The sequence below is a fragment of the Diadema setosum genome, chromosome 1 (assembly GCF_964275005.1).
Source record: "Diadema setosum chromosome 1, eeDiaSeto1, whole genome shotgun sequence".
Classification (NCBI taxonomy): domain Eukaryota; kingdom Metazoa; phylum Echinodermata; class Echinoidea; order Diadematoida; family Diadematidae; genus Diadema; species Diadema setosum.
In genome coordinates this window covers 46,266,782-46,474,117 of record NC_092685.1, presented here as the reverse complement: position 1 = coordinate 46,474,117, position 207,336 = coordinate 46,266,782, and the positions used below count along the sequence as shown (strand labels likewise).

General features: G+C 37.4%; 3 protein-coding genes across 3 annotated transcripts; 2 read left to right on the top strand and 1 right to left on the bottom strand.

Moving 5' to 3' along the window:
- Positions 1-6,832: 6,832 nt before the first annotated feature.
- Positions 6,833-143,047, top strand: LOC140231432 (polypeptide N-acetylgalactosaminyltransferase 2-like). Its single transcript, XM_072311559.1, is given in 16 exon segments — positions 6,833-7,400; positions 25,579-25,739; positions 44,816-44,917; positions 52,608-52,675; positions 55,691-55,756; positions 59,880-60,001; positions 105,321-105,408; positions 115,093-115,177; positions 125,150-125,196; positions 125,199-125,252; positions 127,190-127,316; positions 134,013-134,105; positions 138,802-138,885; positions 139,916-140,048; positions 142,162-142,281; positions 142,877-143,047. Coding segments are annotated over 16 exon segments (1,626 nt in total). The 5' UTR covers positions 6,833-7,295.
- Positions 143,048-157,176: 14,129 nt separating this feature from the next.
- Positions 157,177-166,195, bottom strand: LOC140236490 (enhancer of rudimentary homolog). Its single transcript, XM_072316413.1, has 4 exons — positions 166,069-166,195; positions 163,863-163,950; positions 162,885-163,005; positions 157,177-161,887 (listed from the first exon to the last, which is right to left on the bottom strand). Exons 1-4 carry the CDS (start codon positions 166,069-166,071, stop codon positions 161,794-161,796), a joined length of 306 nt encoding a protein of 101 aa, XP_072172514.1. The 5' UTR covers positions 166,072-166,195; the 3' UTR covers positions 157,177-161,793.
- A 5,758-nt stretch (positions 166,196-171,953) lies between these two features.
- On the top strand, positions 171,954-197,336 carry LOC140231422 (putative FERM domain-containing protein FRMD8P1). Its single transcript, XM_072311547.1, has 12 exons — positions 171,954-172,024; positions 172,061-172,149; positions 174,368-174,535; positions 187,750-187,851; positions 188,160-188,218; positions 188,832-188,998; positions 189,581-189,784; positions 190,887-191,016; positions 191,701-191,856; positions 192,556-192,665; positions 195,961-196,073; positions 197,134-197,336. Exons 1-12 carry the CDS (start codon positions 171,954-171,956, stop codon positions 197,202-197,204), a joined length of 1,440 nt encoding a protein of 479 aa, XP_072167648.1. The 3' UTR covers positions 197,205-197,336.
- The last annotated feature ends 10,000 nt before the right edge of the window (positions 197,337-207,336 follow it).

The following is a 207,336-nucleotide window of genomic DNA, read 5'->3' as shown; positions in this document are numbered from 1 at the left end:
CAATTACAAAAGCTACAAAACGCCGCTGCACATATCGTTTCTTTGTCAAGTAAAGGCAGTAATATCACCCCTGTCCTAAAGAGTCTTCATTGGTTGCCTGTACAGGAGCGTATTAGGTTTAAGATAATTCTTCTGGTTTATCACGTTATTGAGGGAACAGCTCCTGATTACAATGTTTGTTTCATCAATACCAACCTACACGAACTCTTCGATCCTCAACTTCTGGTGTCATACATATGCTGTTTTCTAGGAAATCTTGGGGGAGAACGAGCTTTCGCTCATATTATGCTGGACCAACACTTTGGAATTCACTTCCTCGTGAGCTGAAAGACTCGAGCTCCATAACATCTTTTAGGAGTAATCTAAAATCCTATTTGTTTAGCAGTGCATTTTTGAAGACAGACTTTCATGTCTTCTTTTTCATCTTCTTCTATTATGGTGGATGTACAATGTATTTTCAGTCTTTTTGCTTTGATGTAAAGCGCCTTGAGCACAAATTTAATCAGAGTGGAGAATGGCGCTATAGAAATTGTATGTATGTATTATTATTATTACATATTGGGTTTTGCAAGAACTTTTTTTCCATCATACATTCATGAAAAACATCACCTGAATGCCTCTTTTACAGTAACTATGCTGAGTGGAGTAGTTAGAAAAAAGCAAAATGAAAACAACCAACATTTGAATTGCAACCTCAAACAATTACAAATTGACTTTCAAAAATGGACCTCGGTTTTCTTCAAATTTGGTCGTAGGGAAGGTAGAGATTTTTCTTTTTTTAGTTTCACATGGTATTACAAAATACTTACCTGATAGCAAACTCTCCATGATGAAAGGTGAATTACATGTATCTGAAGTTCTCATCTTGATTCAACTTTTAAATAAAATGATGAAAAAAACAAATATTGAGGGGGATTACATAAAATGTAGATATATTTTGAAAGATTATGGACCTGATGTTCAGAATTGAAAGAAGATACAATGTACATGTATATGAGTCATCCTTGATACAGTGTGAATCTGCTTCGGAAGGCAAATGATGGTACATGCACGGTGTGTAAAGTCTGCCTGCAGACTTTGACATGACTGTGTGTGATGTTAAAGGGATAGTAGGGGCCTATAGTTTTGGTTGAGGTGGGACTTCAGGTTTTTGTCTCTTTTTGTGAGATAATGAGAAATCTCATATGAAATATGAAAGAGTAAGTAATTCTAAGAGGGACTTGATTCGATTTTTGATTTGATTTTATTGTTCCACATCTCAAACACGAATAACATGATACAATCGATTGAACATAAGACTGGACATAGCACGTAACTACAAAAAATACAAAGTTTATTTGATGAAAATTGATTTTGATATGGCTGAGATATTCAAAACAAAGTAAAAGAAAAAAAAAGCAATCCTAATAAAAGGTGTGACCCACCTTATATTTGGGTCGCTTTGTTTTATTTTATTTCGGTTTGGATATCTCGGCCATTTAAAAACCAATTTTCATCCAATAAACTTTGAATTCCTCATTACCTCTAGATCCGCTTCTGTATATATGTTCCAAACGTACATGTTTTCAAACTTCGATCGTGCCGTACATCAAGGGCCTTTTTGTTTTCAAAAATACATTGTAGTTAATAGAGGAGACATTGCCCTACAATATCCATATCGTCAAGAGGGTGAACATTAAAAGATAACCCAATGGGAATTGTCCAAAGGTACACCTACGCTCAAGCCCCCTCAAGACAAAATACAGATATTAGCAACGCAAACACCGTTGTTCTAGCATGGATGGTTTTAAAAGTAGTTCTGGCAATATAGCAAATACACTTTTTAACAATGAAAAGTCATGGAAATGATAGAAGAGGTTTAACTTTACAAGATCTATGCAGTGAAGAGGGCACACAATGGCAACCCTGTGGGATGTGCCAAAAAATATTCCACCCTCACGGCAATATATAAAACATATAAAATCATATAATGCGAATATATTATGTTCCAAACGTATATGTCTTCAAAATGCCATCGTGCCGTATAGCAAAGGCACTTTTGTTTCAAAGAAATACAACTTATTGATAGAGGAGACATTGCTCTACAATAAATATATTGTCAAAAGGGTGAACATTCAAAATTAATCCCTTGGGAAGTGTCCAAATTCACACCTAAGCTCACACCCTCTTGTTACAAAAGACAGATATTAGCAACGCAAATACCGTTGTTCTAGCGTGAATGGTCGTAAAAGTAGTCCCGGCTATACAGCAGATACAATTTTCATCGATGACAAGTAATGGAAATGATAGAAGAGACTTAACTTTACAAGATCTATACAGTGAAGAGGGTGCGCATTAAACGGCAACCCTTTGACTTTGTATGGGATGTGCCAAAAATACTCCACCCTCACGGCAATAGAAAACATATAATATCATATAACGCGAATATATATATATATATATATATATATATATATATATATATATATATATGTTCCAAACGTATATGTTTTCGAAATTCCATCGTGCCGTATAGCAAAGGCACTTTTGTATCCAAAAATGCAACCAATTACTAGAGGAAGCATTGCTCTACAATAACTACATTGTCAAAAAGATGAACATTCAAAGGTAATCTTTGGGGAGGTGTTTGAATTTACACCTACGCTCACGACCTTTATTAAAAAATACGGATATCAGCAACGCAAATACAGTTGTTCTAGCGTGAATGGTTTTAAAAGTAGGTCCGGCAATGCAGCAAATACACTCTTATATACATCAATGAAAAGTCATGGAAATGATAGAAGAAGATTTACCTTACAATATCTACATAATAAAGAGGGTGCTTATTGAAGGGCGATCCTGTGCCGTGTGCCCCCAAATGCCCTTTATCCTCTTGGCAGTATATAGAAAACATATTATATCATATAACGCGAATATATATGTTCCAAACGTACATGCTGTCGTGCCTTATAGCAAGGGCACGATTGTTTCCAAGAAATGCAATGTAATCAATACAAGGCATCCAACGTGTTCATTGACCTACAAAATATAAGTTCATACATTAAAATCTTTAAAACTGGATAACGGGAAGCGACAATCACTCTAGCAAAATTGCAGTCCTTAAGACGCCATTTTGATGACGTCATTTGAGCATGTTCCCGATAGATTTTCTTGGTAAATTTCATGTGGGATATTGTGAGGACGTATACTTTTTTAAAAAGTTAAAATTTCCTTGTTATACGATAATTGCCAGTTGAGCCACTTTTTGGCCATCGTCTGCAGGCCTAAAAAGGTTAAAAGCTCAATCCTCATCTCAGCCAATACTATATCATCCCTTTAAACATCAGGTCTAATGGTTACATCAGTGATACAAGGTAAGACGAATGAAATAAGGAGACATCACTTGGTAAGGTTAACATTTGGAATGTCAATGAAAAACGCGAGTCCAAGCAGACGACATTCACAAGATTCATGAAGATTCGCTCGTCGCCGTCGCACTGCTGGTGAACTGAGCCGTAACTGGTGAGACGGTTCTGCTGGTAAAAGAGCAACAGCTCCCTCTATTGAGAATTACTGCAATGAGCTGTCTGCTTCTGCAGTGTCTATTTCTATGTTTGTCTTTCGTCGCATTCCGCTATTCAAGATTTATTTGTGAAAGTTTCATGTTAAAAGTGGAAGGGACAGAGAGGAGTAGGGATGAGAAAGACAGGGGGGGGGGGGGGTGGGGGATAAGGAGATAGATTGCGGTGTCGATGTAAAATAAACTTCATACCTTTTTTATATCTTATTTGGGGTTTGATTTCTTTGCTTTGCAAGATCAATCCGTGTTATCTTTTTCATGCATCTATCGTCCCCTTTTTGTGTATATTTAACTAGCTAGCTCTGTTTCGGCACTATGGGAGGGATGCCGAAATCCTTCATTCAGATTAATGTCTTTCTCGTAGTTTCTTTACCCCTATATCCAAAACGTAGTAAGAAAGGGCGAGGGTTAGAATTTTGTTATCTTTAATGATGAGAAAGTTCAGCATATTCACAATCTACTTCACTGAATCACAAGATTTGATTATCAGAATAAACGGACATTCATTTACGAATGAAGACAGCATTCCAGGAAACAATGGGATAACAATACTTCCCCATGAAATTGAATGGTGTTGTCTTCTTTGGGCACACCAGTGAAAATTTGTTGAAATTATCTGTGGGATCTGAAATGCAAAATCATTTCCTTCAGAGGATACCGTTGCTCAGTCAAATTGGCTGTCTATTCAGAAAGTATTTTTGGAAACTTCAGAAACTAAGAATATGATACTTAAAAAGGGGGAATTGGATCTCTCGCTTATGATGATATGACCACTTTGGATGTGGACTTTCGCTGCCCGGTATAAATGCAAACAGGGCCCCTCTGAATAAGGAGATGAAGCATTTCCATCCTGTACTTCAGGGATTTTTTTTTTCCATGTGAAAAGCTCCTGTAGTTTGAAAACTTGACTTTCAACGGTTGCTGTGGCAAAGTGCATTCTGACAGCAACCATGACAAGTGTTTTGCCCAAGCAAGGTACCATGGCCCCTTGATGATGGCGTAAATGCTGTGGATCTGCTTGAAGCCCTGAACACCGTATCCGGATTATCAAAATAAACGGACATTCATTTACGAATGAAGACAGCATTCCAGGAAGCAATGGGATAACAATGCTTCCTTCGGATATCAGATGATATAAAATAAAAACTGCTGGCATCTGTCATAACGGGATAAGAAAAGCACTCAAGTTAGACCGCTCTACGAGAAAGCAGATCTAAAGAAAGATGTTGATCGGTCATTCGCTTTTTGCATTCAGAAAAGTATATAATACCCTATACTCTCTTTCACTCTCTTTAAAGGTATTTATTCATCGCGGCTGAAACGAGATATCGAAGCTGCATGCAATCAATTATGAATCTTTTCACAGAGACAGGATCAGACCGAGGTCAGTCACATTCGCGCATTGGCAAAGATGTACAAGTATACTTACGGTAGTATAAACAACTCGGAAACCAGAACCGCGACCTGCTTAACACAGTCATTATTCATGTTGAATATCAATTATAGTCCCGTAGAGATGTATATCTCTATGAATAGACCTAATTACATTCGTGTGATGTTTCACACATTGTTCGGTACAGAGTACATGCAGATGCATCGATTGATCAGTCTCATTCAGGGAAAATGGGTTCATGTGTCGTTTTTTTTTTCTTCTTCTTTTTGCATTTCGTATGTAAGCAAATCGACAGAACAATTATTTATGGAAGAAAGCGAGTACATGAGTGCTAAAAAAAAAGCCTAGACGGGGGACAGTGACTGCAGAAAACAAACATCGATGATTACATTGTAATAATGCATGATGTAATATTCCCGAGTGTTGTGAGAGAGAGAGAGAGAGAGAGAGAGGGGGGGGGTGGGGGTAACTAGATATATAATGAGAGGGAGAGAGAGAGAAAGAGAAGCAGAGAGAGGGAGATGGTGAATAAGCAGTGAGATATTACATCAAAACATACACGACACAGGCCTATAATTATTATGACCTCTATGAAAGCTGATTGTTCGCGATGTGTAATTTCTATAGATGGCGGTTATATAATACGTCGCGACAAACTTTAAGCAGAAATAAATCAAATCAAATCAAACTTGTGTCGGAATGATTTGTTTGTTTTAATAGATGATTGTGACGTAAAAATATGAAGTAAATATTAAGAAATGGATAAAGATTAAAATATGGTGAAATAAAGGCTCACTCATAAGGTAAAGACATTGGAACTATAATACCGAATAAAAATGTTTGCAAACTAAGTATTGGGAATAAAGTTTATTATTCATTCTTGATTTTGTAAAGCATTATGTTTCATGATTAGGCCTATATATCATTTCGTCAATTCGATCATTAGATCTTATTTTGAACTGATAACCCACCTCAGTCCATGTTTTACAGATTTCGCATCATAAATATAGAATTCAAATCAAGAATGAAATCTATAGGACACAAGGACACAAGTTCCTCCACTTGAGCTATGGTTAAGGTGCTGACATACAGCTGTTTTAATCGGTTGCTATCTTTTTTTTTTTTTTTTTTTTTTGATGAACTTAAAACGAGGGGCCCCTCCCTCACTGATTACGTAAGACAAATGACCAATTTAGCCACTATGGAAAATGCCCCTTCACACCGAGCATAAGGAAATTCGGATGTTATGTCTTATATACAGTCTTAGGATACAATATTTATAGACAAAAATAAGCAAGCCACTTTCTTCTTTAAACAGCTGGATAATTATCTTCCCGTGCTCCTTACTTCGTAGGGATACTCTTTTCTTCCTCTTTTTCCCTTCCCCTTTGTTCTCCTCTTCTGCTTTTTCCTCTTTTCTTTCTTCTCCTTCCTCCTTTTCTTCTCCGCAATTTTTCTTTGAATTATCTATTTTTATTTTTTATTTTTTGCAGTCGTGGCATGTTGTTCTCTCGACATGTTTAAAAAGTTGAGAATTTTCCACGGAATTTGGTCCATTTTTACATAGTATGGTCCATGGTAGTATGATAAACATACCAAACCTAAGGAGAGCCCAGATATATACCTCGTAACCGTATAGTAATCGGCACTTCATTGGCCAGAGTGACCCACAAGACGGTCCGCTGCCAATCAGGAAGTACTAGTAGGCCTACCATTGTACGCTCTATGACGAAGATGCACTCCTATCGGGATTCGCACAGATCGCGAGCACGCATCGCCAGGGTACGAAGAACAAGCTCTAGTATATCCTCATTCAGTGAGCCTTGTCCAAACTCTACTCAGTGACAGTAAGTGCAGGGATTATCGCTCGTGCGTAGAAATCGGAAATACGCTCTTTGACTGACCGCTTCGTTGGATATTTTACAGTTTAGGGAGTGGATTTATCAACATATCTTGGAGCACTATAAGACGAATTTAAACGTGTTCTGCCAAACAATTTCTTTTCAAACTTGTGTCAAGTGGGTCTTCGATAAACCTCTCTAGCAGACTACGGTGTATTGAACTCTGCGCCGTTGAGTAAAGGCGGTGGACACACTCGGGATCACTCCTGCCAACCGCGCCCGGAGCGCCGGCGTCTGTTACAACCGATGTTCGCTAATCTGTAAGGAGTAAAATCCGTGATAATCTGGCATCGGAGCCATTGATGTGGGGCGGACAAAGAAAATGAGCATAATGTGCCGACGTGAAGACTTTCAATATCTCCTTTGCTGCTATTTATCCAATGAGTAGTAATTCTATAGCACTAGTGCAAGCCACTAGAGAACATTTTGTGGAAGTTCAGTCATGCTGCCGCGAATAAAGCGCGTGTGGTTCCTTACTTTGATCTTCGCTCTTTCCGTCAGCGTGCTGTACTTCATCAACTCAATAGCCAGTGATGGGGATGCAACGGTAAGCAAACTGCAAAGTGTACAGTGTCATATTAATCATGCTAATTTCACCTCCACGCTAATCACATTAAGTGTTTTAACCTTCCAAACGGACTCATTTGCTGTCTCTTGCCCTTGGTGTTGGTTTGCTGTAGAGGGTCTAGATCTATGCATTGAAATTGTGGTGGTATCCTCGAGAGGTACTGCCTTTGCCGTCCATCTTCACAGTGATTCATATTTTTGAAAATTTGTGAATGATCACCACTGGTGTTGGTATTCATCTCATGGTGTTGTATTTCCCATATTTTCCTCACATTTTACTCAGTGTGACATTCATAATTTATTTCCATATTATGATATTTTAAGCCCACTTTATTTATCTTCTGTTATCAATAGCTTTATGTGTGTTTTTACACAAGAAAATCAGCTATAGATCTAGAGGTATTTGATACATGATATCTCTCGAGTCTTTAGTCTTGCTCTTTTGGCAGATCTTTATTGCCAGAAGTGTAGAAATGCAAATGAAACAAAAAATGATGAAGTTTTGATAGCTCAAGTTGAGTTTATTTGTTATTAAATCAGGATGGTTTTACAAAATAGAGAAACTAGATTGTTATTTCGATTCCATCCAGGATGCAAGCCAAGTGCTTGACGAAAACCAATGTAAACAAACAAGAATGGAACCTATTTTTCCTACTCTCACAGCCCACACTGTCCATGTCATCAGACACCACTTTATCAAGAAGAGAAACTATTTAGAGTGTCATACTGTTTGTAGTGTATGCCCTCTTAATGACATCTGAATATAAAGTCAGCAAAAGTTTAAATTAAAAAGACGAGGACTTGCCTTTCGTGTGATGAAATTGTATGTCGTGCGCCCCTGTCTGTGAATTGCTTCTCTGGCTGCAGTAACATCAACCCCTCCCCCCCCCCCCCCCTCTCTGGGGGATGGGGGTAGGGGAGTGGGGTAGGAAACTAAACAGACTTTGTGAGAGAGTGTTAATGATGACTAGACTGTGTCTACATTGATCAGAATTGGCTGCAGTGCACAGTGATGGATGCATACTTGGTTGTTAATGTTGTGTGCGAGGGTGCTTACAAGCTCTGGAATGAAATATATTCATCACCTTGTTCTCTCTTCCCACCTCCCTGGTTCGCCACTGCTTTGCTGCAATAAACTGTACACACTCTCTACAGACACAGAGTTGAAAAGGATCAGGATGCTGTGCAGAGTTAACAGCTAAAGGGAATATCAAAGGCCTATTCCGAGGGTGGAAACTTCCAATTATAGCCAGTCAGTTTGGGAATATATATCTCGGGTCTTGGAATGTTCCCCCTACCCTGCATGCTGTAGGAGTAGGCTACCTACTTGTTTTGTTGCACAGTTGGGTCTAGATGCTGCAGACTAAGCCTTTTCTCTCTTCTACGAAGTCTTCCGACTTTGTAAAGTTTACTAGTCTCCTTAACCAGACATGGCAATGAAGTGTGCGAACAGTGCTCAACAGCCACATTAAACTTGGATCATATCAAATCAAGGTGGTGATAGCAAAGACCAATGAAAGAAAATGTGATATTTATTCATGTGTTTTCCTGAGTAGTGTTGGATTGTTGGCAGTAAGTTAGGGAATATGTATTGGGAACCCTGGGTAACCAGTAACACTTACTAAGTTACAGGTAACAGTGTGTTTGGGTTGCCGCTGCAGTTAGGGAATATGAAGCTAGAGCACCATGGTGATTTTGTCAGGAGCTTACTTTAAGATACCTGCAAGGAAGAAGAAATAAATAAAGTTTCAGACAGACACTTTTGTACGACATCCCCCACATGTTTTAATTTTTTTTTTTTTTTTTAAGCCCGTTAAATTCATCCAACACATTCACCACATAAACAACAATATCAGTTGTCATTATACTGGCGTTGCTAAGATGTAGTGGGTATACTGTTACCCTTTTCTCTCTCTCTCTCTCTCTCTCTCTCTCTCTCTCTTTCTCTCTTATTTTCAGGGTGCAGTTGTCATTCTTGTTGAAAAACAGAAAAACATCTATAGTTTGCGTAAAATGGCAGTAAATTTAAAGCTGTCAGGTAATAGAAGAACATCAGCAGTTCATTCCATGATTGGCACATTGCCATGGGATATTTGCAGATCATTTATAGGGTAGTCTAGACTAAATCTTTGGTGCAATCATCATTCAATGTTCCAAGCAGCATTGTGTGATACCAGATGTCACCCAAAATGTTATGAAAAGAGCTGAAGAGTTGTAGTTGATACACCTGTAGGAGGGTGTACAGGTTTCTCTATCTCTCTTTGTCTGGGTGAGAGGTACATTCATGGATGGTTGTTACCTGTAGGATCATGATGTGATAAGATCTTGCTGTGCATTCAAGTGAAAGATTCTGCTACCAGATTGATGTTTCGAAACCACTTCAATGCTTTTTGCTGCACATGTCTATTGCTCTTCTTAAAGAGATTGTGCTTTGTTGCAATTTTCCCACAATCCCCATGAAATTGAATGGTGTTGTCTTGTTGTCTTCTTAGGGCACACCAGTGAAAATTTGTTGAAATTATCTGTGGGATCTGAAATGCAAAATCATTTCCTTCAGAGGATACCGTTGCTCAGTCAAATTGGCTGTCTATTCAGAAAGTATTGTTGGAAACTTCAGAAACTATTAGAATATGATACTTATTTAAGGGGAATTGGATCTCTCGCTTATGATGATATGACCACTTTGGATGTGGACTTTAGCTGCCTGGTACCAATGCAAACAGGGCCCCTCTGAATAAGGAGATGAAGCATTTCCATCCTGTACTTCAGGGAAGCATGGTTTTTTTTTTTTTTTTTTTTCCATGTGAAAAGCTCCTGTAGTTTGAAAACTTGACTTTGTTGCTGTGGCAAAGTGCATTCTGACAGCAACCATGGCAAGTGTTTTGCCCAAGCAAGGTACCATGGCCCCTGATGGCGTATGCTGTGGATCTGCTTGAAGCCCTGAACACCGTATCCGGTGGAAGGCAAACGTGTTATTTCTGCATCACTCCCAAATGCAGAGCAGACGGTATCCAAGGTAACGGAGGGATGCCAGCTTACCCGGGGGTTCGTGAGAGGAGTAAAGCAAGCGAGGGTATTCAGGCAGAATTTCGTCCACCAGAGTGATCAGTGAACTGCTCAGATGATGCGAGACACGCTGCCTTGATGCGGCACGGCTCAGCCGAGAGGCTGGTGAAGGGATATGCGGCTGGAATGCTTCAGTCTCGGCTTACCCTTCATCAAATTACCCGAGGACAATTTGGGGAGGATTTTGCTGAATTGTCATGAAGCACTCTGTGGTATCCCTACAGGATATGTCATTACTTGTTAACATATTAGGCCATGCACATCACCTAAGCCGGGTGGTGAATTCATTGTGATTAGAGGACATGTGCAGGGTCATGTAGTTCATAAACTTTTACTGTCATTTCAGTGCTGTTGAATTCATGTTTTGACACATTAATATCATCGATTGAGCTAAACAGTCAAATTTCTATTTTTGTAGGATTGTAATATTTTGCAAACACATAACAGGGACATCATGCAGTGATGTTTGGAGGAATCAAGCTTTACAATTGTAATCTGTAGAATGATGCCCTGTCAATAGGAAGCTACCATGTCTCATTTCTTCTCACTGTGACATCATTCATTGATCTCTGACAACATTCTGTTTGGTCTTAGTTTTTTGGTCTCAGTTGCTCATTTCCTTTAATATACAATGTATTTTTCTTATCGCGTCATTCAGATGTCATTTCCAAATCTCACTAAGATGTGAAAACCTTTGTATACTATGAGAAAATAATATACAAGCCTGTACACGTCCGTATTTAAATAAAATATATATACAATTGTATGTCCTTTCCATGCAAGAAAGGGAAAAAAGGAGAGAAAAGGAGATTTAATTGGCCATGTAAACATAAACCCACCATGATTACCAATGATATGTTTATGACAGTGACTGTAACATGCCAGCTGTTCTAGAAGTCTTATCAGTTTATTGATCGATATCACTTCAATCAATGACTGTCGTGACGACTGAACTGCACAGGTGTAAAACCTTCTCAGTATTCTCATTGTACGCAGTGTCAGGTACACATTAGTAGTTAGAAGATTTGTGTCTGCTTGTTCACAACCTGATCCTTATCATTGCAAATAATGAATGACATTCTAAAGTCCGAATAGAAAGTAAACAAAGACAGTGTAGAGCAGCAGAAACAAAAACATGTGTCAAAGTGAAGCTGAGAGCTTGTAAGATTAAAAACAAAAAGAAGAGGAATAGTCGAACATTCTTTTAAACTGCCAGCTGTATCAATCTTGAGAAGGGAACAAGCAGCCTGACAATACCTGTGGTGGAAGTTAGAAGACTTTGAAGTATTCCGCTTGTCCCTGAGTATTTCCTCTTCCTCTCTCGCGGTCTTTGTTCAAAGTGCCGTCAAACTATGGCATGCTTCACCGAAACACTAGACTGTGGCTTCAGGTGTATGACATGCTATTTGTGAAACAAAAGATGCAGCGAGTCCTAAAATTGGAAGTTTTTTTTTTTTTTCTCATTTGCGTTCAGGCAGCCTTGCTGTTATTTTCACACTATCACACCCATTTGTTTAGCTTGCAAAACAAGTTGAATTTTGTGGCTTTATTGCTAATCCCGTGCTGTTGTTAAGGACAAATTTTAGCCCTCAAAAATGCCAAGCGGTATTGTTCAAATAGAATTATGATGGTCATAGCTGTGTGTATTACTGAAGAGCAAACCATGGAAATGAGAATTGGTCTTCTACTGTAAGAGGCAGACAAAAGGTGATTTTGTGAGGAAAATGAGCATGGGACAGGCCAGAACAAAAGTGCAGTATAGAAGTGTGTTTTCTTTCTCATTTTACTCATGTATGGAACAGAATTAAATCATCTGAGACCAGGGCCAGTGCAGAAAAACAAAAACAAAAGCAAAACACTCCTTTTGATCTTTTAGAGGTTGATGCCCTCATTTATCATGTGTGAAAAATGAGGGAATAGAGAGAACTTAATGTCTACTTTAATAAATTATGACTTTGTAATCATAGTGCATTGATTTTCAAAAGCAATTAAAGACGTTCTTTTCCTCAGAAACCCAAAACATTGTTAGAAACATAAAAGAAATGGAAACAATTCTTTTTTTTTAATACTGTAGTTGTTACCAGAAACTTTTTTTTGTGTGTGGTGAAAATGCGATGCAGGCCAGATTTACGAATCAAATGAATGGGTCCATGGAAGGATTCCATGGAAAAGGAGATCTGAGATGTAGATAGAACTGAAATGGACTATCCACTGTACATTTTGAGTAGGCGTGACGAATGTTTTGAAGCACATTTACAACAATTTTTTTTTTTTTTTGGTGCGAGTGTGAAATCAGGCTTGAACAGCTCTTTCAAGGTACTCATCGATATCTAGGTCATATGACTTAAATGACAGTCAAAAGGTCATTATGTTCAAATTGTTTGCTCAGATGTCGCAGATTAATTTATGTTTGTTTTCTTCACCCTGTGTATGTTTGTAATATGTGAATAAAACAGACCTTTATGGGTTCCATTGCATCAATCTGTTGAGTAGCCTTTGAATGTGAAGACAGGGAACAGATTGGAATGGTGTTTTGAACACCTCTGACTGAGGATGAATTGAATTGAATAGTAAAGCATTCATAATATTAGTTACGTTCGCACAAAGTTCCTGAATTTAAAGATAAGCACAAAGTTTTAATCTTTGATGATTAGCTTGTAGTTTAGCCCCATGTCGACGCACTCAAAACTGTAAGAAAGTTAGCAGAATTAAAGGGATCGCATAGTTTTGGTTGAGACCTAATTTCAGGTTTCTAACATTGTTTGCTGAGATAATGAGAAATCTCTTATAAAGTATGAAGGAGCATGTAATTCTATGAGGAATCCAACATTTATTTGATGAAAATTGGTTTTGAAATGACTGAGATATCCAAAACAGAGCGATTCTAATGAAGTGTGAGACCCACACTTTATTACGATCGCTTTGTTTTACTTTGTTTTTGGATGTTTCAGTCATTCCAGACCCGATTTTCATCAAATAAACTTTGAATTCTTCTTAAAATGGCATGCTCTGTACTATATCATAAGTGTTTTCTTGGTATCTCGCAAAAAGTTAAAATCCCAATTCTCATCTCCACCAATACTGTACAATCCCTTTTTAGATAAGTAGACAATGAGAACCACCAGAAGACATCTTGGGTGTACAATTTCTTTGCAAGCGGTGGGGAGGGGGCGGGGGGGGGGGGGGTCCCCACTTGCAGTTTAGCATTGTGTGAAAACAATGATCCATGTACTTGAATGTTTATGTGACTAGTCCATGAACCCTACATGTAGATTCTCCCTGCTGCTTCTTGGTCAACCTCCAGAGTGTGTTGTACATACACTTTTGTATCGTTGCACACTATCGGGTTTGTTGTTAGTACTCCGTGAATATATTATGTCTTCCAGTTCTGTGGTTTAATCACTGAGCGGAACTCTCACTCAAAAATTAAATCTTTGAAATGACATGTAGGTGTCTTGTGGACGCGCGTCACCGTTTTTAAAGTACAAGCTAATCATTGAAGCTTAAAGCTTAGAAGATTACAAACAGTGTGTGAATGTAACTATTGTCAAGAACAGAAAAAGTGAGGGGGATCCACAAGAGAGTGAGTGTATGAGAGAGGGAGAGAGTAAGAAAGAGACAAGGGGAGAGAGAGTGCTGATTTTCTAAATTGTGTGTATATGAATTAAAGAGTCTTTTGCCTGTGGGATGAGCTTTTTTTAATGGAATCTCTTCAGATGTAAAGCCCCTATTTATCGGAGACCCAATAAACCCCTTAAGTAGGGTGCTCGTAGATACCAATTAGATGCTCGCCCATTGGGGGAGGCCTCTTGACAATGAGAGAAGTGGGCCCATGTTCATATTAAATCTATACGGAGTGACAGCTCCATCTATTCAGCGCGTCCACTCTCTTGATTTATACGTACCAAATCCGCGATAACACAAATGACCCAAACACTAGGGTGCAAATCAAAGATTAGGTGATTACTGTGGACAAACAGGTATGGTAACTGGCATTATCTGTTAGTATAGAAGAAAGTTAACTTACCTTTATTGTGGGTAGAAGTTTTTGTTTGTTTGTTTGTTTGTTTGTTTGTTTTCATCATGACCTCCTTCTCAATCCTGCCGCACACCATCACAAATCTTGCCTCAGGATTCAATTCTTCTGCACAAGGTTTGCAGACTTGAAGAAAGGACATAGGCCTACTCTGTGAATTGTTGCAAATCTGAATTCTTGCCCGTAATTGATTTTTCTCATGTGAATGTTGCATTCTTACATGTTTGAATGATTGGAGGAGTATACGCTTTCTGAATGAAGTACGATTGGATGCCACAATCAATTCTTGTTTGCAGTGAAAACCCCCTCAAGGATTCGCAAATGAAAGATAATTTACCGCGATGTTTGTCGACTAATGCAAGAGCGTGTGCTTGTCCAGCCACTTTGAATAGTGTGAAGCCCATTGTCCATTAGTGAATGTAGTCTGAATACTATCGAATCATCCATAATGCATTTACATTCCCCAGTGGTTTTCCAATGCATGCAATCTATATCTGATTTTCAAAGAATTTTCAACATTTTGAATCTATACATGGTTGCGGTAGAATAATAGTTACAAGGCAGATGCTTTCAAGGCAGCAAAACCACCATCTAGTTTCTTCAGGCACAGATTTTATTTTCTTGATATGTATGCAGTGTCTATACATTGGTAAATGCATTTCATTAAAGGGAAGATAAACCCCAAGAGCAATGTGGATTGAGTGAAAGCAGCAACATTAGTAGAACACATCAGTGAAAGTTTGAAGAAAATCGGACAATCGATGCAAAAGTTATGAATTTTTAAAGTTTTGGTGATGGAACCGCTGGATGAGGAGACTACTAGAGGTTGTGACGTATGAGTGGACAACAATACCAAGAAAACATAAAGAAAATTCTACAAAAATCCATTTTTCATGAAAATTACAAATTCCATCAACTTGATATTGACATATGTTAAGGGTAGCAATTATTCCCCCTGCTTTCTGAAAGAGGTTGGTCCATTTCTCTTTCATAATTCTAGAAAAGTGAATTTTTGTTGAATTTCCTTTATATTTTCTTTGTATTGTTGTCCACTCATACGTCATATCCTCTAGTAGTCTCCTCATCCAGCGGTACCAACACCAAAACTTTAAAAATTCATAACTTTTGCATCGATTGTTCGATTTTCCTCAAACTTTCACTGATGTGTTCTACTAATGTTGCTGCTTTCACTCAATCCACATTGCTCTTTGGGTTTACCTTCCCTTTAACACCACAATGTCAATCCAAAATATTGCGGTGTTTCCATTTATAATACATTATAAGGGTCTTAGAGTTATAGAAAGTGCCATGTTACCTGAGTTATATGATGTCCTCAATAAAAGTTTGGGGATTTGAATAAAAAAGTAGGCCCTACACAAATACCAAAATTTACTAGTCTGAAGGACCCCTCAAGAAAAAAAAAACACCTTTGTTAATGGAAATATGTGTGTCACAGTCACTATTTTGATCTCCTGCACACTAACAAAATATATAATTAGTTATTGTACAGATTGCATGGTTTCCACAAGTTGGTTAACTTATGTTTACCTATTGCTGCTCTATTGAATACCATATCAACCATTATGATGTCATATATAGAAAACAACAACTAGACGGTATTGCTCAACTACACAAGTTTGATATAAATTATGAGCTCATCAAGTATTGTCATTAGTTGATTTGGTACTACGCAGTTTTCAAAGATGTTCTACATCCTAACTCATATTTCATGCTCAAATACACTATTTCTAGGGCCTCTGAATATCTATGAAGGTTTGATGTCTACAGCAAATTTCCAGTACTGTCTAGAAAAGCAATTAGTATCAAATTGTGGCTGTAAGAAAGTCATGGCATAGAATGTCCGGCAGTGAGAATGTTATATTTGTCACAAATTTCCTTTGCATTAATGCAGTTAATGTGTTTTTCAGTTGTCAGGGAATGAGAGATTCAGTTTCATATTCTGAGATTGTGAGGTTACAACTTAGTGTTGTATTAATGCCATGTGAATATAAAGTTATTAAGGTTGAGCTTTAAGAAAAGTAACAGTTATTCTTGCTAGATTCTTCCTCAGAAATTTTGCAAGGTTGCGTTCTCACTTTTGTAACTGTCAACTGACAGAGAATGCGTGTGAGTTTGATACCTGACTATTCTGACTGCTCAGTGTGGGAGATCTGTGTGTGTTTTCGTGTAACAAGATTTGCCCATCCATTATACATGTCCAGCATTCTTGCACCGATTGCCATATTTCATGTCAGATTAAAGTGGATTACAAAATTCAAAGTGGCTGACGAATTCAAGGTCGGCGTATACACGGTCAATAGTGGAGATTTCAACCTCCGCATATCTCCCCTCAGGCATGGCACATGTTTTATTCTCACATTGCTATTATCGTTGCAAGCCTCTGGAATGCTCCTCAGCTCATAGAACGCTTTTCTCTTCGGCAGTGAACTTTTGGGCGAACTGCCAAATATTAGATACTAAATGTAGTGCTACAGGTAGTGGCTGCCCTTTGCATAACTGAACAGAAATTTTTGTGTGTATGAAACTTTTGCATGTTTCACAAGAAGTTAAGATTCATGCAGATAAATTGCATTGGAAAGTTTTTGTCTGCAATATGCATTGATTGCCAGTCGCTAAGTTACATGCTGCTGCTACGGGGCTGTTGTCTCAAATTCAGGAGAGTTTCATGCTGTGAATGTTTCTGGGTTTATAGTAAGTTCTGTCATTCTCTTATCTCAAAAGCTTGAAGAATATTAGCATGTCTCTGTGGTATATATGCAAATAATTGAAGTTGACACTGAATCAAGCATATTATCACTTTAAAAATATTACTTTAATGAAAATATAGGACAAGTTATATTGAATGCTTCTTGAATGGTTTGGTGCATTGCGCAGATTATTGTCTGGTTTCATCTGATTTCCCCCAACCCCTCACATCATAGTATGAGATTGCAATCAAACTAAAGTAACAGCCTCAAGTATTTTTAAAAGTGGTAACCAATTCTTTCAGAGGTTCTAAAATCTCTGTTGACTTTATTTAGGGCTTACAAGGTTCCTGTAGTCAATGGGTTAAAGACCAGATGAGACCCGTTTTGGGCAGTCTCAGTTTTGCATCCAAAGGACACACACCTTTGCCTGCACTACTGCCTGTTTCCTCCAATTTTTCTCCCAACTTCCAAACTTGATGGCACAGATACTTTACTCCGTGCTTCTCTTGGCGATGCTTTTTCCTGCATGGCACTTGTGCAGCCCATAGGAGGAAGGCACTTTCTCTAGCCACAAAGAGAAGAAAAAATTGGAAGCTCTGACGTTTTCATAATACATTGTCAGGCTCACTTCTGCAGTAATCGCCAGAGCTTCATCCAGAGCTATTAGAGCAAGGCTCTGCCCCCATGTTGCATCTGGCAAGGCAAGCTGTATTAGCGATGGCTTCCGAGTGATTAAGGATTCACCGCTTTCCCTTTCTGATCCAATTAACTTCAAACTTCCTGGCACTCGGCTAAGAGTCTCTGAACAAGGCGAGTTTTTTTATGTCATTTGTTGCGGAGCCCTCGGACTGTTCATGGAAGTACTTCCAGGCGTCTCTGTTCCAGACATCCATTGCATAGATTCCTGTCTTTTGAGTGCCATTGTTATGACTCAACAAGTTATTCCTGCTCCCATAGCTGTCTCTGCTATTACCCACGATACATTGCCAGAGCTTTTCAAGTGCCATGATATTAAAATTAAAGCATTAATGGCACAGTGGTTGTAAAAAAAAGTGGTTGTTTTCATGAAGGATGTGTACGGAGATAGCAGATATAGGAAAAGACAAAAAATGAAGAGATTAATGAAAGGATTTAAGATGAATTACTGGCCAGATTGATCATAATATTGATTATTATGTGGATAACTAAATAATTGTTTAAGTGAATGAGGGGATCAAGTGTAAATGGATAGTTAGATATAAATTTAATTTCATACTAATTTTGAGAGTCAGGGTGATAAAGAAAAATGATTAAAAGAAGTTCTGGGTGATAAGACAAATACATCTGTAGATATGAATAAGTAGATGCAATGCTCTCTTGGGAACTTGCATTGTTATGGACAGCATGAATGGATGATCTAATCAAAAAGAGAAAAGAAATCCAGTGTGATCTCAGGCTGTGCTGATGATTTGCTGTGCTTCTCATCTTGCATCTTGATAATTAAAGCATAATTCCAATCAAAAGGTAAAACAAGTATTAACCATAGCTGATGCACCTGTCACAGTGATTTATGAACCCTCTCTGGACCACCAGCATAAGAATCTTATTGACATTGTATGTAAGCACGTCGCCCGCCAGACTGGAAGGGGTAATGGGTCAAATCAAATGCCTCAATCAGCATTGATAAAATCTCTGCTAATGGGCACAGTGAATGTGGTTCAGAGGTTAAATATCCCCCTTTATGAGGCGAGGTGCATAACCCCCCCCCCCCCACCCACCATTAGTGCAAAATGTCCTTGATATTGTATGCAAACAGGTTTGCAGTTTCATAATGATAACAACAGATGATTCACTCACACTAGAATTGTCCCAGGGTGTTGAATATCTCAGTAATTTGTTGGTACCATTCTCAGTGACGAAATATGTGTGGTAATAGATACTGCAGTAATTCACTGGGTACCTTTCTTTTTCACAAAAATATTGTGGTATTACAGGTAAGCTCTGTGCATGCACGTACCTCCAATGAGAAAAGACACAAAGTGTGTCAGGTCACTCAAGAAATATGATGGCTGGTATTTCATGACATAATTCACACTCAAATCTTGCATGCATACTTTGTTCAAAGTTTGAATTACCATCCGAAATGCCATGATATTTTGCAATGTCCTTCAAGGTGTACAGTATTTCGCAGTGTGTTTTTATTCACATGACAAAGAACCAATGTATCTCACTGTCAATGTGACGTTTCCTATTATTAAAGGTTATTTTATGGCAGAACGTAAAAACGGAAAGGACGGAAGATGGTGATCCTTCATGGATCTCCCCCAGGTGACTATAATCGCCCGGTAGATGGTACTCAATCCTTTGAACACATCTGCCCTGAAAATACCAGTGGCATTGCAAAAGGCATTTTTTTTTTTTTTAGTGGTAGTCATAGTGTTATTGAGGTTTATTTTTCCTGTTCACTGTATGGTCTATTCTTACAGGGAAATATAATACTATTAAAAAAAAAATCATGATTTTTTTTTCCACCTTTTTGTAAATGCTGGATTTTAAAATCGCAGTGTCGAGGCAATCTGGAAATAAAGTGTCTCATGGCTACAACTATGATTATATCATGACATGAACCATAGACTAGATGGCTGGCTGCACGTTCCCTTTGTGGCTGAGGGAGAAATCCAAACAGCCATCAGAAGTCACCGAACCAAAAATAATTGTTTTTCGGCCGTAAATGTTTTCATAATGAAAACTTCACCCGTAGGAAGGAAACAAAGATTTCTCTAGTGATGTTTTAGGTGGCTCTTGGCACAGTTGCCTAGCAACTTTCCACTGAAATATTGTACAAAATTTTTTTTTTGGTCTCTGTACATATATGTTAATGGCTCTACAGATTGTACGAAAAGAAGGAAAAGCAGAATGAAGAGAGTTTTGCTAATGTGAAATAAAAAAAAAAAAAGATTGATGTTTGTAATAATCACAAGGCTATTGTCATTCTCTCTCCCTTTGAAAATCCCCAACAGTGGTATTGAATACTCATTGAACGTAACAGTGTTCAATGAGCATTGAACACAGCACACTGAGCATCATATGAGTTTTAACTTTACTACAAATAGCATAAACAATTTGGGCCCTCTGAATCTCTCCAAAGTTAGAATTGCAATACAAGTTTTTGTCTAAATAGCTTGAAAAGAAAAAAAAAAAAAAGGGAGAGAGGATAAATCTGCCTCTATGAGAATGAGAAGCCAATGAAGAATTTGTTTCGAGGCAGTCTCAAAGCTAAAGCTCTATTATACCTGGGCAATGAAAAGAGTTTGTAAAGTGTAGCAACAATGTCTTTAAATAGCTGGCGATGACAAAGATTAATGGAGCATTTCGTCTCGTCTCACTGGTGTGGATTGGAGTGAAATACCAAGTTTACTTTTGCCCAAATCTTGCCTAAGCTGGTTTGCCTGGCTATTCATATGCACAACTGTAAAGTCAATACAGGCTTTCGCCTATGAAGTTAGACACAGGGCAGTTACTGGGGTAATCACTTGACCCTTTTTTCATTGCAAATTCCAGTGCAAAAATTTCGAATTTAAGACTGATCATTCAGATGACTGAGCCAGTGTGTAATATCTGATAGGGAAAAACAGTCAACTTTGGTATTGTTATAATTAACTTTCTATCATTATTATAGCTTATTAAATCAAAGAGTCCATCCATATTTATATGCAGACATTCACCTATTGTGAAGATTTCAATTGAAATCAGTAATCAGACTGTGCTAGATCCAATAACTGCTTGTGGCTCTCAGTTACTGAAATACTAGATGGGACCACAAGAAATCTAATTTCCGAGTCGCATCACTCAGCGATATTCAGTTCAAAGAATTCCTATTCTCATTCCTTTCATGACGTAAGGCAGACAGGATTTCATGGCAGTGGAGAGATGATTTATATAGCAAGCAAATGAAAGGAAATAGGAAAGATAATATCTTAAGTTAATATATTATATTAGTATAATCTCATCGTTAAACACACAGTTACTTAAAGTCAGAATTTGATACTGAATTACAACGTTTTGATTGAATTACATTTTGACAGCAATTAACAGTGAAAATCCCCCTTAATTTGGAATATATCACAATTAATCGCCACTGAATACTTCTTCCCTTTATTGACGTATTGACCAAAATATTTAATCTGTGTATCACATGTATTAAAAAAAAGGTATTCTTGGTATGCCGAATGATTAATAATTATGGTGTAATTGTTCATGAAATGTAAATGTTTGTACTACTTTGAAATGATGTAATAGTTGTTGTTGTTTTTTTTTTTCCAGTACAGTAGCATGTACCGGTAATTGTGGTGTGAGTATTCATAGCTCCATAGCTTATGCATATAAAACCATGGATAGAATCAAGATGTACCATCATCAAAACTGTAATGTCCAAAGTCCCACTTGCAAATTCATGGCAGGTCATAATGGTTCTGCATTACCATATTGAAAGACTTAATTATCTCAGAAATTCCTGATGGGTTTGAATGCCAATAACTGTTGTATATGATTGCATGCCTATATATATATGTGTGTATGTATGTGTGTGTGTGTTGGATCCAGAGGGGGGCACATCAGGCGCACAACCCCTCTTTATTTTTTGTTAAAACAAATGAAATAAAAAGAAAAAATAGTTTTTAATTTTGTAAAGGCGCCTCTCCTTTACAGAATTCCTGGATCTGCCCCTGGTGTGTGTGTGTGTGTGTCCGGATATCTTCTAGCTTGAGTTGAGTAACATTGATGTGTCATGTTACTTTGAGATGATGATTTTTGACAATTTGCTTGAAATGTAAACAAATGTTTGATACAGCGAGACTATGCTGCGGAATTCAATATATTTGTTCATTAACAGAAAGTGAAATCAGTCTGCCCTTGTTCAGCGAAAATCCTTCTCTGCCAGTTTTATTTTGCATGGTACGAAAGTTGGTTATCATAATTATATGCAATCAAACATACTCAATCCAGTTCCACTCTATCAAATTTGGATGGAATTAAGCTGATGCAACTGTCACATGAAGTGCCCATATTGCTTTGTATATCATACTGGATGAGACAGATAAATTGATACAAATTAATGTAATTTCAGTTGATGAATTATAATGATTGATCAGATGAAATGCTTTAAATGATCTTAGTAGTCAATAAAGCTTTGTTCATGAAAAGAAAAAAAAAAGAAAAGAAAACGGACATGTGTCACTTGAAAAGATTGTGATTGTGAATAATGTGTTTATTGCTTTAATATTTGGCTTTCACCATTATTAAAACAGACAGCCATAGACTGCCCTTTTATCCTTCAGATAATCTCTCGTCGTGGTACGCCCACTCTCTCCACCAGGAAGCAATTTGGCTGCGCATCTCCTTTTTTTTTTTTCCTGAAGTTTTGCTTGAGGCTTTCGGCATTGCAGTTGGATTATATTCGTGCTTTTAATATGATAAGAGTGTGCACGCTCTGGCTGATGACTCTTTTTCTCATCCCCTAGGGAAATCTGTCATGAACAGAAGGGTTTAATTGGATTGTTTAATGTCTGTGGCATTTAGAATACTGAGTTTAGCTCTCTCTTTTCATTTTTTTTTTTTTTATGGGGGGGGGTGGTTAAAGAAAAAGCATTATAGGAATTTGACGATATGCATGATCTCATTGACTGAATTAAGTTCAGCTTACCCCATGCAAATTTTAAGTGTATTTATTAAAAAGATCCTTTTTTCTTACATGAAAGCCTACTGAATGATTTTATTCAATGATAAACACAACATTGAAAATACAGCCTGTTCCTATTTTCATGGTGGTATTCATTCAGTAGACTGAAGATTGAAGACAATTAAAAAAAAAGTCACATTTGTTGTTTTGTATGAGTTCTAAATATGAATTGAAATTGAATGCAGAAGGAATCACTTCTGTTGAAAAAAGGAAAAAGCTTAGTTGCTGATGAATTAGTTTGGTTTTCCCCTTTAAGATATTTCTGTACTCCTGTGTTCTTGGCATCATTAGACTTGTGGTACTCTGAGTATTACTGTAGTTCTACGATAAACTTAAATGATGAAAACCTAACCAGTGCCATTCAGGTGCTGCCATAGCAACTGCAGTTATATTCAGTTGCTATTGTTGTCAAGTGTTGCATGGTATGGAAACTGAGACATTGTACAAGAGCAAATGCTTGCATTATGAATATACTGTTCAGAAAAAAAATCTCAATGAATTTAAAGGATGCCAAAAAACTTTTTAAATCACAATTTTATTGACAGAGACTATACATACCAGTTTGGCTTCTGAGACAAGTACTTTTCTTTAAGACACATAATATTGTCAATAAAAAATGTATTGCAATTTATGTGTGTGTGTGTGTGGTTTTTTTTTTTTTTAGAGTAAAAAAAAAGTACTCCAGTGGAATTGCCTTATCCTTGTGGGTATAGTTTAGCATATTGCATGAATCTGTTCAAAATCTGTAATGATTTATGTTGTTTATGTGATCAAGAAAAAATTAGATGTGTTCAACTGATGTAGAAGAGTATTCAGCCAGTTTCTATTGAATTCAAAATTCATTGCCCAAGCCTTACAAAGCGTTGAATGTAGATTGAGAAACCTTTACTTCTCCATGGCATTATCAGAATTTTCACACAAAAAAGTGGATATAGTAGATGCATGATTATTCTGTAACTTCTTCATAAGATATTTAACATTTTAAAGGGAAATGTGGCTCCATTTTCAAAGTAATGTAATAGACCAGTTGTTGATATGGTGCTTAATTTTACCCTTTTTTTACATTCTGTAAATGAAACGAACAATCCTACATGAACAACTAAAGGGTCAAGTGAGAGAAAATATTTATGTACAATTTGGTAAAAAACTAACAATGAATAGTAAGTATTATAAGAAAAAAAGCACAATGGCAACTAACCCCAGATGCTTGGTTTCTTGGACTTCGGTGTGGGGAAAATGTAAGTACAGTATTCATCGCATAATCGGGCATCTGATAATCGGGAACCTCGCTTAAATGACATACGCTTCCCAGAAACATTTCCAATGCACGTTATTTTCACTGGATAATCGGGCGGGGACCTCTGATAAACGGGACAATTTTTCTTCAAGCGATCTTTGATTTTGTTGATATTTTACACAAAATATCTACCAAAATACCACAACAATATTTCAAAGATTCCTTATCAGTTGTCGTTTACATCAAACTTACAAAGCAAGCTTCGGACTGGTGTGTTTTGACCTCCGTCCATCCAGTACACGTACATTTCAGCTCGCTGCCCGCCTTCGCTTTTCTGTACATGTGTATATATGGCGAGCCAGATCGCTACAACACATGTACAGTGCAGTGATCGCGGCAAGTAAACAATCAAGCCGTGATGATTGAATGATTGAAGGACTTTTCATTGACGTTCCCACATCAGTTCTGGGTAATCATTTCCCATGGTTGTGGATATGTATTTATACAGAACGCATGAATGTTTAAGAAAGTGCTAGCTTTTAATCCACATATTTTGTGTTCGAAGAGAGGCGACAGAAGAAGAACCCAGTTGCGATTACTCTACGTCATCATTGCGAGAATGCAGGGACAGCTAGAGGGTCGCGCCGAGGGGTAGCGTGGTTGTGTTTCATGTGCATGTACAGTACGTCAGTATGCATGTGTGTGTGTGTGTGTGTGTGTGTGCACTACATAATGTGCATGTCGTATGCCGTTAGTGTATGGTGAGTGCTCATCGCGAAATCGGGCACCCCGCTTAAAGGGGCCGTGTTTGCTACTCCCAACCTGTCCCGATTATGCGGTGAATACTGTACTCATTTTGACAGGTCTGTCATCAGCTCACTCATGTCCCTGATGATTTCAGTATTTAGAACCTGCCTCCTTTTGACAAAGGATGCAAAGAAGAAATAGAAATCCTAGGTAAAGGAAACTTTAAAGGCCGTATATCCCTTTTACAAACATCGCAAATTTTGCATGTTTTAAAAATAATGCCTCTCTATATCGTGTATGAAATCTTACGGTAAAAGTTCTTAGACCTTTTTCTTTTTATAAAAAAGACATGAAAAAATAATTCAATGTCACTTGAGTATGTGTTCACCTTTTGTAGAAGGAGAAACATATATATATATATATGTGTGTGTGTGTGTGTATGTGTGTGTGTGTGTATATATATATATATATATATATATATATATATATATATATATATTCTGTCCCAATAAATTCACTGGAATTCTATAGTATTGTATCCCATCCATCATTAAGAAGTTTCAAGTTTTATCATTCTCATTCTCAAAAGCGAGTCATAGTGAATTCATTCTCACTTAATCCCTCACCCCTCTCTCCACCCCTACCCAGTTCCGTTACTATCCAGTCGTGGTGCCGTTCGACGTGGGTGAGTACATCGCAGCCAAGAGCGTGGAGTCCGGCGGGGATCCTTTCGCCCGGCATGCCTTTAACCAGGTGAAGAGTGATCGGATTCCAGTCGACAGGCCGCTGCCCGACACCAGGCATTTCAAGTACGTAGAGTGCTCGCACGCCCTGAGACGCATGTAGCTGCTTCTTTGAGTAGTGTTTGCCAAGAGTTCTGGCAGAGTGTGTGAACATTCATAGCTGACCTTTTGCTCCTGAATGCAGACAAAACATTTTTATACAACAATGATTACTCTGCTGTATTCTGTATGTTTGTAGGAGTTCAGCTTCAAAGGGTTCCATTATGATCATGCTACCTCACTGTTTAGAAAAGTCCCAATGTAGAATGGGTAGCAAAGTCGAATGTCAAGATAATTGCGTGACCTTGGAATTGCAAGATGTAGGATCTTTCTAACAAATGTTAATATGTGTGATATAGTAAGATAAGCCATATGTTGAGGAAATAAAGGAATGTTGTCAGACACAATGCCTTAAAAAAAAAAAAAAAAAAAAAAAAAAACTACTGTCATAGCTCTTGCTATGTATGAAATCCTATTGTGCCTTTATTGTTTGATAACCAGAACTTGAGACTCAAAGGCATAATTTTAATAGCATTACCCTCTCACATAGGTCTCATCACCATTATAAAAGTAGAAGGACATCTGCTGCTGTTTTGGGGTCCTAGGTTGTGACATTCATTTGTAATGTATTGGGTAACAAAGTTGTCATTGAATTCGATTTCTCTGATATCAAATGTCACATCCTGTCCTACCACAATATTTTGTGCTTCTCTTTCACCATGGGCTGCAGAATGATCCCAATAATATTCATCTCCCATTGCAGACAGAATAAATAGCTCATCTATTTGGTGAATCCTGTCTCTTAGAGAAATAATTGGCATGTTGCCCTTGAAGGGTATTTGTTTCACACTGTGTTCCTCAACATTGGAAGGGTTGTAGCCTTCTGTCCAGCTTGTGAGCTCTCTTTCTTGTCATCCTCATATAAGATGAGTTTAGCTGATATATTTCCCGACCAATCCTGAGTAAAGACTGCACTTCTTCTGTATGTGCTGGTTTACCAAGGGCAAATATAGGCAAATAACTGAAGGGATGATCCATTTCCAGATTGGTGCAATTGCTTTTAATTATGAAAGACAGGTGAGGGAAAAATATTCAGTAGCATGGAAGCAAGGCTAATCAAATAAATGTGTTTAGTCTAGCCATAATTGCCATGCTGTCTTTTTTTTTTTTTTTTTTTTTTTTTTTTATTGAAGGTTGCTTCAAACCATATAACTTTGGCAGGTTTTTTGTGCAAGGCCTATACATTGTTGGCCAAACAGATTTTAAAAATTCTGGGCATTTTGGTCATGGTTTGTGCTCGAAGAAAAAAAAAAAGACCTGTCAGCATTTGTTTTCTTTCCTTTTTTTCCCCACGTACTATTGTGTATAATAGATATCACATTTTGCAAGGATAGCATTTTACAAATTCAGATCTGTAAGGCAATTTCACAAGTGGTAGAATTTCCAATCAAGAATCACTGTGATGGAATGAAAACTAAGTTAATAACTCAATATGTTAATAAGTTAAAAACCAAACCTACAACCCCCCCCCCCCCCCCCGGAAAAAAAAAAATCCTTGAAATACAATTGCCATGACTTTAAAGGAAACCCAAACCCAAAGAGCAATGCAGATTGAGTGAAAGCATTGATATTTGTAGAACACATCAGTGAAAGTTTGAGGAAAATCAGACAATCAATGCAAAAGTTATGAATTTTTAAAGTTTTGGTGTTGGAACCACTTGATGAGGAGACTACTAGAGGTTATGATGTGTGTGTGGACAACAATTTAAAGACAATATAAAGGGAATTCCACAAAAATTAATTTTTCGTGAAAATTACACATTCCATCAACTTGATACTGACATATGTTACAGGTAGCAATTATTCCCCCTGCTTTCTGAAAGCCATTAGTCAAATGCTCTTTATTAATGCTAGAAAAGTGAATTTTTGTGGAATTTTCTTTATATTTTCTTTTGTTCAACAGACCTTTATCAAATTGTGTAAAGTAAAATCAGTTGCTAAAACATTGCAGGAATTCATAAGAAGGTCGGTTTTCATCAACTAGGCCTACAGAAATGTTGTCGGTTGATAAGTTTAATATACACTGTCTAATATTGTCCATAAGCGAACGACCACCCCCGCCCCTTTGATTGTTGTCTAACAAAGATAGCATTGCATATGCACACGTACATACTGTATGTATGTGTTGCAAGCTAGCTACAGCAAAGCAGTGTTCATAGAGATATTATACGTGTAATGCTGTATGTAGGCGACCTTGCAATGACAACCCCACAAAATTGAGTCACACACTTTCTATTGTAATTAGCATTTTTTTTGTTTTTTGTTTTGCTTCAGCAGAGCATTTGAAGATCAAACTTATGAAATAAAGATCTCACGATTCGCACGTGTCGGGAATTATTCGAATGTGTAAACTACAAGCTGCGATAAATGCGATCGTAAAAACTCCTTGCCAATGAACTTGCCACAGCTTTAGATGATATCCTGCAGTCCCACTTACTGATTTCAATGTCATATCACAGAATGTGTTTTTCAGGGACTGAAGTCAGCATGACCGTGAGTTTATCTTTAAACAAGCAAATTCTGTGCACATCGAGGTATCAAAGCCATTTTAAAGATTGAGAGGACCTTGGGAGAGCTACACTGAATTGACGGCCAGCGCATGGGCACACAGACATCTTATCCGTTCATGGATTTGAAACTTGTGCGCATGTGATGTGTGCGCATGCGCTGGCTGTAGTATTCAGTGTAGCTCTCCCAAGGTCCTCTCGACTGAATCACATTCAGTCATCAATTCGAACAGAAAGGGACTATTGGCAGAACCAAACGTTGCCCGAAGCCTGTTTTCAATACTTCAACTTAACTGGTAAGTCTTCAAATTGAAGAAATTTTTGGATTTTAAGTTGATATTTACCCACGATACTAGTCTGTCATGATCCTGAATGCTACAATGTGAAGCCCCATTTAGCTATGCGTATGGGGCTGCTGGTCGCAGTTATCATGCAATATCGTACAATACGTGTACTACTGAGTACCTCGCAGTACCGCGGCGAGTCAAACTAAGGGCTCTGGTACGAAACCATTATTGCATGATTACTAAGACATGAGAGCACTTTGGGGCGAGTAAGTCTCACAGTGTTAGTTATATGAAAGGTATTTTAACCTGAAACACAAACTAAGACAAGGAAATTCAGGGAAACTTTTGAGGTACCAAAACTTTATATTATCTTTAATCCTAAAGTACCAGTAGTGTTCTGTAAAACTTCATTACTTAAGCATGCTACATATTTAAGCATACTTTTCGATATCTACTGTCGTAGCTTGTGGCAGTGTATGGACGATACGCTTGCTATTTGCTGGGGTTTATTTCGACTAATTTCAGACCATCCTTGTCCACAATGATTTAAATCTGAATAATTAATGAGAATCAAACGCAAGTCTCTTCTAGCAAGGAAACGCAGGGATCAAAAGCAATTTGCGGGCGATACTTGTGTTTGATGTGAAGTTGCGTTAAATCGAGTTTCTAGCAACTGGGGCCCAGGGCTGATACCAGCCATCAAGGACCCACGCACCCATGCTCAAGGAAAAGAGCATATATGCCCGAATGATAAAGCCCTTGTCCCCTTTAGTAATAGGATTGAATTCTCACCTCCCTTACCCTTTTATCCAGTATGATTGATTTATACAGTGGATGAGCTGTTACAGATTTACCCGAAGACAGGGTATGAAGTGGATGGAACAAATGCTATGGTTTATCAGTCTAGCGGTGTTTTGCTGGGAAAATTGCATTTGGTTTGTTATGAAACCTGGCAACCGTTTCAATGAGAGTGATTGAGTTCTTATTAAAGGTGACATAAAATGCCTTGGGTTCACCTAGGCCGTGATTTTAGAATCAAAAGTTTCTGCCCGGTTCCTGTTTGCACAGCAAGCTTTGCTTCAGTGTCTGTTGAGGTGCAACAGCTGGCAAGAGAATACAAATCAAATGCAAATATTTAATTTGCGGGAGATTGCCCAAGTATGCACCCTCGCTCCAGTGGTTTGGAGTGCACTGCTTTTTATGGTGGCTATTAATTGTTGATAAGTTACTGAATGACAGGTCTTAGGTGTGGAGTGTTGAAAAATGATGTGTTAGAGTTTCAATTCAATTCAATTCAATTCGATTCAATTCAATTCAATTCAATTTCGGTTTTATTAAAACAACACCAAATAAAAGTCCGAAGACTAACCATATTTGGTTCACATCAAACTTTACAGCTTTACAACTTTACAGGGAAACAAATAGAAAAGAAATAAAACAAACTGACACTTTACACAACAACTGATTCATATTGACAACCCCCCCCCCCCCCGAAAAAAAATGCCACACTATAATCACATTATCATAAAAATTGATCACACCAACTTTAACAACAAAGATAAGGCATCAACAGAAGAGAACTTGCTCACACCCTCACATACAATGTACATGATATTCATTACATATAATTCACACAGTAAAAATCTTTTAATATTTTCAAATTGATAAATAAATTTTGGATTAAAAAACTAGCAACTGGAAATGAATGCAGTCATACACAGATATTCAAATTAATTTCATCCAACTGCAAATAAAGTTATGAGAAAATAAAACCCAGTATGATGCGAACATCGTAATGTGCAGTGACACCCCCCCCCCCCACAAAAAAAAAAAAAAAAATCAAGGCTGTTAGTATTCGAAAAGAGAATGAGAGAAAAAACAAAAACAAAGAGAAGAAACACCATGGGAGTTGAATAGGAGATGTTAGAATGAATATGTATTCGCGAACAGGTCTGGAAGCGGATATGAAATAAAAGAGGACAACCAGAAAATAAAGAGAGAGAGAGAGAGAAGAAACTAACATAGGGATCATGACAAGGAGGGAAACAAAGCGGAGCAGAGAGAAAAATAAGTACTCGTGAACAGGTGTGAATAAGTATTCGCAAACAGGTGTGGAAGCGAATAAAGTAATGAAAGGGTAGCAGCGACATAGATCGAGAGGGGACGAATGGAGAAATCAAGAGAAATCAAAGAGAAGGGGTAAAACAAAATGGAACAGAGAAAAAAAAACTCAAAAAGAGCTCGGAAAAATCTTTCAAATTGATTACAGATAAAAAAAATACCATCAACAGCAGCAACGAGCTACACATACGAAGTACACATACGAAGTGCCACATGTGCAATTAGAAAAAAAAAAAAGAGCAGCATAACATAGGAGGTTGTAATTGTAATTAAGCTCAATACTGACAAAAGAACGAAGATAAAAAAGGGGAAACTGAAAGAAAAAGTGTCAAAATGAAAGGAGGATGGACAAAGAGAGAAAGAAACAGAGGAGAAACTGATAGGATGGAACAGACCATAGGAAAAGAAAAAATATAATGCATATTTCACATTTACAAAACTATTCTAATCGGATTAAATTAAGCAGACAAACTAAAGAGGGCACTGTAGATCGGTGGTAACACTGTGTTCTACAATGTGGTAAAACCAAATAATGATCGTTTCTTGGACTACAACCAGTTTCAACATTCACATTTACAAAACAAATCTATCTAAACAAATCTAATGGATTGAATTAAGGAGATGAACTAGAGAGGGCACTGTAGATCGCTGGTAGCGCTGTGTTCTACAATGTGGCAAAGCCAAATGATGATCGTTTCTTATCGTTTCAGATTGACACATATGTGCTCATTTGTAATCACATTTCTGTAATGCATTTTGAAGTGTTTTTTACGGAGAGTTGCAGTGTTCAGATAGTGAAATTTGTGAACTTTGCCAACCAATACTTGTAAACAACATTTACTAAAATACATACTGTAAAAGTGGATATTTTCGCGTGACTAATTTTTGGCGCTCAGCCGGGTAAGAAGAGTTTTGTGTGTTTTTAATTCCGCGGAATCAAGACATCAACTACTGGAACGTATGGCAAGCAAAAATATTTGCGTGCTTTTATTTTCATGCTAGTTTCTGGTTGCGCAAATGCGCAAAAATTTCAATGCTGCAAAAATATCCACTTTTACAGTACAACAGCTGTGTCACTAACTCTACTCCCTGCCAATCAAACATGGAACTCTCTCGAAGTTCACATACTGCCAGTACACAATCACAGAACTACATGAATACCCAGGACTCAACATTAGTAGTGGCGTGGTGGTCTGGGGCCACAAAAAATTGATGTCGGGCTACCAAATTAAAAAAAAAAAAAAGGCTATCGTTTGATTGCCTGATCTGACAGCTAAGAGTTCAAAATGAATCTTTATATTTTCTTAAGATTTGGGCCACTACATTTCTCATTTGGGCCACTAAAATTTCGAATTCAAACAGCCTAGTGGCCCAACTGGGCCACCAGAGAAAAAGTTAATGTAAATCCCTGATTACTGTAAAACGAGGAATGTTGGCGTTCATTTTAATTTCACGAATTTCATGAGTGCCAACATTCGCGAAATTAAAATGCACATGAAAGTTCTTGCCGACACAATATGCATTGGACGCCAGTGGCAATCTGCGAATATTTCATGCTGTGAGAAAGGTCGTCAGCTCCAATTTGCGAAATTTTCATGCTGCGAATATATCATGTTTTACAGTTCTATGTATACATGTAGATACATGCACACACGCCACTCATGCAGCCATAGTGCACACAGGTCAAGCTATTCATTTTAATCATGTCTCAGAAGTTTTCACATCAGGAACACACTCATAGAAAAAGCAAAACTTGATTAGAATCATATCTATGGCACAACAGGCTGTCATCATGATTTGAGAGACATCTTCAGGAAAGATGTGATAAATGTTTACTTTCAGGCATGGAAAAATCACTCCATTATGTAACATTGTGGTGTTACGCTAAACATGTTTACAAACAAGTCATTTTACAGGTGTGAAACCTGGCTCAGTTTTTATGCCTCCTCCCGAAAGGTGCCGAGACATTACTTTATTCATTTATTTATTTATTTATTTATTTTTGCTTTGAGAGAGCAATATGAACTTGCTGTACAAGTGCACTATTAATACTGATGTTATGACTATCTTATCAGGATCTTGACCAGTGTAGTCCTTTAACCACTGCATTCATGCTCTTGACTAGTGTATTCAGGCACTTAGCCAGTGCATTGATGCTCTTGACCAGTGCTTTCAGGCTTTTGACTAGTGCATTCAGGCTCTCAACGAGTGTATTCAAGCTCTTGACCACTGCATTCAGACTCTTCATCAGTACATTCAGGCTCTTTACCAGTGCATTCAGGCTCATGACTAGTGTATTCAGACTGTTGACTAGTGCATTCAGGCTGGTGACCATTGAATACAGTCCCTGACCGGTACATTCAGGCTTTTGTATAAGGCATTAATAGGCTCTTGACCACTGCGGTCAGGCCCTTAACCAGTGTGTACAGTCCTTTGACCCATGTATTTAGGCTCTGGACCTGTTACACACAGCCCCATATTTATTGCTTAAATAGGATCTAGGTATATCATCGGTCGTATGCCAAAAGGGCCTTAAACCACTTCCATTGTTATGCCAAAAAGCCTTTAATGCTATAGACTTTTTACACAATTAGTGCCCTTTTGGCATAACAGGGGAAGTTCTTTAAGGCCCTTTTGGCATACGACCGACGATACATTCTAACCCTCGAAAGAATTAATAACAAAACCTTGCAGGCTGAGACATATTCTATAAGCAAGATATTTTCATGGAGTTGATAACCTTTTTTCATGACATGTAATTTTTTCAAAATGCCACTTTCATTCAATGCCTTATAGTGTAGACAAGAACTTTTGCATGCATTGTAATTTCACAAATCTTAGCTCTCGCAAAATTTGGGAAATTAAAATACACACGTACAGTTCTGGTTTAACAGAAGTCTAAGACTTTCTTCCAATACAGCAGCAGGAAAAGGTAGTGTTTCTTGATGCGAGTTTGTTCATTTTATTTTGTTGCTGTTGTAATGCTGAAGGTATGGGTTGCCTGCAGATGTAAGAGGGTCTTCATTTTCAGGTTATGATTGCCTTGTGAATGTATTCATACATGATATGTCCATTGTAGAAGCTGCCAAGTATAAAAAGGCCTCTTTTTCTGTTGGAGCCGCCCCATGATGTATTCATCAAAGCCGAGGGAAATCAAACAGCTACCTTAATCAAAACCATTTTTCAGTCTGCTGAGTGTGGCACTGATGAAGTGAGTGTCAAGTGCAACAGTGCGAGGCTGCCGAAGCATATTTCACAGCTGGAGGGGCAACGTCTATGACCTTATCTGCATGGTATGGAGCGGCAAAGGAAACCCAACAGATGAAATAAAATCTCTCACGAATAGGTGAGACTCTTTTGTTCGAGTTTGTGCACCCGCACATCAATAGCGGAATCGTAAAATCAACCAGGTCATGATATCTGCCTGGCTGTATTTCTGCGGAGCAGTGTGAAGGCGAAATGGCCACATTGTAGTTGCCAGTCGACTTTGTAATGGATCGGTTTGTTGTGTGGACAAGGTTTCATACAGTATGTGGGTTGAAGCAGCTTCAAGTAGAATAAAGATTGGCCAAACAAAAACATGCCTTTGTGGTCATGCTCCTAGGGTATATATAATAATATATGACATAAAAAAAGAAAGTAAAAGAGAATAATTTTTGGTAGAAATAGGAAGGAAGGATGGATTTGAAATGCTCTGTAAAAACATACATACCGTACATACATACATGCATACATACATAATGTATTCTAAACATTCTGTGCCTTATTTTTGCTTTCTCTTTGGGGAACTTAAAATTAATTGGGTAAACTCTGCATGGTAAGAGCTGTGTCTACTTACAGGGAAGTTTCACATGATATTTGGCTTGGGTGAAAGCAGTTGAAATGAAGTAACAGATAGTCTTTGCTGGAAATTGTGACTGTTGCAAATGTTTTGACAGCTTGGATATAGCATCATTAAATCGTCATACACTGGGACCCATCACTGAGCCATTATAACCAATAGTGATGATCACAAACATTCAAATTTGCTCTCAACATCACGTTTAGTTCAGTTGCTATAGGCTTTACATACCTGCCTTTGATTTTGAAATGCTGTGAATGCAGTTTCATTCTGATTCACAGCACAATAAAGAAGCTATATGCAAAGTCTAGAATAATAAAATTACATAAAAAGAGACATTAATTTTAGTCTTCGATGTAGATTGTTAAATAAGTGACTAGCAACCAGCGTGATTATGGATATGTTCTACAAAGTTATATATTTTTATCTTTCAGTGCAGTAATATGATTATCAATCTCTTGGTACAAAAGAATAATTTAGGGTAGAAATAGGAAGCAATGATATTAAATGTTCTGTAAAATCATACATAGGCCTACATACACATACATACATATGTACATACGTACATACATACATACATAATATATTTCAAACATTCTGTTGCTTTCTCTTTGGGATACTTTTAATTTATTAATTGGGTAAACTCTGCATGGTAAGAGCTGTGTCTACTTATAGGGAAGTTTCACATGATATTTGGCTTGGCTGAAAGCAGTCCAAATGAAGTAACAGGAAATTGTGACTGTTGCAAATGTTTTGACAGCTTGGATATAGCATCATTAAATCGTCATACATTGGGACCCATCACTGAGCCGTTAGAAGCAACATCTTTGTATCTCACTTGATTATGATGACATTTTTAGAATAATTGTTCTCTGGTTTTAAATGAATATGTTTAAACTTTTTTTTTTCTAAATATGTGAAAGATAAATTGATTTCTCCCATACATGATGTGTGGGAATATACCATCCTTTTGCATCCTTGAACATTTATTGGGGAAATCATTACACAAATAATATTTTCCCACAGAATAAACAAAAATCAGTTGGTCTATGCAACAGAGAATTCTCTTGATTTTTTTTGTAACACTAAAACATTGCTACATCAATATTTCCCCAATATTCATTCTGGAAGTAAGTGACTGGAAAAACAGTAGTGAAAGTTACAAAATAATGAGACAAACAAGATTACATTTGTATACAGTCATAGGGGAAGCGTAAAGAAAATACCTGAATGCTTTTACTGTGTTGATATGTGGATTTAACAGAGATGTTTAAGTGTTGTTAAAGCAAACTTCTGGATTCACATAGCATCATTAGTGGAATTTGTGAAAACACACAGACCTGCAAAAGCAACAATCATTGGTAAATCTTTGGCCTATCATGTGTCACTCAAATTGCAGTCAGCCGCTTTTCTTCATGTGGCAATTTAAGTTCCTTACAAATTGGAGGTCTTGCTTGCAAGAGGATGCAACTCTATCTAAATAACTAAAAAGACATTTGCTCACATATAACCAATAGTGATGATCACAAATATTCAAATTTGCTCTCAACATCACACTTTTAGTTCAGTTGCTATAGGCTTTACATACCTGCCCTTGATTCTGAGATGCCGTGAATGCAGCTTCATTCTGATTCACAGCACAATAAAGTTCATGTTATATGCAAAGTCTAGAAGAATAAAATTACATAAAACGAGACATTTAGTCTACAGTGTAGATTGTTAAATAAGTGACTAGCAACCAGCGTGATTATGGATATGTCCAACAAAGTTACATACTTTTATCTTTCAGTGCAGTAATATGATTATCAATCTCTTGGTACAAATCTTACAGCATCCACATTATTGTCATTGTATTTTTACATTTAATACAGTTACGACAGAAAACCAGGCTGTGTAATTTGTATGCGTGTGTGTATCCACTTCCAGAGTTTACAGATTGTTTGCCTCCTGTAGTGCAGAAAACAATTTGAGAAAACCATTAATTTTTGTTGTGTTTGAACAGGACCATTGGTACAGGAGATAACAAAATACTGTGTGTGAGTAAAGTGGGCTGTGGTGCAGCAGATACAACCCTAGACTCGTAAAAAGCAGATTCTGAGTTAAAATCATGGGCAGTACTTACATACATCGTTTGGATATGATGCTTCACTTCTAACGTCCCTCTTGACCAAGGTGCAAAAGTGAATACCTGGTTATTTATGCCAATTTAATGGTAATAGCAGGTCCCTCCGAAAGAGCAGTGCTAATGTGACATAAAGAGGCTACCCTACAGGAATGATGGTCAGGTATTTTTATCATTGAAAAACCTTTTCATTCTTCTGCTCCACATAATCTATAAGTATTATTAAAAATTCTATTCAAAGATAATTGTTAGAATGAATGTGAGATATTTAAAGAGAATTTGTTCTTATACATTTTTGCTGCTTTCTGAGTACTTACATTTTTTGAAGGATGTATCAGTTTATATATATATCTCTGTTGTTATGGTCCCTCTTTACTTTTGTATAAAGGTAATTATCTATGATGATTGTGATGTGTGGGGGATTTTTGTCTGTCTACATTTTGGAAGCTTTCCTATAGAACTACACATGGACTTTAATTGTTGTTGTGGCTGTCTTAGTGCTATAAAGGCCCGCGGCGGCTTTCACAGTTCACTTAGCAAGTGATAATTTGACAAGCTGACCCCATTTTTATTTCCCCAGGTAAGCTAGCAGGCATAGATCAATGGTGTGTTGGGAGCTACCGTTGTCGTTTTCAACTCACACCTTCCCTGCAAAAAAAGAGGCTAATACTAACTTTGGCTGCCGGGATGTACGTGTGAAGCTATATAAGAGTGGCGTTCCAGGGGGAAAAGTGCAAAATAACTATCAAAAGAGTAAAAGCGCTGTTTTTCTTTGTAGATTTCTTTTCCTTGTTTTGACTGCCATACAGGTTGGACTCTAGATGTGAAATCTGTTTTTGAGTATTTATCTCCCCTCCACTTTGATATTTAATAACAGATATACCAAGCAATTTGTATAAATGCTAATTGTTTTCTCTCTTTTCTCATTGAATGGTGATTATTATGAAATGAAAGGGATCATTACCATACTATTTTGTATGATTTTATCATATTTTAATATTTGGTTTGCTTTCATCATATTTTCATATTTTGTTTGTTTTCATTGTTGCTAAAGTTGGAGATACACGTACAGAAATGAAACAAAATTCATGTGTGTAAGTTGTGGACTAAGTTGTTAGATGAGGAATTCTGAAATCATATATGGTATATCCTGTGAATAACAGAGAAACAGGTCCTAGAGTATGCATAATATTCTATTTATTTGTGTGTTTGCATTTCAATTGTGCAATGGTCAAAGGTTAGCACCAGACATATTCATCATTCATGTATGGCTTTCATAGTGTTTGCCCAAGCCTTACACATGAGCCCTTGCTCTACTAATTGTGGAAGTGAGAAGTGCAGAATGTCTATGGGATTAGAGAGCTGTAAGGATGGGATAAGTCACTGAACTGGTCAAACAGGATGTGCTATATTTGGCTCATTAGGTGATCCGAGTATCCTCTCGGATCACCTTCTGTATCTGTACGGATTCTTTGTTCTTCTTCTTTCTTTATTTCTGGACAAAAGTTGTGTATCTACGTACTCAGAAAGTACTCAGAGTATCAACTTCAAACTCATACCATATATGTATCATGTCCCAAAGACGACAAATTTTATAAAATCATAGTGATCAGTCGACCGTGACGTCACTATGACGTCATTATATGAAAACACATTTTCACTCCTATCTCATTAATGGAATGGAATTTTTCAATGAAATTTACGTCACATATAGTTCAAGTCAAGCGCATTCTTCTCATATAATCAAAATTCATATTTTCTCTTAAAACGTGCGCGTATGCGCGCGTTGAAATATTTGTATGCTCAAATCGAGCTCAAATTTTTTTTGCACACGTTTCAGACCAATCGGAGCATTTTTTGAAAAATTGAAAAAATTGGACGGACGCGTACGCGCGCGCACATATACGCACGCACAGCTCTTATGCAATAGAAATTTCCCATTTTTTTACACTTATCGGATGCCTGAAATGTCAAGGAATATTTCTACCAAGTTTCAAGTCAATCCGATTCAATATGACGTCACACGGGCCTGTCAAAGTTGAAATTCCGCGCGCGCGTCAATGGCGATATACAGTGCAACAATGCCAAAAAACCGCCAATTTTGAATCCGATTTTACTCGTCAAGATGGACGGTGACCCCCCATTTTTTTTACATATTCTGAAAGCTGATGAGTTGTACATGTCATTTCATGGGTTGGCGATGCTGGAAAAATGATGAAAAGATATCAAATTTCTTAATAAACTAAAAAAAGTAAATTTTCAAAATGACGTCATCGAATTTTAAGTTCACTCAAGCATATCTCACTTATTCTTTTGTTGATTTTCATCCAAATTTCAATATGTTGTAGCTTATTAAATGGTCTTTCAGTCATTTAATAACAACATTTTGATTGGATGACTACATCACCTCTTAAAAAGGGATTAAAAGTAACATTGTCAAATTTGACCAGTTTACGTGTTATCTCTATGGGAGTGCAGTTTTTCTGGAAATGAAAACTGACATGACTATCTTTATCGAGCACTAGCTCACTTATGCTTCGGTGAATTTCTCCCAGATTTTAGTATGTTGTAGCTGAGACCGTGGGCTATCGTAAGTGTGCCCTTTGTTTTTTCATACGGAGTCGGCATCACGTCCAAAAACTTGGTTGAAATTAAAGCTTATCTTCAATGTATTGAAATATGTCTTTGTTTCTGCAACTTTCTTTGCAATAACTCAAGAAAAACATACCCTATCACCACCATATTTTGCACATATTTAGTTCATGTCACGTACATTATTTCACAAATAACAACTACTTGATCAGACACCATCTTGGCTATGTAAATTAGGGTCAAAGGTCATAAATGTTTTATCCTGTATCTTACTGAATACATGTCCTATGTTTACCATATTTTGCACACGTAAAGACCATGTTACAAGGATCATTTCACAAAATAACAACTTTTTGCTCAGATGCCATCTTGTCTGTGCAAAGTGGGGTCAAAGGTCATATGTACTTCTTCCTGTATCTTCGTTATGACGTGTTATCTCTATGGGAGGGAATTTTTCTAGATGTGAAAATTGACCTGATTGTCTTTATCGACGACTAGCTCACTTACCCTTCGGTGAATTTCTTCCAGATTTTAGTATGTTGTAGCCAATTTAATACTCTTTAAGTTTTGTTCATCAAAGATTTAATCGGATGATGTCTTCACCTCGTGAAAATGGATAATGTAACCTTGTCAAATTTAACCAGTTTACGTGTTATCTCTATGGGAGGGAATTTTTCTGGAAACCAAAATTGACATGACGGTCTTTATCGAGCACTAGCTCACTTACTCTTCGGTGAATTTCTCCCAGATTTTAATATGTTGTAGCTGAGACTTTGTGCTATCAGCAATGTGCCTTTTGTTTTTTCATACGATGTCTGGATCATGCTAAAAAACTTGGTTGAAATTAAAGCTTATCTTCGATGTATTGAGATCTTTCTTTCTTTCTGCAGCTTTCTTTGCAATAACTCAAGAAAAACAGCCTCTATCACCCACATATTTTGCACATGTTTAGTTCATGTCACGTACATAATTTCATAGAATAACAACTACTTGATCGGACACCATCTTGGGTATGTAAATTAGGGTCAAAGGTCATAAATGTTTCATCATGTATCTTGGTGAATACTTGTCCTATCTTTCCCATATTTTGCACACGCAAAGACCATGTTACAAGAATCATTTCACAAAATAACTACTTTTTGCTCAGATGCCATCTTTGGTGTGCAAAATGGGGTCAAAGGTCAAATATACTTCATTCTGTATCTTCGTTAGTGCATACGGAATTCGGTACCAAAGATGGCAGGTCTGACTCCCTTTTCTAAATGAGACTCCATGCATCACATGGCCAATGTCCCCTCAACACAGATGAAACCTGTATGATCATGCCTATTGGGATCAGGACTCAAATCATTGATTTCCCAATAGATCGGATCACCTAATTTGTCAGTGTTGACAAATTCCGAGTCTAGTTCCCATTATGTCGCAGTCACCACCAAAGTGCTCAAATTCTTTCTTTCTTTCTTTTTTTGTCCCAAATGACACATAACTCTGTAATTTGATTTGCATGCCTCCTTTATATGACTGTAGATATTGACAGTAGTGCATCACAGTATTCTTGTGTTAACATGGCAACAAGTTTGTTGCAACTTTGTGCTTGACATTATTCATGCAAGTTGTCAATGCTGCAAAATCAATCCATTTCTTACTCTGATTTTGGGCTGCTGTTTGAATGATTTAGATGATTGGAGTGCAAGATTCATCTAAAAAAAAGTAATGTTTTTATGTATGTGAAGTAACATTCTTCTCACAATCAGCTTGTTCAACTCACACTGGATAATATTTTGTATTAAACTGCTTTCTGCAGAGAATATTTAAACATGTGAAAATAAGATTGCTTTCATAAAAGTGCATCACGTCAACAGCTACGCCCTTTGGAAAAATTATGATTTTACCATCAAGATTCTCTTGAGGCTCTATGGGTTAATCAAAATACATCAAACTATCAAGTCATCACCAGAGTGTATCTTTATCTGACAAAGAAAATTTAGTGGTGATTAAAGATTGTGATTTCTGTTCTTAGACAAATTGTCCCAGGAATTGATAGATTATTTACATTCTAGTGTAAAGGAAATTTCATTGAATCATGATAACCCAGGTTAGTCTTTTATTGTATTACTTTTTAGCTTGTTTATATCTGATGAAAAGAACAGAAGAAGAAAAAAACAAACAAACAAACAAACGACTACATACTCTGGACTTGATTACTTCAATAGGCTGTTTTAGGAATGAGTGTGCAAGGCGATACTTTTTATTTCCGGACGCAATCACCCCAGCTTGGATCCAAAGTGCTCCTTTCTCAAGAATTGATGATTCCTCATCACTCCTGGATGTTGATGGAACCAAGCTCATAGGTACTAGCATTTCAGAAAGGAGCACAGGATGCTCATCCAGAGCTCTGGGAGAGACCATCAATCTTGTTTTCCCTAGCTGCTCGCCAAATGCCCAGACATGAAAGTGAGCCCTCGTGGATGGCCGGGTGATCCCCCTGGCCCATCTACTTGAGTACTTTTGCACCCGACAAAGTTCCCCTAGTCCATTCACATGAGAAAATTAAACATGGCAGAGTGATGTGTGGTTTGCAAAAAAATCTATAGAGTGTGACATGTATGCTGGGAGGTGAACATTGGTGCCAAATGATGCTTTCTGAATTGTTAGCAAGACTCACTGCAGAGAGAAACAACATTAATGTTTTGGTAAAGTGTACATTTTACTGGCACCATGCTACATCATAGAAAAAGACATTATCACTGAGGGGAGATAAAGCTGTTATTTTCACAAGGGTTTGATATTTGGAAATTTCACGAATCACTGTTAGGCCATGAATTCAACAACACCTGAAAATATTGCAAACAGACAAGCATTAGTGCATTTGCAATAAGCCTCAGTATCAAATCGTGAAAACAGCATCACATATAAATGTCTGTTACCTCCTCACTTATGAAAATATCTGTATGTGAAAATAACAGCTTTTACACTAAATGGAATCAGCTTGTAAATCTAAGGACTTGTGCAGATGAAATCTAAGACATTCCAGATGAGTCCTTTCCAAAAGTCCACCATAGCGTAGGTTGTGAGAAAAAGATGAAGTCTCCTTCCACCCCAAAGAATGTAGATTATCAGCTTTCCATAGATGGATGTCATTGTTTGATTGGTGTGGAATTCTAATAGAGCATGTATTTTTTCCTTATGAGTCTTTAGATAATGTGAAAGTGAAATGTTCTCAATGATTATGTGCTGAATATATTTATATCACTTAGATCAGATAGAACAGCTTTATCTTGTTACATAGTATTTACTGTTTATGCCAATTATTTAGCAAATCCAATTTTTAATGAATTAGGACTTTCGGACAATGTCATTGTTGTGGTTAAATTTGTCATTTTGGAGTACATTAATGAATGGAGAAATGTATGTGTGCATGTCACATTCATGTCAAGATCAGATTTTAAAATTTTGAGTGTTGTTCGATTTGTGAATAGCATGCGATTCCCAAGATTCGCAAAAATATAAACCTTGCAAAATGTATGTCATATACAGTATCTGAAATTGATATTTGTTGTGGTTGGCTGTCGGTAGTGATTAAGTCTACCATATTTATTCCCAACTAGAGTAAAAATCCTGGCGTGTTATCCATCAGCATCTTCCTTTGCACTTTCCCAATCATTGTGTGACTGTGAATTACTTGTATGCCATTGTGCAGTGCATTAAGTGAGTTAAGTATGATGTATGTGAGTGAGCTTTTGGTCAGAGCCTTTGGTCGTTAGAGTTTGGTTTAGTTTAGTTCAGCTGAGTTCATATCCTTTCTGGGGGGAAATCACTGATATATGTGATCCTTTAAAAATGGCTCCCAAGAGTCCCATATCTTGATGATGTGTCATTTAAGCCCAGGCTGAAAGAGTAATGATCAGAATTTTCTCTCTCAACATCCTGGGCTGCTCAAAGCAAGAGGGCCAGAAGCTTTTATTCTTTTTTCTGATGAAGATTTGATGCTCGTTAACTGCTTGTGGAGTGAATAACTTTCAGCCATTGAGTGTCATGATATAATGCTTGTCATTATTACGCACTTGGAAGCGTGCGCAGGGTAAGAAACCGTTTGAACTCTGCGCTTGTGCATTCACCGCTGGAAATTTGATTTATGTGTCGATGCCCTGGGCAATTTGGTTTTTAAAAGATGGATGCACAAACATTGACAGAATTATTGTATAGCGCACTCATAAACATGTGTGAAATGAGTTCTAATATGGCTTCTAATGTCATTTTCTTGAGTAAACATATCTCGGGGAAAGGATAATCAAAGGTAGTGCTCTTCTGGAATCAATCCCAATCTTCATAGAATTTTTGTCTGTAGCTGTCAATCGAATAATGACAACATTTAAAAGTCGACAGTCTTTAGGTTTGCCTGAAAACCTGATCTGAATATTACCGTCTTTCTGTTTCCTTTTGCATGAGTATGTAGTATATCTAGCAATATAATGGAAGTAAATTCACAGTTAAACTCTGCCTCCTCGATCTACCCCCATCAAGTTTACATTTTCTAGACTCTCCAGAATCGAACCAAACTCAGTTAGAAAATGCCTCCAGACTGCTTAACATGATTTGATTTGGGAATCATGCTGCAGAGATGATTGGAAGTTTCATCTCAGACCTACTCAGTTACCATCATTATAAAAAAGTGTATCCAAGCATATTTTTAAAAAAATTTGGAGCAGTTTTAAAGAGATCCATAGGGCAGTGGTGCCTTTGAACATGTTATGCAAGTTTTTTTTTTCCCACTTACTACGCTGTTGATAGACTGTCTTACCTCATTCGTTACTAATTGTTCTGGACATTGCGAATTTTGGCAAATTTTGGCAAATTTTTGCAAATGATGATGGGCAGGCATCATCTCAAAAACATTTACTGAAGCTCAATTTAGATTGGAGGTCTTTAATGGATTCAGCAGCCAAAAAAATAATGCCAGTTATAATTTAGATATCTTTTTCAGGAACATCAATTCATATAAGCTGTTATTTTCGGGAGGGTTTAATTTTCGCGAATTTCGCAAATCACAGTTGGAACGTGAATTTAACAACATGCGAAAATGTCTCCATGCACTGTTGATAAAGCCTTAACGTAAGCGTCGGCGTCGATTTGCAAAAACACTATTGCGCGAAAATGTCTATGACCTCGTTATTCGCGAAAATATCTGCATATACAGTAATTTTGATGAATACAGAGAATGTTGAGGGGATTGACCGAAACTGTCTCCCAGTCTGGCTTTGAAATTCTATTTTTAGCAGATGGTAATTCCTACATCTTGGGAGTATCTCCTCTACTTCCTAGCATTTCAGACCCTGGTTCATTACACTCTGAAGATCCTTTCCTCCTTTCACATTTAATGCATACCACATGAGCCGTCTGTTCTGAGAGTCGGTACAACTACTACCCTCTGTGTCAAAACCCATGCAATCTGCCTCTCTATTTTATCATTGATTGAGTTAGATTCACAAGATTGATATAGGAATGCATGTTTGCTCACTTTAGGTGAAAAAAATGACACTTTTTTTCACTCCTTCCGTGTTTTTCTCATGAAGGTGTCACAAAAGACCGTACGATGTGTCGAGGCTGCCGCCCACGTCTGTCATCATCACGTTCCACAACGAAGCGCGATCCACGTTGATGCGGACCGTCATCAGGTGGGTCCATGAATACGAGCAGAAAGAGATGAATCAGTCCAGAATGTGGTAGCCTTGACATCCAGCTTCTTTTCTGCATCTTTTGATTGCCTTGATGTCTGTTCAGTCAGTATTTCTATTTGTCTTGAGTGAAGACTAGTCTGATGAAGTATGTCACTTTGATGTCACTATGATAGGTCACTGTAGAGAAGTGCATGTTGTAGAATTTAAAGGCATAATTTACCATTTGCAGATGAAACAAAAACCCAGCATTAGTGCTTTAAAATAGTTCTAAAATGTGAGTTAGGGATAAAAACAACCACTGTAATAAATTGAATCCATATAATAAATGTTAAGTGTTGTTATATACACAAAATATGAACAATATTTATAATAAAAATGTTTCCAGACTAAACCATCTACAGTTATGGTTTATTGAGAAAAATACTGATATCTCCTTATATTTTAGGCTTTATTATACACATTTTATATAGTAGGATGTTTTGTTATACAACAGACCTACACATTGAACATTTTTAGATCACTGCTCCCAAAGGTAAATAAGACCTTTAAGCCTGGCTAAGTTTACAATAGCAATGATTACTTCTTGTGGTCTTCTGATGATTATACTCCCAGTGATATGCATTTTGACACTGTATGATGAAAAGAAAAAGTTGTGTAATGCACATTATTTTTCTCATGAGCAACATTTTGCTTCATGCACATCAAATGTCTTCTGAAAAGTTCTTCTGCTCATATTCTGTGAAGAAGACAAAAGTGAAGTGCATTTATGTGTTCAAAAACAGAGAAGCATCTGCACCTTGTCTTTATTGAAGTAATATAAGCCTCCAGATACAATGAACATAACAATACACTTTACTTTCATCAAAATTGCATTCCTTATTTTGTAAGATATCAATTTCCAATATGTCACTGAAACTGTGCTGCAAATGTATGGGATGGTTATTGAAGGATATCAGGTGTACCAGGTATTAATAGATGTGAGGTATACTGACAAAGGAAAAAAAATACTCAATTGTCCCACGAACGACGGGGTGCAGAAGTTGAATGTTTGTATGTATTCCACACCTTTTTCACACTCCCTCCTCCTTCCCTTTTCTTCGCATACATCGTCCCTGCCATTGTGAATGACAATGCATCCAGGGAGGTGGGAAGAGACACATCCATGTGTATAATCCTGTGTGCTTATACATGTATACCAGTGATGTAGAGCTCTGTAATTATGCATAGGTTTGAACTTTTGCTTGATTTCCCCAGCATCTTTTCCCGAAAGATGCATTCACATCTTGAAATCACTATGGTAATTTGTCACAATATTAATTATTACCTCCAAGGAAAGAGGTTATGTTTTCATCGGTGTTGGTTTGTTTGTTGTTGCTTGTTTATCTGTGTGCAATATAACTCGAAAAAAAGGCAAATGGATTTGAATGAAACTTGCAGGGAAAGATGATGATGACACAAGGAACAGATGATTAAATTTTTTGTAGTGATTTTGGAATTTTGTGGATTTGTTAGAATTTTTAATCTTTTATTAGCAGATAGGATCAATGAACTTGCATGGAAGTTCAAGCTGCGCACATATTTGTGGTTTGCATATATGTTTTATTAATACAAAATATTGTCATATAATGCGGTATCTACTCTCATCATGGTAGTATATACAGCGGTATTTCAGTTGGTATGATGAATACCATTCTTATTCACATAATACTATTGTATTTCTGGCCCAAACATACACTTCTTCGAAGTAAGCAATGCGCATTTGCATCTCTCCTACAGGAAGGAAACAGGAAGTGTGTCAGGTCATGTGACAAAGACACTGCTGTACCAAGGGCGGAATTTTTTGACAGGATTCACACTCAAATGTCGCATGCGTAATTTGCACGAAGTTTGAGTTACCACCCAAAATACCACCGTATTTCTCAAGGTATTTGCATTTCACATTGGGAAATGTGGCGCACAATACTGCAGTATTTCACCATAAGTGTGAATGGCCCCAATGTGCCAATCCACCCCCCCCCCCATTGCCATTTAGCTCTTCCACTTGAATATGTTTCCCAAATCTAATAACACCTTCTCCACAAGAACTTTGTTATTACAAGCCAGAGAGGATGCTTATCAGGAATTCTGCTTCAATTATCCAAAGCGCGAGCAAATCGATGTACTGTAAGCCAGCCGTGCAACGCACCCATATACACAATAGTGGTTCCTGTAAACTTGCACGTGCCCATATACTCACTCAAGATTTTTTTTAAAAAGCATCGATTATATGATTCATTTTAGATGGAATTATGAAATCATATTGAAAGACTATTTACAACCTGCCATTTTTTTCCTTTTTTTTTCTTTGCGTGTGTGGATGCAGCAAAAGTTGAAGCTTTTATTTTCCGTTTCCCCCCACATGTGTGTGTTGATGGATAAAACACTGTCATATGTTTGCTTTACTTTTACAGCACAGGAAGGTCCAAAGTAGGTGATGAAATGTGCAACAGTTGTGATACTGAATGCGATGCCATCTAATTTTAGCTTATTTATTTTCATTGGGGATAGACTTGGCTCCATAGGAGAGTTTTCTTCGGCAGTATCAGACTCTGAAAATTGTGTCACGCGTGTCTGGAGGGCAATTTCCTCCAAAGTATGTGCTCAATCAAAATAACTCTGGCAGTCTTCTACATTTTTGTTCTCCAATGTCAACATGATTACCAGGCAACTTTGTACTTTTCTTCATGTTTGAAATGATCAAATTTGCTATGATATGAACTTGGCCACTCCCATATAATTTCATTTGTATCTCTTATTTCTTTTTGGCATGCTGTATTTGTTATTACCCTTGGAGAAAAATACATACAGGTATATAATCAAAACATATGAAAACTGAATAACATAAACCAAATGCTCATCACCAAACTTGCCTTGTAGCAGTGATATATCTCTGCCAAATTTCATTTCAATATATACCCATAAGTACATTGTACTTGTTTCATGTAATTAACAGATATGAATTTCTAATGTGGGCATTTTAAGCATATTATACCATCTCATAAATTTCTTCATGTTTATGTAATAATGTGATGTGGAGGTAAGGTGTTTTTTTTTTTGTGTACAAACAGGAGGTGAAAAACACCTGATTATATTTTGAATAGCCTCCCATTGCTTTTCATCAAGTGGTCCAAAATCTTCTCCTGTTTGAAAAAGAAAATAAATCCAGTTTCTCCCATGCTGAAGTGACATACGTGCAGCCTGCCTAAAATCTGTTTTGTCTGTTGTTAGGCTTCAGTAAAGTCACGTCTCAGACCTGGGCCAAAGCAGGCGAGTGATTCAGGATCGGTGTATATTTGCACAAGGTCTTCCTCCTTGTGTCTACTGAGCCAATAATTGACTCAAGGCTTTAACCCTCTGAGGTTTTCTGGACAATGGAGAAGCCCTGAGTTTCCGTCTAAAATCCACATCGCCATTGTTTTACGATTAGGCCGATTCCATTCCTTTGACCTTTTTTTTTTTGGCGGGATGTGGGTTTTCCTAAGCTGAAATAAATCTCAGCCAAAGTGAAAAGCTGTCCAAAGTCAGTTTAGGGTTGGTCCTGGAAGCTTAGTCAATTCAGTGCAATATGTAGAAAACTTACTGCACAGTGCAAATATTTTGGAACACATCGGCTTGTTTTGGGGTTTTGAGGGTTCCTTTTTTTTGGGGGGGGGGGGTGGTCGGTTATCTCCAAGGAAAAGAGAAACTTGGGTGGAAGATCAATGGCAAAAATTTTGCAGTGAAATATCCTTTTATTGTGCTTCCACGTTATGGCTATTTGTTAATCATACAATTTTTTACACACAGCCACATCTGTGATGAAAGGGGATAGAATTTGGTCATAAAATTATGTGGTTATCTTTTCCCTCTTTTTTTGTCATTTTGGAATGATTTTTCATCATTGTTATTTTGGCAAATACCAGTGGATACCATTTTAGGTCTGTTCCAGAACACATGATGATGCTGCAGATAAAAGATGTTTCTCCAAAGCTCTATTGACAGCAACTTTGGCTTTAAGTCACGCAGCCAAGATAGCTTCAGGCATTTTTTTCCCTCAAATATATCTGAAGTTGAGTTCAGATTATTAGACAGTCCTTCCTCCTCAATTTAGAACCGATCACTGCCTCTCACACACAGATGTTATTCTATGTTTTTTCCCTTCAAACACGTCATTCTCTCCCACCTAGAGCTCTCTTTGAGTCTGTATTTGCCGAAGGGCACACAGACAGTATTTTAGTAGTTAAAGCCAGCAAAATAAATCCACACAAAGCTCCTGTACAGCCTCATATCTCTCTATTTGTAACTGAATACATTTATAGACAGCAGTGGGATTTTACACAAATTGTTTTTCTTCCTCTCTTGACAAATTGGATCTGGGAGATTTCTGTCTTATTTACAATCATTTTGATATCATAATACTTTCCCTCTTTTCAGTTCACCATTACACTGCTGCTTGATCTTTTTCAGTAATGCATGTATTAAATCACACCAGAGATAAATCTCTCTTAGATCAGAATATAGATTGAGGACCATTTAAAGGGAAGGTAAACCCAAAGAGCAATGTGGATTGAGTGAAAGCAGCAACATTAGTAGAACACATCAGTGAAAGTTTGAGAAAAATCGGACAATCGATGCAAAAGTTATGAATTTTTAAAGTTTTGGTGTTGGAACCGCTGGATGAGGAGACTACTAGAGGATATGACGTATGAGTGGACAACAATACAAAGAAAATATAAAGGATATTCAACAAAAATTCACTTTTCTAGAATTATGAAAGAGCAGTGGACCAACCGCTTTCAGAAAGCAGGGGGAATAATTGCTACCCTTAACAAAAGTCAATATCAAGTTGATGGAATTTGTAATTTTCATGAAAAATGGATTTTTGTAGTATTTTCTTTATATTTTCTTGATATTGTAGTCCACTCATACGTCATAACCTCTAGTAGTCTCCTCATCCAGCGGTTCCAACACCAAAACTTTAAAAATTCATAACTTTTGCATCGATTGTCCGATTTTCTTCAAACTTTCACTGATGTGTTCTACTAATGTTGCTGCTTTCACTCAATCCACATTGTTCTTGGGGTTTATCTTCCCTTTAATGGTAAAAACCTGATTTGTTATTTGATGTCAGCATGTCTAGGACATGCTAACCACTCATGTATTGTGTGATTCAGTCTGTGGATACCTCCTCTGTATCTCCCATGGTTTATAGTATCATATCAAAATTGAGCTCAATGAGATCTAATGTATGTGTGTATGAGATCACAACGCACTTGAAACTTACCAGTTATTACAATCAAATCAAATCATACTGAGTAAACAAGCAAATGAATATCACACACTTACTTTAAAGTAAAAATGTAGTTTTCATATGCCTGTAGCACTATCAATTTTTTTTGCCGTAAAATTGTATGAAAAAAGTGTGAAAACACAGAAAAAACATGATTTCAGTTGGGTAACAACAAAAATGTGAAATATTAGCCAAAAAGGGTTTGCTTGAAGTTATTCTATGCATTTTTTTTTCATTGCTTCACTGTATCTTGTGTGTATCTTTAATGTATTCATGGTCCTTTGTTAACAATATCTGTAATTCAGCCCCTGGCTGCGATAGATATTGATCAATGAAACACCTTTTCAATCAATCGATCAATTAATTAATCAATCAATCAATCAATCAATCCATCGATCAATCAATCAATCAATCAATCAATCAATCAATCAATCAATCGATCGATCAATCAATCAATCAATCAATCAATCAATCAATCAATCAATCAATCAATCAATCAATCAATCATCATGTAATATTCTACCCACCTAAAACTGAATGGGGAGGGGGCTTCAAGAATCAAAGTTGTGTTATACAATCGCCATTATTTTACACCTTTAATCTCAAAATACTCCAAAACAACTCAATATCCTGATAGATCATGTCCCCCAGACAAGTTTCTTAGTTGACCCTTTCAGTATATTGTAGGCAAATTCCAAATGGTGGAAGATGAATTTTGAGCCCTTTTGAGAATTATGTTTTGGCTTTAACAGTGATAGAGTATTTTTGTAATTTTGTGTAAGCAAACAACATCAAAATCCGACAGTTCAGAGCATCTCCCGTCAATCTCAAAGTCAGCTGGGAGCAATGGTAAATAATTCATTCCCACACATGTTGACCAGCACATGAAATATTAACCAAGCTGGGTACAAAACACACAGGCCCCAAAAGACCTAGATATGGATGAGGGCCTTGGTAAGACATGCAGCTAAATCGTGTCATTTGCTCAACCTCTACAGTTTAACACCTCATCCAAACTCAGGGGGCAAAGTTGAGGATATCAAATTTATATATGCCACCTGATTTCAGTAAAATATTCATGAGAGTAGTTTAAACAGTGACAGTGAAATCAAGGATTGAAGAATAAAAGAGAGAGAAAAAAATCTGATTTGGTTGCTTTTCTGCTCAGTTCATGTGTATCTCATTCAATGTGATCGCATAATTCGTTGTGTCAGCCATTCAGTCGAGAAATCCTGTGACACCTTGGGAATTAATGCAACTGAATGTTGCAGTGGGATTTCAAGCACTCTTTTATGAGACATCATTGTTGGATAGAGTGCTGTAGAATGGAGACTGATGATTTTTGTTGCCCTATTGTCGGTCGAGACATCATGCACAATGTATGTTTGACTACATTGTGGGAATATGCTGTCTCACTTAGATATGTCTGTTGTATATACCCCCCCCCCCTTTCTTATTTTTCATTTTCAAGCATGGTGTTATTTGGATGTAGTGAAAATGTTTACAAGACCACACTCAGGTGTAAAGTGCCTGTGGAAAATAAGCTGTGAATATCATGTGACATGGCTTGTCAGGTGTTGTTACATGCTTGTCATGATTGAAAACTTTGTACGATATCTTACCACGCCATGAAATACCAGTGAATGTATATTGTCACCCAGATTGGTTTTCAGACAATTTTCTTCCCCACAATGCAATCCATAATTTGGCCTGTTTTTGCCTGTAATGCTGCCCACCATTGCATTCAATTCAAACCACCAATTTTCCAGAGTTGATTTCCACCGCTGTACTCTCTTTTAAACCCTATGGCCCGAATTCACGAAGGTGGTACAAATGAAACCATGGTTTAAACCATGGACAAAAACCATGGAGCGCCAAGTGTCGCATGGAATATTTCATCACGAAATCAGTCATTTCGTCGATGAAATTATGATTTTGTAACAAATGACAACATTTTGTAACTAAATGAACATTACGTCCACGAAATGATAATTTCGTTAACGAAACGGTCATGTTGTCAACGAAATGACCAATTTCGTAATGAAATATTCCGTGCGACACTTGGCGCTCCATGGTTTTTGTCCATGGTTTAAACCGTGGTTTTGTTTGTACCACCTTCGTGAATTTGGGCCATTGAGGACGGGCTGATTTTGCTATAACATGCATTTCCCATAGACACCTACCCGAGTATACTTGGGACTACCGCTAGTCTTCAACGGGGTAATGCACAGTGTAGCAACTGGCCCAAAAAGAGCAATCAAATTATGCTGGCCTGATAATGTATATTTCACTCCGCCTGACCCGCTGGACCGTTTCATTTTTTTTTAAAGTGACTACACGTGAATGTCCACTCTCATTTTTTTAATCCTTTACGTGCAGTGTCCTGAGCAGAAGTCCCCCTCATCTCATCAAAGAGGTCATACTCGTCGATGACTGCAGTGATGATCGTAAGTAAAAGATTACACACACAATATCATTATTCACATATCGTGTGCTCTACATTGCAATTTCAGTGTTTGGGACAATTTTCTGCTCAGATGCACGGAGGTTGACTGTCTTCCTCGTAAAGTTCAAAATTTAGGGGTCAAGGGAAATATATCGAAGTATTATTGCTCATCCTGCTCATCAGGGACTGTGTGTAATGATCCATATTAATGGTAAAGGACAGATAAGATCCCATACAGATGAGAATTTTGCAGGCAAGATGAGGTAGCCTTGAACTGAATGCTACATGTGTTAAAAAGGGAGGGAAAATTTAAGGATGCAAAAGTTGGGGCTCGCTTTCAGAAAAACTGTTCACTAGGTGTACTGTGGCAAAGTGGATAATAACTCTTTTTTTTTTCTTTTTTTTTTTTTCAAAGCAAGGTTGTTTTTTATTTCTCCGTTGTTTCTTTTTTTTTTCACATCAGCTAACGACAGATGTGGCATTGTCACTCAACGTGGTCGGATGATACTAGAATGAAAACTTCCGTTAGCAAGAACTAGTACGTGAACAAGAACAAGAATAATAATCATAACAAGAAATAAACAAGAACAAGAGTAAAAAGAATGAGAATAAAAATCATACCAACAAATGAAACAAGAACAAAAGGTATGAACAAGAAGAAGCATAAAGACAACAAGAAATGGAATGACGCAATGAACGAGAAACTAGATTAGAACAAGATAAAGAATATGAAATGAAACAAGACTACCAACTACATGTTCTCGTAAATGAAAGCAATAAACCTAAAGAACGAGAACAACGATATCAACAACAGTACGAATATTATATATTTTTATCTTATTTTTTTTTTTATGTTTTTATTGAACAATAATATCATATGTACAAAAATAGGTATAAACACACTTGACGCAACAGAAGCACTGAAAAATAAGACATAAGAAAGAAATAAAAGAGAGAAAAAAAAAGAAGAAAAAGAAAAATAACAAAGTAACACAGTCACAGTTAAATTAAAATATGCTGGCCCGCGGGTATCCACTATGATGTATCGTGAACTACCAATATTCGGGCCTCCCCCCAGGATGACCGGCAACCCGACCACTAACCGACTGCTCTTGACTTTAGATGGGGCTTCCTCATTCAAAGCCCACCACGTGTCTACCTCCTTGGACAAGATTTTTTACCCACCATGTCCCCCTTGACCCAGGTGTATAAATGGATACCTGGTAATTATGTGCTAGGGTGATAATAATGGTGGCGCCGTGTGGTGGAGCACTGGTAACACTGAAGAAGCTACCCTGGATGAGAAGATTATATTTAGTTCATAGTCAGTAAATGACTGGTAATCTGCTAGATCACATTGGATCAATTTTCAGTTCTTCAGAATGACAGATACAATCTAAAATGGGCTGTGTGAAATTCCATATTCCCTCCCACCTCTTAATCTCGTACAAGAGTAAGACATCTCTTCATATCTGCGACACACAAGCTCCTGGCAGAGTTTATATGCGGTCATCACTCGTGGAGAGAAATTAGAACTGTGTGGGATCTGTCTAGGGGAGTGAACTCTGTTACATTACAGATATGACCACGAAATGATAAAATGTCTTTGTTTTGTATTGTGTGTGTGCACTCAGCATGCTGACAGTAACTTTAATGCAATATATATATTCCATCTGCACATGCACCATTTTCCACTTAAGAAATAAGAGGTGGTCTTCTTGAAATGATAGAAGAAGAGTTTAAGGTGAGTGTACCATTTGGAGAACTTTGTCTGTAGATCAGTGAAGTAAGCGAACAAATTAGCAAAGGTTTTAGTGAAATTGCATCAGTACTAAGAACATGATGATTGTTTGAATGTTGGGAAATCATCTGATGTGGCATGGCGCACCCTCAAATTACTTTCCCCTACTTTTTAATGCTCATGCTAAATTAATATTTACATAATACAATGTAGAAGATGCTTGTGTGATGGGCTGTATTTGTTCCACATTAATTCTTATACTTATCCAACTGCCAGCAGAACCCATATTTTTGTAAACAATATCAAGATTTCAGTGATTCATGGGAAAAATAGATTAGAGGTTGTCACTGCTTCCGTAGTGACTTATGTCCTTGTTTGATTCCTTCCATAAGAAAGGCACATCAATCAATGTATCGGGTTTGACATACGATGGGATCATCTCCCACAGACGTTTGAGAGTCTTATTGATCACTGGGATTCCGAGATCTCAGCAGGGCAGATCGTTCGCATATTTCAGTGACTGAAGAGATTCTGAATTTTTCAGCATTTTGATCTAGGAACATTACCCCTGAATATGATTTTATGTTTTGTTGTTGTTGTTGTGTGTAATATATAGATATGAAGTTATCAAATGATTGATAATATCTGTTAATCAGAAAAATAGAGCAAAGCATTTGAGTGCAGTCTGGCAGAAAACTTTTGCCAGAGTAATTTTCTTGGGTTGGGAATCAGGCAATATTTTCATTGATGTTAATAACACTTATTTTGTTTGCATGTTCTTTTTTTTTTTGTTTTTTGCTCATCAGCTTTCTGATTTGCTGATGATCTAGAGTTTTCTCTCAAATTTAGACAAAGTTTGGAAAGTCTACTCATGAGATGTAGTCATAAAGAGTGGAGCAGTATGATGACTGGCAAGATTTGACCAGTTTATTCATTTAATGGAATAGTTATTAGTAATCAATCAGTCAAAATTTGATCAACTTTGGCAAACCAATGAGTGAGGAAAAAGAATTATACATTTCATTCAATTAGTCATTATTACATGATAAGCTTACTAGTGAGCACATGTTTCCCCTAAAACATTTTTTGAACAGTCAAAAACAATTTTGTTATAGTCAAGTCGAATCAGGTTGTCTATTGGTAATGAGTGCAATAATTTGTTCTACAAATCCAATTTTCATTGCAACAGTGTGTAATATTTGCAAATTACTGATTAATAGATAATGTACTTTACAGTGGAGTTTTATTTGTATATTTTCTGTTTTCATTCTTCAGCCTCTGATGGAGAGATTTTAACGAGTATACCCAAAGTGAAACTGCTACGCAATGAAGTCAGGGAAGGTAAGCATATAGAAAGACTCCAGCAACAAGCTGGCATTAAAGACCTGACAGGGTGGGAATTCGTGGAGCTGTAAGCCCGGTTTGGATATACAGTTCGACTTCGATTATCCGGCCTCCTTTTATCCGGAAATCTCTATTATCCGGACACATTCACGCAGTGAAGGACTTTTTTTTTCATCCAAAAATTAAGAAAAAACAGTGACTTTAACATCTTTTCATGGATCTATTTCACTAATTTCAGAAGATGTGCATGATAGGTTTCTCAATATCTAATGAGGTAAAACATGTATGATTTTTACCTAAAGATGTACTTTATTTTTGTGAAGAAGGGACTACAATTTTGCGCAGGCTAGCATAGATTACACCACCATTGCGGGGTACGCTACCTGCCTAGCTGCCAGTGCACTGGGATGGCAGCTTGGACGGCAGCTATATACATTAACATTGCATCTCCCATATCCGGCCAATTCGCTTATCCGGAGGAGCGCTGGTCCAGACATGGCCGGATAATCGAGGTCGAACTGTATTTGAAAATCCTCATAAAGAATTGTATGTACAGCTTTATCAGTAATGAGTATGTCTTGTACACACAAAGCTGACAAGTGTCAACTGGAGTAGACCACTACTGATTATTGTAATGATGAACATTATTTGCTGACCTGTGCTATTGGTGGTTTTTGAATGCACCTTTGGTGATCAGCAAATGAATTGGGCCAGCCATGAATCCCCACGCTGCTGGGCCTTTTAGACAATTGCTTTAGATGTCTTTTGCTTGTATTGAATGCTTTTAGTGGTAACTCTTGAGTCTCAGTTGGTATAGGAACTTAAATCTTACACACAGCATCCTTTTAAGTAATTGGCATATTATGTCATTGAAATTCATTAATTACAGCAGCCACAATTCATGAGGGAAATGTTTAAATGAGATTAGTGTGTTCATGCACATGAAATGTCTATATCATGGGAAATGGAAATAGGCTGTAGCTTTTTCATCTTTATCTAAAATCAAGTAAGAATAGATTCATATTCTGATGCATGTTTATAACCAGTATTATATCATTTGAAAAGGACACTCATTTTACAGTAACAATAGAGCACCTAAGTGTGATGTCATGGCCATTCATCACCATGGAAACTGGTTCTAAACAACCTTCCCTGACCTGAAATATGAACATTATTGTTGCTAACCATGCTCGCACCTGGTTCCAACCCAAACTATAACAAAAGACTGACAACATCACATTTTTGAAACAACAGCAAAATAATTAGGTGTTCCTTGTACACAAAGTGAATATTTCTCTGTATAGGTATGCCATGCACACATACTAACACCCCCCCCCCTAAAAGGAAAAGATGGGATTCGTCATACTAGTTGCATGAAAAGTACGTGGTATCAATCAACATCCTCTGACTTTGAAAACACAAAAAATGTGATGTCTTAAGCATAGTTGAGATAAACTATTAATTCATTAAACTGAAATTGCTCCAGGGGAGTTTCATACTCGAAACAAATGAGAAAACCTTTTTTTTTTTTTAAACTTTACTTTTGTTACTGCCTCCATGGCCATTTTGAGATGCCATAAGGAGGATTTATTTTCATCATTCCCCTAACATCAAATCATAATTGATGTGATATTTGTCTGAATTTTGCTTTTATGCAGAATATCATTGCCCTGTCGCATTGGAGTACATTTGTCTTTTTTCCCTTTAAAAGCTTTTATTTCCCAGATAGTTTATCTTTTCCTTACTCATGCATGGCACACAAACACACACACACACACACACACACACACACACACACACACACACACACCCACACACACATACAGACCAAGGCTGAAATCAAAGGAGAAAGGCTGCACATTTCTCAATGGAAGGCCAGCCAAGCAATGGTTGCAAGGTTCGAGAAGGGAAAAAAGCAACAAAAAAGTAGACACAAAGAACCAGTTGCTTACCAACAAACACTGGTGACAAGGGGGAGGGGTCGAGAAAGGGAGAGAGAAGAGAATTGAAATACCTCAATGAAATAGGTATGACTTATTTGGCACTGAACCAGTGAGCTCACCCATCATTTACAGAACATTAGAGCATTGAATGCTTACTATAGAAATATGCTAATTTCATCTAAAGTAGAAAGCTGACATGAATACACACACACACACACACACACACACACTGTGTGTGTAAATATGTGCACATATTCTACTTTATTCATGAATAGCCTCCATTTCATTTTTAGCTGAAATAAGTATGTCTCTGTATTCAGTATCCCATGTTCTGCCAAGGACAAGTACTGCTTCTATGCCACAATAATATATCTGCCATATATGAATATAGTTGGATAATACCAAATATGCCAGAGACAGTAATCTGGCATGAAACCAGTACCTGTCCTCGGCATACATAGGCCTACATATCTCACTGCCAGAACACATATCAGTCTGATTCAAGACTTGGCACAGGAGTTTTAATGCTGTTATTTATTTGTAGTTTGTATTGTCTGTCTGTGTATATCTATTTTTTTTTTTCTTTTTGCCTTCTAGAGTATGCTGAAGGGTTCCTTTGCCAACCTTGCAACAACAACAAAAAAAAAAAAGAGAGAGAGAAAAAAGATAGAAAATACATGTTCTGTCATGCAGCAACAGAGTGAATAACCTTAAAATCAAATGAAAAGCTGAAAAAAGCATATGTCTACTACGTGACTTGGAGCCATTCAATTTCCCTCAAAGCATCATTGTGTTTGCTTGTATAGTTTGTCAAACATTTCTTTTCCTAATATTTGAATGTGCAAACCACATTTCAAGCTTGACTGATGTCCGTGTTGTGTTAAGGCTGAAACGTGAGAGGTGCGACAGCATGTTTTTATTTGTATGCACTATTCACAAAGGCCCAAGTTATGCTTCGGAAATTTCATTGTATAATCTGCTGTAAGACATTACTTCTCATAAGCCTTGCAGTGTATGCATGTAGCGGCGGATCCAAGGGGGAGTGCACCAGGCGCGTGCCCCTCTTTATTTTTTTGTTGAAACAATAGAAATAATAAAGAAAATGGGGAGGGGTGCATGCGCCCCCCTTTAATTTTGTAAAGGCGCCCCTTTTTACCAAATTTCTGGATCTGTCCCTTTGCATGGAATCTTTTCTGAAGACATTTGAGTATCTACAACCCCACTAAGCAATCTAGAACTCATACCTGTTCATTAATTGTTGTATTTGAGGTGAAAAATTTTCAGTTCATATTTGCCATGTTGTCTTGAAACTGTCCAATTGCACTTTTTATTTTTTTTTTTTTAACAGTTGGCTAAAAATCAAATTCCTGCACTAATACAAATATAGGGCTTCCTCTATTCTGATGTGACTCAGGCCATTGTCTCTCTGCTTTTATGACCCAGTAAATGATTAATGCAATCTATGTTCATGGTGCTTTTATAAAAGTAGTATTCATGTCATACATTAAAAAAAAATCTTACTTATGCTCATGTTGAACTATTGTATAGCTATGTCATAACCCTCAAAGTGTTTCTTTATTTCATTTTGAACGAATAAGAATTTATTTGTGCCTAGACTTACGAACAAGGACTTGAATAATGCATGAATGTGCTTTATATGAATATTCATGAGCTTAGTGGAGGGGAGGATACTTCTGATGATTTTCAAAGTTTCATAACAGATGCTTGTCATCAACATTTACACTAAGATCTACAATGATATGCAAGTGTGGTGTGTCTGAATTTGTGAAAATAGGTTACGAGCAAACCAAGGTTTCATGTCTGAAGTATCAGATTGTAGTTTGACATGTTTTCTATCATCCCAGTATCAAACTTGATAAAGGAAGTCTCCATCTGAGATTTTTATTAGTTAATTAATTAATTGATTAATCAATTAATTGATAAATTAATTTCTTTATTTATGTTTTTATTTATTTATTTATTTATTATTTATTCATTTTGTTTTATCATATTCTTTTTTTTTTGGGGGGGGGGGTCGTGACGGACTTTAACCATGATTTGATGACATAAAGATTAGTGAGAATTCATGTTATATGGATAATCTTTCATAAATATACCTTTTTAGAGATTTTTGTGGTGTTTGATGATGGACATCTATTTTTTTTTTCCCATGGCAGGTTTGATCCGATCACGAGTGAGAGGTGCTGATGCAGCCCAAGCCAACATCCTGACTTTTCTTGACAGTCACTGCGAGGCAAACGTGGGATGGCTGCCCCCGCTCCTGGAACGAGTCGCACAGGTCAGTAGCACTCAGACACTCATTTCCGCGGTCAGGGAGGGAAAAGGCAGTGTGGCTCAGCTCAGTCACTAGTAAACAGAAAATATTGACCAACTGATCACCAAACAGATATATTGACCATCTTTTATATCTGCATCTTGATGTATACATATGCAGTGATTGATAGTACATCTTGTCATTTTATGCTTTCAAATAGTTGACTTCAGGTTTCTTAAATAGGGTTTTTTAATGTGAGGTTAATCTTAGACCCTGTTTACACTGCTGGGCTCGGCCGCGCTTTTAATTCAAACCTTTCAATATTTTGTCGTAGTGGCACTCTGCTTGTAAACAAACGCAGTTTGGTATAGCGTGGTTTCAGACCCTTTGCCAACTGGATTCCGTGGCGACGAAGTCGCCGTTCGGGCAAAGGCCTTTGCCGAAGGAAAAATCCTTTGCAGGACAAAACCACCTTAAACTATACTAGTTTTCCACGTTGAGGGGGTTAATATCGTGAATAGCGAAATAGTACGGGCAGAGGGTCTGGAAGCCAGACTAAAATTGGCCGCGCATTTGGCCCAGTTTGCGTTTACACCAAGAAGAGGCCGGGCTCGGCCGCGGCTCGGCCGTGGCCGAGACCACCTCCAGAGCGAGGCCAAATGCGAGGCCAATTTGGCCTCGCATTTGGCCTTTTGCGCGTTTACACTGAAGCGGGGCTGGGCTCGGCCGCGGCTCGGCTACGGCCGAGCCTCGCACTGTAAACGGGGTCCTACAGTGTTTGATCTTTTGTTTATATGTATGATTTTTTTTTTTAATCATTATTCTAGTCTGTGCATGTATATGTATGTTTTCTTTGTGTGTGTGTGTGTGTGTGTATGTGTGTTGAATTGTCCATTCACATTTGTGAATGGAATGTGACCATTTAGTATCCCTTGTCCCACAGACTAACATCTGTAGATGAAGTCAGACAGGTAACGATTCAGAACATGGGATGGCAAATTCTTCAAAAATCTATTTGACAATTCATGATATAGAGAAAATTGAAGTCTCCTACTATGATGTATAGCTCTGCTGTAGCTGACTGAGTGCTGTGAATGTAAGGGATCGGTGTAATGATAATGCCAAAGCCATGCATAAAAGGAGTAATAAGTATAGGGAAGCATTCCTTTTTTCCAAATGGAAACATCTGCAGGCTTTCCCAGGAGTCTGAAAGATGTAATTGTTTTTTTTTTTTTCTGACCATTGGTCAATACAGAATGAAAAGGCTGGGTAAGCAAGAGTCCCAGGCACAAATTGCCCTTTTTTTCAATTGATTATTGGTATGTTTGATTGAATTTTAAAAAGCCTGTAGAAATTGGCTAGAGGGGAATGAGTTAGGGTCATTTCAACCTTTTTAGATTGGTAGAAAAACTTGTTTCAAAACATGCTTCCTGCCACGTAAGTTGTTGTTGTTGTTTTTTTTTTTAATAAGGTTTGTAAGTGAAACACATTTTTCAAAACTACGTTTGACAAATCATGGTCCGGAGGTGTATTTACGATCCAGTTTTGCTTGATTCTAGGTTTGTGAAACGTGCAATATGAATGATTTTACCTAAAGGTCATGAATTAGGAGGCATAGAACATAACTTGACCTTTATTCACTTCTGTTGTGGCACATGCATTTAGATACATAGTTATGCATGCGGGCATATTGGCAGTTAGTGTTGCTTGTTTGATGGACATAGCCATGGAGTTTTTGATGCAGCTAATGCATGGAATATCATGTGCCACTAGAATTTGATGAGGAGACTCATTTAAGGGCGGAGCACATTGTAGCTGTAAACCTGTTTCAGAATTTTATTACAAACAAGGTCTCTTGCAAGTGTGAAACCCTTCACTGACTGATGAGAAATTTGATTATATTGTGACTTCCCGTAGGAACATGGGTTATGAAAACATAGCGTTAATAATTTGAATTTCATAGTCTATTCACCATGCACCATTTAGGCTACATATGGACTTGCTATATACTCACTACACCCAACCAACATTGCCATTTTTTTGTTGTTTCATTTTGTGTGGCTTGAATTGAACTGGGGTAACTACAATGATCGTTTCTCATTTTGGAAATGTGCAAGCAGCCAATGTACCATTCATTTGAAAAGATGCACTAATAAGGTCAAAAGGTTTGTGTGAAATCAAATTAAATGCATTTGAGATCAAATATCAGTTAAAAAGAATTTGATATTGAAAATTTGTACGGTAATGTGTCTTCTCGACTAGACATCATCCTAGTAAACAACAATTTGTATCATATTACAGTGTCACCATCGGAAGATATTTTGAATATTCCAGCTTAAAAACAAACACAAAAGCATCTCAATTGATTACTGTTTATCAGTCTGACCAATTGAATATTAAAGTAACACTCCTCATTTGCAAGATATTATGTGATTGGGGTGCTAGATTTGCAACAAATATTAAAAAATTTAAACATGTACAATTATAACAAACTTTTTGCCATTTTGATTGATATATAGACATCGCATCACAATTCTCTAAGTGTAATGCTTCATGAAAGTCAAAGTTACCAAGACTAAAATGTTGATATTGTAAATTCTGAGATACAGTAGCTGCATTCAGGCATAGGAGTTACTGTGTATGAGGTTAGTTTAAATTTTCTGCGAGTCAAATTTTTCACAAATCAGGATTTCCGGACAATTTTGTGAGTGGTTCAGTTTGCGATTAATGTGGAGTACAATGTGTCACATGCGGGTACAGCAGGTCACATGCACACCACATTCATGTTAGGAACAGGGTTAATATTTTTGTATGTCTTTGTATTCACAAATAGCATGTGACTTGTGAAATTCTTGAAAGTAAAAACCTAGGGAAATATTTGGCATATATAGGCCTGCAGTATCAGTTTTGAGGGAGAAAGATTTGCGGTGACACCATGTGTATGTAGTACCAGTTTTGCATCGCAATGTGACAATTGGTTTTATTTACCTCTGTTCACACATGGCTATGGAAGAATGTGACTGGGAGGGGAAAGTTAGCTGTTTGAATATGGCTATGATGTTGATCAGAAATAGTTGCTTTTTTACAACAATTGCATCTATCACGCCATGTCATGCCACCATAGATTTGCAGAAATTTGGAAGATGATGTGAAAATTGTGGAATTTGTGATTATTTGTCCTATCTGTGCAGCAGGAGATGAAATCATTCAAATGTCTTAGGCTTTGATGGTCTCTGGATTGAATGTCATTAGAATAATTATTTCCTGCAATGACCCTCTCCTTGCTATACAGACTTTTACCACAAACTACAAGGTTCAAGTTTAGTGACATCATCCCACAATGATCTTGCAGAAATGTGTGTCTAGACAATAAAGTGGGTGATTGTAATCCATCTATCATTTGGAGGTCATAACCGTAATTTACTGAGGATTTCACCAGAGATTGTGTATCACAATGTAAAATTACAGTTCAGCTTAATATCATATGTATGTAAAGATGTGACATCACTCAAATCATTCCAATGGCCTAATATTCTATTTATTTGATCATGATCTTACAGTGAAGACATTTTTTTTTTTAATCATCATATTCATAAGTTCATTCATTTTGTGCACTCTTTTTTTTTTTTCACGTAACGGCATTTGCATGAAAAGAAGAATTAATTATACTGCAAAAGAGTAATGTGTCATCTGTGAAGCCGTTCCTTTGTCAAATGAAACCATATAGATTATGCAAGTTTAGAAAGCACAGGAATCATGAAATATATATAAAATTATCAAAAATAATGTAACCGTCAAAAGTGATTGATAATTATGATGATGATGAAAACAGTGAAATATTGCGCAGCTACTATAATAATATACTCTACTGCTCATTACAGAATAACATACATAATTCAAATCATGAAATCAATCATAAGTATCAGCAAAACATTATAATCAGGAGATAGAAGAAAAAGTTTCAGTTATGTGAGGAGATTAAGAAAGAAAATTAGGGAGCGTACACATCCTCTGAACAGACAACCTCTCTACTTGAATCCACTGTCTATGGCCTACTTTGTGTTGGCACTTCGCATATTATACTTGTCCGTTGATGAGCCATGCCTTTTTGAGATTTGATGGCATTTGGGAAGTTTGTAATTGACCTTCGTTTCCCCTTTCTAAGCATCAGCGCTGAGAACCACTCTCCTACTGCCGAATGTGTCTATGGCGTAACCTAGCAACAAGCTTTTGGCTGACGGCCATGATTATTATAAATGATCCATTGTCCTCAAAGCGATTAAACTACAGTTCGGGAGTACTTTTACGTTGAAAAATTATGTTTCACGTTAGGCTGTGTCAGCAAGAATCAGCTTGATATGAATGCTTAAATTTTCTTACTGTTTGCATCTTTTTGAGGGGATTAAAATAGAAATCAGAATAAGATATACTTGATAGTTGGCACCTGAATGTAAAAACTACAATATCAAGTTTGGTATGGCACAATTCACTTCCTATGTATGCCGTGCATCTTGGTTGCATTATTCGAAAAATTTTCTGCATTCCTGTGTGTTCCAAAGGTAAGGTAATATTTTAAATACAGCATCACTATCACTGAAACTCTACGTATGTTTCTTAAGTTAACTTGCAAGAGGATTTGTAACATGATTCACGGCCACTGCGAATTTGCAAGGACTCGGCGAATATTCTGTGTATTATTACGTTAGGAAATGGACGATTGCCCTGTGTTAATATTCTCTTTACCACTCTTTTCTCTTTCCTGCATGTCTCATATTTTCTAGCCAAGCCACTTGATGCTAGTGTAGTTATGACTGTGGTTGCTATGCAACGCATCTTTGCACAGTTGTCTTTGATCTAGACTACCTTCCGACCATCCTGAAAAAAGGGGGACAGGGGCCCAAATCGAATTTAAATGCGTCTGGGCAGAAGTTGCCAGAGGCTGAATCTAGGTCAAGAAATGAAACGTAACACCCTTATTCATCAGATTTTTGTGTTTTGATGGCATAAAGTGCTTGTCATCTCGTACAGATCGTACAGATTTTTTTTTCTCTCTCTCTGTGGGAGTGCGTCAAACCAAATTATCTCAAAAGCACTTTTTTTTTAACATATCACGGAAATCATAACAAAAAGGGTGGTCTGGGATAAACTGTGTGGTGGTGCATAATGGTTAGTAGAGGGTAGGTTTATGGGGATCTCGTGTAGGCCCTACTGTGTTGAATATCTCTGTGGGAAATTACTATTCATCCAAGGCAGCACCTTATAATGTAAAGGAATGACTCATTATATAAATATTCTTCTATTTTCATGTCTTTGTCATAAATTCAACGACACTTTTTTGTGTGTGGATGTTATTTGTTTTTAAAAGCAGTTAGGTATCAAATCTAGATGCTTTGGGGGTAAACATTCAAATAGCCATGAAAACGGGTTTAGGCAGCGTAGCATCTTGATACATTTTCCTGGGTGGAAAGGTCTATGAGGAGGATTTTGAAGGGCAAGGTTTGTACTAGGAATTGTAATCGGACCCAGCACAAACGGCCTTGTGTTGGCAGATCTGGCTTTGTGCTGAAAGCCATGTGCTTTGACTGTAGGAGTAAAGGCATGTGCGGAACATTTGCCTCCATGCGGAGTTTGATCAAGCTTTGATTCGACTGACCTGGTTCCATTCCCCTTTGTTTGCTGTTTGCCGATGTGCCTGGGAATACCACTGTTACGGAATGATTTCCAGAGCCTCCGAGTTTGCCTAGCTTCTGGAATGCCATTGTGTATGTTTTTTCTCCAGAGTTTGCCCAGACCTAAACGAGCAAATTTGCTGTATCCAAGCAGTGTCTATTTCCAATACGTGTGTGACTGGAATTTCCTGCAAAGATTGTCACTGCCATGAAAAAGCTTATTGTAGCAGAGACTTATGAAGGTTCCGTACTCTCTGGAATTTGCAGGATCAAGTGGAAAGCTATATTGATATTTGCCAAACGCTGACTTAACTGTACTGTAACATCACCTCACATTTGCAAACCTTGTTAATTTGTATCCTGTTCAAAAAATGAAATGATTTTTGAATTGAATTGGATTGGATTTAATTGAATTGAGTTGTAGTTGAGAGACTTTCAGAGTTGTTGGAGGTATGTGCTGTGACCATTCCTCTGTGGAGATGGCTTGTTTTACATAGGCCTATACTGACAGTTTCTGCATCATCAGACAGGGTTACAAATCCTCCGGCCCTCCCCCACACTAAAGGTGCCCTGCCTAGCGGATCCTCTCTGTTTTCCAGGAAGTCTGTTGAGTTCCACGTTTATAACTTGCTCCCTGTTGCCATGGCTATTTCTGTCGTGGAAATGGCCAGGACAGTACTAAAAGAATTTTTCACATTTTTTTTTTTTTCTGGATTGTCAGTGAAGACCAGTGGAAGTGACTCAGTTTTTCCAGAATTGATCCATTTACTGCCTCCCCGCCCCCACCCCCAACCCCACCCCCACCACATCATGATTCCATAGGTATCCATCCTGCTATAAGACTTCCTGTGGCGGAAGTAGGGGGAGGGGAGGTCGATAGAAATAGTGTGAGGCATGTACAAAGAGAGGGTGTCAGGTTTTGTTCCTCTGGAATCTGGTTAACCTCTGTGTACAGTGTAGTTATTCGCTGGGCCTCTCTGACATGGCCAAGTGCATTAGTAGGCTCGTTTACGATTGTTGGCATCATCAGGTAAATCACTAGGAGTAATGGTACCAAGCTACTCTTTATTCAATATCTATCTAAACTGCAATAACATTATTGTTTCCTCAGACATTAATGTGATATATTGGATTCATGGCTTTGTAGACATTATAATATTTGTCTAAATCTGCAGCTGAGATACTTATTCGTGCTTTGATTTCTTCTCGGTTGGATTTTTCGAATTCATTGTTGTGTAATCTTTCAAAAAAAGATGTCACAAAACTTCAACGGTTGCAAAATTCTGCTGCCCGATTGTTAGCTTTTACTAATAAGTTTGATTCCATGTCACCAGTTCTCCGTTCCTTACATTGGTTACCTGTAGAAAAAAGGATTATTTTCAAGATTCTGTTATTAGTACATCATTCAATTCATTCTTTTTCCCCAATATACATAAGTAATTCTGTTCAAAAATACAATCCGACACGAAGGCTACGTTCATCATCAGATGCATTCTTACTCCAAACACCCAGAGTAAAACATGGGTATGGTGATCGTGCTTTTTCCGTTATGGGACCAAAATTGTGGAATCAGTTACCTCTTCAGTTAAGGGAACTGTCATCTACAGAGTCATTCAAATCCAAACTTAAAACTTATCTGTTCCTTTCATACTGAGGACTGTAATTGCTGTATGTCATTAATATTGGATCAATATTGTATTTTTAATTGATATATGTTGTATTCTTTATTTGGTATATATTTGCTTTTGTTTACCATTTTCTTCTTTGTTGAAATGTTTGAATATGTATATGCATGTAAATATATGATATTTTTTCATTTTTGAAGCGCCATGAGCACTGAAAAGTGGACCTGTGCGCTATACAAGTAGCTGCTATTATTATCATTATTATTATTATTATCATTATTTTCAAAGCTTACTTGGGCCTTCACATTGATTTGTAAGCAAATTACTTATGCTAAAGCTATGAAGCTATGGCAAGGATCTTTGTTGTTTTGTTTGATAAATTATTATCTTGAAACAAGTACAAAATGTCTGAAAGACAAATAGGAGGAAAGTCACTACACTGCCATTTCAATTCTAGGAGGCAATTTATCATCAAGGTATGATGCAAGCTTTTATTCAAGCAATTTCTATCAGACTGGAAGAATAGCTTTAGGACAGCTTGTTTTTTAAAGCCACGAACAGTAACCCTTTTTGATCGCTTGTTTGGTAGGCTGCAGGTACTCAATACAAGTAGATTCATGCGATCTTTGCTCACCCTTTAACTATACTGAGCCCACATATCCGGCCATTGATCTCTTCCATAAATTTTTCTCGCAGCATACTTTTATTACTGTGTTGTGATGCCGAGGTGAAATTGACAAAACAGAATAGTAGGGGGAAAAGAATGTGTGAAAAATTGCTGTGAAAAGTGTAGATCTACCTCCATTTGATCACTACACACTACACATGCAGACTTTCTTTTTTGCTCTGTAATGTCAAACTGAGTAGTTCTTTGATTGTACTGCCCCCAGGAGCTGTGGATAGAGGGAAAGATTATCAGAATTTGTGTGGTAGTCATATTTAATGCCAGAAGACCCGTGGGTTTCTTACACATGGTGTTCAATAAATTTGAGACTTTGACCCTCAACACCAATAACTTCAAACAAACCTAAGCACGCCAGAGAAAAAGAGAGAAGGAAATAAAGAAGCAAAACTGAGATGCTGTGAAATGTTTTCAAGTGAATAACTTATTTATCACTGTGCCCCCAAAACTCAAGAATACATGTACGGTTTGTCTCCTTGTGACTCTAGTCTAGACCTCAGACCCATACTTGCATGTGTATTGCTGCCAGCTTGACAGAAAAAGAAATGCACAAAATACCCCCGTTCAGATGCAAGCCAGTTTATACCTAAACTCGATAAAGAAACTACTTGCAGAGAATCATCGTATAGCCGACAGACCATTCAGACGCTAATCTCTGTCATTCTGAAGAACATCGTATAGATGGCAGTTTCCCACTGCGCATGTTGTTATGGTCATGACGTTGCCGCTAAAGAGAGGAATAGTCACCTTTCGCATGAGCTCACATTGAGCCCCACCCAGTTATATCGTTTTATAATGGTCGCCATACGTTTAGACGCATAATGGACATGCTGGAGTGCTGATTCATGATCGAATTCTAGTTCAAAATGATGCTCTGACCATCGTTCCGTTGTATGCCGTTTCGTTCGTCAGCGTTCAGACGTATAAATTCATCGTATAGCTATACCATTTTGGTATAGCTATACCATTTTAGTATACATTTTTTGAGTCTGAACACCCTGATAGACCACAGGGAAGGAATGAGTCTTTGGCATCATTTCTCATTCCAAGAAGCAAAGTCTGCTTAGAAAATAAGTAAAAAATATAAGCAGCTGACATTACCTAGGATATAAACAGTGGTTAAATGTAGGGTTCCTGCATTACTCAACAGGACAAAATATTTGCATGTGTAGGTAGTCCGGCTTGCCAGGGAAAATGTCTTAATGGTTTTTGTTTCAGGCTTTTGGATGTGGCTGTGGCTGTGGTATGGCGGTGTGGTAATGCAACAAACTTCTAGAAAGCAAGACTAAGTTCACTCTGAATGTGAGGCCAATTGTCCATATTATGCTGATACCCCCGGGAGTGATTATATATTAAAGTGATTTTAATCAGAATTGTGGCTGCAATTCTCACCATGGGGAAATATGATTATATTTGTTAATTTTCCCCAAGAGAGTTTGTTCCCCAATAAGCATCTGAATAGGCACAAGGTATGCCTGCATGGCTTTGCCATGAAAGCTCAGCTTTTAAGTAAATCACTCTTTTTCATCGCTATATTTACTTCTTGTCATCGCTGCGAAGTATGCACCGTTATTCTCATATATTAATTCATACATATATACATATATACATATATATAATATATTGTATTATACTTTATGACTTGTACTTTTTACAGAATGTTAAATGATATAATTTGTCAGATGTACACTTTGTATTATGTATTTATAACCTTATGCTGGATGGAAATACAGTACAATTGAATAATAGGTAATAATAATGAAGTACCTATAAATCCAAATAAGTGTGATTGAAATCTTTTTGTGGACAAGAATTAGCTTGCATTTACCAGATGAAAGAGATAAATTTGATTATCATGGAAATAAAATACCAGGTACATGTACCATATTATATCTACGGTGTACTTCCTTTCAGAAATGACACACCATTTATAATCTAGGGATAAGTATTGAAAGATATTTGATGTTATTGATTTTATTTATCTGTTTGTGTGTGGGGGGGGGGGGGGGTGGTGAAGGGTATTGTTTAGATGTGCTGAAGGAAATATTCTTATCAGTTTTCATGTGAAATTTGATGACTTCTGAATGCTGCCTTGGCTAGCTGTCAAGAAAAAAATTGACATCCTGCATTGGAAGTTGTGGAATGGAGTAATTATAAGCAGATATATAGAACATCACATAGCTTTGATTCAACATATTTAGCTTATCTCCTATGACAGTTTATGAGGGGAAATGTTAGCTAATGTCCTTTCCCTGCAGCAGATGAATTCTGGTCAAGTTCCAAGCGCTTGAAGAGAAATGAAACAAATTGTTGCGTATCAGCTGTGATAACATAGGTGTCTCAAGTTTTGAGAGAATCCAGACACATCAAACATATGTCCTTTGGGGTCAGTGTCTGATACTGATGACTAATAATAGATGGGTTTATACCACCGTGTTCAGATTTTGTGTGTAATGTTGCAGCAGGTGTAGTTCCTGCTGAACAGCAGGTATGCCAAAGACTCGCCTGATATATTAGCAACTTAGTACCTTCAAACTGAACGTCATAAGATGCTAGATAGGAAAATGGATGGTCATTCTTGGAGGGAATAATATCTATAGATTTGAATATGTTAATAATTGACTGCTGTATGGATGACCAGCGGTCAGCCAGTAAAGACTGAAAAGGAACTGTTGCTGCTTAGTGACTGTAGGAAAACAAATCGTGCTGCGGTGTGTTGCATCGTGGGAGTTCCAGGTCTGCAACCAAGCTTCCTTCCTCTGGTGGTCTCAGGTTGCAACATATGGACCGTAAAAGTAGGCCATGATGACCAAGTGTAAGCTCTTCCCCTCGCAATGCCTTCCTCAGCTTCCGATGGGAAAGCCCTCTGTCATCTTCCAGAGAGAATATGGCCACCACACCGAAAGTGCAACACAGAATATAGTTTGTGACTGACACTGAAATCATCAAGGCTGTCATTTAAGTCCCTGAGGACGAGTCCATGAGAGTATACTCGGGCAGGGGTCTGTGGGAAATGCGTGTTGTAGCAAAATCAGCCCATCCTCAACGTGTTTAATAGCGGCATGTCACGCACAGCTGATCAAAATTGAAAAGCAGCAGGATGCAAAAACCGTTACCATGGTAATTTTTGTGTGTGAGCACACACACACACACATATACAGATATTACTCTTGTGATGCAAACATTGGTCTTGCTTGGTTTTTCTTGGAACTCTCGCATTGATTTAGCCCTGCACAGCATGTTTGGATGGTATCTAATATGACAAGCCATCATTTTTTTTAAATCCCATAATGCAACTCCCCACACATAGATTTGCACACTTGGATGCCTGGGGACATGCTCCAGTCATTGTTCAGCATGTGCAATCTGGAGATTCAAAATGTTTCATTTGTAGCAAAGTGACCTTTTCTCTTTTTTTATTTTGTGCCATGTTGGAACGGTGGCAAATAAAATTGATTTTTACATCATGATGCAAAACCTGATAATTCCTGTGTGTGAATTGCGGCTATCAATGTGAATATTGAGCAATGAAAACATCTGTCAAGGCTGAGGCAAATCTTTCCTGATATATCATGGTCCATCATGTGTTACCAAGGAGGTATACTCTCATACCTCCTTGGTGTTACTAACTTCTCTCCTCCACTCACACACACACACACACACACACACACACACACACACACACACTTACTTGACTTGGAAAATAACTCTAATACCCCTTTCAGGTAATCGTGGATGCGGATAATAGGAGCACAAGTCGTAAAATTTCGATTACATGAACGGGAGAGGAGTAGAAAAGTGCGCATTATTTTTATGCTGCTATTATGCGCATAATTGCAGCATGAGGAGTAGATCGAGAATACATGAACGCGTTTTACGACTTATCCGCACTAACATTCCACAGTTCGGTCAAAGGTCACTCGATTTCCCGCACAACCGCTGATTGCTGAGCTTGAGCGCGCGAGAGGTGTGCATACACGTGAGGATATTCACCGGAACCATACGTCATTATAGAGGCGTGCGCAATAACCATGACAAATAACTCGCACAAATAACTCGCACCATTATATGAACGGGTGCTCGTAAAAGTAGTGCGCACTTCATGGGATATATGAACGCGATTTTGACTACTTCATCCGCATTATTTGGATGCGGATAATTGAACCGCGATTACCTGAAAGGGGTATTAAACCCACGATACACTCAAAATTTTCCAGGTGCCTGCCAGTTGCGGATCCAGGAGAGGGCACACCAGGGCATGCCCCCCTCTATTTTTTGTTAAAATAGAAAAGAAAAAGAAATGAAATGAAAGGGGCATGTGCGCCTCCTTCATTTTTTTATTTTGTGCCCCCCCCCCCTTTTCGGAATTCCTGGATCCGCCCCTGCCTGCCCCTAGATCCCGCCTTTGCTGTCACTTCTTTCTGCTGCAGTTATCAAGAAACAGATTAGCCTCTGGTCGATTTGCGGATAACATGGACTGAACATTGTGAATAATATGTTCCTGATCTGTTGGATTTTTTTTTTTTTTTTTTTTTTTTTTGCAGTGGTTTTGGTTTGAATTGAGACATAATGACGACACTTCTGGGTGTGTTAAAAGGGTTGTATTGTATTGGGCTATGAAGACTATAGCTATAGATGTGTTAAAGGGGTTGGAGCTCATTTTAAAAGGGAAGAATATTTCATTGAGAAACAGCTCATCAGAGCCTAAAACAAGGACATAACTAATCTTCATGTCATCATACAATCTGTCATTAGAGGACATTTGCAGGATAAATTTAGCTGACTACCAATGTGATAGACAGCTGAAGAGCCAATAGACAAAAAATGAAAAGCAAATATTGAACACTCAAGGTGTGCCTTCTTATCTCATTGCCAAAGCTGGAGTCATTTTTATCTGTAGTACACATTTTTCCCCCTCATACTCGCATTAGATTTTACTTGCTTTCTCCTACTAAAATATGACAGTAGCTGGGAGAAATTACAAAGGAAAGCGTCATGACCTTCAAACTCAGATTTAGAGAAGTTTATGGAAAGAACTATCTCATGTTTTGCAGCCTTCAATATTTTAAGATCCAAAATGTGCTGGCCTAGTGACTTTATCCACCTCACTGAAGAACAATGTGAATTGCGGTTTCCCCCGACACGGATACCCATGACAGATTTTGTCACCTAGGCTGTGAAATTGTGGGGGCACCAGCGCATTTCTGTGCTACTTTTAGAGGTTTTCCAACACGATTGATGAAATTATAGATGCTGTTTGCTTCCATCCATCACAGTGTGGAAGAAGTGGAATGCTTAGTGGCCATCAAAGTCAACCGTGCATGAGCTCATCCTGGGTTTTTGAATAAATCTAGAGTCTTTTGTGGCAGAACACCTGCATTTGTGCACTAGATCACGTCACCAACCTGTTTGACCAAACAAAGATGAATTGACATAAACTCTCCAAACGACATTAACAAAATGACGTGGAGGCATATGCTCTGAAATAATGTTTGAATGCTTCAAGCATAATTTAGGATGAGAAATTTCTTTATTCAAAAGTATGCTGCTGCGCACACATCTTTAGAAACCCAATTTTGATATATGATGTTATTGTGTGACCATGGAGCTGTAGCTCCATGGTGTGATAGAGAGGTGTTTAATTTGTGTTTCAAGTGGCTATTTTTTTGCTCTCCTGTGAGAGTAAGCTCATCTAATAGTATTCCCAGATGCCACTGACGCGATATGATTAAACTGAAACTGCATGACAAGCTTTTTACGAGAGGACAGATGGCACCCTGCTGAAGTCCAGACAGGTGCCAGGGGCGATCGAGGTCACTGCCAAAATCACAGCTCGGTTGCGATTTCCTTCCAAAGAGAATCATCGTAAAGAAAAAAGAAAAACAGCTTGACCTCCGCCTTCTTCCTTTCCAGATTTAATCAGGATGAAAGTAAAATATAAGGTTAAGGACTTACTCAGGAAACTGACTTACTCAGCTTCTTACGCCCCATTGGTCATGTCCTCCAGAAAGTCGGGTCTGGAAAGATAGACTATCCATCCTGTCATCTTCTGATGAGCTGAGAAGCAGATGTATATAATGCATTGAGGAAATTGTGGGAGATACAGAAGTTCAATAGGTTTTGGTTTCATATTGCCTATTCCTCTTCACCGGTTGGATTTCGCTCATCCGTGTTTGCATTCAGTCCGAGGAGTGTTTTTTTGATCTCCTTTTCACAGAACTTGCTCGTCATTTAATCTGTTGAAACAAATTGGCATGATGATAATCCAGCATTGTGGCAAATTCAAGGTCGGGCTGTTGTTGTAATTTGCCCATGTAAAAAAACAAGGATGTTTCTAATTTTTGCATCAATATTTTACAGTATGGCACATGTCAGCTGCAATTCAGTGTAAGTCTTATTTCATTTCGTGTTGAAAGACAGTGCTTTATTTAACCAGCATTTTTTTTTTTTTTACCGACACATGCAAAGAGGCAAACTCTCTTCAAAAAGTTTTCTTCCATGATTCCGAGACGGAGCCCAAAGATATGGGTCAGCTGGTTAAAGAAATGCAGGTATCAGTGGAGTCATCAGATTACATTAACTGTCTCATGACCACCAGGCAACCTGTTTGTATGCAGTGACTTTAAGGACACTTTAAATGTGTTGGTCTTGAGAGGGTTAATGGGAGAAGGAAACCTCCCATTCTCCTGGAATTCTTTCATTGATATCACTTGTCGCCATGGTAAAGTGAAAGTCCCCTCTCTAGAGGGGTTATTGATCTGACATTTATACAGGTTGTTGCATGTCCGCAAGACATTCGGCAGTGCAAACACTCTCGCCCACTTTGTCATGAAAGAGGCGGGCACTGATCGATACGCTGCCTATCGTCCAGCATACGGTCCATCATATTCGTTTTCACCCGTTCCAAATCGAGACTCATGAATAAACCATGGTTCTGGAAGATGACTAGTGTACATATGGGGCTTTTTCCTCCAAGTAAAGAGTTGCAAACATATACGTTTTCACTTCCCTTTTTTCGTTGTTTTGGAACAATTACAGCAGATGAGAAGGTGATTTCTGTGATGTAAATTGCTGTAAAAGTGGAAATTTTCACACATTTTGTGAAACATGTAACAAGTGCGAAAGTGAAAACACAATTGTTTTTGCTTGTTATATGCAACAATATATAATATTTTGATTCAGCAAAATTAATGATGTGCAAAATCAGTCTTTTCTGGCTGAGTGCGAAGAATTACTTGCACAAAAGTTTCCGCCTTTACTGTACATAAAGGAATTGAGACATCATACCATATCAACTCAACTCTGGTTATATGTAACACTATTTAATGTTTTGATTCCGCAGAATTAATGATATGCAAAATTAATCTTACGTGGCCAAGCGGGAAGAATTACTTGCACGAAACTTTCACTTGTTCTGTACTTGAAGTAATTGAGACATCATACCACATCAACTAAAGGTGCCTTTTGGAGTAACTGGTTATATGTAATACTATTTAGTGTTTTGATTCAACAGAATTAATGAGATGCAAAATTAATCTTATCTGGCTAAGCAGGAAGAATTATGTGCATAAAAAAAAATGTTTTTTACTGTACTTGAAGTAACTGAGACAACAAACCACATCAACTCAAGATGCTTTATGAAGTAACTGGTGGAATACTAACTAGAAAGTAGGATCATTAGCATGAAATACTGCTTATCATTATCAGCAAAAGACAGAACTAGTAGGAAAGGATGAAATTAAAAAGTAGAGAATGATATTTTCACACTACAGCTGACCACTTGAAGCAGTATGATATCTTTTTACTCCACAACAGAGCAATACCGATATGTATCTTGGCCATGGTCTAATTTGGCCAAAGTAGATTCCCATTTCTTTGAAAATTGCATCGAAAGGATCAACCTGAGAATGGATTGGATCATAAATCTGGGGTATAATGGATGCGCGCTCTTCTGACTAAAAAGTTTGCATCATAGCTAGACGCTGATTAACTATTGATGTGCCGCACCAGGCTAATTCCACTCCAGTGGGCTCCTGTGCATAAATGATGCAATATTCACCAGATTGACAGAAATCGGTAACATTTTTCAGAGCTGTTTATTTCACTGCACACATCATCTCCATCTTTCTGTGGAGAGAGTAGCACCTGGAGAGCACATTTCCTGTCTTGTTACAAAACTTTGCATTTTCTTGACTTTCCTGCTCACAAAATATAACAAAATTTGTTGAGATACACATCTTTTTTTAACAATCTTTATGAGTTCAAATGGACAGATTACTGATACGAAGAGAAAGACAACAAACCTTTCATATCTAATTTTAGTTATATTTCCTCGGAAATGATAGCTTGATTCGGGTATATTCAGAGCACTGTCTCATACTAGTAATCCATTGTGAGCTTAATTCGAATGTGATTCACATTTACAGATACTAAATTTTTATGCTTTGATTAATGGCAATGACTGTCTGTATGATATGCATGTTTAGAAAAGTTCAGATGCGCACACAACTGAATAAAATTCCTAGTCAACTCTCAGTCGTTGCTGAGATGGTAAAGTGTCTCTCATAGTGTAGTGAAGCTGTTATTCTGTCTGTTGCTATGACGATGCCCTGAACTGCATCCTTGGAATTCAGTATATTTGCTGTAGTAGACGATGTCAGAGGAGAGGATCCCATCGCGACGGTAGGGGATGACGTTTCCATTTTCAAAACACTGGCCAAATACAGATCGCAGGCACTGTTCAATGTTTGGACGAGGAATGGTCGGTTGCCGCTGGATACACAAGCCGTGAAACGGAAGCGTCCTGCAAACAAATCTAGAAATGTCCCTCTTCCAGATGTGTGCTTTCATGTGCAGCTGATTTAGAAAGGAAAAGTGAACACCCACTCTTTCATTTCTCTTTCATACTTGAGAGGGTATATAGATGTAGGGCCTACTTATATGCCTATATTTGTGAGATCACATGTGTCAAGGTCACTTCCATTGATATGAAAATAATTTGTGTCATTGAATCCTCTATAACATCAGAGCTTTTGGTCATTGATACTCACAATTATAAAACAGAACACTGCATTCAACAGTGTGTATCCAGTATAGGATTGTTTCATGTCCATGTAATGATCACTATCCGAAATTTTGCTGGAAAGATACTGAAAAAAATTTTTGGTCGAATTTTGTTCAAAACATGGACCTACATGGTCTGTGTTCAAATTACTAATGCGATAAACAAATCAGAGTTTCATCTATCAGATAGTGTCAATTTGATATTCCAGATGTCTGTGATTTTTACTAGTCAGGGACATATCAATGCTCAGTTCAAATGACATTTTGGGTCTAGGTTTCTTTGAAGGAGAAGAAAACACTCCATAATGGATGGACTTGGAATCAGAGGTGACTAAACTCATCTTGCTCTCATGTGAACTTCGATCATGCCATCCCTCACACAGTTTAAAGAAAGTCATCACCGCCGTTCCAGTCGGCCTGTCACGATTTCCTGCAGATGTTGAGAGTCGCTGATTATTTTCACTTAAAGTGCATTTGCGGCACTGTGACCCTAGAATGCGTAGTTTCCATATAGATTATTCAAATCATCCAGCTACTTAAGGAAATATAGGGTGTGAATCATCAAATCCAATATGACTGAAACTATTGACTGTTTACCGAGTGGGCCATTAATGGAGCCTGTGATCAAAAAACAAAAACAAAAACGTAGACGTGGGCCAATAATGACTCCGTCACCCATTTTATTGAGCTGACCCAAATTCAACCCTCCGGTAATGGAAGATGGCAACTGTTTTATTGCCCAAATGGGGACGCTCCCCCTTTTTCGGGTGCATCGTAGGACGCATCCGATTCACTGCAGGGATTCTTGAGAGATGGGGCAGTGCCGGCATTTTTTTTTTTTCAGGGCACGGAGTTCCTTGACTTTCGGCAGATTGGACTCATCTCCGGTTGGCCTTCTGTCTGTGAATTACTCCGCTTCGCATGATTTGTTTTGGGAGGCAATCACAGCATGATGTTTGGTCATGACAAAACTTGAATATGTGTTTGGGTATGTTCACAGTCATGGGAACTAATATTATCGGCATATTTTGTGTGGTCCAACAGGACTGCAGCTTTGCAGAAGGCTATTACGATATTTAGATCTCATAAGATATACCACTTACTTTTCAATGATGTATTGCTAACTGCAAGAAACTCTTATTGAAATGTTTCTCGGTCATGATTTCATATTTGTGACTCTCTGTCAAAATAGCATGCTTGAAGGTTACTCTATTTCCTAAAATTTTTAAAGTTTAAACAAAGGACAAAATTTCATAAGTTGATTGATTTCTTTTTTCATATGATTCTGTGCTTCAGTAGTGCAAAACTTCTTAATCAAAGTGTAAGAGATAGCACCCATTTATTTTGCACATAAAAGAATTTGGTTCTGCATTGATCTGTTTATTTCATTTACTGTAAACCATGAAGAAAAAATAATCATTTCATAAATGATAATATGTTGGATTTTTGATATTTCTAGATGTATTTTGTAGATTTGTAATGTATGAAATATGGAACACAACTCAGAAGGATGTATGGAAACTCATATTCAAGTCTGGAATATTTGTACACTGCCGTAGGAAGAGGACCTGTTTGGCCTCCACTCTAGAAACCCACTCGTAATGTGGGATGAATTAAGTTAAATCTGGCTCGAATTTCCGTTGTTTTGTAGGGCAGCTGGTAAATTGATAGAATGTGATTAAATTGGTCAAGGTAATAAGAGCCACATGGGGGGGGGGGGGGATCCTGTTCTGAATGTGTCGAACCTACACACTAGCCTCTGTGAGAATTTTATTAGTTTCAGCCATTCGGTGAGAATTGTTTGTGTGTTTTTTTCTTTTATCATAACACTTTGGGCATTTGCATCAAGCATAAACACTTTCAGTTTGGAAAATTTGTGTTTCTTTACAGTGAAACAAGGGGGAACATTGAAATATCTGAGCTGCGCTGCTCTGAGTTGGAAATTAAAATGAGCAGTTTATTCTTTTTGTATCTAATTATTGCTATTTGTAAAGTTTTTTGTTCAAGTCAGTCATTTACAAGGCAATTGTTGTATAGGTGTCAGGATAGGGTATTTTTTCTCTCAATCACAACTGTTTGCAATTTGATTGATCATGAAGACATTGCTTGACTATTCAAATGTTTTTTGGATCACTTAAAGTTCGTGTGTCCCTTTTGCAACCCTGAAAATTGGATTCCTTTCATAATCTAGTATATTGTAGAGGTAGGTAATTCAGACCTTTCCTCACAGTGATAAACTGGAAACTTTGTAATGATGGAGTTGACACAATTCTATAGATTTCCAGAGAAATTGATACCTAAAAAGAATTCCAGCCACTATTTTCAATACAAAAGGGGAGTGTATTCTTGAGTGACATGGAGTTAGTTTTATATTTTTTTAAACACTCTTGAGGTGTGTTATTGTAAGATTTCAAAGACAATATTCATAGAGACATTATTCTTTATCCATGCAAAATTTTATGACATTTGGAAATGGGATACCCAACTTTTAAAATGTGTCTCTTGACAGCAAGCTGAAATTTCTAAGAATCTGCAATGGGCTGACATACAAAAAGCTGTTTCAGCTGTCAACATGATGTCAGAGATGATATGTGAAATTGAAATTTCATCTGTGGTGATCCACACATTCATGCTAAAATTATGGCAATTGAAATCTGACTCATGGTGCTTGACATTCACTACACCTGGGCATCGTAGGAAGCAATCAGTCACCCATCTTATCGTGTGGTATCTTCTGATTACAGCTGTATGATACCCGTTCCATCATTTCTCAAGCGGGAGGGGGCTTCCAGTTCACTGAGAGATTATTTCCGGAAAGACTGAGCCCTCAAAAATTTGTTTTAATTAATTCATGATGCAAAGCCCGAATCTAGACATTTCTACATTGAGTAGGTGTAATATTGATGACACTCTCCCTGCGTGCTAGAAAAAAACAACCACAAGGCCAGAAATATGCGTTTGTTAGACTTGAATATATGTTAGGACTTATCAAATTGCCAAAGAAAAAAAAACACACAGTAATATGATTGGCATTGTTTTGCTTTTGAGTAATTTTTGAAAATTCTGAACTTTCCTTGTATGGAATGCTGTCACATACAGAAAAATCTCTTGTTTTATATCATAGTAAAATACATTTATAAAGTTTGTTTGTTCATTTTCCGTTTTCCATCTGAGAAACTGTGTACATGCTAGTGGCGATTCTACAATCGTAATTACATAATTTGCTCTTAGATGCAAGAAATATCTCAATTACAAGTGCAATTCTTCTAATAGAGATTATAATCATGATTGCAATATTGAGGGGTTTGTGTAACGTGTGAAAGGGGGTCTGTTTGCTGGTTCTGGAGGATCACAGTTTTTAGACTGAGTCTAGTTTAAAATTCTGATGGCTCCCAGAAACCAGCATATGATACACAGGTATGTGAATCCAACTGTATTCATTCACACATTGAGATGTAGGTTTGGCTGAACTCAAATTGAAAACTTTCAATTGATACATGAATGTTTGTTTGCCTTTGCTGAATGGTTTTTAAATCATATACCACACCATTTTGTAATAGATTCTCTCGATATGATGTTTATTCATGCCAGGCAGCCATACCTGGCTTTAATCATTTGCCTTGCTTTTTTGTTGTTTGTTATTTGTTTGTTTTGGGGGTTTTCTTTTTGCTAGTAGGGGAAAAGGATTTGACCGTTTCTGTGCCAATATGTGTGCAATTCTGCACGCACACATATGTATGGACAGGTAATTAATATGGCAAGCAGAGGGTTGAAGAAGGTGTGTGACTGCTGTACAACAAGAAACATTTGAGAATTGGAGCTGACAACCTTTTTCACGGCATGAAACTTTCATGAATTGCCACTGGCATTCAGTGCATTGTGCAGACAAAACCTTTCGCACACATTTTACTTTCGCGAAATCCTGACTCCTTGTGAAATTCGTGAAAAGTTTCATACACGCGAAAATGTCTGGTTTAATAGTACTTTACTGCTCAAGCAAAGTGTTTTCCCTCATTCTCTGTAGGTGATTTATCGGCTGCTTGGATGTAGATTCCATGTGACATTTGAATTCGAGATGCATTTGTCATTCTTAATGAATTTCCTCAAATGGCCTCCAGTAATTCGGGCATTCATCGCATCATGTAAGCTATTCCTTCCAAGGTGTTTGTGTGTTTGTTGTCAGCTTGTATGTGTTGAGCGTTGTATGTTAATGTGTCTGTGTGTGCACCATGATTACAGTGCTTCGTTAGATTTTGCTGACTGTTGAGTTGTTGAGCTTCCTTCTCAGTGCCCCAGAGTCCGGAGATTGTGATTAATGATGCTTTCGGTCTACGCTGATGAGTTAATCCTCCTTCGTTTGGGTATGATTCTAAACTAACTTATCTTATAGGTTTTACACAGTCTGTAGTCATATTAAATGACCATATGGGAACATGGAAAGGATTTTGATCTTTGAAAGACTTTGAAGACGTTAATACTCAACTGGAGTTTTCACAAAAATTGTTTAATTGTTGGCAAGCTCTGATATACAAGGAGATGAGATGTTTCGATGAATAATGAAACTTAATTCTGGAATTAGGACAGAATAACTGGCAATGCAGAATAGCTGGCACAATCCGAGTTGAACAAACTCTACAATGCTTGTTATCTAATCTTTCATGCCTGAAGATTGCTGGACATTTCCATAATTGGGGAAAATTGTATACATTAATTTCTCTTTTTTTCTCAGGATTTTTTTTTTTCTTCAGATGCATAGATGTAATTAGATTAGTGAGCAAGATTCCATCTCAGTGTGATGCTAGAAAGTAGTGTCTTGTCAGAGAGCTATTTGAATTCTTGTATACCCCTGAAGCCCCTTTGTCTGAGATGCACTGTGAAAGAATTATGCAAACTTTCTTTCTCTCGTTGGCTGGTCTTCATAGAAACTGTGCACGACGGGTTATGCAGGGGAAGGCAAATTTGATCTTTTGATGCGTGAGAAATGGACCTGTGGGAGAACACCCACCTCCGGATGTCCTTTAAGGTGCAAAAAACAGGGTTAAAATAAGGACAAAAACGAAAGAAAAGTAGAGAGGCTGTGTAATGCAACATGCTAAGATCACCAGTCACAGTAGGAAGTAACCAAATCGTACTCTGTAGATTCAGGCAGTATACATATTATTCTCTTTCTCAGCATTTTTTGCTGTTACACTGCCTGTGTGTCATCTTCCTTCCGATTCTTCAACGAGTCCATAGCTTGTGAGACAGTCCTACGTGAGTGGGATCCCCTATTGAGTACACATATTCTGATCTTGTGTATTGAAAGGAGGTTTTGGATCTGCATCATAGCTCATGATTTTAAAAGTATGCGGCCCATGCCCAGTACGGTTCAATTATTGTCACTCATAAATTGACTTATTTGAATGTGCTCAAGATGTCTTGTGTTATTTTCTCATGAAGTGTGATGGCTTTCCCTGCAACTGGACAAATCAATTCAGGATATAATGCAGTAAAATATATGTCAAAAAAATTATGACCAAGGCAAGTACATGAGCAAGCCAAAATTTAAAAAAAGGGATTGAAATGATCATTTTTAATGGAAAATGTGACACATCCAAAAGTTGAAAGGCAGTTCTGTTCTGTCGAAAAATCAAGGTACCCTCAAAGCCTCACTTTTTTCACTGCATGGCAGCAAAATGAGATTTTTGCAAACTTTCTTTTGAGTAATTTGAGACTATTCACACTGCCTTAATTCAGAAAAAAATGCACATTTGATCTTTCACTCATCCAAATATGAAAATATTTGTGTGACAAAATAAAAGACTCCTTTGTGCTGACCTCCATTCACCTACTTTTGCTTTTAGCTTGACTTCTCGGCAAGAAAACCTAAGCCAAAACCATTATGAAAATAATGATAAAGAGTGAAAGTCCAAACAAGATGGCTGAGGCAGTGTAAACAGCACGAACAATGTTGCCACATTTTCAACATTTGCAGGGCAGAAAAGCAATCCATCTGTCTTAGATGTGAACTCATTTCTGGGAGGCATACTGTGGTAATATTATACATTGTCCCTTGCATTACTTTTGTGGTTGAGCAGGGAAGAAGTTGTGTGTCTCTAGAGTATTCTTGAGTTTTGTTTTGTTTTGTTTTGTTATGTTAGATTTTTTTTTGGCTACAAGCACTCCATAACTGGGTCAAAAAGACATGTTTACTTTTTATTTTTTGCTTCATCTCGCCCCATCAAGAGTACTTCCAATCTGTCAAATATTTAAATATACCGTCAAACGATAAAAATAATTCTGTGTGAAAGGTACTCATGGTTCCTTGGAGACCTTCATGCAAGTAGAAGAACAAGTCAGTAGATTACAAATCATATTTTGCAGACAATGGAAACTTTTTATCTAATCTTTTGAATGGTTCTTCAGTTGAAAACACAGACATAGCTTTTTCCTAGCGGTGATTCACCAAAAAATCATTCATTCTTCAAAATCCTTATTTCAAATTGGAATTGTTGCTTGAGTGTCAGTTCCATTTAATCAAAGTGATATTGGGTTAGAAAGGAAGTATTGCACGGATCAACATTTCAGTATTTGTGATACTTGTGTCAAAGAACCTTGCAATAGACATTCAAGTGTTGCATATATCAAATGATGACATGATATCAAATGATGACATCATTAATGGGATTATTAGTGCACTTGCCATTTTCTCTTCATTGATTGTGATCATACAACAAAATGAAAAAGGCACATCTTTTTGTCTTTTCATTGGTGTAAACCACTTGCTCTGTTAGAAGTCTGATTTACAATAAATAGTAGTAATGCTATAATACTAGTAGTATATACCATGAAACTGTATACTGAAGGCAGGGTGTGAGTACTCAAATTCAAAATTAAAATTGAATTTAATTTCTGATAGCACATTTTGTTGCGGATATAAGTTCAAGGAAAACAAAAAATGTACAATGTATTATGACAATATATTTACATATACAAAATGATTGTGTTATTGGAAAAGAGAGGCTCACATAAAAGACAAGCTTTTAGAAATGTGGACCACTCAGTAAATCCAACTTACACTACAGTATAGAGAAAATGTAATGGAACGGAAACACACACACAGAGGCACAGAAATGCTCACGGTAAACAAATGCTAGAATCACACACGGCCGGATTTCGTACCGGGTCCGTAAGGAATTAAAACCTTATTGACCCGGTTCGAGCCGTAGAGACCCGCATTGACTCACACAGAAATGCTCATGGTAAACAAATGCTAGAGTCACACACGGCCGGATTTCGTACCGGGTCCGTAAGGAATTAAAACCGTATCGACCCGGTTCGAGCCGTAGAGACCTTCATTGACTCGCATTGACACGCATCGTAACCCGTGTCAATTCCTGATGGATTCTGGGGGCTACAATACGGCGGTGAAAATTTTTTTGTCATGTTCAAAATTTTCTTATGGATTTCAATTCCGTATTGATATCCAAATAGACCCGGTTCGAACCGCATTGACTCGCATCGACCCGCTGCGACCCGCTGCAACCCGCAGTGTAAAACCGTATGGACCCTTGCCGTATACCGCATTGCCTTCATGCAATGGATGGTGACAAGGTTTACATCAGGGTCGGTACGGGTCGAAGCGGGTTGACACGGGTCGATAGGGGTCGAAAAGGATTCAGTTAAGGATTTTAAAGCAGATTTTTAAACGGTTCGATACGGATCAATACGGGTTTCTACGGTTCGAACCGGGACGATACGGTTTTGATTCCTTATCGACCTGGTTTGAAATCCAACCGTGTGTGACTGTAGCATAAATTGCCCTCCATTCCGGGACTAATCCGGCTCATTTTCACCCGGATCAAATCCGTTTTGTGACCCGGTCGTGGTGTGACTCTAGCAAAAGACATAGACAGGACAGACAACAAGAGACAATGGAAAGGGGCAGATAAGAGGGAGAAAGGAGGAAGGGAAGGAAAAGAAGGAGAGAGTACGAACTTTGAAGGAGTATGAACCCTTTTCTCATTTCCACTTGACACATTTTCAAATGAATTTGGAGTGCGATTCCTAGTCAGTTCTCTTCAGTTGTAAGTCTGTATACTGCAGATGTTTGTCAACATTTACAACTGAAATTTACTAATTTCTCAAAAACATCTATTTCACAATCAATATTGAAATTTAACCCCTGAAAGCACAAATTGCTTTTGTAACAGTCACATCTATCAGTTGTCTCTGTAATGGATCTCGAATTCACAGTGCATTTCTCACATTCAAATACATGCAATATTGTAGCTGTACAGTTGCAGGAGTTTAATTGCTGGGGTGGTGCTTGAATGTGGAAGAGAAATGGTGCCATGCCTTCGAGTGTACACGTCTTTTTTTTTTTTTCCTTTGCTCTGACATCACATGTCCCTGTTCCAGAACAGCCTCACGAATTAGGAGCTAAAAGCCCGGGGCACAGAATTGTTGATGAACATGAATTCAATCCACCGACTGTCAAGAAAATGCTCCTTTAACCCAGTTGTCGTTTGGCTAGCTTGGAGACAAAAAAAGCACCTAGCTAGAATATCATTTATAAACTGGAACTGACTCAAACAGCCATGTTGACACAAAAGATTTAGGCCTAAGGGCAGTCCACTTGATATGACAGTGATAAGTTTGTTTAACCATCTCTTGATTTCTTCTTTTATAGTCTCTTTGCATTTTTCTACCTGTTTTTGATCAAAGTGTGTCAGCAAGTGATAAAAGCATCATGTCATCTTATCAGACCATCTTTAATCGAAAGTGCATTTGAGCAAATCACAAATGTACCATGTGTATACCAGCTCTTTACTTCTTTGGATTGTCCCTGTCAATTTTTTCTGCTACTTTTTTGATCAAAGTATGTCACAACGTGATAAAAGCATTGCATCATGTTTGATCAAATTGCAGTTACAAGATAGATGATTTTCATTATGGCATCTACTTTAGTTTGCTGTATAGGACTTCCTTCATGTTTTAGACTCAAGGCATAGAAATCAGTAATCTGGTTCATCCAGTATGCAGTTTTTCAGTCTATGTATGTCTGTTGTACCAGATAATCTTATAATGTACAGCTGAATTCAAATCAGTTGTCATGGGGATGCTAAAATATACACAGAATTTGAAAGTTGTCTGCAGCTGAAATAAATGTTCATTGAAAGTTCAAGTGCATAACAGTTTTTCCTATTGATATTGTTTAAGTCCTTTATGCCCATGTTTCTTGCATTGTAACCTTGTATTGAACAACATGTCTACCATGAACAGTCTTCTAGAACTGTATTCTTTACTATCTAAAGGCTCATTCTATATAATATGGATGTATGAAAAAGAACAACTATCTGTAGACACTGCATTATTATTCAAGCGTACCCTCTGGACATGAAACACTTGACAACATCTATGTATAAAAGTCTGATGCATTTCATTGATTTTTATTTTAGGAGTGTCGTGTGATGATTGTTGACAGTGGTTTGCCGCAGGGAAGACTGTCTGTGTTGGAGCTATTAGCTCTTATCTAGACAGTGCTTGCGTCAAACCTCATTATGTAATTCAATTTGTGTTTTGAGGATGTGCATTTTAAAGGGAGAAATCAAATCAAGGGCTCATTGAGAACCAAATACAACAAAGTGCTCAACATGCCACACAAAACAAAGCATGTAGAAGGAATATCATATGGCTGCTGATTAGAATTTTGAATGAGCTAAATTTCAAAATGAAATGTATTATTTTCTGTTTGGGGATTAGCAGCCCAAAAATGCTTTAAGTATCTGGAAAGATTTCAACATGGGTATAAACTTTCCACCTAACAATTATCACTTTAGGACCACTCTTAAAATGACAGGATGATCAAGTCGTAGAATCAGTCATGAAAGAAAAATGTCATTATCACAATTCAAGAATATTCAGAAAATATATGAGATAATAATTGAATTAGTACCCTGTATTGCAGTGGCACAAAAAAGTGTGGTGCTTGTCTGGATCACAAAAGAAAGAAAAAAGGAAAAGTTGGGATATTCTCCCATTATGGTTAGCAGAGACCCCATAAACTCTCAGAAATACTCACGTAATATTTCATGAAAATTCAAGAAAGTACTTTGATCTCTTGTTTTTCGACCTGTCGGGCAATATCTCTCAGAAGTAGGTCTGTGTTAGGAGAATGAAGGAGAGCTATATATGGGGGATTTTTTTTTTCTTGGTGGTCTGGAAGAGTCCAGAGCATTTTGCCAAAATGGGTTCATGCAAATGTAAGTGCACTCCAGACACTTAAACTCCTTCTCACAAAATGCGAAGGTCTACCAAGATTTTAAAGGTTCTGTCTAAATCGATACCAGGTCACGTCATGACGGTTTAACACAGAGGGAGAATGATGCCCCCGTTCCTTTTTCTCTACCCCCGGACTTTTGAGATGTATAAAATGTGCTTTTTTGTTCTCTTTATCCCTGTCTGTTTGTCTGTTTCTCGTTTACTATGGGAGGATACAGAACCCAGAGATTGTAGTTAGCCCTACCATAGACATCATCAACTTGGACACTTTCAACTACACAGGAGCAATGGATGATCTTCGTGGAGGTATAGCGACCTGGAAGGCTTTAAAAAAAAATCCTTTGCCTACTAAATTATCATCGAGTGTTTGATTAACTATCGTGTTTCATGTACTCTGCAGAAATGGGCCGCTAATACCAGATTATTCCTGCTGTGTGCATTCTTCTGTTGACATTCAAGTGAAATCATTGCATGTTTATCTAGATTTCTTTGTTTGTAGTGATAGATAGAGATTAGTAGATAGTGTAGATTTTTGTCATGTTTTGCTCTGTGGAGACAGTTTTTCTGTGGGTTTTTTTCTGGAGTTAATAGACGATGGTTCATAATTATTACAAGAGTTTCCTGTTACACAAGCTAGTTCAACTTCAAAGCAAAGTGTGCTATTAATGCTAGGTGCCCATGAATGCATTTTATTACTAATATTTCAGTCATGAATGGCATGGTTTGATGTAGATTGTTTTGATTCATTCATTCATCCATTCCTAGTTTGTCATTTTCTTATCACATCTGCAGTACGCTGCTGTACAAACAAGATAAACTTATTCAGTTGATGAGTTCAAAATAACACATGGTTTAACACATGATGCTGCCAAATGCGTGTTTGTCCTGCTGTTAATCAATAATGTGATAATGATCAGCAGATGCTCACTAATGTAAACCCAGGGTCACACTTCTCTGTGCATCTCATGAAAGCTGTTATCTATGCAGATTTACCCAACTCATATAGTTTGATTTAACAGCTTATGTTACTCTTGCGGGGTATGATGGAAAGCGAAAAAAAACAACAACAACCAACAACTAACTGCTGTAAATTTGTCTTTAAAAAAACCAAACAACAACAAGCTGTCACATGTTTTGACCAGTGTGGGGCAAGTGACATGTTGGAGGTTATCCAATTACTTACCCCACATCTGTCCCCCCCTCCCTCCCCCCACCCCCTTTCTTCTTACTGATGTATCACAAATTTACAGTTCATATACTGGTACACAGCCTAGCATTTATGTGCTATGCAATGTGTAGTCATAAAAACATGCTGCTTTCTGAAGCAAAACAAAAAACAAAAAACAAGTCAGCACAGTATAATGAAATAATGCATTGTTGCTTGTGGGTCTTTGTTCTGTTTAAGTATGCGTGTGCTTTCCCTTCAAAGGGGATTTTTGTGATTGTGGAAGCTCTTCTGATTAGAAAAACAATGTGATGAGATCATAGAGATAACTTCAAATATGTGCAGATTTTGACTATTGTGGGAAGAGAATAGTGTGCACTTTTTTTTTGGGGGGGGGGGGGGAGGGGCAATGTGGGATATTAATAGATTGGTTATCCAATATAATATCATGTGGACAATTCAAGGTAGTAATCTTGGTCATGCTACCAAAGAATAATCCTATTTGCTATTTTTGTTTGTATTGCACACAAAATATGTCCTAAAATCAGATTTTCATCCAGCTTCTGAGTAAAGAGATTGACATTCTCTCACCTTTATTTTTCCTATTTTTCCCACGGTGAATTTTGGAGAAAAAAAAAAGGTTTTTTTTAATGTATTTTTTTTTTTACTCTTTCTCTCTCTCTCTCTTCATTGACATTTCAAGCAGGGATTTTGAATCTATAACAGTAAAAGGCGAAGTTGTTGTTGTTGTCGGGGCCTTATGTATTTCCTGTTTTATTCCGGCATTGCTGGTTTGTCTATCTCCTCCCGAGCCGTCGGCTCCGGGCCCCCGAGACCGGTGCCGTCGGCAGCGGGAGGGTCTCCTACGTGCCTTGGACCGGGTTTCGTCCGCGCTCCGCCTCCGTGTCGACGTCGAGGACGAAAGAGAAATTAATTAGATAGATGCATAATGCATTTTTGTGCGTGATGTCAGAGCCGAGCGTTTTAATATTCACCGATCCTGCGCTGGACTCCTGCCTTTCTCGATCGTCCATCTTTTAGCTTGCAGAGACAGTGGGGATACTAAAGTCAAAAAGATGATGGCGTGCAGCGAAATCTCTGTCATATTCCGGCGGACACGCACGCACGCACACAATGTACTCTCGGGTACGGTATGCCAGTGTGTGGCCTGCGCCTGTGTATGTATTGACGATGGTTACACGAAACACTATCTGCGTGCGCGTGATATGGACACTCATTATGGTACAATACACGGCGCGGTCATTGTTAGTACAAGGGCATTTACGTACAGCGACGTTCGCCATTGGCGTGCCCAAAATGAAAGCAACGAATGCTGTTATTTTATTGTATTTTGCACAACTGCAGGATACTATGCAGCTCAGGTACGTCATTTAGTTTACTCTCAAGTCGGGTATCATTGTACTCAGACTGTTCAGAACGGCTAAATATCCACTTAAATTTTGTCCTTGCCGATCGTACCCTTCCATATCAGAGTACACGCACCGCTGTTCATTCGTTTACTGCATGGCTGCTGTAAACATGAATATTCATAAGACGAGCGGACGCGGGGGAAACCCTCGCTTTGCTGACCGCCAATTTTTGAAGTTACAAGTGGACATCAAATGTGTGGTTCTATGGTGCATCAAACCAAGTTTTGGTGATAAAAAATAAAAATGAGGGAGAAAATGACGACAAAAATATTCTTCTTTCTCCCGTAACGTGGGAAAAGAAATATTAAAGAAAAATACGAAGCCCTGAGACCAATGGATTCGCACGGGTGTCTAATGACTATGATCTCCCCTCGAGATCCCCAAATAATGAAGATGCTTATAATGACAATATAATAATTGTAATAAAGATAATAATAATGACAATAATAATAATAATGATAATAATAATGATAATAATAAAAATAATAATAATGGCAATAATGATAATAATAGTAATAATAATAATAATGTACAGTCTGAAGCAGATAAACGGGTGGTTTTGTGATCTATCAAACCAAGGTTTGGTGATAAAAACAAAAAGAAGAGAGCGAATGAAGACAAAATATTCTATTTCTCTCAGCACAATGGCAACAAAAACACCAGGGGTCTAATTATGAAGTAGTCCTGCTCAGCACAAGATTACGTATGTCAGTGCAGTGAAGCAGTTTTGCTATGGACAGTTTGCGCAGGACTGTCTTCAGAAAAGGTTTTTATCAAGAGTAGAAAAATGGGGGAAACAGATTTTTAAAATTCTTAACAAATTAACATTTCCGCCTCCCTTGGTTGATCATCCCCATATTATAATTCTACTCTCTCCTCTCCCCTAAATAATAATAATGTTAATAATGATAATAATAATGACAATGGCAATAACAATAATACACTGAAATAATGGTAACAATACAATAGGCCAATGCAAATGAATGGGGAGGGTGCTATGATCCAAAACTAAGAGTGGGCAATAGAGACACAAACAGATACTGGATTAGTTTAATGTTTAAAATGAAATATCAATGATAATGAAGCTATTTGAAACATCTATCAGTCGTAGAGTAACCTTGACATGACGGGAAAAAATGTAAGATATTCACTATCCTTGAGCAATAAGCTTTTTTCCTTAATTCCCTTGATCATCCCTATGTCAATTATTTATATAAAATAATGATAAAACCGAATGACTATGATCTCCCCTCCCACAAAATGACAATATAATCATCATCATCATCATCATAATACTGATAATGATGATTACAATGATTGTCAAAAAAATGAACAGTATCAATGAGATAAACCGGTGGTTCTAGATCCATCAAACCAAGTGTTGATTATGAAAACAGACATGAGGGAGCAAATGAAGATGAAAATATTCTCTCTTTTCCCTCATAACGTGGTTGAAGAAATATTCAAGAAAAAATACGAAGCCCTGAGACCCGTGGATTCCCATTGGTGCCTAATACTTATAAAACCTAAAGACTATGATCCCCCTCGCCAAATAACAATAATAATTATAATAATAATATAACAATAGGGGACTAATAAGAATAATAATATGATGATAATAATGATGAGGTATAGCAGGGCTCCACACTAACTTTTATTTTTGGTGGCCCAAAGGCAAACATCCGACCTTTTTTGGTGGCCCGATCAGGCTACCACATTCTTAATTTCTGAAATTTTGGTGGCCCGACGTGCGTTTTTGGTGGCCCCGGGCCACCGGGCCACTAAATGAAGCAGATAAACGGATGGTTCTATGATCTATCAAACCAAATTTTGGTGATTAGGTGGTGGTCATGGGTAGAAGAGAGCACAAGTAGCGAAAGAATGAGAAAACTTTTCTTTTTATTTCATCAATAAAATGTGCAAAATCGTAGTCACATTCAATCTGTATATGAGAAAAAATAAAACCACTCAGACCTGTGGATTTCCACGGGTGCTGCTAGTATGGAAAATAATTGCAGATGATTTTGCAGATGAATGATCACTTTGTCTTAACCGCCTCCAGTGAGCTTGTATTAAATGTATTTTAACCCACTGAAGATGAGTCCTGAGTATACTCGGGCAAGTGTCTTTGGGAAATGTGTTGTAGCAAAATCAGCCCGTCCTCAATGGGTTAAGGTATTTAGAATCATATTTATGTTTATCTTGATTGTCGGTGGACTTTATTACATTATACCTAACCAAGTGCTATGACTTTGGGTCATGAAATTTTAACTGTTTAGAATTTGCCTGATTATTCAAGTGATGATCTTTCTGCCCTGAATAAAACTCATCATTTTACATCAATTTTACACACATCCATGTACAACTTCCTGCTTTCAATCAGGAATTAATAGATAATGCAGAACTCATTATTTACATTGCCTTGAATGTCCCCTGTGCATAGCTTTTTAATGGCACTATTATTTGCGAATCATATTAGTGGACGATCGACTGCTCGTCCCTTGATAGCAGTATCTTTGTTAATGTTAGGGGAAATTTTTGCCTCTGAAACCTAAATTGCTTTTTCTACTGTAGACGAATGCCAGAGAGGCAAACAAAAGATTCATTTATTTGTTCTAATGATAAAAGCCTGATGAAAAGAACTGAAAGACAAATCTATCTTTTGAATAAGTGACACGTGCTGATTGAAATATAATGTGAAATAATAAAGCGATCCTCAAAAGGATCCCTTTTTAAAAAAGCCTTTTTCTCTTCTTTTTTTTTTTTGTTTTTGGTGAGTATTCATTCATGAAAATGGATGTAATAGCAGGTGAGTCCACCCAGAAGTCAGATTTCTTAGTGTAGTATACAGAGTTGATGCTTCTGTGTTTTCATATTAAGTGTGTTTCTAGATGTTGACGTTTGTTTCCTGAAAGCTTTAGTGATTCTTTTCTCATTAAAGGTAGGGGATACCTTTTACAGACCTCCCAAAATGCAGTAAAACATTAAATATGAACCTCAGGGGACTTGTTTAGGCCACTGCTGAGAAATTTGGAAGTCAACAGTTATCTACAATTTGAATAATGCACAAAACTCAACTACTCAGTAGTTCTGTGTGTCAGCCACACTTAAGCCTTTTTGTTGCGGTCTTCTGTATTTTTTTTTTTGTCTATAAACACAAATCTGAAAGTATAAGAGGTGAGGTAATAACATATAGAGTGTGTGACAAGAATGTATTTGGAAATGTTTGTAAGTTTTGATGAACTTTCTTCACAAAATATACATGATGGACACACATGCAGTGCATGGGTCTGCAAAGGTAGCCTAGTAATGTACTGGAATTTACGGTGAGCCCCGAAAAAAATTCAATTCAAAATCTAACGGTCGATAAAAATGTACTAAATGTTACCTTCCACTTTCAATACTTTATGGGAGTTTCTAAAATGATACTCTCTTCAACATACCACTGTATTCATACAACTCTTCATTGAAGGCATGCAAATGGGATTCCCTACCTTTAAGAAAGCACAGTTAATAAATAATCCATTTTTTAACCAGGATATACCAGTAACATTTTTTTTTTAAGGGGGGTTTATTCATGTATCAACTGGATATATGATCATCATTGAAATTAGGATAGGCAGTATTTCATTTCATGATATCATTTATGCCACTGCAGAAATTGAAGTATTCCATTGAGTGCAGCTCACATGGCAACTTCAACTATTATAGTCTGCTGTGAGTGAATGCTTCTCTACTGGAATTACCTTGAAAGATTTAATGTAGCTGGAATTTCTATCGTTTAGAATAAACTCAATTTCTTCCCATCAGGGGAAAAAAAGTACTTTACATTTCATGGAATGGGACTGTTTTGAAGAGAATGCTCTTTGGAATGGAATTGATGAGTATAAAGGCACAGATCTGCTAAATATAAACAAAATCAAACTGATATGAAAAAGATTATAATTTGAAAGTTAGAAGCTATCCGACAGTCCCTTCTTTTTTTAAGATAAGAATGAATGTCTTAGTCATGTGACCATCAGCGTTGCTCTGGCAGAAATCCACACATGTTTTTAAACACAAAAATACCTCTGTCTCTTCAGGTATTCCTGTCGCATTGTAAATTTCTGTCTGTACAAGAAGCATAATGACATGAAATCTCTTATAAATCTTTTCAGAGACAAGAAGAAAGTATGTCTTCTTGAAAACATTATATTGACTAAGGGCAGTGATTAAGGGCAGTCACAGTCATGTAACCAAGACATGTGGCTCTGCCATGTTAGATGGCAAATCAAAATTTCAATGGTCATAGCATTTTTATGTACGTGACTTACTCAAACATTAACAAATGTGATCGTTTCTCAATCAAGTGCCTCATGTGGCAAGAATTCTTTTGAAGCTTGACTACACCTTTAAGAGACTGTCTGTCATAACAAAATGATTGACTGATTCTTGTGTTGACTTCTCTGGGATTATATTCCTCTAAAGGCAAATATCTTTTTCAAGACCTGCCCATATTGTTGATACCAGTCAGTATAAAAAATCCAAGGATTTAGAATTCATATATCACCGCAAAATAAATGTTATCATTACCTTGCTGGTTGAATGAGTGAACACCTTTCAATAATACAGTCACAGATGGGTGGCTCAAACACTGTGGTTTTAGTCTTGAAATATCCCCGGGATGATTAATGTGCAATAGCTCAAGGGAAGCTATTATAAGCAGTGCATCAACAGCAATCTCGTGACAGATCACATGGTTGTATGTTAAAGTGACAGATCATATCAGTTGTTGTTTTTTTCTTTAAGGGCACTTTGTGCGCATTGAAAAGCACTTATGTCAAAAAAAAACTGATCATTATCGTGACTCATGGGGAGTTTTTCTTGATTGCAAATATTTTAATTTTAAATTGTTACGCCTTGACAAATTTGAGAGGGAAGTTTTTTTTTTTTTTTAGGGGGGGTGGTTTGTTTTTTGGTTTGTTTTTTTTACCATTGAACTGAGTAGATAAACATATGCCAAAATTATCGTAGCTTATTTTGCTTCCGATTTCAGTTTGTATGAGGCACATTATCATTGAAAAGCACCTATGTCAAAAAAAGCTGATTATTATCATTACTTGTGTGGAATTTTTCTTCATTTCAAGCATTTTAATTCTAAGTAGTCATGCTGTGACCAGTTTGAGAGAGAAGTTTGGTTTATTTTTTTTAACCATTAAGCTGAGTAAATAAACATGTGCCATAGCTATGATAGCTTATTTTACTTCCCACTCCAGTTTGTATGAGACAAATTATTATGATCTGAATAGCATATGTGAATGCTTATGTCAGAGCAGTGTTAGATTTTGTGACAGAAGGCTCAAAAGTTATTGTCAAATATTGAAATATTTTGACTGAGTATAATACCATCCATCCAGTTGCTCTTAATGTGCCTGGAGGTATTCAAATTCTTGTGTACATGTGATGATGTGGAAAAAAGTACCAAAGGCTGAATGTGCGGGGCAATTTTTATATCCACATTGACGGATTGATTCTGTAGTGTAGCCACAATGGTTTTTTAGAAATGAGGGCATCTGCCTCAGATCTCCAATACTGTGAAAAAAAAAAAAAAAACTCAACGCAGTATTCAGAGGGATAATACGATTCAGGCAAATCCGATCATAACAGAATGATGAGGCTTACCAACTTTGTGAATTCGTAATGATAAAATGTCATTACCAATGGCTGTCCAAATATCAGTATTTCTGTTTGTCTGTATGTGTATTACAGATTTAGGACCTGCAATCCTTCTTTAATTATTGGGTTTTTGTTTTGTTTTCATTCAAGGATTTGTGTGAAGGGTACAACACTATCACAGACTCATAAGAGACAGTGTAGCCCTATAGTATAAGAATATAAAGCATCTTTAACAGCAAAAATCTATCAGTGAGAAGCATTATCTTTAAAGAAAATTGAAGGTACAGTCAAACCTGTCTTGGAGACCACCTGTCTATAATGGCCACCTGCCATGTACGACCACTAAAAACAGTTCAGGAAAAGCATGTTAAGGAACCTGTCCATAGCACCACCTGCCTATAACAGCCACTTTTTTCATATTCATTGGGTGGCTGCTATAAACAGGTGTGTCTGTATATATTTAACACATAGACCTATAAAATTGTTGTAGGTTTGGCAAAAATAAAACTTGACCCTACATGGTCCATATCCCTTAAATCACAGTCTGCTAGGATAGATGCACACATTCTTGTGTTGACTGTGCCTCTACTTACTTCCATATACACAATGTACCTCCATAGTACTTTGTCATTCACTGCTCTCCAAACACTTCAGGCTTTATATTATGAACAAGTACAGCCCAATCGCAAAAGCCTATTGTAAGACAGTGTCTTGCCAGACTCAGAGTAAATACCAGGCGTCCTTATATTCGACAAAGACCCTAGACCACAGCCTCAGTGGTATAAGGATCAAAACACACAGAAACCCGGCTCGATGTGTGTGGGCGCACTCTTATGAATGTACGTATCTCAACCAAATGGGACAGGGATACAATTCCTTTACAAGCACAGCTATTTCATGCCTATTGATCCAAAAACCACCAAACAAGCATTACCTAATAGCTCAGACCTCATCTCGCTTTGTAAGTGGGAGAAAATGACATGGCGGTGATATCATAGTTAGCTATTCATGCCCACCGCAGCTGACACCTAACTTTTATTCCTGGTGGTCCGATTTCTTTACACTCGTCCAATCAATTGAAGTAACTGACATGCTCAGTTGGCAGGACATGCAACTTCTTGGATCAGTCTTCCACTGAATGTTTCATTCATGTATTCATGGTCTTCTCATCTTGATTACTGCAATTCCCTTTTCGCTGGCCCCCTTCCTCAATTATTTCACCACTGTATACAAAGAAAACAAAATACAGCTGCCAGACTTGTGATCCTCAAAAAGACGATCTGACCACATTACTCCAATTCTCCGATCCCTGCATTGGCTCCCCTTGCAACATGTCAACTTTTACCCGTTGAGGACAAGTCCTGAATATACTCGGGCAAGCATCTATGGGAAATATGTATTGTAGCAAAATCAAACCATCCTCAATGGGTTGAAGTCCTTGTGGTTTGTAAGATATTGAATAACACTGCCCCATCTTATCTCAAAAACCTGAGATCTCTTTGCTTCTTTACTTCAACCCGATCTCTTTTTTCTTCCTGTTCTCTGCAATTATCATGTGGTTGTCACACTTGTACCCATTATGGTGACAGACCATTTTCTGTCATTGTTCCATTTCCTTGGAACAAACTCCCCTCTCAGACTGAAAATAAGTGTAGAGAGCCTTTAAATCAATGCTCATAACTTACTTATTCAATCAATCATGATTCATTTCGTCATTTTATACTTATCACTATGTTTGTGGTTATATTCTGTATCTGAGTTCCATTTTTCAGTTCTGTATTACAACCAATGGGCCTAGAAATATCCATGTTCAGTACTGAATACATAAATATATCATTTGTTATCTTCCTCTTATCTGAATCTGGCAGTTATACTGTGAGTAAACAAGGTTCATTGAATGGAGGGTAAAAGCTTAACATGAAGTGATTCTACAATTTTACTTTTTCAAACCCATTATTACTGCTCATGGGGTATGACTTTTTTTGCTGTCTGTACTTTTCCATGATAGCTGAGATCACAGTTGCATTACATGCTAGCAGGTTTCTAGTCGTGACAAATTAAGCTAGGATGGGGTTAGTGACATACCCCCCTTTTTCTCACATCACCCAGAAAGTGATCCATAGAATTTATTTATTCATTTTTGTTTTATTTATTTATTTATTCAGTCATTCATTCATTCATTCATTCATTCATTCATTCATGCAATCATTCATTCTTTCTGTCATTCGTTCATTCGTTCATTCAGTAATGTTTACCCAGTGTAGCCCCTTCAGTGGTTTATATACTGTTATTCTTGGGGGTCCTGCACGAAAATAAAGTAACAATTAAATTCAAAATACACAAAGTAACACATCAAGAACATCCTGTTGTATATAAGCAATGTGTAAACCAAGGCAATGCTGTGTGGAAATAGTGCAATATACATCTTTGATGATACATTATTTTTTGGAACAAAAGCATCTGCACATGGATATAGGCTAGCACACATCAAAGAATTGCGAGAAAGGAGGGATACATCGCTCAGCAGTCCTTACACATCGTTAACATGAGTTTGTCGAAATGCAGGATCCAGATTGCTGTAACTGGAGAGATCTAGCATTTGTCTTGTCCTCAGTCAGTTTGAGCAGCACAAGCAACATCCCAGAGAGTAGAGCATACCACGATATTTGATGTGAAGTGGAAGCGAAGTGAACGTTAAAGACCCAGCAGTGAATATATTTTGATGATTGCCGTAACGAATCGTGTACAGCTTTATATTCGAAACTGATCACTCTGTAAGTATACACATAGCCAAAAAATCTCAGTAGCTGTCGACCATTACCGATGGGTGTAAGCCTCGATGCACATATTAGCTGACCGGTGCTATTTGTAGTTTTCGAATGTTCCCCAGTGGACATCAAATGAATTGAGGCAACCCTGAATCCCCTGTACTACTAGGTCTTTAAACCATTAATTCTGTCTTGGCAGCCTCAGTTTGCCATGCCAACCAACATCATCTGGTATTTACCATCCACACAAGACTGCACTGTTGAGGAACAGGTCTTGGCAATTGTGTGGCACACTTGCTGTTGATGATTTTTAGTACTATGGCAGTGTCATGTCCATTCATTTAGCCTCACTTGGGCTCCCGATGGATCAGACAACAACTAAGCACTTCAGGATTAAAAAAAAAAAAGTATTTCCCCTCAAAGAAGAACCATCTTCAAATTGTGAGGTTGAATTTTACATAGAGTGTTCCCCCCCCCCCCCAACATAATGAGATCTCATGAAATGCTATCAAGGAATGATAAAGATTATAATAAAAAAGATACATGACTAAACCGCAGAAATGCTGTTCAGTTTCTTGAACTTGCCATAATGCTGTTTTCCCTATAGACCACTTTACTAATTCAGCATCCAATTATCATCACAAACTTTTGTGTGCCTCAAGCGGCTCATTCACAGAAGTAATCAACTCATTCATCATCACAGCCACTTCAGCTGAGACTATAAACTTGACATCATGATTGTAGGACAGTCTTTCCCAGGCATTGATGTGGCATCGGAATGTGAAGAAGATGAAGAAACACTGTAGTGAAAGTTTGAGCAAAAGTATGCATTCCCTTGACTTGCTACTAAGATATGAATACTCTGAAAGTGTTTTGTATGCCTTCTGAAAGGGCTAGTGTAGAGTGCTCTTGATGTCCTAGAAATATGAAGGAATAAAAATTAAGAGTGTACTATTCTTCAACCAATTTATGAATGGTGATAGGAGTATAGGTGGCATTTCTCCATGTGATACCAGACAGTGTTGCCATGATACTACCCAATATTTTCTGGTAACCCAAACAGTACATTTTAATGTGACATAACTATCAAAACATAACTATATTTGCCTTTATAATGATACACAGTGTGCGCGTTGCACTGACTAATAATGTCATATGTGTTAAAGGGAAAAGAAGCCTAAATATCATATGAAAATACATGAAATATATATGTGAAATATGTATAAAATGACCTCAAAGAAGGAGATATCCTGTCAAAAGGGGAAGAGTTATAGCCTGCATAAAACTGTTATTCTTTCCTTAAAGGCTTAGGAGCACTTGGTTAGACTTAGACAGTTGTTAACTATGATTACTGGCCAGCATTTCAAACAGGAATCTGAGTCAAGCACCTAAATTCTTTCTCTTCCCTCTCTCTTTGAGATCTCCCTGTCCTCCTGTGCTAGTTGTCCAAAAGGCTTTCAAAGAGAAGTTTGTTCATATCAATTGTCACGGCTCAGCGTCAGTTTGAAAGCCATTGACTCACAAATTAGCAGCTACTTCATGACTATACATATCGTCTGCACTTGTTCTTCATGTCATGAATCTCGTCAGCTCAGCATTCCTATCTTGCAGCATGCCTGTCTTACACATGTTCTCCATCCTGCCTATAACAATAGGAGGAAGCAGTATGGTGCCTTTTAAGCCCACTCGACAGCAGAAATTCATCTGAATTTCATTAGTTTTGGGTCGTTTGTTAACCTTCCTTCCTCGTGGATTAGAGTCTTTGGTTGTTCAGTGCACATTACAGATCTTCTGGATTTTAGACAATACCCTTGCCATATTTACCTAGGTTATACCGATTCCAACTCATCCTTCTCCCCCCCCCCCCCCCAAAAAAAAAAAAAAAGAAAAAAAAAGAAAAAAAGAGGTGAATAACAGTAAATTGTCTGTAACTTGGGGAATTTGTCTTGATTTAATCACGAAAATGTGCTGGGCGAGCACATGTTTGACACCACTAAAGTTGTATTCTAATGCGCATTGGACATGTCAAATGTGGAAAACATGTTTGCAAATCCCTCATTCATTCTGGGTTGTTGTTTTTTGAAGGTAATAAAAGCAGTTGATAGAATATGCAGTACCTGTAATAAAGATTTTATTCCTGGTTGTTGTTGTTGTTTCTGTTTCAGTAGTTCAGGGCACTCTCAGTGAGGTTGTAAAAAGAAAGACAACAACCTGATATACAGAAATGATCTTACCAATTTCATTACAGACAACATATTTGTTCTTTCAAATTTTCTTGATATCACCATCAATCATCCATGCTAAATATTCTTGTAATTGTAATATTCTGCAAATGATGATAGCATGTTGTAGACACAGAAATGCAAATGTTTAGGATCTCCTTCATAGAATCAGCAAGGTTGTCGGAAACACCATCATCAATATCTGACAAACTTACTCAGCTAGCTTGTCATCAGTGCTGCAATTTAAAGTGATGAGCTGGAGCGGTGGACAGAATGTCTCGTTGATTTTCTCTTCCCTTGAGGGACAATTATTAACTCTTTTAGTCACTCAACTGAAAAAAAAACCATGGAAAATCTGAAGAAAAATTTGAATAACCGGAAAAGACTCATTCATTACCCACAAAATGAAGATAGAAGAGGTTTGTTGTCGAAATCTGAAAAGGATGTGGGAGTAAAGGATGTATCGAGAATTAGATCAAGTGAGGAAAACTTTGAAGTTATATGTAGTGGTTGTTGAGCCTTAAAGGTAGGGAATCCCATTTGCATGCCTCAAATGAAGAGTTGTATAAATACAGTGGTATGTTGAAGAGAGTATCATTTTAGAAACTCCCATAAAGTATTGAAAGTGGAAGGTAACATTTAGTACATTTTTATTGACCGTTAAATTTTGAATTGATTTTTTTCGGGGCTCACCGTAAATTCCAGTACATTACTAGGCTACCTTTGCAGACCCATGCACTGCATGTGTGTCCATCATTGTGAAGAAAGTTCATCAAAACTTACAAACATTTCTATATACATTCTTGCCACACACTCTATATGTTATTACATCAGCTCTTAAACTTTTAGATTTGTGTTTATAGATAAAAAATACAGAAGACTGCAACAAAAAGGCTTAAGTGTGGCTGACACACAGAACTACTGAGTAGTTGAGTTTTGTGCATTATTCAAATTGTAGATAACTGTTGACTTCCAAATTTCTCAGCAGTGGCCTAAACAAGTCCCCTGAGGTTCATATTTAATGTTTTGCTGCATTTTGGGAGGTCTGTAAAAGGTATCTTCTACCTTTAAGACCAAGAATGCTAATCACTTTAGTGATTAGACCAAGAATGCTAATGCTTTAGTTAGCTTTGTCTCCATAAGGTACATATGTATAGGCCTCTACTTTCTCTTGACACGTGACAATTATTAAAAAAGAATGATTGCTCCCTTTTTTCTGAATAAAGTTCCAAGAAAAATGGATAAAATCATTGCTCCCTTTATTTCTGAACAAAGTTCTATTTAAAGTGGATAAAATCATTGCCATTTAGAACTTTTACTTTCAGAAGTGTGAGAAAAATGATAGGTTAATTAGCAATAGTACATACATAGAGAGAATATTAATGGTGTAAAAGCACAGGCAGTTTCTGTGAAGCTGACCAATTTCTGAGACAGAGCCTATGTGGGATGCTTCCATAATGTCTTTCTCACATGACTTGCAAACCTGTGAGATTCTTGCTGGTTAGAATCTTGCCATTTCCGTAGAAGTAAAGGCCCAAATTCACGAGGGAAAATTGAATCAAATCCAGCATTTGAATTCAGTCCACTGACTAAAACAAGGGCAAAATAGGCATACCTTTCACAGGTTTCATTATGCATTCATTATAGATGTCTGTTGGTATTGTGCTGTTACGCACATTTTTAACAACAAAATTTGCATAACCCTGTTCCACTAATTTTCTTGTTCTATTCGACAATCTTTCTAGGGTAGACTTTCCCTTTAATATGATGTGGCAATAACAGAAAAAGAAATGGTCCATCTTTAGAGGGAAGGTTTCATTTGTCATTTGCTTTCCATACGTTGCCGCATCAGCACACTACCACTTGCTTGCTTGAGACAGTGGGACTGTGCCCTTCACCTCAGGTTTAATTTTAGAGTGTCCCTAGCCTCTGCAATGAAATCTACCTTAGAGTGCTTCTGCTGATATGGGAGAGTTGATTTGCATTTTGATTTGATATCACAATTCATCAGGGAAGAAGGGCTCAGAGATGAGGGAGGGAGGGGGGGATGGACAGGTGGAGATTTTTGCCATCTTTAACCTAGACTAGGAGCTTGACGTTTAATTAATCTGTCATCATGAGCAGTGAGCTGGCCGTGATGTATGATGTCATCAGTCAGGGTCAGTGAACTATAGCTGCTGGTGTCTGTCTGTCTGTCTGTCTGTCTGTCTATCTGTCTGAGCTTACCTATCTCTCTGGAACCATGGAAACCTTTAACCCGTTGAGGATGAGTCCCGCATATATAAACAACGGGCCATGGTAATTAATGAATACGTTCAGTCAAGTCTTCAGACTCTGATTAACGTCAATGCGATGCAGTATTTGGTAGATGAATACTTGTAGTGCATTTTTACACAAATTTTGAACTTCGTGAAAGTAGATCAGTCATTGAGATGACTTTCAGTGAGGAGGAAGTCTTAAGTTGTGTTTCCATCTGAATTGCCTTTCATGACATTTGTTTTCGAAATGTATTCAGATATTTGCTCAATACATAATTTCAGTGATTACAGATGTGTGCCCCTTGTCAAAGAAGTTAGTAAACCAATCCTTGTAGTATGATGCTGTCTTGTTGAACTGCAACAATTCATTCATTTTATTTATTTTTTAAAGTTTGATACTGTTTAAGCCATATATTTCACAGGGTTTTTAATTTCGTGCATTTTGCAAGTTGGATGCTACTTGCAAATTTAACAGCACGTGAAAATATCAATTCTGATCCGAACATGAATCCGATGTGCACACACACATTTCTCTGTTCATTACTTTATACTCCATATAGTGAATTCAATTACTATAAAAAAAATTGCGGCTAAGTCTCAAAGAAATGAATTGGTGAAAAATTAGACTCACTAAATATATGGCTTATACAGCACTGTGCGGATTGTGTGCGAATCAAGCAGCATTGTGAATTGTGGTACTCTTACTATAATGTTATAGGAAATCACCAGGATGGATGCAATGTTAGTACGGGTGGTATTAATTTGTCTGATAAAACAGTCATGCAGGTGGTCCAAGGGTATTAGCTGTTTGAGAGTTTGTAAATTTAAACAGCTGATTCCCTTCTTACTGAAATGTGGAAAAAATTTGAGCCTCTGCCTTTTCCCTCCTAACTTTCATAATCTGCAATTACTAAAATTATGAAATTGTGAAATCATGTTTACACAATATTTCCGAACATACGTGTGTATTTGAAGGGGAGTCAGAGAGATGTGTATTGAATGATTGTAATCACAAACTTGGTGTCAAATGTTGATTGTTTTTCTTTTTTTCAGATGAGAAAGCAGAAAGTGCAAATATCTAGAGTATGAACAGTTTTATTTATGACACGTGTAATCAATGCAGTAACTTTTGTGGAATAGATGAGCCAAGAATGTCTAACAGTGAAAGCAAAATGAGCAAAAGCCATGCTGTTACTGTATGCACTATTTATATGCCACTAACATGGCTTGTGGAACAAGTGAAAAATTTGCCTTTACATTTTTGTTACTACTTTGACTGTACAAAGCTTGCCTTTTCATATTTAGAAAAAAAGAAAAATTGACTAAGATTTTACCTTCATTGATGCAAATCATTGCTTTAGGAATAAAACAAAATGATGAATAAAATATTTATATAGATATTTCTTTGTGAAATCTAAAATATTTTGTGGTTGCTGATATGTGTTTGCAGTTCAATAATTTCTTTAACTTGCTCATGTAAAAAAAAAAAGTAGTATTCGTGAAATGTGACCTTTTTCAAGAACTAACCGTGATTCCATGTTTTTTCCTCTTTGTGTTTCAATCCCCCTCTTTCTCTTCTCTCTCTCTCTCTCTTTCATATACCATCTCTACCTTATGCTATGTCCCCTGAACTTACGCTATGCCTCCTAAACTTCGCACTATGTCTTGTGGTGATGTCTTGCTATGTTTCGCGCTAACAACGTACATGCCTTGATGCACTGTGATTATCGATGTCTGTCATCGTCTTCCACTCCACGATGTTTTTTTTTTACGTGTGTGTTTGGCGATGCCTTTATTTACCGCGTCTGCTTTCTCAATAATGCACCCATTATGCCTTAATATACATCATGTCTTGTGCTCTTGTGCTGTTGATCACACGTCATCCACTGTTGACAATTTTCATTTCTCGCTGCATGCGACGTTTTTCAACTGCTTTTCGCATTACTGTTTGCGGCACCCTCTCACATTGAATGCATGTATCATTTGTTATTTTGCTGGGTGCGCTGTTTGTGCAACACATTTGCGGATTATTTGTGTTGATTAAACCTGCAAATGTATCCTCCTTACCTGTACACATATATTTCCTTCTAAAATATGTGACTGCACTTAATTTATCATTTCTTCGCCATAATGAACTGAGGTGTTCTTCCTCTTCTTTATTCCTCTATTTGGGTTTTCTTTTTGTTCCTTTCTTGCTTTGACTGCACTTCATAATGCCTTGGTGGTTTGTTTCCTGGTTTGTGCATGTGTATCAATACTCACGTTTCTTGCTGTTCCTATCTCGAATGTCTTTCCCTCTACTTCAACTCTCTCTTATTCATTTAAACTTTGTAACTAAAAAAAAAATAAAAATCGCGAAACCCTAATTGATATCTATTACATGGTCACTCGCTGCACGCATCGATTTACGCGACACATCCAACAAAACTTTCATTGTCATCCTGCACTCATTCCTCTGTGTCTCCTTTCCTCCGCTCCCCCGGCACGCTTACTTACGTGTCGCCCCACTTTTCTTCCACTCGCATCCCTGTTTCTATCCAAAGGATTCCACACGGGTAGTCAGTCCCATCATAGATGTCATCAACACTCAAACATTCCACTACGTTGGTGCTTCTCCGGACTTGAGGGGAGGTAATATTCAGCCTATTATTGCAAAAAACAATAAGCACTTTTCCTCCCTATTTCACCTCTTTTATATGGACTGATATTGCAAGGTGGTGTTAAATGTACCTGCAGTATGTCAAAAAGGCAATTTTATTCTCTGTGTACTCATGATTGCTATTGCTTGAAAAACTGTGCCTGACATCTGTCTATATTTGTTTCTTCTGTGCACTTTAGAATCCTTATTCGTGGCCTTTGTTTGGAAATAAAGAAAAAGTATATTGGTGGCTTGCTTTCAGCAGTAGATCCATCAAATATTGGAATCCTCTGCTTGTCATGATAGTGTCATACGCGATGTATTTCAAGCCATCTTCCTGTCAGAAATTTTTTATTAAATGCTCGTCAGTGTCCCTGAAGAGTTGTTATTGAAACAAAATCTTACTTCGTTTTTTTTTTTTTTTTTCCCTTGTGAACACTCCTTCAAAAAATCTTTAACATCTGCATAAGACAATTTCTAGTACAGTCTGCAATCAACTTGAATGTTTTCCCCTTTATAGAAAAGGACTTTTTGGTGGGGTAATTCTTTGTTTCTTTTATTTGTTACATTTCAACAGCGGGTATGAATCATTGTCTTTCCGTCATAAAGACTCTTTAATAAAGGGGCAAATATATACTTTTCTCCCCAATTTCTTCATCTATCAAGTCCCAGAAAACACATTTTCGTTGGCCAATGTTGTACATTTGTGCTATAGTTTTTTATTATTCATCATTTGTAATCATAGATAATGGTATAATAAAAGATGATATCATACAGACTTTTGGCAAGTGAGCAAAGTGTCTGATTGTAGCCCTACAAAGAAAGCCATCTTCCCATTATATGCCAGAAAAGAAGGAGAAAGAGAAAGACAATCCAGATCCCTCCACGTAGAAGGATTTCTAATCTCTTTATTTCCTGATAGCTGTAGTTACCCAGGGAGGTGGGAATACGCCACCTCCCTGAGTTACCATAGCAACAATAATGCAGATGTACATGCTTGACTGGTAGTGCAGCTAACATTGTGGAAAGTGCTATCATTTTAAGTCATGAGTGTTAAAAGGTGTTGTAAAATGTAGAGCTCTTGAATCTCCCAAACCGCATTAGTACAGTTGAATATCTATCCACAGGACTTACAATGTTATACAAATGATGCACAGGATAGAGTGTGTTAGTGAAGGTGCGGCACGCTCGAGAGTATTGACAATGGTGCGACATGCACGAGGCGCATTTAACGCCACAAAATAATCCTGTGCATCATTTGTTTTATAAAATGGGTCGAAAACTAACAGCATTATTCACGTACCTTTGTGGGTCAATACCAGTCAGCTACATGTAGCACTCGCTCAAAAGTCAAGATGTCCGAAGATGTTCGTCCCAAACATTTACGCACGTCGCACTCGGAAATCCCGCACATAAGTACTGTAAGGACGTATAAGAGTATACGTACGCCACGTGTTATGCACAAGAAAGGCCGCCGGCTGTTGTGGCAGCCCGCGGCCCGAACTAGAAGTTGTTTACAGGATTGACAGCGCGTATAGTAGCGCGTGACGCACTTGTAACAACTGATTGAGTGCGCACTGCTAGTGTAAACATTGTGACGTACGTCAGGCCAGGGAGGTGGAAGAGAGACTCTTCCACCTCCCTGGTCAGGCCGTGCATTTACTAAGAAATTAATGCACGCACACGTGACTCATTTCAGCGCTTCCAATTGGTTACATTCTTGAACCCATTTTATAAATGTCCTTAATCAATCCTGTACTCATGATAAAAATCTATGACATCAGCATAGATTCTCCACTGCATATAATAACAATGTCAGAGTAGTGTGGTAATTCAAGATCATGTGTCAGTGATCAATATGATTTGATTAGAGTTGATTTTGTCGGATTTCTGCATTTCACAAAATTAATGTAATATTACCAAAAGATCTTCAAAAAATTATTATACATGGAAAATATTATGTATGCAGATCATCAAATAAACATGAATTATGATAATAGATATAAATCATCTAATCATTAATGATTTAATAAGATTATTAAAAGGAATACAGCGAATTTGATATCAATCATCAGTGGTATTACTGTTAAGAAGGAAATAATGAAATGCATTATGAAATGCATTGTGCCACTAGCAGCTCTGTAGGTAATTCATTCTGCTGCTGTTTTTTTATTACATAGAGCAGTTATTAAAGAATTACCACTGTTTTATAAGTATACAGCTTTCACTGTATGTGAATGAATTCACATGTTTTACTAATATGATGCCCTGCTAGGAGTAATTCAAGATCAGAGATATGAGTTCAGTCTGTATAGCACATGGTAAAATATCGCTAGATTGTAGCATGTCTCGTAAAGTTAGCAGCCCACTTTAACAGCATAATCTCAGATTTCTTTGATGATGTTTACACAATGTTTATGAGGCAGTATCTCCTTGACCTGACCTGTCATTGAAGGGAAATAATTCTACCAGAGATATTCATTTAAAAGAAGAAACAGCTACTGAGACAACAAGTCTGTACTCTAGGCTGAATTTGAAAAAAAAAAATTGTATTATAACTGCATTATTTGAATGTCAGTTTGCTTATAACAGCCATCAAAGCTTATGTATGGGACTGTAGGAAAGCTTTGATAGTCATACAAATATATGACTTCATGTACCATGTGTTTCTTAATGCATCTGATTTACATTTTCTTCGGAGGCACATTATTCTCTGTAGTTTTGCTCAAGTTGTCAAAAAGGTGCATAACATAATTTCATGTCATTCAAGTAAGTAGGGGTGTTTGTTTCTTTGTTTTTTGTTTGTTTGTTGTTGTTGTTGTGTTTTTTTTTTTGGGGGGGGGGGGTTGGTTTTTACCGCAAAGACTTTGAATTCATCTATCCGTCTTTTGTGATCAAAATTGACCTGGAATGCAACAGAAAGGATTTTATAATCATATGATAATGACATTTAATTGGACATGGGCATAGGGTACCACTTAAGATTTTAGATGATTTGTAGACAGTCATAAGGTCATATTAAGTGTGCTTATTTGTTTGAGTTTGCTCAAAATATCATAGACCTGTTTCAGTAGGGTTGCTTAGCTATTCATAGATTATATCTATTTATTGATTTTCACACTTTTAAGAGTGATCAGTGTTCATCTTCTGCCACTTCAGAAGCACTCTCTTCTGCACTTAAGTCTTCTCTTCAGAGTAATGCACTGCCTGATGTAAAAAATATCATCCTGCACCCTTTAAAAGGGGATGGCTAGTACCTGATCAGTGGGAATCAGTGGGAATGCTGGGGGGTGATTGTTCCAACCCTTGTGGATTCATTTGAGAGTACATTATATATCTATTGTGTGAAAATTATTTGCTTCAGAACGGTCTCATATTCCCCGTCACTGTACAGGCATGCTAACCTGGAAACATTGAACTGCACATTACTTGAATATGAGACCATTCTGAAGCAAATAATTGTCACACAACAATAGATATATAACATACTCTTAAATGAATCCACAAGGATTGGAACAATCATCCCCCAGCATTCCCACTGATTCCCACTGATCAGGTACTAGCCATCCCCTTTAATTTTCCTTTCTATGCCAATGAGTCTCATGTGCAGAACTTTCACACACATACCTATGACCAGGAAATTTATGTGGCAAGCAGAGGGTTAAAGTAGGTAATGAAATAAGACTGATCTGGAGTGCAGCAGCAGGTGTTTGTGAAGTCAGTATTCTTGAGAGCTTGTTGTAAACAGCGAGTGTGGACTACAATGACAGTGTAGAACTTGATTTCAAAATATGAATACGGTTTGCATACAGTGGTTATCAACTGAATGGAAGGAACTTTGTATAGGATGATGTGCGTTATTCTGAATGCTCAGAAATTGAAATGAGGTTAGTTATTTTGGAGATTTGTTATTCTGAAACACAAATTCATTATACATAGAGGTTTGCCAAATAAAAAGTGAAAAGGGTGTATTAATCCAAAATTTGTGGCATTATTCCAAAGGCTTGTAATTCTGAAAATGAAATAACATTCTTTATTCTGAAGGTTTGTTAATCTGAAGATTAAATAAGGTTTGTTGTTCAAAAAGTTTGTTAATCTGAGCATAAACAGAGGTTCTTTATTCCCAAGGTTTATTGATCCAAAAAGGAAATATGGTTCACTAATCCAGAAATGCAAAGAAAGTGCATACCAACGAGGCTTTGGAATTATGAACCTTATTTCATTTTCAAATTATCAATTCTTTTTAATTTTGGATTAATAAGCCTTCGAAATACTGTAAAAGTGGAAATTTTCACAGTGTTGAAATTTTCGCGCATTTCGTGCAACCCGAAACTAGCGCGAAAATAAAAGCACGCAAATATTTTTGCTTCCCATATGTTCCAGTAGTTGATGCCTTGATTCCGCGGAAGTAAAAACATGCGAAACTCTTCTTACCCTGCCTAGCGTGAAAAGGTAGTCACGCAAAAATATCCACTTTTACAGTAAAAAATCTTCTATCATTTTCGTATTAACAAATGTTTGGAATAACAAACTGTAACCATGTGTTTGTGGGCAGAGTTATAAATCAGTTACTCTCGGGGTAGAGTTACAGCCTAACTTAATGATGCTCAGAAACCCCCCAGTCAGTCGTTCGTCAAGTATGAAGAGAGTATCTCGCTCTCAAAAGTTAAATTTTGGCAAAGGATCTCTTGAGGGTTGCAAACAAGTTAACCATAAACATCAAGTCAGTGTGCCTCTAAGGATGTCTTTTTTTCATGTTCCTCCCCCCCCTAAAAAAACATTCCAAAATGGAAAGTCAAATATGGCCAAACTATACCAAGAAAAAGTTTGCTTTTGGTACTCTATACATTTATGCATTTCCTGCATACGTTGCTATACAGTTCATGTAGTTATGTTTTTGGATGAAGCATTTTCTCAAATATTCATATCTTTCCACCCCGAAAACTAAGCCTAAAGAGAAATAAAAGACTTATTATTTTGTCTAAACCTCCAAAGGAAAAAGATAGCATTCTAAAATACACTGCGGGAATTCATAGGAAGGTGAGAATTTTTTTCTTTTGACATCATTATCTGAAGCTGGGATTCCTACAAAACACAGCCCCAACATGAGTCCCTGCACACTTATAGACAAGAAGCATTCAGTGTCGCATTGGAGCATCCTGGTTTAATTTCGAAGTCAATGCGATGTTTCCTGGGAAGTCTTCCGCTATTCATTCTCCCAGCCGGCATTAATTCTAATCATTGTGTGCGATGGCTCGCATGTCATTGACAATATCCCCGACCGTCTCTTCCACTGAGACAGTCAGGATATGTGGAGTGAAGTTGTCAAGGAGGGGTCCACCAACGCAATATCCAGGAAAGAAGTAGGAACAGGGATGTTTTTTTGAGGTGTTATTCCCAGGCCAAGTTGTCCGTGAAGCAATGTAATGCTCACTAGACTGTACCAGACAGATATCTGAATGTTCTAAAAGCAGTCAACAGTATTAATGCAGCATCATGAAGCAGGATGGGGGCGTGAGACAGGGAAGAAAGAAAGAAAACAGTTACAAGCAGATCACTTCTTTATATCCTCCTTTTTAAGTGGGGGGGGGGACTTTGTTGAGTGTTTGCCTTCCAGATCATTGGATCACAAAGTCCAGACCAAATCACAATCAGGTAAAGATCGCTTAAAAGATGAGACCGGCAAATGCAAACACAGAAAGGCAACTGAAAGGGGAGGGGGGAGCATCCTGAAACACAAAGCAAGTAACCTTTTTCAGTGGGTGTGGATGAGAGCTGGAGGATTCTCATGATGAGATTTCGGGGATGAGACCTTGAATTAACATTGCTTTGTTGGGGGGGGGGGGGGGAGAGAAGTCTGTGTCATCATGTAGTGCTCCAAGGTCGGTTGGACTTCCAGTGCTTGTCTCCTTCACCAGCAAATGAATCGTAATCATCGGCATCACGCAGTCCTCAAGTGCCATCGATGGCTGATGAGTGGCCTTGTTTTCTCGACCTCAAAAAGGCTTGCTCTGCCGGGCTTCGGCAGAAACTGCAGTTCGCAAATTGTCACATGATCAGAATCCATTAGCGGGACAGACTGGACAACCAATTTGTAGCGAGGGCATGGAAGAATACAGTCGAACCGAAGGAGACAAACACTGGTATACTTTTCCCCCTCGCACACACACTACCTATACCTCGGCATTCCAGTCATCCGATTACTTGTCATATCATGGGCTTTGCTTACAGAGATGTGCAGTGATCTCCCTGGCTTTTCTCTGTCAAGATGAATGCCATTTCTGAGTATGATTGGATCAAGCCACCAGAGCTTGAGTATTGATATGAAGTGGATCATGCCTTTGATGTCTGGCAAAGCTTGTGAAGGTGGGGGGGGGGGGGGGGGGTGGGGAGCAGAGAGGAAAGAAATGGAGCAAGAGAGGGAGTGGTTTGAGATGAGGACAAAATCCTACTGAAAGACCAGAAACATTTGCAGCATGAAACTTGAGTGGATCGGAGCTGATGGTCTTTTTTGCAGCATGAACTTTCACAAATCACCGCTGGCATTCAACACATTGTTCAGACAAATAACTTTCGTGTGCATTTAGCTTTTGCAATTCCTGGTTCCTCTCAAATTTTGTGAAAGTTATTGATACTGGCAAAATGTCTGGTTTTGCAGTATTCAATACCTTACACCCCCACCTATACCCCCCACATGCACACACACTCACCCTTCTCTGTTACCTTTAGTAGAATGACTGAAAGTGAATTATACGTAGAGAGATTTTTAATAAGCTGGAAAAAATTATCAAAGCACTGGTATCTAGTCAACGGAAGAACATCTGTTGCCTCTTGAATGTTTGTTTGAAGTATTTCTAAACTTGAATCCCCAATATTGCTGTGATGTGAAAGAACTGATGATCTGTCTCACAATGGAAATGGATCCTGGCTGGCATTTCATGGTTTGATTATGGGATAGAATCCAGTGGGAAATCAGCAGAAGATGTAAACCAAGAAGGAGGGAATCATGGGGCTTATGGAGACAGATGTGAATTTTATCATTTTGTTAATGGCAGGACTTATGTGATGAAAATTTTATTTTTCTTTTTTCTTATTTTCATTTTGTTATCTATACACATGTTTAACTTCAGGGAAAAAACAATTATATATATTTTCATTCCTGCCCCCACCCCTCTTTAAACTGGTCGTCTTCTTGTAGATTTGTAAATATGGTCACTTAGCATTAGGGCAACTGACTGTCTTTTCTTTTCAAACCGCCAGGCTTTGCATGTATTGATATGGCACAGTGAAAATGTTTGTCTAAGATGTTGAGCCTGCAGTAGTTTCACGTGAAATATTTGCTTTATTTTGTGTGTTGCTTGCTCCTTTCATTTTATTGCTTTGTGATCATCATGTATATGTGTTGTTGCTGTGAGTCAGGTAAGCCTATTTGTCCTTTCTTCCCTTGCCATTCTGTAGCCCATCATTTAGAAAATAAATACATTTTTAATGGCAACACACCATCACCATCCTAACAATTGCTTGGCTATAAATGTCACGTGGAGCATGATACATTGCCTGTGAGTGGAACCAGCTTGGGTAGAGAGTGAAAAGTGTGAAGTGTAGTGGAGGTCAGAGGTCAACCCAAGGTCAGGTTTGTTTTCCCACCGTGTCTTTGAGCGATGGCACATGGCATAGATTGTGGAGCCCTGTCACTTGCAAGTCTGATACCATCAATCAGCCCTATCCACTTGTGTTTGACACTGTGATCCAGAAAATATGTGTGCATCTTTTAAACGGTCTCCTCATGTGCTAACAAAAAGCAGAAAAAGAAAAACATGTTCAAGTGGAAGTCTCCTTGCCTGCTTCTTTAGAGGTAGGCAGTTTGCTGATAAGCATTATTTCCCCACTTGGAGGTTGTGTACTAAAACAGGTAAACTTGTTCAAATTGACAGCAAGTAGAATAGAAGACCAAATATTCTATTTTGTGTCTCCTCACTAACATGAAGCAAAACAAACAAACAAACAAAAAACATGTTCAAGTGGAAGTCTCCTTGCCTTCTTCAGAGGTAGGCAGTTTGCTGATAAGCGTTTTTCCCATTGGAGGTTGTGTACTAAAACAAGATGGTAAACTTGTTCACACTTCTATTTTGTGTGTGATCATGCCAAGCAAGTAGAAGCATGATGTGTGTGTGTTTGGGGGGGGGGGGGGAAGAAGTTTGGAACCACCCTCCCAGACATAGAAAATCATTCAATATGATATTCAAGGGAAAGTTTTGTCTTCTCAGATAAAGAGGGGAAAAACTCTGCTTTCTATGTCTCGTGCAAGTTTTCTTTTATCATGACATGCTGAAGTATAATTGCAAATGTTGCTTGGAGCAAGGTTCATTGAGAGCTTGTGCAAGATTTTCCAATGAAAATTGTTATAAGATTACAAGAAAATATTGTTGTTGGGGAAAAAGATGCACAAGATCAAGATACTAGTTATTGGATGTCTCCGTGATAACATTGTGTGGCAAGTAAGAAGAGAGATTAAAGTAGTATCCTCTTCTTATCATCCCATACCTCCTCCCCCTCAAAAAAAAAAAATAGAATGCTGAAAACTTGTTGAATGTTGCAGATGAGACAGTGCCCAAGGCTTAAGTCTGTTAAATCCTGATTATATGAGGGGGTAGCCTTGTCTGAGTAATAAAGAGCCAAGCTACTGGCTCCATGTTGTGAAGTCATCCTCTGACAATAGCCTACCATTCTGTCCTGCGCAAGAGACTCTTTTGAAGATGCCATTTTTTTTTTTTAAAGGAAGAGAGATCAGCTCGAATATTAAGAAGATTGGTCATACAAAAGTTTCTCCAAATTGTTATTGCATTTTCTCATGGAGTAGGGAGACGTTCACATTTTAGTAAATTCCACATCATTGATTTGAATGAAGCTGATCTGCAATGCAGTGAAACAGAATTGATTGCGGACTGTTTTTCTTTTTATGTATAGAACGTTTTCTTTGTATAAATGGATGAATAGAATAGCATGCTACATTTGGCAGTGCTGCTCACATACTGCTGAATGACTGATTCTAATTTAGTAAATTGCTTTTAAAGGGACTGTACAGTACTGGTTGAGGTGAGGATTCAAGTTTAACATTCCTAAGTGAGATAATGAGAAACCTCTTATGAAATATGAAAGAGCATGTAATTTTAAGAAGGATTCAAGGCTGAGATATCCAAAAAAGTGATAATAATAAAAGGCGATAGGCCACGCCTTTTGTTAGGATCTCTTTGTTTCACTTTGTTTTGGGATATCTCAGCCATTTCAAAACCGATTTTCATCAAATTAACTTTTGATACCCTTTAGAATTGCATGCTCTTTGACATCTCATAGAGTGGTTTCTGAATATCTTGCAAAACGTTAAAAGCTAAATCCTCACCTCAACCAGAACTGTACAGTCTCTTTAAAGTCATTTTAAATTCAGTTATTACTTTCCACAGTAACACTTACCTTCTTTCACGTATTGTTGGAATAGAAACAAGAGATTGTGATGCGTATTTTGGAGTGATTGCCCAAATTCAGCATCGACTTGTGAGAGACTGAATCAGATGTACAGCATAGTTGAGTGATTTCTCCCTGCGCCTTAGAAAATATGAGCATTGAAATTGGATTTTTAACCAAATGTCATCATTTTTCTCTTATGCCTTCAAAACCAGGATTTGACTGGAGTCTGCACTTTAAATGGGAACATATGACTGCTGAGCAGAAAGCGAAGAGAAAGGATCCAACAGTGCCTATCCAGTAAGTCTCTAGGGTACCGTCGTGTGTGTTGACTTCATTCCTTATTCAGGATGCACTGTCTCCAACAGACCCGACCAGACAGAATCTAACATTCCCCGACTTTTCCCCCCTAATAGGACCCTATTCACACTCATCAAATAATACTCGACTCACTCGCAACTTTTTCAATTGCAAGTAAAAAAAATGATCAAGGCACATTGTACCTGAGTTATCTTTATGCTGTATGAAAAAGGTAAGGTAAGGTAGTATCAGTTTGACTTTCTGTTTTAGTGTTAGAAGTGTTAAATGAAAATGTAAATCTTCGTACTTTGTGATTAGAAGTGTGTTGAGACAACGGCTACTGGGGAATTTCTCATGGTGCGAAGTGCTATTTTGCGTGGTGAAATCTGCACGGTCATGTTAAATGCACTCGTACCACAATTGAGCGTAATTGGCCTGAGTGAGTCCTGCGTTAAAAGGTGAAATACAACCCTAGGCTATGTTGACTTGAACACGTACAGTAAATTCTGACGCACAGAACAGCAGACGTATCAGAATTAGACTTAACAAAATAAATTTAAGGAATTCAAAGTTTTGCATGTATTTTATTAGACATACCCATAAGTGTCAGTCACATTAAGGTGTGCAAATTATTTTCACTATCTTCATCAAAATCAAATTCAACGTGGAATGGAAATTTCACTTAAAAGTGTTCAGTATCATGTGCAAAGTCACAGTACCACTACTGTGCAGACACAATGCAGGGGTTGTCAATGCACTGCCGAAACTTCACATACAGTTGAGTTGTTAGACTTTATTCTAGCTGGGCAATTTTCATAGCTGTTTGAAAACGATTAAGTGGTATACTGGGGGGTTCTTGAGCATCAAATTTCAATACTGTAAAAGTGGAAATTTTCGCGGTGTTGAACTTTCTGAGCATTTGGCGCAACCACAAGATCGTGTGAAAATAAAAGCACGCAAATATTTTCGCCTTCTCTATGTTCCAGTAGTTGATGTCTTGATTCCGCGGAAATAAAAACATGCGAAACTCTTCTTAACCGGCCGAGCGCAAAAAATTAGTCGTGCGAAAATATCCACTTATACAGTCTACCATAATCAACTCCCTTGCTGACAGTACATTAAAGGGAAGGTACAGTATTGGTGGAGATGAGAATTGGGCTTTCAACTTTTTGCGAGATACCAAGAAAACGCTTATGAAATAGTACAGAGCATACTATTTTAAGAGGAATTCAAAGTTTATTTGATGAAAATCGGGTTTGGAATGACTGAAACATCCAAAAACAAAGTGAAACAAAGCGATCGTAATAAAGTGTGGGTCCCACACTTATTAGAATCACTCTGTTTTGGATATCTCAGCCATTTCGAAACCAATTTTCATCAAATAAGCATTGAATTCCTCATGGAATTACATGTTCCTTCATACCTCATAAGAGGTTTCTCATTATCTCACCAAAATATGTTAGAAACCTGAAATTAGGTCTCAACCAAAACTATATGATCCCTTTAACTCAGACAAAAGAGAAGACTGTCCTTATTTGTAGGGGATATATCTATTGATTTCTTGATGGGAATACCAGAAATATGAGCAAACTTTAAATTGATGTTGTGATAATAAAAATAATGATGTTATTGATGTGAAAGTGATTGCCCTTCCCTGTTTGTCCCTAAAATATCACATAATGAATCATTGGATATTATAGGGCCATCATCATTAGAGGACTTGATTAATGTGAGGACTTAATTAAGGCTATCTGTCGGTGCTTTGTAGTGTCTGTCAGGTAATTTTGAATTTAGTCACAGTAGCAAAGTCCCTTGTTCTTAGGTATTTCCCGTTTTGTAAAATTGAATATCTGCACCCTATCAGCTTGGCTGCAGGATGAATCTGCTGCATTGATTTTCTTACACCGTTGTAGTAGGATTATGAGATCAGAAGGTATGGTTTATTCTTTTATACTGTATAAAACAACCTGCATCTCCCCCCCCCCCCAAAAAAAAACAAACCAACAAACAAACAAACAAACAGAAACAAAACAATAGAATAGGCCTTTGAGGAATGATGACCCCCAGCAAAAGGGATGATCTCAAAAGGAAGGAATCCTAAGATCCAGGCACGTCAATGGTGCAGGTGGCTCTAGGAAATTGGGAAATAATATGCCACATCCTGCTGATGCTCACCTGTTTAGGGGAAGAAATTTTAACCCCTTGAGACAGGGACAAATTCTCATTGTCTCTCCCCCCCCCCTCGCTCTATCTTTCTTCTCTCTCTACCTCCCCTTTATATTTCCCCTTTTTATATCTCCCCTTTTCTCTTTTTCTCTTTCTCACTCGCTCTCTCTCTACCTATATATATATATATATATATATATATATATATATATATATATATATAGATATATAGGCCTATCTATCTCTTTCTCCCCCTTTTCTCTCATTATCTACCTATAGATATATGTATCTATCTCTTTCTCCTTTTTGCTCTCTCTGTCTATATATATATATTATTATGTATATCTTTATCTATTTATCTATCCGTCTACCTACAATTTTATATTAAGGTATCTATTTCTGCTATCTTGTCTCTCCTTCTTTTCTCTCTTATCAATACCTATAAATCTATATATATATATATATATATATTCATCTTTCTCTATCTCTGTCTCTCTCTTCTGTGAAAAAAAAAATGAAAGGGGTGGCGAGAGAATTTCCCCACCATCCGGATGAAACTCAGAAGGGGAAATGAAAGTTCTTTTTTTCCTCTAGCATGCGCATTATTAGGTGTGACAAGTGTGTAATGAGACTTAGATGGAACAGTAATTGATTACATGCAGCTGGAATTTGCGGGGATGTGGTTTGAAGGGAGTGAAGTACCGGGCAGTGATCCATAGTCCATTCTACTGCCGATTAGGGATTGTGCAAAAGGTTGAGTGCAATTTTCGGTGGCCATTTTGGCAGCCATCTTGAATATCTCAAAACCCTCAAGGATGCAATGGTTGTATCAACCAGATTTGGGATTCAGCACCCTCAAATTGAGAAAACATCATTTATTTACATTTTTTCACCATTTATGAAAAAAAAAAAAAAAAAAAACTTGTGTATTTAAATTTCAATCTTTTGGCAACCATTTTCAATTGGATATCTTAAGACTCTCAGGAACGAGGAGTTGTATTAGCCAAATTCAGATTTAGCATCCCTGAAGTAGGGTAAAACCATCAAATCTTTACAGTTTTTCACAATTAATGAGGAAATATATCAATGGGAATTTCAAATTCGGGTGGCCATCTTGAATATCTCAAGTCTTGAGAGTAATTTTAGATGATTTTATGGGAGTTTGCCTCTGAGGACATGAATACCTTCAGCATTTATCCTTTTACAGGTTAAAGGGGATGGCTAGTAACTGATCAGTGGGAATCAGTGGGAATGCTGGAGGATGATTGTTCCAGTCCTTGTGGGATCCATTTAAGAGTACATTGTATATCTATTGTTGTGTGAAAATTATTTGCTTCAGAATGGTCTCATATTCAAGTAATATGCAGTTTAATGTTTCCAGATTAGCATGCCTGTACAGTGATGGGACCTTAAACTGTACATTACTTGAATATGAGACCATTCTGAAGGAAATGATTTTCACACAACAATAGATATATAATAATATTATACTCTTAAATGAATCCCACAAGGATTGGAACAATCATCCCCCAGCATTCCCACTGATTCCCACTGATCACTTACTAGCCATCCCCTTTAAAGGATGTGTTTGTAGTTTGAGCAAATATGCATGGAAAAGTTGTGATGCTTATACTCTATTTGAATGATTTCGGATGTCATGCAGTTGTTAAACATCTCTGACTTTGGGAAAACGACTTTCATGGTAGTGCACTATAACTATGAAGATATCATGATCTGTGTCTGATTTGGCAAATATGATTTAAGAGATCAAATAGGTTTGTAGAAATCTTAAAGAACTGCCCACTTGCATTGTTAAACAGGAAGTTAACCCATTGAGGACAGGCTGATTTTGCTACAACATGCGTTTCCCATAGACACCTGCCCAAGTATACTCAGGGACTCATCCTAAAGAAGTAAATAGGACCGACATGTTTGTTTTGGGGATAGGGGATGGGGTTTTGGAAAGTTTCAACTCTTTGTTGACTTCATTTTTGCCATAGGAGAAAATGTTTTGCATCAATACAACACTTGTAGGTTTCAAAGTTTACAACAATTTGGTTTTGTAGCATTGAAATGTAATGATACTCAGCATTTTTTATTTCATTTATTATTATCATCATTATTGTTTTATTTATTTTTATATTTTTGCTAAGGAGACAGGTTCTGAATGTCACATATCTTATGTCACCTACAAACAATGTACAAGGACATGAAGAACTTTTTGTTAGTGTTTGTTTTTTTCTATTTAGAATGTGGATGGCTTCTGTGGTATTGGTAATTGATCCTGGCAGACATGCTTTGAGAAAAATAGGACCTAGAAACAAGGCTGCATGGTCAGCAACAATTGCCTTTGCCAGTGCAGTGGTATGCAGACTTGTAATGGATTGTACCTTGAGTTGCACTGAATAAACAAGTATACCAGTCAGATTTTTGCAGTGCCCCAAATTATTTTGTCTCTCATAAACCTGTTTCTAGGCCAGGCCTGTTCTAGGCCAACCTTTGAAAGATTTTTCCTGTGAAAACAAGCATAGAGCAAAATGTTTCCCGTCATAAGCCAACCCAGCCCTTTCCCCCAAACAAACTTTGTTGGGATTTGGAGGACTACGGAGACTTTAGCCCAGGCTTCGCCAGTAAACCATGGATAATGGCACATTAAGTCAGAATTTTATTTCATACCCAGCCACAGAAAAAGAGCGGCATACTCACCAACTGGAACAAATGGCTGAAGAGATGAAATCACGAGGAGGACATTTGTGAAGGATCTCCTGGTTCACCAAGAGCTACGCTTGGAAGTTGGGCAATATAAAGTCCTAGATATCTTTAACATAAGAGAGATTGGTAGCTCTCAAAAGAAATGTGAGCAATAAAATAGAAATATTTCAGTTTGGGTAGAGAGAGAGTTTGTTCAAGTGTGTGACGGGAGTACATTTTGTATATAGGCCCTACATTTTGCTGCAATGTGTGATCGAGGCTGATTACCAATACTGGAATAAAATCGATTACCAAGACCCAGAAATCATCCATGCCGTCTGCATGATGTATGTCAAAATGCCCCTTGAGTTTCTTATTATTAAAATATTAATTGTCTTGATAGGAGTTCTGTGGGTTTGGAGAAGTGCAATTATGTTACTGGAGTATTCTGCTTCTTCAGGATTTCAAAATCCAAATCTTTACCAACTTGATTTTGTTTGAAAACATGGCATGCCTCTATAAAGCAGAATTAATACTATAGCTGCTGATTTAGCAATAGGTTGTGACAGCATAACATTCCAGAAAGGAGTTGGATTTTTTTTTTTTAACTTTAGATGTCCAATATGACTGTGAATCGAGTGTTGTCATGCAGCAGTGACAATGTACTTGCTTTCCCTAAAGACCCATTTTCAACAGAAAGCTTTTACCCTTGACTTTTTGTCCCCGCCGAACGAGTTCGAGCAGGGGACTATGAAACGGGCTCCGTACGTGTGTGTGTCCGTGTGTCCGTCCGTCCGTCCGTCCGTCCGTCCGTCCGTCCGTCCGTGTGTCCGTCCGTCCGTCCGTGTGTCCGTGTGTGCGTCCGTGTGTGATCAAAATCTTCAATTTGCTACTTCTCTGTCATTTATGAGCCAATTTTGATTCTGTTTGCTTTATATGATAGCACTACATGGGAGCTTTGAAACTTCTACACAGAATTTCAGTCGTGACCTTTGACCTTGACCTTTGACCTATATTGTACATTTTGCTACAAAATGCTACTCCTTCGCCATTTCTAACCCGATTTCGATTCCGTTTGCTTTATGTGATGGCACTAGGTGAGGGCTTCAAAACTTCTACACAGAATTTTGACCTTTGACTTCTTTGACCTTTGACCTTGATTTTTTGACCTATAATGTACATTTTGCTACAAAATGCTACTCCTTCGCCATTTCTAACCCGATTTCGATTCCGTTTGCTTTATGTGATGGCACTAGGTGAGGGCTTCAAAACTTCTACACAGAATTTTGACTTTTGACTTCTTTGACCTTTGACCTTGATTTTTGACCTATATTGTACATTTTGCAACGAAATGCTACTCCTTCGCCATTTTTAACCCGATTTCAATTCCGTTTGCTTTATATGATGGCACTAGTTGAGGGCTTCAAAACTGTTACACAGAATTTTGACCTTTGACTTCTTTGACCTTTGACCTTGATTTTTGACCTATATTGTGCATTTTGCTACAGAATGCTACTCCTTCGCCATTTCTAACCCGATTTCGATTCCGTTTGCTTTATGTGATAGCACTAGGTGAGGGCTTCAAAACGTCTACACAGAATTTTGACCTTTGTCTTCTTTGACCTTTGACCTTGATTTTTGACCTATATTGTACATTGGCTACAAAATGCTACTCCTTCGCCATTTCTAACCCAATTTCGATTCCATTTGCTTTATGTGATGGCACTAGGTGAGGGCTTCAAAACTTCTACACAGAATTTTGACCTTTGACTTCTTTGACCTTTGACCTTGATTTTTTACCTATATTGCACATTTTGTTACAAAATGCTACTTCCGGCGGGGACATATGTTACGCACCGCGTAATTTCTACTTTTCCTTGTTTTCAATGTTTCCATGGCAACCTTCCCTCAGGTAGTAGGCATGTCTTTGTTGAAGACCAAGCTTTACTGTGTTACTTTGCTTTTAACTGTCCTTTTGGGAGTTTATATTTATGTTAGGTGTATTGTGGGAAAGAATTGTGGAAAAGAATCGTGAGAGGAGGTATTTTCTCACTTTCAAACCTCTTCCCATTTCCGGAGAAAGACGGTGTGGCAGTTTGGCAGAATCTGACAAGACTTTATGATGGTGATGTACTGTAGTGGAAGTCCTGTAGCAGTTTATTCACACAGTGTTCAATCTGTGATTGCAATTTTGGTACTGGAAAGTGAAAAAAAAAAATCATGGGATGTTTGATGCAGATGGCAATCAAAGAGATTCCAGGGTGAGGTATATACATCAATCTAACATTTGTGCTATATGCAGAGTTTGGTCCAATCCCAAAGATTGGTCTGTCATATGCAATATATCAAGAACAGATAATGAAAAAACACAACAACATGCAAACACCCTTGCACACACAAACACACACAAACACCCATGCAAAAACAATAACAACATATACAAAACAAAATGAAAATAAAACAACGAAATAGCAGAGGTTCAAGATTGCAAGACAGGACTGTGCAATGAAAATAATGAAGAAATGAATAATGAAAAAAGGCCACTATCAGTTATGCACTGAAACAGATGTTTCCAGATAGCAAAGTACCTGTACTTAGACTTGGTATTATACTGGGAACAATGATTTCTGTGGGAAAATACAGTTCTAAGATGAAACCTTGTACTCCAATTTAGATGTCTATCACCAACTTTGGAAACATGTGTTGAGGACTAATGGGTTCAAAGTCTGAGGAGCTGGGGTAGGGTGCACAGCACTTTGAAACGGGGTTTAGAATCTTACCCTTGGAAGAATACCTGAAGGAGCATCCACAAAAGGGGGAAGGGGGGTGGAGGGGGATACCCCTTCATGAACTGGAAGTCATGGATATCACTTAAGAATATCAGTATCACATTAAAACTTGCTATGCTTTAAAGGGATGGTATAGTTTTGGCTCAAATGGAGTATTCAGATGAAATTAAAGCTTTTGTGAGATAATGTGAAATCGTTTTAAAATATGAAATAGGAAAGAGCATGCAATTCTACGAGGAATTCAAAGTTTAGTTATTGAAAATTGGTTTTGAAATGGCTGAGATACCCCAAAATAAAAGAGGTCTTTATAATAAAAGATGGGACGTACCTGTCATTAGGATCACTTTGCTTTACTTCCTTTTTGGATATCTCGGCCATTTTAAAACCGATTTCCATCAAATAAACTTTGAATTCCTCTTAGAATTGTATGCTCTATCACATTTAATAAATAGTTTCTAATTAGGCCTATCTCACAAGAACATAAAATCTTAATACCCCATCTCAACCAAAATTTAAATGGGAGCTAGATATGTCCGTAATGAATGGATTCCATAAGTTGGATAGTCCCCTTTTGATTTCCACTTATGTTGAGTGATTGTGATCTTTTAGGAAGTTGATCTGTATGGCTGTCATTAAAATGCCTACAGGCAGGTAAAAATCCATGTTCAACTGTTTGCAATTGATCACCTTTGGCATAAGAAAAGCGGGTGTGTGAATGCAACTCAGCCTGACTGTCTGGTAATGATGATGCTGTGTGCTCTTTTTTTTTTTCTCGATTCCCCAGACCTTAACAGAAAATTGCAGTCTTTAACCTTTGTTGTCTGGAATCAGTCTGGCTTCATGAACACAAAATTTTGCCTGTTCCCAACGGCATTAGACAATCATCACTCAAGACTCTTATTTTGCTGTCATGTCCAAGCTCAGCCCTTGGGGAAATACATGTCTAGAAATTTAGAGAGAACACATCACTGTTGTCATTTGCTTTGTTGGGTTTGGGGCTGATGTTCACCATCTTAGGTGTGAATAGAAAAACCGTCTGTCACCTAGTCGAGAGGCTTTCTTTGTCGTCATGCTCTTTTTCACCCTTCATTGCTATGTGTTACACAAAATGCATCGAAGAGGCAACACTGTGATGCAGCAAATTGAACACAATCTAATTTTCTCACGTTACGAGCAACAAATGAAGCATTGAACTTCTTGGTATCACCGGATTTGATGCGTCGGTATCGGTGACTCCCGAACATGCTCTCACAGACGAGAATTAGAGCTCATGGAGACGAAGAAATTGCTCTCAAGTTGTAGCGCAAGTAGCTGCATAAACATAGGGAAAAGAATGTGATGACTTTTCTAACATCACGCCCACTTTGAAATGCTAGTAAGGCGCAGAAGATTAATTTGACCCAGATTCTGCAAGAGGTTTTGCCATGTTCTAACTCTCATGTGTCAGAAGGGGAACTTGTACAGGAGACATCGTGGAGCCCTTTCTACTCTTGAAAAGTATAATCTTGAAATGCAGCCTATAAAGAAAAATTAAAGAAAACTAATGAAAAAGTTGCATTGTCACTCCTTCTCTCTCCCTAGCACCAAAAGGAAAAATCAAACAAACGAAAGCCAACACTAACAAATTGTTAATGTGTTTACATGTTATTATATATTCAAGTGACTTCTACCACTATAATTGGGGGAGGGGAGGGCAGGAACATTGCCTCTCGTATTCCATGTATTGCATGTTCTTTCTTACTCTGCACCCTCTGAAATGTGAGCCTGTCGTCTAGACCCCTAATGCCTGTTTAGAGCAAAAAGTGAAAAAGAAGGTAAACAATTTATCTTGGTGTTGTGTGTAGCCAGGAGGGTATTTTCATGTCCCACACAATGGCATCCATTATGCATATTTATAAGACTGCTTTATAGGGATTTTATGTACATGTGTAACTGTATTGATACAGTATTATTGTATCTGTACTATACAGATGATTTTTTTTTCTTGATTGAATGGAAATGATGAAGTTTCATTGTAAATGGCCATGAAAGAAAAAGAAAAGTATGCTACTGCATGATATATCACTTAAGCAACATCCATCCATAGACTTGAAATAGATGAGATTTCATTTCTTTTTATTAAAGGATGATATTGAAAAGCGTAATTATCAAGTGCCTTCGCTGAGCCTGGTGTATGTGATGATATATGAAAATGGTTGCCATGATGGTTGCATACAAGCAGAGATGCTTCACCCCAAACGCAAGCCTCACTGTTCCGGTCATAAAGCTGCATTCTGAAATAATATACGATCATCGCGGAATCTCTGTTTATTTTCGCTCGTCCCAGGACTCCCATGATCGCAGGCGGGCTGTTTGTCATCAATCACGACTGGTTTACCAGCTGGGCAAGTACGACACCTTGATGGACATCTGGGGTGGAGAGAACTTTGGTAAGATGACGGAGAGACATCCAGATGGTGGTGGGTGGTGGTGGGGGGGGGGGGGGATGCACTGGTCTCCAATTTTCCAGGCTGTATGATTTGTCAACACATCATCGGCTGACTCAAAGAGAGGCAATGTCATTTGGAGCTGCTTGTTTGGAAAAAAGAAAAGAAAGAATATTACAAGTTCTGGCCATTTGGAAAGAAGAAAACCAAAAATATGAATGATTGATAAATTGTGATTGTGAAATGTAAAAAAAAAATTGTTGTTTGATGACCCTATTGAAAGTTCTTTTTTTTTTGGGGGGGGGGGTGTTCTCATACTACCATGCATTATAAATAATGTTTTTTCCATCATAACTTGTTTCAAATTTACTTTGAATTACTTTCCTTAATTTTTACATATATGTGATGCTATCATATCACTACTTTTTTTTCTCAATCACTTTCTCCAAATAGATGAAAAAAAAGATGATTGTAAATCAAAGGTAAAAAAATGCTGATGAGTAAAGCAAATTGAGATATGTACCGGATGGTTAAAGTACATCAGTACTCTGTACATCAACAACTGCATGCATTGAGCCGTGAAAGTGGCAGTTTTCTCATTTTGTTGTTGAGAGCAAAGGAAAATTGCTTGCACATAGTTAAAGAGTATTTTAATCACAAATGCATAGTGTTTTCGTGTGTATGAAGCCAACGTTGGTTTAAATGGTTGTGATATGTCATCACTGTCTCCTACTGATTGCTTCAAGCTCCTGGCTATTTTTATCATGGGAATACAATAGCAGAAGATTTTAAGAATCATTTTATTGGCAAAATTCACCGGCACTTCAAGAATGAAGAGTAAGACTCATGTGATTAAACTGGCAGCATTTTCAATTAAAAAAATGTACAGCATTCACAGATACATATAGGACCTCCACACCATCTGTGTCTTATAAGCACAGCCTGTGACATGCTGTATTAACCCAAATCCTGTCATGTACTCCCACTACTCTTTATGTGGAAATGAAATCCCCGTGGGTGGGGGGGGGGGGGGAAGAGAGGGGACCAACGCATTCACACGTGTGTGAGCAATTTGCCAATGTTCTGCCGACAATTTGGCATCAATAATAATCTTTCTGCTACTAATGCAGAAATGATTTGTCAAATTTTCCCATGAATTGTAATGACAGTTTCACATTTGCATGACATTGCTTTGCAGAAGACTGTCTGCTAGCTAGAAGATGGGGTGCATGCACGGTCATTTTCGCTCTCAATAATGGGAACTGACAAAATTTTCCCCTAACCCTGTGAAGGCTGACCAAAGTGGTCAATGACATATTCACTCAAAGTCCCCCTAGTCTGCTGCAGGCTTTAAATGGCTGAAGCCAAGCTGTGTGTTGGGAAATCGTAGCGTGACCCCAGGCCCGCCGACCATCCGAGGGATAGGCGCTTTGCATCTTCCTTAATCACGCCACATCCTCTCCGGAGAGAATTCACGTTCCGGCTTCCTCTTCCTCATCTCCCCCCCCCCCCCCCCCCCTTGAGTCTTCTTCATTCATATAAGTTTTCCCTAGCATTTGTGAATCTCTGTTTTATGGGATTTCCCCCCCCTGGTAAGTTTCATTGTTAAAGTGTGAGAAGTGATTACTTATGCACTTTCTCTCTCTCTCTCTCTCTCTCTCTCTCTCTCTCCCCCCTGTCTAAATGTCATTCTTCATTTCCCTCCTGTTTTCTTCTCTCTCCATAAATGTCATTCTCATTTTCTCTCTCTATTTTCTCTCAAATTTTGTCTTTACATGTCATTCTTTATCTCTCCCTCTCTCCCTCTCTCCCTCTCTTTCTCTCTCCTCTCTATCTGTCTCCCTCTTCATCTTTCTTTATTTCTCACACTTTCTGTCTATCAATCTCTCACCTGTCCATTTTTTTTTCTCACTATTTCTGTCTCTCTTCTCTTCCCGCAGAAATCTCCTTCCGTGTCTGGCAGTGTGGGGGCAGTCTCGAGATCATTCCCTGTAGTCGAGTGGGGCACGTCTTCCGCAAGAAACATCCCTACACCTTCCCCGATGGGAACGCAAACACATACATCAGGTACGGGTTGGTTCGGGGTCAACGGCGTTTGCCGCGACCCTCTCCGCAGCGGATATAAATTTTTATTTTTAGTGCCCCTCCCATCAAAGGAACTCCTTCTGAGTGCCTGTAGTGCTGCGGGAGTTTGCCAGCTTATTTCAGGAAATGACGACCATCTTACGCTCTGATGTAATTTAAGAGTGGCCAAAAGTTGAATCACAACTGAACTGAGCGACAGGTGATATTGAAAGATTGATAGTGAATGAATCAACCTGTGGATAGAATGATAGATGGATGGATAGATGGTAAATGAATCAACCTGTGGATACAATGATGAATGGATAGATCATGAATGAATGAATGAATCAACCTGTGGATAGAAGATAGATGGATGGATAGATGGTAAATGAATCAACCTGTGGATACAATGATGAATGGATAGATCATGAATGAATGAATGAATCAACCTGTGGATAGAATGATAGATGGATGGATAGATGGTAAATGAATCAACCTGTGGATACAATGATGAATGGATAGATCATGAATGAATGAATGAATCAACCTGTGGATAGAATGATAGATGGATGGATAGATGGTAAATGAATCAACCTGTGGATACAATGATGAATGGATAGATCATGAATGAATGAATGAATCAACCTGTGGATAGAATGATAGATGGATGGATAGATGGTAAGTTAATCAACCTGTGGATACAGTGATGAATGGATAGATCATGAATGAATGAATGAATCAACCTGTGGATAGAATGATAGATGGATGGATAGATGGTAAGTTAATCAACCTGTGGATACAGTGATGAATGGATAGATCATGAATGAATGAATGAATCAACCTGTGGATAGAGTGATAGATGGATGGATAGATGGTAAATGAATCAACCTGTGGATACAATGATGAATGGATAGATCATGAATGAATGAATGAATCAACCTGTGGATAGAAGATAGATGGATGGATAGATGGTAAGTTAATCAACCTGTGGATACAGTGATGAATGGATAGATCATGAATGAATGAATGAATCAACCTGTGGATAGAATGATAGATGGATGGATAGATGGTAAGTTAATCAACCTGTGGATACAGTGATGAATGGATAGATCATGAATGAATGAATGAATCAACCTGTGGATAGAATGATAGATGGATGGATAGATGGTAAGTTAATCAACCTGTGGATACAGTGATGAATGGATAGATCATGAATGAATGAATGAATCAACCTGTGGATAGAATGATAGATGGATGGATAGATGGTAAGTTAATCAACCTGTGGATACAGTGATAGATGGATAGATCATGAATGAATGAATGAATCAACCTGTGGATAGAATGATAGATGGATGGATAGATGGTAAGTTAATCAACCTGTGGATACAGTGATAGATGGATAGATCATGAATGAATGAATGAATCAACCTGTGGATAGAATGATAGATGGATAGATAGTGAATGAATCAATCTGTGGATGGATAGATAGTGAATGAATCAACCTGTGGGTAGAATGATAGATGGATGGATAGATCCAACCTGTGGATAGCATGATAGAGAGATAGCTAGATAGTTAATGAATCAACCTGTGGGTAGAATGGATGGATGGATGGATAGATAGTGAATGAATCAACCTGTGGATAGAATGGATGGATGGATGGATCGATCCAACCTGTGGATAGCATGATAGAGAGATAGATTGATAGTGATTGAATCAACCTGTGGATATAGTGAGATGGATGATAGTGAGAATCAACCTGTGGATAGAATGGATGGATAGATATTGAATAAATCAACCTGTTGTCAGAATGATGGATGGTTGGATGATGAGAAAGCCATATCGAAATGTCAAGTGATTTGCTATAAGGAGTAATCATGATACAGTACAGGGGGAGGGGGAGCATTACTAACTAAGTATTTTGGGCAACAAGATGAATTTGGATCTGTGCAGTCAAGTCAATGCACTCTTTCCATTCCAATAAGTCATTTAAGAATATGTTCTCTCTGATATTCCTTTTTTTCTCAGCATGTGAATCCAAATTTCATGAAAACATGCCAATCTAAAAGAGAGAGAGAGAGAGAGAGAGAGAGAGAGCGATTACATGAAATTATTTGTTAGGTGAATTATAGCCAATCTTGAATGGGGGTGAGGTTGGATTTATATTAAACCTGCATAATCTTGGGTTTATCTCAGGTTTTTCAGATTTTGTGAAACACAACATTTATACCCATCAATCTTCTGATTCTCATCCCTGCTTGTGGGGGAGTGAGAAAAATAGTTCACTGTCTCTTTGCAGCTGATGCATTTCTTTTTCTTTTTTTCTTTTTTTTTTTGGGGGGGGGGGAGAGTGTGAGGGGGCGGGAGTAACTTGATATGCTTGTTTATCAACACAAACTATATGTTGACAGTTATAAAGTATTTCCTCTTGGCTTGCTTGCATTCTTATTTTCTTTTCTTTTTTTGCAGGAAAAAGAAAAGAAATGATTCACATTACTCTTCTGTTTTGGTGCAGCTTTGTAGGGAAGAATGAATAAATGAATGATAATTTATTTCTTATAAGTAATTTGAATTACTGTAAAATTTGATACTACCGCATGAGTGATTTTTCATGCTCGGCTGAGTCAGATGAATTTTGTGTGTTTTTAATTCCACAGAATCAAGACATTGAGTACCGGTACTGAAACATATTGCAAGCAAAAATGGTTGCATGCTTTTATTTTTGTGCCAGTTTCTTGTTGCAAGAAATGTGCAAAAATTTCAGCTTTTATGGTATGTGTGAAATGATATAGGGAATATAAAAAAAAAGAAATCGATCATATCATCTTTGACTGATCCCAAGATGTCGTGCCATCCCTTCTCCAAGGACAGAGATATTTATAGAAGCTGTAAGTTGGAGAGGTGAGGAAGGATTGTAAGAAACACTGAGATAGGGAAGAAATGTGAGATGGAAGAGAAAAGATAGAATGGAGCAGAGATATGGCAGATCCATCAGTGTGACAGGGGTAGTATCATCCAAACTTTTTAGCCCAGGACTGTGCGCAGAACGAACTGTGTCATGTGACGTGGTGAATCCATCTCTCGTCCCTGCGGGAGGCCCTGATCTCTGATATCATGTGACGCGGGGAAGAAATCGGGTCATCCGACAGCGCTTGTCCGTCATTCCTTCTCCGCGTACATTTCTGCATGTCTCTCCTGCTCCGACCAAACTAGGCGTGTGATTTTGGAATGTGTTATGAAGAGTCAGGGCACAGGAAAATTATGGAAGGGTGTGGGGGGGGGGGGGGCAGGGTATAGAGAGCAGGGGATTTGTGTGTTCTGTGATTGACAAGTCTCTGTCGGGGATAAATAGGCACTCGAGTGACCTCCAAATCTCAGAATTGTGTGAAAAAAATTTTGTGTATGCAGCAATCAAATAATACAGATGTTCCATCAAACAGCCATCATAAGAGTCAAAGTTATGAATACGAAAGGTAGTCTACAACAGCAGCATTTTTGGAAGGTGATTTACCTGTTATCTTGGTCTCTGGATGTTTTCTTATCGGTGTGACAGTCATATCATTTCATTGCTTAGATATTATCAAGTGCACTTCTGAACCAACGCAGGAATTTTTATAGCATGATGTATAGTCTACTTCTCGAGGTCTATTGCCGTAATCACTTGTTTGAATAGAGATTGTAACATTGCAGAAAGCCTACAGCTTGGGACCAAACATTTTGATACATGAACCAACAAAATTCAGACTAATTTCTTGTGAGTATGTAGTTTGGCCGAAAGCCAATCACTATAGCTAATATTCTGTGTCCCACAAAAAGGAGCCTGCGCATCAAAAACAGAAATTTGGAAAATTGTGAAGTTCAGCCTTCTCTCTCAAAGAAATATGGCAATGTAGGTAATAGGAAGCCAGTCGATGATTTAATGACTATCATATCAAAGAGGGCCTTTGTTGTTGTTTTTTTTTTCTTACCTGTTTGCCAATAATGTGTGTCATATTTATGGGTTTGGCACTGCACCAAGGGTAATAGATTTGCTAGCCTAATGACATTCGCATCATCACAGCCTTTGAAGGTAATATGTCTGTTTTTAAACAGGCTTTCGTGGCTTATTGTTGTTTTGATCTTTTCCTTTCTCTCAGACGGGAAAGTTTCCTCCGAAAGAAGGAATGATTTCGGCAGCAGACACCTTCTTAATTAGATTTCGTTGGCAGTAGTGCTGGATCCACATTATAAAGGCTTCAAAGTTAACACTTTGTGACATGATGTTTAGCTGCATATCATAAGCTCAGCGTGGGAAGTAATTGCCCTCTCCTAATTGCAGTACAATGTTAATTGTCGAACTAAACAGCAGCTGAGGTGTCTACCTCACTAATTTTGGGGGCAAAATCAATCCAATCAGACAAGTTCTTAACTCACAGGCTTTCCTGTAATAAAGGCATGTAGCTTTGTTGTCCCCGCCGAACGAGTTCGAGCAGGGGACTATGAAACGGGCTCCGTACGTGTGTGTGTCCGTGTGTCCGTCTGTCCGTGTGTCCGTCCGTGTGTCCGTCCGTGTGTCCGTCCGTCCGTCCGTGTGTGCGTCCGTGTGTGATCAAAATGTTCAAAATGCTACTCCTTCGCCATTTCTAACCCAATTTTGATTCTGTTTGCTTTATATGATAGCACTACATGGGAGCTTTGAAACTTCTATACAGAATTTCAGTTGTGACCTTTGACCTTGACCTTTGACCTATATTGTACATTTTGCTTCAAAATGCTACTCCTTCGCCATTTCTAACCCGATTTTGATTCCGTTTGCTTTATATGATGGCACTAGGTGAGGGCTTCGAAACTTCTACACAGAATTTTGACCTTTGACTTCTTTGACCTTTGACCTTGATTTTTGACCTATATTGTACATTGCCTACAAAATGCTACTCCTTCGCTATTTCTAACCCGATTTTGATTCCGTTTGCTTTATGTGATGGCACTAGGTGAGGGCTTCAAAACTTCTACACAGAATTTTGACCTTTGACTTCTTTGACCTTTGACCTTGATTTTTGACCTATATTGTACATTTTGCTACAAAATGCTACTCCTTCGCCATTTGTAACCCGATTTCAATTCCGTTTGCTTTAAGTGATGGCACTAGGTGAGGGCTTCAAAACTTCTACACAGAATTTTGACCTTTGACTTCTTTGACCTTTGACCTTGATTTTTGACCTGTATTGTACATTTTGCTACCAAATGCTACTCCTTCGCCATTTCTAACCCGATTTCGATTCCGTTTGCTTTATGTGATGGCACTAGGTGAGGGCTTCAAAACTTCTACACAGAATTTTGACCTTTGACTTCTTTGACCTTTGACCTTGATTTTTTTACCTATATTGTACATTGGCTACAAAATGCTTCTCCTTCGCCATTTCTAACCCGATTTCGATTCCGTTTGCTTTAAGTGATGGCACTAGGTGAGGGCTTCAAAACTTCTACACATCTTTTTACCTATATTGTACATTTTGCTACTAAATGCTACTTCCGGCGGGGACATATATTACGCACCGCGTAATTTCTACTTTTCCTTGTTTCCATGGAGACTGATTTTCCTTCGTTATGCAAAAGGTCAACTAGGACTAGTCTGTTGTTCCACTTCAAGAAAAATACCTTCATATTGCCGATGGAAAAAAAGATGTATGATTATTCTCGTCACATTTGATGCCACCTTTTTTAGGTTACTTAAATTGACTGCAATTATCTAAAGACAGTAAAACCTCTTCAGCTTTAATGTTACTTTATCTAGAAAGCTGTGTGTAAATAGAATCATAATATGCTTTTAGGTATGCAAAACAGGAACAAATCATTATTTACAAATAAAAAAAAAGGACAAAGAACAATACAAGGATGTATTGAAGATTTAGACACAGACACAAAGTAGACATCAAATGAATCAATAGGAATCAATTATTTTGGTAGTGTCAGTTCTTTCAGACATGTTGTTTTGGATGTTTTTGGGGTTTTTTTTGGGGGGGGGGGGGGGAGAGGGGGTTGTACCATAATTTCTATAGGGGATTATAAAAAGAGTGATAGCAGTCTTATTTGCCCTTGGTAGTCTCATCACTCACATTGATGCTGTCCTGGAGACACCCACGTCACAAGGGATATGGTAGGTAAAGCATCTTTTTCAAGGGGTGAATGCACACCAGGCAATCATCTAACAAATAATAAGACTTGTTTACAATAAAAGTAGACCAGACCACTCTCCACGATGCTGAAGTGCTCTGATTCCATTGATTGAGGACCCTACTGATGGATGATGCGCATTTCAATTTGTCATTAGGAATTCATGCTGGTATACATGATGTCGCAATCCTTTTTTCTTTTTTTTTTCTTTTTTCTTTTTTGGTTATTGATCGAGAACCGTACTAATGGATGATGTACATTTCAGTTTGACATTAGGAATTCATGTTAGGTAGTATACATGATGTCACAATACATTTGTGTGTGTGTGTTTTTTGTTTGTTTGCTTGTTTGTGTGTTGTTTTTTTGAGGGGGGGGGGTATTTCAATAATGACCCAATGCTTCAGGAAAACTTTCCCTTCATATGATCTGTTATCTGTATTTGACTTATTTCACCTAGTAACAATATAAGTTGCTTCCATTGTTTCTATGTTATATCATTGGTCTTATTTCAGAGTGTACAGTGATTGTCATGTTGTCTTTGATTGTAGGAACACAAGGCGGACAGCGGAAGTCTGGATGGATGAGTTCAAAGTTTTATTTTACAATGCTAGACCGTCAGCCAGAGGGAAGCCCTATGGAGAGTGAGTATAGTGAAGAAAATCTTGCATACTTCCTAGAAAATACGAAACGCAATCGGGCCAGGTAGGTTACTCACTGTTGCACCATGGTATCCCATCTGCATTTGGGGCTCTAAAGACCATTTTTCAGGGCTGCTTACTATCATGGCATTCATCCAGTTCTAAGGGTGGGATTTCATGGAGCACGCGAACGATTTGCGAAGGACGCGAATGACAAAATCCAACATTCGGAAAAGTTTTTATCCGAATGTTTTCCGACAATGAAGCCGAAAACTATTCTTGCGCAATTTGTGCGAAATTTCCACGACGTATGTGCGAATGTCGTGTGTATCATTGCTAAAGTACAGCATGTTACGTACACGAAGAACACGCGACGGAAATGCGAACAACGAAAAATTTTCAATAATCATGGGAGAAAATGTACCCAAGGAGAGGTGGAAGCTGTCTTGAGTTGAATTTTTTTCTTTCCTCTATTTCTCCTTTCTTTTTCTCTCATTTCTCTATCGTGTGCTTGCCTACATTTTTTTTCCTAGGACATATCTCCACTAGTAAAGCCTTTGATCTTTTTTTTTTTGCAGTTCCTCCAACACATAATCTCTATAGTTCAAATGAGCTTTTACATACTTTAGATTAATTCTAAGTGTATTCTACGATTTTTTTTTTTGTATATCAAACATTTATTACTCTTTGCTAGTCTTTAATTTCTTTTGTTACTATAGTTGTTAATAATTGTTTGATGTTTAGATGTATGTTACGATTTTTATTTGTAGAAAACGTATAGGTCATGCATCCCCCAAACGTGCGCTAAACGTTCGCGAGAATATCTCAAAAGGTACGCGAACAGTTTGCGATTACGTCGTAAAATGATCGGAAAAACTTCGCAGTTTTCGCGTAACATACGTGAGACATTCTCCAAAGTTTCGGAGTCTGTTTGGGGTTTCACGAACATTTTGCGAACATCGCGCGTGTCTTGCGAAGGTCTTGCGCATATGACGAGGCTTTAAAGACACTTTCGAGAACAATTCCCGAGCAAATCATGACCAAGTGTGCGGAAAAGGTTCGCAAAAAATTTCAAACTTTTTTGAAATTCTCGCCGAAGTAAAAACGACATTCGCGAACAATTGACGACGCTTCCGAACCCTCACGTTCGTTTGGCGATCTTTTGCAGACTAAAATACGAATGCTGGATTTTGCTACTCGCGTCCTTCGCAAATCGTTCGCGTGCTCCGTGAAATCCCACCCTAACTGTCTCAATCTGATAGGTGGATTTGATGCTGTATCTGCAAAATGGAAAGCTATAATCATGACTATTTGGAACCAGATTATACCATTTAGAATATAGAATTATCAAAGCTTCCTCCCATGGAAGGGGGAACCCTTTTCACCCCCACCCCAGTCGCTTCGATCCCTCAGGCTTGGGTTGCTTGGTTCCCTTGCAGTGTCTCATTCAAAGCACTCACTCATGTTTGGCAGCTCGGCATTTTTAGCACAAGATCAGTACATTGTAAATAGGTGATAGCAGTGGAAGTTGTTTTCATATCAGCAATATATCATAACAATTTTTTTGGGGGCGATTGACTCACATCAAATGGTTGATATTGAGTGATTGCCTGTGGTTTTTGAGAATGTTTTTAGAGTGGTTTTTAATTTCACAATAGTGAATACCGTGCCATGATGAATGTCTTAGTTACAATTGACTCGTTTTGGATATTAAAACTCTGCTGTTACCAGAAACTCCACAAATTGTACATTAAAATCCGATTGCAGAGTTCACCTTGACATTATTTGTCAAATAATACAATCTGTATTTGACTGGCAGTTTTATTCAATATCACTCCGGAGAGTAATGTTTATCATTGTCTAACCTACTTGGGAACAAATCCTTAATGGGTTGATGTTCTGCTTTACCCTGCTGCATATTAGGCTAGACTTTGAATCAAATTGTCCATGCAACTTATCTTCTCCATGTAAATCTAAATCAATGTGGGAAAAGAATATCTTAAAGATCACAAAGTACAATATAACAAGCAATCAGTGTACAGACCTCAAATCATCTGGTAAAGCCACACCACTTGGAATGTATCCTGAAAAAGAAAAAGAAAAAAGCAGCTGGTGCAGGTGTAAGATGTCAGTCGCAAGTTATTTTTCCTTTTCCACCAGAAGTCAGATTTGGCGGACGCCCATATAGCGATTAAAGAACGAGAGTCATGTTCTGTCTCGTCAGCTGCCGATGGATGGAGTATTAGATAGAATAGAACATTCCTGGTACCAATCACAGAGTGTCAATCATCAGGGCACGGCTGAAAATCTGTGTAATTGAGAAGCTCTGATACCAGCCTTAAAAGGGCAGACGACCTCGCCTCGCTCCCTCTGAGTCTGCGTCCAAATTCAATCTAAACCACCGTAGCTCTCAGAATCAGGGTAGGAAATTCGCAGCAGTGATTTAGCAAGTTGAGAAGTGAGAAATGCTGCAAATGTAAAGGAGTGTTTATGTACTGGAGATCTAAATTGAGTTTGACATTTCAGGACTACAAATTAAGTCAATCCAATTTGATTTGATTTGATTAGGAGGGAATGTGGAGACTTGGCTGAGATGTCTGTAATACAAAGAAAAAAGTGTAAAACTTCCCACCACATTTTGTTGTAGTTGTCGATATGATAACATGATATTCCTGCGAGTGAAATATTAAAGCATGTTTTTGGAATTTATGAAAGCATAGCCATATAAGGAACTGACAAAACTATTTTCTAATCAGTAGTTTCTTATCAAGAAATGTTTTATAGTGGCCGGGATACAAAGTTGTCTTGTGTGCTGCTTCAAAAACTCATTTTGCATCACATAGAATGCACTTTTAATATCCAGTTGTTGCAACCTAAACCAAGTTTGCAAAAGAATATAACATATTCCAGTTGTGCATTGTCTTATGTGCTTTCATTACTCTGACACTATTTTGTCAGCATTTCAGAGCTTCTGTGTGAAAGACATCAGTTACCCATTGATTAGGAGATGTATATATTGAAATAGGCAGATTTCAAAGTGCTATCAAAATCAGTATTTCTTTCTTAACCCATTGAGGACGGTTTGATTTTGCTACAACACGCATTTCCCATAAACGCTTGCCCGAGTATACTCGGGACTTGTCCTCAATGGGTTAAATTCCTGTTTGCTTCTCTTAAATTGTAAAGGTATTTGTTTTACAAATTTGAGTTTTGCAGCGTTAGGCAAGTCTCTTGAAAAAACTTCCAGCAGGCTTGTGTGTTGCCCTGGATAAACTCAAAGGACAAGTTCTCCTTCACAGACATGTGGATTGAGTGAATGCAGCAATATTAATAGAAAGCATCAGTTAGAGTTTGAGGAAAATTGGACAATCTGTTCAAAAGTTACGAATTTTTGAAGTTTCTGTGCCGCCATCGCAGGATGAGAAGACTACTGCAGCTGGTGATGTCACTTGTGTAGAACAATATAAAGAAAATATAAAGAAAATTCAGCATATTTTCATTTCTCTTGCATAATAAAAGAACACTTGACTTGCCTCTTTCAGAAGGTGGGGGAAATAATATTACCCGTAAAAAACGTCAGTGACAAGTCAAGGAAATGTGCACTTTTTTTCGAAATATAAAATTTTGTGAAATTCTCTTTATATTTTCCCTATATCATTCTATGCATGTGACATCATACACTGTAATAGTCTTCTCATCCAGCAGTGACTTGCACACAGATACTTTAGAAATTCATAACTTATGAACAGATTGTCAGATTTTCCCCAAACTTTCACTGATGTGTATCTAACAAACTGGAAGAACCTAGAGTGGAAGACAAAAATCCTAAATGTTTGAGAAAAACCAAACTCTTAGTTTGGAGTTTTATGCATGCATTGTAAAGTTTTAAAAGTCTAAATGAATCAGGGAACTTTGTAAAAAGTAAGGCAAGGAACAAGACAAATTCATGCAGTGTTTGTAGATAATAGTCATCACTAGAGGGCGATATTCATGTTAGGACAAAGTTGTAGATAACTCTGCAGTGCATTTGTACAAGAATTTCATCATGTTATGATTTCTTCTTCTTTCTAATCCACCAAGTCCATTTTCCAGCTGCCTAATGTGTAAATAAGGATTTTGCACGCTATGTCATGCTATATCTAGATTCCAGTGAAAGATATGATTTCAATCACAACAAAGTGGATTAAACATAAAATTTCCTGTCCCAGACATATGGAGAGTTCTTTGCAATTTTGAACTTCAGTTTTGAACGCACTTTCGGTTGCTCTCACATAGAATATGAATTGCTATGATATGTGTGCAAATATGAACAGACAAAATGTTTGTTTGTTGGTTTTTTTTAATGAATAGAACACTTGTTCCAGCAGAAGAAAGTAATTTCCTCTTTATGCTTGCCTTTGTTATGTTTATTTGAGAAATGACCCTGTTTCACTTTAGACAAGCATAATAATGGTAATGGTAATGGTTTATTAAGAATTAGCCATGGAGATGGCTGAAATGCAGAATCTTGTACATTTCATTTTGTAATAACATACATAATCATACAGCATTTGTACAAGCATTAAAAGCATGTAAGAGAAAGCTTTGCAGTTAGTGCTTCATTTTCAAATATAGCATCAAAGTTTTCTTACATGTATTTTTCTTCTCCCATTACCTATATATTTACTCTTTTCTCTTTTTATTTCTCTCTTTCTCACAGTGTGACGAGCCGAAAAGAATTGAGGGAACAGCTGCAATGCAAAACTTTCAAGTGGTATCTGTCAACAGTTTATCCAGAATTGAAGTGAGTTTTAGTAATTGCTAGAGGTCTTAGATAAACAATAAGAGAGAATATGACCAAAACCCTGGAATTTGCAGATAATAATTATCTGGTGAGAAGAGTGCCATCTGTTGTGTGCTGCCCTATGCTTTGATTCAAGAACTTGAGAGCTATAGTGTCTACAAGCATGTTTGCTAGGTTGCGCTCATATTTTTGTGATGGAAAAAAAAAAAGAAGGAATGTTTCTCATGGTTACACCAGACTTCTATATTAGTCTGCCAGTGTAGTCACACATCTCATGGAATGGTATTGCACGGGAAGATGTTTTGCTCTTTCTCGTATGAAGAAAGGGGTTGGCATACTTGCCAACTAATAAGATTCTATCAGATTCAGTAAGATTTTTTACGTTAAAAATAGCAAAATAGATTTTCTGTCAGAGAAATAAGATTTTAAAAAAATATTTAGATATACCTTTCATGTGTATTTTCTGAAGATTTGACTGAAAGTAAGATTTTTAACTTCAGTTTGCATATAAAATAAGATTTTTGCAATCCACGAGTAAGATATTTCATCTTGAAATGTTAGCAGGTATGGGTTGGTAGAAATAAGATGAAGTATCAGATGGTAAATGTAGCTAATGCCATTGACATAACTAATAAAATTAAATTGAGAAAAGATGATGAGAGAAATTATGATATAAAGTGAATTAATTTGTAGTCATTTCAGGCGTTCATGTCTCTCTGTGTCTAGAAATGATGCAAAAGTGATCATATTTAGGACAACTTATTCTTCTTCTTTTTTTTAAATGATGCTTTGACATTTCAGGAAGTAACAGGTAAAGCAAATGAATGTCATACATCAAGTGGAATTTTGCTCCGATGGCTTTAGGCTATATGAAATAAAGATTCCAAGCACAATGAATATTTCATGACTTTCACTTACCCTGCAGTGTGCTGTGTATGCATTACTGACATCCTAAAACGAGTTTAGGGTTACCTATATGCTCCCAGTGAATTCTAATTCTGCACAAAAATATATCAAATTGCCTTTGTAGAATTCCTGGTCCCAGTGAGCTGATATACGGCCAGATTCAGCAGGGAAGCCTCTGCCTGGAGTCCTCCCCGCATCCCACGAGTTCAGCCTGGCCTCCCATCGTGGTGCCGTGCTCTCAGGAGGAAAGGCATCAGGTGACAAACATCATCTATTCTAGTGTTTGTTGTCAAATTTTCATGTCACCTAAGCCATGAAAACATGTCAAGTCAACTCTGGTGTTTTTTTAAATTCGTCATATAGCTTGCTTGTCATCCATCCTTGGTATGAATATGTCTGCAAGTTAGTCTTTCTGATAATGAACAGGTGGACTCCAAATTTGTGTGTCCCTTTTGCAACCCTGAAAACTAGTTTCCTTGTAAAAGCTTGTGTATGGTAGAGGTAGGTAATTAAGACCTTTCCTAAGGATAATAAAACTGAAAACTCTTTTATTATGGAGAGGGAATAAATACTATAGATTTCCAGTGATGTTATCCAGACCTACAAAAATTCCAGGTGGTATTTTCTGTACAAAGGGAAAGCATATTCTCCAATAACATGGAGTTGGTTTTTCATTTAGAAAAAAACAAACAATCAAACTGAGGTGTATCATCGAATGATTTCATACATGATAATGAATGAAAGACATTATTCTTCAACCGTGCAAAATTATTGTGATGTTTGCAAAAGAGATATACTTTCTTCAAATCCAAACTTTGAATGAATCCCGACTTAGAGAAAGGCTGTCAGAATATCTTAATGAGGAATTCTGACATCAGGAAGGTGAGTTCTTCTTCAGTGTCAAAATAATCGGTTTCGTTCAAAACTATTCTTCTTTTGATTCAAGAAGTTGATTCAAGCTGGTTCAAGAGTAGCTGAGATTTTGTCCATGAGGGTGCGAAAACTTAGGGTAAAACACTGCCAATTTCTCAAATTTTTCTGTTCATGGTTCCGGACTGACAGAAAATATTGGTGCACTCTACACAGGTATCAGTGAGTCACAAATGCAAGCTGGTCTTGATGAAACTCCATAGCAGCCCTGTTTATTCTATGAATTTGGGGGAAAATGCAATATGGACCCCATGGGAATGAGAGGAATTTACACTTTCTTTATGTTTTAAAAAAAAAGTTAATTTGAGCCAAAAATGTCGAGAGCTATCCATAATAGACTAGGATTTCAGTGTTTATATGCTTTATGGGTCCATGGATCAGCAGTTTTAGATATTGATTTGAATAACTTCCCTAAATAGAACACACAGGTGCACATGTAGCAGAGCCCTGGAGCCTTGGGTTTTCATAGCTTCTGTATAACTGGTCAGGCAATATGCTTTAATTGATGATGATAGATTTATTAGAAAGGAAACTCAGTCATTTGATGGGCTTGATGTCCACCTCCCTGATGTCATGTTCCGTGCTCAGCCAATCTTCTGTGAAGGATTTTTCAAAGGATTCTGTAATGACAGCTTGAATTAGATTTCATCCCGTCCGATGAAGTGCCAGTTTTAGAGATGTTTCTCTTTAAGTGAAGACTGTGTCTTCCTTTGAATTCACTTCTAGTATCATCTTGGATGAATTGTGTCAAGGTCAAAAATGTTTAATGAAATGCATGCAAGTTGAGAAAACTACAAAGAAATGGTGCAGAGGCTGGAAAACTATGAATAAATCCACCTTGGGTAGTTGGGTAGAGCTTTCTTTGATATTATCTGAAACTGATGTATAGATGTGTCTTAAAAAGAGAGGAAATTTTGAAAGTATGTCTTCATGAAGTGATTGAATTGGATGTTGTTTTTTTTATAATGGATATTTGACCTGTGACCATATTGTAAGACATAGTAGACCGTATGGTTGCCTCAATTTACTTCAGCATCCATTGTTTGAGTCTTTCTTTTTTTTTTTACCTGTTGCTTCCGAGATTGGATGATTGTTCATTGCTATAGTGCATTATCATCCCGTTTCACATGAACAAAAGGGCAAACCTCCATAATTCAAAATGTAACTTCCAACATTCTGATATAGATAAAGGTCCTGCATACTAGATTCTAGCATCATTACTTATATATCTTTCACATTCTGATTGCCTGTGAAAAGAATTTGTACTTGATATAATAAACTCTGTTCTATCCTGACTGCAATTGGTTTCCATAAACTCTTGTCTGTCTCCACATTTAAAAATGCAAGCACAAAAACATCCTGTAGATTTGGGAAATCAAATCTCTTTAAAATCTCTATCTTTGATAATATTATAATTTACTTTTTTCTTTCCCCTGGCAGTCCTGGATCATCACCAAAGATGACACAGTAGAGCAAGAGTCCTTGTGTCTGACTGTGACTTCAACCCATCCCACCTCCAGGGTCTACATCGCAAACTGTGTTCCTAATGACATCAAGCAGGTCAGTCCAAGGGATTCCAAGAGAGGACTTTATGAAAACGTGTTACCTCTCCCTTGTGATTCTGGCTTTACCCACCCTCTGTTAGTGCTATATTAGATCTCACACACAATGTGGTAAATCTGATTCCTCTAAAATGTCAAGTATCTAATGCTTTGTTGGTTTCATCTTTAAACTTGAGAATGAATGAATGAATGGATGGATGGCTGGATAAATGAATGAGTGAATGAGTGAATGAATGAATGAACGAACGAACGAAGGAACGAAGGAACGAACGAAGGAACGAGTGCATGAATGAATGAATGAATGAACGGATGAATGGAAGAGGGAATGAATGAATGTATGAATGAATGTATGAATGAATGAATGAATGAATGAATGGAGTGAGGGAATGGATGAGTGTTCAATGAAGAAAGGAGGGAAGGAAGAAAGGAAAAAAATAAGTGCATGAATGAATGAATTGCAGAAAAAGAGATTACATGGTCACTACAAGCAACCCAATGAACTGAATTGATGCATTGAATGTATACATAAATTAATTCTCATTAACTGTCAGCTGTATGATTGCTATTTTTTTATTTGGTGTTTCTACCAACAGAAATGGACACGGAATGGGAATGCCTTACAGCACACGCTGAGCAAGTTATGCTTGGACAATCAAACACCAGAGAAGGGACTCATTGTCGATGTATGTGAGCCCATCTCAAGAACTCAGTCGTGGATGATCAAACAATCATCCTCTCTCTCACGGGAGCACGGCCTCAGGTGACCCTGGGTGCACCGGGGTGTCGTGAGGCGGGGAGCTGCCCATAGCTGTAAGTGTAGTTCATGCATACCTCGGGGACAGACCGCTGCGTTTGATGGTGATTCTCTGGGCATTCTTCAGGGATGTGGCCTATCGCAAAGTGACCAATGGGTGGTTGTAGGTCATAAGTGACAGATAGATATTTTGATCGTTGGAGCTATTCTGATGGTTTTTTGGAGCAACTCTCATGATCTGGCATTGGGAGATGAAATTCATTTGTGGCAGCAGGATGCTAATGTTTTGGATCCCAATAGTCACATGTCACTCAAGATCATATCAACGGTGCAGGCTTGACGTCAATGAAAGTTGGATGCAGCCCTCAGCGTGTTGATGATGGTGGTCGATCACATCGACAATGTAGGGATTTGACAGTGCAGATGAATGCATATTTTTGTGTGATCAGAGAAAGTGTACTTTCCCCATTGTTGCCCTTTTCACTGTAATTTTTCAGTCAGCTCAGCAAGAAGTGATGGATAGATAATTTGCCTTTGCCAGGTTAAAAGTATAAGCTATTAATATGATACTATTTTGGATGTAATTTGCAATATTTCCTTGCCAAAGAGAGTGCTGCTCTCAAGACAGTGGTGCATGCACTTTTTCCCACTCTCATTACACTGAAACATCATACTCTATCTGTATCATTTTTTCTTAAACCACTTTTCATTATCATCATGAAAGCTCTATATAAATTATTTCCTTCTTGTTTACCCCTGTCCATTACTACTTTCACATTATCTTCTGTTGTTTAGCTCTCTGGTAATCTCTGTTTTCCACTGTTCAGAACAACATCATTATGAACATGATGGTATGCTTATCTCTTTCTCTCACTGTCTTTACAAATATATCTTTCTCTCAATGTCTTTAATGATACGTCTATCTCTTTCTCTATATTTCTCTAACTGTCTTGAATAGTATGTTTTTTCTGTCTCATACTCTTTTCAATGATATATCTTTCTCTTTCGCTGTTTAAATGTGATATACATTGCTTTGTCTCTCCATTTCTTTACTGGTACATCTTTTTCTTTCTACCACTCTTTTTATGATATATATATATATCATTCTCTTTATCTCACTGTCTTTAATGATCTCTCTCTCTCTCTCTTTTGCTGTCATCAATGATACATCTATCTCTGTCTCTGTTGTAAATCACATCTGTTCTCATTCTCTGTCTTTAATAATGTACCTGTCTTTTTTTCTCACTGTCTGTAATGATATATCTTTTTTGTTCTCTTTCTCTAATTGATTTGATGAAATATACATTTCTTTTTCTCTCAGTGTCTTTATTCATATATCATGTTCTCACTATCATTAATGATATATCTTTCTCTTTTTCTCAATCTCTTTGATTATTCATATTTCTCTTTAATGCGCATCTCCTACTAACAGACCATTTTACAACTTTCCTGTACAATCAGATAAGTCACGTATTCTGATGCTACTTAATCACAGAAATGAGAGACAATGTAGTTTGAAGGTGAATAGATAATAAGATATTAATACAAAAGCTACAGGTATATCAATATTACTATCATGCAACATTAAACAATTCCGTTATGTATACTCTGAAATCATATTTTATGTTTAAATCAATTGATATAATTGACAAAAAAAAATTGGACCTGTGACACCCACAGCAATCTCATATGAATTGATTGAGTGAAATCTCAGGAGATTGTATATGCAGGTACGTTGTAACTGACAAAGGGTTACTTTGACATCCATATATGTGTTTGGAAAACAAGAGCAGCAGTAGCAACAACAACAGCAACAAACATTGCATAAATCATTTATTTATGTATATATAAGTATTAGAATTATCATAATTGACCAAGACTGATACGGGTCTATGTCTCTGTAATCATTTTGTTAATCACATGATCATAATATTATGCAGAAAGAAGTAAATGAAGAACCAATCTCGTGGGTTTCTTATTTCCATCAAAAGAGCAACAAATACCAAAGGACATTTTTTCCTTGTACTGTTTACATGCAAAGCACTTGAGCAGCATATGTAGTTTCATCAGTTTTACCATACTGGAAGAGTTATATCAGCTGACTTGAAGCAGTGTATGAAATTTTACGAATATTGATATTTATGAACTATGTCATTCTGTTTGGCATTATTTCTCTTTTTATAAATGTAGTGTTGTATACGTTAACAGATATTCAGTAACGACAACAAGGTAGACTCAACTATCTTCTGCTGAGCAAATGATTAGTGTGATTAATTTGTATGATTTCAGCAGAAATACATGTAAGTAGGGTGTTCAAGAAATATAAACTCTCCTGATGATGAAGATCATTTTAATGACAAGCATCGTGATATTTTTGGTCTGAAAATTAAATCTCAAAGTGAAGAATTTGTAAAAAAACAAAAACAAAAACAAAAAACCTGAAAAATTGTTTCCAACTTCCTCCAGCAACAAAACTACTTTCGTGATAAAAAGTTAGTCAAAATGACTGTCGTGGAACAGTTCATGATTCGTAAGCACCTTCACTATGGGCATGTTCTCGTTCTCCTGGAAATGGAGGTCATATTATGGAATGAATGTGAGATGTATTTGGTAGAAGTGTAACTACATGTAACATGACAGCCAAAAAGCCTGGCGTGCAGTTTTCTGCCCTACTTTGCATCTAGCTAGCAACATTTTCTGATATATTTCACAGGGTGGACCATTCCTTCAATTTTATTGAAGGTCCTGGCACATGGTGCATTCTTTTCTGTCTTTGTGGATTGTTTCTAGTGTAGATGGATGATATTATTGGTGATATATAGACATCTAAATTTAGGATATCCCCTGAAATATGGGTGGGCAAGGATGCACTTTAAAATCCAATATGCACAAACACTTGCAATGAGATTTTGAGTAGAAATGTTAAATTATGAGCCTTTTACCTCAGGAAGCTAAATTAGCACAGACTTGCTTCGTCAATATTTTGCCAACTTTGCACTTAAGTCCTTCTGCCACAGTTTATGCCTAGTTTTGTTTTGGATTTTTTGACACTGAACTTATTTGACAGAATCACTTCTGGCATCTCACTGCTTTTTTACCTGAGCAGTGAAACAGACAAATATAGAGAATTCACCAAAAGGTGTGGTGAGGATGGACGTGGACAAGAGATTTAGGAAAGTTTTATCATTCAACAAGCCAACTCAGAGTGATGCGCAAAAAAAATATATATATAATCAGTGACATAGCATACATAATCATTTTTAAAGAAGGAATTTGACCTTCATAGACAGCGAAGTAAGTTGGACCAGTTCTCAATCAGCGATATGCCATACTGTAGTACTGCTACTGTGAGGTAAAGAAACATTACAAATTGTTTTGCTGTTATTTGGTTTGTTTGTTTTTTAACTAATCAACATGTTGTGATTGGTGTTCTTAAAAGATGCATTTATTTCTATATTCATTTGCCAAATGTATTCTGTATTGATGTTTTATCTTTAAAAATTAACTTCTAGTATTATTTCAATTTTGATGGTAGAGCTGTTTCATGCAAGGTAGATAATTAATGGGGGTCGTTTGTGTGTGTGTGTGGGGGGGGGGGTTGCAAAACTGGAGCATTGTATTGGTATCATAAGAGACAGAGGGTTTCAATATCATGGTTGTAATGCGTTCCAAAAAAAGATATCATCTCCACAAAGTTGTTAAAACAGTGGAAGAGTAAAGAGTACGGAATGGTCAGATAAACGTGTATTATATACCATGAGAGTGTTTGTCTTGGTTTGACCATAACCCATTGAGGACGGACTGATTTTGCTACAACACGCATTTCCCATAGACACCTGCCCGAGTATACTCGGGACTCGTCCTCAACGGGTTAATTGGTGGTCTACTTTACTCTGCACAAACCTCCAAACAAGAATATTCATTTCCGTAGAGTAGAGTAATGATTCAGCCAATCAGAGTAGTTTTCAGGGTGTGGTCCAGATCTCAAATGTGCAGACATTGTCTATTGTCTGCCACATTATACCTCCAGACTCCCTCCCACCTGAAACAAAAAGAAATGTGTGAAAGAAATAGAAATCATGTTGATGTTATTCTGAGGCATTTGAAGTGGAGTTTTTACTTTACATTGTAGTTTTCATAGTTGAGGACAACTTTACCTTGTATACCAAGCTATTGATCCCCCCCCCCCCAAATTCGTTCAGTTTAACTGTTGAAACAAGAAAAAAAAAAAAAACCTCGTGAGTCTGTGTGCCCTGTTCTAATGGAAAAGGATGTTTCAAGAGCTTTTTCTGATTTCTTTTGTGCCTCTTTGCTCCCCCCATTTTATTAGTCATCATTTCACAGTATAGTCTTCCTACAAGGATTTTCGTAATTTATGAATATCATATATCAGGTATGCTAGGTATGACATGTATAGTACTAGTTTTTTAGTTCACTCGTTTCAGGCATTTTATAGTAAGAGTCTGGGCATGGCATTTGGGTTTTTAAATTTTTTCCAAATGATGTATTGACTTTATGAGAAGATTGATTGCTGATGTCAAATGTGATTTGGCATTTGAATTTTTCCCAAGGTTTGAGTCTTTGTATGTAAGCAGATTAATTTTTTTTCTTAAATTCATTTGCATTCTGTTGTTGCTGAAAAGGTGATATGCCAAACAGGGTACATACATGGGGCCTTTTGTACTATGGTTATTTTATTCTTTGTTTGCAATATAATCATATGACTTTAGCAGTATATTGAAATATCTCTTTTTAAAAAAAAAAATCATTGTAGTGATCATTGTTAATATTGTGCAAGTAAAACTTCGCATAGCAGTAAATGTTATGTTTCTGTGAAAGCGTGTTTAACAACTGGGATGACAACCTAGTTAGGAGCTTATTGTTGAATTGGGCAAATCGTTCATCTGTATGAATTTTTTTATTAAGTGATATGTTTTCTTGGATGTCAGTTGCAGAAATATTAATCTCCCAAGGTGTTTTTATGCTAGGCAAGAGGAGCCCTAAATCTGTGTAGAATAATACTATTCTTTAGGGCAGTTTATATTACGATTGCATGCACACAACTCTTTCTGTTTCTCAAAAAGAAATAGACTCCGGATTCCGATCTGTGTGGTGAGTGTTGTGAATGAATGGTCTGGTTTGAAGACTATATTTAGGAAACCATTTCAGGTCCAGTGGTAATGAAAAAGTACTGTATGAATTTATCCCCATATTGGACTTGTTCCTCATATTTCCATGGGGAGAAAGAAGTGATATAAATCTGTCTGTGTGAAAATTGGTCGTAACCAGTCATATCCCTCACTGTGGTTTCAACCCCCACCCCTTCCCCCCCCCCCCCAAAAAAAAAAAAAGAAAAAAAAAAAAGAAAAAGATGTGACACAAAAAAAACCCCACAAATCCTTCAACTAGTCTTTGGATATATTCTGTAAAGACGAGAAAAGATTGTTAAAAATCCTATGATGCAAGTAAACCATGTTCCGTGTGCCCAGTGATTCTTCAAAACTAATGTTGTCTTGCTTAATCTGAAGTAGTCAAAATTATCCTCGTATGTCTTCTTGTAATCATGTCAAATTGGGAATAGATTGATGATCATGACACAATTTTTACATGTCAATAATTAGTTTTCAAGGAAGTACCAACAGGTCACATTGACAAGAGGGCTAGATCTTACATTGTATATTGTGCCCTCAATAATTAGGTCGCTTAATTTACCAACCCTGTGCAATATGATAGAACTGTGAAAGGTAGTTTGTGTGTATGGTAATAGTCTTGCCAGCCCTATGACTCAAGAGGTGAGTTAAATTTGAGCTGGCAGCATAATATGCTTGATCAAAGACTAAAGACTCAAATCATTAGTTAGTTTGTGTAAGATAAATCTTAATACTAATGTGGAGCGAACAAAGTAGACATACAGTGTATTATGGTTCCTTTTAAACTGACAGACAAACAGTTGTGATAAGCATTTTTTTTTGTTTGTTCTACTAGCTAGTATAAAAACATCATTTTCTTCTCTCTGAGTTTAACATTATTTTCTTTGTAGTGTTGAGAAAGTTTCATAAGCAATTTTGTTCTACTAGCTAGTATAAAAACATCTTTTTTTCTCTCTGCGTTTAACATTGTTTTCTTGGCAGTGTTGAGAAAGTTTCATGTTCTTGTTCTAATCAAAGTGGAACTATTTTTATATAAAAACAGAATTGAATGTGGTTTGTAAAACCAAAACACTCTTAATGTTGCATAGGTCAGTGGTCAACCAGCTACACAATATACCCACGTTTCTAATGTGTATGCCTAAATTGCCTTTGATGTGTGTATTACATGTGACATATATTTTTGTGAAGAAATAGTTTAGTTTTACACTTTAACTTTGCCCAGTGGTATGAATGCAATAAGTGATAATGATATAGGGTATTTCATGAATAGCATGATTGTTGTTTTAAGGAGGAATCAGTGAAGCTGCCTTGTAAATGAAGGAGAGTATGTTTTGCTGTCAAAGCAACTTTCTGCTCATTCAACCTTTACGGGGCAGAGGGACAGTCTATTCTACAGTTCGGAGAATGGTATGGCTGTTAATGTGTGGATGTCAATGAGAATATTGACAGGATAAACATGTACCCAAAAAGATGATACAGTGCACTCCCGTTATAACAAAGTCCTCTGGACCGGTAGTTTTCTTTCGTTATATTGAAATTTCGCTATAGTCGAACAAATAAACAATGAAAAGCATCCATAGAGCAGATAATATTGTGGCTAAGATTTTTATATCGTTGTAACCAGAATTTCGTTATAACTGTGTACATTATAACGTATCGCCCATGTTTGAATTCAGTGGAGGAAACTCAATAGAAGAGCTTATTCTGTTTTATTTTGGGTATGGCACATTTTCACTCAATGTATGTAAAATCATGCAGATGTAAAACATGCTGTTTCCTTTGATTCTTCATGCATGGCCTATGTTGTACATCAGATGTGTTACTAGTATTATAAGAGACCAGTCCATGGACATTTAATGCTTCAAATCTCTATGGCAAATTGAAAAACCCACCTGTGTATGTGACATTGTAGTTGACGTAAAAAGAATTGGTAGCAGTATATAAATTTGCATGAGTACACTACTCAGAACTCTTCAGTACACTTTTACAAACAATCGAAAGAAGTCAATGGATCAACCCCTCTTCCCTTCTTATACAGTGAGATTTTTTTTTTCATATGACAAACTTGCAGTTTATTTGTATTTAAATCCATGTTATTGTGAACTTCGATTTAGCCATCTTCACAGGAGACGAGATGCAATCCGCATTAATGTGTACTTAGTATGAAAACAGCAGCACTTCAACTACCCAGAGTTGACTGTGATTGCCCCCCCCAAAAAAAAAAAAAATAAATAAAAAAAAAAATAAATAGATAAATAAAAAAGAATTAACAGAATAATGATGATATGATTTTAAACAACAACAGTGTTATCAGTTGACAGTGAGTGCAAGTGAGCATACTGTGTGGATGACATGTTTTCTAAGCAGAGCAGTTTAAAGTGGTAGCGACAGTGGGGTTAGTCTATTTCCAGGCATCTATACTGACAAATGATCCTGGCTATTATTTTTGCATATTCAAGAAGAAAAAATAAACTGGATTTCTGAGTCTTCCTTTAGCAAGTGGAATGTTTTGAATTTTTGCATATTGTTTACTACTAGGGCATTTTCAAGCATTTTGTGTATGTTGTTTCAAACAACAGTGATAGGAAAAATTAGTAGAGTAGAATTTCTATCACATCTATAGCATTTGCTCTTTGCTTTTTTTCCCCTTACATATCAGTAAGCTGTGTTAATCATTATTTGTTTCATAAATAATTTATTTTTCAAATTACAGACTGATCCTCACAAGGGATATTTCTTGGTTCAGTTTCCAGTTGTATTATTTTCTTTAAAGTTGCGATGATGTGATATTAAGCAATCTATCAATGTATTTCTTCTCTATAGATATGCTGTAGAATTATGTATACTGAATTTCGCACAGATTACTATGATTTTCTAATGATTTTCAAATTTCGCATAGAATAATGATTTTCTGACTACATTTGGGAAATGAAATTCCCAGGACCATGTGTACAGAACTGTCGAAATGTGCACAGACCATGCAGTCATTCTATTTTCTATTCTAAAAATTGCCACATCAGAAACTTTGATGCCTATCGTTTTCTTATTTTATCGAATTGAAGACGATGACACGAAAATTGGTGCAATGATTGAGTGGTACAGCAAACGGAAAAGAAAATAAAAGTTTTATGGTATATGATTAGTATGTGAAAGGCATAAAGCCATTATGAGATGTGATTGATATTTGATTGTAAGGCCTCTCTGTGCCTGTCATGAACTGGGATGTATTCATCAAAAAAATTTAGTGGTTGGAGAATATTTGCCTTTCCTTCTAGATGATGAACGATATTAAACCAGAGCGTGAAAACAGAAACTGGTCTGCGTGGGTTTTTTTTTCTTTCTTTCATCGCATCTTGTTTCATTTTTTTTTTTTTTTTTAATGAACAAAAGGAGTACACACGAGTGTTTGAATACTGACAATATTTTGTTGTTGTTATGAATGAAAAGAGTACAAGTGAGTGTTTCAATGCTGACATTTGAATAATCCCATTTGGAAGAACTTGAGCATACTAAGTAGTTTACCGGGGGTTTTGCACTTGAATTAAAAGAGAGAGAAAAAAAAGCTTTCAACTACCAGTCATAAATCTGAATTTTATTCCAATCTTCCCAAATTAAATTCTATCGGAACATATTTGTGGTGCACGTTATCTCAATTTACATCAAATCAGAAAGTAAATAATGTTGACACAAGGTAATATTGGATTTGAACTTATAAGGTTTTGTAAATATAGACTACTACAAAATTGCTGCCTTATGTAAACCTGTCATATATTTTTTCTCAGGAATTTATACATATGGTCTATAATAACTCATTTGATAAGTATCATCTTTCTTTAAAACTGGGTTTACCTTTGCACTTTTTAGAGAATTGGGACATTTTCCAGAAAATATGGAGTATGATTTATGAAAAGTGGATGAGCGATTTGATGTATAATATGTTTGAGAACTGATGTGCTTATTCTATATTGCAACCATTTACCCTACTAGACTTCAGGTCTTTGTGATGTGAATAATTTCAGTGGCATATTTTTGTAGGGTTTGAAAATAATGATGGAAATCTTCATTTGTGTTATCAAATTTATTTCCCAGACTTGGACCAATACTAGCAAAGAAAAAAGAATTGAATGTATTGGCAATATCTTTTGATTAATAATAACAGTTTTAATATTTAATGCTGAAACATACAAATCAATGTAAAATATCAATTACGATTAACATTACTACTGCAGGTTTTACATCTTGCAGTAATTTCAAAGTAGTATAATAAGTTCAAATCTGAAATTCCATGTGTTGACGTTATTAATTTTCTGATTTGATTTAAATCACGATAAAATGCACCTCAAAATAATAGGAAAAAAAAAAAACACTGAGAATGCCAAATAGAAAGAAGTATTCTACTTTCATTAAAATAAACTCTATGTCGGGGCCCAGGAATTGATTAATTCACATCGGTACTCAGCCAGGGAAACTTTGAGATTTGACCACAGGCAAATATTTTTCAGTGCCTTTATTCCGAGGTTTCTACCGAGACATATTTTTAGTTGTCTACCACACTTGACAACAAAAAACATGCAAAATGATAAACTCCAGCACCAACACAAGATTATAACATGTAAACTGTAAGTAGATTTTTTGACAACATTTAAGAAAGAGAATTACTTTATTGATACATAGGCTACACACTTTTTAGCTCACCTCAGCCGAAGGCTCACGTGAGCTATTGTGATCACTCTTCGTCCGGCGTCTGTCGTACGTTGTGTGTAAACTTTTTACATTTTCATCTTCTTCTTGAAAACCCTGTGACCGATTTTCACCAAACTTTCCAGGTATCACCCATTGGGGGAGAGGATCCCAATTTGTGCAACTGGGTACTATCCTCCCCTTAGAGGCCCCAATGGGGCCCAATATATATATATATATATATATATATATATATATATATATATATATATATATATATATATATATATATATATATATATATATATATATATATATATATATATATATATATATATATATATATATATATATATATATATATATATATATATATATATATATATATATATATATATATATATATATATATATATATATATATATATATATATATATATATATATATATATATATTAGGAATAGTTTTGAATCTTTTTCTCTACAACCAGAAAAGATAAAGTGAAGTTAATACCATGAGTTTGTACATTGATGACTGTAGGCCCAAGTTTGTTCATTGCAGATCCAGGGCTGCCCCTCCCCCCCCCCCCCATTTCCTTGGTTTCGGGGAGGGGGGGGGGATGTGGAGGGATCCAAATGCAGACCTAAATTGTACATTTTCATCTTCTTTTTCAAAACGACATAATGGTTTTTCCACTAAACTTTGCAAGTAGCATTCCCAGGGAGATAGGATCTCAAAGTGTTTGAATGGGCACCACGCTTCCCTTGGGGGGCCCCAGGGGGCCCAAACCTCCTAAATTAAGGAAAAATCAATAATATTCTTCTCTAGAATCAGACGTGATAGCAAGAATGAATGTCAAACGATGTGCACAATAATGCTAATATTCACTGCATGCTCAAAGTCACTCAGGCATGAAATTTCAATACTCTCATGCAAAATGAGCAATAGTCGTGTACATAGCATACGTCATATTTCTAGCCATATGATGGTCTATGTTTTTTTTTCTATTTATATGTTTTATTAAATCAAAACAAAATCACATTATTTACACACAATTGGCAACAATTTGAAAAAAAAAACGGTCTATGTCCCTGTAACAGTCTTGTTTTCTCCGTTTCCCTCTTTCTCATTCTCTTCTCTTTGTTGTGTGCGAGTGTGTGTGCACGCACGCTTGTCCAGGTGCACTTTTGTGCGTGCAGTGTGTGTGTGTGTGTGCGTGCGAGTGTAACTGCCTGTGTTTGACTTTTTTCTGGGGACCTACTCTCACAAGCAACTGCTTCTATGTAGGTTCCCACTGCACACAATTTTATTTATCCATCATGAATGTAACGTACTTGAGTTTGACTTCAATTGATTTTGTGTCATGTACATGTTATTATGGTCTTTTTACATACTAGTACTGAACTTATAATTTATGTGTTACTTTACATTGTCATGGATGGATGTTGCAAATACAACACTGTATAATTTGTGTGGAAACTCAATAAATGAGGCGAAATAAATATTTCATTCTTTGATTACCTGTCAATAGATGGTGCGATTCTGAAGAGCTACTTAGAGAACCTCGGTAGGTATTCAGTGTAGTCAACAAAAATTTTTAGGAAGGATCCTCGGAATAAAGGCATGGAAAGACAGTTAAAGGACAAGTCCACCTTCATATACATGTGGATTGAGTGAATGCAGCAATATTAGTAGAACACATCAATGAAGGTTTGGGGAAAATCGGACAAGCCGTTCAAAGGTTATGAATTGTTAAAGTATCTGCGCAATCACTGCTGGATGAGAAGACTACTACAGCGTGTGAAGTCACATGCGTAGAACGATATAAGGAAAATAAAAAGAGAATTTCACAAAACTTTACTTTTTTGAATAAAGTGCACATTTCTTGGACTTATTACTGACGTATGTTCAGGGTAATATTATTTCCCTTGCCTTCTGAAAGAGAGAAGTCGAGTGTTATTTTGTTATGCGAGAAAAGTGAAAATATATTGAATTTTCTTTATACTTTCTTTATACCATTGTACACACATGTTGATATCACAAGCTATAGTAGTCTTCTCATCCAGCCTTGACTGAGCAGAAACTTCAAAAATTCATAACTTTCGAACGGATTGTGCAATTTTCCTCAAACTCTCGCTGATGTGTTCTACTAACAACCCACATGTCTGTGAAGGTGAACTTGTCCTTTAATTGTCTGTAGTCAGATCTCGGAGTTTCATTGGCTGAGCACGGCCGATGTCAATCGAAACACATTGCAGAATCATCAAGGAAGAATAGTCTATAAATTTCTGGGCAATACTCCTTTCTGTTTTGCATCTTTGAGATGTTCATATTTTTGTGTTGATAAAAGCATTATGCAAAAGGGCATCCATTCTAAACTTTGTTATCAAATACTTCAAGATACCGGTATGCAAATAAGGTAACCTTTCTGACTTCTTCTTTTTGTGTAAAATTCTGTTGTTGACTAAATTACAGAAAAATGACGAGTAGGCCTATGTTATCTTTTTGATGCAGTCAAAGTCACACTTTTTTAACTTCTTCAATTTTGGGGAGGAATGTATATCTTCATCCATTTGATGTATATCACAAAAATTAGTCTCTTGTGTAAAGCTGCATTTATTTCCTGCTTTTGAAAAAAAAAGTGTTTTTCTTGCATTCTGCAAGACAGAGTGTAGAACTTTGGGAGAAATAGTCCCAAGGTTCACAAGTGAACTAGTTACACTTCTGTCCAAAATTCATGAGGTACCAAAAGAAAAGTGCATGGACAATAATCCAGCAGGTGACGGCTACCTTACTACATAGGGAATACTCGAAAAAGGAAAAAATACACATGTATGCCATGCCAATTTGTTCCAGGTAACTTTTTCAGCAAATATCACACACCTCTGCATCACTGCCGGTGATTTCTTTCACAATTATGTATGTTCCAAATTTTTATGCATAACTCCACCAAAAGGACTTCACAGTGACCCATTAAGCAAGTCTTTCACAGTGATGCTAAGGCTGTAGACCCTATTCAATTAGCATTTTCCTATACAAATGGAAATGCATTCCTCACTCCTGATCTCAAAATTCTATAGGTTACTTATATCTATGGATGATTTTCTACCCAGACAAAAAAAAAAATTAATAAAATTATAAAACCAGAAATATTCACAGCATCAAATTTTCACCATTTGGAGCCAATGTCAGCCTTTTTTCACGGCATGAAATTTTCGCCAATTGGAGCCGACAGCCTTTTTCACAGCATGAAATTTTGCGAACTGCTACTAGAATTCAATGCATATAGTGTAGACAAAAACTTTCGGGTGCATTTTAATTTCGCAAATCTTGGCTCTTGCAAAATTTGTGAAATAAAAAAGCACAAGGAAATTTCTGGTTTTACTGTATTCATTCTTTGGGAAACATTCTGGCAGCTAGGAGCATCCTGTGCTGCTGTGGTATGTATGTGCGATACACAAATTGAAATGTGTTAGTAAGACTGGTCTCTCTATTCTGTGGATTATTTTGTTTTCAGGTGAGGAAGAAATGTGTAAATAATACTTGTACATTGCAACATGAGCTTTGTAGCCGCACTCCTGGAAATGCACAGCCTCGCCAATCCAATACCATTTTTACTCTCGACCATGCAAAATATAATAAGCCAGTTCACAGTAGTCTGCAATGACATCTAAACCACCGACTTAACAAAAACATGGATTAAACTTTTAAATGGAAGAGCAGTTGAAAACAGCTAAGTAGAAAGTGGCAATCAACATGTAAGTGCTGCATGAATGTATTAGTTAACCCACTGAGAATGGGCTGCTTTTGCTATACAGTGGACTCCCATTATAACGAAGTGCTCTGGACCAGCAATTTTCTTTCATTATACTGAAATTTCGTTAAAACCGAACAAATAAACAATAAAAAACAAAGAGCAGATAATGTTGGAGCCTAAATTTTTCCTGTTGTAACCGGAATTTCGTTATAACCGTGTTCGATATAACGGGAGTGCATTGTAACACGCATTTCCCATAGACGCCCGCCCAAGTATTCTCAGGACTCGTCTTAATTTGGTTGAAAAGAATACACTTTCACTGGTACATTCCGATATGTACCTCCTTCATACATGGATAACTATAATATGGTATTCATAAAGACCTATCAAGCTTTTCAAACACCTCACTTTACAAGCCAATTCCAAGAAAAGGTCTGCAATAACCTTTATCTGCATATATGCTCAGATTTTCTGTGAACTGGTTTCTTACATAGACAGTCAGTTTTCATAAGGACAGAGCCAGAAGAGAGGATGATCATCAAGACAGTGTGTAAAAAAGGAAAAGATACTAAAAGATTTTATTTTGTCTCTTCTCCAAAACATGACAAACTCATATTGCCATTCACTATCCATTTTCCCACAATATACATTACAAAAAGTCCATGAGTACTGTATACGCCAAATATTTCGCAAGATTTCTATTTTCGCGAATTTCACGAGTCAGGTGCTACATGTATTCGTGAAATTAAAGACACGCGAAAATATGGACTTTGATCCCGATATGAATGCGATATACATGTATACATTTCTCCGTTCAGTTCAGTACTCCACGATCACGAATTTAACCACTCTCGAAATCATCAGGAAGTCCCGATTCACAAAATTTAGACTCACTAAATATATGGCATATACAGTATCCGAGCCTTCCCTATGAAAAGAGCGACATCATTTCTATGTGCTCCTGAATGATTCAAGAATGTCTTACCGGGATTACTCTCACTCAAACCATCACAGAGAAAGGAACAATGGTAGTAGCAGACATGAGAAATGTTCGCTTCTTACTTGTATGGCTTTTCATTCAAAGGGCTGCACACTTTCAAGTTCTTGCGCCTCATGGACCACAGTACTGAAGTTTTCTTATGCTCCCTACATGCTAAAGCAAAGGTGAACACAAATCTCAGAGTGATATTCTTTGTTCTGATTAATACTCAGTATCACATGTGTCATCAATTCCAAACTTATTTTACATGTACAGTGTAGACATGACTGGTGGCAACTTCTGCAATTTTCAGGAAAAGCCCCAAAAATGAAGAAGAAGAGAGAAAAAAAAAAGACTTCAGGAGTACCCTATTTTTGGTTGCAGTGAGGGGTCAGTTACTGCCTAATGTATTTGCTACCAGAAAATTTCCTTTGCAGAATTCTCCTCATCCTCCTCTTCAGAAATGACCGCATCCTTGGAGGTATCCTTCCTGACCAATATCTGACCACGTAAAGTCGGTAGTCAATGAAGCTGAATAGAGATGATGCACAAAACAAAACAATACAAACAATCTCCCACACAGAGAAATTAACTTGTCCTTCAACATTTCTCATAATTTTGAACCATGCAAGAAAGTTACACTTTGATACAATATCAGTATGTAATGAAACCTTAACATCATGGAAAATAAGTCCAACTTCACTGAGAAAGAAAACAAAACAACAAAAACCTTATCCTTCTATTCAAGGCATTCTGTTCTTATAGAAAAATACAGCGTATGGTATCACTTCATCATCGTTAACTACAAGATGATGCATAATAGAGTACCAAAGTGTGATGTCATAGCCATTCATTGCCATGGAAACTGGTTCTAAACAATCTTAGCTGGCCCAAATACCAGCACACTATTCTCATGGTCAGACAACTGGGTATTTAAATGGCAGCTGGAAAACCCAAGAGCAGTACAAGATTGGCATATTATTGAGACAAAATTAACTACTTTTCTTCCATAATCGGTTTGACATTCCATGAAACTGTAAGATATGGTCATCATATAAATCCTGATAGCCACTATAAATGTTATTGATAAATTATGTAAAAGAATGGTAGATGAATGATTTCGAACGCCGACAGCGTGACATCTGTATCACCATGTAGATTAGTACACTGTATGCTTGTGCATGCGAAGCATTCACACCAATTCATGGATTCACATGCTAGCTCCACGCATGAACTGTACAAGCGAGCTGTTCCTTTTCACTCCAGCCAAACCAGAAGTGACATTATATACCCAACCATGAGAATTGTTGCTAACCATACTTGCACCTGGTTCCAACCCACTCTGTAACATCAGACTTTGACATCATCACTTCAGCACTGTACACTGTATATTTCTGGCTTTCACAGGTGACTACTGGTACTCGAAGCTTAGAGAAAGGACCGACACTGTTGGTTACTATTTCAAAACTTTACGCTGCTGCAAAACATTTCTTCAAACTTTCCATCCATGTACCCTACAGGCTTTAACATATTTACAATGTGAATGGCATTGTGAGATGGCGGTCCTGAAAAGAATAAAATCATATAATTCCACCATTATCTAGGCACTACAAGCATCTCTTTTTCTGAAGCAGTGAGCTCACAGTTTCTGCTCTTTTTCTTCATTTTCATACATTGTCCACCCCTTGGAAAACAAATATAATAAATGACAACCCCCCCCCCTCAAAAAACAAACAAACAAACAAACCAATGACTTCACTTGTCAATATCCTTATAATATGAAACTTTGCAGCCAGCATGAATCCCATTCATTGATCATTATGTCCAATAGCTCAATGCAAACTGGACAAAGCAGAGGAACAGCCATAAATCCTGATTACCAAGTGATATTGAAGTTTGAAAATAGAGTTCCTTGTATCTGGTACATTTCATCTGGAACAATACCACACTATACAAGTTTTTGGTTAAAAGGGCACCTCGTCCGCTAAAATGTTCGTTCTTGGTACTGTTTTTTGACAATAAATTTTCTAATATACAACTCTCATTCTGTACTGGATTTAAACGACTGGACAAAGGAAGGCAAGAACAAGGTCACCTCCAGACCACCTAAGTTTCAGAATACTCCTGTGAAATTGGAGCTCTACTACACTATGTCACTCTACCCTCATTGGGCAAATTACTGTGCATGTATTTCTGTAAGCAAGTATGCATAAAACAGGGCAATTTCACCCACAACTCTTTGGGTCAAATTTTGTAATTGGAATGCAACAATGATTTCAACAAGAAAGGTACATTCTGACAGCAAGACAAACTGCAATTTATTTCATCTTGGGTGCTGGGCATTGGGAGTTTTTGTTTTCTCAGCATTTGGCTCTCATGAATTCACATGTGCGAGAATATGCATGTAATTCAAACCCCCTTATGTACCCCACTGGGAAACACACATCCTGCTCACTATCAGCTCAAAGCCAGACTGTGCAGCAAAAAACACTTAGGTGTCATTGAAGGACATTGGACACAAGATATGAATTGAATCTATTCTTTTTTTCTCTCTCTCTCTCTCTTTTTGTCTAACGTAATGTCATGAATTGACGGTGGGTGTCAACGCTGTTCAGACTTTGAATCAATAGATGGGAATTCCCCAGTGAGGAAGGGCTGGATCCAACTGACTTCCAAGTCTTGCATTGATCTATTTTGCATGTCTCGGGTACCGGTTTTGACAAAAGATGACCAAAAGCATCTGGAAATATTACATACAAAGCAACATTAACCAACCAACACTAACCAGTCTTTCTGATATTTCTGAGCATAAACACATCTTACAATGTACACATCTTTATCAACTCTTGCTATAGATATCAACTGACTACAGTACAGAAACATCAAAAACATTTTATTGAAGTAGACGGATGGTGAAAGAAACTTCAATTAAGTGAGTCCCGGAAGAATGAGAGGGAAAACTTACAGCATTTGTGAAATCAGACAAATATAATGTTGTGGCCATACATACATGTATGTATACAAAATACATGTAACTTGTCCTTTAAGCGGCATGTCAAATCATGTGTGATAATCACCTGGACAACAATACAATTTGTATGTAACAAAATACAATCTCTTCATCAAGGTTTATCTTCTGCTTGAACAGTCTCCGTAGGTGTCTCCAAAGGAATAAAGCCAGTGCATGCGAATTCACTGAATGTTTGACAACGATGTAAGAACAAACAAATTAGCCTAGAGTAAATAAACATGTCTGCAGGTGGCAGCTACAACAGACTGAAGCTTGAATTTAAACAACAGAATTTCAACAGGAATAACTATGGAATTTGTCTGGTAAGTAGCAACTCAAAGGCACAAATTTCTTATCTGTCTTCTGACTAAATCACACAGTTCTGATGATGAAGTGAACAGCAGGACATCATGATTCTATTCTGTCTCATGAGTATGTGTATAGTTTATAATGTTAACATGTCTGTGCTTTCTTAACCTTTGTGTAGTGCAGGGGGTACCATGGAACTAAGATTGGCCACCATATTAGAATCAGCTGCTTCAAACAGTTTTCACCTTACTGTTAAGAGCTTAACAAGAATACAGACTGTCTACAAACAATCAAACACAAACATCATATCATACTGAGCAAAGATTTGTTTTCCATACTCTGAAATTTCTCCTAACCAAGCTCTAATAACCACAAAAAAATGATGATAATAATGAACAAAGAAATTGTACAAGCATATATCATCATAGAACCCTTTTGGCCTGAACTTTTTCACAAGAAAGGCATTTTTTGCTCACAGTGGATCGTATTCAAGAAAACATACAAGAATAATCTGGTGCGTGATGAAATTGCAGCAGACAAGGTCAAAATATTTGGAGTGACAAATACTGATTAAATGGCTGCAGATGTCATCAAGAACTTAACAGGATATCACATCGCTAGCATCTCACATTCTAAATTTGAACGGGGTTGAAGTGATTTCACTGCCATCGCAAGCTTGTGTAGCCGGTTCCTTCCTTGGGGGTCCCCCTTGTTTCATATCGTCTTGTTGTAGACAAGTCCAACGAAGGCATCACTCTGGATTCCATTTATACAAAAAATCGTTGTCTCTGGAGTAGAGTCTCATCAAAGCACATGTTCCCAAATTTGCTTTCATGCTCCAGTGTCACACTTCATGGGTTTTCATCTGCGTCACTTTGCTGCCTGCTTTCTGAGGGTCAGGTAAATTTTCTCCTTAATCCAGTCTTTGTTGACAGGGACGTACATGTTTGCAGTGGGCTGAAAGCTGTGGGACAAGAACAAGGTACAGTGCACTTCTGTTATAACAAACACAGTTATAACAAAATTCCAGATGCACAAAAATAAAAATTCAGGCTGCAACATTATTCTCTCTATATATTTTTGTTTATTTGTTCAGTTATAAATAAATTTTGATATAACCAAAGAAATCTGCTGGTCTTGAGGACTTTGTTATAACGAGAGTCTACTGTATCAAGATTGAGAAGAAAGTTGCAAATATGAATCCATTTTGTGCAAAGACATAATATACTCCACAGATACAAAGTATTTTTCAAACAATATTCTTGTTATTGCTTTTAATATCTAATAGCAAAGTGTTTGTTTTTGAAAATAAAGTGTACACACGCAACAACAAAGCATCACTTGAAGTTTCCAAAAACAAATGCTGTAAACAGAGAAATGTAGCAACAGCTCAATTAATAGAAAAAAAAATCTGAGGAAGTACGAACATTACTTTTAATTTAAGATACGTGGATCAATCACTGGATATGAACTTTCACTCTATACACTGATGATTTGAAAGATAATATGTGTCATGACATACCGCTTTGTGTTTATGTTTTGCAGTCTATTGTATAGAGTACCAAGTGCTGATGTTAAAGTCTTTTGTTATAGCTTGCATTGGAACCAGGTGCAAGCATGGTTTATAACAACAATAGCATTCACAGATTGGACCAGGTGACTCTATAGAGTAGCAAAGTGTGATGTCATAGCCTTTCATCGCCATGGAAACTGGTTCTGCACAACCTCACTTGGTCCCATATCAACCATGCTCGCACCTGGTTCCAAATCAAGCTATAACAAAAGATTGTGATATCATCACTCCGTTACTGTTATTTGTTCCAGGAGAACTCAACAACTTAACAAGAGATCTGTAACAATTGTACCATATGTATCATCTTTACACTGTCTTCCTACACCTGTACTTGCTCTTCTGAAAATAAAAAAACAAAAAAAAACAATTTTGTTCTGCTATCACTTACATTAAGCAGCTCAAATCTGTGAGGTTGTCGATGAACTCAAACAGCTCACTAATGTCGTATGTGATGGAAGGACTGTTGGGGTGAAGCCTCTTCAGGTGTTCCTCAAAGATTCTGCAGATTCCTGTAACAAAAATATGAAAATGAAAGCAGAAATGACATAGAAATAGAGTCAAACCTGTCTACAATGACAACTCAAGATAAACACAAAATGTGGCTGTTATAGACTGGTGGTCATCGAAGAAAGGTTCTATGCAGTAGCCATTGTGATAGGTATTTTTTCTATGTCTTGTATAATCACTACCGATACATATTCCTGAAACACTGGTAGACGGTGTCATCTTCATGACTATTACTCTTGATGCAATTTCCTAATTACATTATGTAAACAAGTCTGAAAACATTTCTGCCCCAGCATCATATATTTCGTGTACTTGTATCTTGGCAATATTATATCCTTCTTCATGAAAACAACTCAATCAAGGTGTTATTTTGTTGTTTAAAATCACCCTAAACTAAATAGCAATATCTTTATTTCATACAATCCCAGGTACACCCTCCCCCCCCCCCCCCCCCCACTGCATGCAAACACAGTTTGTGAATACACCTGCCTTTAAATGCTACTCCAACACAGACTGAATGTAATTTCTATTTACTGTATAAGCTGTTATTTTCGCGAGGGTTTAATTTTCACAAATTTCGCAAATCACGGTTGGATTGCGAATTTAACAACATGCAAAAATGTTGCCATGTGCTGGGGTAACAATGCATTTAAGATAGCGTCGGTGTCAATTCACAAAAACGACAGCTTGCGAAAATGTTTGTGACCTCCTAATTTGCGAAAATATCTGTATGCGGAAATAACAGCTCATACAGTACTTGTAAATAATGACAAACATCTAAACAACTGGAGATGAAGACACTCCTTTGCTTTATCTATTTCTTTCTCTTGTGGTGTTGTTTACATCTTTGAAGTCTCACCTTCCATGCACTCCCTGACAGAGTTGTAATCTGTGTAGGTTCTTGTGTCTGCAACCTCCCCAGGTTGGATGAGTAAAATAGTGTGAGCCTGTCAAAGGAAGGAGAACAGAAGATACAGCAGTTTATATGCTACTTGACACAGCAGTACAAGTGATTATGCATATTGTCTTGGATTGCTTTTAATGCGAATTTCAACAAATGTTATACTCCATGATGCAGACGGCACTCTCATGAACGCATAAAACCTGATGAGGCTATGCTGCGCTTTCAGGGTTGAAATTATTTTTGGTGATGGCGCCGATATGTCAGTCTCAAAAGTACCAGTGTAAGATTTTGTCAGGTAGCGTATGCTGGATCATCATGAATATGACAAACAAACATTGAAATCTGGTAGCCATATTGAATACCATGTGGCCCGTAGTGTGCCATACTGGAGCTTGCAAGAAGCATTGTATCAGCATTTTTTTTTCTTTTACTTTTCCTCTATCTGTACATACAAGCAAGGGCACTATCATATTGTAAGACCAAGTTACCGTACTGTAACTAGTAAAGGGCCCCTTGGGCCTTAGTGTAGGGTGAGGTTAATAGCAGTTTTCCCATTTTCTATAAGTTTACCATCCCTCCCTCACAAGGAAGATTTGGTATTTTCAGAATTAAAATTCAATGATCTGGTGCATAGACGTCTACTGGGTGAAGTATTTGGACAGTTTTCTATAAAAAAACAGAACATTTTCTGCATCTTGGGAATTATTTGGGGGCAAAATTATATGCAGCTGCTCCCCTTGCCCTCCAGGATCAATGTCCCTGCACACAAGAGAGCTTTTGCATTTTTAGAATTCAAATAAAAATGTCTTGTGTACACATTTTTAGATGGAATTTGGGAAATTGTCGATACCGGTACCCAAAGTGTACCGGTACTAAATGTATGGAGACGAGGCAAAGGGTTAATGAAGTTCCCTCCAACATAAAAGGGAACTTTTGCATTTTTGGAACCAAAACAACAAATCTGCTGGTGCACACGTCTGATGAAATATTCAGAAATCTGTCAATCTGTAGGGTAAAACTACCAGAATTTGGTCATCTACTAGCTCTTTTATACTATTTATAAAAATTGAAATAGTACATGCAAAACCATGTCTACAACGATGTAGGTATGTTAAATATATCAGACTTCCTTCATCTCAATATAGAAATTCAGAAAATCCAAAAATATATTTCTATGTTAACCAACCAGAATCCTGTCACACGATCTGAATTTGGTCAGGCGTTATGCGCTTCGCACAGCGGTCTGGTCAGACTAAGTAAAGGGGAGCAGAGTAGATAAATTTTACCCCTATTCTATATTCAGCATGACAATTTTCCACATCTAAGGAAGGATGGGACCCCCCCCCCCCCCCTCCCCAGTCGATGCTCACGACTAGACTGCATTCACATACAACTTTGTTGTAAAATTTAAACACTAGGCCTACTCTGCCTGTGACATTATTGTCATTAATCTTAATTTAGCCAAATCATATGATGGGGGGTTATGTTTCCGGACACTTGAGTTCGCACGTGAAAACTTACCTATTTTACATAGGCCTACATGTAGAACATGACTTTACCTCAGCCAAGACTTGATAGGGTCCTATACTTAATAGACTCCTCCGACTTTGTGCGTCATTTTCATTAGACGCACTTACAATACGCGTCCGGCCCCACAACCTGTCTGGTCTCACAATACGCTTGGTCATACATGATAATAATATTACATTTAAGATCAGTTGCGACAATCGTGACAATGGCATGGACCCATGGTAGCAATGGTGGAGTACATATCAGTGTTTAACTAACATTACACGCAGTCGCTGTCGCTTCGTGACAGCGAAGCACAGCGGTCTGGTCAGGCTATTTAATATCAGTATTAAAAGCAGGAGACAGGGTGTGACCATGTCAAAGATTCAGGCCAGTATGTTCATGTTCTTCACGATCCTAAAACTTAAAAGTCTACAGCACACAACAGTAAAATTTACAAGAGTATTTTGACACGTTAAATTTACAACCTAACCAGCTAGCAGTTGTAAAGCTGAGTGGGGCTAGCTTTTTATAATTCTACGGTTAGAAATTCTGTAAACTTTAGGTCTTATGCCTACCCTATTTCAATTCGCATGGTAAAGACCTGTACCTGCAAAGGAGAACTTTTCTCAGAAAATAATACTGTAATTACCATTGTGTTCTTAGGAGTTGTAATACCCTCTGGAATAGGAAAATAGGACCTCTTTCTCAGCAACCACGTCGAACCTCACAGCCACTAAAACGGATAGTGCAGCACTGTGCTGTGTATTATGTGGTTTTTCCCAATCACACACGTGTAGACATATGACACAGGGTCGAGTGAGCAGACGCTGAGGCCGCGCCGTGTGTTTTTGATCGTACCCGTTATGTATAGTATTTGTCAATAGATGGCGCACTTTAAACTCGACCAGTTGCGTATCGACCACTAGCCGAGTGGTTTTCAAGTTGTTGCGCCCAGAAGAGATATTACACCACCATTCCAGACGAAACGTCGGAACCACAAGATGCATTCTATGATCCTCCGCCGGTGTTGTAACCTGCATGCTGTTATAATAGATGGTGTATATTTTTACTGCGCAGTCTTGCTACCACTTAGGCTATGTTCAAGTTAACTTAATGAATAGAGCAATGTGAAAAAAAAAAAGCCAAAGGTTTCACCAAACTCGGACATGAAATAACTAAGTTATAGAATTTGAAAGTGTCACTTGTTTTCACGAATGAATGAAAATAAAAAGTGGATGGCTTAATCACCTCACAGTTCTCCACCAGTTCTTCCACTGATTTTGTACGCTAACAGTGAAAAAAAAAAATTAAAATAAAGCATGTTGTTAGTCATTGATTAAAGGCATAATTTATCATTTCCAGATGAAACAAAAACCCAGCATTAGTGTTAAGATAGAAACAACCACTGTAAAAATTTGAATCGGTAAAATCGATGTTGAGTATTGTTAAATATACAAAATGTGAACAATAGTTATAATAAAAATGTTTCCTGACTAAACCGTGTACAGTTACGGTTTATTGAAAAAAATACAGATATCTCATATTTCATGCTTTATTGCAAAAATTTTATGTGATAGGATGTTTTGTGGTACAACAGACCTACACATACACATTATATGTCATATCTTGAAAATTTTTAAAATCACTGCCCCCAAAGGTAAACAAGACCTTTAACAGGTGCAAACTTTCCCACCTCCAGTATATGTATCGAATGGTGAAAGGATATTGCGATATGATATTTTTTCATTTAAAAAAAAAAAATGAAACTCTAGTATTTTTTTTTTGTCCTTTTAAGGATCTGATCTAATGAAACCTCTCACATTCTCTTCACTTTATCAATGTAATGGAAATTCTGGACTACATTTAAATCTTCAGTCTGAGTATAAAGGATGGAAAATTAGGGAGGTTAAGAAATTGCGAGGTTTTGTTGAGCTCAACAGTTCTTGAACAGTTGATATGAATTATGAGTTGGCGTCAAAACCATAATGACTGTTCAAGAACTGTCTTGTGTAAATAAATTAGTGAAATTCCCAAATTTCTTAACTTTAGGCCAATTATAGGAAATTTTCACTGTTGTAAAGTTTTACCCTTTTAAAATCAGTTTAACTTTTACTTGATCTGGAATTTCCTTCTGGCCAAATTAGATATGATGTAGGCCTATAGCATTGTACTTTAATTCAAATTTCTAACAGTCATCAATTTTAAGAAATATTGAAATAAACCACCCTCAAGAAAAAGCTCATATTACAATAACAAGTAATGTAGTGCATCACTTTATGTCATGATTCATCTTTCGTCATGTCACTCTATCTTGAGTGCTACTTCAACAGACCCTACAATGTGAAGAAACCACCACTAAGTGCGACAAGACACACGCCATACACATATACAACTAACAAACAATTCAAAACAACACATTAATGCCGAGATAAAACATTCAAAGAGCGAAAATATATTTTCAGTCAGTCAATAATATATATTATTGACTGACCAATATGGATTGGTCAGTCAGTGTAACCACACGCTTTTAACCAATGGTACTACGACGGTTTGAAAACAAACAAAACAAACAAACAAGTGGCCATATACGTTACTCCGGACTCAACCTTGACACCTACAAGTGGCACCCATACCACAACATTTCCGCTTCAGTCGGGGTCCTAAATGTCTCAGCATGTTATCATTATTTTCACATAATAGAGGTTGCATGTTTTTTTTTTTCCTGATAAATCCTGATGTTGATAATTTGTTTATTTATTGAGTTGTAAGATAGATAGGATTTATATGTCATTCTTTTCATGAAACTTACAATGATTGATGTGAAATAATAAGGCACAAAAGGAGTTGATTCATTATTCAAGGTATTGGGAAAAACACTATCAAAACTATAACACAAACATCTTTATGAGCACTTGTAGGCCTAGACAAACATTACTTTGTGTTAACTAACTTAAAAGCTACACCCGCTAAAAAATAAATGAATAGGGCCTAAATAAATGAATAAATAAAGAATGAGATAATGTTTCGGGAAAAACCTATCTCTCTCTCTCAAAGTTGTTGTTGTTGTTATTGTTGTTGTCGTCGTTGTTTAATTGTTATTGTTGTTGCTGTTGTTGTTGATTTATTTTTTGCCAAAGAATCTTAATCAAGCATTTCTCCGCTCTAAAACAGATAAGTACACCACACAGTTCTGTAATGTACACCCTTCAGCTCTAAATTGTATCGACGGCTGGTATGAGGCTAACTTTTTGTCTTGTTTACAACCAAAGTACGATGTGTTATCGCCCAATTTGCATGACACTAGAAGCGAGTGTGTGTGACCACGTACACACTACTACACACAGCCACCTCTAATCGCCCGCATGTGCTTTGCTGCTGTCGTTGGTCGTGCCTTCCTAGCGCCTAGAGCTAGCTTCACACTATTTTAGAGTGCAGTGTGTACGACGGACCAACTACTAGTACCAGCGCCGCCCATCTCCGCCTCGCTCTGAATTTTACGCGTGTGGTGGATGAATAATCTGACCGCATTATAACGTTAGATTCTAGTAATTTACTGTGGATGACTGCAGACTGGTGTGCAAAGATTTCTACGTTTCTCCGAGGGTTAAACTATAATTATAAAGACATTGTCCTCAAAAGCTGTCGAGATATCCTCTTGCTCTGACGAGAGAAATTGAAGCAGATAATCGTGAGAGATCCTTGCTTGGTGAAGGAAGAAAATCAGGTAAGACAAGTCCGTGGCCTATACACTCCATGCATAGTGCGGTGGATCGGAGGAGTAGTAAATAATACTGATCATGTGTCAATGTGATGAATTGAGAGAACGAGAGATGATATGATACTACTCCCACTTCACATTTGGTGTATTTTATGTAGCAAGCAGGAGCTGCCTAATTATTGTTAGAATCCTTGATCTATATGTGTGATGTGTGTTCTTTTAATATGTTATTATTATTTTTTTCTTTTGAGAAAGACAGAGAAAAAAAAAATGTAATTTTGCAAATCTGAGCTGTGGCATGGTAGGGGTCTATTTACTGTTAGCAGATGACTGTTGAATCTGACTAAAAGAGCAATATTAGATGTCGTTTAATAGCTGACTGTTTGTTCTGCTTTGTTGATTAAAAAAGTCTACTATAGTATTTTTTGTCTAGTGACAGTGTGTATTTGTATGTCATTTTCATCCTGACTACACACACACAAAAGAAATGAACTCTGGACTCTTAGTTTTTTTGGGATGGAATCACATTGTGCAAAAAAAAAAAAAAAAAAAAAAAATATAATAGTAATAACAGAACATGGTGAATGAGTGTGGACCTGTATGTGTTGTCTTTCCCAGCCCAGTTTTGTGAAATCTTGTTTTTCATCATATGGCCTACACTGTATTTGCTGTTGTGAATTGTTTAACCCTTTACTGAACTCGTGCCTTAAAAAAAATGAACGAGCACTCTACTCTGAAGGCCTAATAGATGGGGCAGTAGACAAGGCTGTGTAAATATTGCCTGACCCACCCTATTTGGTTTGCATGTATACACAAATATTGACTCCTCTTGTGATAAACAGAGAAAGTCTACTCAAGGCTGTTTGGTCGATTACAAATGTACCATGTGGAAGCACTTAATACATTGTACTTGTACATGTAGTTGTATTAAATCTTTATCCAGATTACAGTAGGTGTTTCTATATTTCTTACACACGTACACACACACACACACACATGCCCACGCTGTATTGTGAGGTAAAATTTACATTGCACAGTTTTCTGAAGCTGCCATTCCAGCTTAATTGTGTCTACCAATGTTGATACAATGTATGATCAGTGTAGAAAGGATCTAGTTCAGATTTGCATATTTTTTTCAAAATTTAATGATCATTAACATGAATTATGAAAAGACAGAAGGGAAAAACCCAGGAGCAAATGAGTTTGCTACCAAATGGCAAGCAGATATGAAAAGAGGAACTGTTTTCTTTCAATTCCTCATCCATTTCAAGGTAATCAGCCAGGTATAGAATTAGTCACTAACCAGCGGAGCATGACTTGAGTGTTTTGTCCGTAACACTGAACAGCTGAATAACAACCTCTACCTCCTGGTACTATTCTAGTGGCTGTGGAGAAGAATATTTCATTGTTCATGTAAGTGTAGATGTGTATACCGGTATTCAGAGAGGTCACTATTGTGTTACACAAATAATAAAAGGTCTACTTGTACTTTGTACTCTACATGCATACAAACTTGTGTACATGTGTGTGATAACTGATAAGTCATTCTTTTATTTCCAGTTACTGGTAATCTTGTCATGCCAGTTGTCTTGCTCACATACATGTACTACCTGTATGCATTGTAAGCCTACTTTTACACTATAAAGATACAAATAGATAGATAGATAAATAAATAAGTAGATAAATAATAGATAAGTAAATGAATAAATAACTAAATGATAATTATGTACTATTGCAAAAAAAAAATGATCATGTCTGCCTTTTTTTCAGCAGGATGATAAATTACTGAATTTCACCTTATCAGGACTGTCATCTTAAATCATTGTCGACATCATGATACATTTAAACATATTGCCAATGGGACAGAAAGGGTTAAAAAGCAATTTTCATTTTATATTCAAGTTGGCTAAATGATTGTATCAAATCAATCTGACAGTTACAGAAGTTTCATTGAAATCAAGTATTCTAGAATTTTTTTCTCTCCACAAAGCAGGTACTACTGTATCCACAGGAACCACTCATGCAAGTTAAAAGAGATAAATTTCACCTACAATTTGTAGAAACAAAACAAAACAAAACAGACATAATACGAAAGAATAAGAAACAAGCTTCCCATGATGTGCTTCCATAATTTGTTGTGCAGAAAAAACAAAAACAAAAAAACAATCAGGAATAACTGTGGCCCTTAGGCCTCTCCAGCCGGCTTAAGAAAGCACATCGGGTAATAGCTTAAACACACACACACACACACACACACACATAAACCCCAGTAAAATATAAATGACAATTATAATAACACATCAGATTAAGCACACCAAATGAATTATTGTACATAAAAAAATAACTAGATAAAAGGGGATACATGTAGAAATTCTGCCATTATGTCAGTTTGCTTGATGTGTACCATTTTTAAAGTCAATGTCTTATCGAACTACAGATAAAACACACTCTGCATTTTAAAGCTGTCATTGCAAGACATTGAAGGTAGTTCCATTCATGTGTGTTCATGATGTGCTGGCATCTAATGTGAACAGTTCACATCATCTATCATAAGATATATGGTATGATTACACCATGAAGTTTCAGTTTCCAAAATATATGAGGAATTACATTTAATCGATCATCACTACTTTTTTAAGATATGTTTGATGGTTATTCTATTCCCCTGTGTGATAGTTTTTGTTTCTGTTTCTTGAATGCTACGGAGTATGATATTCTTGTTTAGAGTAATCTTAAAAAAGGGAGCAGTAGTTTTCTCTACTCACCTTTGTCTCATTTATTGTCATTCTCAGGTACACACATACAGTAATCCCATCATGCCGAGTGAAGACATGCCCATGAAGATGGTAGGGAGGAGGAAGAATCAAAATGGCTCCCAGGGGTCACGGTCACCCACAGATTCAAGGTCACCTCCTGGCTCGAGGTCACCCGCTGGGTCACCTTCCGGGTCACCCACCCATGCTCTTCCCATCCAAAGAATGGCCAGTACCATCTCGAACAGATCATCAAAAGGTCAGTCTTGACGAAAGTGATGAATAATGAAGACAAATGTTGCATTTGTGCTGGTAGGGATGTATTGGTCTTAGGAATGGCTGCCCAGTCGACGCCATTTGGTATGGACTTTGCATGATGTCAGCTGTTCGGGGAAGTGAAAACCATACTGAAATGTTTATGGTGTATTTAAAGATCTGTTTACTCTGTATTTCTGGCATTTTTGGACCTTCGACAAATTTCATAATTTTAACACTGATACCAAACTAGTGTGGTATTTGTGAATTGTGCCATTGAGAATGTGGGTGATACCGCATTTGTATTGATATTTTAAATCACCTTGAATTAAATACCATTTCTAAACCAATGTGTGAGATTTTCTACACAAATCTGCAGTGTACCTGTTGTCATGAACAAATATACAGTGTATTCCTATGCCCTCAGGGTTGTTAAATCGTCAGGGTGGTAGAGATACAATGTACATAAGGGTACATTTTTCTCCATCAAAATGTGTCCTTCAGCTTCACAAATGCCTTATCTGCCCAATTGGAATTTTTGATACAGCCCCGCCCAAAGCACACAAACACATGTTATTCAGAGAAATGTTCCTTTTCTAAACACTAATGACCTCATTTCAGAGAAATAATATATTTTGCTTCTTTTGAAGTACTCTCTGGACCTTGGCAAAGTGTAAAACTTCAACATGATTATGAGATGCACAAAATTTATACCAATTGAATAGAGTTGAATGTTTATACATGTATTACGGAATCAGGTTTGTGTGTTGGCTTGAATGTGAATGCTAATGCTATGAGTTGAATGTTGGGGTTCATTTAATTTAATTTTTTTTTTTTTTTTTTTTTGGGGGGGGGGGATTACACTATACATACAAGTGTAGTATTCTTGGTGATACCATTACAAGGACTTCATTGTACACATGTAAATCAGTAAGATTGTTGGATCTGGTTGTAAACTTTTTTTCTCTCTCTCTATCTCTCTCTTTACAAGAGAGGTTGCTTGTGTTTGTTTGTCCGTCTGTTTGTTTGTTTGTTTATATGTATAGGTCTGTATGTGTTGTACACCTTTTATATTATGTCCAGCTAATTGCTTTTTGATGTTATTTAGTCTTTTTGTCCACGAGGAGACTGCAAAATACAAGCTTAGCTTTTTAGCATGTCTCCTCCATTTCCTGCAACTTTAGTTTCAATTCAATTTTCATTGTTTACTTTGCTTTTGTGATGCGTAGTATTGTCAACTTCACATATTTTTCTTTGTTACTACATTGCATTGATGTTGTGTTATTTTGTGTATGAAAATGTTGTTGGAAATGAAATAAATGAAATGAAATGAAATGAAATGAAATGAAAAACTTAAAAGAACACAAGTTTCACATAATGTGGACCATATTGGCCATGATAAAGCATACATAGTGGCAACAATCTGTCAGCTTTTCTGTGAGGCAGGTCATATTTTATAACCAAAAAAAAAGTGTACAAATGAAAATAAGTTTATATAAATATTTTTGAAATTTTGCTGTCATTATGATTATGAAATGAGTACATGTAAGTCTTTCTTTGGTTGTAAATTTGACAGTGATTGATGTTCACTGGGGGGATGATCACTGTGAAACAATAATTCAGTACTGTGTGATGACACTGGAAAGTATCTCCATGTGTTCAATGCACATTTCCTGACGTCAGAGTCATGATGTAAACAAGCTGCAACGTAAATTATGTGTTGCTTGCGGGACCTGTCAGTGAGATGACTTGCAGTCAGTTATCAAAATGTCAACATCATATCCAAAGTTTGTTTGATATAGCCCTGTTCTAGTAATTGTTTGTTAGTGTATGAAGGGTTATAGATAAACAATACATGTAGAACTACAAATATGTGATATTGATTTTTAAATCTTTGATGATTGCTTGATGCCCAGTGCAGATGTCTGTACAATTTTTGTGGAAATAACCCCAAAGTGGGATCAAATTTTAAGTGATCTTGTAATAATCTTTTAGAGTGAAAATTACAGTGAAGTTAAGAATGAATTTGATGTACAAAATGTACGCCTGGATGCATTGTCTTGCAGTAAAGTAAAGTGTATTGTTTTCTAATTAATGTACACTTGCATACTACACATGTACAGTGTATGTAGTATACTATTACTAAGATAACAAAATGCAATGAAAGTTAGTATAAGTATAATTATGTAAGCTGACACTGAATTACTAATGCTTCCCCACAGCCACTGACGTATGCGTTTTCCTGCGAGATGGCTCGGCTCATGAAATTTTCATCGAAAACGTGCTGACGACGTCGGCGGGAGCTCTGTTCTCGCTCATGATGGATTGTCTCAGCTTGCCTCCCGAGGCATCCGACATCTTCTCCCTCTGGCTTACGTCACCCCTCCTACGTGAGTATACATATATATCACTAACCTTCATCTGGTATCATACAAGTGATTGGGTTGAGGGCACTCTATGGAAGTGACATTGGGATGCAGTGGAAAATACTCCCCCCATGTCTTATTGAGTAAAGGCGATACTGTACAAGTAAGTGTTTGAATGAGTTCAGTTTATCATTGTGTCACTACCCCTGAGAGAGAGATACAAAATGTGTGAGAAACAGCATATATGTGCATATGATTCAAAGTGCAAGTTCCGAGTGATTTTTTATTGGTGTGGTAGCTAATGAGATTATGATTAATTGCACACAGTCAGAGATGCATTTGGAAACCAGATATCTTGAAGGAGTAAGTGATATTGTGACTTGCGTAACGTGAATTTAACTCACGTGGAGCCGTAATGCCATTTTTAAAGCCTGGCCCCCTGCAAGTCAGGAACCAGTGCATTCTTAATGTGCATTACTCAGAAGTCTCTTGATAGCCAGATGATTGACAAAAGGTGTGTATGGGATGACCAGGATTTACTTGGGAGGAGTTAGAGTTGACAGTCGCAACGGACGACTATAATTAACTCCCCCGAAACCCACGAAACGTTTTGAATTTTCAACCGTCATCGAGGCAGTGCAAATTGGGCGTTCTCATTTTCACCAAAATTTCACCTTCTCATATCTCCGCTATACATTGACCAAAATTGCTCAAACTTTCAGTATCAATGCAAAATGATGATTTCTATCCACATACAAAAAATCACGAGAAACGATAAAGTACTTTTTAAGTTATTCAACATATTTCAACATTTTTGCTGTCCTGGAAAACTACCCTCCGATTATTTCCAGACACATGTGGTCGCACCTCTAAATATTCATGATACTTAACATACATATTCATAAGACATGGGCGGACGTTAGCAGAGTGCTGTTTGCTTTGCGAAGACCTATTTTTGAAGTTACAAGTGAAAATAAATGAGATGTTTTGTCAGAAATCTCAAATTGTGCGGGAGCAGCAAACGAGAATAATGACGTCATATTCTAAGAAAAACTGATTTGCGCTTGCGCAATGAACGGACTTTCCCATGCTGCTTCGATCCAGGGAGCTGACTGGTCGATGCGTACTGTGCGATGTGAGGTGGCTGCTGCGGATGCCTAGTACACTGTACATCCATGCATGAGAGTGGGCCGCAGGGTGTCGATAAGTAGCAGCAAGTGCTGCAGGGGACTTTGCCACCTCATAAACAAGCACTTACTTTATCAAAACTAGCCTATTAAAAAGAAAGTAGCAAAAATGTGAATATCTACTAGCTAAGATACCACTTGTAAATTCATGACATTGGATTATTCGGACTTTACGCAGATTTTACAGCACTAGTAAGTAACAATACAACTACGAATTCCCGGTACGAGTTACGATCAGAGTACAGGTGATGTGAGCGCCACAAAGATGTGGGTACGTGGGACTGTACCCTGTCTTCCCATGTGCGAATGACTATGAAATTTCGTGCTCGGAACGAAGGTAGAAAGTGCACCTCTTTCGATTATTTCCAGACATATCCGGACGCATGACTTCTCGAATGCGATATTTTAGAGTTCCGTAAAGAAATACACGTATACTTAGTAACATACTTGAAAGTTTTTTGTTGTTCACATAGTCAAAATGTGAAATTTTATGAACGATTTCTGACAATTATTTTCCGTTAATTGAGAGTGAAGTTCTGCTCCATTTTGGAATATTTTATCGTCGTTATTTAAACAAGGTAACATAATGGCAGGTTAAAGTTAGGTATTTACTTTTCATAACTGTTTGGATTATCAAAAAATATGAATCAATAGTAAAGTTACAGCAGTTTTGCTGCGACACTTTTCTTGCGGTTTTCGTGCGGAACGTGTTCATTCAAGAGATAAACGAGGTCACGTCAAAATGAAAACAGCGAGTTAATTTCACCCGTCCGCTGCGACTGTTGAGGGGATCTTCAGACGGTTCTGCCGACAGCATTCCGTAGGACCACAGGTATACTGCTGCACACAAATGGCCTTCAGTGGGAGGAACACTGTATTGCCACCAAAGGGCACGGTGCTTTTCCTGTCTGTGTGCAGGAACAGGAAAACGACAGACAACACAGCTCTTCCCGTCACTTGTCGATAAGATCTCACGGTGAACTTTTAAAGGGTCGAGTCTGCAGTACGTTGTATTTGTTTTTGTTTGGAGTGGTCCTGTTTTGCCATTATGTATGAACAATGCATTGACTTTGCCCTGGATAAGAACATGAAATAGATTTTGTAATGGTATGCCCATTACGTGTACACTGATATATATGTGCAGTTTGACCCTCTAATTCCTGCTCTTTCTTATTCTTTTCTGAGCTCCGTGTTGCACCTAAAATGTGACTCCTTTTGGCCAGGTGCTAACTTCTTCTGCAATTTTACTCTGTGCCTATATTGTCTTTAAAGGAGAAATTATGTTGTGAGTAAATGGGAATCCCTGTGCATCAGTGATAAAGAGCAGGTCTTGACAATGTATGGAATCATTCGATAGTTGTGGATTAGAATAATCTTCTGCATTGTAGAAGCCAGTGGGATTTCAAGAAATATGTTTACTGTGCATTGCTCCATTGACATTTTTATGGTGTATGCAGTGACCTTTATCTAATTTGTGTAGGTCTGTCTTGTAATTAGTAACCGAGCAATAGGGACTATGACAATTGAGTCCAATTTAGCTTGTAGGGGGAGCTGTTACTCTGGAGATGACTAATTTTCAAGTGGGTCAAATACCACGTGGCCATTAGGTACGTACCACAAAATTTGAAATGACATATCAAAGAGGATTGTTTCTGTCACCGCTCTCTTCTGTTCTGGGAAAGCAAGTGGCATCAGTAATCAGCGTCACGAGACAAAACTTTAATGGTCATTCAGCAGCCCTTTGTTTCAGTACGGATTTAGCAACGACAAAAAAAAAAAAAGAAGAAAAAAAAAGGCAAGAAAAGAAATAAGACAGTTACAGTGTATACAACCGTACTCCCATTTGGTAAGAACGATGTTGCAAAGCGCATTGTGTGTTTAAAGTCCATTTATAATGATCCAAAAAATAGGTACAGTTTGAGACTGAAGGACAAAAACTCTTCATTTGTTATTTTGAGTTATTATGAAGGCAAAAGTCGTGATCAGATGAGGGTCCAGTGCATCTAGATTTACAACTGTACCTTTGATGAAGTTTCAAGAGCACATAAATATTCCGAAGTCTCATTGGAACACTTCTTAAAGAAATGTACATTTAATGTTTTGATTAGGGTAACCCAAAGATACACTGTACAGCTGTCAACTGCTAATGTTTAGAGGAAGTTTACTTTAGAGAACCTTCATTTCCAATGCAGGAAACGGCTTGATAAGCTGTATTAAAAATAGTTTTCCTGATAGCCTAAATCTTTTGGAAAAGAAAGTGCTTGCAGTCGAAAAGTTCTTTACCCTACAATGTCAAAGATATGATCATCATGTCTAAACTCTATTGATATGTTTAGCATATGACTAGCCTATGGCTTTCTAGTTGTATTTTTCTGTCATGTACAAAGTATGTGAAACATTTTGGTTGAATGAAGTCATATTGTTGTTGAAAGATCGTCTCCTGAGAAATTTGCTTTAACGCTGTAAAACATATGATGTGATTGGTTTACAAATTTGATTTGTCACTTTGTCATGAGATCTATCTGTCTGTGACGTTATAGCAACATCACCATGTGGAAGTGGGGCGGGGTGGGGTTGCAAGCCTCATCCTGTGACCCACCCACAGCACTAAAACCGATGTCAGCAGCACTTCCAGAAATCAATTTGACAAGTTACGAAAGGGAGCAGGTTTCTTGGCGTCATGCTGGTCAGCAGCGCTCAGGCTCCATGCTGAAGCGGGGCACAGGTCTGCTGGCATCTCGCTGGTATACCACGTTCCGAGTCCCCCCTGGACAGTTTCATTTCCATCCCATCCTAGACTTTTGTGGTACAACATCATTGGCACCTTGACAGAGTCTTTGTAGAATATTGGACTCAAACCATCCAGTTTGAAATATATCAGTGTTGAGTTGTGAAAGAGGAATTCATAGAAATCACTTTACACACATGCAATCATTGATGGAATAAATATTGCCGAAATAGTCACGTCATGATTAAAAGTTGTCGTTTGCCAATGTAGATCCTTGCTGATTTGTAGGTCTACCTGGCTTGTGGAAAGCTTGAAGTGAAAGTCTAACATTTCCATCACTGTTTTCATAGAGTGGATAGTGGATGCTGTGCAGATTTGAAGTGATTAAACTCTTACCCTGTATGGCACAGATACGCATACATGGTGCACAACTAGCTCTTCAAATGAAAATTTTGAGATTCCTAAAATCGAGTGCAGTGATCTAAAGTGCATATATGTGCGTAAATGCAGAGGAGAAGATTTTGCACAATGCTCTTGGGGATATTCATTAAATCATTTATGATTATTACTAATTACCTTCTGATTTTCCCATTTGCGTGTGGGCTTATCATGTGAATATACTGTATGTGACGAAATTATTAGCTTTAGTTCAAGGTCAGTGCCCACAGAACAGATTTCTAGAATAATTGTGTTTGATTTATTGTTGTCCAATTAATGCAGTGTTTGCATTTTCGAGACGGGTTTGTAACGTAATGCCATCCAACCATGCATTACTGCTCATGCATTGGGTTTTTCCTAAAAATAATCGGGAGCCAGCCTTGATTTGGGGTAATGATTGGCGAGCAGGAGTGGGGAGTGTGGACATCAAGTCTCACGCATGATACCGGAGTCACCCCAAAGTGGCACAATCTATGGGCTGTAAAGGGGTGTATCATGGATATGATTTCCTCACCCACATGACCACAGGCAACATTAGAGAGTTCAAGCATCTACCGTACTGTAGCCAAGGGAGGGTTCAGTATGTAACCACAATGGGTTGCTTCCTCAATGGTGAGATATCAACAAACAGATCTCAATACAGGAAAGTGATAGTCTCTCCCCCAGGCTTCAGGCTGTTTTCTCTATCCTTCTTTGAATAGTCAATGTCGTAAGTATTTTGAATTACAATGTATCTCACCTCATCATATGAATTTGTATACACAGTACAGGCAGGCTACTAAATAAATTAAAACTGTTTAATAGTGTTACAGCTAGCTGGCCCAGAGCTTGACTAAAAATGTTGATAGTTCTGATGTTGTTTATGCTGAGTTTAGGCTCAAGTTTTTCTATTACCTTGTTTCAATACTATCATCTCTTTGTGGGACATGAAGGAAGTGAACTTCTGTGCAAATAAAAACTGAAAACTCTGTTGCTTTATTCTGGTTTTGAGAGTGCAAAACAAAAATGAAAGCATACTAGTAAAATTGGACAGTCAATTTGCATTTCATAAATGTCCCATTCACCCTAGCCTTAGAATACTTGGGACTAGTCTCTAATGGGTGTACATGGAATAACATGAAATAAATTACGGTACTCAAAGATGTCCTTAGTTTCATTTTTGCATTATTGTTTTCAAGATATTTATAGAGTTTCCGCGGAAGAAAATGTGTCTGATATCCTGTGATTCTTTATTGTTGTGTAAGTACAAGTGTATGATGTTCAGCTTCAAAGCACTAGACATTTCCTGGTTTGCGTCATCTCAACATGGTGCTAATGCAAATTATGATACCGAGTAATGTGTGTGTGTGTGTGTTGGGGGGGGGGGGGGTAAACCATCATGTGCACCATAAACTTATAACTTTGCAGTCATTGCAAGTAGTACTCTATCACTCAGTGAAAAAGATGGTTGTTTAACAGCATTGGACATTTGCCAACTAAAGGTACCACTCCTTTTGATGCACCGAATGTTCAGATCAATATACGGTATTAGATGTACCTGGTATACCATGTTCAGAGAGGGCATTAAAGCTGTGATGCATTCTAAAATGAAGCTGGTACGACACATAGTCGATACTTTGCATTAACTGCACTGCTTAAGTTAATGGCATGCTGGCAATTAAATTGGGATCTATCACACCTTGAATGTACAATGTGGATCTGTATTTTCAATTACCGGGTACTCGACTGTTATGGCCACAGGGCCTCAGTAGCAGGATTCATATCACCTGATCTCATGAGGCAGGCAAGTTAAAGTCTGATTGCATTACATTGTACGGTACAGTGTACTTGTCAAAATCACCAGAAAGATTAAGATTGCAAGACAACATTTCTGAGTAAACAGCAAATCTTAAGAATGACTCATGAGGTCAAGAAATCCCTCTGAAACATTATAAATGTAACATCACTGTATTTATTTTAATATTCTCATTACAAAAAAGAAAAAGAAAAAGAAAAAGAAGTAAGATATTTGAATTTACTTTCCACTGTGACTCTGGCTTGCGCTCTTGAGTCTTCTTATCCATTTCCACGTATGTTCATTTAGTATTAAAGAATCTAGGAAGGAAGTTTTGCTATCAGTGCTGGATTTGCATAGAAAACCCCATGACTAGTGTAAAATGCACACTGTCCAAGGCTCTGGTACAGCGAAGGGTTTAGAGACATATCATCCCTTTTGCATGCAAAAATTGGTGAGAACACTTAGGTATTGAAGAAAACACTATTTGGAAACCTCCTGTAAATTTTGAACTCGAGAGGGTCTTTATTTGTTTAGTTAAATTGACCGTTAAAATTTGAATAACTTTTTTGTACTACAAAAAAATTACAAATCTAAACTACTAGTATAGTTTTAAGACCTGTGTGATGCACTTATGTAGTTCATGTAAGTGGTGTGTTGTTATTTGCCATCGATAACAAAGTAAGAGAAGCTAGTGAATTCTTCTTTTCTGACAGCTTTAACATGCATATTGTTCGAAATATAAGTATCATATTACAACCACAGGAGGATCTAGTACACAGAATACGTTACGGTGAGCGTTTGGTGCATTATTTGAATTTTAATGGCTAACAGCCTTCAAATATCACAGAAATGTTATAGCTTTACAATAGTCTTGTCATTCTGGTGGAATATCATGTTCTGTGCTATTTGGGAAGGAATGCAAAAGGGATGGCCCATCTTTAAAGGGTCAAGAAGCATGATGGCTTTGATGCATTTATAGAAATGATGATGGCAATGTCATGCATGCCATGAAGTGATGTCGCGGTGGGACGACAGGGTTATGACATTTGTTTGACGGTCCTGACAGGTCTGTAACAAGCATGTGTGGGTTTTTTTGACTGCAGCAGTGATCAGTTTGAAGCCCTACTCGCACAACGAGCCACAGAGGCGTGACTGCACAGCGTGTGCTTTGCCGCGGGCAGTGTTGGCATAGTGTCACGCATGGGATTCGTGGGAGGCTGCGGTCGAAACAAACAAATTCTGCAGTTGTATAAGCAGTGATTTATGCTCAACCACATTAAGAAAATAGATGTCATTGAAAAGGTCCAGTGCCTTTCTTTGTTGCTGAATCAATGCCTCTGGCTATTGAATATAATGTACAGGTATTTCAAACTGGGATGAGAAATCTGTAATTTCTTATGTCAGCACAGATTTGCCAAAGGGGTCTCATGATATTTCCTTCAAATTAGAATCTATCTGAATTGAGTTGTAGTATCTTTTTTTGTACCCATCATTGTACAGGTGTATTAAAGTACAGTGCTCATTAGGGTACCGGGGTAATAAATATATTTTTCCCATCTAAGTTCCTTGAAGAAAAAATCAGGACAAAAAGATAAAGGACAGATACCATCCACTGTAATGAATTTTCATGGGACTTGTGCATTGCCAGCACGAAATATAGTGATTAAAGGCCGTGTGGTTTGCAGATAGAAGTTGCAAAGTTTGCATGGCCCTGCTGTCATTGTGTGACACCAAGGTAGCAAAGATGTAGGACTAAAGGTTGCCTTCCCTTTTAGATTTAAATCATGCTACTCTGACAGTTATAATCTCTCTGATTGTTTGATTAATCGTGAAGAACTGCACTTCAACTGATTCACTCAATATAATTCACTGGGGTTTTTTTTTTTTTTTTTTTTTGTAAGGTGCAAAGGTGAAAATATGACAAACTCAACATTTCTATTCAAAGCAATCACATTTGTTCAAAACACGTGTTGTGCCCTTACGTTAGGCACCTTGGGGTATTTCAATAGTATTCTGTGAAACACTTGTGTACATCCCAGGAGTAAACACTGGTTGAAGTTTGCAGTCCTGTACATGTGTATGATGTCTGCACAGCAAATAGGACATGGTTCACCTGAATCCTCTTTCTCTTTCGTTTCGCCAGAAGCGGGCCAGAGAGCGAAACCTAATGGGCTCCCACGAAAAAGGGGCAATTCAGCTTACTCACTCATTCATGACCCCAGAGGATGAACCTATTATTATGGGAAACGTACCCAAATGTTGATGCTGGCTAATGCATACCCAATCAATTAATGCAGTCCGATGGAGAAGTGAGGGCATCTAACAGCAATACAGTGGAAGCTTCACTTCATCGTATTTGACAGTTGATATAATTCTTTTGGTTCCTAGCCAAGTGCATTGTCATTGAGCTCTGACATCTAAGATATCATGGCACCAGCATTTTGCTGTGCCCTTTCCTTTTGTTTTCTTTTTTTTTGTTATGTATAAATTTTTTTTCCAGTCATGAAACCAAAGCTATATTTTGTTTACCAAGTATGTGATTAATTATATCCGCGTTGATTGATTTTTGAGGTTTTTTATTACAGTCATCTCACATAAAAAAGATAAGTTTAGGGTTTTTTCTTGACGCATCCATTTCATATTGCACACGATGTACTGCACAGTATAAGCTGTGATGAATATGATTCGTTTATTATTGCTGCTCTCTCTCTGTTAAACCCTGCATATAGCCTGTTGTATAGAGTGGAAAACCAGCAATTTCATGTCCTTCAGAGGATTGAAAAAAAAGATACTGTTGTGTTTGAGATATTTCCACAAGTGGTTTTACAATTTGCTGAATTGATTACTTCCTGAAAAAAATTAACAATTATTGAATTTTGAACTCGTGGAAGAAGGAAATACTTTTTGAACAATGAGAAACCCTAATCCTGGTTGTACTGGTGGTAATGAAAATTGTTGCCATTTCATTAGCTAAGGTACACTGTAAACCATATAATGCTCTGATGTTTGATAATACTAGAGTTTCAAAGTTACGTCATAATGAACTGTGACAAGAGTCAGTTTAATCAGTCTTAATTACAATGTATCTCACTCATTCATACATCATTTCAAATCCATTTAAGCTTCTGATATTGATTAGAAGTATAGATTAATATGTTTACTGTGTTGAGTACATTGTAGTTGGGTAAGAAAAGACTTGGTGCGCATCTATCAGTGTATACGCGATGATGTACAATCTATTGATTTCTTAAATGCTGCTGCATCACACTCTTCTCATAGCCATGTGATGTGGAGGTTTACTACCAATGAGTCACCCAGCCATCAGAATCTCCATCTCATTTCTGTGGCATCCAGTCCACACGGACTCAGAGAAATCGTGGGGGACATGCCGATGCAGGTTTCCACGAACCTCGCGAAGGAGATGACCTCTGCGGGTCGAGTGCATCATTAGACTGCCGTGTGTGTGTGTGTGTGTGTGTGTGTGTGTGTGTGTGTAACATGTTGAGTGCTGAGACTGCCAGTAGAAATTAGAATACAGGCAAATGTGTTGTGTATGAAGTTCTTGCTTGCCTGCGTACTACATTGGACCAACATGTTGTTGTTGCATTTGTTTCCGTACAATGGACGATAAAAAGTTTGAGTATTCTCCATTTTGGTTAAATCTGAATGTGTATTTGCTCCTGATAAAGCATTTTTTTTTTTTCTCTCAGACCAAAGTTGATAAAGTATATAATTACGTATGACGTACAGTCATTTGAAAACAACAGCATAGCATTGTGATTACTCTTAGGACTGCCATCTCAAAAATTAAATTGCTTTTACATGTGAAAGACTTGTGTTGGGTGTGAATGCATGAGATGCCATGCAGAATAATGTGGAGGGGCTGAGGAGTTCATGAGGCGAAATAGCTGGAGGCTTGATATCAGTGGGCAAAAAACAAACAAACAAACAAACAAAAACAACAACCCAGCAGAATCATCCCACATACTGTACAAATCCACTTCAGAAGACAAAACATGAATTACACACAAGTGCCTTGATGACCCACTGTTCCCTATCCCCACCCCATAAGAATTAATAAGTACACATGAATAAAAAGATCCAGACAACATAGATGTTCATATAGTCTATACATCACTTTTGCTCATCAGGTATGGCATAGGGCCTATATACTAGTAGTTCCTTGTCCTCCGCAAGTACATTGTTATGCATAGGGAGGAAAGTTGCATAGATGTACAATACTTCAAGGAAAATTTCTTCCATTGGCAAGTTTCTGTTATTGTTGGTGGGTTTTTTTTTTGTGTCATTGTTTGTCATAATAATAGATGTCACAGAAATAAGATTAGGAAGTGTATGAGTACTGTCATGAAAAGACAGACTGCAATTTGAGGGCAAGAAGCTGTCAAGATGGGGTAAAATTTGATAAGCTGTCTTCTTCGGTTTCTGCATGCCAAAGTCAAGATTTCTGTATTCACACGTACAACCTGTCTCTCACATTTTGCAGTGCATGGTGTCACTCGCAGGAAGCATTAATCAGGTTGGGTTTTTTTAGCTCGGTCCCCATCTGCTTCTCAGAATAATTTGGAAATGCATCATGAGCAACAACAACAACAACAACAACAACCCAAAAAAAAAAAAGAAATAGAAAAAGAGATGATAATGGCCCTGTATCCTGAGCACTGGTGATATTTTACAGCAAACTGTATGAACTTTGGGCACACACACACACACACACTGACAAGGGGAAAAAAAAGGAAGATAAAGGTTACACACCACATGACTGTCAACACAATCTGTGATGAATACCTTGAAAGCTGTGCAAGATACTAGGAGTAAACAGACTGGAGATACGGGAGGTACACAATGCACTTGGTCAGCTGACTAGTCTCCACTCAAGCCCCAGAACTTATCGGTAGAATACATTTCCATGATACAGTGAAATTCTATGCATATTTTCAGCACAGTGGATCATCATGACACCAAGAAAGCTTGCAGGGGATTGTCTGTCCTTGTTTGGATTACATGAGTGATATTCATGTAGGATATTGCTTTTCTCTTGTGAATTTATGTATAATCATTTGTATGAGAAACAGCTAGACCCAAAGATCTTATTAAGTACTGTACAAGAGACATGGATTTTGAATAAGCTGTGAAACAAGTGATTCCATGCAAAAAGCAGTTGGCCATTTCATGGCTTATACAACACTAGATTTTGATGGGGCAGGATGTTTGTAAAGTAAATTTTGTATAAGTTGTGCATGTGTACCTTACCTACTTTTATAGTTCAATGAATTATGCATCTACTAACTAAATAGCAAAAAAAGTGCAAGTTCTGTCCCAATTTCATTATTGGTGTACCAGAATGTTGAGTATTCTAAATGGAACTTAAAAAATGTGTCTTACAGCAGTAAATTTTAGTGGGTCAGTGACACTATGATTAGCCTCTAGTTTGATGGTGGTTAGATGAAACGAATTGATGACAGACAAATAAATGTGGTTGGATGGGCGTGTCCTGGAACTGAAGAAACCCATTAGAGTGGGGAGGGGAAAACTCATTTTCTGTTTAATTTCCTATTTAAGTTAATACTACATCTTCCTGCAGATACCGATCAATGGGAATGTCAAATCTCTTGATGCTCTGACGCCTCGTCGCTAGGAGCTGCATAAGAGCCAGATTCGTCAAATGATGTCAGCGCGATGCCATATCGCGTCATCGTGACTTAAGAGAGATTAGTGCACTTCCTTAGAAGCCGTTGTACGAAGACTAGCCGGGTGGATGTGTTTGTGTTCAAAGGGCAAGCACATGATGCTCTTATGACTGTCTGGTAGTCTCGCTATCTCAGAGATTTATCTCGCGCTGGGCAGGAAATTTGAATTCGGGCGAAGAAGCAGCGGCAAAACGTCAAGTGACCAATGCTCTTTAACTCATTGTGCAGTCGCCGTACATGCACGAGTGCGATAAGCGCCTTTTCCATCATGTGCTAGTCGGTATGATACCGTGACGTTAATAGCTTAGTGAACAAGTTTAACTCATGACAGGTACCTCTACGGGGTCAGACAAAGTATAGATCTTATTAGCTCCTGGCTCACAGCTGGTGCTATGTTCCCAGAATTCATGCTCTCAAAACGGGATTCAAGAAATCAGCTCGGTCTTCATCTGTCTCTCCGCACATGCTATTTTAGTAAACTGTGCTCTCAAGTGAGAGCCATGAATAGCCATAACAAATGCTGCACATGACGAGGCTTCACCATTTATTCAGTTCACACTCAGTTTTCAGCCAAACACCCGAGTGGCTCAAATTTGATACAAATGTTAAATCAGTGCTTGGAGCTACAGCGAATGATTGTTGTGTGAATGATCAAATGATTTAAAAAGAATTTTTTTTTTTCAATGATGACTCACTCTTCAAATTCATTGCTTGTGAATTTGATTAGCAACAGTATAAAATGTTATTTGTTCACTTCTTCAAGGAGGAATGATATTTCAATGCAATATCATTGTGGCACTTTGTAATGGAATGGTAATTCAAGAGAAAGTGTCAAAATTTGTCTTGAATGGAATGTCATTTTTGTTTTTGTATTTGTTTTTTCATGTTATTTCCGTGTATCTAGTATTGTTTGGGCTACCAGAAATTGAGCACAGACAGACACTTCCACTGATTGTATCAAATTACATGACACTCAGCACAGATAAGAATTTGATGTACAATTGTATGGGGGGGGGGGGAGAGTGGATGAGACAGAATCCATGTCCATAATAGGACCGCATTAATGTAAGCAATTTTTTTTTTCCATCAGAAAAGTGAAAATTTGCCTTTTCTGCCGTGTCTATTTTGACAGGAAATTGTGTGTAGGCTGTGTGGCTTTATATTTTTGTGGGCGAGTGCATGAGAATGACGTGGGTACTTTGTACATTGATAAGAGGAACTTCATGTCATCAATATTCTCATGGACAGCATGTGACAAAGATATGGAAATGATACTGATAATGTGAAAAATAATGTTGTTGCATTGATGGGAATCAGTGTTTGTGCCAAGTAATAGTTTTGTATTCATTCTCAGATTTTACATTTTAATTTCCATCCGTTTTGTCTCCCTCTCTCCTCAGAGTTACAGCTCAAACCTCACCACATTCCATTCAGACTGTGCCGACAGTGGCCCGACTTACTGGACAAGTACACCACGCACAGCGAAGAACTCAAAGCTAATGGTAAGTTGTGACTACGCTGATACTCACTGCTTCCTATGAAGTGAACTGTCCCATAATGCATTGCAACTTTGCTCATTATCTGCTTATGAGTGAAATTCTGCATGATTGTTCATTTTCATCTTTATAGTTTGACAAGAATGTGCACATTATCTCTTTCAGCTCTTGACTCTATAGATGAAAAGAGAGCTCCATTCTAACTTTCATATACAAAGAGATTATACATGTTGTCTATCATATTGCACAATAGATTTTCTCATGCTCAAAAAATGCTGACATCAGCTGTCATTTTCTCCATGTCATACCACTAGATGAACCCGTCATCTCTTTCCAGCGCAATGCGTTCTACCCGAAAGATGCCGAAAAGAAAGTGAGTATGATGTATGCAATGATGCAGCTTTTAACAGAGAAGAGGAAACGCCCACTTGATCCTTCCTTTCATTATGGCTGGTATACAGTCACGTTACCCTTTTTCAGACCTCACCAGATCTAATAACAACTCATTGTGTTATGTAAGCTTTATCAGATCTACATGGTGTACGATTAGATTAAATTCAATCAATTTAGAGAAAAATAGCAGTAAGGGTGTAGCCTTTGTCTCAGGCTTACTGTATTGTGTCTCAAATTATGTATTCTTTTATTTTTTTTTTTCATTGCGGGTTGGTACTCATTCTGTCTTTGGTCTAATGTCCCCATTTTGCTGTGCCAACTAGAAAATTCATCAACAATTTTATTGTAATTCTCAAAAAGAAGTTTTGCAATGTTTTTAAAGGCACTTGGACAGGTATTAGTAGCATATTTGTTTCAGAGTCTGTTCTTGCAAGACTTCATAAGGATGATCCATCAGTGAGTGATTATAGTGGTCGTTTGCTGCTGCATAATAAATCTGATGGGAAGTTTAAGTTTTGCCTGACAAATTTATGAATCTGAGGAGGAGGATGCCGAGTGACAGATTTATTCATATTTTTCCCTTTGTCATGCAGATCACAAATGACGAGATCCTGAAGAAGTTGTTTGAGGAGGCGAAGAGAAACATTCTGGATGGCATGTACCCGTGTGAGGCGGAGGACTACGAGTATCTAGCGGGACTGATCACCTTCATAGAGTACGGCAAATATGAGGAGAGCCTGCACCAGCTTGGTTTCTTCAAGTGAGTGTCGGGTCAGGCATTACTGTTTTCTGTGCTAATGAGTCAAATGTGCACAAACCTCACACACAATCCTATAGACAGGAATAAACATAGCACACAGAGGGTTAAGATATTGAGCGGATGAGGATGGGTAATAAGAGACTCAGGAGTGTGGAAGGGCCGGAAGTCAAGGATTGGTAGATAGCTAGAAAGATGGTCGCTGTGAAATGCAGCAACACGCTATGGCTGATATAGATTCACTGTTAACCTTCCTGTTCTAGGAATGGGAAGCGCACCACTTCCTGAGGCTGCCTTGCATTGTTTGCACTAAAAATTTCATGCTGTAGCGGTTTGCGGTTAGTGTTTGTTTTACATGAAAGTCCATAAAACTTTATGGTGACATCTTTCAGGTCTGATGCAGTTCAGTAGGTAACAACAAAGTGTTGAATCTAATGAATCTCTCCATACAAGTTCTAGGAATGAGTATAAAAAAAAAGAATGAATATCAGAAGTGTTACTGTGTATCACAGTTTTCAGAACATCTATTCAATTATAGTTTGATGACGTAAACAAACCATTTGTTTTTTCTTGTGTTGGCAACAGGGACAATGACCTCCGCAAGGTACTGCCCGCCTGCATGTTCAAGGGCGGGAGCCGACGGTCCATCGGACGTGGCCGGACGGGAGCCATGGTGTCCATTGAGGCCAGCATCCTGCAGCACTGGAAACACTTCACGGAGAGGGCGACCAGCAAGGAGGATTGCTACAACCTCTTCCTACAGTTCTGCTGGAAGCTGCCTTTCTACGGGTAAGCCCCTCTTCCGGCAAGTCAGCAGATTTTTTTATGAATGCGGAAAAAGGATGTTGAGACAAAATCAGCCCCTATTGCACAGCTCTCTTGATAATGGTGAAATATTGCCTGTCACATTGTACCACAGGAGCACCAAGATAGCAAGCTTGTGTAGCAATGAGGAATGAGGGAATCCTGGGAGTTTCTGTTTATGTTCTTCAGATATTTACAGTATATTCCTACTAATTTAACCCTCTACAAACCACTGTGTAGAAATACCATTGTCATTATGTATGGTGTAAATGCCTCAGATATTGACTGAGTTTGATCTCAGCTACACACTGTATCATGTCTGCTGGGAAACTTGAACATTTTGATTGTGATTTCAAAGTTAGAATATATCAACTACGTAGTATGTCCTTTAAGCAGTCCATTTCTTTTGGTGAGACCACCCCCAGCAGAGAACTGTGACGTGTTAGGCAAGGAAGAAACAGATCATAAAGAAATCCTTGAGTGTTTAAAGTCCATTCAGTTTTTATTATATCTTGAACATTATACACATCAAAGTTTGTAACGTATATACATAGTTGACTGAATGAATTTCAAATCCTGTTGACGTTTGTGGTGACGTCAGCATCAGGCTGATTTTTATGACTAGTCTCACGGATGACTAATCTCATATCTGGACCGTAAGTTTATGTTTTGGGGGGAATGTTTTTGTTTATAAATGTGATATGTTTCCCGATCAGCTACATATTAATCACCATTGTCAGTCTTTGTGTGGAAGTCATAAAAGATTAAATCAAACACTTTGAATTAAAGGGGACGTCACTAATAATTCTCTCGTTAAGCTATATGTACTGGTGTATTGATGCAATCAACAACACTAGATAATGTAGAAATTTGTAGTGCATTTGGTATTGTTTTGTGTTATGGATAAGAGCACAGCTTTTCCACTAATATGAATAATATTAATTAGAAAGTGTTGTATGTCTCATTAGTGATAGGGATTCAACCTTATAGGAGATGCTGCTGGGTATTGGATGAATGATCAGATGTAGCAGTTATTGTCTTCCTCAAGGTACGTCTCATGACAATAATATGACTGTCTCTCTTCCAGATGCGTGTTTTTCCGAGGCCAGATCGAGAGGGCAAACACCCATACGGTCAAAGTTCGCGACACCTCAGACAGACCTGTTTTAGTGGGCATCAACAGAGACGGCATCTACATTATTGATGAAGTCAAACAGGTATGAAAATCGCAGCTACCGTGTCTTACCACAAACATTTACCCTTGACTCTTATTGATCTTATGTTAAGTTTTAAATTTTACCTGTATTTACATCATGTGCATTACTGTTGGTACCCAATTTTGAGAGTTTTTCTTTTACTTCTTTTCTTCTTTACCCTCTCAATTATGCAACCTTTCAAATAATTAGTCATGATATTGCTTTTTCAAGATTGTTCTGTTTTGTCAATTATCCCTGATGTTACTCCTTACAGCAAACAAAGTAGAAACAGTAAATAATGTATCTGTAAGTAACTGTCATACACTAAAAAAATAAATAAATAAATTTGTTTGATCAGCACTGGAGAGGGTACAATAGGTGAATATCTACAGTTTGGTGCTCTCTGGCACAGAATGTATCTCCACATTCCATATTCAAGCAAGAGTACAGTTTTCCTTGAGAGCTACAAAGCTTATCATTCAAATGTGAATGGGGTCTTTATAAAAAAAAATCATGGTTTTATTTTTGTTGTTAGGGTAGTCCTGCTACAAAACTTATTCAAATGCGAATATGGTCTTTTATGAAAGCAATCATGGTTTTGTTTATGTTGTAAGAGTATTCATGCTGTAAAACTTGTCATTCAAATGTGAATGGCGTCTTAATAAAAGCCATCATGGTTTTGTTTTGTTTTTGTTTTCTGTGCAGGAGCTTCTCCTGGGTTTGACGTTTGATGAGCTGTCTTGGGAGTACACGGAGCCAGTGAGGAGTGACAGCGACTGCCTTCCCTGTCTCTGGCTAGAGTTTGACAGCCATGAGAGGGGGAAGTGGTGCTCCAAAGTTCTGCAGGTTTTCTCCAAGCAGGTAACTTTACAGAGCGGTGCTATGAATACTGATTTCAGTGATAGTCATCATGAGCAGATGTAGGAAGCTAGCTCTTATTTTTTTTTTTTTGGCCCCTGCCCAATTGCCTCTTCTTCCTTTAAAAAAAAAAAAAAAATCTTTATTTTCACAAATTCTGATTGTAAGGGCCATAAATGAAACATTAATTCTATTTCATATTCCAATGAATTGGCTTATAATTTGACATGGAGAATTCAAGATGTCTTTTATTAGCATGTATTTTCCTAGTAAACAAATGTTATGTAAATATCCGATGAGGTGGATCTTTAATCTACTGTTGTTGATGAAACATTATGACTCTCTATCAATATATGCACCGTTAACTGTCATTTTGATTTGGCATCCTTGTGTGTTTCTACTAAAGGTTCCTTGTGTTCAATAGGGTTCATTAAAAAAAAAAGTGCAGTAGCCATAAAGACAGAAAACTACAAAAAGGAGATAGTTACATACACGTAATAAAGCAACTTATTTTAATGACTAGCACCAGTGAAGCCACCCATTGTCAGAAGGCATCAGGCTAGGTCATGATTGTGATTTAGAAAGGAAAAATGCAAAAAACAAAATCAGCCATGGTAAAGATTTAGAGGAAACATTATGCCAGAAGGGCATGTATTATATTAGAAGTGTTAATTACTTTTGATCATATACCCCCCCAACCAGGCGGTGATGATGAATGCGCTCATCGAGGCTTGTGTGGATGAGCTGAACAAGAGAGACATTGAGAACTCGCTGAGAAAAACAAATCACACCGTGATGGGAGGACTGCTCAGGTAGGCATCTTTCTTCTCCGGTACTCCTTTTTTCATCGCTCACATTTATCAGCAACTTTTGGCCAATCAGAGGCACAGCTTCCATTATTATATCTGTAGCACATCTGTATATCATATCTTTGTCTAGATGAATATATAGATGCATATATATTTCTCTCACTATCTCTTTCTTGCTCTCACTCAGCCTCAGTGTAGTCATGCAAATTCATATATTCTTGTATTATTCTCACATGGCCTTCAGTACCTGTTCAAAACTCTCTCACTCTTTCTCTGTTATATATATCTCTCCCTCTCCCTTTATATTTATCTCTTTCTCCCCCTATATATCTCCCTCTCTCCCTCTATATCTCTCTTTCTCCATATCTCTCTCTCTCTCTCTCATCTCTCACTCTTTCTGTCTCCAAGCATACATTAGCTTTGCTTCTTCATGTATCAGCTTATCATTTTATGGGCATGTCATACACTTTCAAATCAATTTTCAGGCTTTGTGCTTTATTAGATACCACAAAAATGCTTCTGTTATTATTTGCAGTATGTTAATAGCAGAAATAAGATGTATACTGATGCTTGATTGCTATTTCAATACATCTAAGATTTTATCGAATTGGTGATTTTACTTAGTTTTCTTATACAATCATAAAGAAATTACTCTGAAGGTTTGATTGGCAGACATTTATATTTGTGTAGGATCATTTCTTTTTGAGCCTGTTTATGGTGATTACATTCATTTTAGATTTCAGAGAATAGAAATGATTTGACTTTTATTTGGAAAGCATGGTATCTTTATGCCAACGAACATGACAAATGTGGAACATCATCTTATATTCTTATACATGCAGTGTACAGATGAAAAGGAGTAGGTCCCAGTAAGTACAGAGCGAGTCATTTTACTGGATGCTAAACACTGTCATGTTGCATGTGGTTGATACACCTGTTAACCCAATCGTGTGCCGTGATGTGTGGTGACCACTTCTTGCTAAGCTCATTCTCCTCCAACTGACAAAATTTGTGATCAGGGCCCCATTTCAGAAAACACCTTATGACTAACAGCAATCAGTCATAATTTCAGTTACCATGGCAACAGGAAGGCAACAGCCAATCAGCTCTGACCTTTTCATTTGTTGCCATGGTATCCGTAATCATAATGAGATACAAAGAAAACATTAAACTAATTAAGCACTACCTACATGCGTCGTAACTGATTGTCTTTGATGTATTTCCAAGTCAAATGACATTACACATTTATCTGCATGAGCAAAGGCCAATTTTATTGCATTCACTCAAGAAAGTACACAGCATTCATTTAATGCACACACGAGTATCACTGATAGGACTTGCTTTGTAGTGCTTTATACTAACTTTGTGGAGTTGTTCTGACTAATACATATAGAAACTTTTTGAAAGTGATATTGTGAAGGTGCAATATGTGAATTTGTTTGTGTGTGTGTGTGTGCATGTTTCAAAAAAAAAACAACCCCCTCCCCCCAAAAAACAACAAAAAACACAGTCATAATATTCATATCCAATCAAACCAGAGGCCCGATAAAACCAATTTGTACAAAGCTGCTGTACAGCACTATGTATATGCAAAAAAAAAAAAAAAAATGGAACATCGTATCAAAAAGTCAGTGCTCATGGTGCATATCACTGTCAAAGTAAAGCTGGTTTTGTATTTCAGTATGTTTTGGAAAGAATAGCAAGAATGAAGAGAAAAGTGAAATTCAGAATTTGTTATTGCTGTGGTCAGTAGAGAATACGTCGCAGGTGGTCATCACACATAATCACACTGTTGTTTTCTTTTGGCCAGGGGAGAATGTCATCATTTTTTATAAAAGAACCCCCTGTCCTGTCCAGGTGAAGGTCATGATATTTAGCCCTAGGCTATTTGAATTGGTGATTGACAATATCATTTTATTCGTTCAAATTACCACTCTATCTCCTGTCCTTGAAAGGGTCATGATACCCCGGCCTCAGGCCGTTATTCCATGGTGTTTGACAGCTGTTCTTTCTAACTGCATGAATTTTTGTTTCTTAACCCACTCGGTTCTTATATATTTATGTTATGCTTTGTTTTGTTTCTTTTCCACACTAACTGAACACTAACAGCAATGAGAATAACTGTAACAAAGTGGGCGAGGACGAAACCGACGCACCAGCCACGTCACAGAGGTATACCAGCAGGATGGGTGGATGGGAGGATGGGAGGATGGGTGGATGGGAGGATGGGAGGATGGGTGGATGGGAGGATGGGAGGATGGTAGATGGGAGGATGGGAGGATGGGTGGATGGTAGATGGGAGGATGGGAGGATGGGTGGATGGGAGGATGGGAGGATGGGTGGATGGGAAGATGAGTGGATGGTAGAAGGGTTGGAAGGAGACAACAAAGTGGCATGGACATAACTTACTGCATGTAAAAGATTCAAAGCCATGTTATATTTCCAGTCAACTCTAGAAGGTGATATAAAATCTCTCATGCAGAATTTTAGAAGTGTCATTGAAAGCAGATAAAAAAAAAAAATCATAGAATTATTTTAGAGTTTGACATGCTTTCGCTAAATAGATATGCAAATTAGATGAGGCGATGATGTCATCACTTCTCAAGTTTTCCATTTACCTGCTCACAAATCATCATTTGACACTCTGTTTGATGTGAAATAAGAATGAATTAGCTATATGTAGCATCACATGACTGTAGGGTTGAAATGAAATCTTGCTGTTTTAAAGCCAGAGATGACAGCTTGTAGTTTTTGACCAAAAAAAAAAAAAAATCCCTTGCTTAAAAGATGAAAACTAGAATGTATTGTAGAAATGTAGAATGAATATTGGAAGTGGTTTTAGTGCTTATCTATGAAATAGAGTGAGATTGCTTGCTAATACCATGGACCCTGCCATGCTAATACCAAAGAAAAATTTTACTCAGCAATTACAAAAGATGATTTAAATATGAATAGACAAGGGCCTATGGAGTTATGCTATGAGGACCAAAATTTGGCAACAGGTGTACATTGTTTAGGCCTTTAAGGTTGCCATAATACATGATTTGTAATGAAGTTGATATGCAAAGAAGTGTATAAAAAAGGCAATGGTATTTCAACTTCTTCCCTTTAAATGAACAATGTAAGTACCTGGGTACTGGTAGCTCAAAGACACTACAGTGTTATGTCACTCTGATGAATTCAATAGTTGGTGGTTGCTTTGAAGAAGAAGAAAAACAGAATAATGCGAGATATTTGTCGATAGAATGTGGTTTCCAAATTGCTGAAGTCTTATTTGTCACTTCATCGTACCATGTAGGGCTGCTATGGAAGTGACGGCACCTGTAATCGGAGCTTTGCCGACCAAAGAACCGAAGACGAGCCTCTGCACCAAGATGGACAGACTGTGTCTAGCAACCTTCTCAGATAAAGGTATATTTCAGAATGCCTATCACCTTCCTTAAATCACTAACATTTAAATTGTCATGTTCCTCCACAGCTCAGTTTTTTTTTCCCCTTCATATGCACATATTAAAGGGTGTGTACAGTTCTGGTCGAGGTGAGGATTTAGCTTTTAACGTTTTGCGAGATATTCAGAAACCACTCTATGAGATGTCAAAGAGCATGCAGTTCTAAGGGGTATCAAAATTTTATTCGATGAAAATCGGTTTTGAAATGGCTGAGATATCCAAAAACAAGGTGAAACAAAGAGATCCTAATAAAGTTGTGGCATGTCGCCTTTTATTATTAGCACTTTTTTGGATTTCTCAGCCATTTGAAAACCAATTTTCATCAAATAAACATTGAATCCGTCTTAAAATTACATGCTCTTTCATATTTCATAAGAGGCTTTTCATTATCTCACTTAGGAATGTTCAAAACATGAATCCCCACTTCAACCAGTACTGTACAGTCCCTTTAAAGTACATCAATTTTTTTTTTCTTGCTGTCATCTTTTCTAATGAGAGATGGCCAAGTACTGGTACTTATAGTGTAAAAATATGAACACATCTGTCATCAAAAAAAAAAAAAAAAATGGTCAGTACACTATGATGATGATGAAATAGCATAAGTGCCATTTATCTGTAGAAGCATTCACAGGTGCCCAGCTCCAACAATGCGTCACACATTCACAAAGTTGCTGGAAAAAAATAGGTCTTCAGTTCAGATTTGAAGGTATCGAGGTTTGTAGCAATTTGGAAGTGGGATTGGTAGAGAGTTCCAAGGACCTGGCACAACAGAAGAGAAGGTTCTGTGGCCTCTTTGTAGCTAAAGGTTATGTCCATTGTAAGTGATTACCAGATAATTAACCAAACACTGTACAATTTTTAGTTTGGTATATATCACAGTTTGAGCAGCAATGTGGAGATATACATTCTCAGGAGTCATTTTCTTTCACATCACCTCCAGAATTACAGAATGAATGAAAGTAATTTTGATCATTTGTCACCATCTCATGAACTTTTGATCTTTTCTCTTGAACCTCCAACAGGTGAACTCATCAGCAGGAAGAAGGTCAAGAGGTCGTTCACATTCCACGGGCTCTTCAACTGGTCAAGCTGAGATTTGGCTCCAGGATAAGCCTAGACAGGGATCGCTATGTCTGGGCCCCAGACCCAGAAGCCTGCCCTCACGGTGCTGACTGTCTTACAATGTTCAGAGCGGAGTGCACATTCTTGCTCCAAATATGTGCCATCTGAAGCAGACACATGGACCAAGTCGCTGTGGTTCCTACTGACTGGATCAAAATTTGGTATATCATCGTTGATGCATTCTCTTTTGGCACAAGAAACAAACTATATTAATTTGTTTGAAGGTGAATAGATGGACATCAACTGAAAGACACAGCATGTATAAAGAAACAGTGATGAGGAGAATTCCCAAGTGCTTGACAAGCCAAACATCTGAAGATGTGTGTTTTTGTGTTGAGGAACTGGTTCACTGTTAAACTATGTGCATTACCAGGTACTTGTTTCTTTTTGTTCTTGCCTTTTTCCCCATTTTAATTGAATCATAGTTCTCAGTTGCCTAGATCCTGGTGATTAGGTGTTTAGTACTGCAAACTATCATGAATAGGAAAAGAAAAACGTCTGTGTGAAACTTCCTTCTCAGCTTGATAATCACTTAACTCAAATTTGATTAAAGCGTAATCATGTTATTTGTTCGGCGCTTTGTTAGAAAGAATGATTATGCAGTGAAGTAATGTTTGTGAGTAGAGACTACCCCGAAATAGGTGAGGATGAAGGAATATTATTTTTAAGGTAAAGAGCAGGAAAGGTGCAGGTAATTTTCATTTCAAATCCTTGCATTTACAATAAAGAATTGGCCACAACACACTCAGTAGGGTTAGGAGACTCTGTACATTGAGGCTTGCGGTATCTAATTTTCTTGATTGCGTAAATACTGCCACTATACTGTATTTCAATTAGCTTTATGCCATTGTTCACCAGTGTCGTCAGCGTTGCTAGGGGCCATTTTAATCTGTTAAAATCAGCAGGTTACCTATTGGATTCGCTCACCTTCAAATTTAGTGTGCGGAGTGTTGGGTATGGACTAGTGGGCGAGACAATGAATCAATATTAGATGTCGCATGGTTACCATGGCGATGACCATGCACATAGACTGCTTATAGCATTGCAAATTGGTTGACATGGAGACTGTATATACCAAAGAAGAATGCAGTGGAGAGAAATGGACGCACGTGGGTGTTTTTTCCTGTCATTGACAAATACCTGGTACTTCCTGTTTTGATTATTGGTTGCCTTCAACATTGGCCATGTTTTTGGTTTTTGCAATAAGATACCACTGCCTTTTTCTGTAAAGCTGTTTTAAACTTTTGTGATACTGAGTATTACACTTATCTCCATTTTTTCTTTCTTCTGTAAAATATCTCATGTGTCTTTTGCAAGTGCCCCATTTGTTGATAATGTTACTTTTTAACGTTGTTCTGTTACTGTTTATTCTCTGAAAAATTTATTGCTTTTATTGTGTCTTGGAGGGGGAAAAAAGACTTTTTGCAAAAAGGATATTCTTGGAAAATTGTGTACAGGTCATGTATCATGAATAATGTACAGTGACAAAGATGTTAATGAGAATATGTATGAAATGTACAATATGTGTGTAATATATGTATTAAAGATGTCCTTATGTAGAAAAAAGGTGAGAAATATTGAAACAACTCTTTCATGCAATTACATGCTTGTATGTGCAAAATGTGTAGATATTATATAGTACCATCATGCAGTCAGTGTTGTATATAATTTGTAAATAGGTGCAGGTGTGGTACTTAACATAAAAATCAGTACTTGTGTCTCACTTGTTTGATGTACATGTCTGGAGGGTTTATATTGTCTGTGACATGACGCATGTGAGATAAACCAATTTCTTTACATGAATATAGGATTGTGATGCACTGATGTATATCATTTGAGAAAATGGCTTTGATGCTTTTTAGTAAAGATGCATGCCTGATATTTTTTATCAATTCAATGGATATTAATGGATGGATCTCTTAATAATTGAGCAGACTTTGCATGGTGTGTATTGATAGGCAGCGACTTTGACGATAAACAAATCAATGTTTTGATTGGACACACTAATGGATGAACCTGATTGTCAGTAATGAGATGTCCTACATGCAGGAAATGTAGCTTGGAGTGTTGAAACATGTGTAGCCACTCATCCGTGAAAGAGTTCAGTGAGCTTGCATGGTATAGATCGACAAGCATCAGAATTTGAGAAATTTGAATTGACTACGAAAGGTGTATCATCAGAGGATGCTATATCGGTCACTAAATTTCCAGCAGAGAGATGAGGTGTGGTTGGTTTGAATACACATAGGCTGCATCTTATGCAAATTGTGGCATTTGTTTCATATCTTGTCATAAATCTTATTTTGGTGATTTTTTTTTAGTAAGGTGATCTAATATCTCGATGACATTACCTTCATGGCTTGATGCTACTAATAGAACTCAGTGGTGGTTGTGATAAAGAAACATAGGCCAACCGTTGTATAGCTGTGACAGTGAATAAAATATTTGGTCATATCATGAACTAGGTATGCATTATATTGTGAAAATTGGTTCTTGTTTTGAATGGTAATCATTCTGTATGGCTGTCACTGGTTTACTTATTTTCAGTGTGTTTTTAATGGTTTTCCTTTTTCATTATGTGGTCACAGTCTTTCAGAAAATGTGATAAAACTGACAAATTGATAATTCAGTTCATTATGCACAACAAACCATTGTGTCTATTGTTAAAAAATCTTTCTTCAAATCTTTTGTTTTCATGGGACTGAGCATTCACTCACCACAGGCAAAGTGATTTCTGGGTGGTGTGTAATACATTCTGTAGAAACTGACAATTCGGGAATAATCACAAAGAAACAAATACAAAAACATTTTTTTTCTTATTTTGCAACAATAATACCAGAGACTCCAACCCCAAGCACCTTCTGATCTGGAGATTTCTCCCGCCTGAAACCCCTAGCAAACAGGAGACTCCAACTTGATGTGCGCAAAGCGCATATCACGAGCGCAAAGTTCCTTGCGGCCTGGGGGCCAGGGCCCGCTTGGGCCCTAGAAGCTCTAATAATTAGGGTTCTTGATGCTCTCTCATGCTATCTAAGGCTTATTTTTCAACATACGAAGACAAAAAGTAAGAAATTATTTCAAGCGGGAGACACAGATCCAGGGCGGGAGAAATTAAATCTCATGCGGGAGAACAGGAGATTTTGCAAAAATGGGCTTGAAAGCGGGAGAGTTGGAGTCTCTGTAATACTGCTCATAAATTGAAAGCTGTTTGATCTTAAATTATCGAAACTTTATTTTGTTTTGATAACATGTGAATATGAATCGGTCTTTTCTGATATTAGCACAAACTTAGTATGACGAGAGTGAGACAAATCATGTGTAACAGTTCCATAACAGTAAGAAAACAATATTTTTTCTTGAATTTGACAAGTTACCAGGGAGTCATTGCATGTTTGTGTGAACAGATTCCCAACAAGATGAAAGCTTGTTGTGAAAAAATGTTCGTAATCAGATAAATATATGCGGTGGTGGACTTGCCCAGAGATGCATTAATTGTTGTAGCCTTGACAAGACTTATTGGTATGGCAACAGCGACTAATTATGCACAGAGAGAATTTTATGTGTGAAATGTTTCGTCTAATGTGCTTCCTGTGATGTTGAAGACTTATTTTTGTATTGATTTGAAATCATGTTATGGAGAGACACTGTATTTGAAGGGAAATAGATGATGCAGAGAGAACATGTTTTTTGTGTGAAAAGATTCTATGAGCAATGTGGGAAGGCATTTTCTAGCTTTCTGGGTATACATGTATGTAAATGTATGAATACGCATTTATTGTGTAATATCGTCAGCTGAGAACTAGAAAGGGAACTATTTCGGCTTAGATTTGTCTACAAATTAAGATGAAACAATCAATTTTCTTGAAATAGAAAGCTTAGGTGCTACATGTATCTAAGTGGGTAGATTTATAAGCATTGTTCCAAATATCAGGTAAAATAGCCCCCTCGAGTTTTGATTTTTAACATTGTAATGAAATTGAAACTAATTTGAAATTGACACCATAATGTAGAGGAGATCAAGATCTACAACATTGTACCAATAATTCAGTACCCCCTGAAACTGTGATAAAGCCCTGCTGGTTTGCAGCCGACTATATTACACTCTTCCAGGATGAACAGCAAATACTTTCTGAATCATGGCAGAACTTTGTGTGGTAATTTGCAAGTGAATCCTTTACTCTCTGAATTCAAGCATCATCTCTGAAAATCCTGAAGAATGACAGAATGACAAGCCTCCTCCCCTTTCTCTTCCTTTTCAGTCAGTGTTACTTCTCTCCAGCACAGTGCAAATCTTGTGCTACATTTCCCTTCAATGTTGCAGCACATGAACAGTGCAAAGTTGCCAGGTACTTCAGTAGCAATGCAAAGATCTTTTAAGAGTAGAATCTGGACGCAAATCAAGGGAATGGAGAAGTATGGTGTTTCGTAATCAAAATTTATTTCACACTATCTTGATGGGAGTACAGTGCACAAAAAAAAAAAAGAAAAAAAAAAAGAAAAATGGAACAAAATATTTTGTCCCTTTGTCACATCAAGTATCAGTCTTATGACAAAAAGGCATCTGTCTGTGGAGCATGGATGTGTTATAAATGTACCTGCCTCCTCTATACCTTGTCCATTGAGTGATCGCATGAGGTTTGATCAACACTTGTGTACACTCAAAAATTTCTCACTTTGTGTGACTCTCTCAACAGCTAATCATGTTTCATACAATTGTATTGTATTTTAGTAAGTCAAATTAAAGCAAGATTTGCTGATGCGATGTTGTAGAGAATGTGAAAAATGTCAAATTTGTTCTTGCTTACATACTGTGCAATTAATAAAGTTGAATATGAATGTAATGTACCTGTCATGAAATAAATGCATCACTGTCCGTGGTTGTGCAAAACTCATATCATTTTGTCCTGTTGTGTATTCTATGATGCAATTTGATCTTTTTTTTTCTTTTTTTTTAAGAGAGTATTATACACACATATTTATTCGAATCGAATCTATTTGGACTGAAGAAATAGCTTTGACTTAGAGAAAATTCAAGTTATAGGTTTAAAATCAATAGAATATAAAGAGAAGAGGACTTGAAAAGACCTTTGACTTGGGCGATAATCGACATATGCAACGTCGACTTTAAAAAGCAAGGCTGACTGTACATTATAGATGTCAGAAGACTGGTGTAGTCTTAAAAAACGCGTGCACATACATACACATACACATCATTATGACAAACCCTGATTATGCCAAAAGTGGTGGGATCATGGAATAATCTTGTAGTTATACAAATACACACACACACACACACACACGCACACACACACAATCACATGAAGAATCTTGACTACAGGAGATACAGTGTAAAAAAAGACAATATAAAAAAAAACAACTTCAAGTGCTGTAGGATGCAGGGCACTACAGTCAACCTTGCATAAGTCGAATCTATTTGGACTGAAGAAATAGCTTTGACTTAGAGAAAATTCAATTTATAAATGAGGGATTAAAATCAAAATGTAAAGAGACGAGGACATGAAAAGATTGACCTTCGACTTAAGCGATTATTTGGCTCATGGGAGGTCGATAAACCAGGTTGACTGTACTTTCAAGGCCCAGTTCAGATCAAATATCTTGCTTCTCAAATAGAATACACTGTAGTAGGGAAAGATGACACCAAGTTTATGGCAGTCACAAGATGATAAATGCTGGTGTGATTTGGGCCTTGAGAAAGTACAATGTACATGCGTAGCCATGAAGGAACCAGGGAGGTGCTAGAGAAGGAGAGGCAACTACTGCTCTCCTTTGAAGTCATGCGCGGCACCGCCGAGAAGTTATGCATTCAACTACAGGTGTTACCCATGTGCCTTGACAAAAGAGAGCATCAATAATCGGGACTAGCGCTCTCACATCTAGACATATTTGCTCCTACTGCAATTCGCTCTCTCTTTCAATGTGATGGCAACAATGAATTTGTGTACCTTGTATTGGAGCAGCGAATCAAAATGCAGTGTAAAACTCACAATTTTAACAGCAAATAGTTTAAAAACAAGCTGGAACACGCTTTAACGGAATACTTTATTTGAAAGATCAAAATATCCTTTATTAAAAGATAGAAAATTAACATGCGGAAATGTGCGCATTATAGAAAAAATATTAGGTTTTTAAGAGGGCCTTATTTTCATTTCATTTCGATTTGCGAATAACGAAGAAACTAGAAATACAGTACATGTTAATAATATTGACTTCTTTCCTAAACTATTCTAAATCAATTCGAGTATTTCATTTAAAATTTTGCGGTGAAATAAAGCTTGTAATTCAACGAAAGGTGAAATGCGTTCTTCGTCTCCGAACTTCGTCTTGCAACTAGAGCGGTGCCGAGCATGACTTCAAAGCGTAGTGGAATGCTAGACATCCCATTGTAACGCCTTGAACCCAAACATGTGTTTGCATGAATTACGAAGAGTTGCCACTCCATCTCTGTAACACCTCCCTGAAGGAACATCTGCACTTCAAATGCAACACATAAACACATATACATACAGAAGATCCACGAGTCTCAGTACAAGTATTGTATCGGTATCAAAATCAACATGTTATATTGGAATGAGTATTACGCAGCATTTACACTGATCTGAGGTTACCGGTATTAAAGTATGAAATGGGTAAAAATAGATTGTTAATATCATTACTTACATACACCCTTATTGACCTTAACTGTGCCAGGCTAACAGTTGTATGGCATAGTCCAGGTGTGATTTCTCTCTGTCATAAAATTGCTGAAATATATAAATTCCAATCCATCAGCATACGACTATAAGTGGGCTCTGAATGAAAGAATACTAAGGCTCACAGTTTCAATTACAGCTATGATCAACAAATCAATTAATGCATTAAAGGTGTGGTCCCGGTGTTTTAGTCAAATGCGTACGCGGGCGCACGGCGCAAGTTTCCTATAGAGACCTACGCTATCGACTTCTCTTTGGCGCTTACGCTTTGGCCCACTTTCCCGAGTCCGAAGAAGTCCGATTCGGTGTAGTCAGTGGTCCGATCACAGTTCGGCTCATGAATCGGCTGAGGGGGATGACAGCTTTAGCAAACTTCTTTTGTGATGTCACAATAACAAGCACATATGCACGCACCCTGGCATTACTACAGACTGCGCGATGCGCAAAGAAGACAACAAAGGCAACGTTACTTAGCAACACCTACGCACTTTACTCTTGATGACAGCTCAACTTCGGTAATCTTCGTAACAATGCTAACGGTGATCGGCAGTATCATCAACAGCGCCATCTACACTACCGGGACTATGCCCCTTTGATAGCCGAGGATGCTTGAATTCATGCCTACACATCTTGCTAACCCAACTCAGCGATAAAGTATTTCAGTAACTCATTGTAAGCCAAGACAATATGAATCTGCATTCTTTAAAATAAGAAACTTATCAAAACAACAAATATTTTACAAAGACCTCTCTTCTCTACTTCCATGATTAAAAACTTCACATACAAGCTATTTTCTACCAGTGCCATTTTACATGTATGTATTTTTTTGTGTGTGTGCTTGTAGCACAAAGAACCATAAAATCCCCTTGTCAGTTAAGCTAGTAAAATGTTTGAATAATTTACATTCACTGAAATATAAACTACATGTACATACAGGAGTAATGTACTCCACTACAAAGAGATGGTAGTCTTCAAACATCTGCCAAAGTTTTATATGAAGATGACAAAGGATTTGAATTTTTCTTGAAGAAGTAATATGATTAAAACCCCTTCAAGGTTTAAAGATGAGTTTCTTTCATTTTATTTTAGCTAATTTGTCCTTCATTTAAAGACAAGATGGAAGTTGGAAAAAAAAAAGTTATCCACAATGGACATTCTGTTTCAATACAAGAAGCAAGAACACTAAAAAATGGTCAATCTAGGCAAAATTTTCAGAAACTCTGATGCAAGTATGAAAACGAGTAAAGTTGCACTTTTGAAGTAACATTGCAACAAAACAAATTGATATCTATGATACATACAGCATATATGCTTATTTCATGGTTTATGCATAATTCACATTCCACAAGTGTATCTACAAAATATGATACATCAATTGCTGCATTTGCACTCAGCACCTATCATTCAAACAACGTAATAGTTTCTAGTTAATTGCTTCAAATTATTCCACTTTCAGAAAGTATGTTGCCTATTGCATTTGCATTGGTGTGTCTACTAATTTCATGTACCTCCGCCAAGGAGGTTATGTTTTATAGTCAGCACTGGATTGTTTGTTTGTTTGTCTGTTTACAAAATAACTCCAAAGTTGTATATGGATGTGGATGAAACTTACAGGAAAGGCTAATAATAACCCAAGGAACACATGATTAAATTTTAGTAGTGATCTGGGAGTTTTTATGAATTTTTCAAGGACTTTTTATCTTTTGGCAAATAGGGTCAATGAACTTGGAAGTTATTCTACCATTTACAGAGTCATACGGCCCACAGAAACTGTATGCTGCTCGAAAATTCAAACTGTTCACGTACATACATGTGTATTAACATTGTGAATTACAGTACATTGGTGGACATAGACCAAAAAGCAGTTACGACAATGGCACCCTTAAAATAGTCGTCTTTGTCTCTTATATCATACAGTTCATTTGTTTTGAGCATGAAATATCAGTGACTTCAATTTCCTGAGATATAAAGTTTCTCAACTCCGAGTACATAAATGTACACATATATATATAATCATATGTTCCTGCACATGTCACACCAGTTGCAGAAATTGATTTCTCTGAAAAAATTCACATTTTGCTATAGATCTGTGACTGCAACTGGGATTTCTTGAAGCAAACACTTTTGTGACCAAGAAAGCTAGTTTGTGGGGACCAAAGACAGTAATGGTAGATGCCAGATTGCCTAATTTTCACATCTTTTGCCTTTCGTATCCCCAGAAGTTCTAGAAACAAAAGTCTATGATTCTGGTGCTGCACTGTTTATAATAAAATTTTGAGTTCATGTTACTGTTTGTGAGGTAGAATAAACATTTTCCTTTAGATTTCAAGGTCATTTCTTGTTCCCATGTAATTGTTTGATTTTGAAGAATTTTCCAGAGCCTCACAGTTGCAAAATCTATGGGTATTTAAATTGGCAACACATTTAACAAGATCAAGGTAAAGTTTCCTTCTCAAAATGGGCATCATTTTTATCTTGTTTTTATTAGTTTGTGTGCATGGTTCCATCTAACTTTCTCCAATATAAAATGTGCAGGGAAATTTACAGTTGCCAATTTGAAGATGGCAATGTGATAATTTCTGCAACAAAATTCCCCCAGAAATTGATGGGTTCATTATTGCATCATGTGCTCAAGCATACTGTGATTCATCTTGTTTTCATCAACTGCAGTCAAGATATCTCTTTGAATTGAGGTTTCCATTAAAGACTTGGATAGATCTCAAAACAGTCATGTTGGCTCAAGTCATATATGAGATACAATTGTACATATGGACTAACTGAATTACAAATGCACACACATCACACAAACAAATCTACATATTATAACCTGAGTAGAATTATTCCAAATGCAAGAAAAATATGTAATGTACTTCACTGCAAATATGATAAATGTAAGAACTCAAATGCAATCTCTCTTATAAAAGTGCCCATTTTAAGTTATGGCCATACCATTTTAAAAGCTTATCTATCGAGTAAAACATGTGAATGTACACCGTACAAAGTAGTATATGAAGTCAGCTAATAAAGGGCTTGACAGTACATATGTAACTCTATTGTCTGGTGGCCCATTCGGGCCACTAAAGTCTTTAAATCTGAAATTTTGGTGTCCCGAAAGAGATACATAGTGGCCCAAAATAAAAGCGAAAGTAACAATCCATTTTGAATCTTAGTCATCCAATCTGGCTACCAGACGATAAATTTAGTTGCCCAAGGCAACATTGATTTTTAGTGGCCATGGACCACTGGGCCAACGCTAAAATGTCAAGCCCTGGCTAATGGATGGGAGATTGACATCCCATGATTACAGAATACCACTGCTGTTAAGGTCATGAGAGTAATATCTAAAAAGAAAAAAAGACATCAAAAGATACATCATACTCTTGAGTATGTACA

Excerpts from the sequence above, each read along its gene's own strand:
- LOC140236490 (XM_072316413.1), bottom strand. Across the intron at positions 163,006-163,862 it reads TGTCAGGGAGTGCATGGAAG|GAATCTGCAGAATCTTTGAG; the intron begins GTGAGACTTCAA and ends TTTTTGTTACAG. Across the intron at positions 161,888-162,884 it reads ACAGATTTGAGCTGCTTAAT|CTTTCAGCCCACTGCAAACA; the intron begins GTAAGTGATAGC and ends CTTGTCCCACAG.
- LOC140231422 (XM_072311547.1), top strand. The coding sequence starts at position 171,954 with ATGCCGAGTGAAGACATGCCCATGAAGATGGTAGGGAGGAGGAAGAAT. Across the intron at positions 172,150-174,367 it reads CTCGAACAGATCATCAAAAG|CCACTGACGTATGCGTTTTC; the intron begins GTCAGTCTTGAC and ends GCTTCCCCACAG. Across the intron at positions 196,074-197,133 it reads AGCAACCTTCTCAGATAAAG|GTGAACTCATCAGCAGGAAG; the intron begins GTATATTTCAGA and ends AACCTCCAACAG.